Source organism: Rattus rattus, chromosome 7 (assembly GCF_011064425.1).
Source record: "Rattus rattus isolate New Zealand chromosome 7, Rrattus_CSIRO_v1, whole genome shotgun sequence".
Classification (NCBI taxonomy): Eukaryota; Metazoa; Chordata; class Mammalia; order Rodentia; family Muridae; genus Rattus; species Rattus rattus.
In genome coordinates this window covers 19,524,287-19,812,644 of record NC_046160.1, presented here as the reverse complement: position 1 = coordinate 19,812,644, position 288,358 = coordinate 19,524,287, and the positions used below count along the sequence as shown (strand labels likewise).

The 288,358-nt window shown below is 45.3% G+C and overlaps 2 protein-coding genes across 2 annotated transcripts; one reads left to right on the top strand and one right to left on the bottom strand.

Moving 5' to 3' along the window:
- Window positions 1-20,195: 20,195 nt before the first annotated feature.
- Window positions 20,196-21,013, top strand: Tomm22 (translocase of outer mitochondrial membrane 22). Its single transcript, XM_032908609.1, is given in 5 exon segments — window positions 20,196-20,248; window positions 20,690-20,741; window positions 20,744-20,939; window positions 20,942-20,993; window positions 20,995-21,013. Coding segments are annotated over 5 exon segments (372 nt in total).
- A 46,268-nt stretch (window positions 21,014-67,281) lies between these two features.
- Galnt14 (polypeptide N-acetylgalactosaminyltransferase 14) lies at window positions 67,282-285,458 on the bottom strand. Its single transcript, XM_032908938.1, has 15 exons — window positions 284,793-285,458; window positions 149,398-149,567; window positions 120,356-120,454; window positions 111,885-111,952; window positions 109,805-109,870; window positions 109,525-109,646; window positions 99,901-99,988; window positions 99,007-99,091; window positions 96,455-96,558; window positions 85,411-85,537; window positions 82,914-83,006; window positions 78,752-78,835; window positions 78,134-78,278; window positions 69,237-69,356; window positions 67,282-67,875 (listed from the first exon to the last, which is right to left on the bottom strand). Exons 1-15 carry the CDS (start codon window positions 284,919-284,921, stop codon window positions 67,717-67,719), a joined length of 1,659 nt encoding a protein of 552 aa, XP_032764829.1. The 5' UTR covers window positions 284,922-285,458; the 3' UTR covers window positions 67,282-67,716.
- Between the last annotated feature and the right edge of the window lie 2,900 nt (window positions 285,459-288,358).

Genomic DNA, 288,358 nt, shown 5'->3' with positions numbered 1-288,358 from the left:
AAACAATAGCAAACAGAAAATCAGGTTGTCAATGATTTGAAGAAATTAGAACCTTGTGATGGGCTGGAACACATTCAGGATACAGGGAGTGTCTCAGTAGAGCAAAGCTAGACACCCTATAGAACTCTGCAATTCCACTTCTGGGTGGGCACCCAAAAGCCAAGAGAGCAGGAGATCAAGCAGATACTTCAGGAGCCATTGGCGACAATAGTAGAATTTACAACACTCAACTAGGAAAGTAACCCTGGCATCCACTGATGGCAAAAATGTGGTCTATACACACAATGAAATGTTTTCGCTCTCAAAAAGGTGGGAACCCTGACATGTGCTACCTACCGCATGGATGAATCTTGGAGACATTAGGTTAAGTGGATAAGCCAGCCACAAAAAGGACAAACACTGTAGGACTCTACGAAGATGGGTACCTACAGAAGTCACACTGATGTTGTGTTGTGTATGGGTGACCACAATAAAAGGGATGCATGTTACACATATATAACTTACTAAAGCTTCTCTAGGTTTTGTGTGTGTGTGTGTGTGTGTGTTTACTTATTTTGTATGCATGTGGAGCGTATGCATGTGGGAAGTATGCATGTTCTGTTGTTTGTATGTCAAGACCAGGAGTCGCCCTCTTCTTCCACTATGTGGATCGAGGCTCAAACTCAGCAAGTGTCCGCTGAACCCTTTCTCTGGACCCTGTGTTTGGATTTTTAAATAAATATGTCTTCTGTATTAGGGCTTCCCAAAAAGGTTTTGGTATGTACCTCTCCTAGACGCATAGTCTCTTACTTATGTACCTCAGAGGAATCTGAAAGAAGTCAGGACTATGGCCGACAGATGTCTGACTTGTCATCACACACTGGCCTTGGGTAGCCAAGATCCCCAGCAGAACTGTCGTGCCTGCCTGAGATGTGTCATTAAAACTGGTCAGCAGTTCCTGTACCCTACCATGCCCTCTCTCCTTTGCCAGCTACTAAACACAGTGTTTTGTTTTTACAAGTTTTAAATCAAAGTAAACAATCATAATGAAATAAAACCTCATTCTTAGGAATTTACTATCGTGAGGCTGGAGCAGTTAAGGACACTTGCTGTTCTTCCAGAAGACAGACGTTTGATCCCAGCACTCATATACCAGCTAACATCCCTTTATAACACCAGTTCGTGGGGGTCTGATGTGATTGCTACACACATGTAGTGCATAGACACGCATGTGGCAAAACACTCGTGCACTCATAAAAATAATTCTTAAAATGTTCCTTGCTGAATATGACGTGGAAGAAGAGGTCCTCGGCCTTCCTAACGCTGTGATCCTTTAATACAGTTCTGTTGTGCTGACCCCCAAACATGAAGTATTTTTGTTGCTACTTCATAATTGCACCTTTGCTATACTATGGATTGTAATATAAAGACGTGTGTTTTCCAATGGTCTTAGGCAACCCATGTGACAGGGTTGTTTGACCCCAAAAGGGGTAGTGATCTGCAGGTGGAGAACCACAGCTCTAAAGTGTATCACCTTAGAATTAAATAACCCAAATCGCAAATGCAAAAGCATCACTACCGTGAACCACTGACAGGTTTAGTAGAAATAATTGCTTCTTGAGTCTCTCAGCGCTGAGGTAAATGTGCCCAGCTTGGATCACAGGTCGATTGCAGCAGGGCCTACAAACAGATTGATCTTTTCCCCTCAGGGCCTGGCACTGCTTAAAAGCTCTTTCCTCCATTGGTTCTTGAGATAAAATTGGGTCTGCACTATTGGGTGGAAGGCATTATTGCTTAGTGTCAAAACTTTATGAGAAAATGAACATTCTAGAAAGTTTCATGTTGCAATTTTTTTAAAAAAGGAATTAGTCTAAGTAAATGACCCAAAGTTACCTGTGATCTATTTTAAGGAGACAATTTAATTTTATTTGCAGAGATTCAGTAGGATTTTGGCAGTCTGAATTTGGGCGCAGTTTGCAAACGGGTCCATTATGTGACAATGGAGATGTAATGTTCTGATTTCCCAGTGGACAACGTTCCATTTCTAAAATTTCTTTTTAAACTGTGTGTTTTTAATTTAGTAGAGGTCTAAGAAGAAAAATATGCAGATAATAAAATCTAACCTTGGTTAGTATGCAGGGATAATCCTTTTGAAATGGTCTATTAGCTTCTTTTGTGAGGATGCCGGGTGTTGGGGGTAGGGGGCATCCACATGCAAAGTCCATTAAGTGGGGTGAATGACCCATGAGAACTTGGTTTTCGAGAGAATTGATTTAAAGTGGTGTATTTAGGAATGGGTCTCAGTATATTTGTGGGATTTATCCTAAAATTGGTATCTGTTTATTATTCGTCTTTGCTCTTTTGGAAGATATATTTACATGCTAACAGAGTTGAAAGTGTTGAAATGAATCATGTCAAATGAGTGAGCTTCCTGGAGGAGGGGAGCATTGACACCATGAAAAAACCCCATAACTCCCCAGGGAGGAAATGGGGGGGACCTCAGAAAGTGTGAAAGCCCATGGATAATGGGTAAGAAATTAGTTCTCCCAGATCGGTGCCAGGAGGTGGGTAAATTATGAAATGTACCCTCAGGGGGATAGTATAAAACCATTACACTTAATTATATTAAGAGTAAATTATGGTGAGTGCGTGTAAGGCTTCATCACCGTCAGGCAATGTATGTGCAGTTTTGTGGCAATCATGTGAAAAGAAGAAGAAGAAAGACAGCCACCACCCAGGGCTCACAAAACAAAGCCTCCAACTTCCGATCTCTAGATCAGGTTGGTAGGTTATTTTCTCTTTGTTTGCTTATAAATTGTCATCGTGTATTTCTTCAAGATGACAGTAACTATTTTCTTTTCTATTTTTCATTAACTAATTTATTTATTCATTTTACATTCTGAGAGCTGCACCCCCTCATCCCTGTTTGCCCACTGTACCCCTGTCACTGCCCTTAAATAGTCCTCCCCCTTCCTTCCTATCCTTCTCCTCTGAGTCCCACCCTCCCTGCCACATCCCCTCACCCTGGCACAGCAAGTCTCTGCAAGGCTCGGCACATCCTCTCCCACGGAGGCTAGACAAGGCCAGCCTAGCTAGGGGAATGGGATCGACAGACAGGCAACCGCTTTAGGGACAGTCCCTGCTCCAGTTGTTGGGGGACCTGCATAAAGTCTAGCCTGCATTTCTGCTATGTATGTGTGAGACATGGGTGGGGTGGGGTGAGTATGCTCTTTGGTTAGTGGTTCAGTCTCAGAAAGCCCTCAAAGGTCTTCCTAGGGGGTTCCTATTTCTTCTGGGGCCCTTGATCCTTCTCCCAACTCTTCCCTGAGCTCCATACAGTGTTTGGCTGTTGGCCTCTGCTTTATTTCAGTCAGCTGCTGGGTGGAGCCTCTCAGAGGACAGTTATGTTAGGCTCCTGTCTGCAAATATATCAGAGTTTCATTAATGGCGTCAGAGATTGGTGCTTGCCCTTGGGAATGGGTCTCAGGTTGGGCCAGTAATCAGTTGGTCATTCTCTCAGTCTCTGCTCCGTCTTTGTCCCTCCATCTCTTATAGACAGGACAAATTTGGGGTTGAAAATTTTGTGGGTGGGTTGATGTGCTTATTCCTCCATGGGGAGTCTTGCCAGGCTACAGGAGGGACCACTTCAGGTTCCATATCCCTACTGCTAGGAGTCTCAGCTAAAGTCACCCCCATCCCTTAGACTCCTGGGAGCCTCCCTATCCCAGGTCTCTTACATGATTTATAGATGCTCACCAGCCACCAATAGCCATTCATTTTCTTGCTCTCTGGCCCTCTCTCCTTGCCTCACTCCACACTTGATCCTGACCCCCCATTTCTTTCCCCATCCCTTGTTCCACCCAGATCTCTCCATCTATCTGTCTCCTATGACTATTTTATTCTTCCTTCTAAGTGAGATTCAAGCGTCCTTGCTTGGGTCTTCCTTCTTGTTTAGTGTCCCTGGGTCTGTGGAGTGTAACGTGGATATCCTGTACTTTTTGGCTAATGTCCATTTATAAGTAAGTTCACACCACGCATGTACTTTTGGGTCGGGGTTCCCTCACTCAGGATGATATTTTCTAGTTCCATCCATTTGCCCGCAAAATTCATAATGTCCTTGGTTTTAATAGCTGAGTACTATTCCACTGTGTAAATCAAACCCATTTTCTATATCTACTCTTCAGTCGAAGGACATCTTGGTTGTTTTCAGTTTCTGGCCATTACGAATAAAGGTGCTATGAACATACTGGAACAGATGTTCCTGTGGTATAGCAGAACATTTTTTGGATATTTGCCTAGGAGTTACAGTATAGCTGGGACTTCAGGTAGAACAATTCCATTCTTTTCTGAGAAATCATCAAATTGATTTCCAAGTTTGTACTCAGTGAAGGAGTATTCCCCTTGCTCCACGCCCTTGCCAGCATGTGTTGTCACTTGAGTTTCTTCGATTTTAGCTATTTCTATGGGTGTGAGACGGGATCTCAGAATCTTTTTGATTTGCGCTGTCCTGATGACTAAGGATGTTGAACATTTTTTTAAGTGCTTCTCGGATGTTTGAGAGTCTTCTGTTGACAATTCTGTTTAGCTCTGTACTGCGTTTTTAAATTGGGTTATTTGATTTGTTGGTGTCTAACTGCTTGAGTTCTTTATATATTTTGGATATGAGCACTCTGTCAGATGTAGGGTTGGCGAAGATGTTTTCCCCAATCTGTAGGCTGCCATTTGTCCTATTACAGTGTCCTTTGACTTTCAGAAGTTTTTCAGTCTCATGAGGTCCCATTTATTGATGGCTGATTTTAGTGTCTGAGCCATTGGTGTTCTATTCAGGGTTGTCTCCTGTACCAATAAGATAAGGCTATTTTCTACTTTCTCTTCTATTAGATTTAGTGTATCTTGTTTTATGTTGTGGTCTTTGATCCACTTGAACTTGAGTTTTGTACAGGGTGATGAATATGGGTCAATTTGCATTTCTCTACATGCAACCCAATTATTTCTCAGTCTTTAATTTGACTCCATTGATCAACCTGTCTGTTTCTATACTGATACCATTCAGTTTTTATTATTATTGCTTTGTATTATAGCTTCAAATCAGGAATGATGATACCTCCAAAAGTTCTTTTATTCTACAGGATTGTTTTAGCTATCCTGGGTGTTTTTGTTGTTGTTGTTTTTCATATGAAGTTGAGAATTTTTCTTTCAAGCTCTGTAAAGAATTGTGTTAGACTTTTGATGGGAATCACATTGAATCTGTATTGCTTCTGGTAAAATGGCCATTTTTACTATGTTAATCCTAGCAATCCATGAGCATGGGTGATCTTTCCATCTTCTGATATCTTCAATTTCTTTCTTCAGAAACATGAAGTTTTTGTCATACAGGCTTTTCACTTGCTTGTTTAGTGTTATGCCGAGATATTCTATATTATTTGTTGCTATTGTAAAGGGTGTTGTTTCCCTAATTTCTTTCCCAAGTTATTTGTCATTTGTGTAATGATGGGCTACTGGTTTCTTTGAGTTAATTTTGTATCCATCCACTTTGCTGAAGGTGTTTATTATAGGTAGCAGAACTTTGGTAGAGTTTTGGGAGTCACTTATATATACTATCATATCATCTGCAAATAGTAATAGACTCTTTCTTTCCAATTTGTATCCCTTTGATCTCTTTTAGTCATTTTATTGTTCCAACTAGAACTTCAAGTACTATATTGAAGAGATACAAAGAGAGCAGACAGCCTTGCCTTGTTCCTAATTTTAGTGGAATTCCTTTAAGTTTCACTTCACTTAACTTAATGTTGACTCTTGGCTTGCTGTATACTGCCTTTATTATGCTTAGGTATTGCCTTATATTCCTCCAAGTCTCTCCAAGACATTTAATATATTTAGTGTTTTGATTATTATGTGGTGGGGTATTTTTGTCTCTGGTCCAATCTATTTGGTCTTCTGTAAGCTTCTTATATGTTCATAGCTATCTCTGTCTTTTTTTTTTTTTTTCGGAGCTGGAGACCGAACCCAGGGCCTTGCGCTTGCTAGGCAAGTGCTCTACCACTGAGCTAAATCCCCAACCCCTCTGTCTTTAAGTTAGGGAAATTTTCTTCTATAGTTTTGTTGAAGATATTTTCTCACCTTTACTTTGAGAATCTTCCCTTTCTTCTATTCCTATTTTTCTTAGGTTTGGTCTTTTCATAGTGTCCCAAATTTCCTGAATGCTTTATGTTAGAAATTTTTTAGATTTGGCATATTCTTTGACCAATGTATCAATTTCTTCAATGGTATCTTCTGTACTTGAGATTCTCTCTTCCTTCTCTTTTATTTTGTTGGTGATGTTTGTGTCTGTAGTTCCTGTTCTCTTTCCTAGGTTTTCCATCTCCAGGATTCCCTCAGTTTATGCTTTCTTTATTGGTTCTATTTTCATTTTCAGATCAGTTTTTATTTATTTCCTTCACCTGTTTGATTGTATTTTCCTGAATTTCTTTAAAGGATTTATTTATTTCCTCTTTAAACGTCTCTATCATCTTCATAAGTTGAGATTTAAGGTCATTGTCTTGCTGAAGGTGTTAGGATATCCAGGGCTTGCTCTATTAAGAGAGCTGGGTTCCCATGGTGCCATATTGTTATGGGTCTTGCATTAGCCTTTAACCATCTGGTTGTCTCTGGTGTTGGCTGGCCTGGTAGTCCCTCGTGATAGCAGGTGTCTGGGACTACAGGTAGAGCTGGTTGCTGTAGGCCTCCTGGGAAACAGGTCTGGTTTCCCAGGTGGCAGCAGGCCTCCAGGGAGGCAGGCTGAACCATGGTTACTATTTTGTTTTCAAATTACTGGGACCAGAGACGAAGGTCTTAAGCAAGTAAACAGATGTTTTGAGTTTCAGAAGACTTGAAAACATTTAAAGAGAGAGCTGATTGCCTTTGTGATTTTACTACTGTTGCTCAACTTTTCTATAAATGAAAAATAACTGTATAAAAATAATTTGTGAAAGATTTATTTTCATTATTTTATTTTTATGTTTTGAGTCTACCATTGGTGTGCACCAAGGGAAGTCCAAAAAGGAAATCATAGGCTCAGGAGCTGGAGTTCTATGGGTGCTGGGAACCAAATCTGTGTCCTCTAAAAGAGCAGCAAGCGACAGGAGCCTGATATGGCCTTCTCCTGAGAGGCTCTGCCACAGCCTGACAAATACAGATGTAGCTTGCAGCTAATCATTAGACTGAGCCCGGAAACCTCTGGAGAAGGACTGAAGTAGCTGAAGGGGTTTGCAAACCCATAGGAAGAACAACAATATCAACCACCAGACCCCCCAGAGCTCCCAGGGATTAAACCACCAACCAAAGAGTACACATGGAGGGACCCATGGCTCCAGCCATATATGTAGTAGAGGATAGGAAGGGAGGCCCTTGGTCCTGTGAAGGCTCTATACCTCAACATAGGAGAATGCCAGGGAGGTGAAGCAGGAGTGGGTGGGTGGGGGAGTACCCTCATAGAAGCAGTGGAAAGGGATTGGGATAGGGGGTTTGCAGAGGGGAAACTGGGAAGGGGGATAACAGTTGAAATGTGAACAAGTAAAATAACCAATAAAAAAATTAAAAAAAAAAAAAAAAAAAAAGAGCAGCAAGTGCTCTCTAGCCCCAGGAATAGTTTTTCATTCATTCATTCATTTGTTTGTTTGTTTGTTTGTTTTACTTTACATCCCAGTCACAGCTCCCCCTTTTCTCCCAGTCCCACCCTCAAAGGTCTCTTCCCCCATTACTGTCTCCCCTTCAGAGAAGGGGAAGACCCCCTTGGGTACCACCCTGTCATCATGTCATAGTAGGGCTAAGTGCCTCTCCCATTGAGGTCCATTGAGGTTTTGTCTTTTACTGTCTATTGTAATGCTAAGTTTGAGCAACCAAGGAGCCACAAGTAGCCCCTGTGACCCTGCCCCCAAGTTAATGCTGATTGGTGAATACAGATGCTGACAGCCAGTAGCTGGGCAGAAGAGACATAGGTGAGGTTTAGATTTTGATGGCTTGGGGTCTGAGGAGGAGAAGGGAAAGAAGAATGTGCAGGAGGAGGAGGAGGAGGAGGAGGAAGAGGAGGAGGAGGAAGAAGAAGCAGCCATGGGTTAAGGGTCAATAGAGTGTGGCCCTGAGAGCAGCCCTGATGGAACATAGTAAATAGTAAATAACTCAGAGTTATCGATAGGAAAGTAGGTTCTAACAGCATGGAGGGCAGGCAACTGGCCAGCTATTGTGCTGTTTAGGGCTTATTGTAAATATAAAGGCTATAGGTATGTCTTTCATCCAGAGATTCAATAACCTAAGGTGGGGTAGAAACCCTGGCCTGGGATTTAAATATTTACTACAACACAACTGGCAGTCTAGGTAGGGGAAGGGATCCAAGGGTACGCAACAGAGTCAGACACAGCCCCTGCTCCAATTGTTAGGGGACCCACATGAAGACCAAGCTACACATATGCTACAAATGTGTAGTGGAGGCCTAGGTTGGACTACTGCATGCTCTTTGATTGTTCAGTCTCTGTGAGCACCCATGGTCCCAGGTTAGTTCACTCTGTGGGTTTTCTTGTGGTGTCCTTCACCCCTCTGCCTCGCTCAATTCTATCTCCCAATTCCCGAGCTCTGCCTGCTATTTGGCTGTGGGTCTCTGGATCTCTTTCCATCAGCTGCTGGATGAAGCCTCTCAGGAGACAGTTATGCCAAACTCCTGTCTTACAGCATAGCAGAATAGCATTAATAGTGTCAGGGGTTGGCTCCCTCCAAAGGGAGTCATTGATTGGCCAGTCCCTCAATCTCTGCTCCATCTGTATCCCTGTACATCTTGTAGGCAGGACAGATTTTGGGTTGAAGGTTTTGTGGGTGGGTTGACATATTCCTTCTTCCACTGGAACTCCAGACTGGTTACAGGAGGTGGCCACTTTGGTCTCCACATCCCTAACTGCTAGAAGTCTCAGCTAGGGTCACCTCCATAGATGCCACAGAGAGTCTTCTGTGTTTCTGGTCTCCAGCTAGTTCCAGAGATGTTCCCTACTGATTTCTGATCTCCTTCCTAACTTTCTACCAACCCCTCTTTTTCCACACTTGATCCTGATCCCTGTTCCCCACCTCATCCCCTCTCCCACCCAGTTTCCGGCACTATTTTATTTCCCTTCTGAACAATTCAAGCCTCCTGTCTTGGGGCCTACTCGTTATTTAGTTTCTTTGGGTCTGTGAATTGTAGCATGGTTATCCTGTGCTTTATGACTAATGTCCACTTATGAGTGAGTACATACCATGAGTGTCTTTGTGGGTCTGCGTTGCCTCACTTGAGATGGTATTTTCTAGTTCCATCCATTTGTCTACAAATTTCATGATGTCTTTGTTTTTAATAGCTGAGTAGTATCAGGAGTAGATTTTAATGGACATTTTTAATCATCCACTTTACTGGTACCCTATATATAATTGTATATTTAAATACCAAAATTTTGTATAGCCATTCACACACATGACCCTACACACCTACACAACACTTAACAAGATGCTAAATGCTTATAGTATAATGCAGACAAAAAGAAAATACGATTGTATAGATGACACAAACTAATTCTGTCTGTAAAACAAAAACTAAATCAGAAAAAAAATATATTTTTCATATATATATATATATATATAGAGAGAGAGAGAGAGAGAGAGAGAGAGAGTAGATGTGAATTCTTCCAAAAGTAAAAACTGTTAAAAAGCAAAAAGTAAAAACTGCTTGTCTCTAAGTGGTGGTATTATGAGAAATTTATTTACTTTACAGATTTTTCTTTATTTTTCAAAATATTTATAAAATTGATACCTGAAAGTACTCTTAAAATTTGAATGAAAAAATTAATTTAAGTTTTAAATTCTAGCTTAATTGAAAGATTTAAATTTTTCACTGTGGTAAAAATAAAAGGGGATTCCACAGAATTAAATACTGTCCTAGCATAGAGTGTAGGGATTACACTGCTGAGTACAGCCCCAGAAATGCCGGAAGCAGCCATTCAGACAGATGTCTGTCCACACATTTGTAGTAGCATCATCTGTAACAGTCAGTGAAACATGTGACACAAATGTGTATCTGTGGGTGGGTGGCAAACACAATATGTCCAGTCCTGCTTGGCCTTAAACAGAAAGAAAATCCTGACACCCAGGGGAACCCTGAAGACAGTCTATTAACTGAACTAAGCAAGTCATTCGAAGGAAAATCCTGTATGATTCAATTTACTGCGGTCAAAATCAGAGACAGAACGTGGAATGGAGGTTGACAAGAGTGGGGAGCAAGAAACGAAGAGCTAGCACGTCCTGGACAGCTCTCAAGATGGATGATGATGATGTTTGCACAGCAAGAGTGTTCTCAAAACGCCACTAAACTCTGCAGTTAATCACGCTTAACACAGCAAGCTTAAGGTTATGAATATTTTATCACAATTTAGAAAATTTTTCCACCTAATAACAGTTGAAGTCCAGATAACACTGGGACCTAGGTGAGTTGATGCGGTTAGTGACAAAAGTTGCAAACTGGCATCACTGAGAGGCTTGACAGCTAGATGGGGACAGGTGAGCTGCAGAACCAACGGGACCTGGGGCCGAAAGAGAAGCTGGGGGTGCAGGAGCCACAGAAAGGAAGAAAATCTGCTATCAGTGTTCAGCATGTGTAGCCCAGACGTCCATTTTGATGGCTATGATGGCGACTGCTATAAGCTTGACAACTTTTAGACTGGGTTTAAGAGTGGGCACCAGGTCTCTGTACCAAGTGCCAATGGAAGAGTTTCCTGATAACCTTAACCTTGGGTTGGAGGGCTTGCCCACTGTAGGTAGCACAATTCCCTATTTGAGATCACTGGGACTAAGAAATAGCCATGCATTCATCACGCTCTGCTTCCTGATTGCAGAGGCTTTAAGCTCCTGTCTGCTTGACTCTGCCTTCATCATGGACTGAACCTTTGAAATGTGAGGCAAAGTAACCCTTTTCTTCCTTAACTTGTTCTTGTCAAAGCTATCATTACAGCACAGGAACATAAGATAGTGGTCAAGGAGATAATAACTAGCAGAAGAGACCAGGGATGACAGAAAACACCCTTTCTTTCACTATATATATATATATATATATATATATATATATATGTATATCCTAAATGACAGAAGACAGAATGGCAAGAGAGGAGAAGACACCTCAGGGCCTGGGAGGAGGTAGAGAGAAATGGAAGACAGGGAAAGCCAGCAGCCAGGAGGATAAGAGTCAAAGCCTCTGACAAGAGCGAGCCCTTAAACAAGGCCCTGAGTCTGCATTGAACTTTTGACGATTATGGTTCGTCAGCATGGTAAACTGATTCATAATTATTTTATGGGAGTTTAGCAACTCTCTCTGAAACTGGCGCAGAGCTGTTAATCCTGGATGTTTATTACCCTCCATTCAATGAATAGCTTAATAAATCTAAAGAAGCCCAATTTATGGGGATGGTTATGGCATGCTATTCAAATTTCAAGCAATTACAATAAAACTGTGTCTATTGAGGGTAAAGTGCCACCTCCCCCCCATCCGATATGAGAATAGCTGAAACTTGACACCCCCTGGAGCTATCCTTTGTTCCCTATCTAGGCCACAGGGGGCCAGAGGCTGTCTTAGGTTGTCATGTGACTAGAAAATGCAGAGAACACCAGCCTGTTATTTCTATTCTGTCTAGGGAAGTAGGATTCTGGGGACTTGCCATGAACTCTCTGAGACCCACGCCAGAGCTCAGCTTGCGCAGGCACTAGGCATGCTCTAAGGGGTAAACTGAACAATTTGGGGGAAGAACAGGGTTTTTCACAGCTTCTTTCAAATTCATAGGTTTCTTTGCCCGCTGTCAGGCGTTCAGTGCCCCTGCAGATGGCGGCAGACTCAGAAATAGAAAAATGATGTACGCACTCCTTTCTTTCCTCCCTTCTCTTCCTCTTCTCCTTCCCCTTTCCTTCTGCCCCGCCCTATTCTCCCTCTCCTAATGGCGTTGCTCCTTAGAACACAGGTTTCTTCCCCTCCCTGACACGTTGTTTTTCTATTGAGAGACAATTGGTTGAAAATGACGCCAAAGTGAGCAGCTCCTGAGAGGGAAGAACAAGTGGAAAGGCATGGGACTACAAAGGACAGCCGCTCCAGTCCCAACTGTGGCTCACATGCTTCCTGTGTAGCCTCTGCTAAGTCATTTCAACAGTTGTGCCTCAGTTTCTCCTTTGTATTCTAACCTTGCACCATTCTACAGGTCAATGAAGAGGAACAGGAGGGCAGGGAGAAGAGAAGATCCACAGAGGAGGGTCCCCATCTGAACAGGCAGACTGTCTGCACATCACCAAAAGGTAGACAGTTAACTCCACCTTCTTCCAGCTCTAATATTTATCGAGAATTTAGTAACATTCTATGATGCTCAGTGTTCAAAACTTTATAGAAACGAGACACAGGACCCTCTTCCTTAAGGGTTCAAATATATCAAAAAAATATGTATTCAAATAACCACAAGGGATATGTTAAATAGACATTTTAAAGAGAGTGCTATAGGTACACAGAGAAGGAAAGATACATGTTTTTGGAACTGGAATTGGTTAGGACTTATTTATATCAACCTTCATGGAGAATTCATATGTGAATTTGACCTTCAGATGTGTATGATTTGACTGCCATTCATGCCGAGGGACAAGGGACAGGGCATCCCAGGATGTCTTAATGAGAGCTTCTGTTGCTGCAACAAAACACCATGACCAAAAGCAAGTTGGGGAACAAAAGGTTTATTGGGCTGACACTTCCAGATATAGGTCACTGGAGGAAGACAGGACAGGAACTCAGCAGGGCTGGAACTGCAGACAGGAACTGACGCAGAGGCCGTGGAGGGGTGCTGATTACTGGCTTGCCCAGCCTGCTTTCTTACAGAACATAGGACTACCGGCCCTGGGATAGCAATACCAACCATGGGCTGGGGCCTCTCCCACTGATAACTAATTGAGAAAATGCCTAGAACTGCATCTCATGGAGGTGTTTCCTCAACTGAGGCGCCTTCTTTTCTGATGACTCTAGCCTGTGTCAAGTTGACACACAAAACCACCCCGAACACAGAGAAAGTGTCCAGCTTAGACAAAGAGGACTAAAAGTCTCATCACTCATTTACTATATACTAGAAGTACAGGCATACTAGGACTTCAGGAGACAGAGCCTCTGGTGCTACAGACCTGGAATTAGGAAATGGAGACAGCCTGAAGCACAAGGCACAGCCAGAAATGAACTTGAAAAGGTTCAACCCCTAAAAAAGCTTCCTTGACTAAGGCTGAGTGTGAGCGTAAGGACATGCATTCAGAATGCAGTTGAAGTTAATAGTAGTTTAGGAAAATGGCGGTAGTAGGTTCTCCTGGAGGGTCCATGACTTCATTGGAGTATTTGGTCAGGTATATATAGTCCTAGGCATAAATTCCTGAGTATTGAGTGGGGTGTAAATCTAATTAGATGGTCCCCAAGATTTAAGTTCTGCTATTACCAAACTCTTGGGGATATCTTACTGTGGCTGATCATCATTGTGGTTCACAGATTTTACAAATAGGTAATGACTATTGATTGCTTTTCTCTCTTGGAAGCTTGCATAACACCTTCCAACATTATGAGAGCTAGTCCTTAGTGAGGAAGCTTCTAGGTTAATTCTGAAGTGTGTGTGTGTATGTGTGTATGTGGTGTGTTATCTTCACCAGTAGGGTCTAACCTTCAAATTTTGGGAGACAACCAAAGGCAACAGCAATAACCTATATTGTTTTGGGAAATCATTATACAAATCCATAACTGTTTAAAATACCAAGAACAGCTGACTGTGCGCTACCCAACCCTACTGATATATCTATAACGCACTCTCCATGCCTAGGACTCAGGGAACATTATGAAAGAGAAGGTAGAAAGATTCTCAGAGTCAGGGGACCAGGACATCTGCTAGGAAATAGTGCCTTTTATAGATGACAGGGAAGCTACACTCAGGAATCTCAACAATATGGTTAACTAAACCAAGAGCATCACAGTGACTAAACCATCTGACGTGTCACAAAAATGGGGGAACTCTCCAAAGGTCCCACCTCTAGATGAAGAATTAGAGCCAATTCGTAGTTTCTGCGAGAAGGAGATTCCAGTTGCTCCAGGGATAAATCCTCCCATAGGCTATCCAAGCCCACGTGGTCATTCAAGCCCACACATTGTACATACCAGCAACACTAAGAGAACTCAGCACATATTGTGTGTGTGTGTGTGTGTGTGTGTATACATACATATGTGTACATGTATATGATGTATATGTATACATGTGAGACGGTGATAATGAAAGGTAAGGAAATAGTAAATTTGAGAGGGAGTAGAGACAATAAGAAGAATGGGAGAGAGGAGAAAGAGGAGTGGAAATGATGTAAGTATAATACTCGTGTATGAAATCTCAAAAATTGAAATTTTAAACAAAAAATGATTCAAGCCAATATATTTTTGGAGGGTCTTAACTTCAGACTAAGGCCTTTTTATTATCTCACTGGCTAAGAGGCACCAAGGAGCTGACAAAGTTGTTTTAGTGTGGGAAGCCTACCCGTTTTATATTTTAGAACTAAAACCAAGACTACATTAAATGGAAGGATACTGGATGCTGAGAAGTAATTAGAATGTTATTACTGTAATCTAGAAAAAATAATAAAAATAGATGTAGGACTCTCTACATGGGAATGAGGGCAGGGAGTGAAGCCTGCACAGTATTTCAGAGACATAAGCAAGGCTCGGTGACATGAACGTTGAACAAGAGAGAGGTGCAGATGACTCAGAGCCATTGACTTGGGAATATTTACACCACTCTTAAAGTTGGGGAAGCCGGAGATGGGCTGTGAAGGAAACACATGCAGACGCATCTGAGCTGTGTGTGACTGGTAGTTAAACTGGAAGTTACAAACATGGAATTCAAACAGACAGCAGGGGCCCCCGGCTAGTGACTAGAGATCTCTTCCACCTAAACATTTACATTGAAAGCCAGGGGGATCCATTAAGCTACTCAGAAAAACAAACGAAGAAGATGAGTAAGCCACCCAATGAAATTCCTGCAGAATGGGACAATTAAGAAACTTAGAAAGTGCCCTTGGAAAGAATGATGTCCCACAATGAAGGGAGAAAGTAAAATAAATCAAAAGACAAAGGGGAAATACTGCCTAAAGTCTGCTCACAATCAGGGAGGAGAAACCATTTAAGCCACCAATAGAAATCTGTTGGTTAAGTTATATTGATATGCTAGAAGCCAACAACAGTTCTCTCTTACGTCCTTATAGGTTCTAGGCACTTAGCTAGAGGATCCATGTAGGGACTGGCAGTGCAGATGCCTGTCAGGGCAGAAAGGGGGTAGGGATTATTTCACATGGGATAAACAAACAGCATGTAAGAAAATGGTGTCACAAGAATGTATTTTGGAAATGCCCAGCAAATTGGCATTTGTGGGTCATGAAGTATGAAGGGAGTCTCACTAGTAGGGCAAAGAGTCAGAGGATATAAATGGCATCAGATATCATGCTTAGGCTGAGAACTTGACCTTCACCTCATAAGAGAGAAAAAGCACAGCAAGGAAGGCGTGGAGCTTTAAAAATAAATATCTTTGATTCCAACCATCCTCTTTATTGATTCCCTCCCCCAATTGGTTCATCTCACTGTTTTTTTTTTTTTAGCATAAGATGAGCATTAAATTCTTTTAATTTTTCATTATCTTTCTTTAATAATTACATACGGCCTTTCTAGTACTATTATATTTGTATGACTTGTTACTTTTTTTCATTGATATCTAGGTAATAAGTTATCTCTTTTTAACTTCCTCTAAAATCAGTGAAATGGAAATTAAAAAAAAGAAATCATAAACAAATCCAGACTTTTATTCTTTGAGAAAGAATAATAAAACATACACACCCCTTGCGAGCCCAATTAATATAAAAGAAAGGGAGCACAAAATACACAAGACTAAAAATGGAAAAGGAGTCACATCATGTTTACATGCTTAAGTTAGATAACGGCAGAATCTGAAACCTGAGAGGGAATGGATGAATTCCGCTCAAGAAAACATCTAAAATCTATTTAAGAGGAAACATCTATAAAGTCTCCCCTATACTAAAATCTATTTAAGAAGAAATGAGGAAATGGATACCTCAACTTGATCAATTATTATAGAAGTTGATAATCTCATTAGTGGGCTATTACTGCGATAGTTACCAGTCTTCCAAGCTGAGTTTTAGATAACCCAACGCAGCAATTCCGACGCAATCTAATCATCCCAGACAATAAAAGGAAATAGAAACCTTCTGGGTAATTTTAATAACGAAGTCCAAGAAGAGCTGCGAAGGAGAATTATACGTGCCAATATCAGTTATTAATACGGTGCTATTGTAGTGGCAATGAGAATGTCCCCCACAGACTCTTATGTTTGAACATTAGGTCACCAGCTCCTGTCACTGCTTGGGAAGTTTGTAGGGTTTTTAGGAGCGTCACTGGAGGACATGGGTCACTAAGGGTGGGCTTTGAGGCTTTGTGGTCAGGTCTTAACCTCCTGCTCATCCTCTGTTTCCTGAGTGAGTGCAATATGAGCAGCTGGACTCCTGGCTGTGCCACCTTGGCTGCTGCGTGTACCACGATGGACTTATTGTCGGGAACTATAAGCCTTCTGCTCTTACATTGTTCTTGTTACGGTGTTTGTCAAAGCATTGAGAAAGAAACAAGACACACGACGAAACACTGGCAAATAAAACATGACAGTGACCAAAAGAATAGCTTATTATAAATAACCAGGTTCTATGTTACATTCTATTTGCTGTTGCATTGTGCGTGCCTATGTGTATGCACGCCTGCGAGGGCCTCAGCATGCACATGGGGGCTAGAGGACAACTTATTGGAGTTGGTTTTCTCCTTCTACCTATATGTGGGTTTCAGGGTTTGAACTCAAGTCCCCAGGCTTGTTCAGCAAGTGCCTTTACCCACTGAACCATCTTACCAGCCTGCCTAAGCAGATTTTAGGCTAGATGTTCCTCAATATGAGAAAATCTATCCAAGTAGTCAGTATTTCATAAATACAATTATATCAATATGTATCAATTAGATTAATAAATGGAACATAAACAGGCACTTTCATATATGTGTAATATACATATTTTATTTATAGATTGTATATTGATAGATGATTGTCTCTAACATGGTATTAATATGAATAATAATTCTATATAACTTGAATGAACTATGGTCTAAGATTGGGAAAGATTTACTAATAAAAATATTTAGAATGAAAACAAGATGCATGTGTATTTGAATAAGTCAAAATAAACTTTAATATGAAAGTACAAACTCAATATTTCTCCTTAAAGAAAAGGGTACAATAAACCATCAGAGAAAATGGCACAGTAAAGGCCTCCAACAAGTTCCTTCTCTATAAATGCAATGCTTTTTAATGCTTTATTTTTATTTTATGTGCACTGGTGTTTTGCCTGCATGTATGTCTGTGTGAGGATGTCAGGTCCCCTGGAACTGGAGTTACAGACTTCTGTGAGCTGACATGTAGGTGCTGGGAATTGAACCAGACCTACGTAAGGGCAGTCAGAGATCTTAACTGCTGAACCATCTTTCCAGGCCCCTCCCCACCCTCCAATAAACTTTTGTCGAACTCTGGAACTTAACCAATTTGTTATAAACACCCAGGGTGCATTTGTCCTCCAAAGCAGATGGAGTCGTGTAAGAGTAGTGGCCTTAGAGCATTTTTACTGTTCCTATTCCTATCCCCTACTCTCCCAACTCTGCGACAATCACAAAAGTAAACATTCCTCCTTCAGACTGAAAACCAGCAGTCTAGCAGCCAGCAGGACAACTGCTTCCAAATCACTAAAAATAGAAATAAAGAAGTACCATGGGAATTAAGACAGTATACTAGAAAATAGCCACTTAGCACAAAATAGGACAGTGACAGAGGGGCAGAGTAACAGAAAAGACACACGATATATACAGAGCTGAGAGCATAACGGTGGTTATGAATCACACCTCATTAGTTACATTAAATGCAAATACCTTAAACATTAACAGTAAATTATTAGACTCTGAACAAAAGGAGATTGACAGGCGAGATTTTTAAAATGAGCCTTCTCACGTGCTGCCTATAAGAAATACATTTTAAGTTCAGAAGAAAAGTAGGTTGAAAATTCAAGTATAGGGGAAGCTGCATTGTACAGAGTTTGAGTGGATTGATTACAAGTATCAGAAAGTGGACTTTAAGACAAAAATTGTTACTGGGAACTTAGGAGGTAATCAGGATAAATACACATGTACTTTACAACTGAATCGCCAAGTAGATGAAGCAAGATACATAATGAATTAAAGGGAAAACTGACCATTGATAATAGAACTTGGAGTCTTCAATGCCCTCAACTATGAATTACAAGACAAGGAACTAACACCAGCTAGACACACCTAAGAGACTCTCACAGAATACTCTGCTCAATAAAGCCAGAGCACATGCACACACACATGTACATGCACACATGCATACACGCACACATACACATACACACACATGCACACACACATACACATACACATGCATACACACATGCACACACATACACATACACATACACACATACACACACACACATACACACACACACATACACTCACACACACATACACTCACACATGTACGCATGCACTCATGCACACACACATATAGACTCAAATATACAACAGAGCATTCCTCAGTAGATAAGGGCACAAGACAGCCTCAATTAACCTTCACTTAAAAGGTTGACACCACACCAATTATATTCTCTCTCCACATTGAAAAGAAAATTAAAAATCATCAGAAAAAAATGTGGGGAACACGCAAATTGTAGAAATTCAGAAATTATCCATGCTCTTAAATAGCCATTTAAGTCAAAATAGAAAACACGAAAGGGAATGTGCAAATTTTAAAACTTCCAGGATATAGCAAAAATAATATTTAGAGAAAATGTATGTGTAGTATAAGAAGATGTTAAATCAATAAGCTACACTTCACCATAAGAAATAAGAAAACAAAATGTAACCAAAACAAAGCATTAGACAAAAGAAGGTAAAGAGAGAAACAATAAATTATTGGATATAGACAATAGGGAAACAGAGGAGAAAAATCAGTGAAATTAAAAGTGGTGCTTTAAAAACTGAATCAAAACGTATTAACCTTTATTTAGACTGATCAATAGCAAAAAAATACCCCTCTTAAATAATCAAAATTACAAGTTAAAAATGGGCATTTGGACTGGTGAGACGGCTCACCGGGAAAAGGCACTTGCCGTCAGACCTGATGACCTCCGTGTGACTCCTGAAACCCATGTCCTGGAGCAGAGAACCTCTTAGAAGTTGTTCTCTGATTTCTATGAGCATGTCAAGGCATAGGCAATACATACATACATACATACATACATACACACACACACACACACACACAGGTGCATGAACACACACGATAAAATGTAAATTTTAAAAATATAGGGCGTTACTATTGACCTTAGATAATAAAGCCGGTTTTACTATCTTATCAATACATAGCAAGATACACTGTAGATGAACAAACCAATAACTTAGGAAAGGACATATTTCTAGAATGATACATGCTGTGGATTGAACTGACTCAGGGGGTGGCACAGCTGTTGATTGTGACTGTCAACTTGATTGGATAAAGGAACAACGAGAGCCTACTTACGAGTGTGTCTGTGAGAAAACTTCCAGAGAACTTTACCTGAGGAGAGGGGAGCCTTATTGCACGTGGGTTGTACCATTTCATGGGCTGCAATCTTGGACTGAATAAAAGGGGGAAAGTGTAGAATGCCCACAATCCTCTTTTTCTGCTTCACGATGCACGGAGATATAAGCAAGGCACCTCTTACGGCCACACCATCTCTGTCACTATGGAATTCATCATCATTGGGCACTGTGAGCCAAAATTCAACTTTCCCTTCTCTGTTTTGCTTCTCAGGAGGTGTCTGGTCACAGAAAGGGGGCGGGGGGGGGCAATATTAAAGAAACAAAATCCGAATGAAAAGTTTTGTCCTGAGAATTCAAGGTTACCTTAGCATATAAAAGCCATGCATGCTAAGATAGCACTCTAATAGAATAAGAAGCAAAAGCCTATCTCTGGAGAGAAAGGGAAAAAAAAAAACTCCAACATGTTCTGGTGATAAAAACGAAGGGCAAATTGATAATGGAAACAGACTCCCAGAAAAACAGCATCTACCAGGACCCGCCTGCATTCCTGTGAGGGCCACAGCAAGACAAAGATGCCGGCCAGAGGCAGAATGGAGATTCTAGAAACAAACCTTTGGTTAGCTGTTTTCCAACAAGGGCACCAAAATAATAAGGTATGGAAAGAATTGTCTTTTTAACACATGATACATGGACAGCTGGATATTCACATGCAGACGAATGCATCAAAGTATAGCCCCACCTCACTCCAAAACATGAAAATTAAATCACAATAGATCAGAGACCTGGATTTAAAAACTAAAATTAGAAATGACGTAAAAGAAAATGCATGTATTCAGATCCTGGATTAAAACTAGCGTCTTAAAAAGAAATCTACGACATCAAAAACACAGCCAACCCTGGGTCCATCGGGTCCTACAGCCATGGCCGATGTCATGGCTGCAGCTGGCGCTGGGATCCTCTGTCCCAGATAAATTGCTCCTGAAAACCAAGGTGGAGAAGGCCAAGCAGAGCGAGTCTGTCTGAGAGACTCTGGGGTCTGACGAAGATTTTTTTCTGGAGAGGATCCCGTCTGCCACCGGAGCCACCTTTGATCTTCTGCTCTTCCTGGCTCAGAAGAGGTACAGATATTCTAGGGCAGCTTTGCGGATTGGGGCCACTTCCCTCATGACCCTGGTTCTTCCTGTTGTCTTTGAGACAGAAAAGTTGCAAATGGAGCAACAACAGCAAGTGCAGCAAAGGCAAGACTTTTAAGGCCTAACACCGGGCTGTCAGGAGGAATGCCAGGGGCATTTCCCACTTCCTGGAAAGATCTAGGTTGTTACCATGGTATTCGTCCTGGTGGGAGAACTTTGAAATTCAGTTAATTTTGAACTGCGGATGGCTTGAACTTCTTATCCCTGTGCCCCCCTTTTAATGTTGGCACATTGATCTCTTTAAACCTTCCGGGAACCTTGCCTGTTTCTCATGGAGAGACCCCAGTTGCGTCTGCGCCCTTCACAATGCCCCAACTTGTTTCCTGCTCTCACTCTGATGCTGGAGTACAGCCACGTGGAAGGTTATTCCACTCTATTACTTTAGTAAATTACTGCTAAGGAAGTTCTCACATGGCCATTGTGGGAACGAGGTAACCACTCCTCCCATGAGGGACTGCTCTTTTTAAAGAATGGAAATGTCTAAGATATGTAAACAGCGTGGAGCTGACAAAATCCATTACAGCTATAGTACAAAACAGCCACCAGAATTCCCTGTACATGCTGGAGAGAAGGGAGGCTGGCTGTCGCTTAGCCAGACTGGGACTGTGGATAGAGCGCGTGCTCATTTACTCTGCACATTTTGGCTCTGAGACTTTCCTGTGTGTACAAGAAGTCACTGCTCACCTTTTCTTGCATTTAAATATTAAAAGAAGACCAACTGCGTCAAAAACAAAAACAAAACACCAAATAGAAACCAACCAAACCCACAGAACAAACCACACAGTCAACCAAAGAAAAGTAGACTTATTTGACGTTACCAAATGATAAAACTTGCTTCCTCAAAGGACATCATCAAGATATTATAGTCAAACTAGAGAATGAGAAAAATATTTATCACATAGTATCTTTAATATATAAATATACAAAGAGCTGTTTTGTAGTCCACTGACAGCCAGTGCTGTTTAAAAGTGGGTTTTGGCTCGATGGTAGAGCACGTGCTTCAATACGAGTGCTAAACTAAAATCTCAAAATGTGAAAAGATTTCAGTGGCACCTTCTCCATTGAAGTCTCACAAATCGCCAATAACTATACTTAATCCATTAGTAAGTAAATAAAATAGACATCAAACGCCACAGTCAGATACCGTTTCACATCCAGTAAGGGAGGCAGCTCTCATTTCCCTGCAGAGGAAACTGTAAGGCGGACAACCAAGTGGAACCCGGAACCTTTGTACACTGTTGGAGAAACATGCAACACTGTGTGCGCTCTGGGAACGGTTACTCAAAAGTTAAGCACAGAGTCATCATGCAGTCTTCTGGTGTACAGCCAAGGGGCTTGAAAGCCTGTTTGTAGAAAGAGTCATCCAGCTGCTCATAGCAGCCCTATTTCTCCTAGGCCAAAGGTAGAAACAGTCAAATAGCCACTGAGTAAGAAGCAGAGAAGCAAAATCAATGGAATGTGATTAGTTCAGAAAGAAGGCCAGAGTTTTAGTTCATGCTCCAATGTGGATGGACTTTGAAAACCTGCTAAATGAATGGAGCAGAAGAAGAGGCCGTATATTATAGGATTTGTTTCCATGAGATAGCAAGACTAGGTGAATCCGTAGAGACAGGAAGCACATTGTGGTTTCCAGGGAAGACAGCAGCTTGTTCAGGTGATTAATATATTCCAGAGTCAGAGAGTGGGGACTACCACAAAGCCGGTAACTCAAAACTCGACGAGTGACTTGTGCACTCCAAACAGTAATTTCACAGAGTGTAGTACGGTAACTTATACCTGAAAAAGAATTTAGGTTATGCATCTTGTAAAAGATATAACAGAGATAAACAATATACTTACAAAAATGTAACTCAAGCAGTATTTAAATTGTTAATTTCTCTACTGTGCAGAGAAATTAGAAATTGTCAAATAGACCAAATCACAGCCAATAGAGCAAAATTATACCAAAATATGATTCATAGAAGGGCATATGCAAATGGATCGAAATATGTTCACTTCACTGACAGTCATAGAAATCCAAATTAAAATAACAATGAGGGATCTTTTTGCACTCACCAGACTGGCAAACATCAAAAGGAACTATCATATCTGCTCTGAGCAGAGACTGTGAGGAAGAAATGGGGCCTCACACATTGCTGCTTGGGATGGGGATGCAGCTACAGTGTTCTGGAAGTAAACACGCAATGCCTATTAATATCCGAAGTACACAGAAGCTGTAATCTAGCAATCCTACTTCTGTGAATCTATCCCAAGGAAATTAGATAGCAGCTTCTAAAGATAGTGCTGGAAACGCACATGCATATTGTTGCTGAATTAGTTATTGGTGTTTAGAGTGATGCCAACCTGAATACACTGTTGTATATTTATATATATTTATATATATTGCGTCTTTATGTGTATAAAAACAAGGATGAATACCAGAAGATTCGAAGAGAATTCCTTGGCTTTTATTGGCCCAGAAAAGAAATGAATAGAAAGACACACACACACACACACACACACACACACACACACACACACACACACACTATTCCTTTAATAACTTAAGAACAATGTATGTGTTTGCTTACATATTCACAATATATATGTCCTACATATCTCCGTGTAGACCTGTCTATAATCAAACTCTTAATATAGCCATACAGACAGACAGGGAATGATTTTGGCATTTTTGGGGGGGTTGGAAAATGTGGAGAGTGCTACAACTGACCAGGAAATATCCTATAACCACTTCCTGTGTTGAAACATTCCCTTCAGGAAAGAGGCAGAAGGCTCATGAGATCCAGAGCGTCAACAAACCTCACAGGTCAAAGAAAGACAAAATGTACAAGTTTCACACCCTCAAAGTTACAGAAGCAATAATCAGCTGCTAGGGTAGAGACTCTGGCCAGCCAAGTGGAGCAGAAGAAACTGTCCAGCTGCCAGTAAGTCATGCAAACAGCTCCAGGGGTGAAGCTTCCTGGTACTGGGGTGAGCTCAGCAATGCAGATGCTTTTGAGTCATGTAACCCTTCATCCACACTCCTGTGAGCAGCCCGTGCAAAGAACCTTGAGTCATCAAGTTGGTCTCAAGTGTAATCATTACACTGTCTGTCATAGATTCCTTATCTGGGCTTAGTAGATGTGTATAGGCCCTCTCTACCTAAGAAAAGTCTCACACCACAGGAAGACATGATGGAGCTCTTGGCTAAACTACACTAGAGTTGAGGCAATATAGGTTCTTCATGACGTCCTTCTACTAGAAAAACTTCTATGAGGCTTCAGCTCCATGTAAGAGCCAACCCAATTATTTTCCTGCAAGAATGGGTGACAGATTCGTCAATGTCCTGTCCTGCTGTCCCCACTCATCCGAGTATCTTGGATTCTCTCTTCCTTCACTTTATCTGGTGCTACCCACAAACTGGAGTATGGAACCCAAAAGAAACAGGATCAATATGTTTCTCATCATTCCTTCTCTTAGAGTTTATCCGTGGTCTTTAAAGAGAGAGATCCAGCCTGTGGTTTTCTTTCACTTCTGCCTAGCCTTTGCAAACCTGAATTATCTGCAAACACTAAATGAGCTTCTAATATGTGCAAAGCTTTTTCTAAGCACCTGGACTTGGGGGCAAGATTGGTTGAGAAATGTGGAAAATATAAAGAGGCAAACAGGGCATCTGCTATGGATGAACTCATAGCAAGAGGGGATGGGAGAGTCATAGTTAAGAGAGGCAGCCTCAATCAGTGACAGGGGTCTTTTCAGGCTGCTGGAACAGGTGTTTAAGACCTACTTAGAGTAAATGTGTCTACTCTGCTCTGTCTCTAATAGGGAGTAATCCCACTGTCTCTGTCAAAACATCTTACAGAAAAGAAGAAAGGTTCCCAGGTGAGGAAAGAGAAAATACCAAAGAAAGAGAGGAATAGTGACTAAGCCAAAATTTCAAAATGTTCCTGGTTGGGCTCGAGAGCAGGTGCGGGGTGGGGTGGGGGGATCACTTCAGCTTGTGAAGCCATAAGAAAGTGGGGCTAAGAAGTGATTGCTGTAGATGGTTTGCTGCCATGAATGTGGATGGCACAAGGACGTGGGAGGTCGGCTATGAGATCAAAATCCATGTTACACTTCCTCAGGTTTTCTCACCTGGCTAGATTTCATGGAGCATTTGAAGAATGTCTGTTAGTGCAATAACCCACAGAGAGATGGTGAAAGATGCTCACATCTGGCAAGGCCTGCATCTCCGGTCTCTTCAAAGCAGAGCGGAACCCAGAACAGGAGGAGAAATCCCAGGGTGGGAGACTGGGAGGGAGCCTGCAGGGCCAAGCACTGTGAAGCTCCTGCCTTTAGGGCCTCGGTACTTCTGAGAGTCCCCCTGCCCACCCCCTCTGTGCTTTCAACCTATAAAAGCTGCCTCTTTGATCTAAAAGAGAAAAATGGATTCAGCCTCCAGGTTAATGCTATTTGCTGAGTGTTTCAGAGAGGCTGCTCCATGCAAGGACGAACATCACAGGCACACAGGATGCAGCTGTGGGGATAAAGGGACCCCTCTTAACCTGTGTAGAACACACTGTGCTTCTGTCTAAAGCCAGAGAAGTAGCCCCTGCCCCACATCCTGAGAGGCACATCTTATCAAATAGATGGTGTCATGTCGTGCTCAACAGAAGCATAGCGGCCTGTTAGCGTATGTATTGAATCAGTCCTTGTATCTGGGTCCAGCTAACGGCTCCTGCTTGTCCATGTAACAGTTCGAATCTAGGTCATCTGAACAGTCCTGCTGACACGCCCAAAGGTGAGGTCTCTAATGCTGGTATAGGATGATCTTTGCCACAGCTCGGACTGCTCTGGCTCAGTTCCCTGGGCACATTCTTTGGATTCCGTGGACCCTATTCTATGAGCATGGTTGGATGGCAAAGGACAAGGATGAATTTAGATGCCCTAAACCCTTATCTAGCCACTGCGTGCATCATGTTTCCTAACAGTCCAGTGGTCAACAAATCACACAGTCAAATCTCACGTCAGGGAGGAATGGCATGAGAGATCTACAGTGACATAAGGCACGGATATGGGAAGTGACAAAGACTCCGGCCATATTTTGCAATCCACCACAGCCTCTATAAACTATAAGCTATGCAAATAAATGTGAGGTAACATTACTATCCAAAGGCCATTTAATCAATGCATACTTGTTGAATTGATTTACACAGGCATTGGCCTGTCTCAGACCTGATTGCTTTCACAAGTGTCTCTCTAATCACCCCATAGTTTTTCACAGCAAAAATAAAAGTCCATTTCAAAAGTATCCATAAATTGTTTGGCAGCCGAAGCTGTCTGCCTTCTTTCTGTCTGAGATTTTAATGTGTGGACATGTGTGTGTGTGTGTGTGTGTGTGTGTGTGTGTGTGTGTGTGTGTGTGTGTTTGTGGTGGTTTTCTGTTTCCATTTAGCTTAAGTCATCAACGATAACTTTCACTTGGCAATTCCATCAGGGCTCTTTCTAAATGTGCTGACATTTCAATTAAATGTCAGTGGCATCATTCTGTTTACCAGCTGGAAGATTTGTAATGGGGAATATTGGTAGTGCCAGAGACTAGAGATTTCCATTTGGTAAAATGCCAGCCAATGTCTTTTGTTTCTTACTCTCCCATGGGTTGTCTAACGTGGGTTTTGACAGCCTGACCAGCTCTTTAAGACATCTCTGAAACTATAGGTTAGCACTATTTAAACTGCTCCCTGAATCCTAGCAGGATACTTCTAGGGTCATGCTATTTTTTAATTTTTTTTTTATTTAGAACTTGGAATATGTTTTCTACTTTCCTAGCCTAATTAATCAGCCCTGGCTTGCCAAGCAAGCAATTATGAAGTTGTCATTTGCAACTATATACATATGTACATGACAGTTTGCATGTGTCTATGTCTATATAACACATACATACAAACACACACACTCACATGCACACACATACGTACATGTACATATATGTAAGTGCTTTCTCAGGTCACAGACTAAAGAGTTATACTGCCCACTTCTATGGCTTGATAGCTTTCTCTGTGACTTTGAGTCACTTCTCTGGGTGTCTGGGCTTCTAGTTCCTCACCTGAGAATAAGGTCTCAGAGTTCTGAGGCTTAGATGAATCTCATGTTTAAAACACTCAGAGTAGTGATGAAATATTACTGTCAATACAGTGCAGCAAAATAAAATGCAAATAGATTAGATACTGAGAACGGTATAAGAAAAGAACTGCCATCCAAGATTCCCGACTTAAACATTTTATTAATTTGTCAGGGTTGTATACATTTATAGGGTGATGAGGATATTTCAAAACATGTATCACATCATGTAATTAACATTCCCATCTCCTTTGTGTTTCTTTACTTTGGAGCCTTTAAGCTCCTTTCCTCTTACTCAGCATCAAATGTGAAATAAGTTGCTGTGCACTGCAGTCACCCTGCTGCACCAGGGAACACGTGACTTTGTCTTCTCCAATTGGGATTTGGTGCCAATTATCCAGCCTCCCTCTTCTCCCTCCCACACACCCTTCCCAACTTAATCTCATTTATTAAAATTTTATTATTGTCATTGATTGAGTTCACGAAATTTTCCTATTCATTAAAATTGAGTTTTAAAGATACACAAGAAGCAACTACCATTAAGCTGTTTAATACCTGCGGATTTTTGGGTAAGATTTCATCTGTGAAAACATGCTCTGTTTCTTAAAACCTGTGGAAGGTTGCTTAGCCATTCCATGTGATTCTGAGTTAAAGGCTTACAGAGGTAACTTTAGGGTATATACAAGATCCCAACTCATATGGCCATGAAAGACAAATTCCAAATGCAGAGATGAAGCCATTCCACGGTGGTCTGTGCTGGCACAAATGACAATGGTCTACTGTGTAAATAGTAATTACCTTGTCCATTGACTAGGGCTGGAAATGGTCCTCTGAGTGATTGGTAATGGAAGTTTCTGTCCCTGTCATTGATATTGTCTAGTACTTCTGGTTCGACCAAAGCCACACATTTAGGAGGGCTCCAGAGGAAGCCCACAGCAGCCCTGCCTCTCAACCCCTGTTGTTGTGTAGGTGGATTGATTGCTGCAAACTGAGTTAATGCAGCTTCAGGACTGGTCTGGTAGACCAGTAAACCCAAACAGAGCAGCTCCCCATCTTCTCTTTCAGCTAGGGTGCTACACAAAGCTGTGCTTGCCAGAGATCCTCATGTCTGTTGCTCCCATGTCTATGGAGTATTAGGGATGCAAAACAGGAATGCAGCTACATATCAGCTTAACATGGTGCTTCATGAGAGGCAGAATCTGCTTAACATGGTGACCCATGACGGACACCATCTTCCCACTTCACAGATAGGCAGGCACATTGGAGTCCCAAGACACAGCTAGACTTTCACCAACTCGCCTCTGACCTCAAAATAACTATGAATTTATTCTACCATCATTTACAAGGAATACGTTAAATGGGGAGTAGGCAGGTGCTGTACATTTTATGCCACAGGTTAGTGCAAAGCCTGTTTTTGCCTAAGAGCTCTAGAGCAGGCAGATCCTACGATTCCTTCATCTATTCCCATCACGGGGCACCCATGTTCCTGCAACAGAGCCCCTACTTCTGTTTTATTGATTTTATACTAACCCGTAGGATGAAAGTGCTTTACTCCTAACATTTTTGTTATAAGTGATTATGTAAGTTGTTTACACAATTCACTGTAAGATACAGTGCTGTAATAAATGTCTTTTTGTTCAATGCCAAGATATCTTTGTTGATATACATGGATATAATTTACTTCTACATATATATTACAGAGGTGAGGAGAGGGGTGCGATGTTCTGAAAATGTAGAAAGAACAGCTTTTGGAGTTTCTTTGAAGTTCAGAAGTTGGGGGAAGGTAAGGACTGAATTATGGAAGAATGCTTGTCAATATCAAACTAAGATGTTTTTTCTTCTTCTTGAGAAATGGGGCATTGCTCTCTTCCTGGGAAATGGACTAATGTTGATAAGAAGGTGATACTTGTAAGCTGGGTGTGGGACTGTAAATATGAGGTCAAAGAGCATCAGTAGAGACAAGAGAGAGGTCCAAACCAAGGTCAGGATCTGGCTCTCCACTTACTGCTCCTGTCTGGGTCTCTCCTCTTGTCTACAAAATGACTAGAGAATTTAAGTTGTAGAGAAGTCCCACCTGCAGACCTGGAAAGACACTGGTGATAATTTGAGTTAAGCTACTTATCTGCCTGTTGTAGTATAGGTTTATCCTCTGGGTGTAGCATGCTTGCTCCATTGTCATAGCTATCTATTGCCATTAACCAGCAAAACAGTGCAAATGTAGCTGAGTCTATAACAATGGCAACAGAGCTACTGATTTTCCCTAGAAGTGGGGGGTCACAAGACCCTCAGACTATTATTCCTTCCTGTCCTACACCAAGCTATAAATGATATGAAGAGATGCTGAAAGATACAAGGGGTTACCAGAATAAGAGACCCCATGGTACACGTTCTCTGTAGTCATCACCCATGATGGAGTGGAACTTCGTAGTGATGCGGCTGTTTTGGGGTTAACCACTTCCGGTAAGTACACATGGTTCTGTAAGTATGCACTTATGCCCAATAAATTCGCTGGCTCTCCAAGTGGGATTTTTATGGAATTGTGCTTTGGTCTGTCTTTGGTACCCTATCTGGAATTTACAGATGTTATTGCCACCTGTAAAATGGGGTAGGGGGAGAAATTTCCCTACTTGATATGATTATGGTGATGACTATATTTACTGACCTAGAATACCACATGAGTGGGCAGCTTGAATAAGCAGCAGATACTTCATCAAATTTAGCCTAGAGAAAGTTTAAGGTTTTTTTCCAACCCTGGTACACCCTAGCTCTATTATATGATGAGGAAAGCTGGGAAAAATGAAACCCTAGAAATTAAATCACTGTTTAATGGACTAATGATTTAATATATTAAAAAAATCTTTTCTTGGCAAGAACTCAGGGAAGAATAATAGTTATTAAAGATTCAAACATTTCACTGGGGAAAAAAATGATGTTGTCTAGAAAGGTTTTCTTTAGAGTGCATTTAATTCCCTTTTCTCTGTACTACCCGGGCCTTGCAGGTCAGTTTCTTCCAGTTCCCAGGGGAAGGGTGGAATGACACGAGGAATACACCTTGAAATTCTGAGATGATAAAAAAGGATTACAAATCAATAGTCTTTCTGCTTCAACTCTTTCAATTTTCTTTTCATCCCCAAAAGTGAGGGTACCAAAGAGTGGGTGGCACATTTGGGGGAATCTGATGTGTTTTGCCAAGGGTCAGAGGAGAACAACTCTGGGTGTCACTGCTGACTGCAAACTGGCACTACACTGATGCTGGGAGGAGGTTGTGGTGCTGCTGACCCTTGGGGAGGGATGTGTCCTGTGTAATGTTGCAAAAAAATCTACCCCAAGATTTCAGTTTCCCATTCCACTGATGGCTAATGGCTACCAGACTGGACAGTGCAAGTTTAGAGATCCCATTACCATGGAGATTAGTATGCATTAAGACTCGTTTGCTTAGTTGGAATTAGAACATGAGCTCTGGAATAGGAGAGGTTGCCTTGTTCTGCCTCTTGAGATGGAGATCATCTGTGTGGTAGATCATCTTCTTGGTCAACCTCACTGGATTTGAGATGAGCACTGTGCGTCTGTGAGGTTGTTTCTTAGAAACAACTAGATCTCATGGCTGCACTCTAAAGCAACCACTTCATCTGATAGGTTCAAGTTTATATAGGGGAATGGTTAATCGTCACTCTCAACAGGACTGGATTTGGAATCAGGTAGGCAATGTACTTCTAGGTGTATGTGAGGGTGTTTCCAGAGAGGTGTAACTGAGAGAGAACTCACTCTGTACTGAATAGTGACATCATCCCATGGGCTAGGGTTTCAAATTGTATTAAAAAAAAGAGGAAGCTGACTATCAGCTGGTAGCCTCTCTGTCTGTCTCTGTCTCTGTCTCTCTGTCTGTCTCTCTGTCTCTCTCTCTCTCCGTGTGTGTGTCTCTCTCTCTCTTTCTGTGTGTGTGTCTCTCTGTCTCTCTGTTTCTCTCTGTCTTTCTGTCTCTTGTGTGTGTGTGTGTGTGTGTGTGTGTACCTTTCTCCCTTCCTCCCTCTACACACACACACACACACACACACACACACACACACACACACGCACGCACGCACACGCGCACACACACACAATGGAAACAATGAGAGCAGCTGTTGCCTCAGGTTCCTACTGTGGACCAAAACAAACCTTTCATTCTTTAAACTGCTTTGGTCCTGGAATTTGTCACAGCAACAAGACAGTCTCATGTGGATAGACTTTTGGGAAGTGGTGAGGATGTGGAAAGTAGGGTGTGGTCAGAAGAAAGAGGTCCCTGTAACTTCTCCTGGTTTCCCTACTAGTGTTGCTTTGCTTCCTGGTGGCCATGAATTGGATGGCTTTGTTCCAGATGCTTCCATCACTGTGAGATGTTCTGCCTCACCCCAGGCCTAGAAAAAACTGGGGCAAGAAGGATAGAGTTAACACCTGAAACCATGAGCCCAAATCAGCAAAATCTTTAGTATAAGCAGTCCTTTGGGTGTTTTAGTCACATTAGAAAATGTCTGACTAACACAAACTGTATTCCAGTCCCTGCTGTGCCACATGCATTTTGATCTCTCAACTTCTTGACAGTTTATTACCAAATCTACAAAAGTGGGCGGAACCATTCTCTCAGCCGGCCTGCTGTGTTTAATATGCACGGACTTTGGGCTGAGCTAGTTGTAAACAACAGACAGGCTTTGCCAACTTTGTAGCAGCGCCTCTCAGTGCTGATGGAGCACTCTGGCACGTCACAATGCTTCCAGCAAGAAGCACCCAGATAATGAGTACGGAGTGCCTTCCATTGGGCCTGGCATGCATATGTTAACTGGTTGTCAGAGCCAGTGGGGATTACAAACTCCTTCCTTAGAACTGCTTCCAGTTTTTGCTTTTCTATTTCGTTAGTCTTTTCTATATCACCACAAGCTAAAAACGACTTAGAGAGAAGCCAGGGTAAAGACAAAGGAACTATGTGTCTAGACAGGGATCTGAAAACACACCAGTAGAAGCGATCCTAATTCCAGGCTACTTCTTACCTTGTCACTCCTTCCAAGGAACCAATGGAATGTGGCAACTTCAGAGTCGCAGAGGTGCAGGAGGACCTTGACTGCGTGTTGTGAAGGAAGATGCTTAAGGAAATAGCTCCACCCTTTGCCATGGCCCTCTAGCATCTCAGCAGTGTGCTCATCTCTTCTTGGAGAATGTTGGCAAGGAGAGTGATTGGAGGCCATGATGCCCAGGAGAGATAGGAGAGCAACTTAAGCCTGAGTCTCCAGCACCCAAGCCTCCTGCAGGAGTCAGCACAACCCAGGGGACTTTCCTTCTGGAACCAGGGCATGTCTGGCTTGGCTCTTCTTGAAAATGCCAGGTGAGGACACTTCAGCCTCTGAGCCCTTTGATCTCTAAGCAGGATTTCAGAATACTTGGACTTAAGTTCTAATGTCAAATCCTGAATTCAAATGCCAACTCTGCCATCAGCTTAGCTCTGTGCTCTTGATCAGGACAACCAGCCTGTCAGGTAGGTTCACACATCAGTAAAAAGTCCCTATCTTTGTGCTTTAAATAAGAATAAAAGTATGAATACAAGCCGGATGTAGTAGGGCACATCTTCAATTCCAGTACCCAGGAGGCAGAGGCCAGTGGGTCTCAATGAGTTCAAGGCCAGTCAGGGCTACATAGCAAGACTATGGGTTTTGTTTTTGGGGTGTGTGTGTGTGTGTGTGTGTGTGTGTGTGTGTGTGTGTGTGTGTGTGTGTGTGTTGTATTTTTTTTAAATGGAGGCCTACAGAAGAGTGTTTGTATACATTTAAGCAAATATGAAGGTTCTGACCATATTCTGGAGAAGAACAGAGGTCTGGATTGAGGTCCCATGTAGAGAATCTGTGATTTCAGGACCATGGAGAAAATCAAGGTGCTTTGATACTCCCTTGGTTACTAACATCTTTTCTCATTCTTCTAAGAGTCTAGGAAGCCAACCCTTGTTCTTAATGTCACTTGAGGGGCATCCTAATCATGCCAGAGAAACCATTTCAGGATAAAGTTAACAGTGTCACCAGGGGTGTAGCTAGAGTGGAAGAACCGGAACTGGAACACACAGTAACACAGCCATCTACATTAGCAGGCAAGATCCCTTCTCCTTAGCCTGCCCATCTACCTCTGGATCTCCAGTCATATAAAGCACTAAATGCTTTCACTGGCTAAACGAGGAAGAGCAGGTTTTCTGTTGTCTGATGTAATTGACTCACGTCCTTTGGGTAGTGTGGCTGCATCGCGCCTAATTCATCTTGGGAAGCCCCGAGGTGGCCACTTCTGCGCTCATGTCTCTTCACCCCAGGGCTGGATTCTCTTCTGCTCTCAACGATTCCGCACGCAAAATGGTGGGAGTATTCAGACACTTGAATACTCCCATGTGGGTTTAAACTTGTTTTAAGTCATTTTGTATCACTAAGTCATCTCAGCGTCGGGTTTGCACACCTGGGGAATATGAAATTTACTATAATACATATTTCCAACTGGCTTTGGGGGAGGCCGGTTGGAATATTAGGAAGTTGGCACGGGAGTCCTTTGCTCCCTCCTTTTGCTGTTCCAAGGTCCCCAGTACTGAGGGTGGCCACATAGGGTTTGTCTTCCCTCGGAAGCAGCCTGGCTGCCTCTTTTCCCAGCTCCTGGATAAGTAACTCATGTTCTCGTCACTGCGCGTCACAGATACAGAGTTTTCAGTGGGGTTCAGTGTAATTGCTACCATCTATCACTGTAATAGCTGAATGAAGGTGAGATGTAATTAGAAAGGGTGTCAGTGGAATATGGAGTTTGTTTTACAATTATCTATACAGCCCGAGGGACCATCAGCACAGAACATTGCCTTTTAAAAGCCCAAGAAACATGTGGCACAAATTACATCACCGAATGACTTAAAGGACCCTGATCCAATTTCTCTCAGCTCCTTGGAATATGGGCACAAGCTTGTGAGCCCTGGGTACTCAACGGGCTCTGGCTAAAGGTGTATAGAACCTTAGTTTTTAAAAATAAAATTCTAAACTTGATGCAAAGGGCTTTTTGAGAGCAGGAATCAGGAAGATCACAAGTTCAAGACCAGTCTGGGCTTTAGCGTTAGTTCAAGTCTAGCTTGCTTGGTAAGACCTGGCCTCCATATAAAAGTAAAAGAGAGGTAGGGATGTAGCTCAGTTGTAGGGTTGTGCTTAGTGGGTGTGAAGACCTAGGTTCAATCCCCAGTACTAAAAGTTCAAAGGGAATCCATTTCTCCTTACCTTACGTTAACAGCAGAGCCTGTTTCCTAAGTGAGTGCTCCTGAGTATCCCAGCTGCTGCTACTGCTGCTTCGATGTACTGCTAATGTCTTCTCAAGAAACATTGTTATCCTCCCAGGGTCTCCTGTGAAAGAGGCCTTTAGTCCGCATGTCGTTCCTTTTTCTCTGGTGAAGAATTGCCTCTTCTATTATCTTTTTGCTCAACAAAACATGAAATTTACCACTTAAAATATACAACCTGATGGTGTTGAATCCATTCACACAGGGTTGTGCAACCAACACCACTATCTATTTCCAGAGCACCTCCTCATTTTGAACCGCAACCTGGACTCATTTAATAATAGTTACCATAGCCTCTCCATTCTGCTTCCTATGCCTTTACGTGACTATGTAGTAGTGTTCACACAACTTTGCCTCAGTGGGGCTTCACAGCACTTACCCTCCGGCTTCTTGTTTATTTCACATAGCATGTCTTCAGCATTTAACCATGAGGTGAACTATGTCAGAATTACCTTCCATATCCAAGGCTGAATAATATTCCATTATATTATACGTTCATCCATTAACTGAAATTTGGACTACTTTTCCCTTTGGGTTTTGTCAGTATGGTTATAAATGAATACTCAAATATCTGTGCGACTAACTATTTTTCATTCTCCGGTTATATATCCAGAGGTGGAATGGCTAGATCATGTGGTAACTCCATGTTTAACCTTTAAAGAATCCTAAACTGCTTGCTACAGAGGTTGTGACGATAAAAATCTCTACACTTCCTTGGCCAACTTCCTCCTACTTCCCCTCCTCTTCTTCCTCTTCTCTCTCTCCCCCTCCTTCCTCCTCCTCTTCCTTTCTCTTTGTCTTTCTTTGTCTCTTTGTCTGTCTCTCTGTGTCTCTCTGTGTGTCTCAGTCTCTCTCTGTCTCTGTCTCTCTGTCTTTCTCTCCCTCCCTGCCCCACCCCTCTCTCTCTCTCATTCCCTTCTTCCTCCCTCCTCTGTGCTGTTAGGGATTGAGGTAAGGATTCCCCTACTATGCTGTCTCCATCTTCTCCGAATTATTTATTCAACAAACTTGCCAGAATCAAAGCTGAGGCCACTGTCTCTGTCTCTACTGTGGACCAATGCCGTCCCCTATATCCTCCATCCTGGCCACCCCTCCCACCACCATCTCAGCTTAAATGTGGTTTATCATGCCACCGGAAGAAACCAGCAGCAGACAGAGTGCTGATGGCTGACCCTTATTTAGGAGATACTGTCAGTGGGAAGAACATTGCTACCAGATAACGATCACTTACTGCTAGATAAATACCAGGGCTTGTCTCCTGACGGATGCTGTGCAAAAAAATATCAATTACTCACCACAGGCCTGCTGGATTGCTGTGGTGTTCACCCCACCAATGGGCCAGAACCTTTTGGAGAACGGAGCCCTGGGACCCTGAGAACAGCCTTACCCTAATGCCTATTGCCTGGGCTAGAGGCAGGGTGGGACAAAGCTGAGAGAAACAGGAGGCTCTGTGTCTAAGTTGCTGTGGGACTTGGGTAGAGCCTTTCTGGCTTGGTGCCTCGGTTTCTCCACCCTGTACTATAATGGCTGACAGATGCAACCAGGATATTTTGTTGTTGTTTGTTTTGTTTTTGTTTTTGTTTTTTTAAGTCTGAAAAATACTCTAGATCAACATTGGGCTTTCAAATAGTGCTTTCAACCCTGTGGTAGCACTCATGGTCATCCTTTAGGTTAGGAGCAGTTGTAGGAAAGGTGGAAGGAGAGAATATATTGTCTGCCTCAGGAAGTGCATAAGACCTGAAGGACCGAGCTCCCTGGCATGAGGACATTGGCAAGAGGGAGACCCATGGTGATTCTGATCCCAGTTTTCATTTGCGAGCAAAGTACTGTTGCACACGGAGTCAGTCAGGTGGTTGTAGATTCAAATCTCAGGTCAAACACTGATGAGCTAACAGAGGACTGATAAGCCACTCAATTCTGCTGAGGGTCAATTTCTTGATTTAAAAGGAGGCTAGAACTCTAAGCCTAAACTGTGGCAATGTCCTAACTTTGTTCCTGCTTTTCCAGCACCTCCTCAGAGTCAGTCTTCAAGATGCAGATCAAACCATGTCATTCCTGCATGCTGTGTGAAAGGCCTTCTTTAAGGAAAGTAGAAGCCAAAGCCTTTAATTCCCTACATGGCTCACAGGACCATGGCTCGATTCCTTCCCTGAATTCATCCTCTTCTTCTATCTTTACCCACCCAGCCTTCTGCCCTGCTGTGAGGTCAGTGTCCCAGTCGAGACTAGTGGACTGTTGGAACTTCTGCCCACAAAACTGATCCCTCATCCTTAGCCTCCAAGTGTCGATTCAAGTGTCTTAGTTTTTATTAAGCCAACACTGTTAAAAATGGCAAGATTGGGACTGGGGACATAGCTCAGCTGGAAAGTGTTTGGCACAGAAGCATGAGGATCTGAGTTCTGTGTCCAGGAACTATGTAAAAGCTGGGTGCAGTGGTGTGTGATAATAATCCCAGCACAGGGGAAACAGCCAGGCAGAGCACTAGAGCTCACTAGCTGGCCAGCCTAGCTTAGCCCATTAGCCTCAGGTCCCTGTGAGAGTCTGTCTGTGGAGATTAAAACAACAGTATGGGTTTGGTGGCTTATGTCTTTAATCTCAGCACTTGGGAGGCAGAGACAGGCATATATATCTCTGTGAGTTTGAGGCTAGCTTACTCTATGTAGTGAGTTCTAGGATAGTCAAAGTTACCTAGTGAGACCCTGTCTCAACAAACAAACAAACAAAACCAATAACAAACAAAAACAAAGTATGGTGGAAGGTAACTAAAGAATGATACACTAGGTTGATCTCAGCTTCCACATACACAAGCACATACATATGTGCATATAGGCACACATACATACATTCACACACTCATAGAGACATACACACAGACACATACACACACACAGATACATACTCATACAGACACACTAACATACAAAGAAACACACTCAAGCACACACACACAGACACATGCACATACACTCACGGATACACACTCATACATACAGACACACAAACATACACACACATACACACACATACATACACACTAACATACACAGAAACACACTCCTGGACACAGACATATTCACGTACACAGACACATACACTCTCACACACATACAGGCACACACACATATACACTCATACACATAGACACACACATATACACACAGACACATGCACATACACACAGCTACATACTCATACACACAGACACACGAACAGAGACAGACACACTAACATACACAGACACACTAACATACACAGATACTCACTCAGGGACACAGACACATTCACATACACAGACACATGCACTCACATACACACATACATACACAGTTACCCTCTCTCTCATACAGTTGCAAGCTTAAGGGCCTCTGCTCTCCAAGTGTACCCTATACGCTTCCTTATCCCCCTTAGGCTTCTTCAATCAAGCTGGATGCTCACCGTTCACAGCTCGGGTTGCTGGGTTTTGTTGTATTTGCTGCTTATCTCTCCTGCTGACATCGCACAAGAATGTCAGAGCGCACGAAACTGGAGGATTTTCGTGTCAGTCTGATTAAATTCTGTATTCCTAGAATGTAGAATGTTGCTTGGTGCATGTTTCAGTGCACAAACAGGGGTGGGTGGGTACTGCCTTCAAAATATAATGCTTCTTAAAGAAAAGTTAGAAAGTAAGAGCACAAAGGACACTGAAGTCACCTGTGACACTCTTATGCAAAGTGGCATGGTCAGAATTTTGTCATGTGTTTTTTTGACTATGTATATATGTATATGCATGTATAAATATTACATATATGTACATACACATACATATACCTTTACTTAATATTCTCCAATTTACCAACTTTGGTGATACATTTGCAGAAATGCTTTTCCATTTTTGTAAGGCCGAGTTTCCATTTGTAAGTATTGTCTTGTAAAGGTTTTATCAGACATTTTTCGGTCAGGATTATAATGACCCCCAAAGTTATTATAGGCCATATATTTGACTGCAAAAAAAATGAATTTAAGGAAAGGTATCATGATATGAATGGGTATATTTTTTTCTTATTATTTAGTCTGCCTGAGAGCCACTAAGCTATAAGGACCCAGAAACTTATGTCATTAAATTTGGAAACTATTTAGTCATTACTCATTCAATTTCTTCTGCTTCATTCTTTTTCTGCTACATTTGTGCATTTTATACAATCCCACGCCGTGTTCACTGTTACTCTTCAGACAGCTAAGGTTCTGTGGGGACCCTGGAGCGTCTCCTCTCCTTTCCTTATCATGGATACAGTCTACTACACTGATTTCAAGTTTACCAGTGCATGTCCATATTAGCTTCCATTTCTATTAATCACAATCACTAAATTAGGAAATGGCAACTGTCACATATTTCTTTGATTCTGTACATTACACTTGATTCTTTTTAGAATGGTAATTAACTAGTGAGCCCATCGGCAGTCTCTGAAAACCTACACTTTTCCATTCAGCGTCTGCGTGTTTTCCTTCTGCTGTTTTCACAGTTTATAATAACTGTTCTAAGCAGTTATTAAACTGCTCCAACATCTGGGGCAGTTAGCATTGCTTGTGCTTTCTATAACAACCTCTGGCTTTCTGTGTCCTATGCCTTCCCATGGTATACCAGATGAATGGCATGAGGTAGAAACTCTGGCTTATCTTCCTTTCTAGTACATTGAAATGATGTTGCATCTGGTCATCAACTTGACTAAACTCAAACTCTCCTATACTTCTTAAAATGGATATTAGCCCCATCCTTTTACATTTCCAGTTAAGTTACTTGGAATCCTTTTCATGTATAAACCTGAATCAGTTCAGAGCTGGCAACAGAGTGCGTGTGTGTGAGAGAGAGCATAATTAAAGTACATTTTGCAAGTGTAAAAACACGCCACACCAAATTCCATTACCTTGTGAAGTAAAATCAAACACAATTGGTACAGAATTTGTGACAATACTTTGAGTGTTTGTAGCTTTTGCTTCCTGTAACAGTATCTCTCTCCTCAATTTCCATGTGCTGTTGAAGCCTTGAAATACGTCCCTGACTCAGAAGACTTATAAAACACTGGCCCCTTGGTTGTGTTATGATCTTTCTCCTTAGCGTATCCTACAGAAGTATAAGTAGATGGATAGCTGTGGATGTGAGTCTTTTTTTTTTTTTCCAGAGCTGGGGACCGAACCCAGGGCCTTGTGGTTGCTAGGCAAGCACTCTACCACTGAGCTAAATCCCCAACCCCGTGGATGTGAGTCTTAACAGCACAGTTAACTTTCCACCAGTTTCTTCCTGCTTTTAATCTTTTGATACCTTCAAACAGTGAGTGTGTGTTTTTCCCAAGTTTACAATTTTCCATACAAAAGAGTCTAAAGTAAGCTACCCTGTGATTATTGAAGGCAAACACCAGTGTTATAATTTTTGTCCATTTGATATCCCCGGTCTCTTTGCTATTTATCTTTATTACCCATTTTTTCACAATAATTTACACACTGTACCTGTTGAGTTCATTTCTGCATGTTCTCATCAGGACATGTCTGAACTGGCCTGTAAAATTACTTGTGCTTCCTACTTGAAATGGAACACAGAGCATAGCCTTTGAGAGTATCTGCAAACGTAATGTGGTCAAGCATATCGTTAAAGGTCACCACAGGTTCAATTCCCCCGTACACTGCTGCATTAACTCTGCATTTGGAATATAGAGTGAATATATAGTGCCTGCAGTGTTGGGTACATATCATACCACCATCTCTTCCCTGAACCAATTTTCTAAGGCTTTTATTCCTCCACCACAATGTTCTAACCACTGTTTGGGTCCAAAAAGACTTTGTTCACAGGGAACCAAGACCCCTGAAGACCACTGACTGGGAAGAGAGGTCTGAGACTCTAAATTGGATTCTTCTACCTCATAGCCTATAGTAGGAGTCGGTTTCTTCCTTCTCCCCCTGCACTGGTGATAAGGATAATGCCAAGATTGCCTGACGTACACAAGGTAGGTGCAAATTGCTAAGCTGCATCTCCAGTCCCTGTTCTAATTTTTAAAAGAGTCTCAATAACTAGTGTAAGCTGTAGGTAGGCTATATGTAATGAAAATGTGGTACGCAAGTAAACCTTAACAGAAGTTGAAGCTAACTTCTTACTTGACCAGAGAACAGAGGCAATGTGGGCACCTAGGGGAAGGGGAGGGGAACTCAAATATAGATGGAGTTCAAAGCCTTGCACGGATATTAGATGAAAGGGAGTCTGGGACTGGATTCCTCAGGGCACTAGAGTGTGTTTTCTCTCTGGATCAATAGCCAGGTACTTCTTAATCAAAATTTACTGCCAAATTTCCAATGGTATATCACACAGAGATACTGTGGAAATTGAAAACAAATGAAGGTGATTTTCTTTAAAAAAAAAAAAGTGCTAGTGAGATGTGCCTTGGATTTTGTTCTGGGGCTATCTTACTTATAGTGCCAAGAATTCTCACAGGTAAATATACCCATCAGACAATGTAACTTATAAGAGGATCTCAGCAAACTAATATTTGGATCTGAATCTTTCTTTGCAAATATCTTCCAATGAATTATGCCCACAAGGCTGTCATGCTTTCTAGCACTCTTGGGGGAGCTGGTGTATACAGCTTGCTGGCCAGAGAAACAAGCCAACGGGAAGATTCCAGGCCAAGAGAAAGACCATCTCAAAAGCATGATGGACAGGCATCTGAGGAACAATACAAAAAGTTGACTTCTGGTCTCCACATGCATACACGTGCACCTACATATATAAACACCCCTCCTACATGTATAAACACAAAGAACAATAAAGGACAAAGAGCCTGGACATACTTTAGGTATCCTTTGAATTGTCTTCAACTAAGCAACCCTTGCCTTCTACCTTGTGCTTTTTCAACTGGATTCAATTTTTTGGGGCTTGAATGTTTTTTATTATTTTTTATGAAAATAGATTATTTTCTCATGCAATATATCCTGATTACAGTTTTCCTTCCCTCTACTCCTCCCAGTTCCTCTCCACCTCCCCTTCCAACTGGATCTACTCATTCATTTTCTGTCTCTTCTTAGAAAAGAACAGGCTTCTAAGAGACAACAAAATAAAATATAATCAGATAGAACGAAAATCATCATAGAAAAACTGGACAAGGCAAACCAGCAGGAAAAAAAAGGCACAAGAATCAGAGATCTACTTGTCCCCAAACTCAGGAGTCCCATGAAAATACTAAACTGAAAGCTACACTCTATACACAGAGGGTATAGTGCAGACCTGTGCAGACCCCAAGCTTACTGCTTCAGTCCTAGTGAGTTCATAGTAGCTTTGTTGAGTTGATTTAGAGGTTCCTGTTCTGTTGGTGTCTTCTGACTCCCACACTCCTTCTACCTCCTCTTCTGCGGGGTTTCCTGAGCTCTGAGGGAAGGGATTTCATAGACACATCCCATTTAGAGCTGTGTATTCCAAGACGTTTCTATCTGCATCGGCTTTGGGTCTGTATTTGCTCCCATTTGCTGCAGGAGGAAGCTTCTCATATGATGGCTGATAAGACAGTGATCTGTGGTTATGACAGAATATCATTATGAGTGATTTTTGCACTACCTTAAAAAAAACAGTGATATTTGGTTTTACACTAGGTCTCTGCGCTACCTAATCTCTGATTCTTGGTCACCCAAGCAACATCCGGTATGGGTTCCATCTGGTGGAAAAGACCTTAGGTCAAGTCAGACATTGGTTAGTAACTTCCACAAGTTTTGTGCCACTGTTGACCTAGTGTATTTTGCAGGCAAGACAGTACTGTACACCAAAGGGGTTGGTGGCTGGGTCGGTAGTTAGATTTCTCTTTTGGTAGCCTGCAGAGTACCTTCCTATATCAAAGGCACTAGAACAAGAGGGTGAAGGTCCTATGTAGGCGCCAGCTCAACCTCTTTATGATCAATGAGTTGTATGGGTGCTGTCTTCAGCACTGGGGCCTTGCTGTCAGTTTATGGAGAATATTGTCTTGACAACAGCCAGTTGTTTCTAGATTTCTATGGAACTTCTTTGGCTAACAACTCAATTGGATGTAACTGAATTCTAGAAGTCTCATTGGTGACAAGAGATGGCCAGTTGGGACTCTGTCTATCTCATTCTTTGGAGACTTCATTAGCATCACCTCCATATATTTTAGACAGTTTCCACTGCACTTGGAGGATAATGGGAAACATGGGGTAGAGGAGGGGATCTAGGGAGAGACAGCTAGAATTAAGGAACATTTGAAAGGTGGTATGGATCCATTCTTACTAATCAACTCCTCCACCTGAATAGGATTTGTAAAGGGTCTCATTGTTCTTGAACACTCTTGAGAAATGCTTCAAGTATGTTTAACACACTAGAGGGGAAGCCATATTTGTAGAAGAAGATAGATTTCATGTCTAACAAATCTTGGCTAGGAAATTGCTTTTAATTATTTTTAAATGATTTCTTGGTATTATATAATTGTAGGGAGCAAAGAAGATACACTTACATGGTCTTCCAACTCTTGCTACATCATTGGCTAATGTGTTTCTCAGGGTTCCTTAGAGATCCCATGGTTTTTCTTCTGGTTCTCTTTTCCCCTGAATTGCCCCTTTGGTTCTCTGCCTCCATCTGCTTCATGAGTCCATTTCTTCCTTCTGACCACTTCATTCTGGATTTTCTGCTTGCCTAATTTTGCATCTCCTGCCTTCCAGGATAACCTCTTTCCTTATGTCTCGCTCTGGCATTTCTTCGCTTGTAACTTCTACCTTTTCCTCTCTTGTTCTCGCATGTCTCTGGAGAGCCTTGAACAGTCCCAGTTGGCTCTTGAAAGAGGATTTGCCTCAGAACCATTCATATTTCCTCTTTACCACCAACATCTCTTTGATTCTGAGACCTACTGTGGATCCAGGCAATCACAAGATCACTGAGTTGCTTGCCTCTCCCTCTCTCACATCCAGTAAGGAGAAAACTGTCTACGTTATCCTCGGATAGATTTCAGATGTGAGCCTCACTCTGTCCAATGGCCCCCATACTGATTAACACTTACTGTTTTTCATTTGGAAAAAATTGACGGCATCCGTGCTTGCAACTCTTGCTCTTTACAACCTCTTTACTCCAACAGGTCCTAGCCCCAAGTCTATTTGTTCACGTTTTGCTGGCCAGATCTGTTTCTAGCCTTGCTGTCCTTCCTCTGGCCAAACAAGCAGATTCAGAGAGCCAGAGAGCCATCAGGTGGCTAGAACAACATCTCCCCACCCCTCTTCACTATAGACTGCACCTCTCTGACCCTGCCTGGGAAGGCAGGGTGAGAGCATAGCCTTCATCCATACTGGCCAAGGCGTGACAGGAGGTAACAAGAAAGTCTCCTTATTTTCTCTGGAAAGTCCCACCACTCGGTTGGAATAAAAAAGGCTAGTTTTTAAATCCAGATTTAGTCTTAGAATACTTTTTTTAATTAAGGAAAATTTCAAACACAAGTGGGAACAATGTTAAGTATATTAAGTCACAATAAACCCACGGCCCAGCTTCAACAACTGACTCATGATTTATGTTTCCTTTCTCAATACCCCATGCAATTCAACTTTCTTACCTTGGGGTATTTTGAAGCAAATCCAGAATGAAGGTGTTGGGATTTAAGTGAGCTAAAAGGCCATTGCCAGAGCCTGTTTTGGGTCACACCTTTAGTCCCCTGAGTATCTTCTCAGCACTTCCCCACTTGGTGACTCTTGAATGCAAACTCTGTGAGACCCTGGGACTCAGCTTATACCTGATCAAGGCCTGTGACCTTTTCCTCCACTGTCACTTCATCACTAGTGATACTAGCCTGTTCTCTCTGTCCACATTCTTGCTTGGGGCTGGGCTCCCCTCCTCCTCCTCCACTTCTAGCTTGAAGCTGCCCTCAGCTGGAGGCAGACAGAACAGTTTACAAAGCACAGTCTACCATGACCCCAAGAGCAGTCTCACCACCAAGGCTGTCTGTACATGTAAGGATCCTTCTTGAGCTTATGAGGGGCCTTGAGGAGAGAGAGCAAAAGCCGACCCCTTAATAGTTAAAGCAGACTACTCTCCATTTGAAGAATAGCACAGTTCTATTCTGTGTTCACAGCACAGTCTTGGGTAGAAACAAGGGTGACAAAGCCACAAGTGGCACAGCAAGGAGATAAGATTGTGTCTGGACTCTTGGGAGAGAGGGGTGTCAGGCAAGACACTGTAGGGAATGGTTTACTTATGTAGGACTTCAATGTAGCCTTCATAGTAATCAAAAATGTTTTCAGGGCTCGGGGCTCAAGATGCGAATTTGCATATTACTTTACATAAGTCAGCATATGGAGTTCATTCACCCTTAACACTGAGAAAGGGAAATTAAATTCAATTAGATTAATTAGTGCGACTGATTGCAAATTGTTTTCAGACCTAATATTAAGGGTACCGCAGGAAATACTGAAGAGCTCTTTTAATTGGGAGATAGCGGGCAGGGTAGGAGGGAAGAAGCTTGAGCACTTGAACCTAGTTTGCTATAGAGAAATTGGGGATGCGGAGCTAGGAAGGGTAGGAGGGGCTTGCATACATCCATGGAATGCTTTAGTCATCATCCGGACCCCTTTAGCCTTTCTCCCCGCCACAACTGACTAACCTGGAAGGTGGCAAAGCCGAATTTAACGACTCTCATCTTTTCTAATGCTTAATGTTCACTTTTTCTCTGTTAGTTTAAGTGAGCCTGGGATTTTAGTGCTAAGATCCTCCCTCAGCTCTTTGTTTTCTTATCACCCCTCTTCTTCCCCTTTTCCATCTCCATTTTATCCTTTGCCTTAATCCTTGGAGCACAAGACAAAGGGGAAAGCGCTGGAGGAAAGAGTGTTCAGGGTAGAGGCTTGGGTTCTCCCCTTCCCTCAACCCTGCAGAGCTGTAGTCAGCCTCTGGGCACAGACCTGGCCCTTTTGGGACTGACCCCGCTCTGACAGTAGCTGGGCACACACTGTAGCCTGTAGCTTAGACCTAGGGCCAGCGGCCTCCTTTATTGGGTATCTGTGTTAGGATAGAACAGGTTCCGTGCTGGGGAATCATCTATGAGACCTCCTGTCCCTGATCCAGAAGGCCCAGCCAGGGCCTGGTCATTCTGTTTCCACTCATTAGTCCTGAAATACATGCATTAATGTGTCTTGCTCAGGGTCCTCTTGCCAACAGAGTAACTATTCAGAACTGAGCCCCCCAATGGAGTGAATATCCAGAACTATGCGGCTGAGCCTCTGAACATGCCTGCTGTCTCCCCATCCTCGCCTTCTTTCTTTGTCCAGTGGCAGTCTCTGTTTTTGCTTTCTAGATCTGTCTGTGATGGCTCAACAGAAGGCTAGGCCCTTCATAAGGGAGGAAGGCCTGACCAACCTTCTGCCTTTCTTCCTCCTCACACACATTCTAGACAAAATTCTTCATCAGTTTCTTCAGGAGGAAGTACAGTGGTGGCATAGGAACCTGCACACACACACACACACACACACACACACACACACACACACACACACACACACACACACACACACACACGCCAGGCCCAGTAAAGTGTGAGAAGATTAAAGGTAGACACAGAGCCTCTCAAGGCAAGGTAAAAGCACAAAACAAACAACAGCCCAATAAGCCAATTAGAACGAAATATCCAGGTTTCAGCAGAGCCCCTCCATCCTCAGTTGGGCCCTGGAGCAGAGGAACACACCTTCCTGAGTATCCAGGCAGTGGAGAAGGCTCTCCCCGGGCAGTGGCCTGTTTTGCATGATAAGCAAGCTCCTGACAGTGCTAAATGGGCATCCACTTCCAATAAACCCCATGCTGGTGGGTGCAGTGTGCGAGGTAATAATCGCTCTTCCTGGCTTGCTCAAGCTGCAGTCAGGATTATAGAGACACATGAATCAGAGATGGCAGTCTGAAACAAAAGCCTTACCTCCAGCTGTTTTGTTCATTTTCTAAACAACAACAGAACAGTCCCTCCCCCCCACCCCATCCCCACTCTCTCTTTTTTTTTCTCCTTTGTGTTTGAGATTCATTATCAGCCAAATGCATTGGTCTAAGCCTCTAGGCTTATATAACAAGCCGAGCAAGGGAGGGAGGGAGGCCAGAAATGCCAGAATCACGGGAAATCCGAGTCCATGTCCCCTGGCCACTTGCTTTTGCCAACCTTGGATGACCACATGGAACAGCTCGCTATTGGTAACTTCCCTTCTGGGTTCCTAGTTGCCTAACTAGACCCCAGATACTATCCATCTTCAAGGCAGACTGCGATCTTGCTCCTCTTCTGGGCTGAATTTGCTTGAAGATTCCTGGCTCTGTGTGCTGAGTTTAGCACCAAATCACCCTTGCAGCCTAACAAGGCTCCTGCCCTGTGCCAGATACGTGATCCCCAGGCCATTTTATTTAATCTCTGAAAACAAACAGTTCTGTGGTCTTTAATATAATCATGTTATACAATACCACCTCTATGCTTGTATGAGTCATCTTTCTGTTACTATAGCAATTACACAAGAAAAGTAAACTTTAAAAGAATAAAAGTCTATTTTGGCTGATAGTTTTGAATGCTTCCAGTCCATGAATAGTTAGTTGGCCATGTAATTCTGGACCAGTGGGGGTAAGGTACAGCATGATGGGAGTGGAGGTGGGGTAGGCCTGTTAACTTCATCACCTGGATGTGAAAACGAGCAAAGGAAGAGGAAAGGGCATAGGCACCAATACTACCTTCCAGGGCGTAGTACCAATGACCTAACTTCCTCCCATTAGGCCCCACCTCTTCAAGGTTCTACTGCCTCCTCCTAGAGCCACAGGTTGGCAGCCAAGCCTTTATCATGTGGGCCTTTGAAAAGATATTAACAATTCAAGCATAAGAAGGCTTGCTCTGTTCTGTAACGTTTTCATTTCCCAAAAAGGAAATTTCTTAGCTATTTATTAAGCAGTTCATTTTCATTTTTCCCTCTCCCAGGCCCTGGCAACCAGTAATCTTGTTTCCAGTTGTATAGATTTAAGATTCTAAACATTTCATACAAATAGAAGTGTGTAAAAGGAGACTCATGGGACCAGCCTCTTTCACTTAGCGTGTTTTCAAGGTTAATCCACATTATGGTCTGTATTGGCTCTTCATTCCTTTTTATATCTAGCCAATATTTCCACTGTCTATAAACCACATTTTTTTATTCATTCATCTGTTAATAGCTGTTTGGGGTGTTTCCACTTGAGGCTACAATGAATCATGATTGTGTGTGTGTGTGTGTTTATGCAGTTTTTATCAATCCTTTTGGCTTTATACACAGGAGTTGGAACTGGTGGGTCAAATGATAACTGTCCCACTTTTGAGAACCACCCCTTGAACTGTTTCAACAGAAGCTAAACCATGTTTCCTCTCCTACCAGAATCAATGAGGGTTCGAGTTTGTCCACACCTTTATCATCACTTCCTGAGTTGGGGGTTTTGTTCATTTTAAGTGTTTTCATTGTATCAGTTCTAGTCCGTAGGAACCCCTGGTTGATTTTTGGTATTTGTGTTTGGTTGCTGTCTTAGTGTTACCTGCTTTTGAAATAACATCTCAAGTAGCTTAGGACAGTTTCCAACTTGCTATGTAGCCCAGGATGGACCTTCCATTTCTGATTCTCTTGCCTCTTCCTCTTGAGGCAAACACTCACCTCCACACCTAATTTACACAGCGCTGGAGATTGAACCCGTGGACTGTGCGTGTAGATAAGCATTCTGTCAACTGAGCTACATCCCTAACCCTCATGGCTCTTTTGATTGTAGTCTTCTCATGAGAAGCCTTGAGTGCATTTGTAAATGGTCTCTGAAAATGTTGATTTGTTTTCAAGTTTGCTTATTTTATTTGTACATGCATGGATGTCGGTGTGCCTGTATGTGTATGTATGCCTGGTGCCTTTGGAGGCCAAAAGAGGGTATTGAACCCCTTGGGAACTGAAGTTATAGGTAGGTGTGAACTGTGGGGCCAGGAACCAAACCCTGGTCCTATGGAAGAGCAGCCAGTGCTCTTTACTGAGTTCTATAGCTTTTAAATTATTTTAAAATTGAAGTGTTTGTTCTTTTTGTTGTTGAGTCTCAGAAGTTCATTCTATATTCTAGATACTAAATCATCATCAAATATATGATTTACAAATACTTTTCATCTTTGGGTATTTAATTTTTCTTCTTTATACCATTTTATGTAGAAAAGCTTTCAGTTTGGAAAAAAAAATACAGTTTGTCCAGCATTGTCTTTGGCTAGAAAGTTATATTTGGTTATTTTGTGTTTTATTTTTTTTAAAGTCAAATCTGAGACCATGAAAGTTTATTCTTGCTTCCTTCTAAGAGTTGTTGGTTTTGTCTTTTATATTTACATCCTTGGACTATTTCAAACTTACTCTTATGTGGTATGAGATAGAGAATTTGGCTCTTGCTACAATGCCTGCCTTAGCCCAGGGTCTAACCCTGGACTTACTACCAGCTATCAGTTGTTCCGAAGGTCTACTTTGCCCATTGTTTCTTGACCTGCATTACCTTTCGTCTGTGACCTTGGTCTGTACTATATTAGCATCCAGGTTGATGGTCTAAATGACTTGTCTTCTTCTGTGGGGCAAGTGGACCATGGCACCAGACAGAAGAACTGGTAAGGCTGAGTGGGCCCCAACTCATGAAACTCATAATTGAGTATGGTAGGCAAGGGGCCACTACCCACCAACTACCTGCTTTGGGGCAGGTAATGACAACACCCCACTGAGAGGAGCATGGCAATCAGTCACATAGCATAAAAACCTGGAGTTCTCCATGCTAATGAGGTGCTTAGATAGGCATAGGGTGTTCAGTCAATGAGCTTCCCTTCCTGGGCATTCCTTACCACAAAAGGTGTTTAATCCCTGGTTCACCCTGAGTAAGGTATGTATTTATATTCACCATCAAATAATACAGCAAGGACCATCTCTTCATCAAAGATTGCAGTGCGGGGGAGGCCTTCATCATAAACAGCCACACCTAAATCTTGCAGAGATGGCCTTTTCTCTCCTAGCCCCTCCCTGGACTCTTGGCACTCACTTGGCACCAAACCAGGTTTCACACCCTCACCCTTACAACTCCTACCCCTTATCCCCCATCCTCTATCCTCCACCTCCTACCTTGGCCCCACCCCTGTCCTGGGTTCAGCCTTCCCCTTCTTGCCTGGTGAGTAGACACCCTGAGGGAAGCATGGGCAAAGGACCTCTTTCCCAGCAGTATGCCTGTAGTACCTGGTTATGCAGGAGACTGGGAACCACGGTAATTCTCCCAGACTCTTCTGTTTTCCAACCTGGGAAACATGTACTAGGAGCCCCATTACTGGACTGCATTCTGCCTCCTCTGGGCAGCATGTTAGAGCTCCTGGCACCCCCAAGGTAAGGCAGACACGCAGCCCAGCATTCTTCTGTTATGGAATTTACTTGATGGTAAATTTTAAGCCAACCAGCTAAATCTGTCCCTACAACACTCCCAGCAAAGGTCTAACTCTGGCCCCTTTTCTCCTCAGAAGGACCTTTGCCTGTATTGTAATCAGGACACTCTGGTCTTATCTTGTGACAAAACCAGATTTCATGAATAAAGTGCAGTTGCTAAGGGCATGGAGTCTAAAAAACTGGGAACCAAGTTTCAGCTCTGCCACTGATTATGTGAGTGACTACAAAGAATTCTGCACTTCTTGCCTACCTCTGTTTCCTCATCTATAAAATGGGAGTCATTACTTATATTCACCTGTGGGGTTGCTGGGGCTACAAAGTGAGTTACTGTATAAAATGTCTATCTCGGGCTGGAGAGATGGCTCAGCCGTTAAAGGCTAGGTTCACAACCAAACATATAAAAAGGTCTATCTCTTCTATTTACAAGGGCTAGCTAGTTAATACACAAGAGTGGCAAGCGCATGGTAATATTCTATAAGTGTTAGCCTATAGTAACCATGCCTAAGAATACCCGTTGTCTCTGAAAAGGAGATTAGATCCAGGAAGACAATTTAGCACAGTTCATTATTTTCCTACATCTAGGATTGGGAGGGAGGCTGCCTCCCTGACCAAGGAGAGCCATAAACTTGTTCTTGCCAATGGCTATAAGCAGGCACCTTGGTACAAGGAAGGGAGGAGGAAGGTGCACAGCCCTGAACCAGTCTCACTGATTGCAAAATTCTGTTGGTGCCTCCCACGCTACATAAATCTACAGCAAATTCAGCCGCTTGATATCTGTGATCTAATAAAAGAGGAAGGGAGCAGGAGCCCTGCTTTGCTGAATTGTCCTGAGCTCACCCTCCGGTCTACCCAACCCTACACTCCACACACCTAATTGTCTGATGTTGCAGTTTGGGGAGAATCGTGTTATCTCTTGATGTAATTACCTGCAGTGTGTTATCCTGGGTCCAGAGTCACCTGTAAAGAAACCCAGGAGGAAGATCCCTCCCCACCCCCTAACCTCCCCAACTCCCACCCCACCCCCTATCTGCTGCCACCCTGGGGCTGTGTCCTTTCCTGAGTTGCAGACGATTCGCTCCCAGGAGGGAGGTTAGCCACCCGGATTTATTGTCTGTCTGAATAGGCTCTGTGCAGTGCGGACCAAAATAAAGGAGAAAAAAAAATAGAGCTGTCTCAGCAAAATCTGCTGAATCAGAATTAACAAGAAAATCTTGTAACTAATGATTAGAAATTAAAATGTACTCAGGAGCTGCGGTGTTTAACTGAATCTCAGGGCTGCAGGGCGATAGCGTGCAGAATGATGGGACTTGGAACAGCTCATATTCTAGGTGTGGGGACCAAGGCTAGACTCTTCATAACTTGACAAGGCGGGAGGGTAGCCCCCCAACAACCTGGGGGTGCCACTCCAGGGAGGGGCTGCTGCTGACATTCTCTCACGGGAGCCCTATTACCTGCCTATGGATCTGTACCGCTTCCACTCTAGACAGCCCACAGGGAGCAGATGACATCGGACTCTGTGTCCCACAGGGAAACAGAGAGGCTATGATAGCACATGGCTGGGCTTGGTCTGAATTTGGGTTTCTAGATTTTATGAATTTGTCTACGGAGGACAACCTTATCAACGGATAAGTAAATGTCCTGCAGTTTAACTTTTCTGTAAACCTAGATCTTCATGTATGGTGCTTAAAGAGCTGTGTGCTGGCAAATACCGGGGGCTGCAGATCTAAAAGGATGGTTGTTTTATATATTTTAAGTGTTAAAAATAGTTTTCATTAGAATGAAAGTCAAGTATTTTCTTGCTTGCCTAACTCTAAAAGCGCTTAACATGTTTTACAAAATAATTCGGATCTGGAACTACACAGAGCTCTGGGCATGTTTAGTCTCCAAGCGAATATATCAGAAAGCCATGGGGAATGATAAAGAGGGGCATAGAAGAGAATGAGCTTGTAGCTTTGCCTTGGCCACCATGTTTCCAGTTACTGCTGCTGTTCTCAATGCCAGGGTTTGTCCAGCTTCACCTGCTAGACTAGCCATCACCAGGGAGGGAGGAGGCTGCAGGTCTCTGAGCTTCGAGGAAGTGGGAGACACTGTGATTTGACTTGAATTTCATTTGCAGATACATTTCTGCAAGGGCGTCGTTCCTCCCAGGTGGGGAGAGCTGCATTTTTTCCTTTCCTTTCAGGTGGCTGCTAGAACATAAGGAGAGAAGATCTTGAGATCTGAATAAATTCTTCTGTACACTTTCCACATCTCTACAATGCACATGCTCGAATAGTATATGCAAATGGGAATGCTTGTCCTGTAGTAGCGATTGAGGAGGAGACATGACTATTAACAGGGAGAGTAACAGTAGAGCTTGATTTCCATAGCAGGAGGTATCCCTGGGTTGAATTTTGCTTACTCTATGCAAAAATGACTCTGCTACTAAAAGGTATACTGAGACCTCACTTCAGAAGACTGCTTGAGACAACATCCTGAAGCCATTACTTCTTCCTTGGGTCTCATTACCTGTATCTCCCCTTTGGTCAAACCCTGTACCACAAATAGCATTCTTCCTGTTTACCCGTGCTGAGGCACAGGCAACATCAAGATGGTCCAGATGGAGCAGGGTAAGATCAGGATTTGGCTGTGGTAGATGAAGGATCAGGACATGAGCCTTGACAAGGGTATGAAGAAGTCCATAAAGCTCACCTGAGACTGAACAGGCCAGACTGAGGACAAGAGTTAGGGTGAGAAACCATAGCTTAGGGATGATAGAGACCTCAAGGTCTGGGGCTTAGCCTCTGTCAAGCCAGGGCAGTGGGCAGACAAGTGACACCAGAGATGTGTATCTTGGTATATCAGAGCCTCATGGTCAGACATTAGGCATGAAAGGTCTAATAGGTCACCAGAATTACTGAAAGAATTGTCTCAAGATACCAGCTCTCAGGCCCCGGCCACGAGATTCTGGTAGTGTAAAGTTGAAGAGATTCTTGGTTTTCCTGTACCTTGCCAACTGAAAAAGGTCTCATAAGTAAAGTAGTCATGAAACAGAGACACACAATGAAGGCTTACCATATAGAATTATCATTAAGGCACGTGTGTCTGAAAAAAAAAACATTATGAAGGGAAATGCTAAAAAAAAAAAAAAAAAAAAAAAAAAAGACAGGTACACCTCCTACCAGGGCCCAAGAACCAAGGTGAATTATTTTAAAGCCCCTTTTATGAGGAACGGACTGTGGACAGATAGAGACGCAAAGGCCCCAGTTCTCTTCCCAGGTGTCTTGCAGGCCCTCAAGCAGACCCACCAGAGAAGGACAATGTTTAAACAAACAAGTGAGGACTGGAATTGCAGGCCTTGATGACTTCCCTGCTTCCTCTGACACAGCAGTCTTTTGAGGTTCTGGGCTAAGCTGAGAGACTATAGACAAGGGAAGACTACTGGGCAAGCCCCAGGCTCAAGAGCTTGCGTTTATCAAGTGCATCGGTATCTTCTCTTTCAGAAGTGTAATAGCCTTAGCTGTCTTCTCTGGCCTTATGTTAAGAAAGACAGACCCAGCATAGGTAAATCTTTAGGATGGAATAATTGGCTGTTATATAGAGAAACTAATGCATTGGTTCTCAACCTTCCTAATGCTGTGACCCTTTAATACAGTTCCTCATGTTGTGGTGACCCCCAACCATAAAATTATTTTTGTTGCTATTTCATAACTATAATTTTACTACTATTGTGAATCGTAATGTAAATACCTGTTGGACAGTATATTGAATATGCTACTTCTGTAAAAGGGTTGTCCACCCCCAAAGGGTCATGACCCATAGGTTGGGGACCACTGAACTAAAGAGACCAAGAATAAATACCTGCCCATACAAGGATCATCCCAAAGAGTAGGCAGCATGCCTACCCAAGGACACCAAGTCTCTTTTATTTTTGTGTCTCATTCTGAAATGAGATAGTCAGATGGTCAGAAACCATCAGCAACCAGAGATTGAAGGATGTCTTCCAACCCAAAAGACAGAAAGCAAACAAGTATGTTCAAAGAAAGCTAGAGAATTTCATAATGTGTACAAGAGAAAAGAAACCATCTAATAATCAACAAACTAGTTTAGAAAAACTTTCAGAGATGTAGGCTGTGAGGAATTTCAAATTGACATTTAGAGACCAGAGAAGAGACTCTAAGAATTGCCACAGGATCATTTGAATACACAGCCCCCGAGTGGGGACTCTCACAGGAAGGGAGAAAGAAAATGCTGATAAGTTCAGTTGTGAAGAATATTATTATGATATTTTGAACATTTGAAGGAAAATGTCTTAGATACCGGGAAAAATGTGAGGGGCAAGGAAGGAGCTGAAGTAATTATTAAGTTCAGGATAAACAAAAGATTGAACAGGAAAAAAAAAAAGCTCTGGTTATAATTCGGTGTTTGGCTCAGCATGTAAAAGCTGATTATTGATTTTGCTAAAAAATTATTTTATAAACATGTCACAAGAATAAAAAGAGAGAAATGTGGGCAGTGGTGTGAAATAAAAATCTAAGTCCGTGTTTACCATGGCATGAAGCCAATAGAAAATGTCTAAAACTGACATTTTAAAACATAGCAGCATAATTTTAAAATTATAGATGCAAACGCCAGAGGAAAGACCTGGAAGTCTGAAGGATGGTTGTCTCTGGGGAGAGAGAATGTGGGCGGAATAGACGATTTCTACATGTAAGGATTGCTTCAGCAATGATTGACGAAATAAAATTAAAGATCTCAGTTTCCTCAACAGACAAGTACAGCTGATGCAGCTTTTTAGTGGGGTATATATTGTGTTTTTTTCAATCAAACTGGCCAAATTATTATCATCTCAGAAGCTCAGCTTTTCCTCTTATGAATGGGAAGGAGACTTTTAAAAATGTGCTAAGTTTCTTAGTTGTACTATATATAATACTGTTTTGGGATTTTAAAATCTATTAAGTGTACTGCATATATTCTCTCTGTGTGTGCATGTATGTGTGCACATATGTGTGTGTGCGTGTGCATGTGGAGGTCAGGAGTCCACATTAGACATATTCCTCTACCACCCTCCATTATGTTTTTGAGATAGGTTCTTTCATTGAACCTTGAGCTCACCAGTTGTCTAGGCTGGTTGGCCAATGAGCTCCAATGGTCTGATTGTCTTTACCCACCACCCTACTTCCACCCCCAGCCAGATCTCTGGGATAACAGATGTACACCACTATACTGTCCTTTTACATGGTTGCTGGGGATCTGAACTTGGGTCCTTTTGCTTGCACAGCAAATACTTCACCACTCAGTCTTGTTTTCCTTGACTAATTTTCTAAGTCAAACTTTGTTGAAGAAAAGCAGTGAGCAGGAAGGAGACCAGAGGGCAGAGCTGTGGGGATTCCAGCCCAGCCTTATCACGTGTCCCCTGACAAGTTACTCTACTATCCTGAGCACCATTTCCTGCCCCTGTAAACCAAGGCAAGTCTACTGTCCCCTAGAGTGGAAACAGACTAAGCCTGAGGATTTCATCCCACTGTAGCTGTTTGCATGTGGGACAGACATGTACTAGGTACTGATTTGATCTTAGCAAGCAAAGAATGGCTTCTAAAGATGTTTTAAAGTGGAATAAGGTAGCTGCTACAATGTGGGCACAGCCTTCTGAAAAGCTGGGGTGGACTTCTGAACTCTGAAGAATCCTAGCCATACTTACTACTCTAGACTTTTCTCTCAGCGCTAGAGATACAGAAGCTTACAACAATACATGTAGTTGGGCTGTTGAAAATAGATGGAGTCCCTGAGGGGGACAAGCAGAGAAAGTCAAGCCTGCTTTCACAGGGATGGCTAGTTTCATGCTGGAATATTCCCAACAGATGCAGGGGCTTCTTTAGCTCACGCCTCCTGCATTTCAGCTTCTTGTCCTGGAATCTGAAGTGCTCCTGTGACTGTCCTTAGAAGGGGTGTCTTTCCCGTCATGAGCTCACCTTTTCAGCTCTCACTGTGCAGCTGAGTTGGTCTGGATGTCCTGAAGTCAGCTGTGGGGAGGGTACTTGGTAATCATCCTTCTGGACTTCTGATGTGTTTAGCTCTGTTCAGGAGGGTGGTTAGCCACATTCCCTTCTGATCCTGCTTGGTCCAGGCAGCTTCCTAGTGCTCACCCATCTTATTGAGTTTATATTGCCAGTTTCTTGGGGATAGGGGTGTAGAATCATGGGTGGCCATTTATAGAGCCCGAGGCAATCTCAGAGCCAACAGAGTAACTATGAGTTCTTCGTGCTAAGTTCAAGGGTCTTTTGGAGACAAAGAAGTTATCCTGCTTGGCTGATTAGATGTGGGAGAAGACTTAAGAGCAGCTTAATCTGGAGAAGTATAAGATTCAAATACAATGACTATGGCCCCCTTAAGGAAAACACCAGGTGGCTGGATTTTCCGGTTATCAGAACCAGAGAGTTTCCAAAGAATTTAGAATAACACCCTGCTCCAGGAAATGAGCTAACCTCCAAGAGTCCCCATCCGCATGCCAAAGATATCTCTCCATTGAGAAACGTAAGGGTCAGTGTGCGTCATCAAGGACCAACTCATGCTGTTGCCAAAGGCTGTCCTCCACAAGTGTATAAAAAGTGTGTGCTTTTGCTACTCGGGTCGCCTCTCTCCTGATTACAGGGCAACCCCAGCGCACTGGATCATTAAACCTCTTGCTTGATTGCTCCATGCGTTGCTCTCCATCTCTGTGTTTTCGTGAGTGGGATCTCCCAGATGTAGGGCTCATCGGATCCTACAGACGCTGGTTCAATTCATTCAGGGTGCCACAAGTACCCCATGAAACATCCTATGAGTGCTAACCTCTACCAGGTACAATGTGGGTCCCTACTTCCAGGGGAGACAGGCCCACAAATAGGTAATGGCAGGTTCAGTCCAACCATGTGCAGGATACTTTGTGGATGCATGAGGCAATGGAGACCTGACTGTTACATCAGAACAAAACTTGCCTTGAAGACACAGTAGAAAGCCCCAGTTCTCTGTCCCCCTCTTGCTGGAAGCCATAAAGCAGTTCCTGGAGGAGAGCTCACTGTGCTTGGTACCATGTGACCACAAACGTTGGCAGTTCCTGAGGGGTGCCTGAGTGATTTAGTTGGGACTACAGCAGAGACCCAGCAAAGCAGAAGCACATGTGGGCTTCTCCATGTGAAGTTGTGTTTTCTTTTGTTCCCTTTGCCATCAATTTTGTGGCACAGCCACTCCATTCTCTGCCAAGCTCTCCTCTCCTCTCCAAGTTCGAAAGACACGAGCTCTACTTTGTAGCTGTGGCACTAACAAGTGCACTCCCCACCTCCCCCCACCTGCTTTAAAATGAAACTTGTCTCTCTACTGTGCTTGTTGCCCTTGAAGGCAAGGACTGGTGGCCAAGTCCTGGCATAATGCTGTCAGAGAATGGGTACCTAGTAAATATTTATTGCTGACTGATCTGCATGTATATTTGTGGGTGTACAGGGGAGGGGGACACTGAAGTGCCGAGCACTTTGGAGGCCTGGTCACTGAGACGAGGTACCTGCTGTGCTATTTATCACTTGGGCAACCCCATCAGTTATTTAACTTCTCTGAGACTCAAGTTCCTCATCTGTAAAATTGTGATGCTAATGTCTATCCCCTAGGGATGCTGTTTGCATGAAATGAACTGGGGAGGGCGGAGCAGGGGAGCCTAGCCTAGGCCCCTTTAACAATGCTCTCCTAACAATGCTCTCCATGCTGCATTCTCTCCTGCTGAACAAATGGACAACAAGGAAAATAGACCTGAGAGTCAATGTGACCAACTAGTTACCCAAGAGGTTGACCAATTAGGTTTGAAAAGTCAGCCTGCTAGGGACCTCAACTGCATTTATAGACTCTTCTTTGGGGTAAGAACATAGGTATTCATAACTGTAGTCCTCACAGGAGCAGCAGAGTCTGGTGGCTGTGAATCAAGAGCTGGGAAAAGCGCTTGTTGTGTTTGGACCCCATTGTGTTTGCCAGTGGCCCAGCCTCCCTGGCTCTCTGGTTCCCTCCAGGATCGAGCTAAGAGGAGAAGCTGCTGCCACCACGTGACCACTGATTCTTCAGTATCCTTGGGACAGTACTGGGCACAAAGGCACTGTGTTTATGGTTGCTATGCACTGCTTCCCACATCTTAATTTGTATAATTAAAATAAAAATTAAGCCTTGTCTTCACACTGGAACGGATCGGTGTGGACACCATGAACGTATTTTGTTACTGGCCTCTGTCAGAGCACTCTGACAAGAAAGCCACTGTCCCATAGCACTTTGTCTTCCCTCCTCTCCTCCACTCCAGCCAAAACCATCGTCTGGTCTCTCGTAATTATTGTCTCTTTTCTCCCCTAACAGTGGCACCGCTCTGGCTCCATGAGATTTCTGAACCCTCAATCAGATCCTGGTGTCATAGAATTTCACTTTAAACCACGCCACATTTGCCAAGTCGATCTTCTGGTGCTCCCATCAACAATATGCCCTTGCTCAGGAAGCTTCAATAGCTCACAGCTACTTACCAAGTTAAAGTCTGGTATTCAAAGCTACCTGCCTGGCTGTACCTCATGCCCACTTTTTCCCATGTCACACTGCACTTCTTGCCCTGAGCCTGTACTCACACATGCCCGCCATCTGGAGAGGCACTCAGTCTTCTTGACTTTGAAGTTATGCTTTGCAATTCTCTCATTGGCCTAGGAACTCTTGTTTGTGCCTAGGAACTCTTTGGATCTCTTCTGTGTCTTAGCTGCTCTGGTCCTTCCCTGACTGAGGTCTGAATGTCATGTAGGTCACCAGTGGATCCTGTGCTTGTGCTCTGATAATCCCCATCCCCATTCAGGAATCCCTTTGTGGGAGCCTGGGACACTGGGAGCTGCTGCTTAAACTGGACACTATATGGTGGCCACTTGAAACCCCTGTCAGAGTGTCTAGTTTTGATATTGTGATACGATGTCATTGCAAAGTCTACTCAACTTTGGTCCACACAACCAGGTTATTAACCCCTTCCCCACACTAATCGAATAACATTTTAAAATAAGTTGGCAGTTTTATCTTGGACTAAATTCACCATAATCTTGGGCCACGCACAGCTCTTGGGCTGGGGTTTAAATAGACCTGGTTGGGGACACTCCAAGCTGACAACTGGGCAGGTAACACACTGGAAAGGAACAAAGAGAGGCAGAATTAACGTATGGGAGTTGGATTCAAAGATAGACCAGAAGTTTCTTTAGAATTGGGGGATAAAACAGGGTCTCATTTTGCAGGGCAGGCTGTCCGTGAACTCATGACATGGGTCCTTATGCACATTTTCAGTTTCCTCTCCAATAACACTGATTCATACTACCTCATATCACCTCCTCCCAGAGCTTAGCACAGACATCAGAGTCCTGATCCATGTGTACAGTCAGGGAAGAAGCAAGAAGAATGGAGATGGACCAGGTAGAGAAATGGCTGAAATCCCTGTACAGCAACAACCGGGGTGGTGGTGGTGGTGGGGCTCCTCATCTTTTCCTCACGGTACCTTATTGCTCTTTTCTGGTTTCTGTCCTCCTAGGTTAAAATGTTTTTCTTGACCCTATGCCCTGAGCAATCCTACAGAGGATTCTCTGGCCATAGGCCAACATTTAAGAGAGCACTGAGGATTGAGGGGATAGAATGTTCTGGATGCTTTTGTAAACTCCAAACTCAGGTGTTAAAATACCAACTCTCAGCGTGAGGCTATTAGGATGGGGCCCTCGGGAGTTGACTGGGTCCTGAGTTCAGAGACTTCATGAGTGGACTTGGTATCTTTATAACAGGTATTCCAGAGGGTTCTTTACCTAGTGAGGCTGTATACAGATGGCTGTTGATGTATAATAGGTACTGTACCTCATCTGACATCACTTTTGGTGGTACCTTGACTTTGGATGTCCTAGCTTCCAGCAACACAAGAAATAAATGTTTGTGGTTGTAACCATTCACTTTTGGCATTTTTGATAAAGCATCTGTCTTAGTTAGGGTTTATTATTATTTTTTTTTCTGTGAAGAGACACCATGACCAAGGCAATGCTTATAAAGGCAAACATTTAATTGGGACTGGCTTAACAGTTTCAGAGGTCCAGTCCATTGTCATCGTAGTGGGAAGCATTGGCATCATGCAGTCAGACTTGGTGCTGGAGGAACTGAGAGATCTATATCTTGATCCAAAGGTAGCCAAGAGGAGACTAGAATCCCACAGGGAAGAGAGATTAAGCATAGGAGAGCCCAAAGCCCACCCCCACAGCGATATATTTCCTCCAACCAGGCCACACCTATTTGAACAAGGCCACACTCGCTAATTGTGCCATTCCCTTAGGCCAAACCTATTCAAGCCACCCCAGGATCCGAAGAAGACTAAAGCGGTCAACCCTCAAAACATATAGACCCTGCCCTCTGCTCTAGTGAGCTACCATGATGACAGAATGAAGGGGAGCACCTACTGTGTGCCTAGCTGTGTGCTGAGAACTTTAAATGAATCACTGCATGTAATCCCAAAATGAAATTCTGAGGCAGATAAGCACTGACCGCTTTATAGAGGAGATAGCTGAGATCAGAGAAATTTAAGTCATTTGTCCCACGAGGTGCTGACCTTTAACCCCAGTGTCTTAGAAATGCACTTTGACCAACATGAAAGGGGAGGTACTAGTGTAGGTCAAGATGGGAGATGATTGGATGCCACTAGGATGGGAGGAGCTGGCAACCAGAGAGACTTCCTGCAAGATGAGAAGGGGAGGAGGGGGCCAACAGAAGCCTTGAAGGAAGCTCCTGGTTAAAAATAAAATAAAATAAAATAAAATAAAATAAAATAAAATAGCCAAACAAAACAAACAAACAAAACCAAGTCACTCCAGATGGTCCCAACTCCCCCTCTCCCAAACCCAGCACCACCCTTTTGGAGTGGGAATTTATTTCCTGTAAGAGGCACGGGAGGAATCCAGCCACATGCAGTGAAGTCTAATCAGTCCCCTTGCTGGGGGGCAGACCTGGAGCATCTCCTTGGCCGAAAGGGCAGGTCCGCAGAGGAGAATAAAAGGCCTAGCAGAGCTGAGCGTCTTCCCTGCATCTGTACACTTCAGTGCAATCAATGAGAACAGCTTTTGGAAAAGGTTTTGTCCCTCTGTCGACTGCCATTTAGCCTCTGGCTGTCAGATCACCCACAGTCACCATGAAGGCATCCTCTGGGATGGATGAGGGCAGGGGTTTATTTTCTTCCATCTAGACTAGGTGAAGCGTCACTGGTCAAATAGCTTTGTCTTCCGGGGGAAGGCAGGTGCAGTGCATACCTACACCCTAGTTCACCCTGCCCCACTGGAAGCTGGCTTCCTCGGAAAGGGTATCTCCAGGATTGCCATGGCTGCTCGGTGTGCCGGACAGTGAGTTATTACCCCCTCTTATCTCCAGTCGTGCAGGTGCCTGCATCCTGGGATGGTCTCTCCTACGGAGAGAAACCAGGTGGCTATTTACTGGCTCAAGTGAATGAACGAAGCAGCCCCTATCTCAGAATAGAGGGCTCTCCTCTCACCCGCGGATTTTTCTTCCTTCCTTTCTTTCTTCATTATGTGTGTAATTTTGTTTTATTATTTCCCATTGGAAAGCTGTGAAATGAAAATGATGCAATCTACTGCTGTGAAATAATGTCGTGCTCAAGTCCTTCTCCAATAAGCCCCGAGGTTTGCACTGTGACGGCTTCATTAAATTAGTCAGCTCCATGGCAAATGGAAAAGTGCTCAGAGCTTCAGAGTTGGCTAATCCGACTTGGGCTTCCAGAGACTGTAGCCCGTGAGGGAAGCTCAGATGATTGACTCTGTGTGGCAGAGGCCAGCGGGCTTCCACCTGCCACATGGGACATCTGCACAGCTGCTAGACCTCCCTTAGTCCTGTCTGCCCAAAGCCTGCATGGCAGACGCTGTCCCGGGTGCTGAAAGGATGGAGAGTTTGGGACAGGATGGTTCAGTGAGTGGCATGGGCAAATCAGGGCATTTCTCTGTGGGTCACCTAAGAGGATCACAGACACAGTGTTCTCTTCTCTCTGGAGGCCAGGACTCATCTTGTTAGATGCCAATAGACACGCCTGAGACGCTTGCAGATTAAATACAAGAGCTCTTGCCCAGCACCCGCCCCCCCCATCACCATCCTACCCCACCCCCGCCTCCGAGTTTCTGAGAACAAATTCTGTCTGGCCAGGCTCCACTGCAGTATTAAAGATTTTCATTACTGATAGTTCTTTCCAGTTAGCATGCTCAGTATTAAACTCTGTCATTATGAAGTTAAATATGCATGATCCCCAAATCTATGTGTATTATAACAAGATTTTATTGTTATAAATTTGTCTTCTCTGTCTTCCACTCCTGCCTTGGCTGTCTTTTAAAAACTCAAATGTCTGATAACTAGCCAGGAGGCAATTAGGAAGTGGTGCTAAAGAATCCCAGGCTTATTCTCTCACTCATTCATAGAAATTTATTGAGTGTCTACAGTAAGATAAGGTTCCCCCAGCCAGTGGGGAAGACAGTGGTGACAGCTAATTACAGCACTAAGGAATTCTGGTCAGAGCCAGCACAGGAACCCCCCTACCACATGCACACATAAATATTGGATAAGACAATTTGAAACCACAGCTGCATTTGGAAGACGGGAGGGAGGGAGTTCAAATTTCAAAAATGCATGGGAATTGAGAGAGAGAGAGAGAGAGAGAGAGAGAGAGAGAGAGAGAGAGAGAGAGGAATTGCCATGACAATTCTGGAAATTTGGTTTCTTAAAACACACACACACACAAACACACACACACACACACACACACACACACACACACACACACACACACACACACACACACACAAATGGTATGTCTTTTCAGTTTAACTCCAGGTGTGGGGATATGGGGCCGCTCCAGACTGTCTACCACAGCTCACTATGATTTGCCTCATGCTCTAGCTGAGGCATGGTTTTGCCAGCTGCAGATAGTTTCTGTGACTATGTGACATTTGGAATTCTGGGAACTGTTCAGAGGGTATATAAATGATAGGGCTCCCGAGAGGCAGGGGAATGTGCTTGTTGGTGGTTCAGAGGGGTTGGTTGTAGTTTGTTAGGAGTTGTGCTCAAAGAAGAAACAAAAGGAAATAAATTGGATTCAGGGATTGACACACTCCTCCCCCTCTCCTCTATCCTTTCTCTCCTATCAAGTAATAGGAAGTAAAACTGGAGGATAAAGGGTGGGGAAAAGAAGAACCTAAAAAGTAGCAAAGAGCAACCATAGGGAACCAAAGCAGACATGTGTCATTAGAGCTGGGCTTTATGTGCATGCAGAGACAGATAGGAGACCTACAACCTCATGGGTAGCAGGGCTTAGAAGCGGGCTGTCCATATGGCTGGGTGATTGGCAATTCTAGGGAAACATGACTAAAGCAACCTCTAAAAAAAGGCAATCTATAAATGATCAAAATCTAAGATTGTGCCAAGAAGAGAGCTAGGGTTTAAAGTCTCATCTCTCAGTGTGAAAACCATTGATGGAAAAAAATCAATTCATAAATTGGCTTGAAATCGAAGCAATCCAATGGGATCCTAGCTGAGGCAAGCTTAAACCTCCCTAGAGGCATGCCTCTACAATCAGAGTATCTAGGATGCCCAGAGGAAAAACTCTCACTGAAGATGAGCTCGCAGCGGGAAATTATAAAGCACAAAGGGAAACAAACTGCCAGGAAAAGAAATCTTAGATTCAATGTGGCACCAGGCTCCACCATCCATGCAGAGCCCAGATTTACCTAAACCCTCCCATCTCTTCCCATTCATTCAATGCTATTCCATTCCCAACTCTAAGTGAGACACGAGTGTCTGAAGCACCTGCTTCTCTTTTTGCTCAGTTCATGAGAATACATAGTTGTCCTGCAATAGGAGTGGGTTTTTCATCCCCTTGGATGCCTACTCTGTGGATACTAAAGTTACTCAAATAAAATGGTACCATGTACATATATATATGTATATATATATATATATATATATATATGGTGAGTGGTGTGTGTGTGTGTGTGTGTGGTGTGTGTATGTGTGTGGTGTGATGTATGTGCACATATATGTGAAGGTTTTTGCACCATCCATGTCTATCACTCTGACTGACTCCCCTGAGAAAGGGCCTTACACTGAACCTGGACTATATTGGTAGCCAGAGGGCTCCAGAAAAATTCCTGTCTCTACCCCAGACCCACAGTTGTACATGACCACCTGGTTTTTTGTTTGTTTGTTTGTTTTGTTTTTGTGGTGTCGGGGATTTGAACTCAGGTCCTCATGCTTGCACAGCAAACTTACCCACGGCACTATGCCCTCTATTCTATCTTTGCATCTAACTTTTGCACATTCTCTTGTATACTTTAAGTCAGCTGTGTGCAGTTAGGAGATGTAGTATAATTTAAAGGGTATATGAAAGTGGGTTTTTATACTTTACGGTTCAGGGAATAGGAAAAAATGGGAAAACCCATATTGCTCATAGAGACATATTTTTCCCATGTAGTTTTAATTGGTGGGTGTTTGGGTGCACAGATATAGCTTGTAGCATTGGAAGGCCAGGATTATACCTATTCAGTCACATATAACATACATCTATATATTTTTATTTAATATACATATCCTATTAATAAACTCTGAAAGGAGCCCTTCTTCTTCTATTAGCCAGAAGTGACCCTGAGGGCCGGGGTTCCTGCTGCCTCCTTGCCTGACAATGTGGTCAGACAGCTCCAGGGAGGGGATTTTCTAAGCATTGTGTGGTGTCTGAATCATGTGAGACCTCAAGATCCTCAAGAGATCTTCCCTGTTCTCAGAGGATGACATCCTTTGACAAACGTTCAGTCATAACTCCCGATTACCTACGTGAGTTATTTCAGGCTACTAGAGTTTGACATCCAGACCCAGTGATAACATCCACGCAATTGCCTGGATACTCCTGCTCTGCTGTGCATGCGTAGGCCGTGGCCATCTCTCAGATGTCAGCCTTGTTTTGCATTTATGGACACTCACCACTGTTGCCCTGATTACTTTTAAATCACAACTCTTTCTCTCTTTGCCTCAACCTGCGAGCAGCGGAGAGCACTTTAGCTGTCCCGCCGAGTTGGAGTGGTTCCTATCTGCGTCGACAATGGCTAGTCTCCATTTATCATTCTTGGGGACTTAAGGAACATACCCAGCATGCAGTTCACACCAGAGCCACCTGTGTTCCATTAGCTGTTATTTTCCACCCCCTTCAACGTGACTCTTCATTGTCAATTCCAGGTCGTCTCATTCGTAAAGAGGAAAGTAAGAGGAAGCTAAGTGCTAGGAATTTTTTCTCCCATGACAAGAGAAGCCCACTGGGGCATAAGTAAGTGTATGCCACCCCGGCTCCTCTCCCCAGGTCCTCTGGCTTTGCCAGAGATGCTACCCCAATCCCTCCAGTCCCCTGCCTTCTGTAATTGTATGGCAGTAGTCATACATAAACTCACTTTATCATGAACAAGGTGTGATTTGTCAACCACTTACTTATAAATTGTCGACTAAGTACTTGGTGTATCTATCCCAGTAGCATTGGATTAAAAAAAGAGCAAGAAACCCTCTTGATGCCACCAGAGAATGCAAAGACAGTCACAAAAACAGAGGTGGCAGGTAGGTTCCTTTAGTGACCTAGAACAGTGACCACGTCACCTACTTAGGGGTCTGGTCTGGTTACTGCTAACCATCCCTCATCCTTCCTCTCTGCAAAGCTGCTTTAAGCCTTGTGGACATATGGTGTAAGGAGCCTCGACCTCGGCGTCTCTTCTATTCTCAGCTTCGTTTCATTTTTCATCCCCTCTTCTTTGGCCCAGAATAGACCTAGACCCATCACAGAGCAGGTGCTATGATTGCATACACAAATACAACCACCAGAAGAGATCCCCGGTCTGGGCATGTCAACGCTCAAGTTTCCAAGGCTACAGCAGTCTGCACTAGCAGATTGTATAAGAAGCTTGATAACTTGCAGGGTGAAAGAGAACAGATACATGCTTAGGGTCCAACAATCATCAGGGGAGATGGATTTAGTTAGACCTGATCAGCTCTTGTCCTTGGCTTTCCTGATTGACCTTCCCTTGAGTAGGAGCTGTACCTATTGACTGCTTCTGTCAAGTGGAACAAATGATGTACCACATGATGAGAGGAGGCTTGAGTGATTTGGTGACAAAGGGACAGGATTCCCATCTCACTGGTATCCCACCTCCCTACTCCATCCCCGGTTTGCTGGGAAGTGCTTTGCTATATTGGAGAGGGGGCCACATAGAATGAACTGAAAGGGTCAGAGCCAACCCCACCCCTGAGCACCGACTGCCACTCGGGCTAACACCTGTCACAGCCTAGTAAGACTCCAAGGAGGCTGGGCTCCTGACCCATACAAACTGCGAGACCGTAAATGTGTGTTGCTTAAGTTGTCCAGTTTGGGGGTCATTTGTTATGCAGCAACAGCTAACAGTTACTAACAGCAAATAGATGTGTGTCTGTAAGAAACTTTTACATAGCATGGCTTGTTTCTTAAGACCTCATTATTAAGAATGGATAGCTACTCTAACCAATCCCAGAAAACGGGTTTTTATTAGAGGAAGAAATCCCTATGCTAAGGGCTATATGTTATAAGGTTCTTTATGGACAGACACTCTATGACAAGCTTTTAAACAAGCAGAGACATCAGAATTAGCCAAGGAGATTGAACTCCATATAAGATCTACCAGATCAGGAACTCCACAGGAACCCAGAACCTGCTAGGTCTACCAGTCATCTTGTCTCATGACATACCATAATAGGAAGTGGTGGGCCAAAAAAGTAAAGTACCTTGTGTGTATGTAAGTGTAGTGTGTGTGTGTGTGTGTGTGTGTGTGTGTGTGTGTGTGTGTGTGTGTAATATGTGTGCATGTGTAATTATAGTGTGTGTAGGTATAGCATGTGTGTGTACACATGCAAATGGAGGTTAAATGTCAATCTTGGATATCTTCCCTCAAGTACTGCCCATCATGGATTTTTCTGAGACAGGGTCTTTTGCTGGCCTAGAACTTGCTAAATAGACTAGGCTGGGTGACTGATTGACAAGCCCCAAAGCCCCATTCTGCCTCTCTAGTGCTGGGATTACAAGAGTTTGCCAGACTTATCCTTTTTTTTTTTTTTAATATAGGTTTTAAGGTTGAAATTCAAGTTTGCAAGCCAAGCACTTTACAAAATATGTCCATCCCAGCTCTGAAGTGTCTTAAACAGTAGAACATTTATTTACTTGTTTCATGTGTGATACTACGAGTGTGGGCCCACATGCCTCTCGATGTGTATGTGTGTGTGTGTGTGTAGGTCAGAGGACAATTTGTAAGAGTTTTCTCCCTCCAACTCAGGTCATTGGGCTTAATGGTAAGCACCTTTATCCACTGAGCCATCCTGCCAGCCCCCTGACGTATCTTTTTAAGATCATATAGCTTGTAGATGGTAACCAGGATAAGGGCACAAGGTTTCCATCTTCCTGTCTTCTTCATCCATTCTACCCCAAGACACCCCACCCCTCATTCAGAGGGTGCTCAGGTTAGGTGCCGAGCTAGCTGAAGAAGCCGCATGAGTTATCGAAGGACAACTCCCAATGTTAACTTTATTTGTCCTGAAAACCATCTCTATTCTGTATCTCTCCACGTAGTCCTGGCACAGTGACGAGGACAGCTTTTCTTTCCAGCCTCCATAAGGTGCCTCATTTTGTATGAAAGGGTACAACAAACACTTCCCATCGGATCTCCATCTCCAGGTCCCAAGCAGAAAACCTGGTCAGGACTGGGCCTTCATAATATTACACACATGTGGGTGTCGCTCACAGAGCCCTGCTGGTTTGTGACCTTTTCCTCCATCTTCCCTGAGACAGTTGCTCCTGTCCTGGGGGCCTTTGCTCTACCTCCAGTCGAGGGCATCTGGTACAGTCATGGGCTGTTCACAGCCTGGGTTCCAGTTCGGTTTGGTCCAGGGAAGAAGCATTCCTGGTCCACAGCTGGATGCACCCAGGGTCCTCATGAGCTCACAATGTCCCAGTGCTGGCTCATGAGCGATGACTCACAAGGGTTGACAACGACCTCCTTGCCATCCTCGGTGCTGTCACCGAACATGTCCGTGTCCAGGCAGAGGTGGGATGCTATGTGCTCAATGCGAGCACCGGTCTTGGTCCATTGCTGAGGAGAGAGAGGGAGAGAGAAGTGCTCATTTTGCCGAATAAAGCCGTGGGTTCTAAGGGTAACATAAAGCACTCAGGCATGACCAGAATGGGTGACACTGCCTGTGGGCAGCCAGAGACATGATTCATGGTCTGATGAAGGAAGAAAAATGCCACTGATAGTTCTGACATACATTAGGGTATTTGCATTCTTGTGTGTGTGTGTGTGTGTGTGTGTGTGTGTGTGTGTGTAGGCCAGGACACAACTTGTCAGACTTGGTTTTCTTTTTCTACTTCATGTATCTCCATTTGTGTCTATGTGTGCGTGCATGTGCATGTCTCTCTCTCTCTCTCTCTCTCTCTCTCTCTCTCTCTCTCTCTCTCTCTATGTGTGTGTGTGTGTATAGGTCAGGATACAATTTGTTTTCTTCCTCCAATGCACGTATCTCCCGGGATTAAACTCAGGTGGACAGGCCTGGTTGCAATTACCTTTACCCACTGAGCCATCTCTCCAGTCCAAATCTTTAAAAAGTATTAAATAAAAACTAAAAGCTAAATCAATGTTTCACAGGAAAACTCATCAGGAGGCAATAGCTTTTCAAGCAACAGGATAGAAAGTATGAACTGAGTTTGACACAGGAGAAGACAAAAAAATATCCTCCATGGTCTTTGTCTTCCCTTAAGAGAAGTTTGAGAAAGAGGTAGTAGTGAAGAGGACAGTAGGGGACTTCTTCAAAATGTGTCTGTATGTCGAGAGCCCACAGAGAGATGGGTCTTGGGTGGTGTCCCTTAACAATCTCATGTGTGGTAAGGATAGAGGGATGGCACAAATACTGCATAAACACCAAGCTCTATACTTCATAGACACCATCTCAAACACTCGTTCCGCACAGTTCTCATGGGTTACGTCAGCCCTCCTTTGGGAAGTGGGAGGGGGAAATCTCTGGAAGATAGAGTGACCCACCATGTACCATACTCATACTTGGGACTTGAACCTTGGTCTCTCCTATCTGGGCAGGAAACTGAGTACATCCCTAGTACGTGCTGCTAGAGGAACAGTCTGCATTGGGACACAACTGACAGGTAGCAGTGATGGCAACATACTAGGTGAGCAGGCCTGGTAAGATTAGCTAAAGTCTGTGGGCTCTCAGGTATTCACTGATCACTGGGACCAACATAGTCATTACTACTGACACTGTTGAGGGACTCCTATCTCTGATGCTGACTGGAAGGGTTTCTTGCTTATTAACTCTTCATCTTTCAATACCTCCTATCTTCTCCTGCTTAGAGAAGACTTATGCCCCTCCCCACCCCCCGTAACACTATGGAGGTTGGCCACTTACAATCCTACTCCTCCCCCTGGGCCTGCCCAGCACTCACCTGCCTTTCATCCCCATTCTTGCATAGAACAAGAACTACTGGGGCACCAGGAAACAGGGTGACCACAGACAGGCACAGCTCTTCCTGGATGATCTGTTGGGTGTATGTGAAGGCCCACACCTGAGGAGAGAAGGAAGATTTACTTAGAAGTGGGGAAAACTCTGTCTTTGTGGTACCACCATGCCTATGTATGATGACTCTCACAGCTGGGTAAGAGGTTCCATGGGTTCCTGAAAGTAACAATCATCGATAAGGTCACCTTGTAGAATACTACTCAAAGAACAAAGGCTAAGAGTGTATGTGCAATGTTATGAAGTCTTGGTCCCCACATTCATGTTGGGTCCTGGCCCATGGGCATGCAGGGGCTTGCTGGAAGTTGCAGACTAATTCTGACTCTGGGCCGCAGTGGGAGTAATACCCTAGCTGAGCTACATGGTCTCCAACTTCTCCTTGAGGAAAATGGCTGCCTATAGGAGTCAGTTCCTGACATTTAACACTTTAAACAGCTACCTGACAGGCTACCCCCAGACCCAGCTGTCTTTAGAATGCCTCCTTTTCTTTGAAAGGATTCCAAATCAGTGCTTGGAGAGCATGAAAGCTATGGCAAGAGGTAGACAGAAGAGTAAAGAGAAAGGAAGCACCCAAGGGAGGAGTTGGAAGATGAGTTAGAAGGGAAAGAAGAAAGTTATGAAAAATAACATTATTTAAGAGAACATAGCCAAGGATGTGGCCCCTCAACTACTGCGGGGTGGGGAATAGAGAAACTGAATTAACAATCCGAATTCTGACCATAGGAAATGGGCATTCTGCGAGGTCATTTTAAGACACCTACATTCTAGATTGTCAGGTTAACAAGCCCTAGCACTCTCTAGTTCTTAAGTTGGGAGACAGCAAGCAAGGGTGTAATTGCTGCCAAGATGACAAAGAGCTTTTCTCTCAGTTTGTGGAAGAGGTGATAACTGCCCTTTTCCTTCATCATGCAGTGAAGATGATTCATGATTAGAGTCTCTGAGGGGGGTTTCAGAGGGGACTCCTCCGCCAAGGGCTGTAGCTTTTCTCCATTGAGTCCCTGTGCACTAAGTGGCCTTCCATTTTGGACCAGGACATTCCTAAGCTCCTTGACCTGTGCAGATGGAGAACAGACAACTTCCAGATATGGGGCCCAGTGTCCCTGCATTCATACTCTCAGTTCAACCCCCATAACATATTAGAGATGACGCTGTCCTCTCTGGTTTGTCTTCTTCAGGTCCTGGCATCCTCCTGGTGGCCATCACACACTATGGAAGTTAAGGCAAGGGTATAAATACAGTACCATGCCTCATGAATGGCACAGTAGACCTCAGGATGCATGTAGTGTTGGTTTCTAAGCTGTCTGCTTCCTTTCCTTCCCACTTCTATCTAGCCTGTACCTTTGAGTACAGGCATTCCTTAGATGGTCCCCCTTTGACTCTAGATGTTTGCAGTAGTGGTACAATCTATTTGAGAGACCAAAGTCAGGCATGAATGAAGTCCACAAGGGTCTTGAGACTGGTCTGGGGCGTTGGTCAGGTGATCTAGAATGGTAATCTATATTTGGAGCCAAGAATATTTCTCCTTGAGGGAAAGAGAAAGACGCAAGGTCTGGGCCCAAGGGCAGACCTGCAGGGAGCTATTTGTAGGCTCACAGGACCACTGGCCTGAAATCTATTAGACTTTTACACTCCCTTGAAAATAAGGCTTAAGTCAGTGATGAGAGCAAAATGAGTTACTGCTCTGTAGCCCACAGGGAGGCACAAATTAACATTTCAAAAATAAATCCTGTCATTATCAGATGATCACCTCAATATGTGGTGTTATATTGTTTGTGCTAAAAGCATTAAGGGATTAAACACAGAAACTTACAACACATCACAGTTTCTAAAAACACATCTTGTCAGTCTTCTGTTTTTAGCACCCTAAGACACTTCTAGGCAAGTGGCAGGAACAGGGTCTCTTGACATATGAGACTCCACATTCAGAAATGCCTCTGGAGAAGGTTACACAAAGCTACACCTGGGCCAGAGTCTGAGAAAGCCACTCTAAGGCTCTGCAAGAGGGACATGTGAACAGGCAGCCACCATAAAAGCCCTTATACCAGGAGGCTAGAGAGATGGCTCTGTGGTTAAGTGATACTTGCTGCGCTCTCTCTCTCTCTCTCTCTCTCTCTCTCTCTCTCTCTCTCTCTCTCTCACACACACACACACACACACACACATACACACACACAATATACAAGTACACTTTCTGGAGCTTTCCTGATACTTAATCTCCCAGAGAAGAGGGCTAATCTCTGGCCACATAGGTAAGAAGAAAGAAGAGAAATGGGAAACAAGGATCAGGAAGGTGGGGGCGCCTAAAGCCAGGTCACCCATATCCCATTCCTGTCCCTCACATTTCTCAGAAGAACTGGTGATGAACAGATTTACTAAGTGACTCTTGAGTCAGAAATGACCCCCAAGAAGACAATCATTGAGGGAAGGGCTGGAGGTTCAGCTAAGTGGTAGAGTGACTGCCTAGCAAGCAAGCCCTGAGTATAGTTCCCAGCTCCAGGAAATAAAGGACTGAATGAAAAGGTGGCAGTAGGGGTCCTCAGTCAGATCTGTCTTCCATTAAGGTTGGTAAGACCCTCTATTAATGGCTCCATTTAGAGCCTTTCATACAGACAGCAGCCATGGCTGTGCAGCTGCAAAGGCATCCCCTGCCAGAGGACTTAATTGAAGATTGCCCGAGAGACCAAGGATTGCTGATGCAGACAATGCCAGCCAATTGGGAACTGCTGTTTAGAAGAGATGCTTTCTTGGGATCAATGAGATGCGGGTGGAGGGTATTAATGGAGCTCGTTCAGATGAGCTTGCTGCAGTGTTTCTTACCTGCTCCCAGAGTCTTGATTCCTTGTCACCTCACCTCCAGCCCACAGGGGCAGGTAGAGTGGAGCAGCAAGTATCCAGGGGACAGGCAGCACTCTCAAAAGATGGATGTCCCTCTCTACCCACTGGGAAGATAACTTAAGGGAAGATAACCCAGGGACTGTTCTGGAGGCTGGTGTGATTGGCTTTTCCCTGACGGGCTGTTGTAAAGAGTAAACAAGTACTCAGTTCAGAGCTGACTGGCCCTGGCTTGGTGTACTTACTTCAAGAGTGGCATAGTCTCATGTGAAGGGATGCTGAGTGAGGGCGGGACAAGTAAACACTTGAAGGAAACTGAGGTGACTTTTTAGTAAGCAGGAGCTAATGGTACTCACTGGTAATGGTGAGTTCTGTGTTTCTAAATGTCTTCTGTGATGCAGATATTCAACAAATGAGGTTACAGTAAAGTGGCATGGCTAGTTTCATTGATGTTAGAGCCTTTTCAGCGCCTGACCGGTTTGAGCTACTTCATGCTTAGGTATGCTTTCATGGAAGCAAGGCTCAAAGACTTGATGGTTACTCTGAACAATGTCAGGAGCAGCTGCTGGGCTCACTCTGCTCATGAGCTCCCTTCTGATGAGATGGGACCTAAGCAGAGGACACTGGTGACACCAGGTGTCCTCTAACCTTGTAGGACCCACAGGAAAACCCATTAGCCTATGAATATGCCCCTGATGACAAATGCCTGGAACAAATGAGCCAGGTCCAACAAAACCTCTAATTGAGTACAAAGGTCTCTAGAGGATCAGCCATAGGGGTCAGCATTGGGTGTTACAAAAACTCAAATGGCTGGTGGGCCGTGCTGGGCTCTCTGTCCCTCTTGGTTCATAGGCACAGACCTCAGCTCTACCCAGGAGACATTCCCAGCCCAGAGGCAACAGGGTGACCTAGCATATTCCCAGATTTACATTTTCTTTGGAACCCTCACTAGATTAGCGTTTGAGGTCATCCCTTTTATTTCCACCCTGTCTTCTCTTACATTTCTAAACTGTCTCATATGTAGGGTTGACACGCCACATCCTCCTTGTTTTGTTGTATCACACGGTTGGGCTCTGGGGTAACTACAATAGCTGGGATCCCTGCCCACTGGCTTAATAGCTTTGCAAATTCTTGGTGAATTCTGCAACCTCAAATATGATATGAAGAGAATCACTCTAGTACACTGGTCCTCAATCGTCCTATTGCTGTGACCCCCTCATGACCCCTAACCATAAAATTATTTTCGTTGCTACTTCATAACTGTAATTTTCTACTGTCATGAATTGTAATGTAAACGTCTGATTTGCAGGATGGTCTTAGGCGACCCCTGTGAAAGGGTCTTTTGACCCCCCCAAAGGGATTGTGACCCTCAGGTTGAGAACCACTGCTCTAATAAGAGGGCCACCATACATGGTTAATCCACACACATTCAGAATAGCGCCTTCCATTTATCAAAGGCTTTCTTACTGTCTCTGATGGTGACACCAGTGACTCAGAGCAAGGCAAGAAAATAAAGAGAAATGTCCCTTTAGATTTTCCTTTGGAAATTATCCCAGACACAGGTTGGCACGATGCTTTTGAGGGGCCATTCCTAGGCTGTGATGAGGAACACTGAGGAAGAAGGGGTAGGAGGTGACTGCCTGGCAGCCTGTTCCACTGCAGACTTGAGCTCTCTACCCTGGAGGTGTCCCTGTGCCTGCTGATCTGAGGAGCATTTTCAATCACATCCACCCATGGGGCTCCCAGCTGCTGCCTCCTGCTCCACAAAATTGAGAGCCTCGGCACTGACTGGGCAGGGATGGAATGCACTTCAAACTGTCTTACGTTTCCCTCGCTTTAATTCGGAATAGAAAGGATAGTGGAGCATCTGTCTTCTTTCTACCTTTCACAGAGATTTTTCCAGGGAATTCAGTGAAGTTAAGAGGAAATGTATTAGCCTAGAGACTTCTTGGGCTTCAATGGTTTTCAAATGCATGATGTATGCCTCTTGCATTACCCCACGGCATCAGTTTGCCAGCGCCTCTGAAACATTCGAATCCAGCATTTTGCTCCAAAGTACGACAAGGCAGCAAGAAGGAAGACGAGGCAGGGTGTGGGAGGTGGATGGGCTAGTGTGGAAGAAGAACAATTATTAGCTACAGGATTAGAGGGCCTCCATGCTGAGCATGCAGCATGGATGGAGAGTGGTCACTTAGCATCCATAAAGCTCTGGGGTTTTTCTCCAGCCCTGCCAACAAAACAAAACCAACAAAACCAAAGGAGTGTTGTTGTAGGCAGGGGTGGGGGTTGGGGGTTGGGGGGGCATCCCATTGCCTGGGTTTTATCTATCTGGTGACTGAATGCCACCTAAATACAGAACCTTGACCTCCTTCTACCACTCTCTGTGACCCAGGGCTCTAAAACACCCATTCAATGGCTCCAATCTGATCTCAGGATCTACGTTGATGAGATGCCTGGCTTTGTCCTCTAAGGGTAGGCTGGGTCTCTGGTAGACATATGTAGGCTTTCAGAGGGAAGTGAATATGAAAGATTAGAGTTCGCCATGTAGGTCAGAGCCAGAAATGGGGAAAAACTGAAGCCTGGCCCAAATATAGCCATGTGTCCCTGGAGTATTGTGTGACATTTGTAGAGCAGAGACCCCAACTCTCATCTTGCCCAACCTCCCATAAATGTTAGGGAGGACACTGTTTTCTACTGACTCCAGACCCTCTTACAGAGGCATGAATTTTGTTTTTGGATTTGTCACTGGAAAGTGACTGTAATGAAGAGGCCCCCTTGCCAGCTTTCTTCTGCCAAGATGGAGCTGGTCAATGTTTTAATATTTATACCCTTTAAGAGGCAATGTCACAGACAGGTGTCTTCTCCTAGGACCAAACAGTTAACAAAGTTCTGGGTCAATGATGTGGCTGGAACAAGCTCTGGAGAACTGTGAATAGAGTTGGTGTGGGGTCACCACGAGTATATGCCACTAGATAATCTTTGGGAGCTTTGGTGGCATCAACTGTGGAGTAGGTAGGGGAAGGAACAATAACTATCTTATCTGGTTCCTATATCACTTCCTTGCTATGATCTCAGTGACCAAAGAGGTGGGTGCAGGAAGAAAGGCTGAATGGGTCCAAAGGCAGACATACACCTTCAGGACAGAACAAGAGTCGGGGCAGGTAGCAAAGACATAGATAGGAAGGGATAGGGCTGTGCTAAGGGAAAGGACCCCACCAGTGTCTAATGTGTACAGAAAGGGTTGAGATGAAGGACAATAACAATGGAGAATTGTGAGGAATGAGGAAAAGACCCCAGTAAGAAGAGAAGAGATCATGAGTCAGTCCTATCAGGACATATAACATGCCTACTCACTTGTGTTCATTTCAGCTAACATAGTCATATTAACTGAAATGTAGATTTCCTCCTGAGTACCTAAAAATTTAGCCCTGTCCTGTTGCTAGGCTATGTACCCTTGGAGAATGGGATGTGTCTAACTCTGAATGAGTCTACCTTGTCTCCTCAGCAGGTAACATGGCACCCAAGATGCTACTGTCCAGTTTGCTGAGGTTAACTGAACCTCTAGATGATCTAGCGTCTGAGAGTCACAAAGATCAGCTATTATCTCAAAGCAAAGTCAAGCTGTAGCCACCACTGCCCCAAGGAGAGAGCCCTGTGTACCTACTGGCCTTTCCCCTATGACCCCAAGTGTCTGTCATTGCTTGCCTTCCTCCTACTGTAGGAAGGTCAGCTGAAATAGGATGGGCCATTCTCCTCCATCCTGCTACTTCTCCTAGGACCAGATATTAAAGGACCCTCTCTGAGACCCAGACAGTTAGTGGCTCTTGCTCCCACCTTCTTATGCAACCAAAGTTGGCATGTTCTAGAAAAGCTCCGCTCTGCTGGGAATAGACCAAACGAATCCTGTCCCAAGGAAGGGCCCAGACAACATTCTGACTGTTGGAATTCCCATGAGCAACACCCACACACAGACTCACAGAAAGATGTGTCACCTACTCACAATGCTTTACAAAGTACCACTTGAGCAAACCGTGTCACTGCCAGCTGTGCAGCCACATCTAAAGTAAAGCTGACACCTCCATTTCCTTTCTTTTCTAGTCTAATCTAACTCCCACCCCACCTCCTCTGTCCTGTTTGGAGCACGGAGTGCTTCCAGCAAAGTCTTTTCAAGCCAGAGCTAGGTTTGAGAGTGTGGATATTTGTGGTGAACAATGGAGAGGCATTGAAGGCTGCCGTGCTGAGGCTAGGTTGATGGTCTGGAGACCATACCCAAAGTGAGGATGAAGCTCATTGGATGGAGACAGGGCAGGAGGAACACTTAGGGGCTGTGGATCTAATCTAATGCAAGCATTCTCACCAGGGACATTTTAAAAGAAGGATCCGGCTCCAAAAGTCAACAGATCTGGGTTTGGGGAATGTAGATCTACCAAGAATAAGTAAGTGTAAGACATAACAAGAGTTTTTCTAGGGAGAGCATTGTTGACTGCAGACATGACGGGCTACAGGAGAAAGACGAACTGAGACACTAGTGAAATTAGAACCGTGGCACCAGGGCAAACAGTGACCTATGCAGAGAACTTGTGCAATGCAAGGCAGCCTGAGTGCTCCCATTTGTGGAGTTAAACCCCAGAGAGTTTGCCTCACTCAGTGTTTGAGTAACAGTTCAGGGGGAGTTCTTACCTGTGGACCTTTTGTTCCTAGAGCCATCTACTGGGACCTTACAGATGTTTTACCAGTGAGGACAAAACTCAACTTCTTCAGGAGGATAGAGATCAGAATTCAGCTCCTGCTTCTACCCGAGCTCGACATTTATGGTGCTCTCTTGTTCTACCTTGTGACCTCAGTTTCCCTACAGCCTATTCTTATACTTGTTGGTCTCTATATATGCTGTATTTCCTGGGTCACCTTCTCTCCCCTTCCTGATCCTGTCTGTTTCTACTTCCGTCTCAAAACACAGCCCATTTTTAAGTCCTCTGGGACAACTTTCCAATGCTCACACAAGACTTGTACACATCCCTGTGTTTCTGCAGTATCAGTGAGAAACACTCAGGGAGAGAGATTAGATCACAGAGGCTGCTTGTGCATTCCCTCCTGGAGCCCAGCCTTGCATCTGTGCACCTTCACAGTTAACAAAGAGTCTGCTGAGTAGATAAATGATGCATGAAGACACAGAATTTGTGAATCAATAAACAGGAGATGGTCAAGGCTGGGAATGTGAGTAATATCTCCAAAAAAAGAGTTTATAGAGAAAAGAAGGGTGGGGGAGAGGCACTAGGCAAGAACTCAGACAGGAAGACAAGGAAGCAGAGATCCTGTGGGATCACAAGGCTGAGAGAGGAGTCATCACATGGTGGCTGTGCTCAGCCAAATGCTATGGAAGTTAAGACAGGTGGTGATTTTGTCAGTGACCTTGAAAACAGCAGGCCAGCCTCAGAAAGGAGAATATCGGCAAAACACAGGGCTTGGACAGGATATACTCCTGTTGACAAACCAAGCAAAGCACAAGGAAGCTTCCTTGGAGAGCACCTCCAAATAATCCACAGATGTAGAGGTGCCCAGAAAAAGAGCAGTGGATGGAAGTGGTTTTACCAAGTCTGCTCCGAATGACTGGAAGTCAGCTGCAAGACACGGTTTTGGGTGTCTTGTCTCGATGTCTAGGAGCAGGCTTCTTTTCATCTTTGCATGTCATATTTGCAGAGTTGGTTTGTGTGACCTTCCTTGCCTGACCTGGCCCATGTTTACTGTAGGAGACAGCTGCTAGTCTTTGAGCTCCTGTTAATGAGTGGACCATTTCCTATGGGCAGATGCCACCTGGAAGCCATTTTTCAGAGGAATTCCAGGTATTTGGTAAGTAAGTGGGAAAAAGCCAGGTAAGATGGGTCCTTCAGCACCATTCTGGGTTCCCAGTGTCATGCTGGAGCAGGGACCATGGCTAATCTCGACATCTCTGCTCTCTGTGGCAGGCAGTGCTATGACCCCAGGCAGTTACTTTACCTGAGACTTTGCTCTGTCTCCTTTGACCTTGGCACAGGGGCTTAGCCTGAGGTGTGGAGTCTCTTGGTTTTTCTGCTTTTGAGACTCAAGGCACTTCTGCCGCTGTCGAATATTGCCCTTCTGGATGGAGGAGTCTGGGGGGACCCTGTGAGAAAGCCATACAGACAGATGAGAACACACTGCTTTTGACATTAGTGCTGCTAACTGCTGGATTGGTTAGGGGTGAGTTTTGAGAGGGCAGAGAGCAATCTTCCCTGGAGCTGTCACAAAAGTTGGCACTGGTCAGAGGATGGAAGGATGCTGCTAGTATAACGTAACAAGGGACTCTCAGTAGCCCCATGGCAGATGGATCTCTAGGATGGAGTCTATGTCACCAACCCTATGTTCTTAGCACAACCCAGGGTACCACTTCTAACAGTTGACCCCAGTCTCCCATTCTACTAGGTACAACATAATTCTCCTTCTGGTTTTAAAGATAAGCAGGACTGATTGGTTTGCTCAGGCCTCCACAGACTTAAAAAGTCTCCTCCAGTTGGCCATAGGTCATGTCTCTTCCAGACCAGGCCAGCTAAGACCAGGCCTCTTGTTGCTAGCTTTGGTTCCAGCAGGTAGATGTACCTGAGTTCTGGGTAGACATTTTCCAGGTACCACTTGAAGGTCTGACAGTGCAGATTCTTCCTCAGGTTCAGCCTGTTCTCAATGCTGGGATGATGAGGTTGGAGGGTAGGACACAGAGACAAAACACAGTTGTCAGAGGCAGGAATCTACAACAGTGGCTTCCCCCACCAGTGACATGCTTCATACCCACACATCTCTAGGGGATGCTCAGTAAAGGAACCGAGCAGAGATTTTTCTAGTTCCAGGAAGACCTATGAAAACACCTTAGCTTTATCTCTTGGTGGTATAGTAACAACAGTGAGGGCTTGTGTTTTTATTTGAAAATGGAATTGGGGGTGGTTTTCATTTTCATTAAAGGTCAAGCTTCGAGAACGACAGCATGTTGTTAATAACTCCCTGCTGGAACTCTGGTCTACTCTTACTCAGTCTCTCTGTGTTTGGACTACCACACCTCCCTACCTCGAAGCATCCTGCTGGTGTTTCATCACACATCTGATCATGAGATACCCACTGAACACTGCTATTTGACAGGCATCATATTCAGTGCAGGGGTACTAAAGCTTCTGAACAGTAGTACAAGGCAGTGATTCAAGTACCATATCCCATGTGGCCCTGAAGGTCATCATGACCCCTTGGAGGTGCACTGTTGCTTGATGGGCCTATAGAGCTCAAGAGATCAATGGCTATTGGTGCTGGTATGTGAAAGGAAGAGTAGTCATCCAGAGAAGCCAAAGGGTGGGTAAGGCAGGGGTCCTGTTATAGGTGAGGAAGGTTGGAAAGCAGAGATCAGTGCTGTGAACAAGTAAAAGAATGTCCTGCAGGAGCAACACTGGCTACGTAGCCTTAAATTAGAAGTGCATGGAGAAATGGAATGGAGAATGGAGAAAGGGAATCCACAAAGATCCACATGAGGCACTGCTGGAAGATGCTGACTTTATCTCATGGGTACTGGGATAGAGTTGGTGGGCTTTCTGTAGGCTATAGCAAAGGGATGCTTTGAGAAAATCTTACTATTGCTTCCAGAATGGGCCAGTTGGAGTGCAAGTGGGGACAGCAGCAGGAAGGAGATCTTTTAGTGACTGGGTAGGAATGGACTTGGTCAATCCTCTACTTCTTTTCATCTTCACTCTACCTAAGTACTAGTCAAACCTTGTCTTCTCTAGGCAGCCAATACAAATAGCCTTGCCTCCTGTCCAGCCTCCCTTTCTCCCTTTTCTATCTCCATGACTTCACTCAATTCCCTTTCCTCCTTGTCCTCTTCCTCCAAATCTGCATTTCCCTTCTTCTTGCACAGGCCCTCAATTCAGGGCTTCCTGAACACTAGCCAACTGGTCTACCACTGAGCTACACATCTGGCCTTCTATCTTCTTCCAGAGCACAAAGCATGCTTCCTTACTAGGCCTCTCAGATCCTGGGGAACAAAGAGGCCATGCTTTCAGCATACTTGACACTCTATTCAGAGAGAGAGCCTGGTTCTCAGTTTTTGAGTGAGGCAGCAGAAGCAGGACATGATTATCACTTCAAGCAAGGATGAGGAAGTAGGGCGGTACCCAGACTTGTGACTTGGCTCATATGGTGTGAGAAAGACTGTTCATGGGGGTTACATGGGGAATATGGGTTGAGAGACAGATTCAGAAACAAACTTGATGGGTTTAGCTTAGGACTTGTTACACAGGAGGTGTCTGGGAGACATCCAGGTAGAAGTGGCCATTTGATACTTGAGTGTAAGAAACTGTAGCCCAGGGGAAAGATTCCCATTAGAAACAGAGCTATAAATAGATGTGGCAACCTTACCCGGGAGAATACCTAGTAAAAAGAAGACTTACGACATAGCCTCAGAGAGAGACAAGCCTGTCAGGAGTGGGAGCAGCAGGGAGTTAAGATGGAAAAGGTAGGACTTAGGAACAACAGAAAAGACTGGAAGCCTAGGGGCCAGAGAGGCATGGCAGAAGGAAGCGGGTTGGAGAAGATAATGCTGAAGGGCAGCACAAGAGGAGAACAGAGAGTGAAGGAGTCTGGAGTTTGTGGGAACAGCTGCAGGGCCTGCGGGAGGCAGCAAAAGTAGACCACTCCTCCATGATGCTGGATCATGCAGGCATACAAGGTGGTGAACAATGCCACCTTAAAGGAAGGTTTTATAGTTTATTTTCTTTTATCCTCTCCCTTTTAAGTCAAGGAGTAGGTGTGAACATGGAAAGGCAAGATACAGGAGAGGAGAACCAAGGTTGGGGAGAATGGAGGTGTCGGGACACAAGCGTGTCACTCCATCTGCAATGCTGTAGACACAAGTTATTTGAAAGCCAAGCAAAACCAGTCCTCAGGAGGATGAGCTCAGGTGGTAGGGGCTTTGAGGATCTGCAGGTAATTCCACTGTCAGGTTAGTTTGGGAACCACTCCTCAGAAACTTGTTCTTCAGATTAGGATCCTCCGCCAGCAGCACTGTGTCACGTGGGAGCTTATTAGAAACACAGACCAAAGGAATCGGATTCCATGTTTTAACACGCTCCCTGGGAGATCTGTGTGCTCATTAAAGTTTGAGAGGCCCTGCACCAGCAGGCAGGAGGAGATGAATGCATACTGTGGGAATGTGATAAATGTTGATTTATGAATGAAGGCAGGCATGAATGGTGCATCCGGAGGAGGCCTGGTTTACTGATACAGGAAGTGCACCTGTCCACAAAGACAAAAAGGGATGGAGAAGGATAGTAGAGTTGTGGCCAGGCTAATGGGTTGACTTGTCTTGAGAGATCAATATTTTCTATTTCATCCATAGAGTAGGTACCATCCATGCAAGGGAAAGGAGGTGGTGGGCTAAGGGGTGGGAAGGGAGTGAAGAAGGTTTAATAGACATGGTGGGTTTGAGCTGGTTAGGAAAGAGTGCAGGACTAGGAGGTACCTTGTGACCTCACTGCCAACATAGCAGTGAAGTATTATTGGTGGGAGTATCTGAAATGTCATGAGACTGTCAAGTAGTCTGTACAAAGATTTAAACAAGCCTTGTGCATTCACATGCGTATGCGCGGGCGCGCACGCGCTCGTGTGTGTGTGTGTGTGTGTGTGTGTGTGTGTGTGTGTGTGTGTGTATAGGAAGGTGTTACTAGGTAGACAACAGAGCTAAAGATCAGAGGACCAAACTTTCTGAGATCTGTCTTCAAGTAAGAGAGAAGGAATCTAAGGTGGACAGGGCAGTAGTTGAAAGATGAGGCTGATAAGACATGGCCCCTGGACCCAAAGTTCCGATGTAGACAAGATCCAATGCCTCAGGAGAGGTGGGGTGAGAAAACTGGAGCGTGTGCAGGAACTGTGATGTTGGAAGTGCCAGTCACTTTGGCTGGTGCTGATTTAATAATACTCCAGTGCAGGAATGGATTCAACCGGAGAGGTTTAGCCTTCAAAAGCCCATCAGCTCAGTGGCCTTATGTGCTGAATGAGTGAAACTAGTGGGAAAAAAAGTCATGGTTGTGCCCCCGCTCCCAACACACACCAAGAAACACAAATGATAGCTAAGGGAAACTGCAAGGTTTCCTTCCTTCAGCCAGCTCAGGGCTGGGAAATGCAGGGTCGCATGGGTTTGGAATCAGTGAGTTATGAACCTTCATCTTCCTCACAGGCGTAAGCTGTGCTTTCCTCTGCCTAAGTCTTAGGCCCCTTACCTGACAAGCAGGGCTAGGTAACTGCATCTCTCACAGCTTAGGCAAGATTAAAGAGACACCCCATAAACGATACCTAGCATTTAATAAACATTTCTCCTCACCTCCCACAGTCTTCTTCCATGAAGCTTGACTACTGCTGGAAAGGACATCCTAGCAGCACTCCTCCTCCCAGGGAGGGCTGGGGCTTAAGCTTGGGGAAACTAAGAAGCAGAGGAAAGAACTCCAACCTGGAAGGTCTCATCCTCCATGCTAACTTTCTGCAAAGAGCTGGTAATATCTATCTGCCATGAAAGGCTAGGGTCAGCTCCCTCTATTAAAGTGGTCATCCGGGAGGCTGGCAAAACCCCTACACATGCAGAACAGGGTAAGAGTGTAAAGGGATCTGAAATCAGAACAGCCATTGCTCTAGGCCTGGAGGAGCTTAGAGGCTCTGGAGACTGCTAAGGCGATGGACCTGTGAACAGAGGCCCTTTTTACTTCTCCACCCTCCTCCACCAATGCACACTTACTTTCCAAAGGGTCTCTCCAGGGCGAAAGGCCGGGCTGCATAGTAGTATTGCTTGTATTCATCCATCCACACTTCAGCTGTCCGCTTGGTATTCCTGGGGGAGATAAGAAGGCTCAAGAGGGGGCTTGTCTGGGAATCACCCTCGGGCATTCCCAGTTGAAAATCCACACACAAAGGCAAAGTTGGCAACAGCATTCAGGCAGCAGCCACCAGGACAAAGATGCTCACATTACTGTTTCCAGAACACCAGAGCACCAGCAACTGTCCCCTGTCTCCAAAGGCACCCCAAGAGACAGAACTTTAGAAGTATCAACAACCTTTCCACGAAAGGTACGAAGAAGAAAAATCAGACCAGAAGCTGAACTTTGGTGACTCTCAAAGAAGCAGTAAAAAGCCAGGAGAAATGGGGTATCCATTTGTTGCCTGGCCCTCTGAGTACATATTGGAACTTGTGAGGACCAGCTAACCTCTGGTCTGCTTGGTTGGTAGGCCTTCCTCTACTTTCCCACAGTGGGCATGCTGAGGTCTTGGCACCTAAAGAGTGAGGTCAGTGCATACATGGACCAAGCAATGGTTATGTGTAATGAATTCACAATCAAGCCATATCTTTTCATCGGACTTCAGCTTGATTTTGACCCTAAAGATAACAGTAGAAGAGAGAAGGGCAGAAGAGGGATCATTGTGAATATTCTGTAGTCAAGGGCTCTCAGGAAGATACCCAGTGTCAAAAGAAGAGAAATCAGAAACAGTGAGGGCTCACCCGGGTAGCTGGAGTACCTGGGTGAAAGTGAACTTGAGGATCTAACTAGCTTGCTCTTCTAGGTTCTTAAGAGCACAGACATTTGATAGGAGAACATGGCAACCCCTGCTGAGCTGGGATCTAAAAGGACAGGTGATCACAGGCAAGTGGGGTTTGGGGGTACTGGAAGCAGTTAAGGTCACCTGGCTGGCTCTTGTAAGTGGCTTCACTATCTGCAAGCTAGAAGCTCTTTTGCAAACAATGTGCCTCATTTCTCTAAGCAGAATGGGCTACCATCAGCTTGCAAGGATATTCACTGGCCAAAGCCCAATCTCAAAAAGGGCAAACATCTGAAGTTCCAGGATCCTGCTAGCTCCCACTTGGAGGTCTCTGTACTCGCACAGCCATCCCAGAGTGCTATGCCACACATCCTTGGCCTACTTTTATAGTTAAAAAACCTGAGAATCCCTGATGCTCCCTAGCCTGTGGGCTCCCCCCAACCACTACCCATCCTCTCCTTATGTGCCCTGTTTTGTAAAATGTTGAATTTGACCACAGTTCAAACCCATGCTTCCTTTGAGGCAGTTATGTCAGGATATAATATGCACATAGATACATGTGTGATAAAACAAGAAAGAACACCATTAAAGAGAGAGAGAGAGAGAGAGAGAGAGAGAGAGGGGATAGATATCAAAGGATATAAAGTTCTCCTCCCTAACACAAATGGATCAAACATCAGGAAGAAAGAAAAGGAGAATTGGACAGATGAGAGAAGCAACTGGTTGCCAAGAGAAGAGAGGATCAAAGTAAGAAACATAAGTCAAGAAAAATATGAAGACACTCAGGGGCTAGAGAGATGGCTCAGCAGTTAAGTGGGTACAGCTCCTGCAAAGGACTCGAATTTGATTGGTTCTTAGCAGTCACATTAGGTGGCCTACAGCTGTCTGTAACTTCATCTCCAAGGGGTTCAATACTCTCCTAGGCCTCTATGGGCAACTGTATTCACAAGCATGACCCAACACACACACACACACACACACACATACACACACACACACACACACACACGCACATACACACACACACACACACACACACACACACACACTTTTTTTAAAAAAAATTCCAAGATAAATAGGCATGCATGAATATTTTGACAAGAGAAAACTAAAAGAAGAGAAATGTTGGGAAGAAGATGTATGAAGGAGAGGGAGACGAAGAGACAGGCAAGGGGTACCCTTGTGTTGCTTACTTCTATATCTGTGGCAGAGAGGTGCTGAATGAGATGAGAGGCCCTGGAGCTGGATTATCAGGTATAGCCCATCTGGATTCTTCTAGTCTATCAGGAGGCCCTGGAGCAGGCACAAGGCTGGACTCCCCAGGCTTCCCATCTCTTGCTTCTTCCCAGGGATCTTTCTCTGAGTTACCCAGCTGTTTCTAACCACCACCACCTCCCTTTGCAAATACCTAGAGGCAAAGCCCTGCAGGATGGACCTGACCAGTTACTTTCATTACTGAGGCTCTAGGGGATGAGGTGGGTGTGGGTGGGCTTGGTAGGGCTCCTCAAGTCTCAGGGACAGTCTAAGGAAGTCTTGGCTCTAGTACCAGTTGCCTAGGCAGAGTCCAGGTTGCAGGCATGTAACTCATGCATCATCTAGGGCACTCAGACTATCTTGCAGAGTACTATGGTCTGTTGCAAACCTATGACCACCATTTCCTTGCTGTCATCCACACACATTGGATCAGGGCATGCACTTACTTTATGTATGTGTTGGCGTTGCCGTCAGGGAAGACATATGGATGCTTTTTCCTGAAGACATGCCCCACCCGGCTGCAGGGGATGATCTCCAGGCCACCTCCGCACATCCACACTCGGAAAGAGATTTCTGTAAGACATCCACGTTTCTTTTTATTACTTTCTAATCCTTCTATCCTGGCTCTGAGATACTGTGTCTAGGGTTTCATAGGCATTTAAGAATAAATTCTCCAATTAGGCTGTGTATTTCTTTGTTGGGGAGTACATGTAATTTGAGTCCCAACAACTGTGAAGAGTGATCTGGGACCGCTCAATAGCATGGAGCTGTGGATGTTTTGGGTGATCATAAAAGGCTTGCTTTGGAACTTGATACATACGTGTAGAAAATCAGTTACTGTCGCACTCTATGACCACAAACAGAACAAAGATGGAGGGCAAGGCTGGCAAGGTGGCTCAGGCAGCAAAGGCACTTGCTCCTAAGCTAGAAGACCTGAGTTAAGTCTACTGAACAAACATGGCGGAAGGAATGAGTGAACTCTCGCAAGTTGTCCTCTGACATCCATAGGAACACTGTGGCACGCAAATAATGCATCCTCCCAATCAAACAAACAGAGAGAAACAGAGAGACAGACAGATAAACACACACACACACACACACATACACACACACACACACACACACACCCACCCAAAGCAGAAAGGGGGGAGGGGAAGGTAGAGGGAGGGGGAGGGGAGAAAAGGGGAGAGGAAGGTGGAGAGAGAGAGGGGGGAAGGGGAGCCGGAAGCAGGGAGAACATGAAGAATTCTGAGAACACAGAATAATACTCTAAGATAGGGACCAGACATCTGTCAGGAGTAGACAGGGCAAAGTAGAAAATACCATATCAAGGATGCAGACAAAGGCACCTGGACCACCCCAAACCTTCCATTATCCCCCTGGATAAACATGAGCCAACTGAGGCCTAGGATAGGAAGACAGGGCCTGAGCTGCAGTCTGAGCTAGAGGGGATGCTCCCCAGGGGGAGTTTCACACATATACTTACCTCTTCCTCTTTTGCTACTGAGTGGTGGTGGGTGGGTGGAATTAGGGTAGATGGAGTTAGAGAAGCCTGTTTCTAGTGAGTTTCTCTGTTGGAACTACCAAGAGTAGGCTCCAGGCCAGGTTTTTACCTCAGTTTAGGGATCAGGGAGATGGTAATGGTGTTAGAAGAGGGCAGGGGAATATTCTATCATTGCCCTTTTTTGGAGCATCTGTGGTGATACTATAAAGCACCTTAAGCCAGTGGTATGACTGCTTTAAAATTCTCTATACACCGTGCACCCCCTTACTGTATCTACCCAAACATCCTCTCTCACCCTACACTCCACTGGGCACATCAGTGGTAGAAAGGCAAGAAAAGATAATTTCTAATTTGTGGGACTTCCTGCCTGGCCCATGCTTTTGCATTGAATCCTTAAGTGTGAGGACACACTCCATAAAAGGGAAAAAATCCCAGAGTGGCTGTTCCTGTGATCCAATCCTAGTCCAGGGACAAAAAAATGAAGATGCCTCGGGGCCTTCCCATCACAAGCCTGGATATGTCCAGCAGCCTGGGTCCTGCCTTTCAGCTTCCCCTAACTGGTCTCTCTACTGCCTCCCTTTGGCCTCCTGTTATACCGCCATCATACAACCCTCAGAATAGGCACATAAGCTGGGAGATCCTGCCCCACCCCCACCCCACCACTCTCGTATGTCCTCTGCCCCTTTCTTGCCCCCTTCTGCCTCCTCCTAAGGCAAGGAAAGGCTTGTCTTTGTCTACCAAGCCTGGACAGACCTATGAGATGCATCCCTGGGAAAGCAAGGCTCCAGCTTGCTGAAGTTTGATCTTCATCTCCTTGTGAATTAAACCAAAACCATAGAAATGATCTACAGAAGGGCTGTCAGTATCAAATGAAAGAGACTTCTGAGAATAGCTGTGAAGTCAGTACTGTCAGAAACTCAAGGGCATCGATTATGAGAAACCCTTGTGAAGGCAATCTCTCGAGAACTCAGACTCCAATGACATCACCCACCTGGGTGTACTTCTTCCCAGGCTACTTCTACTTTCTCCTCCTTCTGCCAGTACTACAGGGGACACCAGGGCTTAACTGGATATCCGGGATTCTGTGTCTCCTCAGGTGTCCCACATATAGAGAACTGGCATTTGTGGCTGCTAAGTTACTGTCTGAGCTGGACGTTTGTAAGCCACTAATAAGCAAGATGTGTTTCGGCCAATTGCCTGTAATCCACATCTTGATCAGACACTATATATGAGCAATATCAGGGGTCAGACATGGAATCATGTCAGCTCCATGTGTGACTGAGTCTTCTATGCGTGTGTGTGATCCCATCAACTCTTCTCCAGGTCACCCAAGAAAGCTCTGCTCTACTTTCTGTAAAGGGAACCTCTCTAAACCCCCAGCCATGAGACGAAGGCCTGGCTTACTAGATATAGGCTGCACACTATGCCAGCTTTTCTCTAAGCAGATGCATGTGGTTTAGCTACTGTGTCTTCTTTTCCATGTATTCAAATGAGACATATGTCCCCCCTCATTTGAAAAGCAAATTCTTGCAACCTCAATCCCACACTCCTCACTCTATGGACTACTTCTCTCCCTGCAGACTCTTCATCCACTCTTTTGTTTCTGAGTCCACTGACTCTTGCCCTCCACTAGCCATGTGCAGTCCCCCATCTTAAACAGTGCCATCACCTGGCCCTTTGCCTCATCCTCATTTCCTCAGTGATGCAGGCATTGAATGTCTTTCCAACACTGGCTGTTTCATTGTCATCTTGACGACACTAAGAAGTTTCCTCCATGACAGCATCCCCATTGCTACCAGATATAGTGTTCAACTTTAGGGACACCTGACTCTTTAGAGAGACACACAAGCCACCATGCTACCTCTTCTACATCTCTTGGCATCATCCCATTGTCCCGTCTTCCCTCCTCCTCTAAGCCCATCTTCCACCATTTCCATTTCTCCTATGTGTATTAGAGCTAAAATTTAAACTAGTATAATTCTTCAGGGAGACAATGACATCTTCCTGTACTTTTAGGTCAGGCAGTTTCTTATCCATCTTTCTACCAATCCCAATTATTGATGTTCTTGTTTTCTAGTAGCTATGCTAGGACAACCAATAGCCAGACACCAGGAACTGATGCACATCACCCAACTCCAAACTCAAAGTTGTTGTCCTGAGATTCCTCTTCCCCAGGACTGAGCACTTGTTATTGGCCAGTGCACCCAAAGACGCAAGTGCGGTCTTCAAAATACCCACAAGTAGGACAAGTAGCAACTACATAACCAACCATCCAGTTTCTGCCTCATCAAGTTACATGTCCGATCCTACCAAACAGCTTTCCTTTAAACCAGCTGCTCCACCTACAGGAGTCCTTGGCCTGGCATGAGTTAGGTTTCTCAGCTCTCAAGCCCAGATTGTTGTAACTGGAGTTTTGGACCTGCCATGGGTCCCTGTGTTGTCACTTGAGTCAAGAGGTTCTCTTGGTGATGTGAGGAGTATTTAGATTAGTGTAATGATTTCTAAGCACTATTCTATGGAATACTTAAAACTTAGGCTGTACAACCAGCCTGCCCTTATCTGTATTGTGACTTGAGGAGGACGAGCAACCTCTCACGCTCACACACTAGGCCCGTTTGGTAGCAGTTTTGTGAAAGCCTTTGAGAGTCTCTGATCCTCAGCCTCCTGAAGAGGGCTTGGACAAGTGCCATGAGAACCACTGGAGCTGAGGTGTGAAGCCATGCATTTTTAGAGCCTCGCTCTCCATGTTTGCACTCGCGTGGTGGCACCATCTCTGAGGTTGAATGGAGACTTTCTATAGAGAGTCTTCTGGGGTTCTCATTTAATCAGTGCCTGCATTTTCTCCCTGGTGATGAATGTCACATATACCCAGATCTACTCTGCATCCCAGACAGGGAGATGTGTAATTACTCCATCCTCACTGGGGGCATGGTGATGGGACCTTATTTTTTGAACTTCAGATTAATATTAGAGAGCAAATTGCCCTCATGCCCTGCATTCCCTTCTCATGCCTACCATCTCCTCATTAGCACATCAGCTATTTTCACTGCCTCCTAGGACCCTCACCTTTCATCAGAATCAACACCCATCTGACAACAAGTGGTGGGTAGAAATTCAGGGGCCAGAGAGCAGCTCTTTCTCCAGGAAGCACACCATTCCTGGTCAAGGTTCTGGCTTCATTTCGTAGCCTGAATTCTAACAAGGGCAAAGAGTACCAGTTCACATAAGAATAGCTGTGTGCAATGGGCTCTGTTTATTTTTTATTAATTTACTTATTCGGTGTATGTTGCGAGTGTAGGAGGAGGTGGAGATATGTGTGTGGGGGTGGGGTTGGGGGATCATCGACACATGTGCACATATACCATAGAATCTGTATGGCCACAGCACAGAGGACAACTAGTGGGAGTTGGTTCTTTCCGTCCACCAGGTGGAAGGAGCTTGAACTGGGACTTGAACTCCAGTCACCAGGCTTTGGTGACAAGTGCTTTACATATTGGGTCATCTTGCTTGGTCCCATGGAGCATCCTAGAGTGTTTACATATGTGTGTTGTGACATATGTGATCATATTATCTATTCTGCCTCTTGTTGAACTTAAATTGGTGAGGACAAAGGGAATATAGCATCAGACAGTGCTGGGCAGAAAGAGACATTCACCAAGCTGTTGTCACTCATAAATATGCCTTTACTTGTGTGACAGGTAATTCAGTAATTTTTAATTTCCTAGCTCTTACTGGGTCAAGAAGCAAGCTCTGGATTTACTAAGGCCAGGATTCCTCCCCACATTCATGGGTTGTAGACTTAATCTTCAAAGCAAAACTGTTAAAAACACAAGACCTCCAAAAGGTCATGAGGGATTGGCTCTGGTGCATGGATCAATGCTGTTATCTAGGGAGTGAGTTGTTATTATGGAAGCCTGTTGCAATAAAAGGATGAAGAATTTGCCCTCTCTCAAGCTCTCCGGCTTGTACATTTTGCCATGGATGATAAAGCGAGCAAACCCTATTCAATCTTGGACTTCCCACTCTCCAAGATAGTAGAAATAGAGCTCTATTCCTTCCGAACTGCCCAATGTGGTATCCTGCGACAGCAGCACAAAATCAACTAAGACAATCCCATTGTTTTTTAATGAATGCTCTAATTTGACTAGAGATCATCCTATTGGCTTACAAAAGATAGCTTTGGATCTGTGAGCCAAACTCATTCTACTTCACATCTGGGACACCTGGCACTGTATTAAGGCCTCTACTTCTGGACCAGTATTAACCACATGTTTATAGTGGTTACTCATGGCCCTGTGATTATGAACACCCTTCAACTTTCCAAACTCCGATAACTCCGATGGCAAATAAGCAACTGTGTTCCTCTTTGACAGTATGTGGGACATTTAGGAGTAGAAACAAAGGGTGGCCTGGAGAATCACACATGACACTGGGCTCCAGCAGAGCAGCCCAGAGGGTGTCATGTATCATTATGTATTTGGGGAAAGAGGATGTTTCCTCAAATGTGAGTGCTTGTCCTTATTGAGGCCATTTCCCTAATCTTGGGCTAAAAGCAAAAGCATGAGCACTGAGGTACCTCAGCAGATAAGACTGTCCTTTATCAGACATTCCGTTCTGAGGGGAAGGCAGCCAACTCTAATGGAGCAGAGACTCGGCTCTCTTCACACAGCCCCATGACAGGTAGATGTGACAAGATTCCTGTGTTACTTTAACGATTCTCCTCAAGCTTAGAAGGCTTGGGAGGGTCCCCTACTCAGTGCCTTCCATGGCTGAAGTCAAAGTATCAGCAGGATCCTGTCCCTTCATGGAGGCTCTGAAGGGGACTTTGCTGTGAAGCTCATTCAGCTGTTTTTAGAAAGTTACTCAAGGCTTCAGGACTTAGGTTCCCGTCTCCTTACTGGCTGATGGCCCAGAATTTCTTTCAGCTACTTCTTGCTGTCTCTTCCATCTTTAAACCAACAGCTGCTAATGTCCCTTTGGAGCATGGCACCTGGCTTACGCCGACTCTGCTGCTGCGTGCCTGAGAACGCTCTCTGATTTTAGAGATCCTGGGATATTAGATTGGACCCGTTTCCAACATTCCCCAACCCATTGATTAGAGACCTCATCACACTGCTTAAAAACTTTGTGTCACATAAGGTCACATCCAAACAAGCTCCAGGTATTTGGGGGTACGGCTGTCTTTGAGGGGAGCTGTTCATCCTACTTAAGAGATCACCTTTTCCCCCTTCAAGCCCTAGAAACTGACTCAGGAAGGGGAGGTAACTTTCCCAAGGGTACTCAGTAGTAACTAAGGGCTTCAAACCTACTCCTATTTCATCTCACAGCCCAAGTTCTTCCTGAACCATCCATGTCCCCTGGGCCTGGAATAGCTTGGCATCCCAGACTCCATTTTAGGCATGGTGGGTGGTAGCAAGTCTCTTTTGGGTTCTACCTCATCTCTCTTTTTTTGCACTGTCCTTTGTGCCTGCTGTGCTTTGGAAATCCCCCATTCTAAATTCAGGAATCCCATATTCACCCTGTATGTGTGCCAAAGCTTCCTGGTTTTGGAAGTATGCACTGCCACCCCCACCTTGCCGTGCACACTCCCTTGTTACTGGCAACAGATTCTTTTTTTTCCCTCTAGAGACCAAAAGCTAAAAGTGAGATGTGGCTCAGGCTCCGAGTCAGTAGAGTAAGTAGATATATATTACATGTATCCTGTGTTATGTAAATTGGAGCTTAAGTATCCAATTTTAATGCAAATCAACTTCTGAAAAAAAAAATCTAAAAAGCCACATTTCCCTAAAGCCTGCTCATGTCCTAAACTGTGGATATAATTATCAAAAGTGCTCAGCTCATTTTAGAAACACTTGGTGGGAATGAAGTACCAGGTCAGCAGGTGGGGAGGTTAACCAACAGCATGGCTTTTACAAGGCCCTGCAGCCAATCCATCTACAGCCATTTCTACAGTGGAAGATGGGGCGAGGTAAGGGAAGGATCGGGCTCAGTCCCAGTCACCCTGGCCAAAGAGCACATGCCATTTTGGAGCTGTGAACTAAAGCCAACATTACGCAGGCGAACATGTCCAGAGCACACAGAAACTCTACTGTCTAGAGAGAACTGACATATCAGCCTGCTGCTATTGTTTACACAATCAGAGTCCCTTCAAACGTGGCTCCACTGAATTCTATGGAAACTCTTTCAAATGATGCCTCGGGTATTGTAGTATCCGCCCTTCATTCTTTTCCCAGATTCAACCAAACAGGGACTGGTATTTTATTGAAAATAGACTATTGCTTTTGTCTTGAGCATACATGTATAGCCATTTCTTACTATCTCCCCTGAACCATGAAGATTAACAACTGTTTACATAGTATTTATGTTCTTTTATGTCTTATAAGTAATGGGAGAGCAATTTAAGTAATGCAAGTGCTTGCACATAGGTTCTATGCAAATTTGACGCGATTTTATATAAGGGACTTGAGCACCCGTGGGTTTGGGTGTGGGATGATCTTTGGAACCCAAAGAGACATATGTTTCTGGATTGCTTTGCCACCCAGAAATCCTTTCCCATTCAGTCTCTCGCTTTTCACACATGCATTTTGTGAGCAGTTTCAACTATTCTGGGCCTTGCGAACCAGAAATGAGATGAACTTTCCGCTCTCGCCTTAAGGGAGCCGGCAGTGGGGCAGGCATAGAACCAGACAGCTACATACTTAGATGGTCAGCGGAAGGGTGATAGAAAGAACTCTGCGCTGAAAAAAATGGGATGGCAAAGTGGGTGGGTGGATGGGGGAGGGGTGGTAGCAAAAGGGAAGGCTGAGAAAGTGTCCCAGCCAAAGAAGAGGTCACCCAGAGCTGCCATCTTCAGGGGTTCATAGTGGGTGCATAAGGAGGCTCTGTAGAGGGGCCTGAACAGTCTGAAAGTTCAGGAGGGTCTACCAAGATTGGAAGGGTGGGGAGCAGCCTGGTGAACCTAGGAAGATGGATACTTTCATGGGAGAGGGGTAAGAGGGAGCCCTTGTGGACACAGACCTGGGAGACTTGCCTCTCAGCAAGGGCACTTTGGCAGGAGCTGAAGAGTAGACCTGACAGTAATAAATAGCACTGGAGAACTATTTAGCAAAGGGTGTGGCCAGGATGGAAGGTGTGTGTGTGTGTCTGTGTGTGTGTGTAGTCTGTGTGTGTGTATAGTCTGTATGTAGTGTGTATGTGTATAATGTATATATGTATAGTGTATGTAAAGTATGTCTGTACAGTGTGTGTGTGTATTGTGTGTGTATAGTGTGTGTGTGTGTGTGTGTGTGTGTGCGCGTGCGCGCGCGTGTGTGTGTGTGTGTGATGGGTTATACCCTACAGACAGGATTCCTTTGCTCTGCAAGGCACCTTTCATCCTCTTTTATAGCCAAAGCATGCTAATGCCTCCATTCAGATAGCTAATCGTCAGTCAGTCATGTGGACCCACTTTAGAATTCCCAACCTTCTCGTACTTTACGGCCTGGTTTTCCACTCCTTGAAACTGCTACCCTGTGCACATAACCATGTCATGTATCTGCTCTTAGAAAAAGTCCTTGATTTTTCTGGTAGTTTTAAGTACAAAAATACTTTTACGAAAGAAAGAAAGGAAAGGCAAAAGGGGGGGGGGGAAGAATCCAGAAAAGGCTTTCAAAGCACGATTGGCTGGCTATAGCATAATAGAATGTTGGGGCGCAGGGAAACAGAGAGATTGCTGTGGTGGCTGTCTACAGTGCTTCTCTGCTCTCAAAAATCTTGTGATGGATTTTAAATGTCTTTCCCACACCTCACAGGGACCGTTTCCCGACTGCGCTATTCAAATCAGCCCTTGGTAATACCAAACCCCTCAGAAGCTGGCTGGAAGAGATTGCATCTTGATTTGAGCAGCTGTGTGTTAACATCGCTCGAAAGAAAGGGTGCTGGTAAGTCAGACCAGAATGTGCCATCCTGCAAATGACAATGCTGCCGGCATCCAAATGCGACTGCTGCACCCAAGAGGGATCATCCTCACCTCGTGCGGTTCAAGAGGACAGGGAGAACCCCAGCAGACAAACTGGACGGAGCTGAAGTATAACTTAGAGGGATTTTCTGTTGATTCCACAAAAATTCTTAACCCAGAATATGCCAGATGGCAAAAGTCTCTGAATCATTATGGGTGGCTTTAGGGAAGAGACTGGACCACAGTTGTCTATCAGAGGGCTGCAGGGGGCACTTATTTGCTGCTGGGGAGGAGTGCTAGAACTTCTTAGTAAGGAGTGATGGAATACCCAGCTTCCCCTAGGCTGGTGAAGGCAGACTTAGCCTTGAACCCCACACCAGCGCATCCACGATTCCTGTTACATTCCACACCTGCTGGAGATCCAGATTTGTTACTGTGCTTCCAGTTTGACCCCCACTTGGCAAGAGACCAATTCCCTGATAGATTTCTCCCCTTTACTGCCCCGGCTGGGAGAACAGATGCTGTGGGTCAGGCCAATGCCATAAATTTCTGAGAGATAATTCTTAGTGACTGAGGAAGAAAGCCATAAAGCACCCGGATGGCAGGGGCAGAAGACGACAAAGGCAGTGGCTAATGCCAGACAGCTTAGTGTCAGGAGGAACCCATGGATCACTTTTCTGGCCTGTGTACTGTTCCCCAGGCCCATGCTTCCACACCCCCCAGTGCCCACAGAGGAGAAGCACCCATCACAAGGACTCCCTCTCTTATATTTCTCTGATTGGTTTGCTCAACCAGTAGTCATTGTGGGCCTCCTGAATAATAGGCCTTAGGCACACTGAGGGATGGAGATATTGAGGGACAAAGCAGGCCACATGACATCTCTGGTTCTGACTGCTACTTAGTTTCTCTGAGGTCTTACTTCCTGGGTAGACTCACATGCCCATTGCATACCACCTGAACTGACTGGTTTTGTGTGTTAACTTGACACAAGATGAGGTTATCACAGAAAAAGGAGCCTCCCTTGAGGATCTCCCATGAGACTCATCTGTAAGGCATTTTCTCAATTAGTGACCAAGGATGGGAGGGCCCATTGTGGGTGGTGTCATCCCTGGGCTGATAGTCTTGAGTTCTATAAGAAAGCAAGCTGAGCAAGCCAGAGGAAGCAATCCAGTAAGTAACATCCCTCCATGGCCTCTCTGTATCAGCTCCTGATTCTTGACCTGCCTGAGTTCCAGTCCTGACTTCCTTTGGTGACGAACAGCAAGGTGGAAGTGTAAGCTGAACCAACCTTTTACTCCCAAACTTGCTTTCTTGGTCATGGTGTTTTACACAGGAATAGAAACCCTGACTAAGATACCACCATTCTCAGTTACCTCAAGATAGTCACAGCACCCCCAAGAAGGAAGGTTGTTATAGCAAAGCTGCACTTTCCATAGAGGGACAGAGGATAACTGAGTGTTACTAGATGGATGACCTGGGGTTCCCATCTGAGATGTTTTCCCTGTAGCTGCAAATGTAGTGGCCAGGGCAGGGCACTATGTGCAGTAGCCAGCTCCTCTCCCTCCCTGCTTCCGGTCCCACTGAAAGGTGAGGGTGAACTTCCTCTTGGTTTTTGTGGTGATTAACCTGGCACTATGATGAGAAGGGATTACCCTCTCATTCCTCTCCCACATTCTTTCCCTCCTCAGTCTTCTTCAACTCCAGATTCCTCCAGTGCTTCTAGTTCGAATCTACCTCTGGCCCCATGGACTTGGCATTCATCTTGGCTCTCTTGAATTTCACATCTCACTTTCTCCCTCAAGAATCTGCTTGGTCATGTTTCCCTGGTCCTTGGTGTCTATACTCAGCATGGAGAAATTCTCTGCTATGTCCACCTTCCAACAATTACTGTTCTGGGACCCTAACCAGTCTTTCTCCTAAAGGAGTGACTCAGATTTCCCAGAAACCCCCTGCCAGATCCTGGTTACTGTTCAGTTAATGCAGTAACTAAGACACAGTTCTCAGGCTGTACTGAACAATTCAGGTCATGACATATGAAACAGAGACTTACCAAAGTTCTCCCCGCCCCAGATGTCCATGTCCACGTCATATTTACCCAGGTAATCGAACCAGGCTTTGTCAATCACGAAGAGCCCTCCAGCTATGATTGGAGTCCTGTGTGTTTGGAAGGAAGATAAGGTCGGGCATCACATGAGGAAGTAACTTCAAACTCTTTGGTTCTGGGAGTCCAGAACTCAAGGCAATTTTCTCCTCATTTCTGGCCCTCCTCAGAAAAGCCAATATATTTTTAGGCTATCTAAAACAAGGATCTGCAGCAGAGTTCTGTCCTCTGCTTGAAAATTCCCTGACCTTGCAGTCAGGAAACTTCACTTATCAACACCCCTCCAAGGATCGTCCACCTGCCCCTCCTCTCCAGCTCTTCCCAGTGAGGCTCTTGGGGCAGAGCTGGCAGGCCACCGACCAGGCAGAGAAAGGCCATTAGCAATCTAGCCAGGTCCTGACCTGGGCTCACTTCCTTGATTTGAGTCTGTTCCTTTAGTCTATATCTTGAATTCCTTCCTTCTACTCAAAATAAAAGTGTTACTGAAATCCTAATTTCCAGTATTTCAGGACGTGACCTTGTTTAGAGACAGAAGATTACCTCTAGAGAGGTAACCAAGTTAAAACAGGGTAATCAGGGTGCGTCAATGTGACTGGGGTTCCTATAAGGAGGGAATTTGGTGTGCAAATGTCCATATACCAAGAGGAAGGTGTGGGAACTAGAAAGAAGGTGCAAAGAGCAAAGAGGCCTGGGCAGCCATCAACTCTGGGGACGCCTCACCTGCCTCTCAACCATAGCACATGTTTTTGCCATTTAAGCAATGTGGGTACTCGTTATAGCCACAATAAACTAATACACCTTCTTCTTCGTGTGTCTGTGGGGTGGTGGTTGTCCTTTAACCTACTATGACTCTTGTTTGCTCAGAGAGATGTCAGAGAAGTTGCTCGAAAAGAGAGAATGCGGGTAGGTAGACAAGAGCCACAGGAGCCATCCAGGCAATTCTATAAGGATTAGGACAAGTGTCAGTAAAATTAATGGCTAAGATTGTGAACACTCAGGATCGTGGCTCCTGCTTTAATGTGCCCAGAAAGCAAAGGGAGTTTTTGTCTCCGCAGCAAAGCTGGAGAGCAGGTCAGAAGGCTGAGCTTACCTTTGCTATGACTACCTGCTGCTCCTGAAAGACTGGTCTAATCCTGGAAACACTCCCTCCCTGATAAGCAACATACCTAAGAAGTCCTGTCCCAAGACATTTCTTTTTTCCCTATGAATGGGAGAACCCAGGTAGTGCCATCTCTGCCCATGCTTTGATCTACTCCTCTGAAGTACCTGCATGGGCTACCCTCCCCCCACACCCAAAACCTGTTCCATGTACTGACATAGGAGAGCGCAGTGCTCAGCCTGGTGGGAGGCGGCTCCTTTCCCTTCAAAAAAAAAGGGGGGGGGACAGCGTCCTGAGTGTTATCCAATTCTACTATCTCTCCTGGACTCACTCTGGATTCTGAAGGTTGGAGACAGGAAAAAGAGCTGGTGGGTGCATGAGATAAAAGTCTCACTTCATAGCTGAGCTCTCAGTTTCCTCCCACCTGTCTAGTCCACTACCATTGAGCTCTTTGATACCTCTAGTCTTTAGTTCAACCTAAGTCAATCAAATATCTATAATGAGGGAGGGGCCAGAGACACAGACATTCTTGATTAACCTTGGGCTTTCCTAAGTGACTGGATGGAGAGATTCCAGTCTACTGGCCCTGTCTGTGGTTATTCAAACAATCCAGATCTCCCTGCTGCTCGCTGAGGCAGAACTGTTTGAGTCTGGAGGTTCCCAGGAAACCTTGGATGAGCTTACTAATCAGTCTCAAGTACAACATCAAGTATAGCATCATATCTCAATGCTGAGACCGCAGATTCCTCTGCAGGATAGAAACTAGGTTTTATTCTAGGCCAGAACCTCTCCAATGGCTGTGAACTCCAGGAAGACAGCTTGCTAGCCCAAGGGACAATGGAACTGAGAAAGAGAATGCATGGCAGAGCCATCTACCACATGGCCACTTGGCTCACTTCAAGTCACCATGTTTACATAAGACAAGCATAGAAGTGTCAGTACATGGTGGAGGTCATGCCCTCCTACCAGTTGACAGTTACAGAGTTTATAGCCTCCACAAACCCACCCTCTCTGAGCTGAATCCTGGCAACCAAGACCTTGGGCCCATGGGCCTTAGGGAGTATGTCTTCCCTCACCAGAGACCCAGATGAGATGATGTTGGACTCTTACGTGTTAGCCACCAGGAGGTGTAAAAGCCCCCATGGCCTGTGTAAAGGTGGAGTGTTGGTTGCCACTCCTCAGCATAGGTCTCTTAAGGTCCCAATCCCTTCAGGAAATTTTAATGCAGATAGAAACCTTCTAGAAAAAGAGCAAATGTAGAGATTCTCTGACCCAGGCTTTTGTTCCTGTTTTTCAGCTCTTCTGAACAAACACCCAGCATGGACCTTTCTGAACCATGGGGCAGTGGGATCAAGTGGAGCTGAACCTGCCCACCCTCTCCTACAGTAGCCTTTTTACTCACCGGATGGGCTCAGTAGGGTCTAGGCGCAAAGCTTTCTGTTCTACGGAGAGCTGCTCCCACTGGAAGTGCAGGCTCCAGTCAAACCCTAAAACACAGCATTGACCCAGTTGATTCGGCTTCTCACAGAACACTCAGAGCTCCGTTATCCCATTCCTTCCCCAGTTCCTGGGGAAACTGGTCCCTGGGATGTCAAGTCCCCCCTGGTCTGACCACAGCAGGGCCACCAAAGTTATTTCTGAACTCCCTTCTCCCCCTCTAACCTATGGAGTCTCTCTGAAGCTCCCTCCTAGGTGAAGTTGAGGAATCAAGGACAAAGGGTAAAAGTCAAGGTACATGGCACAAAGGTGACAATAATGGGCAGTTATGAGACAAAAGTTATAGGTCTGGGTCTTAGGAAGGAGTAATTGGGGGTCTTGGGTGCAAACCACCTCAAAGTTAGTCTTGGGTGGAATTGAACTGTGCTTAGGCAGAGAGCAGGGGAGGAGCCTTTCTGGGAGAGGGTGAAATGCCACAGTGGCAGACCAACAACATAACACAGGACACCTTGCTCCCCTACATCCTCATGTCTAGAGGTGAGCCCCAGATTAAAGTGAGGACTCTGGAAGCTGGGGTGTCTGGCTTATATCCCCAACATTTCCCTTCGCTGTCCCAAGAGAAAGGGCCAAACTAAACTGAATTTTATTACAAGGTAGAGACATGGACATGTCGGACAACCAGGGGGCCTTCCTTCATTTTTCCTATTTTGAGATGAGGTGAAGGAAGAAGAGGAGGAGAAGGAGGGAGAGGAAGAACAGGAAGAGAAAGACTGAGAAAAAAAAAAGGAGAAACAAGAGAAAGAGGAGATGAGGAGGAAGGGGAGGAGGGGGAGGAGGGAAGGAGTATTAGCTCACTCACCCCCTCTGAGCTCTGAGGCAGACTCAATATAGTTGAAGGTGTCCAGGTTAATGATGTCAATCACAGGGCACACTACCCTTGTGTAATCCTATAAAACAAAAACCTGCATTCAGTTTTCATGGAGGACCTGCTGACTGAGGGTCAGGGAACGTGGGAAGCTGGGGGTGTGATCAACTAGTGACCCTGTTCTATAGTCATATGAAGCAAATCTAGGCGTCCCCAAAGAGAACCTGGGTTCTTTCACCTGAGGCCTAAGGATCTTAGGCAAGCTAATGAATAGCAGTTCCCTGCAGTCAGATACATATCTCTATTTCCAGTCCTGAATTCCAGCCTGCCGAACAGCTCAGTATGCCACAGGCTACTTCCATGTACACATCCATTCAGTTCTGCAACAGTGGCTTCACCATCTCCCAACACACACTCCTTCCTTCAAGTTTTGTTTTCTATTAAAAGAGCAACCCATGTCCTCTTCCCCTAGCACTGAATTGAGATTTGCCTTGTCCATCAACCAGATCAGGTTCTGACTCTAAAGTAGTATCCTGCCCTTCCTAATGCTGAAATCTTTTAATATAGTTCCTCATGTTGTGGTGACCCAGCCACAAAATTACTTTCATTCCTACTCCATAACTGTAATTTCGCTGCTGTTATGAGTCATAATGTAAATAGCTGATGTGCAGGATATCTGATATGTGACCCCCAAAGAAGTTGAGACCCACAACTTCAGAAGCATTCCTCTAATTCTTCTGAATCCACATTGACTCTTGCACAGAGAACCGCAATGGACCTCTAAGCTCTTCCCCATCTCTGTTTCCTTTCCTTCTGTTTCCTACGCTCTTTCTGCTCTGCTAATCTGGCCATGCTACTCAATTGCCCAATACTTTAGTCACCTCTAACATAAGGTACCTTTCTGAACACAGACTCTAAGGCCATCTAAGCCTGCTTTCACATATGAGTGTGAACATGAGATGTTGGTTTGAGCAGAACAGACATTACCAGAGGCAGGGAAGGAACAGTGGGGGAGGGAACACAAGAGATAATTGATAACAGGCACTAAAATTCAGTGAAAGGAGGCATAATTCCTACAGTTCTCCAGCACAGCAGAGAAGATGGAGATTTTAATAATTTATTATATATTTCAAAATGTTGAAGAAAAGATTTTGAATATTCTCAGCGCAAAGAAATGATCAATGTCTGAGATGACAGAAATGCTAATTAGCTTAATTTGATCACTACTCCTTTATACATATATGGGAATGTTACCCAGTACTCCATACCCTAGTACCCCATGTATAAGTAAAAGTATTTTGTCAATTAAAAAAAAGTCATGTGCTTTTCTTTTCAATTTCATCACAGTCCTTCCCAGTTTGTAACTATGAAAGTCATCAGGAGAGACAGGCAGAGAGATGGCTCAGTGGTTAACAGTGCTTCCTGCTCTTCCAAGAGGACTTGGGTTCAGTTCCCAGTACCCACATCAGGAGACTTACAAACACCTATACTTCTGGCTTCAGAGGATCTGGTACCTCTGGCCTCCATGGGCACCTGCACACATGTGTATGTGCACATATCCACTTACAGATGCACATATACACACAATTAAAGATAAAGTAATATCTAAAGAATCATCTAAGGGATATTTTCAAACTAACCAGGCTCACATCCTCAGCTCATAGTGGCTACCAAACCTATCAAGTTTGTCCACTGTAGGGGAGTATTTAACAGCAATATTAGCCCCGACAGTGGTACAAGCAAGCTGGGAAGAGGACGACTTTTGGATCTCATACTGAGAGTCAAGTGATCTGCAGAGGCTAGCACATCTCAAGACAGCTATCCTCAGACCCATCATCCTTGGGCTATTTCAGACTTCAAGAACTTCTGCTTCTCCTTGAGGCCCTTCAATTTCCAGGTTCAATTTTTTTTTCTTCCAAATGAGGTTGTCTTCTTATTTTAATCTCCAGAATCACTGAGCACTTGATTCCAAGTTCACAGACTTAATTTGGCCCTGAGCCTCCCACATCCAACTCTCTCTGACAGTAACAAGGTGCTGCTGAAAACCAATTGGCCCAGGTGGCAAGGAATGCTTAGTGCCACCGCACCACTTCTGCTGTAGGGACGTTGTGAAATCGTCAGCTGTCAGCACTGCACCTGTCTGGGTGCCATGGCTTCTTAGGGGCTACTCTCCAGCCACTGATGTGTGTCTGAGCACAGTACTCATATCGCTTTAGTTTTAAAATGAAATCAAAGGTTCAGAAACATATTCTGTAAGTCTGACAACGTCTTCATTTTCTTTTTCCCTCCTGTGTTCAGGGACTAGTGCAGCTGCACAGATTCCTTCAGTGACCCATGCACAATGAAGGATTTAAACACATCCAGAGGCATGTCTAGTCTGTGCCCAGCTGCTAAGGATAACCTTTAAGCCCTTGAAACATCCTGCCTAGAAGACAGTCATCATTTACCTGGGAGTCTTGGGACACATTAGATACTCTGTGCTAACAGTGTGGTGTATGTAAGGGGTTTGTCCCATCAAGTACCAACTTGATCTCCGGTAGCCACATGGTGACCATGAACCATGAAGGTCAGGTTCAGGTATAGGACTGAAGCCCAGTTTGAACCCTGTATACCAATGCATAGAGCTGCTCTGGTTGCCACACTCCCGCTTCCTGACCCTGGGCTGTCTGTCATACAGTTCTTCCAGAACAAGCAAACACAGTCTCTGGAACCCTTCTGGGAGTGGAGAGCTAAGCAGTCATGATGCAACTTTCCACAGGGCCCTTCCTCCTGCTGCTGGAAACCTATTTCCTTTCACTGTAATCAATGATAAACACAAGTAGATCAGCTTTGCTGACTTGTAAATCCTTGTATTGAGCCCAAGAATGGTCTTGAGGACTCTTAGACTATAACAATCCTGTTTTGTTTTAGTGGAAAGGAAACTGCCTTCACTATTTAAAAATCAAAATGAAAACCCAAGTCTCGAGCCTTTAGCCTCAAACTCCACATGGGTACTTCTCCACAGCTGTGACAGCCTCCCTCTCAGGAAACAAGCCCTCTCCTAAACACTGAGGACTTGTGTCCTGGGCTCTCCAGCACACCTCAACTGTGGTATCTGCTCTGTGGAGACAGGCAGGCAAGGAGGTCTGTTTGGGATAGGGCAAGTGCTCTGTGGGGTTATTACCTGGAGAGAGGCTACAGAAGCCTTTGTGAATGAGTTAGCAGAACAAGAACACCAGTTACCTGTGTGAAAAGATTAGTACCCACTCTCTGGTGTGCTCCTTGGGTCTAGTCCAGACTCTGGCAGGCAGCAGATGTTCAATGGAATTGGCTAAAGGGGAGACTATCAGTCGCTTAGATGATATTATATAGGTGATTGCCAGGAGCCCATGGGTTGCTTATAGCTTAACAGGACAGCTTCTCAGGCTGTAGGCTCAGTGATGGAAAGAGTCTCAATACAATACCCAGAGTCATCAGAGGCTCCCGTTGTGTGCCCCTCAAAGGGTATAACGGGAAACTCAGGCTCTGGCTTAAGTATAAGCAAGCAGCTGGTGAAATCCCTGGCTGATTCCCGACTATTCCCTAGCCCCCATTTCCTCCCTCTACCTTGAAAATCCCAGTCTATTCCCAGTCTATTCCCACTCTTGCTCCTGCCCCAGCCATATGTCTCCTGCCTACTCCCTCTTACCAAGAGGCTGAGAGCACCCAGTGTAGCCATCAATTACAGTCGCTGTCATACCTCATGTTCCCTCACCGATTCACATAATTAAAGCATACTGTGAATGGGCAATCAGAAACTTCTAGAAGCACTCTCTCAGGCCGTCACCAGCACTCTCAAGTCTTCCCCCGATATAGGAGTTGTTGGGAGACATAGATGAGTAAGGAGATGCGGCAATCTAGGATTGTAGAGTGATCTGACTCAGGGTCTAGAAACAGTCTAGGGGGGTCTTTCAGCTGGCCTGGGAGGAGGTGTGATATATTAGTTAAGTTTTCCTCTCTATGAACAAATACTTGACAAGAAGCAACTGAAAGGAAGGAAGGATCTATTTAGGCTCTCTGTGGCAGAGAAGGCACAACATGGCACCAGGAGCTCCTGTGGAAGCCAAGCTGGAGTGTGAGGCCACTTGCTTATATCTCCCTAGATCAGAAAGCGAAGAGAGATTACTAGGAAGAGGAGAAGGCATAATTCCTTAAGATACACCCGTAGAAACCTACTTCCTGCTGCTAGACCCCTCCTCCCCCTAGCTCCATAAAGTTCCACATCAGTACCACCAGCTGGAGACCTAATAGTCAAATACATAAGCCAGCAGAGAGTAGATGATCAGTTTACATCCAAATCATTCATTTGCAAGAAGCTGGGGATGGGGGTTGTTACATAGGTGCTATTGGGGATGGGGATGCATTTGTTGACAAACTATCTGGATTTCTATTTGTGTTCTGTCGGGTAGAAATGTGTATGACCTTATTAGATTGGCACATTCTGTGGAATTCTGTTTGTAAATCTGCGAAGCGAAGGCGCGTCGCTATTATTGGTAAAATGATCCTGCCTTTTTAATAGAGCTTGCTTAAGGAAGCAAGAGAGGAAAACACATGCAAAGGTGTTGAAGGCTACATAAACGATTATATATATACATTTGCTGAACGTTGAAAGGATTGAGAATTCTTAAAATCTCCTTCCCTTCAAAGAAATACATAGGGAAGGAGGTGGAAGAAAGAAGCTTATGTTAGCTCACACGTGCGCGCGCGCGCGCACGCACACACACACACACACACACACACACACACACAGCAGAAACCAACTTGGTGAGTGTTTCCAGTATCAAGTAATTAGGGGGAAGAGAAGGAAAATTAGAGGGGTGTTACAGCTGAGGATGGCAGAGGAGAGCCCAAGCCTAGCTTCTTTCTTATTTTGTTCTATTTTTGAAAAAACTCTCAATCTCCAATCACAACTTAAAGTGTTTCCATTTCCAATCGCAGGATCAAGTCACATTCTATGTGGAGACAAGCCACACACAAAGAAGCCCAGAAGCACGGCTGGAATGCTTACACATTCTCTACCCGGTGGGGGCTGGCCCAGGGTCCTCACCTCCCCATAGCATCAAGAGGCAGGGCTTTCAGGGTAATCTTGGAGGCCCACAGAGATTTTCTAGATGGATCCTGGGGCCTGTCTCACTAATCTCACTGTGAAAGGTTGAGCTCAGAAGGTGACAGGGACCAAGAAGCTAAGCTCTATCATGGGGCCAAATGACTCCCAGAGGAGTGTTTGCAGGAAGTCAAACTCCCATTTGATAAAGCAAAGAAGACTGGCAGCCTGTAGGTAAGGCTGGTTGCAGATAGGGAAATGAGAGCATCTCTCAGAGAGTTCCTCCAGATGGACTTCCAGCCACTGGGGAAGGGCTCCAGACCCGTTAAGGCTGAACTTCCTTAAATCCCCCTAAGACTAGTTATCTACTAAAGACTCGGATAAGATTGGACGCAGCTCTATTTTTATCATGAGTGGAAGAGAAGCTCATGAGGTTCCGCCTCTCAATGTTAGTCAGTGGGCAGCTAAGGGTATCATTTTCCCCAGTAGTGTAACCACCGATAAGTTGTCTATGTTTCTGTAACTAATCCCCCACTCATGCTCATGCAAGTGACCCTAATTAAATACAGTGAGCAAAAAAGGCAACATAAATAAATAAAAATAAAAATCCAGGTGTATTGGTGCAGCAAACCTTTAATTCTGGCACTCAGGAGGCACATCTCAGGGCCAGCCTGATCTACATAGGGAACTCCAGAGTAGCAAGAGGTACACAATGAGATCCTGGAGAGGGAGAGCAAGAGCGAGAGTGAGAGAGAGAGGCTTGGAAGATTTTAGTGGGAGAGAGGTAGGCTTGAAAGAAGGTAACAGGAGATGCCACAAAATTCAGTCTATAAATATATGAAACTGTCAAAGAACATCAAAACTAAAAAAAAACTTGAAATATAACCATTTTGGGAATTGCTATATAAGAAATATCTAATTTCAGCAAACTCGGTCCTTAGTGTACATACCTTAAGAACTGAAAACAGATACAAAAATAAAAAGCTATACACGAGTGGATATAGCAGCACTGCCATTCGTATCCACACATGGATGAAGACATACTATGGAATAATTATTTGGCCAACAGAAGATCATTGACATGTTACAGTGTGTGTGAAGCTCAAATACATGTTGGGTAAGATAAGTCAGGCTCAAAGGGCCCTCTCATATGATTCTAGTTTTATGAAATGTATGGAATAGGCAAGTCCCCAGGAACAAAGCAGATTAGTGCCTGCAAAGGCAAGGAGAGGAAGGAAGCAGTAGTTAGTTAATGGGCGTGGAGTTTTCCTTTGAGGTGCTGAGAATGTTTTATAATTAGACCATAGTGAGAGTTGTACAACCCATGAACTGCAGTTTGAGATGGTTGAAATGGTCAGTTTTGTTATATGTCTTTCATGTGTGTGTTCATGCACACATGCAATGCAACTTGAGATGGTTGAAATGGCCAGTTTTGTTACATGTCTTTCACATGTGTGTGCACACACACATACAAGAATACATCTGCTATTCTGGCTAGGGTTAAATTAGAGATCACATGAACGTGCTTATGGGTAAGAGGGGGAAAACACAGCAGAATACAAGGTTGGGTAAATACAGGGTGATTACAGCTACACTAAAAGATGCTTCTCTGAAGAGAAAATGATCCTAAGTGGGAAGAAATGAGGCTGCTGATGTCTTTGTGTGACAGAATTTTGCTTGATTAGTTTTCATTTTAATGTTCCATGTTTTCCAAAATGTCTGCAGCAACTGTAGGACACTTGTGATGGGCAATGAGGGGTCCAGGCCTTTTGTTCCCATCTTCGATGTCTGGGCCACTGGGTTTCCGCAATACCACTCTCCTGGCTTTAAGTCATATGACCTTGTCTGAAGTAGGGAACAGAGCCTCCAACCCCAACTTCTCTCCGAAGCTGGTGCTCATGTCGTACACTCTTTACCTTCCTTGTGGTCTTCCAGCCTTGGCCTTCAAGTCATGTTTATGGACTCTAGTTTCTCCTTGGCTTCTTCACTAGCACTTAGCTCCTGAGTAACTCCCAGGCACAGCGACCTTCCTAGGGATGCAAAGGTTCCCAACGGAGGGAGCTGCTCAACCTCTGGGAGGTCTGCAAAGCTTTCCTATGTTTCCTTCTCATGAAGAACTTTCTTAAGTCAGAGTTGTCCAGTGGTTCTCAACCTTCCCAGTGCTGTGACCCTTTGGTACAGTTTCCTCATGCCGCAATGACCCCCAACCATAACATTATTTTTGTTATCACTTGATAATTGTAATTTCGCTATAGTTATAAACCTTGGTGTAATTATCTGTGTTTTCTGACAGTCTTAGGTGGCCCCTGTGAAAGGCTTATTTAAACTCTGCCCAAGGGGCCACGATCCACAGGTTGAGAACTTCTATCTAAGCCACTTCTAGTATGTGTTAGTCCTTCCCCAACCAGTGCAGCATGAGTATGCAGAACCATGTCAGATCTGCTAAGTACCAATGAATTCCTTTCATACAGCCTATTTGAGACTCTTCCTCAAATAGGTGTCAAGCGATACCAGCAATTAGCTTAGGGGTAGGCAGTGAGGCTATTTCTCTACTAATTCCAACCTGCCACCTCCTCAGTATGCCGGCTTTCCAAGCAATGAGATCCTATCTACAGCAGGTAAGGTGGTGACAGGGAGGGGACTAGTTCCCAACTGCACTTGGCATCTGTTAAGGGAGAGTAAGAGCTAAACTTGGAAAAGAAAATGAAGGACAAAGTAGGCAGTGGCTCTTTGGAGCCATCCTGGCTGAGCATCAGATGGGAAGACTTTGACAAGGTCTTGAGGAGCAGGAGGGTTTGTAGAAAGGGGAATAGGTGGCCAGGGTCAAGAATGAGCCCATCAAAGGTGGGGCACTGGCTGGGGCTGGGGAGATGAGTCAGTCAGTAAAGTACCCAGTAAAGTATGTGCTGTGCAAGCCAAATGACTTGAGTTCGAATCCCCAGGATCCATGGGAAAAGCTAGGCATGGCAGCACTTGCCTGTAGCTCTAGTTACCCCAGAGGTGTGTTGCGCACGTGTAGTTGGAGCAATGGCGACCAGAAGATTCCTGAAGCCCATTACATTCCCCAGTCAGCCTGGTCAAACTAATGAGCTTCAGGGTCAATAAGAGATCTTGTCTGAAAAAATTAAACGTAGGAAGCAAGAGAGGAAAGACATTCCACATTGGCCCTTGTCTGCCATGTGCACCGGTATGTGTACATACCATATACACACACAGCAACCCCTCTACACCACACATGCAGATAGGATGCTGACAATGCCAATGACAGGATCAGGAACAGCCCATCTGTGTCAGCACAGAAGCCAGCGGAGCCTGGAGATGCCAGGATGAGAATACAGAGGGTAGGAAGGTTTCTGGAAGGGTCTTCAGTGCCAAGGAAACTCTCAACTGAATGACCTGCTCATGAAAATATTTCTCTGTTCAGCCCCTTCTGTCTGATTTATATGGGGAAAAGATTGTTTTGAACAATGCTAATGGTTCAAGTTCAGAGAGAATAGTCCCTAATGGCTGTTGACAACAAGCCCCATGTGCGAGAGCCCAGCCAACCTGCTGAGGGTCCTCCATCTAACAGACAAGTGGCAAGGTCTTCCTAGTTCTCTTCTGAGCAGTTTGCCCACTGGGCTCATCTCCTTTTGCAGCAGTGCTCCTATGCAGGCAAGAGGTGAGCAGTAACCAGGAAGAACAGAAAAAACAGCCTACCCTAGGCCATGTGCTGCTTGGCTGATACCCAAGATGCCATCGCTAAAGATTATTAAATCATGTCACATAACAGTCAGGACGCTATTTTCTCATCTGTGAAATAAGTGTGTTACGAATGTCTGACTCCCGCTCCCCACACTGTGCTAGGCAATGGCTTAGGAGGAGTGTCAGGCAACAGCAGTGTATAGCATTAACAATGTGCTCTGTAATGAGCCGGAAGAACGGGCGAGCTTCTTTGAGAGGACAAAGTAATGAGGAGAAGAAGAAAACCCTGCTTTGCTTTCTAGAGTGGTAGCTGAGGCACAGAGAAAGCAGCACACAGAATCTCAGAGTAATTTAAGGGTAAACATGGAAGGGTCTTCCAGTCTCAGCACCAGCCTCCTGGCTTGGCCCAGGGCCTTCAAGTGGTGTGCTGTGTGTATGTGGTTGGAGTAATGGATGAGACAGATTCATTCCATGGGTGGAAGGGAAGACAGAGGCCCCAGGAACTGGATCTTTCTGTTGCGGTCTCCCTACACTCAGCATTCGGGGAAGGAGGGTGCCCTTCTGATAATTTTGATAGATACCGTTCTGGGTCATTTTCTATTGCCCAGAACCCAGAATGCTACCTGCTACCTGCAGACAGCTTCAGTTTTATGCTTGCTCCTGTGAGCAACAGTGCGATTAAAATAAACAGTTCAGGCGCTGCTTCGCCACTGACTACATGCAGTGTGATCTTGTTCGGGACACTTTATTTAGTCCTTCATCTATAAAGTGAGGATAACACTCTCTCCCAACCCTAAGTGAAATTACAGGTTTAGAGGCCCTGAATGAAGGAGGAGGGGGGAAGCCCATCTCTATTCCTCAGCTTGACTCACCTCTTTGACCCTGTGTAACAAGGGCTGCAGCCAATCCCTGTTCACCTCACAGTGGCTGTCCAAGAAGGTCAGAGTGGTGCCTTGGGCAATGTCAGCACCTCGCATCCGGGACCGGACCAGACCTGTATCATGAATGAATGCCCAGGTAGGTGCCACTGTTGCTCCAGTGACAAGCAAGATCACATAAGAGTCACTCAGTATTCCGTTCAACACCCAGACATATATACCCACCATACCCCACTCTCAACTCAGGCCAGCTCTGCTCCATGGCTCGGCCTACCTTGCCGCTCACTGTTGCGCAAGCACTTCACCTTGGGCAGTTTGATGAGCTGTTTGCAGTCCTCAGCTGCAAAGACAAAGGCCATGCTTAGTGAGCACCTGGGATGTGACCGTGTATGAGCAAACTGGAAGGGTCAGGAAGGTAGACCTGCTTGCTCTCCCAACCCTGACTGACGGCAGAGCCTAGTCCTGAGACCAGGGTGTTTCTAAGTCATGGAAGAGGTTGACCGTCACTGAGTAAAGTGACCTCAACTAGGCCCATTTGGAACAGGTCAGCACACAGCAGGATCTGCGTGCTTTTGTGAAAATGGTCCAGGTGTGGATCCTTGGTCCGGTCATCCCTGTTGCTACATACCATTGGGTTATTAATTCAGAGTTTCTTTACCACAGTTAATCTAGTTTCAAATGTCTGGAAGCCAGCAATAAAGAAAACAACTTTGGACTTTGCTTTTAGAACATGGGGGTGTTCTTTATGAAGAGATCAGCCAATAGAGTTTTCCAACACAACATTGCTGATAATGGGTGGGTGGTCTCCCACCTGATAAACAAGAGCCCAAGGCCTCTTGGGTAAGACTCCCACTGCCTTTTGATCTCTTGTCTCAATCACACCTCCCTGTCACTTCCCTAACTGGACTGGTAGCCTCACCCTCAGGTTCTGTTGATAGACCTTGGCCTTTCTGCTTGACTCTGGACTCTAACAAGCAACAGGACAGACTTTTACAGGCTTGCCCTGGCAACATCTTATTCTGAGAGCTCTGAATGTCTTCATACATTATGTCTCCATATAAACTATATATATATGGTTGTTGTCATCTCTTTTATACATGCAAGGGAGTTAACTTGATGAAGCTAATGGTTTGCATGGCTATGGAGTGAGGAAGTCCCAGACCTAGGGTTTGAACCCAGGGTGTCTGGCTTCTTTAAACCCTAGGTTATTCTGTTCCTAGGGGACCTTCCAGCACTTCCTTCTCTAAACCACCAGGCTACCCCCCATGAGGAGTACGCCCCACTCCCAGCTCTTCCTCACTAGGCAAGGAGAAGAGACCACTGAGCTACAGAACCAGTGGAACTTTACACACAATCTGCTTTTCCACAAGGAATCCAGACACACTCTCTCTCTCTCTCTCTCTCTCTCTCTCTCTCTCTCTCTCTCTCTCTCTCTCTCTGTCTTATGTGTGTTTCTAGTGCTAATGCAGCAGGTGTCAATGTGGGAGTGGCCCCTGTGACCTGTTCCCAGCACTTATGCAGGGATGGCGGTTGCTTTCCTGATACCTGTAGTTGTCTGTCCCATGGCACTGCCCACCTGCCTTTCTACCAGGAAGAGATTCCCCCAAATGGAAATGTTTGACTGAATAGAACTACAAACAGGACAGTGGGTAGGGAGCTGACACCGCTGATACTTGAATTCCGATGTTTCTGTAATCATTGTACTTTTGGACTTAAATAGATGTCGAGGGACCCACCCCAGCATGTTTTACGTGGGAAACCGAATCACAGGAGTAAATCTGGGTGGGCCCTGGGTTCTTTTATGAGATACCTAAGGAGATCAGACACAGGAACTGATGACGAACAGTGCGTGGAATGGCCCCAAGGGCTCGCACTGTCATAGATGTGTGTTGGGATGTCCCATGGGGATCTCAATGTCAAGGTCTCCCAGGGATAGAAGCATGGGAGTTCAGATGGGCATCAAAATCAGAAGTCTGACAGGGTTCTGGGTTCTAATGACGGTCCTTTGAATGTGTGTCTTCCTTTGTCCAGGAATGTATGTTAGAAGCTAATGTCACAGATACCACATTCACTCATCCACACATGGACACTCACTCCCCAACCATCCCAGGCAGGAATCTAACAAATTTAGCTAATGAGGTCCTCACAAATTTCCAGCATAGAGCACCAAAATTTTTCTCAAATATGAAGTTGCTCGCTTTTTGAAGCTTAGTCATAGACACTCAGTCTTCCACGTCTGCTACCCAAGTTGGCTTCCCTTCACCTCTAGAGTCTCAATGGGCTCCCCTCCACTCGTACACAGCGGCTAGGACCAGACATTTCTGACTCCATTGTCAATAATCAATAGTACTTACGGTCATTGCTGAAGTCATCCACTAATATGATTTCCTGGATCAGATGCATAGGGGTGCGGTTTAACACACTATAGGAAGAAGAGAAATTATGATGTCTACTAGTTGCAAAATGCATGTACTAACTCCATTTTAAAATATCATATAGCATAGGAAGAATGAAGATGTGGTGGGGGGGCACCAAAAGACGCCCAGTCATCCTGTTCCTACCGAGGATATAATTCTGCCTTCTCCATCACAGGAAATGATATACCGCCCAATGACCCACCCAGACAGAAACCCAGGTGCTACCAGTGACAACCCTCCCTCTCCCCAAACTCCAATCCAATACTTCTATTTGGAGGTTGCACTTAAACCACTACCACCTTGTCTATGTCTGTTCTGGTTCATCCTCTTCTTATGGGCAGGCAGACAAGGCCTTACTGTTTAGCCCAGACTGACTTTGAACATTTGATCTTCCTGCCTCGTCCTCTCAAGCACCTGATTATAGGCAGGTCCCACTATCCCTCCCACTTTTATTTGGTTTATCACTGCAGCCTCTACCTTCTCCAACTCTTCTCAGTCCTAGGCAGTTTTCCTCGTGGCCTTCAAGTGACCTTTAAAGGACACATATTCAATAGTGCGGATGCCCATGTGGCCACAAATAAAGAGAAGAAATCCCATTGTGCCTGTGCTACCTATGCGGTTAACCCTCTGCATGTTCCACACCACGCCCTCGTATTACTGAGCTGACCTCTGCTGACTGAAGTTTTCTAGGCCCAGAGCTTCCAGCTGACTCTCTTCTGTTTATTCACTCCTGGGAGCGTCTTCTTCAAGGCCTTGAAATGGCCCCGAGTTGCCCACAAGGACCGGTTCAAATGTCATTTCCTCTCTAACAGCTTTCCAATCTACTTAGGAGAATTAATTGTTTCCTCCCTCAAGATTCTTTCACAGTTTTTTAGCTGAAGCTTCTTACAGCGTTTTTCCCCGGTCCTGACACCGGCAGCTGGTTTTACACCTTACCAGGCAGGCTCCTGCCGCTGTAACCCTGATGTCAAGGCAGAAGCCCTGGGGAGAGAGGAAAGCACTCTAAAGAGAGACATGTGTGATTTTCCTCCAGCTAGCAGATAATCGCTGAATTAGTGTTTAACAGACACAGAAAATGCAAGCTTCAGCTGACCTCCAAATTAAGAATACAAATGGCTTCTGCCCTGCACCTTGTAAATGAGTGGAACTAGGGTCAAAACTCTGTCAGGCCAGAACAGGTATGAAGTCTTACATGCGACAATTCATAAGATCCCTGAGATTGCATTTCTCTTTCAGATATTGGGGATCTTTGTGTGTGTACATGTTTGTATGCGTGTGTGTATGTGTGTGTGTGTGTGTGTGTGTGTGTGTGTGTGTGTGTGTGTGTGTGTGTTTGCATGCATATGAAAGTGGAGGTCAGAGTTCAATGTTGGATGTTGTGGTGGTTTGAATGAAAACAGCGCCCCCAAAGGCTCATAGGAAATGGGACTTTAGGAGGTGTGGTCTTGCTGGAGTGGGTATGTCCTTGTTGGAGGAAGTGTGTCACTGGGGATGAGCTTTGAAGTTTCAAATGCTCAAGCCAGGCCCAGGGTCATTCTTTCTTCCTTCTGCCTGCCGATCCAGATACAGAATTCTCAGTTACCTTTCCAGCACCATGTCTGCCTGCATGCTGTGATGGTTTTTGCCATGATGACAATGGACAATGGCTGGCTTAATTGTAAGCCAGTCCCAATGAAATGTTTTCCTTTATAAGCGTTGCCATGGTCATGGTGTCTCTCCACAGCAATAAAATCCCTAAGAAAGATATCTTCTTTAATTATTCTCACCTTAGTTTGAAGACAAGATCTCTCACTAGACATGGAGTTCACCAATTTGCCTTGACTACTGACCAGCAGGCCCCAAGGGTCCTCCTGTCTCTACTTCCCAACACTGGCATTATGCAAGTACATGCAGTCGTCCCTGGCTTTCTTTATGGGTGCTGCAGATATGAACTGAGGCCTTTATGCTTATGCAGCAAGCACTTTTCCAACTGAGTTATTTCCCCTGGCCCTCAAGCGAATGTTCCCCTGAGGGGAATATTATGTTCCCCTGAGGGGAATAATACAAAAATATTATTTAATATTTCCCTCAAACATGTTAAACAGATTTAGTTTCCTCGATGCCAAGCTGAGACTGTTTTGTTAATTCTAAATCTGCATTTTCTTATAAGAACGATAAAATAATTTCCCATAGAAAAGTTATTTTTCACCTTCCCTGGTCACTGGATTAGAAATAAAGTTCCAGTAGTTGCTAGCCATTTAGCAGTGTTTGTAAAACAACACTTTTTATCTATTCTTTGAGAATAAAGAAAACATATACACACCCTTGTTCTCCCTTTCCAGCTCCCTCTGGTCTCTTCCAAACTCCATGTCCTCTCATTTTCCTTTTTTATTTATAATCAGCCACTGAGTCCTTTTAGTGCTGCTTATATTCACATAGGTGTGACGCCATCATCATCCAGGATGGACAAACTACCAGTGGCCACACCTCTCCCAACAGCCATCAACTTGTCAATAGCACCTCAGTTAGGTGCTTCCCTAGACCATGCTTGAATTGTGACTGTCTTGGTCTTGTGCGGGGGACAACAGCCTTCTGAGCGCATGAGTGCAATGTCCTTGTCGTGTGCAGCATTTCCCAGCATTCTTCCTCACCTTCTGACTTTCACACTCCTTCCATCCCCTCCCCTTTGAGGTCGTAATCCCTGGGCCTTGGGCGAGAGAGGGGCTTGACACAGATGTTCTACTTAGGTTGAGTTCTCAAGTCACTTCTCCTCCTTTTGACTGGTTCTATGACTCTGTATTTGTGACTGCCTCTTGACAAAAGAAGCTCCTTTGACCAAGGCTGAGTCTAGCCTAGACCGTGGGTCAGTTCCAGGCCCCACCCTGGACCCACGGTTATGGGATTCTCCCCACTAGAGAATCTTTAAGACAGAATGCCTACACCATTTTTCTCAGGCTGGAGCTGACTAAAAAGTTATCTGTTGATAGAGAGCCTGACACAGTGAAGTTAACTGTAGGTACCCTTTGCCCCAGAACAGGACGGGTTAACCCACCCCAATGCTAAATTTACAATATATTACAGCCTTTGTCTCTTAGGCTTTTATAAATTACCAGCCGATCACAGGAGTGGTAAGGAAGGAATTACACATCTCCTCTCACCCTCACTGATTTCTGTTTCATTTCTTTTGGAATACAGGGAAACTGTGGGGGTGGGTTTATAAACCCGAGAGCCTAGTAATACCCCTGTAGATGGTAATATTCCATCCTTTGTTCTCCTCTCTCTATATTGGAAGGATGCTTAGTGTGCTGTGTACTGGGCACTGAGCACTGAGTGAAGAGCACTAGGGAAGCCAGTTTCACCCCCAGAAGCATTATCTACCACAAAGCTATTGGACTTGGGGCAAGTGACTTAGTCTACATAGTAGTTGATCTGTAAAATGGGAGTAATTTACAGTCGAAGATTCTTCAAAAAGACCACAGAGATAATTCAAGGAGAAAACCTATATGAATGCATTTAGTGCAACATTTTGCACTAAACAGTAATACATAGTAGCCATTCTTACTATGCCGTGTGTCATTAATGATTTGTTCATTAAACTGACCTCCCATGTTAGACATGACAAGGGTCACAGGCTTGGTTTCGGTATTAGCTATGTGTTTTAGAACTCTTCTGAGCATCTCCAAATGTCATGGTTCAAAAATGTTTCTGCTTCACAACAGCCATCCCAGTATGCCCTGAGTCCTGTGTATAGCGGAGAAGGGGGTTCAGAGTGGGTGCAGGTGGGGGTTTTCTGAGCATTGCTCTTCTCAGATCTGCCTGAGCTGGGTTTCCAGTGCAGCCCCCTTCCGATGCAGGATGCAGAGTCTTTGAGAAAGGAACTTTGCCGGGAGCTACCTTTATTTATGAAGCCTCAATTCTCACCATGGCAACTAGTGCAAGGTGGAGAGAAAAACGAACCCCAACACAAAGCCCGGGCAGGGCAGTTGTCACTGTCTATAGGGAGGTGGGGGGCAAGGCAAAGAAAGGAGGTGACAGCCTCTACCATACAGTGGTTGGAAGAGATTGCTTACTGTGATTGTCCCGAAGAAAACACAGCAAACCCAGCCACCATCCCTCTAATCAGGGCAGGAGGGGAGAGGGAGGCAGACAGAGGGAAAAAACCTGCTTGAAGAATAACCTCTAATGAGGTTTGATTACACTGGAGCGTCTACATTCGATTCCCCCAAATCCCTGCCAGCTCTTTGAAATTCAAGAGTTCTCTTCTGTGAACATCAAAGGGTAAATCGCGGGTAGCTCAGAGCAGGTTGAACGGAGAGATGATTAGCGAATGAAAAATGTCCAGGGTTTAAAACAGAGGGGGTGAAAAAAAAGAAAACAGAAAGGGAAAGGAACCGTCAGCAGTAAGTGCTAATTAGACCATTTCCTGCTAACACCTGGCTTGCTTGTTCCAATTGAAGTGATGGTGGGGTCTCCCCAAAAGTGCCTCTAGGCTAGGAGGGCCTGAGAAGGGAATGCACTCTGGGTACCTGAGGTGGCTGGAAAAGGAGAAAGTTAAGTCCAACCCAGGGGCCTTGGTCCTCTGGGGCCCTCCTTTCAGTACTCCTCCCATCACACATACCAGTTCCTGCCATCTAAACCTTGGCTGTTGTGATCTCCTGCCCTAAGTCCTCTTTAGTTTCTTCAGTTCAGGCTTCTCACCTGCTGCCCCTCAGCAGAGTAAATCCCGTTTCCACAGGACACAGCCCAGTAGAGGGTTTTCATTGTTTCATTTTGCAGCTGTTCCCTTCATGCCGTTACAACAGACAGAATCTACGACTTCTCCTGCTCCCCTGGATTCTGTGATCTAATTATGGGATCTGTGTGGGGCCCCAAGATAATGTCAGGGTAGTTTGGGGAATGCCAAGTAAGCCCTGCAACCTGCTTGCTATGTAGTCCCGAGTGGGTCTGTTCCCTGCTTTCGTTGCTTCTGTAATTACCTTTCTCTTGTAAAAGCAGGTGATATTAATACTTGACCTACTTCACAGGCTTTTGTGCGTCTGAAACGAGGAAATGTATTTGAAATTGCTCCGTGAACTCCACAGTGCTATATGCAGACAGGTTTTATCAAACACTCCATAAATACCAGTTGAAAGAAGACCTGGGACCTGCTAACAGTGTAGTTGTTCTGGAGTGGGCAGATTTGGGTCGAAGTGCAGGTCTGGGTAGCCTCCACTTTTCTGCAGGAGGGCTCCAGTCAGTAGAACCGAGCCTTCAAGCACCATGCTTCCCTCGGCTTTGTGAGCATCACTTAGCACCATGCCTGGCACAGGACAGTTGCTCTTGGAATGTGGGCACTGATGATAAGACGGTTGAAGCTACGAAGAGTAACAGACATGATGCACAGCTGAGATTCTCAAAGTCTGAGCCCCGAGCCAGCAGCATTGCCACAGCCTGGGACTTGTCAGAAATGCAAATTCCTAGGCCATATTCCAGGCTCACTGAGTCAGAGTCTCTGAGGCTGGAGCCCAAAGAAGCATGTTCTAGCAAGCCCTCCAAGAGAATCTGGCATTTTCTCACACTGGGGCGCCATCACACCAGAGCACAGTTATCTAGCAGGACTGGAGGCTTATTACCACAGATGCCTCCCCTGTGCCAGCAATAGATCCCGGTCTTTTGCTTACTGTGATTAATCTTGATGGGCACATTGGAGGGATTATGAGACACCCTAAAAATTAGGAAAGCATCTCTGAACATGTCTGTGGAGGTGTTTCTGGAAAGACTGCCACGTGGATCGTCCAAGTGAGGAGGGAAGACTCTATCACATGACAGCATCACCATACAATGGGCTGGGGGCTCAGACAGTACAAAAACTGGAAGGAAGAAGCCCATTGATGCGCAGATTGACTCCCCTTGTGGGTACACATACTATGGCTGCCCATGGACATCAAATGTCAACATCTTCAGTCTTAAATGTGTGGTCATACCAATATGTCTGTCTCCAGGGAGCCTTGTGGACTTCAGTCTTAGACTGGGGCTGTGCCATTGACCTCCTCTTCACTCAATTACATGTATCCATAAAGCTATCTATTTATGTATCTATCCATCTATTTATTTATTTGTGTGTCTGTACGAATGCATGTGTATGCTGTCATGTGTGTGTGTGTGTGTGTGTATGTGTTTGTACATGTGTGTATGTGTAAATGTGTTTGGTGTGTGTGTATGTGTGTTTGGTGTGTGTGTGTGTGTGTGTGTGTACATGTATGTGTGTTGTGTGTGTGTGTGTGTGTGTGTGTTGTGTGTGTTGTGTGTATTATATGTGTGTGTGTTTGGTGTGTGTGTATGTGTTGTGTGTGTGTGTGTTTGGTGTGTGTGTATGTGTGCGTATGTGTTTATATGTGTGTATGTGTGTGTATATGTGTGTGTTTGGGGTGTGTGTGTATGTGTGTTTGGTGTGTGTGTATGTGTGTTTGGTGTACATGTGTGTATATGTGTGTACATGTATGTGTGTGTTTGGTGTATGTGTGTGTGTATGTATGTATGTGTATGTGTGTGTTTGATGTATGTGTGTGTATGTGTGTGTGTGTGTGTGTGTGTGTGTGTGTGTCCACCTACCATGGCCCTTATATGGAGAACAGCTTTCAGGAGTTGGTTCTGTCTTCCACCAAGCGAGACCTTTGAACTGAACTTCATGTCCAGACTTGGTGGCAAGTGCTTTACTGTCTGAGCCATCTTTCTTTCTATCCCATGCTTCTCACTCCTACCTACCTTTTATTTTGAGGCTTCAATTTTTTTGGACTGGTTTCTCTGGTTTTCCAGTTGACAGACTGGTATGATTAGACTATGGGGCCTTATAAATTAATCTAGTAAATCCCTTTTTATAATCATAGATGTGATTTGTTCAATCCTGCAGAAAATACTGTTAACCTATTAGCACTTACTCAGTTTTCTCTGAAACCATCCCAGAGAACTAGTAGCAATCATAGTTGCTATTTGTCAGGGTGGGAAACTGAGGCAGAGAGGTTCAGTCCAGGGTCACATAATTGTTACAGGCTGAGCTAGACAAATATAGCCCCAGAGACCAAACTCTTAACGGCCTACACCTGGAAAAGTGCCTCCCTAGGTCTAGGATATTACCAGAGAGGGAAAAGGGTTGAGATACTACTACTACTACTACTACTACTACTACTACTACTACTACTACTACTACTACTACTACTACTACTACTACCCCCACAGACTTGCCTATAGGCAATCTGATAGAGCTGTTTTCTTAGTTGAAGTTTCTCTTCCCAAAGCCTGTGTCAAGTTAATAAAAAAACAAAAACAAAACACAACAACAATAAAACAAAACCAGGAAGCCTTAATGCATACTTTATTGAGGAGGCTGGGTGGGCTCTGTGAACACCTAAAGCTCTGGTTGTACATCTAAAGCGCCAACACCACACCAGGGATGCTAAATCATCCCCTGTGTCTTACCTTCTTGGTTCAGGCAGCTGAGAGGACTCAAAGTTAGGGCATTGACTAGAATTTTAGTGCTGTGCTATGAGACCTTGATGTGGGACCTCCAAGTCTCAATTCTCTCTGTTGACCTACTCACCATCCCAGCTGAGGGCAAGAGCCCAAGTCTGTCTGAAGAATGACCTTACTAGGTCAGGGGGGGCTACTGTTGGGGGTCTGAGGGAGAGTGAGGCAGCTTGACTGGATAGGAAGGGGTACAGATGGGGAGAGGAAAGAAGTGTCATTCCAGAGAATGTGCTCAAACCTGCCAGAGTCTCCTGAGAACCTTGGGATGGAGGGCCACAATTCCTAGTCAGGTCCCTGCCCTACTTTCTGGAGCCAGTTTGCCTATGACTGGCATTGAGACTTGAACACATGGAAAAGCCCGGCAGACCACAGGTCATCATTGTCAGGACAGACCTCTCATAGCAGGAACATGTCTGAGACTGACTGACAAGGTGTCAGGGAAGCCCAGGAAAAGCAGGACTGGAACTTACTGTAGATGCCCAGAAAGCAAACATTAATAATAAACTGTCACTGTTCCCATACATCCTACTACCGTCCCAGTTTTGGAAAGATGTAAACAAGATGAGCATCCTAGGGCACACTCAAGTCCTGATCCTAGCCAGAGGCTGGGGATGGAACAAGCAAGCCATCTGTCTGAGCTTCCTTCATCAGTTGTGACCGTGTCAGCCATGTTCTTCAGATGGTCTAGCACAGAAGGGCAAAGGACCTGTTATTCATCTCTCTGCTTGATTTCTGAATGTTCATGAGTTACCAGACACTATTGGCATCTGTCTTTCTCTTCTATAATGGGATGATGGCCTCTCTCTTCAGCACATGAGGAGTGGCAGAGCAGCAGCATATGATGTATAGACTGGTGTCTGGTACATGCTTATAGGCTTGACCAAGTACCAGGCTACTGTTGGCCTCCAGACAGGAGGAGGGCTTACCTGCGGATAGTTCTGAGCAGAGTGGAACGTGCCTCATTGTGGAAAGTGATGATGATGCTGGTGGGAGGAAGGTCCGCGCAGTACACAAGCAGTGAACATCTGGCAAACAAAGACAGATGGTAAGTAAGACCTTACAGAGCGAAACAGAACTAAGCACCTCGGGCCTCATCTGAGAATGACTGAAGCTAAATGCCCCCCACCTGGGGGAATACTGGGCTTGGAGTTTAAACAGAAACAAGTGTGGTCACTTACATACTCCTGAGTTCAAGTACAATTGCAGGAACAAAACTCCAAGTCTTAGACTCTACTCAAGATCTGGGGCCCTTTGGCCTTCTTGTCCAAGCCTCTGGCCAAAGAGCAGACCCAGACCAACAGAAGCCTTATGATATTGACATCTGGACCAGCAGCTTCAGGAGTAGGTTCTCTCTGACTGCTGGCCCCCTGTCCCCTGCCCCTTCCCAGTATGGCATACTTAAAGAAGCAGAGCCCTACAACCTCAGTATAAGCTATAAAGTCGCACGCTGAGAAAGCACTTGCTTTCATATGTCCAGGATTATTTTGTGTGACTATTACCTCTGGGGTAATTTCAATTTAATACCTTGCCTCAAGTGAAAATTGTAGCCTGCAGCCTGAGAATTACTATAATAATGGAAATGGGCCATCCACGCAAGGCCAGTGCCACTGGGGGACTGTCATCTGGGTGTACACTCTCTCCTGTCTCTCATGATTTCAGGGGTGGCCCAATTATGGGTAGGGTTACGGAACATTAAAAAAAGAAGTAAAGTAAAAAGTACATACTCGGTGGGTCAGATTTTGCTCTCATTTTTCCCATTTCTTCCTGAGTTTTTTGAAAATCCTGAGACCCACAGATAGGCTTGGAGGGGACTGAGTCCTCTGGAGTTGTGTGCAAATGATTTGTACAAAGATGCCTTTTGAGTTTTCCCGGAAGTGTGGCTCACATTTTAAACCAGATTCTCACACAAGTCTTGAACACTCAAGATCCGCAGTCCTGGGCTAAAAGAACTGACATCTCCCATGATGTCCCTAGTGATGCCGCATTGATGGTTCCATGGGGCTGAATGCTTAAATACTGCATGCTTATGGCATAGGCACAGGGAAGCCAGGATCAGAACCAAGAGTTAGGGAAGGTAAGGTAACAAAATGGTGGGGAAGGTAAGCCATGGCCTGTGGACCTTCCTGCCCCCTCCCAGAGACACATCCAGTCCCATCCCAAAGCTGCCTTTCCTCCACGCCATTCCTCTCCAGCCCACTGTAACTCTGTGGCGAGCAAATGCAGTCCTGAATGAGTATGCATTGTTGACTTACACACGGACTTGCCCAAATCTCAGACCTGTGGTGAATGGCAAAGCCTTCCCCATGGTCTAAGTACAGATATTAGAGGTGACTATCCTTTAGCTAAGACCAGTGTGTGCAGAAACTATCAACCGTAGCTCCTTCCTGGCTGCCTCTAACCTGAAATTGCTCCCCTACAGTGGCTCCCACCTTAGCTAACCCTGCCTCCTGGTACAGCTGTAGACAATAAATCTGCCTCCATGGTTAAGATGTATAGAATAAATGTGCTGAGTGTCCAGGATGTGACTGGAGGCGCATCTCCATGAGAGCCATGACCCACCTGAACCCAGCTTTTCTGTATGCATGTCTGTCATCTCGTCCTTCCCCAGTGTCCCAGTTAGTACAAGCCCTAAGCTATGATGGTTGCAGCACAGCTCCTTCCTTCATAGTCTTCCTTCCAGCCCCGTCCCACAAGGCTCTGCCAGGCCCTTCTCTGGCCTGAACCCTCAAGTGGCTCCTGACGTATAAAGTCCAGTTTCATGCCCTACTCTTTAAGACATTTTTGTAGCCAGAGTCTCCATGCTTTCTAGCTCTCTGTTGCTCATGTCCTCCATTTGTCTACCACTTGAGGAGTTTCTAGTCATTCTTCAAGAAGATGGGGTAAATGTCCCCCTATTCTGGGAAAATATTCCATACTCTCCAAGAGGCGAATGGCCTGTTGTTTATAACACTACTCATATGGAAGATGTCTCTCTTCTAGCATGTCTCATGAGGAGACTATATCTCCAACCTTACTGAGTTCATCCAGGGAAGAACCATAGCTCGATCCATGTTGGCATTTTCACAGGGCAGTGTATATATATCTGATGCTCTTTTATTGAGAAGGAAGACAGTCAGGACCTACATGCCCAGGGCAGCAGAAGACCCACTCATTTATGGTTCTCAGACACGTGACAGCCTTCCAGAAGGCTTCTAGGGAGTCCTACCCACACGTTTTATGTTCTTGAGGAGTCTCCTTCTTCTCTGAATCCTTATATAACCAGTAGGATATGGTGGGTGTGACACTCTGTGACTTCATGAACTCTGTAGCCTCCTTTTTGGCCACATAGAGGAGAGCCAGCAGCTGTGCTGTGAAGACACTCAGGTATCCCTGTAGAGAGACATCCTCATAGACCTGCCTTCACCACTATCAGCTAGCCAGCCACATGAATGGACCACATCAGGAACAGGTCCACCCACTCCAGCCAAGCCTGTGTTAGCAGTTACAACAGACTGCTGACTGAAGCCTAGTGAAGGATACTAAGCCAGTACTGCCCAGCCAGGATGTTCCCAATTCCTGACCCATAGACACAGTGAAGATGGTTCATAACTTTTGTTGTTTCAAGGTACTTGTTTTAATCAAGGTGATTTGTTGGGCATTAAAAAATCTTACAAAAGGGGAGAGGAAAAGCTTGGGAACAGCCTTTATTGAAAAGAGTCTGGACTTGTGTCTTTAGACATAGCCACGGCTCTCATTGGGATCATTGGTGAAGGGAGGAGGGAATGGTGGTATTGGGGTCCCTACTTGATGGGTTATAGGATCACTGAAGTCATGGAGGGTCTTGGAGAAGGCCCTGGCAGTGGGGTGGGCAGAAATCAATACTCCAGGAAGGATAAACCTGATACCAGGAAGTGGGTGGGATCCATGGAAAGGGAAGTAAGTCAGAGACCTTAGTGTAGCCTCCTGCTCTCTCTCTCTCAGAGAGAGAAAGGAGATCACAGATACCACTGCTGTCAGAACATCTGGGTGTTGTGACTCTGCCATGGGGGAAGATGCTTGGAGACCCTGTGTAGTTAGGACTTTTATGATGTGTAGTTGGCTTTTATGAGTTGAGTTACAAGTTGAGGGAGAATGATAGTCTTTGGCAGTATCACCTTATAAGTAAGACTTAAACCCCAGGACTGTTTTTCTTGCCTCAGATATGCCATTTGGGGAAGTGGGTAAGTCAATGTACAGTGACCCAGAAGCCTGTGCATGCATGCAGAGGCTAACTGCCTGAAGTATGAAGAAGGCTCCATTGAAAACACAATGGACCCCAGAGAGTAAAGTGATGATGGACAGAGAGTGGAGGAAAGCAACCCACAGGCTCTTGGTCTTGGACTTGAGATACCATCTATGAGCATGAGTCCTTGAGCAAATTGCCTGCCTCCACGGGCTGCTGCCTGCTTCTCTGTGGAGTAGGGTTAGTCCAAACTCTCCGACCAAGAATCTTGGTGTAGAAGCAGAAGCTCGGGGTGTAGCCTGTTTTAGCAAGCACAGGCCATTGGAACCAAATGCTGCAAGCACTCTCTGTATCTGAGGGTTACTTATCTGTGACTTTGACTTCCTCATCTTTAGATCCTTCACCCAGAGCGTGGACATGGTAACCCCTAACATGCAAATCATTGTGAGATGTAGTAAAAGGCGACAGGAACATCAGTCCAAATATGCAGGTGACTCCTGCTGTGCCCAACTGGATCTTTCTCACGTTGGAAAAGTGCCAGGGTGGGTGTCCCCATTGGTGCTGATGCTGGCTGAGGAGCAATGAGAGGCAAGAGAGGGCAGAGCTCAGGCACTGCAGCATCAGTGCCGGTACCATGAACGTGGGCCTGATGCCTAGACGTTGATCTGCATTTACCAAGAGCTGGCTGTGAGCCCTAGGGTATGGCAGCCCCCAACCCCCCAAGCTTCAATACTGTTACCCAAGAAATGTGGTGAAGGCTCCCCCCAGGCTGTCTTGTGAAGGCTGTAGAAAATACACACAAAGCATTTGGCAAGTGCTAAAGGAATGGAAACAGAAAATAGCTGAACCAGCCACTAAGGCAGCTTTTCTCAACCTGACGGTTGTGATCGCTTCAAGAGCTGAGCAACCCTTTCACAGGGGACGCATATCTGATATCTTGTATATCAGATATTTACATTACGATTCATAACAGTAGCGAAGTCACAGTTATGAAGAAGCAACGTGAAGAATTTTATGGTTGGGGGTCACCACGACATGAGGAACTGTATTAAAGGGTCACAGCATTGGGAAGGGTGAGAACCACTGCTCTAAGGGAAGTATTTTGTGTTTTGACTAGAGGTGAAAGCTCACAGGGTAGAACAGGAAGTGAGGTTGGGGGTGAGAAGCAGAACTGCTAAGGCTACAAGCAGCAGCTGGAGCCTAGGTACTGTGCTCCCAGGCCTGGGAGCTCCCATGTCCCAAAGGGTAGAACACATACCAGGAGCTCTGCTGCTGTACATAAGCCCTCAGAGGTCAGAGGGTAAGGTGGTGTTTCACATCCGGTTCATATCCCTTCTCAAGCTTTTTAGCAGAAGCCAAAGTTAACTGAGGTTCAGAACTCTCACCCCAAAGGATGCACCCGGTTCATGCATGAGATAAGAGCACTCCGGGTCCTATGACTCCTTAGTTGGTACTGGTCCCTAGTGTCCCATGCTAGTTCAGGGCAAATGGCATTAAGCACACAGGCATCAGTGAGTTCTGCAAAGGAGTCACCTGCTATCCAAGGCCTGGCCCATAGCCTGTTTGATGACAAGCACTCTGCACTGATAATACGGACTCAAGCCTAAGAAAACTCCTTAAAGCTGTATTCTTAGAGGAGAGTCAGGAGAGTAAGTGGGCTCTCTGTGGGAGGGACCTAAAAGATTAATCAAACACTGAGGTCTCTCGGGCCATGAGGGGAATGAAGAAGGCGGCCAGTGCTGACGTCTGGTGCCAGCAGATGGACGAGAAAGCATGCTGATGATTTATTAAAATTGAGGGGGTTTATTGAAGAGAGGAGCCAAGTAGGAAAGAGGGGGGTGTGTGTGCTTAGGTCATCTTCTGAACTAAGAGGAAGCATTAGCTATGTGGGGAAATAGAAGTGTGTGTGTATGTGTGTGTGTGCGTGTGTGTGTGTAACTATGTGAATGTGTGTCTGTGTGCCCTTTGAGGCAAGATAATCCCACCACAGAAGCTCCTGAATAACAGGATGATTTTAAACACAGCTTTGCGCTCTCTTCTTTTTTGAAGGACTCATTGGAGACCCATGGTTTTCCTAAATAAGGTGAGACTCAATGGCCCTCCTGGATTCCCAACTGGAAGGTTCAGTGTCACTGGCAGAGGGTGCTTCCAGGGAGCACTTCTGAGGTCAACTCTGTGCATGGCAGGAGCCTTAATCCTCCCTTCCCTTACTCCGCTGCAAATCGCTGTGTCCTGCCCACACCCCACACCTAAATGAACGTGACAACCACAGTACATTAGCAACATGCCTGTCGGTTATCCCAGTAAGTAATGACGCTCACAATGCCTTCCATTTTATCTCACATGATTGTAAAATCCTAGAGCTGCCTGGGAGGGAGAGCATGGTGACCGCCATGCTCACCCCTGTTTTGTTAATGAGTTGGGAGCTTTTAGTGGTCCCCATGGCCCTGGAACACATGGTCTTCCTCTCACCACATGTCGAGAGAAAATACTTGATCATAAATTATACACATTCAGGATTTTATGCTCAAGCATAATAACCAGAGGGAGTGATAAGAGAGGCAGGCAAGCCAGCTAACTTTAAAATGGAGTGAAAGTGTAATTATTAGGAGGTTGGTATAGATGAGACCTGCTCAATGGCTGTGAGCCTGGGAATGGGATCTGGAACCCTGGAAGAGAGAGACTAAAGGCAGTTATGGAGTGGGCAGCTTGGCCAGAGAAGAGTGGAGGCTGTTAAGTAAGTAGGTAACATGTACAGTAAGCATCAGACAGGCTGACAAGGGGGACTCTGAGGTCAAACAGTCAATTGGTGTTCAGTAATGATTTCCCTGCTCCGACTCTTAGTCTCCTGGTTAATGATGGTGACAATATCCCCCACGTGGTGTATTTAAAAGACATAGTGGAACTCTTATTGCCAGTGGAACCCCTGAGGTGTACGGTGCTCACAGTAGCTTAGGAAGCGACCATTGTCTTTCAGGTTCACTGTTTTCTCTGTTTGAACCTGAAATGCTCCCTCACGTTGGCCCAGCCTTGCAGTGGACACACCCTTCATCACCCCGTTCATGTTGCTCATCTTTCAGTCTCGTTTCATGGGTGACACAGACACACTGTCAAGTATGAAGTGTTTTGAATTTCCTTGTTTTGAAAGCTGGGCTGTCCCAGGGAGGGATGCTGCTGTGTTGGGAGGGAGAGGACCCAGTTAGAAGACATAAGTTATTGAGGGTGTGTCCTTAAATGTTATAACAAGGCTTTGGTCTGTTCTCTCATTTTTCCTTTCTGTCTGCCATGACACATATGATCCACCAGGCTCTTTCCACCACGAAGAGGGACTGAAGAGGACTAGGGTGGCAGACAGAAAGGCTAAGTAATTCACCAAAGCTCGTGAAGGGGACTAGAGCCCGACTTGCTGGGTTTATCCCATGCTATAATAATACCCTCATGCTAGACTGACCCAGTTGTTACTTATATCTGTTCGGTACCTCTTTACACTGTTTCTACTGAGTTCTAGAAACCAGAGATCTGCCTAGGAGGGGAAAACAGGTTGTGCTGCTGTGCAAGGACAGGAAGATGAGGGAATTGCTTTCTGGGGTTATCTCAAGAGAGATGCTGCCTGCCAGGAGTCTCACTGGGTGGGATCCATGTGTCCATTGCGTGACTGAGTCAAATGGTTCCTGGGCATCTGATCCTATACAGAAACTGGTTTTCTTTCTAACCCCCACACTTCTGCTTGTTCTGAGGAAGGCCTATCCCAGGTCAAGAAAATAAGCTATCTCCATATGCTCCGCTTTCCTAACTTCAGAGTCGGAGGGATACAGGGAATTGCAGACATACGGCTCCAAATAGGGGTGGGGCTTATTTCTTGGGAGAGAGCTGTGTGTGCCTAAGAGAGTCCGCTGTGTAGGCAGGTGGGGCGGGGGCGGGGATATCCTCCGTTCTCTACCTCCGTCTGACATTCTTCGTGTCATCCATTCTCGGAACAGCCTCAGAGACAAACCATCTCTTCTCCCTCCACCTCACCAGCACAGAGCTCTCAGGGCGTGCAGAAAAAAGGCGGGGGGAGCCAGCCAGCTTTGGGCCCAGTGACCTTTCCTGGATGTCAGTTTGCTCACAACAGAGTGCAATGAGCTTGCTGCTGGCTTTTGGCTTTTGGAATCAGATGCTGTTTTTCAAGCAGAGAACATCTAATCCAGGCTGAGCTCTGTTCTGCGGAAGGACACCTGGGGTCCGGAGAGAAAGGGGAGGGATGAACATAAAATGCAAACTGCCTACTCTGCGGCTGACCCTTGAGTTCACACCCAACTCTTTAGAAGGGCAAGATGCAGACAGCAAAGAAAGGGTGACATAAGAAGTTCCTTTTAATCTCATTTCATGGGCAACACAGATACACCGGAAGGCATGAAATTTTTATTTCATGTCGATTTCACTGGGATTTCACATGCAGATTAATTCGTTCATCCGCATAAACATATACGGCGCCCATTTCTTGCCTCAGCAGCCACTCTCTCAGTGTTGACGAAATCCCCTGCCTCGTAAAAGACATTTCAAATGACACTAAGACTTACTGTACTGTTGCAATGACACAGTTTAATTGTTTAGTATGTGATTGAATCTCAGCATATTCAGAATGAAAAAAGTAGGTCAAAGCAGGCAGGTGATGTGTTGAGGACCTTGGTTGGGTCCTGAGGAAAGGAGCTTCAAAGATTGTCCCTAATCCACACCTTTTTGTATACCCCATTCCCTTAGGGGACTGAACTTGGTGACTCCCTTCTGAGGAGCTGAATATATCTAAGGAAAGGCCACTTGGGCCCAAGGCTCATGTCTCCCTTCATCCATCTCCCTCATGCATGGAAGCAGATGGAGACGAGACAAGAAGGACGGGCCCCACCCCACTCATCCTGCTTGCACCCTTGGGCACACACAACTCTCTCCCAAGAAGTTAGCCCCACTCTTAACTGAGAGTTTTATGTTCGCGTTTTCCTTTACCTCTCTGGCTCTGGAGTGAAAGACATGGAGAAAATAGAGATAAATTATTCCTCACCCTTTTGTGACTAAGTTACGAGTGCCTGGCTTACATGCTTTGGGAGAAGACACTACCATGTTGTAGAGCTCCATACATGGCTGTGGTTAACCAAATCTCACCAAAAGCCATGGGAAGGAACTTGGAGGATGATCATCCTCCAGCCAACCTCTGAGATGCCAACAGTTTTAGATGACTCCTTGGGGGTAGCGCAGTAGGCTCCCTGAAGTAGGGGACTTGCTTATACCGTAGCTGCCTGACCTATAGAAACTGTGAGAAGGTAAAAAGCACCTTAAGCCATAACTTAATGGTTCTCAACCTTCCTAATGTTGCAAGACTTTCATACAGTTTCTCATGTGATGACCCCCAACCATAAAATTCTTTCATTGCTACTTCATAAATGTAAGTTTACTACTATTATGAATCATACTGTAAATATCTGATATACAGGATATTTGATATTTGACCCCTGTGGGGTTGTACCCATAGGTTGAGAACTGCAGCTATAACCTTACAGGTATCCTTGGCTACAGAAGAAGAAAGCAAGAAGAAGAAGAAAGAGGAGAAGAAAAAGGAGGAGGAGAACATCATCACCATCACCACCACCACCACCACCACCACCATCATCACCACCATCATCATCATCACCATCATGCTCCCATGGATAAAACACAATTTCTCTTCAGTACTTGAAGGAAGAGCCATGGAATTACATCCTGTTCTGTCTCTCTTCAACAAACTGTGGCCCAAGAGTCCCTATGGGTCCCTTTGTTCATGTTCTGGTGGCCTCCATTCACAAGATGATACTAGGAAATGAGGCCTTAGGGATTCTACATGCAGAGAGAGCTTAGTATTTGAATGATCTTTTTCTTTTTTCCCTCTCTCCCTCCCTTTTCCCCTTCTTCCTTCCCTCTGCTTCCTCCTTCTTTGCATATTCTCTCACTAAGACGGACACCAATTCAGATGCTCCTTTTATAGTCTAGCAGACATTGAAATCTGACATTTGTGTGTCACCTGGAACGACTGCTTCTTTCTCACTCCTTGCCAGGACCACCTACAATGACAGAAGTGAATTTGTTTTGTACAATGAATGTCCTAGTACCTTGAGGCTAATTGCCTTGGAGAAATGTTAAGTTTAAAAAAAGTGCTGTCCTAGATGTTGTCACAGACATGCCTCCTTTCCAGCCCATAAGGCCACTCTGCAGTGTACCTGGTAGCCCTAGTTAGGCTAACATGTGGCATTCCCTTGCCTCTAGCTAGCACCATATTCTTGGAAGTGTCTTTCTGCCGGTCCAGTTCTGTATTTTCACTTCTTGTTCTTTGGAGAATATCAACACCTCCTGGATTTATTAGCTACCTACTTCCAGAAGCATCAGAAATCTCAGAGAATCTATGCTTTGACACTTCTGGGCCACTTTCACAGCCTGATTAATTGCAGGCTGTAGATCAGAACGATGATCCCAGAAATCAGTTCTGAACATCCTGCCTCCTGGCAAGGTAAGAGAGTCCCATGGGTTCTGTCACGACAAACTAGGAAGCTAAGTAGGGAGGAGCAGTAGGATGTGAGGTCATATTGCTCGGACTTGATTAAATGCTCTGCCTCTGTCTCCGTTTCTGGTTTTGAGTCCCCACCAACAGCTGGCAACTTTTCTTTGACCCCACCCTCACCGCCACAAAAGAAAACCATGTTTGATATTTGTAATATCTGGCCAGGAGGGGCTTTGAAGTTCATCTATTTAATTGGCCCCTCACCCTGAACTGCCTGACAGCATTTCTGGGAGATGTCTTCATGATTGGTAAACAAGGAAGACAAGGCCAAGGGGATTTGGCAGATGATAGAAGACAGTTAGATTAGTTTTGTAAGCTATCACTCTTGGTGTCTCACCAATGATTATGAGCCTGTGAAGTCTTCTGAATCCCCTGGGGGTTCTCCCAAACTTCTCCCTCAAAACCTACCCCGGCTGTTTCCTTGCACTGCCCCCTCTTCTCCTAGCACACACAGGAAAGTCAAATATAGCTATTGATTTAGTAAAGCACAGCACATATTATACCAAACAGAATTCTATGTGGTATAAATCAGCTTAGAAATCATCGCCTCCAGCTGCTTCCCTCCCTTTTTTTAATGAAGCAACTGAGGACCAGAACAGTGGACTGACCTACCCAAGGTGATTACTGTGTAGTAGAGATAAGCTTTTTATGTTTCTAGTGACTAAACTTACTCAGCTTCCTTAAATCACCCAGGCTTGGAGAACCCTATTAAACAGCACAGACAGGTTGTATCCACATGCCATCCGCAACCACAGCCTTCCAGGGCCCTTTTGCAACCCTCTCCTATGAGAATACCCTTACCTTATCACTTCTTCATAATGCTAAGTCAAATGAATCTTCCCAGTCTTCCCCTTTCCTCTCATGTGACGGAGCACTTGCTTTGGTCTTTGCCTTTGGTCTTGGTGATATAACTCCAGCTCTGCTGTCTTCCTCATCACCATATCTTCTTGACTTTCTCATTCTTCCCCATCGGAAATTCTGCTGTTCTGCAAAGTCTTTCTCCTAGGCTACACTCTTCTCAATCTTTCTTCTTTCTGAGCCATCGCTTGCCCACTTGTTTGCTAAGGCCCCAGTTTTAACTCGCCGATGAGCATCATCTCATCTGAGTATCCTCATGAATGTCTTCTTCACTTGCTCTCAGCTTCTCCCATGTGACTGTATGCCCTGACTCATCATCCACTATGTGCCCAAGTTGAAGAAACAGTTTCTAACTCCGAGTCCCTCTCCCCATTGCCCACCCTAACTAGACCTAGCTTAGCAATGCATCTTCCTTAATCTTTCCATTGAGCTGTTTCTCCATACTCCCATCCTGCCTTTTCCAGATGACTGTAGCAACTTCCTAACCGCTTCTGTCTCCTCCCAATCTGCTGGATCTGCAGCTGCTGGAGTGATCTGTGTAAAGCTGCAGCCACTGCACCTTCCTGAGCTATCTAACTGTTCGCAAAATACAGCCGAGGCACCTAATCATAGTTTACTGCCCCATCCTTCGTTCTCTGGACTCCAACCTGCCATACCCTCAATATTCCAGCCACACACAGTGCTTGACCTCCTCTTTCATCCACTCAGGTCCCTGTAGGCATCATCCCTCTCCTGTGTTCGGGAAATGTATGTTTTCTTCTAAGGCAGTGGCTCTCAACCTTCCTAATGCTGCCACCCGTTAATACAGTTCCTCATGTTGTGGTGAGGACCTACCATAAAATTATTTCATTGTTACTTTATACTGTAATTTTGCTACTGTTATGAATTGTAATATAAATATCTGGTATGCAGGATACTTATTATGCAACCATGTGGCTCATGACCCACAGATTGACCACTGCTTTACGGTCTGGCCAGGTACTTTTTCTCCTCTCCTAATCCTGCCTTTCTAGGACTCTGCCTTCATCCCATTGCTGTAATGTACTGCCAAGCATTGTGAAGTCACTTTTCTGTCTTCTCTACTGACTATAGTGGCAGTGTAAGCAAAGGCTTACCTATAGTCATAACTCTGCCCCTAGCATGATGACTGAACACAGTAGGTCAAAACAACCCGGGCCTGAAGAATGACTCTATGAACAGGTGAAGCGGCTGGAGAAAAGGTGCCCAGGGGGCTACAGAGGAAAATGTCATTCACCTATGGATGATGTCAATAACAGGGAAAGAGGGCCAAAGTCAGGAGACAGAGGCCAAGCAAGCCATAAAAACTAAAGAAGAGTCACAGGTTAGCACACAAGGCCCCTGTGAAGTAAGGAGATGTTGGGCCATGGTACTTCTGCAAGAGCATCTGGGATAATACCTGGTTGGGTTTCCATTGCTCTTTTTGTTTCCATTGATATCGTGTAGGAAATACTCAGCCTGGTTTAAAAGGCAAGGTGTTCACATTTGCCAAAGTCTCAGGAAAGATGAACAATTCTTCCTCATGGGAGAGATTGAATCCCACTGGGCTATGGTTCACAGTCGTCTAGAAATGGTCCACCCAATATGGCAGCCACTGAGGAGGTGAACTGTGCCTAGACTGAATAGAAATTAGCTGTGAGCATAAAATCTATCCAGGATTTCAAAGAAAAAAAGAATGTCAACTCTTTTGATAGCTTGCTTTTATATAAATAAGATGTTGAAATGATACTACTTGACATTTTGGGGTAAATAAAATACATTGTTGAAGTTAATTTCACTTTCTTCCTTTATTTTGTTCAACAAATGACTCTAGAAAAAAATTTAAATTGTGTATCTATTCATATTGAACACTGTCCTCCTGTCTGTCATTGATTTGCATATATAATCTCTATGCATGTGTGTGCATACACACACACACACATATATATGTATATATATATATATTTTTCCATCATCTACCATCATCATTTTATAAAGGAAATGGTGTCTGTGATGGTTTGAATATGATTCACCCTTGGGAAGTGGCACTGTTAGGAGGTATAGCCTTATTGGAGGAGGTGTAGCCTTGTTAGAGGAAGTGTGTCACCATGGAGTTTGGGCTTCGGGGTCTCATGTACATGCTCAAGTCATATGAAGTCAAGTCAGTGCGATCCAGTCCCCTCCTGGATCCCTGAACAATACAGTCTCCTTCTGCTGCTTATGAATCAAGATGTAGAACTCTTGACTCCTCCAGCTCCGTGTTTTCCTGCATGCTGCCCAGCTTCCTGTCATGACGATAACAGACTGAAGCTCTGAAACTGTTAGCTAGCCCCAATTATATGTTTTATGTAGAAGAATTTCCTTGGTCATGTTGTTTCTTTACAGCAATAAAACCCAAACTAAGACAGAAGTTGGTATCAGGGCTGGGATATTGCTGTGATAGGCCTGACTATATATTTGTTTGGAGGAATGCGGAGTTTGAGAAGCAGTGGGATGCTTTAAGTGAGGTTTAATGGGCCAACCCAATCCTGATGCTGAGGGCACTAGAGGCAAAATTAAGACAGTGTCAAAATACCAGAAAAGGCCACACTCTGAAAATAATTGATAGACTACTGGAAGTAAATTGATCGCCTTCATGAGATCTCCCTTGCTGTCTCCTTTCTCCATTAGCTCTTCAAGTCAGACTTGGACTAATTTACCAACTGGCATCTGAATGCACAGTTTAATGATCCATCACATTAGATCATGTTTCGCCTTTGTCTGCCCACCCTCTGCCAAACACACACAGACTGATGTGGAAGGCAGGATGCCTGCTGCTCTTGGGACCAGCACACACCCCTCTGTTCTTAGTGCTGTGGCAATTCCTCCGTAAGGACTTTTTAAATCTCCAGCACCAGTCCAACTCCTTGGGGCATCTCTGTGTCATGTACAGACGAGTGCAATAGGGGCTCAGAATACCCACTTACCCTAAAGAACATGGCTTCCTCCTTTTGAGTTAGACCTCAAGAAATGGCCATTGCTCCACTGTGCACCAGGCTCATTTGGTGAACCAATGTAGGTCTTTCATGCTGAGCAGACACTCAAAAGCGAACCAAAGACAGAGGCCAGCTGGTGGCTGAGTGAGGGGATTGTTCTTTCTCTGCTTGCATACACTGTGAAGAGGGTACCCTTTGGTACTAGGACCTAGGTCAATTAGCACCAATACTGCCCAGATGGCAGAGGTGTGTGTGTGTGTGTGTGTGTGTGTGTGTGTGTGTGTGTGTGTGTGTGTGTGAAGGCGAGTGCTCTCCAAAAGTTCTATAAATGCAGAAGCTTCTTCTTGGGACCAGAAAGTGTTGGGGATAGGCCAAGACTTATTTTTGAGTGTTTCCTGAAAAAGATCTTCGGTGTCTGGGAGCAGGGCGCCTTCATGTCTTATTTTAGCCCTGCTGGAGTCACATGACACAATAGTAATAATAGATATGCTTACCGAATGCTCGCTCTGTCTCAGGTACTCTTCACAGAGCTCTAAATGTGCACAGTGATTCCCCGGGTAGATGGTGCACCCCTCCTCTCTCACCAGAGAGGAGACAGCGAGCAGCAGACACTTGTCGAAAACCAGACATTCTGGCTCCCAGCTCGGTGCCTCACCCATCTTGTTCCCATACCCTTGAGGGATGTACAACTCACCAATTGTTCTGGTTGGTTTTATGTCAACTTGACACAAGCTAGAGTCATCAGAGAAGAAGGAGCCTCAAGTGAGAAAATGTCTCCATGAGATCCAGCTGTAAGGTAATTTCTTATGTAGTGATTGATGGAGGAGGGCCCAGCCCATGGTGGGTAGTGCCATCCCTGGGCTATTGGTCCTGAGTTCTATAGGAAAACTGAGGGAGCCATGGGGAGCAAGCCAGTAAGCAACACCCTTCCATGGTCTCTCCGTCAGCTTCTGCCTCCAAGACCCTGCCATGTTTGAGTTCCTGTCCTGACTTCCTTCAATGATAACAGTGCTGTGGGAGCATAAGCTAAATACATCCTTTCATCTCCAACTTGCTTTTTGGTAAGTTTGGGTGTGCCATCACGGCAATAGAAACCCTAAGACATTGATTCAAGTCTTATTTAGTATTAGCCTTTGTCTACATTTTGTGTTTTGAAGACTGCATGCTAGAATGTTTTAGAAAAGTCAGAAAACCGTGGGCTAAAAATGTTGTGTCCTCTTCCTGTTTCCTGATGCTTGCACACATTTCCCAGACTTCCCAACTCTGGCCTTCTTTTGCTCAAGAGGAGAAAGTTCCTTACAAGGGAGCAGCTGAGATCAGAACTATGCCTGTGGCACTAAGGAAAGGCCAGACTCAGGCTCTTGGGTTCAGGTATGCTTCGCTTGAGGGCCAAGTGTCCAGTATCTTTTCTCCAGAGACTCTTGATAACGTTTCCCTTGGAAAAGCTCTTAGGGGTCAGGTAACAAAAAGCAAAGGCTTCTCCACCTTCCTAAGTTAATACCCTCTGAGTGAACCCCTCCCCAAATCTGTCTCTATCCCTTCTTTTTTGCCCTCCCATGTCTGACCTGTGTCCCAGCTCTGTCCTATATCATTCCTGATGACTCTCTACTTGCAGTCACATGCCCCCAAGCACTTCCCCCTTTTAACAGCTCCCTCATAGGAACCTTCTGTCCTCACTAAACCAGCTCACCCTTCTCCCTTGGTTATGCCCTACTGACATTGTCTAGACACCTCCTCTGTCCTTTCACCACCCCCTTTCCCAGGTGCTTAGTTGCAGATACTGTGTATCCCTTGGTCTAAAGACCTTCCTCCAACACACATCGTATGACCTGAGTGTGTCCACAAAGCTGTCCATCTCTGTAGGGAGACTCTGACGACCTGTGGGCAGGGCCATTGTCCTACATTTTTATATTCCTCGCAGGCAAGTTACTCTAGCTGCCAGAGTCAATTTACTCATCTCTAAAACTAGGATCATAGTAAAGTTGTGAGGCTTAGCCGAGAGCACATATATAAGGTGCCTGGCACATGCCAGGGGAGCAGTATGATCAATAAGTGCTTGCCGATTATGGTCCCGGATTTATGAGTGAACACGAGAATCCTTTGTGGAGTGAAGGCAGCTTTAAATTTCCCATGATTTGATTTTATCATTCTGTTCTGAGGATTCCTTCCCACCCCTGCACTCCCAGACATTGTTTTCAATAGAGAGTTTGGAAATGGATTTAAGGCACACCTTGAGTCCCTGTTCATAGTGCTGATTCTGGTGGACAAGGAATGACAGCCAGGGACTGCAGTGGACTCTGAGATACAAAAAGAGGTCAGCACCCCTGATACATGTCCCTCAAAGCTTGGGTAAGAGACAGAAAGGGGAGAGATTCTTACAATTTTAGGAGGATAGTTTTCTTTTTCAGACATGGACGTGAGTGTGTGGGAGATGCTGGACTTAGGCTGAGATTATCCCAGAGAGAGACACACCGAATTACTGAGAGATGAAGGAGTGTCCTGAACAGAGAGAAGAGTAGGAAATGAAGCAGCCTACCCTTCTGTTTTAACCAGAAGATGAGCTCTGGCCTGCCTTTTGCAAGGCTGTGGGGAAACACATGCACACTGTCAGAAAAGAGTGTCAGACGAGGGAGGCACCATTAGTCTGCCTTTGGATAGCTCTAGACTGTGGGGGTGTGATCTTGAACGGGTGCCACTCAGGGCTAAGCCAGTAGGGTGGCTGGGGTTGCTATGTCACCTGAGCGGGAGGCATGAGGCACAGAGCTGGGCAGAGTGCACAGAGACTTGGAGATCTCTAGAAAGTGGACTGGCAAAAAAATAGAGCAAAAGAAGAGCGTGACCAGGGTGTCTGGCTCAGCTCAAACGGTGAACAGAAGGACTTAACCTCGCAGGGAGCAGATCTGAGAGCCAAGAGACACTGGGTTCTCTGTCTGGAGAGATGACCCAGGCAGGCTCAGGAAAGTGTGTGAATGACCAATGAAGGAGACTCAGGCTGAGGGACTGGGGGCAAGAGGAAGTGACAGTGTGACTACCCTGGCCAACTGCAGGTTTATTTCTGGAGCAGATAAGGTAAGAAAGCAAGAACAGCTTGTTTGTGATAAAGCTTCCTTCAATATAAGGGCTTCTTCTTGTGTTCCCAGAGATACCCAAGATACTCACCTTCACATGTACAGATCTTCCTTCTAACTAGCATAGAGGGACCTGGCTGGCCCAGCACCAAAGACTCCTCCTTACACAAATGCTCATCTAGCTTTCTAGCCACCACCTCAGGCCTCACGTGTGGCTCCCCCTGTGCCATTCCACTGTCTGTCACCATGCTGGGCTTGGACCTCCTCTCTCCAGCGTCTCCCACCCACAGCTGTCGTCTCCTCTCCTGCTCTTTTCATCTCTTGTCAAACACATTTTATACTTGCTGGCCCTGAGCCCTAAATCACTTCTTCTTCTGGCCTTGGCTTCTCTCCTTAGCATCTTTTAAGTATAAACTCCACCAGATGAACTGCTGCGAATGCCTCCCCACTGCTTTGCTGCTTTCCAGCTTTTAAAGTCAGTTTGACATTCAAGTGGAATGCTCAGTGGTAGGAGCCCAGAGCTCTCCAAGGACTTCCTGTCAGCATGCTCTATACCAAACCATTCTTGAGCTGAGCTCTGCACAATGCACATAGAGCAAGAGCAACACCCCAAGTAACGAGGGTGGGAGAAAGTCCTAAGCCAGTGTCCTTCCATGCTTATCTTGCATCCGCCATCACCTCTCCTCCTCTGAGCCTACCATGTTTTCTTCTACCACTACAGAGCAGGGGGAAGATCATCATTATTCCCATTCTATGGATGAAGAAGTAGAGTCTCGAGAAGTTTCTGCGACTCACCCAAGGACCAGATAGAAGAAATATGTTTTCCCAAATTCTCAAGAGTTTGAAAATCTAGCCTTGCCTTTAGTGTTTCAGGTCCATTGCCTGAGCCTCAACTTCCTTCCCTGAAATGGTCCCTTCACCCAAGGCCAAAGAGGATGTTGCAAGAGATGTAAACTGCTACATAAATACAAGACACACGTAGCTTTACATGGAGGACATCCTGGATCATTCATCCTTTTATATAGGAATAGCACGGGTACCCTGGCCCTAGTCCTAGCACCCTTATGATTTCTTCAAGTAACCTACTAGCACCCAAGCATTAGGGCTGTATGCCTCATACACCACAAACCAATGATTCTTTAAAGTACTGGAGACAGGGGAGGAGACTGTCGTGTGGCAACTTGTAGGTGTTAAAGATGAGAAGTGTGAAGGCTCTGGGTCCCTCCCTATTCTAGATGACACATCAGACAAGTGACTACAATATGCTAAACTGCCACCCACAAGTCATGTCCTGCTCAGCAGCCAATAGTCCTGATGCTGAGAGGACCATTGTGCTAACACAGCCTGTGTTTCCAGTGTAAAAGAAGGTCTGACAATTGACCAAACATCTGACCAAGAGATGCTCGTACATCAGGCCAGGAGAGGCCTGGTGATCTCCATGCTGAGGAAGAAGTAGGGAAGGCTGACTGGAGGAAACAGGTGGTGCTAATAAAGGATGGTGCTAATGGTTCTGGAGGGCCCTTGAGTCAGGCTAGGAAGGGGAGTTTGTGGAGGTAAAGATTAATTGAGGGCGTTGGGGGTGGGAGGAAGAGACTGCAAAGCAGGAAGGTGTCATGTTTCTGGAAATAGCTTCCAACCTGATTCCGCTCCTAAGTCTTACTGGAAGAAGAGCGTATGAGGCAGCAGATGGAACTGGAAGTGACCGTAATAACCACCTCGTTATTACTCTCATGGTTCACATGAAGAAATGGATGCTGTATATATACTAGATTTACTAGAATTACAGGCGCACAGGCTGTGGTCCAGCTAGCCCAACAATGGTTGTCTACCAGTTGAACCCCACAATGCTGGATTTCTCAGCTGGTCTTCAGTATATTCCAGAATCCCAAAATGAATAGGCTATAATGCCAGTGAAGGAAATAAATTTCCGGGGGGAGGGGAGAGAGAGAGAGAGAGAGAGAGAGAGAGAGAGAGAGAGAGAGAGAGAGAGAGAGAGAGAAGACTGCGAGCAAAGGTGTGGCCCAAATTAAAGGTGGGTTTTCCCACCTCAAAAGATCTGGATTAAAAATAGGTTTTCCCACTTCAATTAATTTAATTAAGAAAAATAAATTCCTCACATGTGTACCCAGGTACTTGGATTTTAGTTAATTCCAGATGCAGTCAAGTTGACAACCAGAACTAGCCATCACAGATGGCAAAGAGGCTGAAGAGGTTAGAGCCTTGTCTTAAGGAGAGCCAGATATTCTTATATTTCTCTCCATATTCTATGATACTGCCTCAAAATGTTTGGCAAAATGCCAAAAGATAACCCAACGAGAAGGAGGTGTCAGAAGAGGAATGAAGACCTAGGTCTGGCTCTTGGATTTTTGGCAAAGTGCATAGGTAAAATATGAAATATTATCATGAAAAAAGGTAAAAATAATATTGGTTTGGGAGTTTAACCAAAGTGCTTATGGAAAGTTGCTGTGCTGGGCAGTTTTCTGTCAACTTGACAGAGCTAGAATGATCTGAAAGAAGGGAAGCTCAACTAAGAAAATGCCTCCATAAGATCCTGCTGTAAGAAATTTTCTTGATTAGTGATTGATGGGGGAGGGCCCAGCCCACTGTGAGAGGTGCCATCTGTGGGCTGGTAGTCTATGGTTCTATAAGAAAGCAGGCTGAGCAAGCCATGAGGAGCAAGCCAATACGTAGCCCTCCTTCATAGCCTCTGCGTCAGCTCCTACTTCCAAGTTTGAGTTCCTGTCTTGACTGCTTTTGATGATGAACAGTGACATGGAAGTGTGTAAGCCAAATAAACCTTTCCCTCCCTAAGTTGCTTTTGTCACGATGCCTCATGGCAGCAATAGGAAATCCTAGCTAAGACGGGGGGAGTCCATAAGAGAAGATGGTAGCAATGGCTGCAGAAGGGCAAGGGAGTCTCCAGTTACCCATGTGGAGAGGCTGCTATGCTGGAGAAATATCATTCCATGGAACAAACATCAGCTTTCCCACAGAACATCCCTCATTGTTTTGTAAGCAGTAATCAGTAGTCTAAGTTCCTCATGGCAGATGTTTAGTCCAAAATACCTTCCCATTTGGCCATTAAACACATGCTTGGATCTTTTCTGGACTTCTTTACTTTGCCCAAATCCTCAGACCATATGAACTATGGGGAACAGATCCAGGCAGGAGGCAAATCTCCAGAACCAAGGCCACTCATCAGCCCCTTCAAGGACACAATGGGAGCTTCTCTGGTCACCCGCCCATTACAGTTTGGCCTAGGTGACAGGATAGTAGATGGCACTGTTCATTCATTAGATGATTGAAGTGTCGCTTTTCGTATTTCCTGGCATAGCTAAATTACACTTACCAAACTCTTAACTGTCAAACCCACAATCCCTGTGCATCACCCTTTTCTCCTTGTTCCAAGGCCAAGTTCATCTCAATTAGTCTGTCACTGTCTCTGTTGATCTGTTTCTGTCTTTCTCTTGCTCTGTCTTCTCAGTAGACTTAGTTCACACACACACACACACACACACACACACACACACACACACACACACACACGGTTTAGAAGCTGAGAACCTGACTTTGAGTTTCAGCTAATCCATGATGAACAGTTTGACCCTGGATAGGCTCCTTTAACTTGCTGAGCCTGGTTCTTCTCATCTAGATGTGTGGTCCATCTCTACTTTTGATGATGTGCCCAGGTCTCAATAACCCACTCTGGTGCTCATTCTGAAGCACAGAGTTGCTCTGGAATGAAGGACAGGTCCCATTGCCACATCCAGTTCCTTTACTCCAAGGCCAGTATTTGCTTCTCTTCCCTCCCGTCTCACCTACGAACAAGTGGCCCAGTGTGACAGCCATAAAACCACCCTAAGGGTTCTGTTGCTAAGATCCATGCCAAGCTCCTTAGCACCAATCTTAGTTTGGTATTCCTCCTCCCTTGGGGGCATCATTGCGACCCTGCCCCATTTTGCTTTAGTGCACGTTGGTTCCTTTCCTCTATTAGAAGTTCCTATAACACAGCACTGGCATAAAATGTGCATAGAGCAGCTCTAGGGTTGCCATGGCAATAGAGTAGTCTAGTAAGAGAATAGGAGTCTTCTAGTTGTTTACTGAGTTAACTCTAAGCCCTTCTCCTAAAGTTGAGACTTTGCTAAACATGACTCTGTAAGTTTCTCTTCCAGAATGTTTTCTCTGCTCCTACAATTCATCATCTCATCCTCGAAACAGAACTGATTCAACAATGCCCTGGCTCTCCTGTCTGATAGTTTCCTATGGTCTTATTCCAACATGGAATGCCTATCCCCTGGTGAGATCATCAAGACCCATATGTTCCTGCCAGTTATAACTAAAATGTCATCTACTTCAGAAAGCCCAGATTCCCTCTTCTACACAAGCCAGCTCCTCTTTATTCACAGAAATGTTTCTAGCCCTGATGCTCCAATACTTGACCAAGGCAGGAGTAGCCAGACTAAAATATGAGAGAGAGGGAAAGGTAGAGGCGCTGGAATCAGGAGAGATGGCCTCAATGAAATCCATACTTGAGACCCACAGGGACCCATCCCTAAGCCAGAACTTGACATGTGGTGCTGTCTGAATGAACTGAATGAACAAATTAAAAATGAATAAATGGATAATGTGCACAATGCAGGGCCAAAGTTGGTGGGCGTTTTTAGGAAACGAGGTACCGAAAACAAACATGCTAAGGTAGGTTTGTGGAGACGGACGAACCCTCATCCGTCAGGGTTATGCCTGAGACTAAGGAGCTGTGCCTCTGGAAATCTGGAACTCAGAAGGCAGCTATAGCTCAGCCTTCAAAGAATCAGGGGACAGAAGTGAAAGGAAATCCTGACTGGGGGCACACATTACCCCAGTCCTGTGGCCCAACCTCCTTCTTACCTGGAAAGAATTATCTCGAGACTCTCGTTTTAATTACTTTCCTCAAGGCCATGACCTGATACCTGGTATGAAGCAACTTAAGGAAGGAAGGGCTTACTCTGGATTACAGTGTGAGCATGCGGTTCATCAGGATGGGAAAGGCGTAACGTAGTGGGGGTGGGCTCAGCGGTGACTCCTCACTTCCACCTTTCCCCACAGAACAGGAAGCATGAGGCAGTGAGGCTGAAGTGCCTTTGTAAGTGTCCTCCCTTACAAAACAATTATGAGTGGATCTGGGGAGAGGCAGGGTGTGTGTGTGTGTGTGTGTGTGTGTGTGTGTGTGTGTGTGTGTGTGTGTGTGTGCAGTGGACTGGGAGCAGAGAATGAGTAGAGGGAGGAGAGCCTGTGGTTGGGCTATATTGTTGAGAGAAGAAGAAATAAAAATTGAAAATTTGTTTTATTTGTTGGTTTGTTTTGAGTCCAGGTTGTCCTGTAGCTCAGGCCCGCCTCAAGCTTTCTATGGAATGAAGAGCAGCCTTGGACTTTCCCTCCCTCCCTCTCTCTTCTAAGGATGAACACTACCACACCCTCTTCCTTGTTCCCTCTTCATGATGTCTGAGTTCCTAGCTCATGGGTTGTCCACCTGCACTGAGGGTTAGCATTCCATCTCCTGTTAAACATCTATGGAAGCACCCTCCCAGGCATGCTTAGTGGTATATCTCCTAGGGGATCCCAAGTCTAGTCAAGTTGATGGTGTCGATAAGCCATCACAGCACTGTAGACATCAGTGCCAGGACCCAGGTCTGCTGACCCAGTTTAGCTGCACAGCTATTTCCAGGGTACTCCGAATTTCCTCCATGGCTCCCTTCCTTCCACGGAGCAACGTGGACTCCAAGCATACAGTACATAGAGACTCCATCAAGGGGCTCACATTTCATACTGAAAAATGGCTCACGCGGGGGGACTGGAAAGTAGCAGATGTGAAGAGCTTGTTTGCAGAAGCTAAGTGTCTGTGATGGGTTTCCCTCTCCTCCCCTCAGCCTCGCTGCAGAATCACTAACACAGTGCTGAGCTAGTGGAATAGCCTTGACTCTGAGGGAATATGAACATTTTTTACGCTTAGCCATTCCAGCCGTAAAGATTCTTATCCTATTACCGCTAAGTGACGAGTGCAAGGAGAGAAATGATGATGATCTTTGACAGCCATTCCAACCGAGTAAATACAAGGAGGGAGGAATGCGTCCAGAGACCCGGGCCACTGCCCCTTCATTTCCCAGGATGAAAAGGAGCAAAGGAAAAATGTCTTCCTGGTGAGATGTATCGAAGTGTGGAATTTTCCCTCCAGGCAAGAGATGGGCTCCCCACTGGTTCTTACCACTTAGTTCCACACTGGACTAAGGCCTGGGAGAGTATGCCAGAAGGGAGCAATCAAACCCTGCCAGGCCAGGGAGAAGACCTGATGAAGCTTCCCTAGCTCTAACTCTATGTAGCCCAACCCGGCACCCGCTCCCCTGCAAACCAAGCAACCCCATCATGCATTGCTAGGCAACAGGAAACCACACATTTGCTTTGTCAGAATATCCACCTGTCCCTCACCACCACCACCACCACCCGAGGGGTGTGTCTCCGTTTGATGTCTTATTGTTTTATTTTATGCACTATTATTGGGATAATGGGAAAGCCAGATGTGTGGCAGGGTTGAGGTAGAACAACTGGAAAACAGGATTGTTTGTTAGTCCAGTCACTGTGTTATAAACAGAAGAGCTCTGGAGAAATATTCTTAAGACTCGTAGCTCACCTAAAGTTGTCTCTTTCTTACATTATAAATTTTCTGCATGGCGCGCCACTACCTCCTTCCAATCACATGACATATGACATATCCATGTCTTATTTATCATTGTGACCACAGCACCCAGGCAGTGACCTGGGGCCCAAGTTGGGGCAGAGCAACATGTCTGACATGGAAACACTGGGATTAAGATGCCCAGTGCTCTGTTCGGTTGAAGTGGGATAAGCTACCAGGACCATAAAGACTGAGGGAAGCTGGTCCACAACTGCAATGACGTGAAGAGTGGAGAATTGTGAGAATGGGTGGAGGTTATCTAGCCCAACACTTTACAAAGAAGATGAAGGAAGGAGAGGAACCAGGATGTTTTGCAAGTCCCTCTGTATCTCTCCTCCCCACATTTCTCCAGAGACATGCAGGTCTAAAGCATGCGCGTCTCACCTTCAATTCTGTGACCATCATACCAAATGGATGTAAGGGGGAACGTGGGTAAGGGAGTGATGTTAACCTCACAGTGTGACTATGTAACGGATCCAGCATTTTCTGTACTATTCTGGATGTGGCATTCTCACTGCCCTTACTCCTGGTGCTAGGAAAGTGCTAAGGAGTCCATCAGTTCAGCGGCCTACAAGTGAGGACTAATGCCTTCTCCTCCTCCCGTCCCTCCCATTCAAGTCACCTGGCTTCTTCAGCTTCTGAGGCAATTCACCCCAACAACACTCTCCTGGCAGCTCTTGCTCTAATGCTCAGCTAATAGTTGTCTGTTCCAGGCGCTGTCCAAACGCATACTATAAATCAGAATCCAATTACTGTGGTAAGAAAATTGGAAGCAAATTTAATAAGCTCAGACCCCTCCCACGTGCTGTTTCTTCGCTCTTCTCTTTCAGTAATGAGAACTCTTCAAGGGGGGGGGAGCTTTTTCCCTTTAACTCTGTGACTGCTCTCTCCATTTCTCATATGAGGCTCCTGAGGGTCAAAGAATAATGAGAGGGGGCTTCTTTTAGCTCCTCTTTCCTCTCTGCATGGAAGGCAGGTGTGTGTGTGTGTGTGTGTGTGTGTGTGTGTGTGTGTGTGAGAGAGAGAGAGAGAGAGAGAGAGAGAGAGAGAGAGAGAGAGAGGGACAGAGACATACAGAGGTTGGCAGTCTTTCTAATAAGTCTTTCTTTTATTTATTCAACAAACAGATACTCTGCCCCTTATCACACACCAGACATCATAATAGATGTTCAATCCGTTCCTTTCTCTACAGGGCAATTGACATCAGAACTAGCAGGATTGTTGCTGTAAGGCAAGATGATCTCCTTAGCAGAAATAAAGCCTGCATCACGGGGCTCAGTTCCATGAATAGCTAGGCAGCCAATGTAGATCATTGGCCATAAGGTAAAGTATGAGACCCTGCAGTAGACACATCTTAGGAATGGTCATGCCAGTTGCTAAGAGGGTGACGGGATGAGGGTGGAAAGTGAAGGAAGAGGGCAGTCAGAAGCCAAGATACCTGAACAGAGGGAGAGGTACACAAATATATGGGCAGTGGATGCACTTATCCCAGGGCCTCTACTCTCTCCTCAAACCCTGAGGCTTTCGGCAGAATCAAATCACACATGGACTTCACCTGGCTTATGCTACGTCGAGCAGGCCTCACAATCACCTAAAGTTCTTGCTGAGCCACGTACCTGGGGTTCACCTGAAGTTTTCTGGGCAAAGCCTAGAATGTGCATTTCCAACATGCTCCCAAACGACGCTGCTGCTGCTGCTGCTGCTGCTGGTCCTTTGGTCTGGAGAATCAGACTTTCAAAGCCATTGTGAGCCCTTACTGTTCAATGTGTGATCCACAGACCACAGGCATCCCTGTCATTGGGGAGCCCATTAGACATGCAGAATCTCAGGGCCGAAGAGATGGTACAGTGGCTAAGAGCATTTATTGCTCTTCCAGAGGACTCAGAAAGCGAGCCCCATGGTGATTCATTATCACCCATAGTAGTTCGAGCTCCTAGGGATCTAAATCCCTATCCTGGGCTCCTCCAGTGGTCCCCACACATGTGATATTCACTCTCACATACAGGCACACAGATGCAAAAAGAAAAATTATTAAAAAAAATAAACCTTAAGAAGAAAGGAAATGCTGACTATCAGCTGCCCTTGCCCCCAGGACCTACTGAGTCAGATGGGAACACATCCCAAGATGACTTGTCTGTTTGCCTGTTTAAGTCTGAGAAGCCCTTACGCAGAGCGGCCACCCACAAGTCTTGCCGCTCATTAGAGTCACTTGGGAGCTGAGCAAGGACACACTTGAGTTGATTGGAGTCTGGGTATCAACATATTTAAAGGACTCCCAAGTGCCTCTCAAAAGAAGCCTGAGTTGAGAGCTGCTAAGAGTGGCATTTAGAAACCAACGTATCCCACTGTGATGCTGCTCAGTCTATCTCTCTGGATTCAAGCTTGACCTTGAACCCCACCTTTGTTCTTCCCTAGCCCCTCTGCCACGCCTGACGATCTAACCCCTCCATCCTGGTCTTCTAGCGGGTGCTTCATTAATTTGTTCAGTCATCTCTGGTTTTCTACCAGCCTGCTTCTCATCCACACAAGGCTCAGCTATCATCGCGTGGTATATATACATATTTGAACATTAACTAGGAAATAGGTCAACGCTGTCTCCATATATCATTTGACTCTTATAACAACCGGAGTCAATGGGATCATTATTGTTATTTTTAATCCCTGCTTTTCAAAAGAGCAAAGCAAGGTGTGGCGAAAGCTAGTCCATTCGTCGTGCCAGCTAGCACAGCCAGGATGGGATCCCAGAGACTCTGTGCTGACCCTCTGGTGACTCTTCACATTGTTCTCGACTTCAGTCTGCTTTACATAGGGAATCTGGCCTGACCTCTCTTGCTGCTGGTGGACCGGTAATAAATATTTTCATTTCATCTCTGAAGATTTGGGTAAAAAGCAAGGCTGGATTTACAGCAGTGATCCTTGTTGCAGGGGAGATATATGGGAAAGATATTTTTGGCAATCACAACTTGGCGTGTGGGGGAGGGGAGCTGTTAGGGTAGGTGGATGCTATTGCCATATAGTAAGTAGAGGCCAGAGAAACTGCTAGAATCTTGGAATGCCCAGGATACTCCCTCAATGAAGAATCCTCCAGCCCAAAATGTCAACAACATTGCTGTTGAGAACTCCTGACCACCATTAGCTGTGCTGGCCATAACTGAGGTCAGCAGGCCCCAAAGTGAGTTCCAGGGTTCTACTGGTCTGCGTGGACAAGTTCATGTGACTGCACCAGAATCCATCAGTGATAGGACACACAGCAGGATTAGGGAACCTGGCTGGTGACCCTAGCCATGGATGGTTTCTGTAAGCAGGGACTGGATGAGGGAGATCCTGGACATAGAGTTTGAGGGAAGAACACAGGGCTTTTGTGGACAGGCTCTGGGGTTCTTGAGATCACAAGAGTACTACCAGCAGGGGGCAGCACTCTACTAAACTCAGCCTAGGGTTGGATGATTCAGTTGGTCCCTGCTCAAGACCCTCAAGATGACTTCTGGTCCTGGGCACCCATGCCAATTCTGAATCTTCTGATCTCTAATCTTTTGAGCTTTTTCCCCCCTGCAGGTAACATTCCCTGAATCCAGAATTCTCCGAGCAGCACACTTCCAGCTCCTGCAGGGTAAGGCTGTTACCCTGAGGCAAACATTCAGCTAATATTTTTCCCCTTTTGTCTTCTCAAAGAGTATCTGGATTCTACCTCAGTCCTCTCTGCCCTTCCCGCTGCCTCCCTGCCGATCACAACTCTTTAACAGATGGAAGCCTGGGTAGGTGCAGAGCCCAGCATTGGCTGGCAAGCCTGGTTCTTTGGGGAACAAGTTTGGCTCTTCATTGTCTGCCACCACAAGTCTGGCCTTTGTACAAACTTTCATTTCTGCTTTGCAGATGAAAGTGAGAGTACAGGACAGAACTCAACACATTCACCTGCTCGGTGAGCTCTTGGCACGTCCTCCCATGGCTAAGAACAGTTGTTACTGATCTCCAAGGCCTCCCACCCAGTCATAGGGGTTTCTGTTTCCTTCCTGGGGTCCTGGCATCTAGAATCAGGACAAGGAAGCAATTACCTGCCTGAGACCTAATGAGGCTTCCCCCAAACCCCTAATGGGGCTTCTCTCCTCTCCCTCTCACCTGATCTCCCATATGTAGTTTCTGCTCAAGGAAATATAATAACTTGTTAATTAAATTTTGCTCAGAGTGGAGTAACAGGATAAGGGCTGGGGAATTCAAATAACAATATTAAAAAGAATTTCAACGGGACTCTAACTTCAAGAGAGTTTAGGCCAGTAGGAGGGAGAAGGAGGGGACTTCGGCTATAGGGGACACAGACACTGCTGCTTAGGGGGACTTTCATGGCACCTTGTAGGGAGAGTTAAATTCACAGATGAACAGTGTTAGAAGAAGTCAGGCCATCGTCCAGTTTGTACCATTTGCTGTGTAAATGTGGACACCAAGACTCCAGCTCCATGCAGTAATGATCGTGACTAACAAGGACTAGTTGGGTGTCTCCACAGGATGCATGTTGTATAAGACAAGATTTCCAGGTTGTGCAGTTCTGCTTTGGAAACTGAGTCTGAATGACTTTACATAGTCCATGCTCAAGAATTAGCAACACAATAAGCCTCAGTGATTTAAAAAGTCCTTTGTATACAAATTCTTTTTCCACAATATGGGGACCCAAACCAGCTAGAAAGAACAAAGCTAAGAGTTCAAAGCCAATACTCCATACCCTTATATCAACTCTATATACTTTTCCAGTTGAATTGCCTTTGACTCTCTCCACCCAGCGGAGAAAGTCACTGCTGTTGGAGTAGGTACAAGGACAGAGTCATCCAACAAATACAGGTCATCTCTGTGGGTCTCTGGCATGTCTGGGCCAGTGCATGAAGGCTTGGAGAGGAAAATAGTGTTAGGACCCAATTGCTTTCTCAGACTTCAGTAGCAAGCATAGGGACTACCAGGACTGAAGGAGCAGTTGGTGAGGAAACAAAGCATCCATCTTCAAAAAGCCTCTTTCTGCTCATGACAAAGCTCTCTACCTGATCTCTGTTGCCCTCTGCAGCTGTCTAAGCCAGTGGTGACAAAAACACTGTGAGAAAGGGCCCCTGGGTGGGCAGACAGGAAACAATGTTCAGTGAAGAACATTGAGTCTCTTCTCTCATTGTAAAAAGTGCGTGAGGTGCTACAGAAAGAATTTCTCCCAGTGACAGGAGAGAGCATAGCCTGAATACTTGAGGCTTTACCCATCATGCCTTTCCACTTAGAGAGCAAGGCTAGGACTTAAGACTTGGTCAGGTAAGTCCAACTCCACTCTTTTAGTGTTCCATGAGTATTATAGCATGCATCACCTAGGGTGACCAACAGGTGAGGGACAGGGATACCCTCTGTGGTGGGCTTCTCACTCTCTTCAACCTCCAAGTAGAAAGCAGGACCTTTGGGATGGCTTGTGTACAAGCAGAGTGCAGCACAGAGACTTTACTCCATCCCATCACCTGCCCCAGTCCCTGGCACTGGGCTCAATGAGCAACGAGTCCACAAATCGAGGTCACTACTAATATGTCCCGGCTGCAGAGAGGGGCAAGGAACCTACATGGAAGGAGGAGAGGGTACCTCTTATGGCGTGTGTCTGGGACAGCCCGATTGCTGGATATCCGCTCGCTCTCCCGCTGGTTGAAAGCGTACAGCTTGTAGGGATCATCACCGACACGCCACTTTTTGGCATTCAGATACCGCCGCTCATCAAACTGCTCCCACAGGTCATCCCAGTCCGCATCAGAAGGCTGTGTGACATGAATGGAAAGTCTGTGAGAAGGCTCCCCAGCCACCACCAGCTCCCATCCATCTGTCAGCAACCGACCAGGGACTAAGCTTATTCTGACAACGCTGAGCTCAAACACGGGGCCAGGGGCAGAACACGAGCAAACCCGCCAGCAATAATAATCACACACGGACCGGTGATAATATTGCTACTGCTATCTATCAAGCCCCACATGCCAGGTACAGTTCTAGGAGCATCAGTTCCATGATCTCATATAATCCTCACGCAGTCGCTCAGATGTGTCAACTGACAGATGAGAATACACTCTCACAAAAGCTGTATGTTGCCCAAGACCCACACTTAGGAAGTGGCAGGACCTGAACCCAGATTTTAGCACCCCAACCCAAAAGACCATCTTCCTAGGACGATATGAGGATACCTGGTGCACCGGCACAGAGCAGGTGGGCCACAACTACTATTGTTTCCAACGTGCTTCAGGAAGTATGTTATCAATCTACAATAGTGTGTGGCCCATTAGACACTTTGGCCCTTTGTTTCTCCAACCCAAGGTCCTGAAGCCACTCTTAGAGGAAGCATCCATGGGTGAGCCAGGACACAGGATTTCAGAATAAGGAAGGTGACTTTCATGATCTTGGTTTGTTTCATACTTAAACACGCTGGAAAGAGTAGGGAACGAGGGACCCTAGAAAGGTCACCAGCCTGGCAAATGGCAGACCGTCAGGCAGAGCTTAGTTATCTGGATCTTTTCGACAGGAGAGGTGAGAGCCTGCCTTCCCATCAGAGCCAAAGATGCCTGATCTACACCCATCAGCAGCACAATCAGAGCCAAGTCTCTCCACCCAGCTAGTGGGGCTGAGAATCCAGGCTTCAACTTGGCAGCTGCTTCCTAAAAGCTGTTCCCACTCTCACCATGTGAAAGAGTACCCCAAATACCCACACCTTTCAATTCCATCAAAACCACAAATGCTGTGCCTCCAGAAAGAGCTTCTTAATGGCCTCAAGTGGTGTGACTCATGACCTGAGGCTGGCATTGTTACCAAGAAGCTGTTCATTCATATGACCCTAATAGTCAGGAAGAGTCTCACACTGCACAAATCTTAAGGGAGAAGAGACCAGCCATTCGGTCACGGAATGCTGCTGTTGCTGCACACAGGCACCCAAGCAGGAGGATCAGAGCGGGCTTAGTGATATTTGCACAGACTCCATGACTGGTAAGAGGGACTCTACCAGTTTGCACACTCATCTGGGGTACTGTGAGATCTTATCTGGTAATTGATCTCTCTATCCTCTGTTATCTCTGTTTGAAACAGCATTTTCCTCTAATAGCATAAAACGAAGCCCTAGGAACCAGTGATCTTTATCCAATAATTGATTTTATTAGTATCTTATGATACTGCTACTCCAGAACTTGCTAGGGGAAACTCAGATGGGTGTGGGAAACCCCCAAGCTGTGCTGCACAATGTCACAAGCTTGACAGCTGTCAACCTCTGTTTGGAACAACACCCCAGGGTGACCTTGACATCCCACCCTCATGGGAAGGGTCATGGGATTGTCTCCTATTGGCTCACTGCCAACTTAATTCATTACAATTCTCCAAGTAAGTTGTAACTCTCACAGTGCTCTGAGCTAAGGTGGAGGAAGAAACAAGAAACAGTAGCACATGTTTTAGAAAAGTCTCACTCTATGTACACACACACACACACACACACACACACACACACACACACACACACGCACACAGGAGACATCTATACTACACTCTCTATAAGGTTCAACCTCATAAGCTCAATGACCTATAATTTCTGTGACCTATGAGGCTGACTACACCTGTGCAAGGCCCACGATTCAATCCCTATTACTGAAAAAAGAAAATTAGTTACTTAGTTTGGAGATTATAAAGAATTTTCTCCTGTACTTATTGTTGTGTTTTATAAAAAAGAAAGGACTAGAATATGTTTGGTAGAAGCTTGCTATGGTGAGGTGGGAGAAGGTGCCTCTGTGGGCCCATACTGAAGCAATCCTTCCCCCCTGAGGTACCAGTCATACAATGGATATAGTATGGAACAGAGTTTATTTAGGGGCATAGGGAGGGGAGTTGAGGAGGGAGTAAAGATAGAGAAAGTGAGAGAGAGAGAGAGAGAGAGAGAGAGAGAGAGAGAGAGAGAGAGAGCGCCCCATGAGCATGTGGAGAGAGGGGGGAGGGGAATGGGGAGAGAAGGCACAGAGAGGATAAGAGGTTAAGAGAGTAAGAGCATAGAGAGTGAGGAGGGGGCAAGCAGCCCCTTTTATAGTAAGTCAGGCATACCTGACTGTTGCCAGTTAACTGGGGTAGAGCCTAGAAGGAATGCCAACACTTACGAAGCTGACAAGAGCTGTTGTTGGTCACATCCCCAAAATGTATTTGATGAAATTCCTGGGCATCCTGTGGCCCAAGTACATTAGTATAAAATTAACTATTCAAAGGGCATGCATAAAGAAAAACTCTAGAAAACATCTGGGCCTTACGAAGCAGGCCATAGGGAAATAGACCCTGGCTACATATATGGGATGAAGTATAAGGAAGAGAATTAACTTCACGAAATGGCCTGTTGGGGAATGACCTTAATCTATCCTCATGGCTGAACTGGGGTCTTATGGCTGAACCAGCAGGTGGAGGACCAGGCACCCATTGCAATAAGAGGCTGGCGAGAGGAGATACAGCCCACCTCTTGGGCCTTGTTCTAGGTCATACTCCATTTGCAACAAGCAGAGGCATGTTGCCCAGAGGACAAGAGGTCAGAGGTTGCTTGCTGTAGCTCTCTCTCCACCCGCAGTACAGCTAAGCATCCTCGGTATCTCTGGCAGGTACTGTCTTTTTGGAGAAGGCGCTGTGAAGACTCAACTGGAATTCTGGCCCCAGAACATACGAGTAACAGCCAGTTGGCAGGATAATCATTTGAATAGTCAGTAGGAGGCAGCCTAGGAGGGGACTGTCCCACTCAGGAAGTTTAGCTGTCACATGTACAGGGTTTGCTGCACTGAGACCCCCTCAAGAGGGTCGCCTGTACTGGGAGCTGACCTTTCCCCAGGGACATCTGAATGTACTATATAATGGTGAAGGTGTCTTCAAAACAAATAAGCAAAATTTTATGTTGTACATGTGCACATAGATTGCCACAGATTCTTTTTATGATCCTCATCGGTGCAAGGAGGGGTTTGCTTAAAGGAGTCAGGTAGTGATTTGCCCAAGCCCATCAGCTTTCGAGGGATGGGTCTACTGATTTAATCACCCAGAGACAACAGGAGGTAAAACACTTACCTGTGGAAAGCCCCCCACAATGGCTTATTAAATGCTCACTGACGCAGATATTGGAGCACTGCTTGCCATGAGTCATTTACTTTTTCCTATGTCGTCCTTCTTGGCCAACCTTCACCATTCTCGATTAAGGTGGCTCCAGCTCCCCTTAGAAAGTACAGTGTGGAGCCTGACCTGCAAGCCGCTGTAGGAGAAGGTTTCTACCCCGTTTCAGAACAGCTGCAGAGCCATTAGTGCTGCCAAAGGTCCTTGTCTCTGGGTTCTCATCCTTGAGGTAAGCAGGGCATGGTGCCACCTGTGTCTTACTGGTGGCAACCCTTGCCTCCTCTGTCCTGGTGTAGTGGTGTGTCCTGTCCCATTGGTGTTACGTAAGAGGTACACCTCACATTTACCTTTAGAAGCCTCCTCAGTCCAGAATTCAGACACATACAGGCATCGCTGGCCCACTAGGCGCCTCCACTTCATAACCAGGCAACTTTATGTTTTTCAGTGCAGTCTTTACCCAAGCCTTACCTTAGATAATTAGAAGGTTTTGCTTACCCAAGCAACGACGTCAATGCCCAGTTTCCTAGCTGCTTCTTTTCAATTTTTTTTTCTTTTAGGTTTATTTTATGTGTTTGAATGTTTTGTCTGCATGCATGTGTGTATGCCACATGTGTGCCAGTTAAGCTTAGAAGAGGGCACCGGATCCCCTGGAACTGGAGTTACAGATGGCTGTGAGCCATTGTGTGTGTTACACGAGTTGAAACTGGGTCCTTTGCAAGAGCAGCCAGTGCAGTGCACTTACTGAGTCATCTCTTCAGCTCTAATCTGCTGATTCTTGAATGTGTTCCTGTATTGGACAGGGATCCCTAGAAAAATAGAGCAACTATGTCTGTCTGTCTGTCTGTCTCTTTGTGTCACTCTCTGTCTCTTTTCATGTATTGCCCTGTCTCTGTCTCTCTATCTCTCTATCTCTCTATCCCTCTCCCCATCTCTCTGACACTCTCTCTCTCTCTCTCTCTCTCTCTCTCTCTCTCTCTCTCTCTCTCTCCCCCTCCCCCCCTAGGAGAGGGAAGAGAAGTGGTGAATGTGAACCAACGTGTGTTAAGAATAGCTCATGAACTTTTGACTTGCAACCTAAGGTTGATGTCAGATCTCTGCTAGCTGAATGCCTTCTTTCTGGGTGAGGTAGAGGTCAGTCTTCCATCTCTTAAAGCCCCCAACTGACTGGCTGAAGCCCAGCCACATTTTGGAGAAGACCCAGTCTTACTCCAAGTGCCGCAATTTAAATGTTCCTGTCATTTAAAACCAACTTTGGAGAAACATCCAGAATAGTGTTTGACTGAGTACCCGGACCCTATGGCATAGTAAGTTGCATGTAAAAATTTACCAGCACAGCACCTCTTGCAACAACCTCAGAAGGACATAGTGAGTGGAGAGCCTCGAGTTATCTCAAATCCTTACAGAGTTAAAGTTCAATAGGAAACGATAGCCTGCTTTCAGAGGAGGAAAGTGGGACACGGGGAGAGTAAATGATCCGCCCAAGTTCTCCCACTTTTCAACAGACAGTGTTTCTAAGCCTGTTGTAGGGAGCTGGAGCCCCACTTGCTCATAAGCAGGCTGTCTTCAGGACCACAGCCTCTGGCTCTCCAGCATGTCTGCCCCCTGGCCAGTTCTGCTTCCAATCTACTGTGCTGATCCTAGCACCGCAGCTGGCCAGATGCTTCCAGGGAACCCTCCTTGCCAACCGACAAGCTACTACCACCTCAGATTGGGGTGCCTTGCCGGGCTGCCCTATAAGAAAGCCTTTGCTGCCCATTGAGGGGTGAGGCCAGAATCTGCTATGTGCAGAGTTGCAGTTGTTAAATGCTGAACAAGGGGAAATTTGAGGTCCCCCTCAGGTCAAAGATCCCTGAGAAGTTAAGCCTTGGCTCCCAAAAGATGGAAAACCAGGATTCTGATGTAATCAAGCCTAAAAAGGGCATGAAGGACTACGTGCTTGACTCCCAGGAGATAGAAATGCACAGCCTAGCTGGGAGAAAACACCTCTCATCCAGACAAGGTTCACTAAAGTCCAACAAGGTTCCACCAAAGAAGGAATTGAAAAAGAAGAGAAAGACCATCCCATACACACGAGGAAAAAGGAATCAGCTCTGTTGGCCAAAGTAGCAAAACCTCTGAGCACACTGATACCCTCCAAGGGTTCCCGCAGAAAATAACGCCTATCCACCTGGAGATCCAATGTAGGCACAGCTGTTGATAAAATAGGAAATAAGAAGTGGCAAAAATGAAGGGCAACACTAAAATCAGGAACTAGACAAAACTGCCCACTCTCTCCTACTTATTCAATATAGTTCTTGAAGTTCTAGCCAGAGCAATCAGACAACAAAAGGAGGTCAAGGGATACAGATCGGAAAGAAGAAGTCAAAATATCACTTTGCAGATGATATGATAGTATATTTAAGTGATCCCAAAAGTTCCACCAGAGAACTACTAAAGCTGATAAACAACTTCAGCAAAGTGGCTGGGTATAAAATTAACTCAAATAAATCAGTAGCCTTCCTCTACAAAAAGAAACAAGCGAGAAAGAAATTAGGAAACGACACCCTTCATAATAGACCCAAATAATATAAAGTACCTCGGTGTGACTTTAACCAAGCAAGTAAAAGATTTGTACAACAAGAACTTCAAGACTCTGAAGAAAGAAATTGAAGAAGACCTCAGAAGATGGAAAAAGATCTCCCATGCTCATGGATTGGCAGGATTAATATAGTAAAAATGGCCATTTTACCAAAAGCGATCTACAGATTCAATGCAATCCCATCAAAATACCAATCCAATTCTTCAAAGAGTTAGACAGAACAATTTGCAAATTCATCTGAATAACAAAAAAACCCAGGATAGCTAAAACTATCCTCAACAATAAAAAAGGACTTCAGGGGAATCGCTATCCCTGAACTCAAGCAGTATTACAGAGCAATAGTGATAAAAAACTGCATGGTATTGGTACAGAGACAGACAGATAGACCAATGGAATAGAATTGAAGACCCAGAAATGAACCCACACACCTATGGTCACTTGATTTTTTGACAAAGGAGCCCAAACCATCCAATGGAAAAAAAGATAGCATTTTCAGCAAATGGTGCTGGTTCAACTGGAGGTCAACATGTAGAAGAATGCAGATCGATCCATGCTTATCACCCTGTACAAAGCTTAAGTCCAAGTGGATCAAGGACCTCCACATCAAACCAGACACACTCAAACTAATAGAAGAAAAAACTAGGGAAGCATCTGGAACACATGGGCACTGGAAAAAATTTCCTGAACAAAACACCAATGGCTTATGCTCTTATGCTATCTTATATCTTATGCTTAAGATCAAGAATCGACAAATGGGATCTCATAAAACTGCAAAGCTTCTGTAAGGCAAAGGACACTGTGGTCAGGACAAAACGGCAACCAACAGATTGGGAAAAGATCTTTACCAATCCTACAACGAATAGAGGCCTTATATCCAAAATATACAAAAAGAACTCAAAAGTTAGACCATGAGGGAGACAAATAACCCTATTAAAAATGGGGTTCAGAGCTAAACAAAGAATTCACAGCTGAGGAATGCCGAATGGCTGAGAAACACCTAAAGAAATGTTCAACATCTTTAGTCATCAGGGAAATGCAAATCAAAACAACCCTGAGATTTCACCTCACACCCGTGAGAATGGCTAAGATCAAAAACTCAGGTGACAGCAAATGCTGGCGAGGATGCCGAGAAAGAGGAACACTCCTCCATTGTTGGTGGGGTTGCAGACTGGTACAACCATTCTGGAAATCAGTCTGGAGGTTTCTCAGAAAATTGGACATTGAACTGCCTGAGGATCCAGCTATACCTCTCTTGGGCATATACCCAAAAGATGCCCCAACATATAAAAAAGACACGTGCTCCACTATGTTCATCGCAGCCTTATTTATAATAGCCAGAAGCTGGAAAGAACCCAGATGCCCTTCAACAGAGGAATGGATACAGAAAATGTGGTACATCTACACAATGGAATATTACTCAGCTATCAAAAACAATGAGTTTATGAAATTCATAGGCAAATGGTTGAACTGGAAAATATCATCCTGAGTGAGCTAACCCAATCACAGAAAGACATACATGGTATGCACTCACTGATAAGTGGCTATTAGCCCAAATGTTGAATTACCCTAGTTGCTAGAACAAATGAAACTCAAGGCGGATGATCAAAATGTGAAGGCTTCACTCCCTTCTTTAAAAAAGGAACAAGAATACCCTTGGCAGGGAAGAGAGAGCAAAGATTAAAACAGAGACTGAAGGAACACCCATTCAGAGCCTGCCCACATGTGGCCCCATACACATAGAAACCACCCAATTCCCAGACAAGATGGATGAAGCAAAGAAGTGCAGGCGGACAGGAGCCGGATGTAGATCTCTCCTGAGAGACACAGCCAGAATACAGCAAATACAGAGGCGAATGCCAGCAGCAAACCACTGAACTGAGAACGGGACCCCCGTTGAAGGAATCAGAGAATGAACTGGAAGAGCTTGAAGGGGCCTGAGACCCCATATGTACAAACAATGCCAAGCAACCAGAGCTTCCAGGGACTAAGCCACTACCTAAAGACTATACATGGACTGACCCTGGACTCTGACCTCAAGTAGGTAGCAATGAATACCTAGTAAGAGCACCAGTGGAAGGGGAAGCCCTGGGTCCTGCTAAGACTGAACCCCCAGTGAACTAGACTGTCGGGGGAGGGCGGCAATGGGGAGGTGGGGAGGAACACCCATAAGGAAGGGGAGGAAGGGATGTTTGCCGGAAACCAGGAAGGAATAACACTCAAATGTACATAAGAAATACTCAAGTTAATAAAAAAAATAAAAAAAAAAATGAAGGGCAAACAAAACAAAGTGGCTGGGTAGATCTGACAAAGACCGAACAGAACATGGAGTACTTAATGATATGAGCGGTGGAAGTCAGTGTCTCACTGAACAATGAGAAATTCAGAGAGTACAGAAAGCCCTGTAATAAAAGAACTATTTTATTATACCTAGGAAGTGGGCCGGCCAGTTACAAGTCTCACTTTACAGACAAGAAAACTGAGGCCCCAGTTCAAACTCTCAGAAAAAACCTGTGCGTCCGTGTTTGTGTCTGTGTGTGTTTGTGTCTGTGTGTGTTTGTGTGTGTGTTTGTGTGTGTGTGTGTTTGTGTGTGTGTGTGTGTGTGTGTGCGTGCGCATGTGCACATGCACATGCACGAGCGCATGTGTGTGAATATATGTGCTGGGATGAGGTTGAACATAGGGTCCCCCTCTAATACTTTGGATGTCAATGTTGACGTCTCTTCTGTATCACTAACTGTGCTACTCACCGGTCCTTTCCCCCATCTGTCAATCAGTCCGTCCCTCCTAAAAACAAGAAAGTATTTACTCATTCCTATGTTTTTGTCTGGCCAGCAGGAAGTGACCTTGCTTTTGCAAGGACATCCAGCAGAGGGAAGAGATACAGCACACTTCCTCGTGCCTTCCACAACACTGATGTGATTCCTAACGTGGGGAAGGTTCCAGTAGGGAAACACTACTGGGAATACGCTCATGCCAATGGTTAGGACAAGCTCCGGCCAAGTAGAAGCCAGCCAGCCTCGCTGACCTGACAATGGAGGAGCGGGAGGAGCCTCTCCCCTTACCAAGGGACAGCACATCACTTATGGATTATTAGATCAGATCTTCATTTTCATATTTCCTCCGTGTATTATCACCTCTCCTTCTTGCTGGAATTCTGTCTTGGGAGTTACTTAATTGATGTGCAGAAATCTAAATTTAATTTATTATGATCTAACTCACTTTAGAAGCCAAATTACCCTGCACTGGAGAAGGATCAAGTCAATATCCCACTTGGCTTTCTATTTATCTTCCATGGGGTTTTCTCTCCTTCTCCTTAGGATTCATTTTTATCTCGGGTGCTGGCCGTAAATTTAAATTTTCCTCAGAATTAGGCAATTGCTCCTTCAGTGTTATGGCTTAATGGTTAATTTTAATTATAGGAGCATTGCTCCTTAAAGAGTTGATAGACAGAATAGACATCTAATACAGGAGGAAAGGGCTATTTCTCAGACCAAATGAGCTAGGCTATAATTCAACAAGGGTGAGTTTACCTTCCTGCGTCACCTGCTCCAGTCGCTGTAACCGTTTGCAGCCTCACTGTTCTGGGACCAGCTACTTTCTTTAAAGCATGGGTGCTATGAGTTCCTAACTGAGGTCTTTGGGGTACACTGAGCCCAGACTCCCTCCAACACTGGCTTTTCTTCACATAATTTGGGTCTTATTTAATCACTGACGAGAGTAATCTTTCTTTACTCTGCCCTCCCATGGTTGTCCACGTATGTGGACATGGGAATACAATGTTGGGGGGAAGCGTCTAGCTTCCAGGAAGTAGAAAACTTCCAGTAATTATTATAATTGCCTGAAAAACCTCCAAATGTGAAATATAATATGATTAGCTGGATGGAGAGAAGCCCAGTTTTTGTTTCTGGAACTGGGGTGGCAGGGGGAGGGGAGAATTCACACAAGGTGGCCCCTATACGGAGTTTAATTTGCTTACTAATTAGCACGCCAGGGGTTGCCAGAAAAGTCAAAATCAGCCTGACAGCACAGAGGAATGGCTCCTGGCCTGTGCCGAGGCAGGAGACTGCAAATGCTGCCGGGTCTGCTTCCTGCTCGCAGAGATCCATACAGGCCATCACCGAAAGCTCAGCCCGAAGATCCCTGTGGAGGCACTGCTAGTTAATTGTCATGTAGAGGAGGGATGCATCCCAAATGCGGAAAGACATCAGACAGAGAACTGGCTCCGCTCACAGTGTCTAGTATCCACCAGCAACTGGGATCTTTTCTCTTTCTGTACAGAGTCTGACACAGTGAGTTGTCCAATGAGACTCAGAAGCCCCTGCATCAGGCGGGTTGATCTGCCCATTACAGAGGCTGGTATTGGAGAAAAGTGTTTACTGGGAGAAGAAGTCAGTGCCCAGGAGAGACTAAGACAGGAGTGAATGCAGAGGAAGGGCAAGAAGTGGTCTGAAAGGGTAGTTGCTCGATGGGTGGAGCTGAATTCGGAAACACTCAGCTGAGTCCTTCTAGGCATAAGGTTACCGAATCAGAATGGAGATGGCCGAAGAGGGCTGGTGCTGGGATGACCTTTACCGGATAGAAGAATCTGAAGGAAGAAGAAGACGGATTCTCCCGAGGTGGCCAGGCAACAAAGCCAGAGTAGCCTTCAGCAGAGGCAGAGACTCCCAGTCAGAAGCCTAGCCCTTTGAAAATTGCTTCTAGAAGGATTTATAAGAAAAAAAAAAGTGAAATGAGAATTTGAGTCCCTTGGTGAGGAAAGAGCTCTCTCCCTTTGAAAGCCAGGCTTCTCTCCCCTCCTTCGCTTGCTGCAGAGATCCAGCAGATATCTTAAGGCATCGTCAGAAAGCCCTTCAGCTGCAAGAAATAGCTCGTGGAGCCAAGCAATTTTCAAGGGGGCCCTGGTCAACCAGAGTATCTGGTAGAAGTCACAAACGAGCAGAACTAGGGTCACCGGGAGCAGAAATGTGAGTGACTAAGGGGGCTGGGTCTTGCCGTTACCACACACCTGCCTAGTTACGTGGCTTCAAACCTCCCCTTGGGCAAAAGGAAGCATGCACCCAGGCTGACACTAATGGAATGAAAGGAAAAGGTCAGGAAAGCCAAAAAGAATAGGAAAAGTGCAGGGTAAGAACTGTGCCCTCTTGTTCATTCTAACCCATTCTTTTTTTCTGGACAGGAAATGACTTGGGCCAGAGTATGAATGTCAGAGGAGGATGAGATAGCCAATGGGGTGGGGACACACAGTTCAGAGATGGAGTTTGCCTTTGATCAGCACCCTATCCTGTAGGCCAAGGCTATCCTGAAAATGCTTCTCCTTCATCTCTGTGTAACTACTTTCTCCCCACATCCCAAGGGCAAAACCAATCTTCCCCCAACCCCGCTTTACAGAACCAAATCAGATCCCAAACGTGAGATAAGATATGAAGAGTCGCTTGCTAGGACATAATGCATATGTAACGTACTACTGCTGTCAACATGGCCGCAGTTACGATTGTTTCTCCTGGAGACTGAATGCTAACGGGGAGAAAAGTGCAATTGCCTTCCTGCCAATTTATGTGTAGCTGCTTCTTCCTTCCCTGTGCCAGAAACAGAGGTCTCTGACAGCATCTACACGTGACTGGATATCTTGCCTCACTGTCCAGCTGTGGGGGAGTGGTCATTATTAATGTGAGTCCCTCCTGGGGCTCCAATCTTTATTCCCAAACCTGGGTTGGAACACAGTGCCATACAAATGATAAGACAAGAAACTATTTTAAGAAACTAATATATGAGGTTATTATCCGCTCAGAAAGCTGCAGATAGAACTTTCGCTAAGTCTTTTTATATACATAGTGTATTAAAAGAAAAAGGTGGAGTTGTGATGGATGACTCTGAGGAGAGAGAAGTACGAGAGCAATCAGCTGGGCGTGCCTGGGACTCTGCATCTGGTGAAGGTCAAGGGACCTGGACTCAGGGCTAGCTCTCAAATTCTCACTCCCTTTCTTCTTGTGGACTTGTCAGCCCCATAGGGTCTTGTTGGTACCTCGTGGACTTTGCTACCCTGCACAGGCCTGAAGCTTTGACACTGTTATCGATGTGCTTGACGAGGTTTGGGGCTTCTCAAATTTCCAAGTTATTGTATGGGTGGGGTGTGTGTGTGTGTGTGTGTGTGTGTGTGTGTGCGTGCGCACATGAGTGTGTTTTACTAAGAATTAAATCCTAAATATCACACATGTTAAACCAAAGTTCCACTAAAGAGCTAAATCCTCAACCCTCACTTTATTTTGTTATTTTATTTTAGTGTGTGTTAAGCACATACATGGCTATATTTACAGGTATGTATGTACAGGTATGTGTATTATTCTTTAGAGTCAGAGTCTTACTAAGTTGCTCGGGCTGGTTCTGCACTTACTCTGTAGCCCAGGCTAGCCTTCAATCTTGCCCTCTTCTGCCTCAGTCTCAGTACCTGGGATTACAGGCCTTCACCACCATACCCAGCAAGATTTCTCTAATGGGAGAAATCCAGATGAGAAGTTGTGGGGAGCCAAGCGAATGGACTGGGGTACAAAGGTGACAAAGTCTATACTGGCCTGAGTCACTCACAGGATGATGGCAGAAACCAGGGAATCTGTACACGTCACTCCTTCAAATGCTCAGAATGAGCCTGGAGGTTACTAGTGAAGGAAGTCGCACCTGAGTGTTCTGGAGTTAAAGTCATTTGGCTGAGGCCACATCTCAAGCAAGTCTGGCCACTGGGTCTAGCCACAGGTATGTAGACTCCATACTCACCCTTCTCCAGGATCTGTCAAGGCCATGGGGACCCGTTAAGGCAGGTGGAATTCCTTGGGTAGCACCTGAGTAGGAATAGTACAGCAAAGAAGGGAGAGGAAGGGGGCTCTGGGTAGAAGCTCAGTTCTGCACTTGGTTCAGCCAAGACTATCCTAGCCAAGGTCCCTCCTCCCCTGAAACATAGCTCAAAGGAGAGTTTCAGACTTAAGTGTTCCCTAAGCCCTGTCACTCACTCCCCAAAGGTGACATTAGCAGAAAGCCTCTAGCTCTCAGCTAAGCAGAATAGGTTTCCTCTCTCTGTGCCTCCGAAGTGGAGGCTAGATCTCCCCAGATACCATGTGCAGCAAGGGCTTAGAGCCTAGTGCATTTTCTTCCAGCTCTGTAAATAAGGTGACATCCAGATGGCCCCTGGCTCCCTCAAAACTAGGTCAGCCCCTGAACGCAGAGGCGTGGGCTGCAGGGAATGACTTTGAAATGACTTTATCTCTCAGCACTTCAGGAGGGCTGCTGGCTGCCTTTCCATAGAAGGGGCTCTTTTATGTCAAAAGCAGACCCACAGTTCCCAGACAGCATGCCTGCTGAGGCTGGGTGGGGGTGGGATGCCGGTCTCAGGTTAGCGGAGATGGAGTGCTGTGGGTGAGAGTGGCAGTAAGCTGAAAAACTCAGGGACATCCTCGTAAGCCTGTCCCAAACCCTGGACATCTCCCCAGTACATTCAAACCCCTTCCGGGTCGCCTCATATGAACTGTCAACAGAGGATTTATTACACACTTCTAATATAAACAGTGTTCTCAGGGGCATTTCTCTCACCTTGGGAAACACCAATAGTTTCTCCCCAAATGACATGGCTGTCACCATCCATCCTTGTCCAAACCCCTGTGATACAGTCCCTTCTGCAGTGCCATCCCAACCCGTGGTGGGGATGTTACAGGCTAAAGGGACATTTAAAATGACCTCCCCCCCCCAGTAAACTAATTCAATGCTTTTTCTGCACAGTCTCAGACTCTCTCTCTCTCTCTCTCTCTCTCTCTCTCTCTCTCTCTCTCTCTCTCTCTCTCTCTGTGTGTGTGTGTGTGTGTGTGTGTGTGTGTGTGTGTGTGTGTGTGTTTCCCTAATGAGTGGAATGAGACACACTGCCTGGTACAGTATGGAGTGCAGGTTTGCTATTCAGATGCATTGGGAAAAGAGTAATAAATTCACCAGGGGCAGTTCTGGCTTTGCTCGCCTTATAAACAAATTCACTATAAGATTCCTTTAAGCAATCCATGCCCTTAGCCAATTAAAATTAGATCCCGGAGACAAAGAAACTAGCACACAAACAGTCCTCCTTAGCTATATTCAGGGAGGTGAGGTGACCCCTGAGTTTCCATCCACCCATGTCCTCACCTTGGACTCACAGCAATAGGAAGCCAGAGCTCTGTGGCTCACATCCACTCAATAGGACAGACATATCCTTCCTGTTATTCGTTCTTCCGAAAGAGAGACTTCTGTGCCTCAGATTATGTCTCTTCTTCTAGAGGGAAGGAATCTGAAGCCAATAAGGTGAACCCCACCCTTAAATTTCTCAGTATTGCTAGGCGGGACTCTCTACAGCCTTTCTCTTCGATTTCCCTCAGACCCTCAGGTCTGCTAGAGTGTGGGTGTTCTGCTTGAAGCTGGTCTCCTTTCAAGAGCCACTCCACGCTCCCCACCCCCAACCCACAGCCTGACAGTCTCTGGCTCAGTCCAAGAGCCTCTCCCAGCACATTAAACATTAAGGCTTTCCAGGCAGAAACGATAGTTGCGTTTTCTCACTGCCTCTGAAATCAAGGCTGGGGAGTGGAGGTGGCGGGAGGGCGTGGCGTGTACAGGAAGTAGGTCATTAGTGGTAAAGACTACAATTTTCAGTCGCTTGTTAATGCTCTGTTTATATGGATTTCTTCAAATGTGACATTTTAATGGCATCCTAATTGTGTGATTACAGTGCAGTTGACACCACTCGGGGAGGGAGGGCAACAGGGACTCCAGAGATCTGCTGGGTAAGGCGGCTCCTACCACAAGGTTGGCTGGGGTACCCATTCAGTAATTCTCAGACGAGGATGCATGAAAAGCTTAAAAATTGGTTCCCCAAGGGCCCTCTGCTAAACAAGAACCATTGGCTCTCAGAAAGCTTTCGTACGGCTTAGCTCTGGGCCAAAGCCAATGATCCAGGTTGCAGACACCTTACCCTGGGGCTCACCAATAAAGGCTTCCCTGGACATTCACTCATTCATTCATTTTCTTTACACATGTACTTCTATACTTTTTTAAGTTTCTAATATACTTTGAAGGAAGGAAAAGACCTGTGGATATTGAAAAGTAAAAGATCAAGGGTCATATTAACGGAAAGGAGACGTTAATTGAGCACTTACTGGTGCCCAGCACTGAGTTACACAATTGGGGTCACCCATCTTCCCTGTCTCTGAGCACCATTCACTCACCAGATAAAGCTGTCTTTCAATGTTCCTGGATCCCAGCTCCAGGATCCCTCTCTTGGCTCCTCTCCCAACTCTGGCCTCTCTTTCATCTACCTCCTTTGCTGGTTCTTTTCTTGGTTTTTATCTTAACTGTGCCTTCCATAACTGAAGGATCCCAAACAGACCAGATACTTTTCCTGAGCTCTATTTCTATGTTAAACAAATAGTTCGGAACAGTCCACCAAGGCCTGCCACCCTGAACAGGTTCCCAGTGTAACCCTGGTCTCCACATCACATTCTTCTTTCTCACTTTCTACTTCTGCCTGCTCACTTGAGTAACCCACTCTGATAACTTAGCTCCAGATCCTGTTATACTTACCTCCAACGTATGGCTCTTTCCTTCCACCTAGTCCCCTCCTCTATGTCTCTGCCACAATCCCAACCATCGGTGCTACAATAAGGCCCAATTGACTCTATCCTTCCACTCTGGGTCTTCAGTTCATTTTCCAAATATGTCTTCTCAAAAACGAATCTAGGTCCATCAAAACCATTCTGGCTTAAGCACTGTACTCTCAGTGTGGCTCCCAGAACACCCAGAAAGACAGCTTCTCCCCCTTTCTTGGGCCCCAAGACCATGCCTACTCTGTGCCTATGAACATCCAGCCTCATTTGCTCCATGTCTCCCCGTGCTTCAGCCTTACCTCTGTTTGTAAAAACAAGACCAGTTCTCCACTCTCCATCTTCTACACCTGCCTAGAACTCAATCTGGACCATTCTCTATCTGACAAACTCCTCAATAATTGGATTTGAAATGAAGCATTCTATCTTTAGATGGCCTCCATGAGTCTTAAATGCTGAATCAAGGCCCTCTTATACTTTCCTAGAAATTCGCCTGCATCCTTCATGAAAATGACAATCACAGTTGTCTGTGTTTGCTTCTTTGTTGTTAAACAAAACCATGACCAAAGGCAACTGGAGAGGAAAGGGTTTAGTTCATTTTCAGGTTATAGACCTTCATCAAGGGCGGTCAAAGGCGGACCTTAAGTGAGGAGCTTGAAGCAGAAACTATGAAGGAATACCACTGACTAGCTTACTCCCAGGTTCAAATTCAACCACCATTCTTCTACAACCCAGACCCATCTGCCTAAGAATGGTAATTCCCAGAATGGTCTGGGCCCTACTTCATCTATTAGCGATCAAGAAAACACCCCATAGACAGGCCCACAGGATCTGATCATGGCAATTTTTCAGTTGAGGTTCTTTCTCCTCAGGTGTGTGACAACCAAGATTAACGATCACAACAGTCTATACCAGGAATTCAGTCTAATGAAGAGCATTATGCCTGCCTCCTTTGACAATGCTGCAGTATTCTTCAGAGCAACAACATCTCATTTACCTCTGTTATCATAGGCATCACCCTGGGGTATTGAAGGTTCTCCAATGTGTGTTGCATAAGTGACCCTCCTGGATAGTTTCCCCAAAAAAGCCCTAGGATTTGGGTGTCACTCCCATGACATGCACAAGCAATTGGGGAAGAGAACTGTAAGATCCTGAGGGTACCTAATAAGAAAGTGGTAGAACTGAGACCAGGACAACTTTCCAAGAAAGAACTTAAAATGCTCCTGTATCCAGGAATAGGAAATGCTCTTGTATCAGGAGGAGGACATGGTCCTGTATCCAGGAGGAGGAAATGCTCCTGTATCTAGGAGGAGAAGATCAGCAAGCAGTGGTCTAGCAGAGAGAGATTCAAAGAGGAGAGATGTCTTGGCCAAGGTTTCCAGATGGACCAAATCAAGACTGGGGCTCATAATGGAGCTATGGGATAGGGAGGCGGGGGTAGGGATGAAGGGAAGGGAAGGGAAGGAAACTGAATATGCAAGAGTTCTTGTCTGCATTTCTCCCGCTTAGGGTCCCCGACTCCAGGCAAATGACAAATTCTTTTCCCCATCTAAGGAAGTCTTAGCTACCTATTCCACAACACTGTGGTACTGACGTATAGACCTAGCAGATTAATAAAAGGCAAGGCCTGAGCACTGTGTACTCTAAGCACTCAATAAAAAAACAGTTGGAACTTCCCTTGTTTGCACAGTAAAGATACACTGTGCGTCCATGGGGCACAAGGGTGAGTTTGGTGATGAGATAGCGAGGAGTTCCAGAAGGTGCTCATATGGGGAGACCAACCTGGCAGTCAAGAAATCAATGACTTTCTTCTTCCCAACTGCCCCTTATGGAAGCTAAGCCAGTTCTGCAGCTCTCCCAGCCTCTTCCCACCACAGGCTGAGCCCATTAATGAGACCTGCTGTACACAGGGTCTTGACCAAGGTTTCCGGAAACAAAAACTAAAACCACACCCCCTCTCAGCAACTTTAAGGTACAACTGCCCAGACGTACCATCTGGGCCTCTAGAAACCTACTGGGGAGGAGGGAAAGGTGGAGCTCTTACCTTAGAAGCTGATGGTGCTGAAGCTTGGGCAAAGTAAAGAAGGATGGGGATACCTGCTTATTCACCAACCTTTATACCCCTAAGTGCCTCAGCTTCCCGAGACAGACATGATTTTCTTCTCTGTGTAGAGCAGACTGGCGTGTATATTTGTTGCGGATCCTAGACCTGTATCTCATTTTTCACATTGCTGTTGGAATGACTTCTTGAAGGTACAGCCAGCCTAATTCCATCACCCATACATTAGCATACCAACATGGAACTTCCTCTATTCTGACCCAGAGTAAGCTGGGCAAATCTGCTCCCTGAACCGCCATGTGTCACAACACTTAATGTGACTGCCTATTGATTGGTCGTTAAACACATACGTTTTAGCAGCAGGATTCTAAGATTCTTCTCAGAAGACTAGACACTTGGTAGAGAGGCTGAGTATCCTCATGAAAAGTATCGATGTGCTCCCTCCCCAGTCCTGCCCTTATCCCAACCCGGGTCTCACACTGGCCAAAGAAAGTAGACGAACAAAGAGCAGCCAGTTCACCCATTCTGCCTCGAGGAGGACATGAATCAGTACAGATATGGCAGGAAAGAGATCAAGAATACATTCCTCCTAAATCAGGGCAAATCAGCCAAGATGAAACTGCCAGGAGGCTGGAGTGGAGGCAGGTAAGGCTCCAGAGAGAAACAAATGAACACGAGAATGAAACACATCGGGCATAAAATCAAAAACATCACCACCCACAGAATGAAAACTCCAATCTGGAACAGAAGGAAATGACCCAAGTAGGCATGTTATGGAATTATTTAGTGTGGATTTAATAAAATAAGAGCCGAAAGATTAGATGATAAAATAAAGCAGTGAAATAGAGAACTTTTATTAAAGATGGAGCACTGCGGAACCCTTGCATGGGACCAATAAATGCAGAAACGCCAAGAAACAGAGCAGGCATGGCAGGGAATCTCATTACTGATACCAACTAGAGGGTTCTAGTGCTGGATTTGCCACCTACATGCAGCAGAGCCTTGGGAGAGCCGGTGCAATTGCAGACAAGAAAGGAATCACAAAAGTGAACGGTAGGGAGAATACCTTAAGAGGAGACCTGAGGTGGTCTGACGTTGGGAAAATCATGACCCCAGAAAGGAGATAGAAGGAGCACACAAAATAGTATTCTGTTTTTGATTGAGACTCCCTAAAATGTATAACGAACAGTATCTGCCTATTAGTAGAACAAGACAAGTTCCATAAAAATTGCTAAAAAAAAAAAAAAAAACAATTGATATGAAGACATTGCCAGGCTGGGGCACTGAACCTGGAAATTCAAGAAAGAAACCACCAAGCATCCAGGCAAAACTAACAAGTCACCAGCAAAGGGCGACTGTTAGCTGGCTTCCATCCCAGCTCCCACCCCCAGTACCATCACTTTTCAGAAAATAATGAGATAATATCCACAAAGCAGACTCTAGCTAGGACTCAGAGCATTTGGACTTGAAGGGCTGATGCTTGAGCCTAGAGACAGACTGGCAATACCACAACCTAAGACCTACATTAGATCAGCTTTCACAACTGCAATGAAAGACCCAAGAGAAGGAACTTACAGAGAGGGAAAGGTTTATTTGGGCTCCAGGGCTCCCGATTTCAGAGATTTAAGTCTATAGTACACGGGTCTGTTGCTTTGGAGCTTTTTATGAGGCAGTAGGAGAAGATGGAGAGCATATGAGAGAGAGAGAGAGAGAGAGAGAGAGAGAGAGAGAGAGAGAGAGAGAGAGAATGACCTCCATATTTCCTTCAAGGATGCACTTCCCATAACCTCCCACTAGGTTCTACCTCTTAAAGGTTTCCATGACACCTCAATAGTTCCAGGGGCTGGGGATCAACTCCTGAATACACGAGCCTTTGGGGAACATTCACGATACATTCTAGACCAACCCCTATGGGATTACTTGGAAGAATCAAGGGTGTCCAACTTCTTTGAAGCTGTGACCAGGAAGCTGTCATCTACAAATACATTGCAATGCCCTCCTGCCTAACCTGAGATGTAGGTAGCCCATAGACTACAAGTTGGACAAGGCTATAAATACCTAACAACATCCAGCCAATGAACAGATGATTCATTGTGAAAAACCCAAGAATGAACTATAAAACAAACAAAACAGAAAATCTATATTTCATTGTGAGACACACAGTAAAATCCATGGGAAGCATCAGGAAGTGCTACGGAAATGTTCTCTGTTCTGGCGATCTAAAATTAATGATTCTGCAAATAAGTGGCTTTAAACGTCTTTGCAAAAAATCTACAAAAAGCTGTTGACAAATAATGAAAACCGAAAACCCCAACTGTTTTCAAGGCCTGGGCTCGGGCACATGGGCTCTACATTTACCCTTATCTATGTGATTTGGAGTAAGCTGCATAGTCTCCTGAGCCATAGTGACCTCAGCTGCAAAGTGGGAAGAATAAGAAATCTGATACCTGAGGACTAAAGGCAAATGCTATATGTTAAAAGTAGACCTGCCCACAGTGCCCATCCACTAGAAGATGAAGGTGATGAAGGATGAAGATGAGAATGAAAATGAGCATCCCTTTTACACACACACACACACACACACACACACATGCACATATACAAACACACATACACATCATACATACACATATACATACACCGTACAAACACACACACTACACATACACCACACAGATACACACACATACACACACACACACACACACAAACACACACACAGAGTCTGATCACTGGCCGGGACAGCTAGTAAGCATCTCTGGGCTCACTGAAATTCCTGCTCCCTGTCCCAGGATTTCAAGTTGCAGCAAGTTTTCCTCATGGGAAGCCATTGGGCCCTCCACTTCAAATCAGGCAGATAAGCTCGTGTCCCCATTGGCTTCTTCACAGTAGGCCTCTCTCCCTAAAGGTCCAGGTATGATCTCTGCATGAGCAGCGGGAGGGATGGGGCTTGCAGAAATGTAGCATACATGGTCGAGAAGCTGAGGTATCAACCCAGTCCCATCTCCCAGAGTTCTGACCTTGAGTGAGTCAGTTAAGCTCTCCATGACTGCTCCCTTCTCAGAGAAGCAAGAGAGTAATAAAGCGAAGCTGTTTCCAGTGCCTCTGAGCCTTCCTCACATAGGGTACAGAGTTCTGAGTCAGCTGTGTCCCCACAACAAGTCTTGCTGCCAAGATTAATTCAATAAAGACAGGAGAGGAAAGGGAGAGGGCAGGGAGGAAACAGAAGACTGAATTGCAAATTAGTAGATGGGAGCAGGAGAAAAGGAGGTAGCAATAGGGCTAAAGCTCCACTATGGGTGTCAGAATTCTCCTTAAAGAAATACCAGCTTATTGTCTTCCATGGAAAGCTGAGCGTCAGTGGCCTTTAATCTGTGCAGAGAACCCAAAATGCATGCCTGGCAGGAGAGCTCCAGAGAGAAAACAACTCCACTTTATAAAAAGCAGGTGGGAATGGTCCAACCTAACATCAGTAGGCTGATGCTGAAGGAGAATCAGGATATGTGCGTGGTCATTAATCATAAAAAGAGGAAAACTATATGTGATAATAGGTGATGTGGGGGATACATTGCCAAGAGAGGAAGGTTAGTATCACCAGCAGTAAGACACATGGGTGTGACACCCCAAAATGATGTACTAAGAAGGGTTAAGTTCACATCTAATATGTTTTACAAAATTATGTAACTACAGTTGGGTCAAGAGTAAATATCAGAAAAATCCAACTCAGACACATTCTACAGAGACAATGTAGACTTCAGCATCAGGGTCACTGAAGACAAGGAAAGATGGAGAATGGCTAACAGATTGGAAGAGGCAAGGAGGTATAATAATCGAGTTCAACATGGGATCCTGAAAGTGGCAACTAGGGCTTCAGGGATCACCCCACCAGACAAGCCTCCTAGACGAAACCTCCGTGCAGGCGGAAGGGTGGAGACAAAGTAGGTGGAGGATGGAGGTGGTGTGAGTCCGTTTCTGCTTCAGGAACAACTACAGAGCAGGGTTGGTGGTTTGTTCTACAACCATCCTTTATTAGCACGCCAGGTCTGCCTTCATGGAACCCTGCAGATGTAGAAGTTAGCACACTCAAGATTTACTCCTCATACTCTTCAAACTGAAAGTCCATGATCTAAATGTTGGCAATGATGATTCCTCCCTAGGCCTCTTTCCTTGCCTGCAGATGTCCTGTCTTTCCCTGTTTTCTCCTGTGGACTTTGTTCTGTGTTTGTACCTCTAACACTTTTCTTTGTGGATCCTGATCTCCTTCTTTGTAGGGATGTCAGTCCTTATTGGATTACGTTGATCTGAATTACTTCCTTATTGATCGTTGGCCTAACCTGTAACAGCTGAGCCATCTCTCCAGTTACTTCCCTACAGGCCATACTCCTAGAGATAACAACAAGGGGGTAGGGGTTAGAATTTCAACCCCAACCTGAGAGAGCACACAATCCTCATGTCTCATCTTCCAATATTGCTCAGATATTGGAAGACTAGCATCCTAGGGGTATGGAAGTTGGATGTAAAACGAACAGACTGTTCTGGATACCCGGAAGTATACCACAGTGGATGCCTGCATTTTGGCTCCACTCAGATCCTTTCCATTGAACCTACATGCCTATCCCTCAGCTACCAAGAGTGTGAATTGGCAGATCTTCACAGTTGTTCCTTCTGTAAAGACTGACCATCCTGTAAGTCACTTTGGGAGTCAACGCCAGGAGTGAATTGCATCAACATCTGGGCAATCTATTCTAAAGCTGCTCTCGAGACTAAGCCAAAACCCATCTCCAGCCACGTCTTCATCTTTCTGTAGGATCTTCTGCCTCATCTCGCTTTCTTCATTGCCTTCCTCCAGACAAGGCTCAAAGCAACTCCCACGAGGCCTCCCTTCTATGGAAACTCACTTAACACCTACAGGAGCAGTGGTTGACATGCAGTCAACCACTCACGAGGTGGTAGATCTTTGACAACCCTGGACCAGGCTGTGTTAGGAATCCAAGACCCATTACTTAGTAAAGTCTCGGAATAACTCTGCAGGTAACACACATAAGGACTGTGGATAGGTGAGCCCAAGCCCCAGGGCTTGCTTTGGGAGCTTCTTGAACCATGGGTTGTCTGGCCCCATTCTCTACCTGTTAATGCCCCTGCCTTTCTACACACCAACTCTGTCCACACACTTTCACTAATGTTTCTAAGCCTCTAAACCCTCTCCACCCCCATGATTAGCAAGTGCATTTTATCTTTTCTTGCTAGTGCTGCGATAAAATTTATATTACAGAAGCCACGTAGGGAAGGAAGAGTTTATTTGGGTGCATGGTTTGAGGGCACAGCCCACGGTAGCAGGGAAGGCACTGTGGTTAGAGTAGCCCTGTGAGGGAGAGTCTGAAGATGAGAGACAAAGCAAGATGAATACAGGCATTCTAGTCATTTTCTCCTTGTTAACAAGTCCCAGCCCCCACTCTGGGATGTCATGCCACCCACAGAGAGAATCTTCTCTGTCCTCCTAGTCACCCCCAAAAGTTTGTCTTCTAGGTAATTATTCTCAATCGAGTCAAGATTAACCATCATAATAGATAAATAGATATGAACTGTATCTGGTCCACTGCAAGCTACTATATCTCCCTATATCTCCTGTCACCTAGTATCCACCTGTCATTTCCTGTCACCTGGCTTTAAACACACACACACACACACACACACACACACACACACACACGGGAGAGGGGGAAGACTATACCTATGGGGCAATTCTTTAATAGCCTTAAAGTCATTTGAATTTGCTGTTCATAATACACACACCTTAGTATCCATTTTGTAAATATTTATGTTATGCTTCCTACTGAAGAAAAACACAGATTTTTTTTTAAACCGGCAGAGGACTCTTCTGATTCTCAGGCTGTCGAAGTAAAGAATTCTGAATCAGAAGTCTGTTCTTCGGGGACTAAACATAAGGTGAGGAGCAGAAGAGAATAAAACTTTCCCTTTTCTCTACTCTGCAAGGAGAGGACCCTAGAGGCCCAGTTCCTCTCACCCGAGGGTAGGGGGACGTGATCACACTGTGCAGGGCACAGTAGATTGCCTGAGAAAGAGGGCACTTGATGGAATTAAAAGGCAACCAATTTAAAAGCGATTAAGCATGGAAAGGGGGATTTAATGATCAGCTTTTACCATTGTGAACTAGCTGAACCCACTGGCATGGAGACTAATGGTTTAATATGTTGTTAAACAAGGGTGAGACATCCGTGTGAATAATAAGGGTATCTGTAGTTATAGCGACAAGGGTAAAATTACCCTCAGCACAGGCCCTGGGTCTTGGGGTGGCACTGCATTCATTTCCCGATGGAGGCCAAGGCCAGCCATTCAGCACTTTCCAGCGAGAGGTAATTTCCATGAAAAGAAAGGGGTATGAAAATAAGAAAGCCTTGGGAAGCAAGTGGCCAGAGTGTGGACCAGATGTCCGGGTACAGGAAAAGCTAACTTTGGAGGGCCAGGAAGATATGCAACTGTGTATTAGCAACTTCCAACTGAGGAGCCCAGAGTGCGACCCACCTCCTTTTAAAGTACTTGGAAAGTGACATTTAGAATGAGGGAGCTTTGAAGATGGATGGACAGAAGTGACTTTGGAAATTAGTACGGGCTCCAGAGCATGTAAGAACTGGATTACAGTCATGGTGACGTGAAGGAAGTGCAGCTAATTCATTCACCACCTTTGCTCAACTCTCACTGTAGTCTTGGGCTTGGCAGATAGACCCTTGTGAGCTCCTGTCCAACCCAGCCCTTCACAGGGTTGTTCAGTGACTGGTCATACAGCGTGAGGATAAGCAAGAGACACCAGTCCCCCTCAATGATAGTGATTGAAACTGGTAAAGTGTCAGTCCAGCATGCTCTGTTCTGTGCTTACTGCTGTATTTGGGTATCATCTAATATAACCCTTATATATGAGAATAATTTGGCAAGGTAAAGAAGATTAAGTATATCCCCAGGCCATAAGCTGGTACAAGGCAGTCAGGCTTCAAAAGCAAGCATCCTAAACCAACATCCCACATGCCTCATGGCTCACAGATGGTGACAGAAGCCTGGGGGTAGAAATCTCCTCAGAGAGGCAGTGGGGCCTCCATGCAGCTCTTCAGCTGAAACTCTACCCAGCATGAAATGGCATGGCCTTAAATGAGAATCTAACTCTGGCTGAGTGTTGAGCCTGACAGTGCTCCCTCAGTGCCCACGTTCTGCCTTTCAGAGAAGGTCACGTACTGTGAATTAATTTCAAGCAGGGCTCACTTTCATTTTCATTTGCAGATAGGCCTTCCTTTGGGGACTGAAGAGCCTAGGATCTGACACCTAGGTCTCCAGCTGTGTCACAGCATTATGAGAGAGTTTCCATCATTCACTCTCTCACCAGACTGGTTACAAAATTTAAAATCTCCTGAGTCAGCTGCTAGAGTACCAAGATTAGAGACACATACCACCACACCCAGCCACCCATTTTTCTAGTGAATGGTTGACAACTCACTGAGAAACAATATGGCTTGCATGGCCTAGACTATTCAACAGGATTTGGATCCAGCCAACAACCCCACAATCAAGTCTTATATTCAAGGGGTCCAGAGTGGCCAACAGATTATCAGAGTTATGATGGACAGCCAAGACTTCTTGATTCAAGCCAACAGGCAGACATCTAGCTTAGAGCCTTGGCTTAGTTTGGGTTTTATTGCTGTAAAGAGACATCAGGATCATGGCAACCCATATAAAGGAGGTCATTTATTTGGGGCTGGCTTGTAGTTTCCATGATCATCATGGCGGGAAGCATGGCAGTGTGCAGACAGACATGGTACTGGACAAGGAGCGGAGAGTTCTACATCTTGATCCACAGGCAGCAGAAGCGACTGGCCCACTGGGTGTGGCTTGAGCATATGAGACCTCAAAGCCCACTTCTAGAGCAACACATCTCCTCCAATATGGCCACATCTACTTCAACAAGGCCACCCCTTATAATGGCGCCATTACCTATGGTCAAGCATTCAAACATGAGTCTTCCTTCTGGGACTAAAGAGCCTAGTGTCTGATACCTAAGTCCCCAGTTGTGTCACACCATTATGAGAGAATTTTGATCATTTACTCTCTCACCAGACTGGTTGCAAATTTTAAATTTGAATAGGGGGTCATACTTATTCAACCTACCTCCCAACCTCCTGAAAATGGCATTTGGAGCCTAAGGATTCCAGCCCCAGATGTTCACTCACTCCTTATGTGACCTGTATTAGAATAAGGACCCCTGAGCTGCCAAGGTTGCAGAGTCACTGTGGGAATTTAGTGAAGGGAGTACATAACCATGCAACCTAACAGCTCTCTTCAGTATGAGCCTCACTATTGTGACAGAATCTGAGAGGAGTGTGGTGTGAGGGACTCTGTTTATTCTATGAGTAAACTGTAGGTATCAACGGCCAGGGACTGAGGAACTGATGTTAGAGGTAGATAGATGTCACTGCCAGAACGTACCGAAGCAGATCATTTTCCTCAGCACAGATACAGATGTCATCTCCAGAATCTTATGCCTTTACAGTGTTCATAAGCGTGGTATTAAACCTAAAATCAACCTAAGATGAAATCCCGTTCTGGAGCTATTCCATTAAAAGTTGCATGTGAACGTTTCATGTGGTCGGTGGCACCCTCAGACATGGGGGAGGTTTAGAAGGAAGCAAGAAAAAGAGAGACCTCAACTAGTCTCTGCCCTCCAGAAGACTGTTGGAGTACATTCTGAGAAGCACAGAGTAGAGATGGGCCATGTCAATGCAGAACCTTGTGTGAAATTTGAAGTAGTCTCTGAGGTCATAGACCCAAGGCACCTGCCACCCAAGGAAGCCATGGGATGCTCTATTCCTCAGTTTTCATGATGGGTCTAGCACTAGCCCCTCAGTGCCTACTGTGTTGAAGAGATACTGGGAGAATCAGCTTACTCCCAGGCCTTTCCTCATCTACAATCAATTCCTACATATCATGGAGCTTATAAAGATCATTCACAACACATGGCTTACAGAGCTCATTCAGGACAGATGGTCAGCAGCTGCTAATGGAGAAGGCACCTAGCTCATCTCGTTCTTGGTGTGCCAACCTCAGGAGCTCTGGAGAGAATATGGGGAAAGGGAGAGATAGGTTTCCAGCAGTGTGCACATCTCTGAAAAGCCAATTACGTGCTTATTACTCCTCTCCAGGAATAAAACCCACCTCCCACATGGCCACCCCTTTCCCTTGCACATACTGGCTTATCTCAGTCAGGCCGGCCCTTCTGCCAGCCACCGCTGTCAGAAATATATAGCAGGGCTCTTAATCACCCGCCAACGGGCCCGCAAGTACAGATGCTCATCCTGGAGCCAAGAGATCCATATAAGAGCCGTAGGCACTGCACAGATTGGTCATTGTGGAGGCACAGAAGGGACATGTGTATCTCTGGTCACAAAAGAACATAAAGTAAGCAGCTTTGGAAGAGGTCTTAGGTCTTCTCCCTGTCTGTCTGCCATTTGATTTTATAAAGTTTTATGGAAATATAGTCATGCATGTTTGCTTACTCTCTATAACTGCTTTCTTATTACTAGGGCAGAACTTAGGGGTTATAACTATTCTACAGCCCATCTGGCCAACTTAACTAAACTAGTGTCATCTGGTTTTTTTACAGATAAAGTTTTCTGACCCTGATAGATCAGAAGGAGCACAGAACCCAGACACTGAAACTCTAAGATTTGAAATCAAATGTCTCCCTCATCCCACCCTGGTTGTATGGCCCTCGGTAAATTTCTCTGCTTATCATTTTTCCTCATACATAAAGTATGGATATAAATCTACTTTACAGGGTTATGATAACCAATAAAGTGAGACAAGCTGTCTATGCAGTGAAGGCCCTGAAGAAAAGTGCATCAGAAAAGAACTAGATAATCCCTATTCCCTGTGGCTCTGGAACATGTCAGTACATCCTACCCTTCTGGTTTGCATGGGTTGGAATGTTTTCAGAGTTGTTGAATGTATTCTGTGAATTTTCTCCGTGCAGATAATGTATGTGGGTCAGAAAAGGGAGAAGAACAAAGAGCTGCTCTTAACGCCTTGTTCTGGTAGACAAATCAAAGGATGCCTTCCTGGTTAATTGTGATGATGCTGTCACACCCAACACGGTGGCCCCAGAGACCTCAGATCTCAGCAGAAGATGATAGAATTTAGCACCCCCCTCTTCTACCTCAGTGTCTGAATTGGTATTGAGCTGCTCTTGGGCTCAGTACAGTGGATCTTGGCCCGTTCCCTAAACCTAGCATTCCCCCTCTATTCTCAGTTAAGAATCAGGTCTGTTGGCCAGTTTGTTTACTGTTTGAGACAGGGTCTCAGTATATAATTCAGGATGGCCTGAAACTTACTATGTTGACAATGCTGGCCTTGAACTCACAGAGATCTGATTTGTCTCCCCAATGCTGGCCTTAAAGGTATATGCCAGTACACCTAGTCAAAGTCAGTCAGTGTTAACCAGCACTCTACCCATTCTCTCCAAATCTGAATATCACTCTATACCAAGCATCTTGATGATATGTAACATTTGTACGAATCCTTGTCGTCCCACTATGGACAGGTAGGTGTGTAGGTGTCTACAAGTCTCCAAGAACCAGGAGTAGGATCTTATTAAGGTAGACAGAGTTTTCTAGGCAAGTAGGATAAAAGAAGGATCTTTGGGGGCCCTAAGCACAGAAGAAATCATGGTAACCCCAAAGTATGGCTTTTATTTAAAGAAGCAATATGGAACAACTGAAAATTTCTGAGAGGGACCTCATAATCACCTGAAGACACTCCACTGAACAGTAATTGCAGGTGAGTGGGACCAAATATAAGAAGCCCCAGGCATCACGCTTGACACATGGCTCCATTCTACCACTGACTGCTGAGGGCAACAAGCTAATCACCTTATCAACTTGGTCAAACTTTTAAAAAAATTGCATGGTAAGAATAATGAAAACAGTCCCAACTGAATTTATAAAGGTTCCATCCTTGGCATAAATCATCTCATCTAATCTTTGCCTGAACTTATATGTCAGTATTACTATTATTTGTAGTTCAGAAATGAGTGACACACAACCTTTACCAATGCTAGGAGGTTGATCAGCCCAGAGCACATTATAGGAGACGTGACTCCAGAGCCTGTGTCCTTATCTCGTTCTGCTTGTTCACCACTAACATTGTAGAATGTGAAAGAGACAGATGAGACAAGCTCTGTAGACAGAGCTAGGGTGAACCAGCCAAGGCCACTGACATTGTGCTTGCCCAGAATGAGATTAAATGGGATGACCAGAGAATGGCAATGCAGGACTGCCTATGAGGGAGAAAATAAAGCATACAGAATTTTTAGCCACTTGGACAGAGTAGAGGGACGTAGAAGATACCAGAACTCTTGTCATTTGGAGAACTCTTGACTTGGGTGAGCCAAAGATGGTAGGAAACTGGTAAAAAGGTAAAAATGAACTAGTGAGTATGTCAGCCAGAGTTCGTCTGAGAAACACAGCCAGTAAGCCGTGTGTGTGTGTGTGTGTGTGTGTGCGTGCGTGCGCGTGCACACCCCATGTGCATGTGTGCATGTGTATGTACCCGAAGAGATAAACATTTGGAACTATTCTAAGGAGAATGAGAGGACAAGAATTCCAAATCTGGGCAGGTGACAAGTGTGAGCTTGGACAAAGCTAATATCTGGATTTGGGTCCGAAGAAGGATAACTTGGACAGGGTTTCTGGGGTATAATCTGGAAGAGAACACCTTGTTCGGGTAACCTTGCTCTTGGCTCTCCAGCCCACCAACTGACCAGATGAGCTCTACCCTCCTTTCAGAGTGCAAAGGCTACTGACTTACAGGTTAATCTTTACTCAAAGTCTCCCGATTGAAATGTTAATCTTTACTCAGAGTCTACCAATTTAAACATTAAACATATATTAAGAAGCATCTTCACAGTTGACTAGTGTTTGAGCAAATAATTGGGTTGCCATAGCCTTGTGGAGGTGACAGGAGACACTAGGCATCACAGTGAGCTCATCGTCACAGACAGAATGGCAGGGCAGGCTGGAGGCTCTAGCAGAATGCCAAACCCTTTCAGGAAGATACTTCTTGTTGTAGGAGGCGGGGCCACTCACTTTTGCAAAGGTCAGAGTGTCCATTTTGATTCCCTCTTCCCTCTTATTACTTTGCAAAGTCTCCCAGGCCTTGTAGAAACCATTTCTTCCCACTATTATTGCTGTTGTTATTATCCTTGCTAATCTTGGCACGAGGCTGCCCTGGCTGGCTTCCAAGAAGGAGAATTACTTTCCGTCTCCCTTACACCCTCCTGTTGCTTTCAGCTGGATTCGGCCTCTTGTCTTCTTTCCCCAGCCAGATGCTGGCAGGTGGCCTGTAATGGCTGGAGTGGTCACCTGGCTTGGCTCAGAGATAAATGAGGCACAGAGTGGGTGAAGCTGGGTCATCCTGACACCAAACTAAGACAAATGCCTGAAGAGATCCCTGAGCCTCTAGTGTTCGTTAACATACCACCAAGGGGACCAGGCTGATTTCTTCATCTAATGTGCTGTGTGACATGGTCACTCTGTCTATTTTATCCACGACCTTGGTTCTCAATAGGCTTCTCCCAGCCCTAACATTCTCCCAACTAACCATAGCAGGCCACTTCCATCATCTATAAGATGTCTCACCTGCACCAAGTATGCAGATATGTACCCAAGGACATAGCAAGCATACTTGGGACTCTATGCCCAAGGTCCTTTCTTCCCAGTGCTGCCAAGTTTTTGAGTCAACCTAGAGTAAGAAACACATTTTAGTTTGTGACCAGCACAACCATATGGCACAAACACCTACAAAATACAATAGAGACTAACAGTTTAAAGAATGAAACATTCTCTTTCTACTTGCCTTGTCTTGCATAGGCAAGACACACAGACACAGACAAGACACAGGCAGACACAGGCAATCAGTAAAGTGTTTGCTGTACAAGCATAAATACCCACATAAGAAAGTTGGGCACAGTGGTGCGTCATTGTAATCTTGCTGTTGGGCAAGTGGAAATAGACAGATTCCTGGAGCTCCCTGGATAGTCAGCCTAGTCCGCTAGCCAAACTCCAGGCTGATGAGAATCTCTGTCTCAGAAACAAAACAGGGAATGACACCTGAAGAACAAGACTTAAGACCATCCTTGGGTCTCCATTTGCACTCTCACACAGATGCACTGACATATATACACATGTGCATGTGCATTTACACACACACACACACACACACAGTTGCACAGTTAAATTGAAAAATAAAAACATGGGTCTATTTGGCACAAAATTACAGTATGGTGGAATGGCATGTGCTCTTGCCTAAGCATTGGGGACACACATTAATGCATTAATGAGAAAATGCACACCATTTTCTCACTCTGATAGATCAAGAGACAGTGTGTGGCACAGGTACACAAAGGCCAAACCATCACCTTGCCAGTCTTCCCTAGGTGCACGAGATCTTAGACATGAAATGCTGTGTGTTCAGATCAGAACTGGCCACCGTAAGAAGAAACCTGGGGCAGGGAGACTGGTGGGTTCACTGTAATATATCCAACCCCTCCTATGAAGTTGGTATAGATCATCAGTTGCCCATGACCCGTGCTTCTGTTTAATTACAAAATGAAATTCACAGCTATTCTGGTGCACTTGTATGGATTGCATAGCTCGGTAAATGATACTTTTTGCCTTTGGAAGGCTATAGGCAATAACTGCTGCAGACGAGAAATTTGACATACAATGGGTTCTATCTGTCTGTCTGTCTGTCTATCATCTATCTATCTAAGTATTTATCTGAGTATCTATCTAAGTATCTATCTGTCTGTCAGTATCATCTATCTATCTATCTATCTATCTATCTATCTATCTATTTATCTATCTTCTCTCTTCTCTCTGATCATGTCAATGATATGGGAAGACCTGTCTTACTGTGGATGGGACAGTCCCCAGGGCAGGGTTCCTGGACTGTATTAAAATGACGAACATGAACTGAGTCACTAATATCCATCCTTCTCTGCTGTCTGACTGTGGGTAGCAGGCAACCAGCTCCCTCAAGCTGTTCTTGTTGCCATGGCTTACCTGCCATGGTGAACTGTTCCCTAGGATCCTGGCCAAGATAAACTCTTTCTCCTGTCAGTTGCTATTTTTCTCAATCACAGCAACAGGCACCTAACTAAGCCACCATCTGTTCTCACTCTCTAGGATGGTAGTGACCTTAAGCTATAGGACAGGGCAAGCTATGACTCTATAAGTTCTCCCATTATAGCCAGAAACCAGAACAGAAAGAAGTCTTTAGGGGTCAGCTGGATGTCAACAAGACAGAGTCCCTACTTCAGGCCACTGGAGGATGCTACCATTACCCTGGACTTCAAGACCACCACCTTCAGTTAAGACCAGCGAGTGGTCCCTCTCTGCAAAGCATGGCTGTCACCCTCCCCCATCGTGCACTCCCACACATAATAGTCAGTGTCAGAAATACTGTTCCCTTATTATAAATATGCAAAGATTGGGAGGCGGCAGGCAAGAGGGATAAAACACCCAGGATTATTTACGAGCCTCTGACTCCCACACTAGGGCTTTATTTGCTTAATGAATGGCCGGGGCCAGCCATAAGCCTGGGGATTTATTTGTCACTGGGAGCAGAAGACACTAGAATGTGGAGATGTAAAAATGACAAATTCTCCAACTCAGCCAAGGTGGTATTTCATTGCCACTGTATCTGGTGGGGTAGGGAAGGTGAGAAGGGAAGGGTGAATCACAAGCTAACAGGTCACCATGGAAAGTAGCTTCACGTTGAGTGATCAGCCATGTTACAAACCAGGAAACGTTTTTCCAGAGCAGACGCAGAGGGTGAGGAGTGAGGTCAATTCTTCATAGTTCTCAGGGCTTCTAGGCATTCTCAGCTCACCAAGGCACTCCAAAACTTCTCAAACTGTCCACCTAGTAAACCATCATGTGTCTAAACAGGCGAGATTGGCATACACTAAGCCAGTCACTTCCTCTCTCTAGACCAGTTTGGTCATTTGCAAAAGGGAGGTCTCAAGGAGATTTATGAGGAATGCTGGGCTGGTGAGATGGCTCCGGTGTTCAGAGGCTTGTGTGTGAGGAGTTAAGTTTAATCCCTAGATCCTACAAGGAGGCAGGAGAGTTACCCTTTGACTTCCACATGAGCACCGTGGCACACGTGTGCCTGCCAACACGTGGCGCATATACATACATGATCAAATAAATAGCATTTAAAATTGAGGAATGTAAGTGCCAAAGCAGCCGCCTACTTACGTAGGCCCTGCTAATCCCACCTCCATATTTAATGTCGCAGGAATGACTGTACCACTTTCGAAGACGATACTGCCTGTACCACCCACAACACCTTCATCTTCTCATGCACTGTCTTTGCCACAACCACGTAAGCCGCTGCTCCTGCCAAGTCCATGTTACATGAAGACAGCACAGACTCACCATCTTCTCTTGCAGGGGCTTCCTGCACAGGGATGGTCTCCTTTAGCTCTTTTCTACGAGATTCATCAGGTAACAGAATCCTTAGCTTTGAGCAGGGCTTTTATACACAGCTAGTAGCTGTTTCCCCACCTGCCTCGCAGCCCAGTGGGAGCAATGTATAATGGAAGTTAAGCGAAGATCAAGTGTACAGGTAAAAACGGACTACCTTCCAGCCCTCACCTCTCCTGAGAAAGAACATGGATATGGTGCTATCAATTACACTCACCCATGTAGCCAAGGCTAACCTGTATAGTACAGAGAAGCAACAATCCCCTGTTTACATGACCTCACGTTGCATAATGATTCAGTCTAGATCATCTCAGGATGGTTTAGAGGCAGAAGTGTCTGCTCTATCTTTGGTTGAACCATGATAATTTTTTTATATCCTTAATAGAGCAACTTTGCCTAATATCCTGATACACACGCCTCTGTCCTCCATAGACTGCAAATCCTTCCCTCTCTGCAGTTAACTCCGCGTCGTCTATGAGCTAGCACTTTGCACAGCATACAAAATTATTCATGAATTACACTCGTGCTTTCAAAACTGTGAGTGGCTGAGGAGTAGGGCGTGAATCTTCACTGTTATCCCTAGCACCAGTCAAAGTGTTTGCCATGTAGTAGATGCTCACAAGGTCACAGTGAACAGATCAACTTCCTATCAGATTATCTCAGGGTCGCTAAAGAGTCCACGTCATGGCAGAGCTGGATCAGGAACTTCTATAGGTGAGAACATGGCAATTTTGAGTTTTCAGAACAGCTCAAGAGGAAACAACAGGACTCTAGTACTTAACCGACTCTATACAAGGAATAAATCTAACAACATTTACAGGCCCTGACACCAACTCTAATTATTAGGGTAAGACATGTAGGCTGACATGGAAATAGCTGATTTCTCACAATCTGAAATCAGGCACCAAGGTGGATACCAAGATTGGACTGAAGATAAAATCTAAGAATTTGTGTCAGAAGCCACCATAGCTATGAAAAGTGGATTGAATGGATGCACTTAGAGGCTTACACAATTGTTTAAAAGACCTCTAGAATGGAAATCATTGCCAGTGTTCAGAAAATAAAAATGTAGAAGAATTCTAGGAGACTGTCATCAGTGGTCTCCTACAGGATAGCAGTACACATATACACATACTCATGCATATGTATATACATATACAAATACATATACTCCTGTAGCACAGCTACTCACAGTTTCGAAAGTGCAAGTATAAGTTAGAAATAATTTTGTATGCTGTGCAAAGTGCTAGCTCATAGATGACGCATACTTGACTGCAGAGAGTGAAGGATTCACAATCTCTGAAGGACAGAGGGGCGCAGATCATCCTATTAGGTTATGTCTGTCACCTTTGAGAAACACTGGCATAAATGTATGTCTGTTATTTCCTGAAACCCACAAGCCAGTCCACCGAACTGCTAGAGCAACCATTGACAGCTTCCTCTTCTACCTTCCAAATGTTGGAAAACATGCCCCCTTTTAATGTTTTCTTTACAGTGAGGAAATGTGAAAAAAAAATGTAGGCTTCTAGCCCCTCAACTGCAGAACAGAGATGTTGTATACACTAACATTCAGCACCCACTGGCCTGGAGTTAGATGTGGTTTAAACCTCTGATCTATCAGCTCTCTCTCTGTCTCTCTGACTCTGTCTCTCTGACTCTCTCTGTCTCTCTGACTCTGTCTCTGTCTCTCTGTCCCTCTGTCCCTCTGTCTCTCTCTCTCTCTCTGTCTCTCTCTCTCTCTCTCTCTCTCTCTCTCTCTCTCTCTCTCTCTCTCTCTCTCTCTCTCTCTCTGCCTGTTTATATATGTTGGTATTCACTGGCAGCTGAAGGGCTTTGATATCCCCGCTCTCAGACTGTAAAGCCATTCACATTCAAGAATCGTGAGAAAGTACAGATGTACACGCACTCAGGCACAGATCCACCTTACTCTCACAGTACAACTTCCTATTAGGACTTTTATGACATACTGTGTAATGGGCTGCCCTGCCCCACTCTCTGATGAGCTTCCTGTAATAGAGATCACTCCGTGCTCAGAGAACAGAATGCTGTGACCTTTAAATGACCATAATTCCTGTCTCAGAACTGTAGTCATCCCAATTTCTGCTCTGTCACACTGACATCCTCTATGAGGTGAGTCTCTGGACAGGCTCGGGGTTCTCATCAGAGCACCCCAGAGGATACAGGTGGGGGGAACAGGTCTCAGACTGAATGCTCTGGATGCTAGGTAAGAGACGCATGTGGCCTGGACACACATTCTTGTGCTGAGGTTACAGAGCTCTGCTTTCCAATCAGTATTACCTGCTATCCTCACATCCCAGAATAGGTAATGAAGACGCTCTATGTTCATCAAAATGATTATAACCACACCACTGGTCCAGAACATCTTTGTCTTGCTCTGAAAATTCCCTAAGACTTTCTCTCCTCGACAAAAGACACCAGTACCCCTCTCAACTTGGTCACTATGTCTTCCCACACCTAACTTATGATGATGACAAAATCCTGTCACCAGTCTGGGGCAGCTTGTGGTCACATGTTCATTAGATCAGGATCCCTGCAAACAAGATCATAGTGGGGACAAGAGACCAGTGTCCATGCTTAGCATCCTGGAAGAAAATGTGACTTAGGGCAAAGAATACTATCCAGGCTTCCCAGCTTCTAGGTAGAGGGATAGGTTTATTTCAGCTTATTCCGTCCTCCACAACCCATCAGGAGAACAAAAGCATAGTGGGGACATACTGTTTTAGGACACCAGGGTACTGGGATCAAATGTGCCCTTGCCACTAAATGCCCTCCTTTTAAACCAGCTTCTAGTTTTCCTGAGCTGAGCCTAGACTCTCCTGATCCTATGGAGCCCTTTGTAGATGCCATGATATCTTCAAGGAACAGAACGTCAGTTGCCGGAGGCGTCTGTGTTCTGGAAAGCCGAGAAACCATGGTGAGATTATGAAAAGAATACCCAGGGTACAGGCTCTCATGAGTATGAAAGGATTCCTGAGAGACTCTGAGACAGGGTATCCATCAAGGGGCCCAGAGCCAAAGTCCTAAGCTGGAAAAGAAATGACAGTCCTTGGAAAGGCCTATGCCTGTGGTGAGGCCTGGTTGGAAAGTCACTCACTCAGGAAACCTTCCAGACACTTGCATCAGCAAACCCACTTCAGGGAATAAGAGAGAGGTGGTGCCGAGTACAGAGCAAGGGTGGGTGCAAGGACCATGGGACTTTTGAATGTCACAGGACAAAACAAAATTTCATTTCCGGGCTGCAAGAAACAGATGCAGTAGGCAGTTAAGGTGACCGGTCCCCACTTTTGTGGCCTTTACTCTTCGAGTACCTCCTGAGGTAAAGCGTATTAAAAAGCATCCGGGACCATGAAATGATTTCAGCAGCCCAGAGGCCCATGGGAACAGTGCACCACCTGGTTCTGCAATTTTTCTTCCAGGAAGCATTCCCCTCCCTTTCTGGCTCAGGAAGCGTCTTCTCTCAGAGTTACCACAGCTTTGCTGAGTGATCAAGGCTACTCCCCACCGGGTCACCGTGAAGAGCAGAAGATGTGTCTTGCCTCGCGAATGAAGACGCTCTGCCTAAAGCAGCAGCTTGACTCTACAGAAGGCTCTGGAAAGCTGCATCCTCTCTTCTAAATTTAGGAGATTACTAGATCTGTCCACTTGCAAAGTAGCCCTGGGATGAGAGGCACGTGGAACTTTATCCAGCCCAAGTTCAGAATCCTGCTGGATCAGGAAATAGATGGGGTGCACTCTGGCTAGCACCACAGCTGGTCTCAGTAGAAGAACTACATCTCTGTGTAGCTCTGGGGCTTGAACTGCTATTTCTCCAGGTGCTCTAATTTGAGATGCTGGAAAGCAGCTGGATTGTGAGGCTAGGGTGACAGATTTGCTAGGTTTTCCCCTCCTGCTTCCTTGGACAGGACTAGGCTCCTACCTATTCCCACAAAACCCAAGGCACCAGAGGCAGGTACAAGGCTGAAGCCACCTGTCCTCCCCGGAGTCCATGGTCCTGGTACGTCTATGAACAGCAAGTAAACAACAAAATTTCAAGATAAAGAAGCGTGAAATCTCAGCAGAAGTCTCTAAAACTGTCTCAACTCTTTCTTCCAAATCTGGTCGTTGGGTGGGGAGCCTACATTGTTGCCCGTCTTTGCCTACTTGTGAGTAGGCTAGACTCTGATCATGGGTTTCCCCTCGCTTGTGCTCTGAAGCAACTCTGGAATCCACAGATACCTCCTCATCCCCAGACTAAAATCAGCCCCTTGCCGTCTTAGGACTTGTGACTTACACTATGAGTCCTGTCCTGAGCACTAAGTTCCTGCAGCCTGACTACCTCTGCCCTTAACCCCTGGGGTTCTCCAGCACTCAGTCCTTGTTCATACATCCCCAATCCCACGTCCTTCCCTACCTATACTGGTAGGACCTATACTGCAAGGTGTTAGAGCTCTGCTTTCTCTCCAGAATCCCCTCCCAAGGTTCCACACACCCACTCGAAGCTTCTGCCTCAAGCTCTCACTACGGAAACTCTCAACAGAAACTAACCTCATTCCCTCAATGGCAAACAGCTCCCATTTGTCGGGAGTTCGAGAGTCCGAAACTGGCGTTCACACCTATTCTACACACGATATTCCACTTATGTTACACCAGAATCCCGTGATGTAGGCCAGGCAAGGAGTGCTATCCCCATTTCACAGGTGAGGGAACCAAGTCTGAGAGGAAATATCTCCGATCAAAAAGTAGAAAGTTACCATCAGAGCTAACCTCAGTTTTCATCCCTTCTGTCACCCGGAGATCCAAACAGCCATCAAAGTCTGTGGTGTCTCTGCTCTCCTTTCTTCCCAGGTCCCTGTGTACTGGCCCTCACCTCCCCTCCTTCCTGTTCTATTGTTTAGAGTCCTGTGGGTTATCATGGTGGCATCTTGCCTCACCATACTGATTTTATTCCTCAGCCACCTAAAACACCTGCTTCCCTGCCAAGTAATTCCAGAGGGCATTTCTTTCACTTTGTGGCTTTTCTGAAAGAATGTTTCAATGCATCGTACTTCAAAATAAAACACTGTACAACACCAGAGTCCTTTACAGCATGCTCCTCCCTCCCATACCATCCTGTCAGCCATCCGGTCTGGTTCTCCTGAGTTACCTGGAGTCATTCTACCTTCTAGTTTGAGATCTTTCCCAGTCTGATTCTTTCTCCATTTCATTATTCTCTGCTCTAGTTTTTAATTGTTTTCTTCTACTGTTTTGGGGCTTCATTGTTTTTTGTTCTCCCTACCTCTAAAGATGGGAACTTAAATGATTGGTTTTAGAAGTTTTGTGGGGTCTTTTCTTTTCTTTTTCTTTTCTTTTCTCTTTGAATCAATACATGAGTAGGCATGAGTCTGCATTTAAGCAGTGCTTCAACTGTATCTCATAAATTCTGGCTGTTTTTATTTTCATTGTCTTGAAGCATTTTCTAAATCTATCTGTGGAGTTTTGTTTACTCGTTAGTTGTTTAGAAATGTCGCCTAATTTCTACATGTTTGTGGGGGATTTGGGAGTTTGGAGGGTTGTTTTTGATTTTGTGTTTGTTTGATTGATTGATTGATTGACTGATTGATTTTTAAGACAGGGTCTCTCCACGTAGCCTTGGCTGTCTTGGAACTCACTGTGTAGACCAGTCTGACCTGGAGCTCAGAGATCTACCTGTCTCTGCAGTGATCAAAGGTGTGTGCAGCCACACCAGGCCTTTAGATGTCTTTCTGTGTCGGATCCTAATTTAACTTTCTTATGGGTGGAGAATTTTTTTTTTATGAGTTTGATCCTTTTACATCTATGAAGGTTTTGTTATAGCCCAACATGCAGCCTCTTCTAATGAATGTTCCTTGTAGGGTTCAAAGGACTCCTGTATGCTCATGTTGGATGGGCCAGTCTACAGCTATCTCTTGGAGCTAGTTTGTAGTAATGTTCAAGTCTCCTGTCTCCTCTTTGCTCTTCTGTGCTGTCCTGCCCGTTAGGAGAAGTGGAGTGACGTCTTCATTGCCATTGAATTGTCTACTTTCCCTTCAATGCTTTTTGGGTTTTGCTTTGTGGGTGTGGAGGCTTGCTGTCAGGTACACGCATATTCACGTTTCTTATGTCTTCCCAGTATGCTTTGTCATTGAATAGTCCTACCCCTGGGGGAAGCCTTACCTTGAACGTCAAGCTCATTTACTTATAGTACATTCCTCTTTTGGTTACTATGTGTCTGTGAAGTCTTTAACTAGACATCCTTACCTCCAATCTGTTTATGCTTTGAATAAGACATGTCCTCTGTAGGATCATATTATTTGATTTTTTTCTTTCTTTTCCTTCCTTTCTTCTTCCTTCCTTCCTTCCTTCCTTCCTTCCTTCCTTCCTTCCTTTCTCTCTGACATATTGGATCAAACCTAGTGCCTTAAGACCTCCTTTTTAAAACCCATTCTTGACAATCTGCTTTTGTTTGGGGTATATAATCTACTCATACATAAAATATCATCAGTATCACTCAGATTTAATGTCTGACATGTGGCTACTTACATCTTATGCTTTCATTCCTTAATTTCTCCATTACTTTCTTTCATGTTAAATAGTTGTTTTCTAGTGAGACACACTTCTCCCCTTGTGGGTTTTTGAGTTATGTTCTTTGTAGTTTGCATGCGGACTACAAGTAACATTAATTTATAACAATCTAGTTTGGATAATACCAGTTTAATTTTAATAGTATATAAAAAGCTTGCTTGAACATAGTTCTGTTACCCCTGTCTGCTTTGCATAAAGAACTGCTATAAAACTACATTTTATGCATTGTAAGCTTATAATTATTGCTCTAGGTAGTCACCTCCTAAGACAGAGAGGAAAAGAAGCAGGTTATAAAGAAAAATGCATTTATATTATCTTTTACATTTCCTTATACCATTAGCCTTTCCTGGTGACCCTCACTTCTCCGGGTGTATTTAAATTAGCTTGGTATTCCTTTATCCCAACTTAAAAATCGTGAACATTTTTTTTTTTAAACAGGGAAGGTTTTCTCATAACCCTTCTCTCCATTTTGTCAACTTGAGCGTATTTCAATTTCTCCTTCATTTTTGAAGGGCAGTTTTTAGTAAATATAAAATCTTCCGCTGACAGCCTCTTTCTTTTGGTATTTTGAATATGTCATATGCTGCTTTCTGGCTTCCAGGGTTGCTGATGGGAAGCCAGCTGCTGGTCTAATGGAAAAAAAAATCTCTGGATATGACAAGTCGCTTCTCTGCTACTGTTTTCAAAATTATCTCTTTGTCTTTGACAGCTTGACTATGACGTGTTGGGGGTCGACATCTCTGAGTTTATCATATTTGGAATCTGGGTGTACAGATCATTTTCATAAATGGGGTGACTGTCAGTGTATTCTCTCCTCTTTATTTCTTTTTCTGTCTCTTCCCCACCCCGCCTTTTCTGCCTGGTTCTCTCATTGTGTTAGTCCGCGCTACAGTGTTGGTTGTTATTGTTTTTAAGTTTTAGCCATCCTTATTTTTATTCTATTCTCAGAAGCCACAATTGCACCTGAACCACATTCAAAAGTACTGTTTCTCCCTTCTGGTTCCGAGCTCCTCTAGTGAGCTCCTTGCCAGCTGTCAGCCTTTCAGCCTCTCCGTGTCTCCTTAGCTCGAAAAACAACTTCTAACCATTTACTGGTGCTACCTAATGACTAAAGAGATGTTCTCACAGGGCTTAATTTTTTTAGGTTTGTTTCCTTTGGTTCTTTAAATGCATTTTTTTTCAACAGTTTATTGAAGGGCTACCTACTAAGTCCAAAGCTTGGGCTTCCTCAGAGAACGGCAAGTTGCATCTCCTTCCTCCCATGTGCAGGTCATATTTTCTTATGTTAATGAAATCTCATATTTGGTCAGAATTAGCTATTCTTAGCTATTTTTATTACACTTTATTAATTTTGTATATGCACGTGGGCATGTGTGCCATGGTATGTGTACGGAGATCAGAGGGCAATGAGGAGAAATTGTCTCTTTCTACACCATACTTGAGACTTGACAGAGTATCTGGTGTGAAAGCAACGGCCTTTAACAGTTGAGCCATCCCCAACCCTAATATTGTGTCGACTTGGAAAACTCTTCAAGCATTGATTATTCTTCTCTCTCTCCCACCCTAAGCCACTCCCTTCTCTGTGTGTGTGTGTGTGTGTGTGTGTGTGTGTGTGTGTGTGTGTGTGTGTGTGTGTACATGTGTATGTATGTGCATGAGTATATGTGTGCATGGGTATGTATATGCATGTTTACCTACTGTCCAAGACCAATTGTGTACATCGGTATTTGCTAAAGTCACAGAAATATCGGTTAAGCAGGTATTTTCTTGGAAGCCCCAAACCACTAAGTTTCTCACCTTTGCTGAGAGGGTTTGTGAGGGTGTGAGGGGTTGCAATTCTGTCCTCACTGCCCCTCCTCATCCTCCTCTTACTTCTTCTGAGACAGAGCTTGACATGGGCCCTGACTGGCCTGCAACTCTCTCTATAGATCAGCCTGACTGTGAACTCACAGAGATCTGCCTTCTCGTCTCCAGAGTGCTAGGGTGAAAGATGTGCACCATCATGCCCTACTCTCTGCCTTATGTTGTTTGTGTTAGAAGCTCCAAATCAACCAGAAATGAGTAATGGTGGTTGGGACCTTCTCAAATTTTCCTGGGCACGTACATAGTCCTGAATGCATGTGTGGCTTTCTAGAGTCTCAGAAACATGCTGCAGCTCACGGGCATCCCGTTCTTCCAGTTTTCCCTTAACATACTCTGGTTGGTTTCCTATCCACTGCAGTGAACACCATCACTAGCCCTTACAACAGCTATGCTAAACACTTGTCCCTGATTAATTTGGACAAATGTCACAGTGACAGGGCGGTCAGCATCCCATGAACCCCAAATCTGGTCAAATACAGGTAAATCTCTTTTTAAACTTTGTAATTATATCTATGTACAGAAAACTTAGCATTGTGCATTTAACCCAGCTGGTGGTGAGTTCTTTAACCTTTGCCTTTTCCAGCTTGGCAACAGAAGTCACAGACTTGGGACACAGGACATTGCCTCCCCAGTGGCGGCAGATCTCGTCATATCTGTCATTGTAATTGACCCTAATAGCTTCCACCAGCTTAGCCAGAGCACCATTGTCTTCTGAGTTAACCTGTGTGAAGGCTACAGAGGTGCACGTCTTCCTGTGGACCAGGTGTCCTAGCCTGGCCTTTCCCTTGATGATGCAGTAGGGGACCCCAATCTTTCAACACAGGGCAGGCAGGAAAACCACCAGCTCAGTGGGGTCTACATCATGGGCAATCATCACCAGCTGAGCCTTCTTGTTCTCCACCAAGATGGTGCTGTGTTGACCCGTGCTTGGAGGACTGGTGGTCTCTTAGTTGGAATGTTCCCTCCCTGTCAGCAGCTTTCTCCTCTGCATGAGCCAACATTCTTTGCTTCTTCTCCTGCTCTGTCTCTGGTCTGTACTTGTGGACAAGCTTAAGCAGCTGAGTCGCTGTTTGCCTGCCCAGGGCCAGGGGTGTGGGGGGCACTGGTTAATGGCAGGAGGTACCGTGAGCCACTTATAGAGGATGACCTTAGCTGCTGCAGCCTGATGTAGCAGGAACACTGAACAAAGCTTTTGAGATCTCTTTTGGGCTGGATGTCCTGCCCAATGCTGAAGTTCTTAGGCCTTTTCTTAAACAAAGGATTGACCACCATTTTTGGCCCTCAATTTCTGTTTTTTTAATTGGATATTTTATTTATTTACATTTCACATGTTATCTCCTCTTCCTGGTTTCCCCTCTGGAAACTCCTCTATCCCATCCTCCCTCCCCCTGCTTCTATGAGTGTGCTCCCCCACCTATGCACCCACAACTGCCTCCCTGCCCTGGAATTTCCCTACACTAGGGCATTGAGCCTTCCCAGGACCAAGAGTCTTTCCTCCCATTGATGTCTGACAAGGCCATCCTCTGTTACATATGTGCCTGGAGCCACAATTTCTTAAAGAGTAGAGCATTTCCAGGAAGTTGCCAAAGGAGTCCTGCCTCAGTGACTCTCTGGAGAGGGAGCTTCAACCCTTTCTGCCCCACTAGTCACTGCTCTCTGCTGATCTCTATAGCTACCATGGTTGCAAGGATGGTGGATGGATCTTAGAACACTTCCTGCCTGTAATAACTCTAGCTCGAGGAGGATCTGACATCCTTGGCCTCTGTGGGTACCTGCAGTCACCTGCACATGCCCTACACATATACATAACTTTAGACAATAAAGTAAGTCTTAAAAAAAAAGAAAAGAAAACTGAGTGGTGGGCAGGGGCTGTGTGTGGTAAGTGTGTCTGGCAATGAAACAAGTTAAAAATCCCACAGTTTAGTGTCATGAACTTTTTCAAGACAAAGTCACCTATTTGTCTTGACCACATATTCAAGGGTGGGTTAGAGTCTTTGGCTATTTAAGAGCATTCTAGAAAGACTTATTTTCACAGTTCATGTCACTGTTCTTACTGCTCTCACAGAGAAGTGGGGTTTGCTTGATTGTCTGGTTGGTTGGTTTTGTTTTTTCTTTGGTTTGTCTTTGAAGGTCTTTCCTCTGCTGTTTTCAGAGAGTCAGGGCCGATGGTTTTTGTAGACATTCCATTCTTTCTGATCGCTGAGAGACCTTCAAAGCAAGTTACCTTGCACAAAATGCTGACCCCTTCCTACTTTGACTGGAAACAGCAATGTTCACAAGCCACAACTCCTTCAGCAATGTTCACTTGACAGAAGGCCTTTTTATTTCAAATAAGAACCATTATGATAGATAACTCTGTCCCATTTTAATGATGGGGCAATGAAGTGACTTGTTTAAACTTTCCAAGTGAATAAAGAGTCCCTGTGAGACATAAATCGGACCTCCCACTTACCAGTCTCACATTCACTCCTACAAATAACACAAAGCCTCATGCTTCCCCCACCCCCAGTGCAAGCCAATCTCCCCCATGATTACTGACACCGCAATCTCATCTTTCCCCTTAATCATCGATGGAAACTCAGGCCTGTATGCTTAGTCCTGCCATCTATGATGGAAGAGTGCTCCTTAGAAGAGCTTTGTTTGGGCATCTAGATAATTCCTGAGCCACAGAAGAGTAACTGAAAAGACCATGCTACCAATAAGAAATGAAGGGGAAAAAAAAACCAAGCATGCTAATTCAATAGTAATTAATTTAGCATCTGATAAACGCCAGGCTGTGTGCTTGGCATTGGTGAGTCAGAGCCAAATAAGAGGCCCAGCCTCTGAGTTAGATGAGATTTCAGCAGCAGAAAAGAAAGAATGGCCAAGGCTATCCAGAGGCAAAAAGTACCACGAGGATCTGAACTTGCCTATGACCCGTCTGGTCATATATGTCTGGCACCTAGACTATAATTGAAGCAGAAGTCTGTCTCACTCTTTATTCTGCTTAGACTGTGGGGTCAGCAACATCTGCTCCTGTTTAGGTGTTTGAACCAAAGAGAAAAGGTAACAGAATAAGGGTCTATTATCAGGAGATTCTCAATAGAGGAAAGCTACAAGGGGCAGAGATCTGAATTCAATTCACTAAGTGAATTTGTGTGGAAGACTTACTTTACATGAGATATTTACTTTATGAATAGAGAACACTGCTGCCATTGAAAAATAAAATCATTTCTTTCCTTTTTGAGAGTTCCTACAAGTCTTGAATAAACACATTTCTCTTTTCCTTTGGCTACCAGGAGGCTCATGTCCAAGTGAGAATCTTAACTATAGCGATTATATCAATAGTATTCCGGTTCTCTCTAGATCATGACTATTGACATCTGTATTTTTCCTGTCCAAATTTCTTATTTCTATCACTGCCTTGTCACCAGTTCATGACAACTGTACTCAGGAAACGCGACTTTCTTGAGATGCATAGGAGAAAAACCAGAGAGAAATGTTTTAGGTGCTCTGGAGCCAGTCTGAATCTGGAGGGTTTTGTATAGTCCTCAGGTTAGGTGCTCTGGAGCCGGTCTGAATCTGGAGGGTTTTGTATAGTCCTCAGGATGGGGTGAAGGAAGGACTCTCGAAACAGGAGCTGAATTTTCAGTCAACTCAGCAGGTGGAAGCGTAGCATCCTTTAAATTCAATTTGGAGAAATAAGAAATGTGACACTTTTGCACCCTACCGCTATGGCCTGAAATTCATATCCACCACACAGGATATAAATAAACGCATAAAGAAGCAGACCTGAGGCCAGCACGCTTGCGATGCATTCCCGATTTGCTGTTCATCCACCATCAGGGTCCTGTGACCTTGAACATGCAAGGGCTGACAGAAAGTAGCTTAGTACACACCATCTGTGTGTGTGTGTGTGTGTGTGTGTGTGTGTGTGTGTGTGTGTGTGTGTGTTGTACTGTAGGGGAAGAACAGAGAGGTAAAGGGCTTGCATCCAGACTTTACAAAGCTTCCAACTAAAGATAGCATAGGGCAGCAATAAAACACACACACACACACACACACACACACACACACACACACACACACACACACACACAAGCCGCCATACAGACATCAGTTTGTTTTGATTAGCACTTCAGGCACACACGCTACATGGCCCAAAGAGAAAGGTGACGGGTGAGGCAGCACCCAGTGGGACGGAAGCACGCAGGTTATTGAGAAGATGAGAGACGTGGTAATAACATACCAAGGGAGGGACATGTGCGCGAAAACGATTTGCATCAAGTGCTGGAGCAGGAGAGGTCATTTCTGCATGGATCAAAAGAAGGATTTAAAAAAAGATGAGGTGGTCGGGCTGGCTTTCAAAGACAGGAAGGATTTAAACAGAATGAGGTGCTCTGAGGGGTTCAGTAGGTCAGAGCAGGTGAGGGTGTGGGCTCCCATATGCTTGTGCTCAGGACTGCAATTGTACATGTTTTCTCGTGGATGACTCCCATAATGCATTGTGATGAAGGGAGGCTTTGGCCATAGACAAGGTGACCCCCCTCAGGCGTTCAGATTGCGAACTCTACACAGGGAGGTGAAGAGATCACGCACCTTCAGCGAGCGAGGGATCCTAGTGAAAGGATGCTCTTGGGCACAGATTTCAATCCTTGAATGAGGAATGAGCCATTAGAGATGAATGGATGGAGTAGATACAGAAGGAAGAACAAGGGAATGTACTGCTATGCCTGGGCCTGTGAACTGGTCACAGCGAGAATGAGACACACGGAAGAGGCTTCATCATTGTGAGGAAAAATAGTGGACCTAGGGAATCGTGAGGAAGATGGGTCTCAGGAGGTGAATCAGAGGATTCAGGTGAAGGTGAGTGGGGCAAACAGTAGAGGGGACAGGGGGAAACTGACTAGGTCAGTTGACAGCATGATGAGCCTGTGGTCCCAGGGGACAAGGCTGATGAATGTGGGGCAGGTGCTTCAAGAACAGACCTGTATTATTCAGGCGTGCGCTCAGCTCTACACATTATAACTCAACGTTTCAAAACTGCGAAATTAGTGGAACCTACAGTCATCTCGCCAAGAGGATTTTTCACCTCACACAAGCATTAATAATAGGGCACTTGAAGTAGTTAGCTCCCCTGGTGAATATAAAGTAGTCTTTAATATTTTTTTTTAAAAGGTGACTTACACCTCTCTTTTCAAAAACTCATCTCTTGTGTTAAGTAAAGCATATCTCCGAATGAATATGGAATGAACTGGGAGGCCTGGGCCAGGTAAAATCCATCAAGGGAGATAGCAGGAAGGAAGTGAAGACTCTTCCGGGCACTATGCAAAGAGGGCTGACCTACTGAAGAAAGTGATGGGGCTGGGCCACATAGGTGTCTCACTGAGATGGGTAGACTTCCACGGACTCCTCACTCCTCTACTAGCCAAAGGACAGAATCAACAGAGCTGTGTCTATAGCACGTTCTGCCGTCACCTGCCCTCTGTCTGTTGAGATGAGAGGCCTTTGGTCATTCTCCTTTCTTTGCTCTGTCCTACATGATGTGACCAGTCCTCAGACATCTCACAGCTTGCCTTTCCAAACAGATTAACAGTCATCTAGCCGAAAGAGTTGTTGCCTCTTCTAACTGCTACCACCTTATGCTGATCCCCTTTGTCCTGTGCTGTCTGAGTAGGAATACTCTCCTAATGGATCTCCCAGTACCTACCATTGCCTTCCTAACAACTGTCTTTAATAATTAGAATGGCCCTTTTAAAAATGTGTGTGTGTGTGTGTGTGTGTGTGTGTGTGTGTGTGTGTGTGTGTGAGAGAGAGAGAGAGAGAGAGAGTTGTTTGAATGTGTATTTGTGTGCATGGATGCCTACACGTGTGTATGCAGGTGTGTGCATACATGTGGAGGCCAAAGGAGGATGTAGGATAACTTCCTCCATCCCTCTCAGTCTTCTGCTGACATGGGATGGGTATCACAGCCTTTTCCAGCTATGCTGGTGGTCAGTGAGCCTCAGTGATGCATCTGCCTGTGTCCTATCCTGTCCCCCAAGCATGGGGTTACAAACCTGCATGGCTGTATCCAGTCATATGCTTTTTGTTTTTGTTTTGTAATGTGGGTGCTGGCGATCTGAACTCAGATCTTGATGCTTGCACAGTAGATGCTCTTACCCTCTGAAGCATCTCTCCCATCCAGGATATCTTTGAAAAAAGTCAGACAATGGCCATGCTTTGCTCAAAACTCACTAGTGGCTCCCTGCTGCCCTCTGAATTCAAGCTAAAGCCCCTTTCCTGGTTTACAAGGTTTAGCGTGGCCCCTACTACCAGACTCACCTCATACTTCTCTGTAGCCTCACCCTGGCCCACTCCACCCCAGTTTTACCATGCTGTCTTTTAGGCCTCCTAATACAATGGAGGAGTGTTTACTTTAGCTCTTCTTTCTATGTAGAAACACTTCTCCAGTTATGTGTAAGCAGGAGCTCCTCATCAAATTTAAGTCGTTGCTCAAATCTCACTTTCTCTCGCTCTCATGCAATGTACTGCTACAACCCACTCCATCTGTCCCTTGTCGTATTTCTCCTCTCCCGCCTAGCCCTCATTTTTCTTTCTTACATAGCATTTACTTCATTCTGACTTATTTTATTGATTATCCTTATTATTTATTGGCAATTTCCACCCTGCTGAAATAAAAGCTAGTACGGTTCTTTGTTTTATTTTATACCGGGTCTATAATAGCTGCTCAATAAATAACGTAGGAATTAGTGAATGAATGACAAGGTTTGGAGACAAACCCACAACTCAACAATTCCAGTCAAAACATGGCATCTGGGGATACGGCTTAGCAGTGAAGGGCGCTGGTTACTCTTCCAGGGGACCCAGGTTCAATTTCCAGTACTCACATTGCCCACACAACTGTGTGGAACTCCAGTCCCAGGACAGTCACTGTTCTCCTCTGGCATCCACAGGCCCCAGACACACATCACACACATGACATACAGACATACATGTAAACAAAATACCCATATACATAAAATAAAAAATAAAGATGGCAGGCCAAGGATCCAGTCCTGTGGAAGCCACAGTCTAGCTGTAGGACTCAGATAACTCTTTAGAAACTAAATGTTACTACATTTCTGTGGTTTCCCATTTTAATTATTTAGTCACCCAACTAATAAGTATTAAGGGCAGACTACATGCTTACTAGGCCCTGTGCATACAAAGATGAATGAGATACCATGACATAATTCTTAGAGATTAACCAGTAAACAAACGCTAACATAGTATAACAGAAGACACCACCCGATTCATCTGTTGGTGGTGCTCTGAAGTCAGTGATGTTATAGGTGATGGGCTAGTGGTGAAAGTGCCCTCTGAGCTCTCCATGGGACCTCCCAGTGCCTTGGAAGCCTATCTCCAGAAAGGCCTACCCTCCATGACCGTTTATTTATTGCCACACTCACATGCTGTGAGCTACAACACTCCAAAAGACCAGCAACTTTATTTTATTTTATGACCCTTTTGATCACACAAAGATCAACTTTCTCCCATATGATTGTCTCTCCATGCTTCCATTCATAAGCCTTTTAATGCCACAAGTCATTGTGACAAGACAGGCTTTTTGTCCTGACCCATCAGAATTCCAAGAAATACTTGGAAGAGTTCAACAGTAAAACGACACCATACTCATTTTATCCGGCCATTGCATTGTGCTTGCAAACTCAACACACTGTGCTTTTAAAATAAACACACTGGGTAGCCCTTTCTTTTCTCTGGGAACACATGGTTCACATTCAAAGCAAGCAATGTTTTTTCTTCTTGCTTTCTCGATTATTATCATCCACTAACAACACTACCCTCTTCATTGGGACATTGATTTATTAAGTGTCCTTTTGTGCTTAGGATGTAATTCAGAGCAAGATAAACAAACGTGCAGTCTCTTCACTCTAGCAACTTGTACTTCAATACTTCATATCAACAAGGTGCCAACCAGAAATGATTCTTTTAGAAATTGCATGCTGGCTACACTCCATCCTGAGCGCATTTGGGAAGTCAGAAGTATATGGCATTAGACGTGGTAGGGCACTGGAAATCAAACAAGATCCACATGCATGGTGAGAAGAGGCCTCTGACCAGGTTATCCAGGAAGCAAAAGGGCAAGGGCAAGCTGCACATCTGGGTGGGACCAAGGAGGTGTCTGAGCAGTATTATAATATGAAGAATTCAAGAAGATGGCCAAACTGTACCAGATACCTAATATCAGAGCCTCAAACCCAGGGAGTCATTTCAACATCCTAGCACTGAGGGGATAGCAGAGGTTAAACCACATCCAAAGTGTCAGGTTGAGCTCAAACATATTCAGTGAGAAAATGCTGTCCATTAACCCTTTGTACCCTGAGCTGTCCAGGGACAGTAGCAGCCCATAATGAAGGAAGATGATCTTTTTCTTTTTAGGCTTCTTGGATAAAAGATAAAAGATTGATGGGTAGAATTTCCATAATCCCTACCCCATTTTGATAAGAGGCTTATAACTAGCCAGTTCTCTGTGTTCCCTGTAGTAATCATTCATTTCAAAGAAAAATGTCACATTTTACAACAGGAACTGTGTGAGACCATCTTGGCCTGGTCTGAGGGTCCCTTTCTTCACCTGTATCTCTTACTCTGTCCTACTGTCTTGCTGTCCTTATTGGAATGTTAACCTCTGAGAAACAAATCAGAGAATAACAGTACCAATAATAAAAGCATTAAATTCTGTTTGGGCAGGTTAGAGTGGGAGCGATCATTGGTGTTAATTGGTTCTAATGGATTATCTCAGTCAATTCTCTCGGGATTCCACTGAGATATGTGCTGTCACTGTCCTCGTATAACACATGGGGGAAAAGATTACAATTTTCAAATGTGTCTAGATATCAGAAAGGGGAGCAAATTCAGGCAGACTGACCCAGCCTGACACATACATGAAGGGATAACATGGGCTTTGTTTGTTTGTTTGCTCTTTTATAGTTAATGAATGGGAAATAGAAAGTTATAACAAGTTTGGAATGCTTTTTAAACCTTTTCCCATTGTTTGATAGTTTCACATAATAAATAGTGAAGTTTAGTCACTTACACACACGCACACACACACACACACACACACACACACACAAACACTTTTCCCCTTCTCCCCAACTCACCCCACTGGCACTCTTTTTCCTCAATGTATTCCCTTCCAACTCTCATGTTTCTCTGTGTGGCCCATTGGGTTTAATTTAATTGCTTGCATGATTATGTGTCAGAATTTATTCAGCAAAGCGTGGGCCACTTATCTGTGGCTACACAACTGCAGAAAGCAATACCTCTTGACGAACAAGTGCCAGTGACCAATAGTTCCTCTCAAATGCAGATGGCTTGTGGGGTTATGACCACAACAGCTAGGCCATGCCCAGAAGATATCTTTGTGTTGTACATCTTCCGCTCTTGGCTCTTAACATTCTTTTTGGCCACGCATCTTCAGTATTCCTTGAGCTTTAGAGATGGTTGAACAAGACTTTTGACCACTAGCCTGAAGGCCAAATTTGACCCTTCCTGAGTCATTTGACTACCCTGTCACTTCTCTAATGGAATCAGACCTCCATCCCCCATGCCTTCAAACCTTGTTCTATATTGTCCCTATAACTAATCGAATCAGATCTTGTTCTCACTCCCCCTGGAATGTCCTCTGCTCTTTGCTTCTCAATTCATTTGTCAGTGTCACCCATTTCAAGTTCATGAGGCAAGGTTTAAGAATTTCAGGATATTTTCATTTCTGGTTGTTTGTTTGTTTGTTTTAAATGTTTCTACAGGGAAATCGAGGCACCGATCAAAAACTCCTTTACAAACAGACAAGGCTCTTGGAGGTCGAGCCTCTCACCTAGGTTCAGGTGCCATGAAGTAGCCTTGTTAACACATCCAGACTCCCTACATCTTTGTGAGAACCCCCACAAAGCATCAACCCCATAGCATCGATCACCTTCTCTGAAGAATCCAGAAGAGCACAAGCTGCCCATTGTCAGCCATTAGCTAACAAGTATGCACTCCTCTTGGGGAAAAATAGTAGGATCCTGACTTATGAGGAGCTCAAAGAGGGAGGCAGAGGACCTCAATGTGTGGTCCCAATAGAGAAAGGCTTACTGATTGGTAAGTGCTTCCATAAATCTATCAGTTTCGATTACCTTGGAGAAAGCAGTTAGATTGCTGCGAAACTGGAAAAGTTCTGGTCAATTCCAAACGCGAGACCCTTACCAGTCTCAGGATGCTCCACCTTCCTATTCCTAGCAAAATGGGAAAACAGGGTCTCCTAGTGCCTAGGATTCTACTGTGAGGCCATTCACTGGACCAAGTACTCATCTTTAGAATCAGGTCTAGGCTGGAGAGATGGCTCAGTGGTTAAGAGCACTGATTGCTCTTCCAGAGGTTCTGAGTTCAAATCCCAGCCACTACATGGTGGCTCACAACCATCTGTAACGAGATCTGATGCACTCCCCTGGTGTGTCTGAAGACAGCTAGAATCAGGTCTAACTGATTCATGTGTGTCTGTCCTCCAGGATCTGGAGTGTACTACAGGTGACATGTTTTCTCTTCTACACATAGACACAGAGAGAGGGAAGGCCCCAAGAGCTTTTCTAGTTCCCCAGTATCTGAACAAATCTGAGGTGGTGGCCTTGAAGCAACTGGTTTTACAAGTGGTAGAGTAGTTTACACAAGTCTGGCTGTTCATCAGATAATTCAAGAGAGCCCCTTTTCAAAGCCGAGGATTCCTGGGCTATACCCAAGACACACTGAGCCATAAACTCTGTAAATGTGCCCTACGCTCTACATGTCACCTATCTCTGCAGATGAGCCTAGTTCCCTAAGGGATTTTAGATGTGACAGAGTTATCTTTTCTCTCACAATAAGAAAGGGGATGATACATGCAGAGTTGTGCTGTGGGCATCGCAGTTTGCCTTGGCACTCTCATCTCTAGGCGCTCTCTCTCTCTCTCTCTCTCTCTCTCTCTCTCTCTCTCTCTCTCTGTACCCAATCCAGTCTGGGCAGCATTGGCTCACGGCCAAGCACCAGCCTTTGGGGATGAAGCTTAGGATCCATAATAGGTGGATTTAAAACATCTTAATCCAAAGCCTCCAAGCATGTGAGATGCCTCCAAACTCCCGAGAGCCAGCTCCCAGCTCTCTGGGAGAAATAGTCCATTCAGGAGCCATGAGATCATCTGTCCTCAGCCGAGAGGGATCGGGGGTGAAGGGAGGTGTCATGCAGAAAGCCAGGGATAACCTCAACCTACAATGAGAACTCCTAGGGGGTTCCATGTCAGGAAAGGGAGTCGAAGGACTGACTTTCATTTTCATATATGTATATATCGCTTCTCGGCCTTTTGGCTAAGATCAAGTGTCATATATGTATATATGAAATGAATCAGTGGTGTGTGTGTGTGTGTGTGTGTGTGTGTCTGTGTGTGTGTGTGTGTCTGTGTGTGTGTGCACGCGCGTGCGCATTAGAATAGAAATTATAAATGTGGTATCTTCGGGGTTGGGGATTTAGCTCAGTGGTAGAGCGCTTGCCTAGCAAACGCAAGGCCCTGGGTTCGGTCCCCAGCTCCGAAAAAAAGAAAAAGAAAAAAAAATGTGGTATCTTCTGGCTCTATGACTTGTGGCTACGGAACATAGAAATTGACAGGTGAGTATTTCCTCCTACGAAGGCACTGGTAAGATTCTTCTTTGTTATTTGACAGCACTAATAGTAGTTGGATTTAAGACCTAGATTGGAGCTGGCAGGATAGCTCTGTGATTAAAATGTTTGCTGTGCATGTATGACGACTGGAGCCTGAATATACTGACCCCATGCAAACCTCAGGTAGGCACCTGTAATTCCAGCCTCATAAAGCAAAGAAAGGATATCCCAGACAAGCTAGCTAGCTAGCCAGACCACCCATATATTGACAAGCTCTTGTTTTGACTAACAGACGCTCTCTCAGTGAAAAGCTAGGCATGACATCAACCCCAAGCCTGCACATGAAGCAACATACATGTACCCGATAGCCTGGAAGCCAAAGGTTGGGGAGACCACTCTTCGGATGCTGATTAAACGTGAAGATTATTAGATGCCAAAACAAAGAATGCCAGAGATACCCAACCTCTCCACCCCATGCCTGTCTCATCAGTCTCCCCAACCTTTGGTGGGTTCTATCATTGTTCCTCCAGGGTTCATTACCAAGACAACTGGAGCTCATCCTGTCTCAAGCTTACAAGGTAAGCTAAGAGTACTACATGGACTCCAAGCTGCTGTCTCCTATCCCTGTCTCAGCCAAGTCAATTCTTTGCTACAGGTCCTTTCTTCAAGGACCCTGCACTAATCAAACACACTCCTTACAAGTCTACCTCCTTTCCCTTTCCTCCCCATTCCCCAGCCAGCCAGCCAGCCTATAGCCATGAAGGAAAAGGAAGAGAGTACAAGCTACCACAAGAAATGTCTATGTCCTTGCAAATCCCCTGTACTCCCACGACAAGCCTCTTATCCAGCAGGTTCTCTTCATGGTTGCAGCAAACTGGTATTTTTTCAGCTTGTCCCTGCTCTGCTCTGGGTATAGCATTCCCTGCTCTGTCTGTTCATAGCATTGTCATTTGTCTTGGGCACTCCTTCTTAGTGCCAGCATCTGTGTCTTTAGCTTATTCTAAAATATAAATGTGGGGGCAATAACTGCCCAAGTGTAGCCAGAAGGGTACCCCCAAGACTCCTTAGCAATCCCCAGCATCCAATCAAGGCTCAAATATGATATTAGAACTGGCTTCATAGCTGGGCACCTAGGCACCAGCCAGGTGCATGGTGGAAAGACCTTAGAAGCTCATCTGGTCCTGTTCCATAGAAAAATCCCTGGATTCATGGAGAGGGGGAAGGGTACATTAAAAGGAGGCAGGGTCTCAGTCTGATGAGAGAGAGCCCCGAGGCAGGTATGAAGAGATTAGAACGGTGGTTCTCAACCTGGGAGGTTGAACAACCCTTTCACAGGGGTCACCCAAAGACCATTAAAAAGCCAAAGATATTTCCATTATGATTCATAACAGTATCAAAACTACAGTTATGAAGTATAATTTTATGGTTGGGGGTCCCTGCATCATATGAACTGTATTGAAAGGTTGTAGCATTAAGAAAGCTGAGAAGCACTGAACTAGAGTGAATACCATGATTCTAAGAAGGGCAGGCAAATAGCCAGGGCTGAGAGAGACCCAAACTCCAAGTCTGCAGGTCCATAAAATTCATTTTCCCTCATTTGGGATTCTGCTCAGACCCTCCTGGATTCCCTTCTGGTTTCACATTAAACTTTACTACTACACACAGCTTGTAAAAGGCACCAAAACCATTTACAACAGCCTTTATATGCCTTGGTTTAAATAATAAACATTTTTATTTCACTCTTCTGCAAAATGAAACTCTTGGGGCAGGAGAAAGTTTAAAAGAGTGTAGGACCAAGTGTTTGGGGAGATAGGACAGAGGGAACAGAAAACAGGTACTATGGACAGTGATGTACACATCTAGTTGTCCCTACAACCACACCAGGAAGGCTTGTCTCACCATATCTGGGCCACATACTGACTACCATTCTCCACTTTATGGACAAGAAATCTATGGTTTTAGTGGCCAAGGGGCTATGTGGATGGGCACAGCTTGTGAAGCTCCCATAGGAAGCAAATTCAATGAGGTTCACAGTCCCACAGTGAATATGCCCAGAGAAATAAAAATGCCAAGTTATTCTAAAGAGGGAGAGACCAATGGGTAAAATTTAGGGGCTGTAAGCCTCATTAAAGTAACACAAGCAAGCAGGAACCATGCAAGGTCCCAGTGGGCTGGAGATTGACTGATGCCCTGGCCCTTAGAGGTTCCGTAGCCATCGCCCTTCCCAAATGAGGAAGCTTTAGATGCAGGGCTGCATCACGATTCCTTAAAAGAAAATCATTCAAGCTCCCAGGCCCCTCACTAAACCTGAGGTGTCAGCAACCAGCGAGCTTGTTACTTTCCTTAACTAATGCCTTTCTATTTCCTGCAGAGTAAACAACCTGATTCCATTAGATGTTGTAAAATATTTACCAAGCAGCCAAGGGGGCTGCCTCCTTCCCAGCATGCATGAGGGAAGAGAAACCAAGGTCGGGCTTCTGCCCTCACCAGAAGCTTCCAATCAGTGACTCTTCAACCAGAGACAGGCAGGCTGGGGAGAGGAGTGGGGAGAACTGAGAGAGATGCCAGGCGAAGCAAGTGGCACATAGACAAGACCTTCGTGAAAAGCTTGAGGACAAAATGTACCACGGGATCCTGTGAGGACTCCTAGAGCAATAAACGGAAGTTGGCAGGAAGTTGGTAATATCCATGTGATGTCTGAACGAGATGGTGATGCACCTGCAGTAGATTTTCCCTCAGGATAAATCTCTTACAATGTGTAAGACCTGGGAGAAGCTGGATGAGGAGTACAGGAGAGCCCTTTTCGTGCTCTTAGCTCCTTTTCTGCAAATACAAAATGGTCATAACAAAATGCACTTAAAACCATGGTTAGACAGCCTCTTGGAGAGGAGGAAACCTCCAACATAGTTGTCAGGGTCTGCAGGACTTACTGTCTACAGCAGTGGTTCTCGACCTTCCTAATGGTGTGACCCTTTAATGTTCCTCATGGGGTGGTGACCCCCAACCATAAAATTATTTTTGTCGCTACTCCATAACTGTAATTTTGCCACTGCTATAAATCATAATGCAAAGGCATGCTATGCAGGATATCTGATATGTGGCCCCTGTGAAAGGGTTGAGAACTATTGACCTACAGGCTCCTTCTGCATCAATCCCGGAGGGACCCTGCAAGCCACAGGCAGAACCCAGCCAAGGAGTAAATGAACAAAGGAGGTAGAGAGGGGATGTCTTTGCAGAAGAAATGTAGGGCAAGGGTGAGGGCAGAGATTCTGTAAGCTCTTAGTGAAGCTACCCTGGTCAGAGTTCTCTGGATGGAGGCAGTGGTATGAGTAGCTTAGATCCTAACCCTCCAGCCAGCTCAGTATCATAGACTCATGTCTGAAAGCTCACTCCCTTTCTTCATTCTCTTCTTATCCCAGGCAGCAGCAAAGCACCATGGGAAGAAGCAGACATGCCGAATGGAGGTGGTGCCTCAGGAAGACGTGACAGCAAAACTGATGTTCCAAATGGGCTGGGCTGTCGAGCCTGTTTGTTTGACCCGCCTGTCTGAAAGCTGCTGTGAAGACAGTTCTAGAAGTTATTGGCATTTATCATCAGTAGATCTGGAGTCAAGGCACTTACCCTCCATGATGTAGTCGGCTTTATATGATCAGTTAAAGGCCTTAGAACAATGAGGTTTCTCCATGAAAGAAGACTGCCTTGAGTGAGCAACACGGAGAATCGAGCTTTGTGTGGGTTTCCAGCTTGGCTTCTATCCTGTGGGGTTCACACTCAAGACTACAGCATGCGTCTTATCTGAACTACAAGGCTGCTCTATAAAATTCAGACTTCTCAACTCCCACAACTGCATAAGCTCTTGTCTTAAAATAAGTTCCCCTCTCTCCTCTCCTCCATTCCCCTCCCCCCTCTCCTCTCCTCACCTCTCCTCCCCTCCACATCTCATCTCCTCTCTCCCTATCCCTCTCCATTTCTTTTCTTTCATATCCCAGCCCTAGTCTCTGAAGAACCCTAACCAATTACATAAGATGAAGTCCAAAACGTCACAGGGAGAGGTCTAAAACCCCTTCTCCATTTACTGGTTGTTGACATTGCCTCTGTGAGTTCAGAGGACCGTGACATCTTCCACTGGTACAGCACCTCTTCGTCACTCAGTCACTGAAATAAAGACTTCGTATTGATTGTTTTAAGAGGATGTCTTTCCCTGTGCTCAGAAATGACAGTTACGTGACAAAGATTTCAGAAACAGCTTAGTGGACATTCCCTTCACTATCTCTCATTTTCAACTCAAAAATAACAACACATCACTCAGCTCCCCACATCTCATCCTCAGACACATGTGTCCTGGGATGACAGGATATCCTTGCTGATGAGAATGAATGTGCCACCTGCCAAGGAGAGATGCTTGGTTGGTGTTGACGGATCTGACTCCTCAGCAGAACAGAGCAGCATTCTCTCCCCTCTCCCCTCTCCCCTTCTCTCCCCTCTCCCCTCTCCCCTCTCCCCTCTCCCTTGCCTTCCTCTCTCTCTCTCTCTCTCTCTCTCTCTCTCTCTCTCTCTCTCTCTCTCTCTCTCTGTTTTCCTGCTCACAGTGCCTCTGTCATCAAAGTGAAGAGGGGTATCTAGGAAGCCGCTCAGGGGCCATGGACTTTAAGGGACCCAGTCATTGTCTTACTGTCACATTCCACCCCCAGTCATTCACCATGACGTTTTCTGTAAGCCTTATATCCTCGCTCTGCAAAGAGAAAGTCTCACCTAACAAAGACATTAATGACCATCTGCATGGGTAGATGACAAACCAGAGCTACATCCTGAAATCACCAGAGGCTACATCAGAGCTCAAACAACAGGAAGAAGGCAGGCACCATCCAGGGCCTGATGCCACCCATACTTTGGATGCCTTTTTAAGGCAGGTAAGCAAAGAGCGGCAGTTTGTACTCTACGGAAGCGCCACTGTCTAGCAAACTCCACTGAGCCAAGATTCCCCTCCCCCAACACACATCAGCTGTACCACCCCAGCTCCTGCCCACAGTCCACAACTGACCCAGAATGGACCTGCCAAGGCAGGTGGAAGAAAAATGCCAGGCTTGCACCAGCCTCAATTGCATTAGACAGGCAGGAAGCAGATGCATTAGAAATCTAGAGCCTCTCTGGAAGCTTCTATCTTAATTTGCCTTCAAATTACAGTTGCCAGATTTAGCAAATAAAAATACAGGACACTCAATTAAATTTGAATTTCAAATCAACTACAAAACATTTCCTGCAATATTTGGGACATGGAATTAAAAAAAATTCATTCATGGTTTCTCTGAAATTCAAATATACTGTGGTATAGTATCTTCTATGGCATTTCTGCTGCCTGGTGATGAAGGAAAACTTTGAAAGTAACTTTATCAGGCCCTGCTCCTTGTCAGTCTCTGGGGAGCTGATTCCAGCCCCTGCTCCACCCCAGCACTCAAGCTAGAACTACTGATCCAGCCCAGACCTAACCCCAAGCTGAGGCAAGACAGATTCACTAGGGTTTTACTGCTGTGAACAGACACCATGACCAAGGCAACTCTCCTAATTGGGGCTGGCTTACAGGTTCAGAGGTTCAGCACATTATCATCAAATCGGAAGTACGGCAGTGTCCAGGCAGGCATGACACAGGTGGAGCTTAGAGTTCTATATTTTCATCTGATGACCTCTAGGCATCAGAAGACTGGCTTCCAGGGAGTTAAGTTAAGGGTCTTAAAGCCCTTGCCCACAATGACACACTTCCTCCAACAAAGCCACACCTACTCCAACAAGGCCACACACCTCCTAATAGTGCCACTCCTTGGGCCAACCATATTCAAACCGTAACAGCTGACTAGTTTCTGTCAATTTGGCATAAGGTAGAGTCATTTGGGAAGAGGGGACTTCAACTAAGAAAAGGCTCCCCCCAAAAATGGCCTGTGAGGAAGCTTATGGTAGGTACATTTTCATAATTAATAATTGATGTGGGAGGGTCCAGACCACTATGGGTGCTTCCACCAGTGGTTGGGTAGTCCTGGAGTGAGTAAGTCATGGGGAGCAAGCCAGTAAGCAGCATTCCTCCAAGGCCTCTACTTCCATTCTTGCCTCCCGCTTCCTGACTCAGTTTCTCTGGATGGCGGACTACAAACACAATCCTTTCCTCCCCAAGTTGCTTTTGGCCATGGTGTTTTAACACAATGATAGAAACCACAATGAAGACACAGACATATATCAACACACAACTTGTATTCTCTACCAGTCCCCCACTCCCAAGGTCATTCAACCCACTCCATATATATCTACATCTGGGCTTTGGCTCCACTGAGAATCTGTTTGAGGCCTGGGGATCTGCCCATTAATAGCAGACCTGTGGTAGTTAATCTTCATTGTCAACTGCACTGAATTACAGTGCCCTGGACACAAAGTTCTAAGCATTATCTACGAGGGTGTTTCCAGAGAGGCTTAACTGAGGGAAGTACAACCCATTCTGACATGGGTAGCACCATCCATGGCCTGGGATCCCAACCTGACTAGAAAGGGAAAAGAAAAAAGCCAGCTAACCATCAGCATTCAGCTCTCTCAACTCCCTGCAGTGACAATGAGACCAGCTGCCACCATACCCAGACGTTGCTACCACACATACTTGCCTTGATGGACCGTCTCCATTCTTAAAATGTGACCCGTAATGAGCTCCTCTCTCTGTCTTTACATTGGCATTGTCAGATAGTCTGTCACAGCATGAGATGAGCAACTAATATAGGTTCTTTGTCTGTTCTCGGTTCACTGCTGACTCCCTAGCATCACTGGGAGGAGTCGTGACTCCCAGGAAAATTGGCCTTTTCCTGTCAAGAATTCACCATCTTGTCTGGTCTGACTGACGCTGAAGACAACCATAACGTCTGAAATCCCCACACTTGCTGCAGATATAAACTCACCCATTAGTACCTGCGTCTGGAGGCACTCTCACCCACTCAGTCTAGCAGGATCCTCCTTGAACCTGTCTTCCCCGCATACCTTGGTCCGCTCTCCTAGCCTCCCCACTGCCAAGTGATAGCCATGGATTGATGTTAGGCAAACCCCATTTCCCAAGCAAGACTCACACTTCAAACTAAAAGGCATAGAGTACAACTGGAGACCAGGCCAGATCACGAGTTCTACCATTCTCTTAATATGTTCTATGTATGAACTGAATTCGGGGTTGTCCCAACACCACAAAGAAACAGTCTTCTTCCATTACTAATCTCCCCTAGAGGCATTGATGCTTCCCAGTAGCTCAAGTCCAAAAGCACTGGCACTTCAGATGGGACTGACTTCCTTGCTCTCTCAGTTGGGGTCCATTCGCTCTTGCTTGCAAGAGATAGTCCCTGGCATTAATACTTTACTAGTGCTAAATCTTTGCCTCTTATGCTTGTTTTTAGGTCACAGCATTCAAAGGATGAGCAAATCTCATCTAAGTTGCCAAATCTGCTCTTGACTTATTTATATTAGGTTATTTCCCACCTCTAAGCCTCTCCCACCACCCAGAAAGGACCTCACCACAGTGTAGCCACGCAAAGTGCAGGAAAAGTGAACATCCACCCAGTTCATCCATTCATCTACCCACTGCACAGACAGCCAGCTATAGCCCAATTTTTATGACAGGCACTGCATTAGGCTCTGTGCTGTGGGTATGAGGAGAAGCCAGTGAACCTGCCCTCAGGGAGGTCACTTATTGAAAGGGAGAAAGAAATGAGTGTCCACATCAAGAAAACGTGATGGTTCTTTTAATCACCCCAAATGAACTGCCTGCCTGAGAGCCAGACTGATTTTTTTAATGGTAGTTTCATATTATACTTGTTTTTGTTCTGACCATTATATGCGACCAAAAATAATCTTGACATGGCTGGCTCCTTCTTGTCATTCTAATCTCAATTTAAATGTCCCCAAATGCCTTCATCTAATGTGGCCCTGGTCACTCCCTATCCCATTATCCTCTCTCATTGTTCCTATGGCATTTAGCTGTGCCTGGCCTTTTCTTGTTTTGTTCAACTGTCCTCTGCTTGGAGTTGATTGCCTGACTACTCCAGTGCTACGGCCCTGAGCAGGGACTGGTTCATCCAGGTCTGTTGCACAAATGAACAAATAGAGAGAATGCCAGGGCTATGGTTCCCACCCTCCGGGGGCCCTTGAATGTCACACCAGGGCACTGGGAGCGATGTTGAATACATTTCCACAGCCAAACTGACATCGTGTGTTTGTTGACTCTTGATAAAGCCCCATAGGAGGAATGAAATGTCACGCAGCTATGTCTTGGCCCAGAACGATATCAACTCAGTATTAATGGCCCCCATGCTAATCAGAACATCTAATTAGTCAATAGAGCTAAGCTAATATGAGGAGAAACATGACAGAATTGTCACATCAGAACCGTTTACTTAGAGAGTAACAATGTGGAGGGCCAGAGGTCACGGAGTCGTGCGAGCCATGAACTAGGAACATCTCCTGAATACCTTGCTGGAGTTCAAGCACTGTCCTCTCTCCAGGCCTCTCCAAGAAACTCACACTGGATTTCAGTCCACTGAACTCTCTGAGCAGTAGATGAGACAGCTCAGCCATGAAAATATTGCTTATAAAGGAAAGCAGGCCCTGGGAAAGGAGTCATTTCAACGAAAGCTGAAATTATTATTCGTGGCACAGACACAGTGTATCCTCGGCCTTGCTATTATCACATGGATCAGGCTTCTGCCACTGGCAATCTTCAAAGGGGCTAATGAAAATGTGCAACGTGTAAACTCATCAGTGAGGTACCAGTGTTCTGCTCTTCATTTGTTCTCAGGCTCTGAGAGACACGAATGGCATGAGCTCTTATCCCTTTGGAGGCTCTGACCTTTGGACAGCCTGAATTAAAGGTGCCACATAAAACCCCAGTCCTGTCACTTCACTTGATCAAACGACTGGCCTTGGCCATGCAAAACCTCAGGGTCAAAACAGAACCATCCAGGCCAGCAGAGACAGCAGCTGCCAAGGCCGAAGGTGCCATTATGCCATTATCTGATCTCTGAGCCCTGGCATGTCCCTGCAACCAGATGTCCGAGCCTCTGATCCACACAGGGCACTGAGGCTATAATGACACAAGGGCTCTGAGTACACTCAAAGCAAAGGAACTGACTCCCTGCCAGCCAGGCCAGTGCACGGAACCCCCAGAGTGACTACCTGAAGTGGAGGAGGGTGAGAATGATAGATCCTTACTTTTTTTCTGCATTCTAGGGAACCAGTGGGGTTGGGGGGAAACCTGCTCATACCATTGTTTGTTTTGTTTCTCTGACAGAAAGTGATTTGACAAGAGAGAAGCAATCTGTGCTCCCCAGCCTGACATGATGACCTCTATTTCTGTTGGCCAAGTGTGAGAAGAGACCTGGATGGTGGTGTGTGCTGTGACCCTTCTTGCTTGTGTACTTTCAATCTAACCAGTGTGTGGCTTGGTTTAGAAATTAGATGAGCTGTTAAAAATTCAATTAAAATGTTGAACTTGAGGTCAAATTAAAAGCTATTGGGATGGGGACATTCTCTAGCAGGAATTCAATCTACCCCCAAATCACTCAAGGAGTTAGGAGCACATTCAGATCCCCAGGTCCCCATACCAAAATTCTGATTCACAGATCTGAAAGTAGGGTGATAGGTCTGTGGTTCAGCAGTCTTACAATAATTAAATAGATTTTTCAAAATCTTTTCAAAACTCAGGGTAGTACAAAACTGCTATGGAAATGCCTAATTTTATACCCAGAGATTGGTGCAGCTTTTACCCTTCCTCACAGTTCTTGTCTGAAGATTCCTAGCTGCTTAAAGTACAGAAAATAAATGGCCATGGAGTGCTCAATCCTAAACAGAAGCCCCCCTCCACACACATACACACCCTTTTAAGGCTTAGAGAACATCTTAGAAGAAGGTGATTGTGAAAGTCAGAGGTTAGAGGCAACATCTGCAAAATAAGGTCTTCTGGGTGTGCCAGGGCTGTTGTATTCATGAACTCACAGCGGCTATGATTGCCTGCCTAATATCAAACCAGTCAATTCATAAGATTCTAAACCTAGCTAAGGAGCATATTATCAGTTGAATTCTGGGAGAGAGGAAATCCATTTTCTCCAGGAATGTGGTCCATGCTCCATTGGATGGCTCTCCATCCATAGGTAGCACTAGTTGAACTCAATGGATTGTCTTAGTGTTCCTGCTATTGAAATTAAGCATCATGGTGAACAGAAACTTGGTGAGGAAAGGGTTTATTACATCTTACAATTCTCAGGTCACACTCTGCCACTTGGGGAAGTCAGGAAGGAACTCAAGGCAGAAATCTGGAGGCAAGAGCTAATGGAGAATCCACGGAGGAGTGTTGGTTACTGGCTTGCTCCTCACGGCTTGCTTAGTCTGCTTTCTTACAGCATCCAGGACTACCAGCCCAGGGTTGGCCCCACCTCCAGTAAACTGTACCCTCCCACATCAGTCATTAATCAAGAAAGTGAATCTCAGGCCAATATAGGGTGGCCATTTCCTTAGCTGAGGTTCTCTTTTCTCAGATGGCTCTAGCTATGTCAAGTTGACATGACACTACCTAGCATGTGTTATTTGAAGAAGTCAAAAAGAAGAGAATGTGAAATTGGGGGGTGGGGCTAAGGAAATTGGTTCCAAGAGAAGTTAGAAAGGGAGAGTGAGGGGTGGATATGATCTAAATACACTGTACCCACCATGTAAAATCTCCAAAGAACTGAAGACATCATGTAATAATAGTAACTGGCACTGTTTGTGCATTAATAACTGCCAAAATTTCAAGGTGAACAAGAACCTTGTGAAAATATCTACAGTGGGCTTAGGGTGTAGCTCACTAGCAGAGAGCCTGACTAGCAAGGACCTGGGTTCAATGTCCAGCACTGCAGATAAAATGAAATGAAGTTGCATATGACTTCAATATGGCTAGTGAGGTCTCACTACCTCTGCTCTACACTCATTAAAACAACCAACCTACAGCGGCCACAGTGGGGGCTGTGAGGGCCCTTGCTGCTGCAGCTTTGCTGGGAACATCCTTGGTTTGGCTGCAGGAAAAGGAATGGCCGTTTCCTCAGTCTCTAGGGAAAAGGATCATAAGGTGCTTCACTCTGTGGCTTGTCTTCACATGACAACTGCACTCTACCAGAGAGCATGTGGCATGGGGTCCAGATGGAGAAACACACTCTGATGTCTCTCCCACCTGAAACCTAATTTGTACACTTGTTGGGTTGTGTTTGCCCTTACCCCACCTTAGGGACATTGGTCTATCTCCATCCTTCGGGTGCTGACCCTTACAAACCCACACCTGGGCCATCTGTCCTTTACTTTAGGATGGAGTTTAGTTAGTGGGAGGCACTGATGGAAAAAGTGAGGAATGTGCCAAGAAACACTGGGGTTATCCAGTTCCTGATTCTTCCTGGTAGTTCTGGCTCCTGATAAACTCTTGCTCCATACCATCATTCCTTGCCGGGTCTACTAGCTCTCAGTGTTACCTGCTTCTGGCTATGACTGGGCTCTAAAGGATTTCCTTTCCCTACCCATAGTCCTTTATAAAGCTCCTTTGCTACATCTCCTGCAGTCACACATTCTACTTGTGCAATGCTTGCCAAGGCCCCCTCTGATATGACGGCTAACCACTGTATGACCTTCAGCCAGTCATCTCAGTCTCCTCCATCCATTGAAGAGACACAACTCCAGGGCTTGAGCAGGATGCCTGGGTCAGAGATGAGTTCTTGGCGAGTCTGCTGTTATGGTAGGGCATCAGGTTGGCTCTGGGTATTGAGGACAGGTAACTGTAGCTTGTTCTTGACCAGAATCAAGAGATCTTCTGGTGTCACAGAGGATTCAGAGGTCTCTGGCCCTTAGGTATGTTTTCCAGGCAGCAGGCCATTCTTAACAAAAGAAAGGTGGTAGAGCTGACCCAGAGGAAGAAGTGAGGTTTGTGGGTTCCCTCTGCATCCACTTCCTTCCCCATCTTGGCAATAAACCTGACATGTGCCGGTGCCAGTTTTTATATCCAATTTCGCATTGGCTCAGCACAGCATTGTGAAGTAGGCCTTATTACACAGCTTAATTTTTTTTAATATAAAATGGTTTCCAGATATTAAGAGATTTATCCAAAGTTATACACTGCTGAGTACCATGACTAGGCACCCTTCTCAGGTTCTCTATGCAGTGACTCAAATTACTCCCCAAGAAAAGACCTGAGATGAAAGACACAAATGATCTGACAAAGACTCCACATTTGGGAGCTAGAAAAATAAGTCCTGCCACTGAGAACTAGAAATGCACTGAAAAGATACAGACACAGGTCTCCTGGTAACCAGGTATCTGCGGGTTCGTCGTGTGATTTAGTGAAAACGATTTCAGTTTAAAATGCAGAGATAGGGGACTGAAGAGAGGGCTCCATGAGTAAAGTGCCTGCCAAGCAAGAATAAGGACCTGGGTTCAGGGTCTCCACACCCACACTGAAGCTGGGCAGCATGAGCCTGTGATCTCAGCAGGGGATACAGACAAGGTGGATCCTTGGGTCTGGCTGGCCAGCTGGTCTAGCCGAATCAATGAACTCCAGGTTCAGTGAGAGGCTCTTTCTTTAAACGTAGGGTGTAGATCAACTGTGAAAGACACCTGATAGTGATTACTGGCCTCTAAACTCACATTCCACACACACACACACACACACACACACACACACACACACACACACACACACACACTTCTTCCTGTGTGCCGTTAGAGAAACATATACACTACAAACAAACAAACAAAAACATTATTCCGTCTCCATGAATTTAAAATAAGAAACAGAGCATGCTCCTACTCTCAACAGAAAATCCAATGTTTTATGCAACAAGCCTCAAATGTTAATTGCCCTAAATAAATGCTATCTGAAACTCAATTTAATATATCACCAATTGATAATGCCTACTATGATCCACACGCTTTTAGCCTTCAAATTGATACGTAGAAATCCTAACCCCTAAGGTGATATTGGAGGTTGGGAGGCTTTTGAAGGTCATTAGACCACCAGGACAGAATCCTCATGAATGAATCAGTACCCATTTAATAGATGCCCTCTGTTGAATCCCTTACCCCTTCTACCATATGGGGACATAGCAAGAAGAAGCAGTATGTAATCCAGTAGTGGGCTCTTTCTAGATACCAATGGTCTTGATCTTGGACTTCCTAGCCTTTAGAACTGTAGGACATATCCCTGCTGTTTATAAGCCATTAGGTTTGTGATACTGTATTATCTCAGCCCTAAGACTGCCAAGGCAATGCCAGGTTTTACTTCCCCTCCCCTTGCAATAGAAATTCCTGGCTCATTTTAAATGCTTAATATTGACACCCAATCCCCTCCCTTCCCAGTCTTTTAAATGCTTCATGGTCATTAATTCCTACTCTGCCCCTAGAAGAAGACAGATGTTATTAGCTGTACTTCACAGGTGAGGAGACCAGCCAAAGAAAGGTTAAACAGCTTGTCGAAGGAGGAAGAGGAAACCAAATTTGTGACTATCCTGGCACCAAGGCCATCTTAGCCTAGAGTGGGAGGGGGGCAGGGCTCTAATTTCCTGGATAGACTCTGAGACCTGGCCACTTTTCTAGAATTTTCTCTGCTAACAAAAAACAACTCATCCCAGTGTTTGCTCTGCCAGCTATCCACTTAGTCCCAGTCGTGCACATAGGCCTACCACCAATGATTAACTTAAAGAGGGTCAGCATGACATAGGACCTGACCCCACCAGGGATAACACAGGCCCTGCTCCTGTCAGAAATGGCACAGGCCCCACTCCTATCGGAAAGAAGGCCCTTCTAACAAGTAAAGGAGACGATATACACTGATCTGCAAATAAGGGGAAAGCAAATCCATTCTGAATAAATTGAATCGGCCTTCACAGAGTACGGGGAACCTGTTCATAAAACATTTGCTAACCATTAACTACAGTCCTGCTATTAAATGCTGTTAATGGTACCTCCTCAGAACTGTGCCTTACCAGCTTAGCTGCACCTTTAATGGGCTGGCTGCTGTCAACATGACACCCGGGGCCCAGGCTCAGCACAGCTGGGGTGATGTGTTTAAGCTAAACAGCTCTCCTGATTAGTTCCGGTGCTTGAGGCCCAGCAGGTCACCTCTCTCCAAGGGAAGCCTGTGCCAGCCCTGGAGACAGCCAATTTTGTAGAACCACCTGGCTCTGTATTGTGGTCCTGTGTCTTTCTAACCATCCACCCAATCCCTACATTTCTCGACTGGGTTGTGGCAGTGTGATCCATCTTGTGGCCGTTGGACTGAAGGTGTCTGCTTGGAGAATAGCACACTTTATTCTGGGAGACTTTTTCTTCTGCATTCCCTCTGAGCTTCCTACTCCTTTCCTTTTTTTTTAAATGACTTGTGAGCCCCACCCCATGTCCCACTCCAACAGTTAAGCCAGTCCTGATTGCTCATCCATACCCAAGTAGTCAATGTTCAGCCTTAGACAGACCTTTATTGTGAGCTCAACTCACTGTCAGATGTTTGATCTGGGTGTCCCAGACCACATAAACTCCGCACACCTTAACCTTAGTGCCATGTCTCATGTCAAAGGTGTCCTTTCTCACCTAACCCCGATGTTAATAGCAAGTTTCTCATCTCAAACCAGAAATGCAGACTTTTCCTGATATCTCTCAATCATCACATCCATCCATGGTCTTATTGACCCTACTTACAAATACCTATGGCATCCATCCCTCTTTCTCTCTTAGGTTAGATGAAATCTCCCCTCCAATTTGGATGGTCTAAAATGTCATTGTGGTGGTTTTCCTAATATGGACCAATGACTATTATTCTCCCCTTCTGGAAGCAAATTCACCACAGCAGCTTTTTCACTTGGTGAGGGGCAGGGTCAGCTCTCCTGCCTCTTCTCAGCTCTAGCTGCTTCACCCCAGCAAACTCAGAACTCCAAGTTTCCACATCTCTATGTATGTAAGAAAATAAGCAGGCATGCCAGGATTAACTGCCAAGTATTCATCCTGCCCAGAATGTTCCTTCATCTATTCTTTACCTTTGAAGTCCAGTTTTCTGCCCTGTTAAGAATACACTTGCCCTCACCTGGGGCCTGGCTGACCAAGATAACCCCCAGTGGAGCACCATGCAGGCTCAGGTGGGCAGACCACACCAGAGACAACCATTGCATGGTGCCGGACTATACAGGTAGGGCATAGCACTCCTGAGACCACTCCTGAGATGACCCTAGACACCCAGAGTCCCTAGAAACCACTAGGAAAAGCAAATAAATGATGGAGAGATAGAAGAGAAGGAGAAGCAGAAGGATGTGGACACAATGAAGAAAGGTGGATCTGGAGACTTGAAGGCAGTGAGGAACAGCCTAATATGAGGATTCAGTGATGTTGCCTAAGGTCTTGGCCTGTGCCTTGGAGATCAACGTCTTGGTCTGTGGCTCTGCAGCCACAGGGGTCTGTTACCACCAAAGACCAGGTACACATCCTTGGTCTGGGTTGCTGCCTGGACCATGTTGAAGTCTGAGAGCTGTGCAGAAATGGCCCACCCCTCACCTGAGCATTATGGTGTCATGAGAGAAGAAGAGCTGACCCTGCCTGTCACCAAGTGCAGCACTAGGAAGAGTCATCCTATACCTTGCCTGGGCAGCACAGTATACCTACCCTCGTGGTAGGGCAAGGGTGTGAGCATGGGAGAACTGGCCCTGACACTTGTCTGCCATGTTCTGGAGGGGAGGAGGGAGAGATGCCATCTTCCCTTCCTCATCCCTCACCACCTAGAACCTGGGCATGATGGTGTCATGAGAGCAGAAAAGCTGGCCTTGTCCCTCAGCAGCTACAACACTCGGGAGATTGGGCCCTAACATGGGCAGCAAAGTGGAGCTGGCCCTGGCTGTGGAGTTACAGGTAAGCTAGCCCTGAGGGCAAGAGAGAAGGAGAGATACCTCTGCCCTTTTCTGGGTGCCTGCAGCCCTGGATGAGCTGGGAAAAGCCTGGAGAGCCCCTGAATTCTCTGAATACAGGTGAAATCTGGCAGGCTGACCAGCTCAGGTTCCTCCAGGCCCAGATCCAAGGCTTTGAGTTGGTCCACCCCAACATCTGCCCCATCTATGAACTACTGGAGTGTCTAAAGTGCCATCCCTACAGATCCAAAGCCTCAGGATCTCCATGACAAAGGACAACAACAGGCTATCTAAGAGGAGCCCCAGTGAGAATCCAGTATTGATAGTGTAGCAGAAACCAGAGGCCTTGAACCAGATCAATGACTCATTGCAATGAACATTTGCAAGCAAAGAAGCATGAACAAAAGGGTATACTGTGGGACACACCGGGACATGCTGCAGCTTCCATAATCAGTTTTTTTTTTTTTTCCTTTTGAGGAAGGGAGGTTGTGGGGATAAGGGAATAGGAAGATGAGTGGAATTAGGGAGTGTGATGTGAAATTTGCAAAGAATCAATTTTTAAATAAAAAAGAATAAAGTCATTGTGACCCACTCTATAGTGTGTTTACCTCCTTTCTAGGATTCATCCCTTTACTTTAAAACCATGTCATCTGCTCCTAGGGACCTACTGTCACTACCCACAGTGCACAGTCCCCAAAGACACAAGGTTTTCATTTATTCACATGCCAGCATTTATTACAATCCCTAAAATAAAGCTGTTTCAATGGGTTCTTGCAAATTATTGGAATTTTGTCTGATAGTCCTAGGAGATTATTTTGCTTGAATATAAAAATATTACAGAAGACACTTCTGTAGGAGGCTACTACATTTAAAATGAGAATTTCATTCTTTTCTCCTCCCTGGTGGGCAAAGAGTTCCTTTGATGAAGTGCAAGAGAGGAGAAATGTCAAGAATCAGCCCCAGTGAGCACGACACAAATCTAGACATCTCATCTGGACTGGTGGATAGCAGCCCTCCTCCCAGACCGACAGATGTTGGTGTTGGTGGGGATGGCTACTGAAATCAACTGGGTATAAATCTGTCTTAGGTTCCTACTGTGTGTGAGCACAAACATCAAGCAGAAGAGGATGCCTTTGCCCACACAGCTTTCACTGGCTCCCTGGGGAATCCAGTCACGTGCACAAAAACAATGAAGACAGGGAGATAAGACAATATATTTCTAGACTATTAGCTCTAGAAGCAACTTCCAGGGTCAACTGTTCTGTTGTTTTCTAGAAGTCCTTCAGAGACTATTCTATAGGACACAGAGTGAAGCATAGTACCTATCCAAACTCTGGTTCCCCCAAACTAGTAGTTCCACACTAAATTTGGACACATTCCCAGAAATGGAAGCAAGCTTAAGGGACTCTACTTCAAGAGTTATAAGAAAAATCACCATTTATTTTAATTCCTCCCATTTTCCATCTTACTTACAGAAAAACCAAGAATGAATGTGTACATGTCAAAAAAAAAAAACCAAAATATATGCATGCACAGCCTAGATTTCTGTTGGTCTTCGGCTGGATCTGGCTAGATGTGACCAAACCTAGGGATCTTCGACCAGGAAGGCCAGACGACCAGAGCAAGCAGAGTTCTCTAACCCAGCACCATAGCTTACCCTGCTTCCAAGAAATGGCTCTGCTTTAAATAAATGCAACAGGGGGAGGCGAGGGGCCCAGCGGAAGGAGGAATAAGTGTGTTTTTCAAAAGTGTAGCCAGGTCGTCTCCTGGGAATGACTTTTCCTTCATCTTTATCGATCTCCAGAATAAACAGGGTTGAGAAGGGAGAGAGCAGTAAGAGAGTGTCAGCATGCTCAGGGAGATTTGTCTCCTCCGTTGCCAGCAGATTAAGCACTCACACTTTTCAGTCTGGCTGAGCCTCTCCTGAGAAGATGAGAGGCGGGTAAGGAAAGGTCAGAAGCAAGCCCCCACTGGATCCTTCTTCCCAGATGAGCCTAGAGGCCCCCGGGCTCTGGATATCTATGTGGATCCTGTCCATTGTCATCCACTCAGTATTCTAACCAAGCCCGCGGGTGATTACTTCGTAGGTAACAGTGCTTGTTGAACAAGCGGGAGGATCTAAGTTCACATCCTCGGCATCCATGCAAATAACCAGGCATGGCCTGCACACCTGTAACTCTAGCACTGTGGGGGTGGGGGGAGGGCAGAGTCAACAGAGAGGCTAGACAGCGATGAGAGGATCCTTGTGGCTTGCTGAACATCTAGCTTTGTCAAAAAATAAAAGGGTAAAAATACTGGCTTCATGTTCATCAAGAGACCCTGTGTCAAGAGACTATGGTGAAGATCAATAGAGGAAAATGTCCTCCCCAGGCCTCTGGGTTACACACATAACCATGTACATATGTGCATAGACAAAGAAATAGCATTCTAATGATGTACAAGACCCCAGAGCCTTGAACACTGAGGTGCTTGTTTTATAGGCTCTAGTCTTCTTCTCTCCTCCTTTCAGTGAGCTAAGATGACTGTGAGATAAAACACTGACGTGGGCTGATCCAAACCCATTTCCCTTGTATCACTATGGGAACCTATGAGAGTCAGTGGACTCCACTTTCTGCATCAAGTAAATGGGAAGAATGTTTTTCAGAAGAGCAGTTAAGAACCAGGGCAAGTTCAATGCAATAGGTAGACCGCACAGTTCCACTGGTCAAGGTGGTACCACTTGGGAGGCAAAGGCAGGCAGCACTTTATGAGTCCAAGGCCACCCAAGGCTATATGGTGAGACAGTCAAAAAGAAGAGGAAAGAAAAAAGAAAAGAAAACACATGAAAGAAAACACAGGAAGGGAAGGGAAGGGAAGGAAGGAAGGAAGGAAGGAAGGGAAGGGAAGGGAAGGGAAGGGAAGGGAGACCACACAGTTCTATGGGTAAAAGTGAGGAAAATGCCAGAAGGAGAGTTAAGGTGAGCAAAAAGCATTGCATGCCTGCCTGGCTGGCCAACTTGATGACAGTCCCTTGGGACACCAGATTTATAGGACCCACTGTCATCATGCTACACTTTACACACACACACACACCCACACACACACACACACACACACACACACGTGCGTGCGCCCACTCACAACTGAAGTGCTGTGGGAAGAATCCCATTCAAATCATTGTTCCAGGGAGCTCCATGCCTTCAAGAAGACCATGACAAATCATTCCACAGATTTCCCCCAGGTACCCAGCAAATCTTACGTGTGTAACCGCAGTCTCCTTGGGGGCCAAAGGAAAATGAAAAGCCAGACGATAGGTAGGAAGCAGCCTTGAGTTTGAGCTTTAACACTTCTGAGTCTCACCCCCAAGCACTCAGTCTGTGAGAAGCCTGTCATAGAAGGACAAAGGAGAGTGGCCCTTGAGTCAGGACCCCAATCTTTGCCTCCTCCTTTCTCTGGCCATGGACCTAGGTCAAGAGGTCCCTTTATCTGCTCTGAAGCCAGCTCACCTTATCCCACTCACAATGCTGATAAGACACCCAGCCAGAGCGAGATGTATACCCAGGGGGATCCCTTCCCGGACCCAGCTTTCTCATGGTATGAAGCTGCGGTCTGTACTGCAGGTCGACTGTCCAGTGCTTCATGTCGGCTTTTTAGCTGAGCCGGCTTGTGGACCCTCGGGATCCAGAGTGCCACTGTGGAGAGACGGAGGAGGAAATCACACCACCTCCACAGCTATAAAGAGCCCAGGAGCCTGACAGGAGCCAGAGGCGCCAGGGTGGGCTCTGACAGCAACCATTCCTCACCCAGCACTACCTGGGGAGCCCCTGTGGCTGGAAGGGGGTGCAGAGATAGCATCCAGGCACCTCGAAGGGTCTCAGATTGCTTGTGAAAGAGAAACCAGGGGCTTATTTATGTCACTCAGGCTGAGCAAGCAGGGAGGGAGGCAACAAGGGAAGCCTTTAATGAGGCCTCTTCCTGTCAGAAATGCTGACAGGAATCGGACATGAAGTGTGCCTCAGCCAAGACATCATCATTCCCCGGGACCCCAGTAGAAACATAAAATCGGCTGCAAATATTGGGTTCTGTGAGGAGCCGGGTGCAGAGCAGCTGGAAATCTGGACCACAGAGGTGGGTGCAGGGCTTCCTAGCTGGGACCAAGCAGGGCTCTCCAGAGTCCAGTTACTCACTCGGAGTCTAGTAGCCATAGTTCCAGCCTCCTGATCTGGGCCACCCTCCAGGAACCCAGGGGAAAATGTCATCAGAATGAAAAGCTACCCTACCTGTGGAAACCATTTTCCCAGCCTACATGAGGCAGACTCAGCACAATGCTGTCCCTGAGGTATGGACACCAGCACTACCCACTCCGACCTCTGAGCAAATGTGGTGAAAGAGACTGGCATCAACTCCCCACTCAGCCCACAAGTTCTCCCCTCTGCCAGACACTGCTACTTAGTGACTATGCTATCTGCTTTCACCTCTTCTCTGTTCAGCTCTCTCACCAGGTCACTACGGCCTACATGGCTTTGTATGTCACATGGGAAAGAATAGAGTGCCAGGTCGGATGGGGACACCCTTTTGGATTCATTATTCTGTATTGAGAAGAGGGAGGAAGGGGAGGAACTCCTGTCTTCCCACCTCACTGTGGATCAGGGTATGGGTCATGTGCCCTGGGGCCAAGGAAGTAGCAAGGGGCCCCTGACATCCTAGAAGGATCCTGAAAAGCCAGAGATATCATGGTAAGCATCAAAGTATAGGATCACAGAGACAGGCTTGTGGCATGGCACTAGGCTTTATACAGACATGAATACATGTCGGTAAGTTTCTTCTTTGGAGCATGTTTGGGACAGACAGATTCCGCACCAAGGAAAGTAGGCCATGCTCGAACAACTGTGTCAACTGAGAACCTGACAGGGTCCCTGGCTTTGCCCCTGCAGTCTCTGTCACCAAGAATGCTTTCCTGGCCTCAGTTTACCCAGCTTCCTTCCTTCTTTCTCTTTTTCTCTTTCTCTCTCTCTTTCTCTCTCTTCTTCCTCTCCTTCCTCCTCTCTCCTCTCTCTTTCTCTCTTTTCTTTCTTTCTTTCTTTTTTCTTTCTTTCGAGCTGGGGACCGAACCCAGGACTTTGACCCTGGGCAAGCTCTACCACTGAGCTAAATCCCCAACCCCAAGATTTATTTATTTTATGTATGCGAGTACACTGTTGCTCTCTTTAGACACAGCAGAAGAGGGCATTGGATCCCATTACAGATGTTTGTGAGCCACCATGTGGTTGCTGGGATTTGAACTCAGGACCTCTGGAAGATCAGTGAGTGCTCTTAACCACTGAGCCATCTCTCCAGCCCCCTACCCAGCTTCAAAGACAGGGGAGTCTGTTCCTATGACCAAGGATGATATAGGTGTCTGTACTCATTTAATAACAGGGCCCTTTGTGTAGACATGGTTCTATCTTCCCAAGCATCCACTCACTTAACACTCCATGATGTTCCAGGAGGTAGAATCATCCCACCCAGTGTTTCAGACAAGGACTAAGACTCAGAGGTCCTTGCTCAATGCCATTCTGTAACTGAGGCAACTCAGACAGCCTGGGAATGCACGGGGTCAATGACCCTGCAGTCTGAGACCAAAGAAGAAGCAGGCAGAAAGAGCTTGACCATCACCCCACAGCTCTGGAATCTAGTGCTTCCCAAGGGTGTCTATTCACCCTTTCTTATCACAAAATAAAGCTTAGGAGTTCCACTACTCCCAGACAGATCTGCATCTTTACCTCCATAGCTATTTGGGGCTACATGTGCACCCTGGAAACTGGAAGTGCTGGTCAGGACTCTGGTGGCCATTTCATCAAGAGCCATACCGAAGATTCTTCTGAGAGAAGACAATGACGACATGGCCAAAGAGGTCTGTACCTAATGGCCAACTCATTCTGAACAGTAACCAAAGGTATTTGGCAGTGCCATGCCGCCTCCTCAGCCCTAGCCCTCAAAGTAACCCAAAGACCCAAAGAGAGCTTTTCTGAACACAGCAACAGAGCACAGGAACAAGGCCCACGAGTCTCTCAGAGCACGACAGATTATTCAGAATAAAGCAGAAATGGCCCAAAGAAATGCCCATCACCTCATCAAGCGATACGTAAAAGCAGATACTCACAAGATGGAATATTATTTGCCAGAGAAAACAGATGAAATGCCAATGCATAGGTAAGCCAGAAAAACAATATGCCCAATGAAAGAAGCCCATTGAAAGGTCACATTAACAGAATATCCTACTTAGGAGAAAAATCCAAAAGGGGCACACTTATGGAAACAGAAAGATCTAATAGGGGTCTGGGGAAGAAGTGCTAATGGAAACAGTCTTTTTATTTTTCTGAAAGGAGCAAGATGGCCTATAATATTGTGATGGTTGCACAGCCCCGTGAATATATGACATTGACCTGGATGTTTTCTACAGATGGATCTTAGGTGGGCATTTCGATAACGCCATTTAGGAAAAACAAAGACAATGCAATAATTATTTTCCTTGTTTTCCTTCCTGGCAAGTGACAGGAGAAGGTCAATATCTCAGAAATAACATTAAACCCTCCGTTGCTCTTAACAAGGCCACGCGCGGAAGGTGACGGGAGCTGTGTTTATTAGAGTCTATCTGTCCTCGGCCATGTTAGACAACCCAAATCTACCCTCTAATTTTCACATTTGTCATTTACTGCGTTCTGCTTATGGGCTGAGCACTTTGCTTGCATTTCCTTCCTTATTCTTCATCAGAACCCTTTGAAACAAATGCTTTTATAGTGTCCCTTGTACAAAGGAGAAAATACAGGTGCTCCGTGCACCCGGCTAGGGGAGCAGCAGGTGATGAGCACTGTGCTGGGGTCTGGACACACAGTGCGTTTAACCCCCGACTCTGGGAGAACTAATCTGGGTCCATCTAGAGCCATGAGCGCCCAGCATATCAGGAGTCCAGCTCCCCGAGAGCCTGACACCCAGCTGGAAATGTTAGCCTGCCACTGGAAGATGTCTCTCTTCTGGAGAGGCCCTGGCCAGTGGCAAGATGGATTTCCTTTTAAATGACTGTCCACCGCTGTGTGCGATTGCTCTTTGGTTTTATCTAATCCTGCTCAGTCCGTGTTACTGCTGTCATTTGTCTCCCCCATCTCAATGGGGTGATAGACTCTCTGGCTCCATAAGAAGCTGGCACGGTGACAGAAGAGGAGCGAGAGGCCCCAGGCTGGCCCAAACCCAGGCAAAGAGCACAGCTTAATCCACCTGCCCCAATGGCAGTCCTTCTGCTTGCCGCCGAGTCCTATAAAGCACCTCACAGTACCTCTGTGACAGAAGACACGAGCTAGAAGCCACCACCTAAGTGAAGTTCCAACATGCTTTGGCAGGATATACATGAGCCTCACGGCCACGCCCCTCTTCCTGGCTTCACGTTGGCCGTTTCATTATCGCTCAGTCTCTGGTACCAGCCATAAAGTCAGTGAGAGTCCAAGACCCTTTAAGCTTTCTGAAAATGGTCCTTTGGGTCATTTTCAATGTTATGGTTGGGGACACTTGGAGAAACTTAGGTTCTAGCTTTCCTCTGTGAGGAAATGCAGTGCCTTCCAGGCCCTGCCCAGACTGGGTTCTTTTTAGAAAGAGATGCTCATGACCCTGGGATAGCCCCTGCCAGAAAGACTATCTTCCTCTGCACGCCCATTTTACCTCAAACTCCAGCAAGCGCACGGTTAGACTCCACAAACCCTGTGACTCATCCATTTTGTACCAGCTTGAAAAATTCTCCGCAGCAATTTATCAGTGTGCTGGGGAAGAGGCAGCTGACAGCCACGAGCCAGTGCAGCCGAAACAAACAAGGGCAGAGCTCGAGTCACACTTCCAGTTTTCATTTGAAATCCTACATCTCCAGGTCTGAGATTCCGCCAGGTTCATACAAATACTGGTGTGTAAGCAAATGCCCAAATCACTGAGTCAGGGGATGAGCCAAGGGCCTTTACCTAACTGCAAATTTAGAAGTTTAAGAAGTTGGCTCTTGAAGGGATGCAGAGGCTGGCCCGTTCAGGCAGGCACACTGTGCTTGTAGGAACTGTTGGGGCCATGAATCTTTATTAGCGCAGCACTAGCGCAGCCTCCTTGACCTTGGAAAATTTAAAATAGAAATGGGGTCATCCAAGGATGTACCCACCATCAGTCTGCATTCTCCCTGGACCTGGTCTTTTCTACCTAATTCTTGAACGAAGTCCAGAGGACACCAGAATAGCCATAGGATAAAGGAGGGGTGTGGCTGTGGGAAGAGGGATCTCCTGGGCACAGAAGTTTCCATCAGACACTAATGTAAAGTACAAAAAGCTGCCTTCCTCGTCCTTTATAGAAGCCAGTCCTGGGGGAGGGAACACACAGCCAGACCCTGCGTGCTTTGATGCCCGAGCCTGTCTGTCTAAACCAGTTATCTGGCTCGACTGCTCTCATGAATCTGGCCCCCAAAGTTTCTAAGTTGCTTCCCATTTTGTCCTCCTTCCTGAACTCCCTTCCTCTCACCCCACCCTCTCCTCAATTCTGGCAGCCCTCTGTTCCCTCGGATCCCACACTGAGTCTCTGGGCTGTAGGGCAAGATTGATGACAGAATTTATAGGGCAAAATGCAAAGTGAAAATGCAGGCTGTCTCCAGGTTGCTAAGCATTTCAGAATGGGAGAGTAGAGTGTGCACCCAAGAGCAGGGCCCTGTGCTATTGTGTGCCCCTGTACCTAGGACACTGCCCTGGGATCAAGATAATCACTTAGACACCACGAGGGGTAGGAGCCCAGGGACTGCAGTGGAGAAAGAATAAGCGGAAAGAGGGGAGGCAGAAGAAGGTGAGGTGAAGATGTGTGGATGAACAGAGAAAACAGAGACTCGGGGCACAGAGGAGCCTATCAGGGTGGAAAGGAGCAGACACAAGGTCCCTGTAGTGGGCCCAGAGTAAGCACGTCTTCTCCTTTACTCCCAGACACTTTAATCTAGCATGAGCATTTGTATAGCCCTACTACCCACCGTAAACATATATACATACATAAGTAAAAACATACATTCATAATATATTATACACACAGGCTCATACCTGACCCTAGAGGCCTAGAGAGAACGGTCCCACATGAAGGCTGAGAGTGGATTTGATCCAATTCATTTTAAAGGCTCATGGACCTCTGTGGGCAAAAGGAGAAACCAATTTAACTAGGGAAGAGATGATAGTGGCCTTGATATGGTTCTCTATTGCCACAAAAGGTCCCATGAGTCATCCCTGGAAGGCACCTCTATTCCATTGGCTTCCTATTTAGGTGCAAGTTCTCTGGACATAGTGGGGTTATAGCACCAGCTGCCTGAGTGGGGGTTCTGGAAGAAGTCAATGTGGATGAGGAAAGACAGTGATGTGAAGGAGAAATAGAGAGAGGGTACAAGCTCATTGGAGAAGATAGTAGATTTTTTTGTTGTCGTTAAAATATGTTTGTGTGTGTGGGGTGCACATATATGATATATGTGACTGGGGGACAGAGGCAAAAATAGCAAATGCCAAGGCACACTTGTGGAGGTCAGGGGACATATGCCATACTCTACCTTCCACCATGTTTGAGATGGGGTCTGTTTACTCACTTCCTACAACCAGGCTAATTGGTCCTTGACCTTCCAGGAATTCTTCTGTCTCCACTTCCCATCTTGTCATAGAAATGCTGGATGTCAAACATGCACTATCGTGTTGGGCTTCACGGATTCTGACTCAGGTCCTCACATCTGCTTGCAGGCTATGAAAGAGATTTTTAAGTGATTCTGCTGTGCAGCGTCAGTGCTGGGTCCAACTCTCAGCTATGTGACCTTGGAAAAGTCATTGTTCTGCATCCCTTAGTTTCCTTACCTCTGAATGGAGCTTACTGGGGGAAGATGGAGGGAGCACTGCCCATAGCACATGTAAAACTCAGTGTACATCATGGTACATCAGGGACCCCTTTGACCATTCCCTATGCATTTTCTCCCTTGTAAATGTGCCTCACACAGCTTTGGGCCTCCAGCTACCTGGAAGCCTCCTAAAAGGTTTGTTGAGTGAGCCGGAAACAATCAGAAATGATCTCTGGGTCCTGGTCTGAAAAGTTATCTCTTGACTGATGCAGAGTGCATGTCACAGCTGGATAGCAGGCACTTCCCAGAAGCAGAGAGAAGTCGGGAGAGCATCTGCTGGCCAGGGCCCAGCCCTGGGAGTGACAGCGTGTTTACAAGAGCTATTAGGAGCCGCTGCTCTTCTGCTTTCAGGATGATTTACTCCATCAGGACTGGCAGGAAGCTTCTTTTCCTTTTGCTATTGAATTGATTATTGAATCACAAATATTCCATTTGAATAACATGACTTCACTTCAAGGCTGGCAGAAGTCCAGAGCCCACAGTAAGAAGACCCACTTCAGGACTAGCGGATGTAACTCAGGGGTCCCACGCTTGCCTGGAATGCATGGGCCAATGGAAGGCTGGGGGCGGGGACCTTTTTCCGTGCTGTTTTCTTTAACTCTAACAGGTTCTAAATGCATAAACAGGAGTTAGAGAGAAAATACAAAGGACTGTTTTCCCAACACTGATGGGCTGGAGGCACAGCAACTGAGCTCCCTACAGTCAGTGTCCAGTTGGACACTAGAACATGAGAACAACAACTACACAGGTCATTCGCATTGAAATCCGAACTACTGAATTTCAAAATAAAGATGCCCCTTCCCTAAATACCTCATGATAGTTTAACAAGTTTATAACTTGGTGTTGGACCACATCTATAGCTACCCATTGCTACAGAGGCTACCGATGGCGTGCACTTTAAAGTTGTGTAACACAGCATTCCCCAAGCTCAACCTAATGCTTGACATTTACTTCAACAAGTACTTCTTGACTACTAGGCTCCATCAATCCACTGAGTATCCAGAGCGGTCTTAACGATATCAAGTCTGGATTACCCACAGCCCTGAAACCCACTGTGTACAGAGGATAGCTGGAAGAGCCAAGATGACACTTGGTAGCAGGGCTCAGAGATGTGGTACTGCCCACACCTCCTTAGAGAGATATCCTACTCAGTGATTTTACTCTTCTGGACCACTCTACAGTCAGCTATCACCTGAAAGTGTGGGAAAACAACCCCTCTGCCTTTGGAGGTATTGATAGCTAAGTATATGAGATAAACTGACAGAGACAGGTTCCCACAACCAGAGGCATACAAATGTATCATTCTGTGCATTACCATATGAAGAAAAAGGTGAAGATCTCCGAAACCAGAGACATCCCATTGTTCTTCTCTATTTAGGGGAGAAGGGAAGTTGTAATGTAGCAATTTAACTTATCACCTTTTAGAACTTACATGTATTGATTTACTTACGTGTATGTGTATTTGTGTATGTATGTTCACAAGGATGCATGAGTAGAAGTCAGAGGACCAACAAGAGGCAGTTAGCTCTTTCAGTCCACCATGAGGATCCTGGGAATCCAGCTTGGGTTGCCAGCCTTGGCAGTACGTGCCTTCACTCTTGGACATAGCTTGCCAGCCCAGAAGCACACAATCTAGAGGGGGGGTTGGTAATTTTAATAGGTAAGATTCTGTGACAGTATCCTACCTTGGTAGAGAATCTACCCCAGTCTCCTCTCCTGTGTCACTGCAGCCCTTACCACATGGAAGGCATTCTGCAGAACACTGGCTTGGCAGCTGAGTTTTCTGTAGAGGAACCATGGTCAGACAGTAAGGAAGTTCACGACAATCTTCTACCTAAACCGGTTATTTCTCATGCACCCTCAGTTTGCCAAAATCATCAAACGTTGACTTCCTGACTGGAGATGGCATTTCCTGAACTTTTGCAACACAATCCTTCCAGCCAGCCCTTGAGGTCCATCTTACTAGCCGCATTTTCTGTCTCAGAACAATAAAACTCAGAAGGCCTGCGATTGACCCAGAAAAACAGGCTAGTAACACTCCAGTCACAGCACCACACCTCAGAAACACCTTTCTTCTGTGGATACTCTCCCCTACTCCTCCATCCTCTCAGCCCGCCATTATAGGAGATAAGTAGATCAGCAAACAGTAGCAGGGGACAACCCCTACCAAGATGGCTTCTCTAGGAAGAGGCCACCAACATCCTGTGATGAGAGAACAGTTGAATCACTATTGCCAATGGAAAGCAAACAAGAGATAGGAAGTATACGCAGCCATTCATAGCACATGCCTGTATACACACAGGCACAGTACAGCAATTGTGTATCACTAGTTAAGGAACTTCATAACTTATCATCCAACCAGAAACACTTCTAAGAATGAAAAGAAGTTCTGGGATAATAGGTGCAAATGAAGATTGGCCAAGATAAACCAGGAAGTAAACTTCTTGCAGCTAGAGGGTCATGACCACCAGGCAGCATTAAATTCTCTGAGCGTTCAGGGAGTTTTAGGTGCATGCTGAACTGTGCACAGTACCGCACTATTCCCTTGTGATAGCATTTGAGTTGAAGTAGTTCTGAGGGAAGATAATAGTTAGTCTTGCCATTTATACCTCTTTGGAAAATAAAAATCTTGTAATAATTACAGCTTCTGTTCACTAGCTAGTGCAGAAAATGTGTTATTATTACAATACCATTGCGTGTGATTCTCACAATGTGAGAGGAAGCGTTGTGTCACCCATTTTACAGAAGTGTGAAACAGGTACAAATGGCTTATTCAGGTAAGAAGGTCAAAGTCATGAACCTATGTAGACCCACCCTGAGCTGATTTTAAAGGACCATATCTTAGTTATTAGATAGCTAACTCCCACTTGCTTCTTCCAATCCCGTTCTCCCATTTTGACCTACCCCAGGTTGATTCCTGCCATCTTGGGCAGTGTATTTCAGCTTTTCATTAGTCTCCCTCGATAGGCTTTCCGTTATCACAGAAAATTATTGTCTCCTCTTTCAAGATATTGTTTCCCCACCTCCATTGCTGTTACTAACCTCCAAAGTGGAAGGGTTCCTTTATTAAATGAACACCCAAGCTGGAAATTCAAATTACAAATGATAAACAGTTAAATCAACCGATAACGACATTGAAAATGCCCAGAAGTCCCTTTTCAACCTCTCCAGAAATCTTGATTTGTCTCCTTATTCATCTCTAATTAAACAGCCTTTCCCCCCTCGAGCACCAGCAATGCACACACATTCCTCACTCAGCTGCATTACCTTTGGGTCTCGCTCTGTAATTAGCAGGGAAGATTCGCCCCTCTCCTTTTCTCCCCTGTGAACAGGTAACTTCTCAGTTAAAGGCAAGGTCAATGGACAATTGAGTACTGCAGAGGCAACGGATCGTGATCCATCACATAGTGTGCAGGGGAAACCAGGTCCCAGGTTACAAATGGAGCTGTGAAACCCAAGTCAGGGAGGGATGAGGGTCAGGAGGGTGGGGCCCCAGGGGGAAAAAACAGCCGGAGGCAGGAGAGAGGGGTGCCAATGCAGAAGGGGCAGGGTGCTCTTGAGAAAGGACTGGCTTCAGAAGAGACAGTGCTGGGTCTAAAAGTAGGAGGTTGGAAGAAAGCCCGGGACCAATTACGTTCATTAGTCAATAGGGATAACAGCTAGAGTATCAGCCTTAAGCTATGGCAGAGAAAGTTCAGGCTCATTAGAAAGAAAAAAACCTCGAATGGTAATGATCTTCGTGGATGACTCTCAGAGTTCCAGAAAGGTTTGCGAGGTGGTAATTAGGTTTGATAATGGTAGACAATCCTCAACTCACCTAGTCATGCCCACCCCCATCTTAATCAGCCTTCGCCTTATTAAAAGAACACGGATTGATAAGAAAACCCCATTGTTTTTAAGGTTACCGGGAAGTTGTGTTCAGAGTTAAAATCACGCCAGTGGCCTTACGATACAGGATCGAGGGCTCAGTTTCTCATGAAAGTAGTCCTTGCTTGCTGTGATTAGTCTCTAAAGATTTCTCGACTCACCCACTGAACCTAATCGATCAGCCTCACTAACCCTGAGCCTGCAGCCAACTGATAGCAACTTCTGGGGAACAGCCCTGTGGGAATACTACACAGGGAACTCTCAGGCCCTGGAGGCCGAACTGTTCACTCAGGGTACACCAAGAAAACCTGTCAAAGCCACACAACCTGCTGAGATCCCAGGCTGGAGGGCAACATCAGATATGGCACAGGCTTCCATGATATGGGCCAGGGACAGAATACAGGCCAGGAGCAGCCAGGCACTAGATGGCAGGACTACAAACTCAGGACCATTGAAAACATGTCACATGGGCTTCATCTCACGGCACTGCTGCTCCAAAGCCTGGAAAGAAGCAGATAAGCTTGGGACACAAGGATAGGATTCAGAACAAGAGGAACAATCCAGACACCAGCATAAGGAATTCTGGGGGAAAAAAATTAAAACATGGAAATGCATACTATCTCATTTGGCTTAGCTGGCTACTTCTTTGGGGTACAGGCTTGTTTGAGCCAAGGGCTTTGAGCAGCTCTGATTTTGTGCCATGCACTGTGCTCATTAACATGTGACCTTACATTTCTTTGTGTGGTTGTCCTGACACTTGCACGGCTCATGCCTGCCTAAGTCAACTGGGACAAGGCAGACAGGATACGATTCTCATTCTATTGGAAACCCATGCACCAAGGGGAAATGACCTCTAGGTGAGGTCCCCACAGCCAGCAAAGTGTAACCCCCAGGTTCCTTAGGTCACAGATCTCCTCAGCACCACCACCAAGCTCCCATGTTGCTCTGCACACCCTGGTCTCTGTTACTACCTCTGGTAGACCTCCAGCTATAAAATCCTCCCTCTATACCCAGAGGAGATCAGAGCAGGGCACTGCCCCCTCCTCCAGAGATCCTGGGTTTTGCTAGGCTCCTGAGACCTGGCACCTGTCCAGGTGGCTTAAGCAGGCATAAGCCATGCAAGTACCCAGACGACTTCACAGAGAGATGTAAGGGCACATGTTCATGAAAACGGTGAACGACTCGAAGTTGGAGCTGATCAAAAAGATTATTTTGGTGACAATAGGACATAGAAAAGCAGACAATACCATGAAAGGATTAACCAAAGGGAGTTAAGTGGACTGGCACTCGGCACCTTAAGGTTTCATGAAAAACAAAACACAACATATTAGCCTCAACAATGAGGTTGCTCGATAAAATGCTGGACACCCTTGCCAAAAATTTAGGATACATACATAATTAATAAATGTATAGCATAGTGCAACCTGAGCCACACAGGGGGTATATTTATACTGATTCATTGTGTAAAATCCAAATTTAATTGGAAAGTCTCTGTGTATTCTCTACCTCCGGTGTCACAGCCAGAGAAGCATGTGGTGTCCACTCCACTGAGCTTGGAGTACCTCTCTGTCAGAGTCCAGCAAAGATCAGCTGTAAATGAGCAATAGGTAGCCATTTATAGCTAAAAATTGAGCTCATTTTTTATTTTTTGAAGAAACTGAAAATGACAGTTGGCATGAAAGAATATAAAAGGAAAAAATAATCCAATCCAGGCATGATTGTGATAAACATTCCCTTCCGGGTATCTCAGAGGATGTGGTCCTGCCTGGCTTTGAGACCCGTGTGGGTCACTTAGGTTTTAAAGAATTCATCTGAACACAAGACTAGGCCATTCCCGTGTTCTCTCCCACCAGGCTAAGGCTCCATTTACCTAGAACAGTGGTTCTCAACCTTCTTAATGCTGTGATCCTTTAATACAGTTCTTCATGTTGTGGTGACTCCCAGCCATAAGATTATTTCATTGCTATTCTGTAACTATAATTTAGCTATTTTATGAATACTTATATGCATATCTGATATGTGGGATATCTGATATGTGACTCCTGGGGGTCACAAGTTACAGGTTGAGAACAGATGACGTAGAGGTATGGAAAGGTAGGATTAAAGGCAGGTTCACTTATTTTCAGCTTGTAAGCTACAAGCTCTTGCTAACCAAGTAGACAGAAAATAGATGCCACTATGCCATGATCGGGGGAAATCATGGTATTGAACACAGACATGAGACTCAGGTAAAGATACAAGCATGTCCCTAAGTTCACACTCATTGACCAGTTCTCTTCAGAAACGTAGGAGGCTCCTCTCCCAACATCCTGACGCTTAAGGAAGGCTACCCTTCAGTGGCACTAAGACTGTATCTTAGACCAAATATTTGGGGTGGATGGAAAAACACTTTCTGAAAATAAATCCCAACTGGGCCAGTGAAGAAACCTTTGTTTCAGATATGGTAAGACTCAGTTAGTTATAGGAGGAACCAGTAGTCACAAGGAAGGTCATATCAGAAGCTAGAATCTCAGAGACCCACAGCCATGATTAAGACAGCTGTCCAGTCTATAACTTCAGCTACTCCTTCTTGCACTGGAAGAAGTGTGTTTTCCAAAGAAGAGGACTGCAATTCAGCCTACACTTAAAAATAGTTTGAGAATACACGTAGAAAAGCTTCCCTTTCCTTTCTAACTTGTAAATAAGCGTAGTAGGGTGGTAGAGACTGGGTTAACTCCCAAAATATACTGGCACAAGTGTTTGGGCTTGGATCTGTCTGAAACAGTCTAATTTATCTCAGCAAAAACACATTTTTTACATTTACAGCAAAAAATAGTTAAACATTCGAAAGTGCACATGCTTATTTTGTTGAGGAAATTATACACATTTGTTTGATTAGCTTTGGTAAATAAAATAACCAAGTCATCACTCAAAACTCAGACGTGGCTGCAAAATTGATTCAAGAAAATGTCAAAATAAATCACAGCTTAAAAATGCATGCTATGTAACTTCTAAAAATGAAAGCCGCATCTATCTCTGTCAGAGCCGGGGAGCCTGTGCATTAAAATTGTATCAAAACTGAATGCGTTTTTGAAGGGAAAGTATTGATTTAATCGACTCTTCCTGACTAGTGATTCACATCATGATTTAAATCAATTTGATTTTAATCGAGCCCACCCTATCCAAAAGTCACTTATACATGCCTTTGGAGTGCAAGACGTTATTCTCAGTGGTCTATCTGTCTTCCCAGCTATGGGATTCTCAAACTGATATTAAAGGGTTGTATAAATCCTGTGTCATGTTAATAGGGCAAGGAGCAAAGACTTCTATATCCTTAGACTAATGGAAGGTCATTCTAGTAAAACCACATGAGCATCAGCTGTAGTTAAGCAGCAGTCTCAAGGATGGCAGGACCTAAGACAAGACAAGGTCCAGTGCAGGCAGGAGATTTCAGACAGTCCCAACAGTGGGTAAGAGGGATGCTTTCTAGGGATACAGCACGAGAGGAGCATTGGCTGGCAGGTAGCATGGATGGGTCGTTGAAGTCTCATGGGATTAAGAAGGATGTTTTCAAGGCCTGCCTATTGTGAGCTTAAGCACAACACTCTAAGCTCTTAGAAGTTTGGCATGAGAGGCATGAGAGAGCAAGACTGGCCTAAATCATCAGAGCTTCTGACAACCAAAAAGTCACAGTCACAGATGATGCCACAAGGCAAGACCAGGACAAAGTAGAGACTTGAAGGAAACCCACTTCTAGTATCAGAAGATTAGGGGAGTCTTAGCAGAGAGTTGGTTTAAGTCTTAAGCATAAGTTGGGTATTAAGAAAATATAAAAATAGAAGGGCTTATAGTGCGAATGAACTATAACCTTGACCTTCCTGCCTCAGCTTTCTAGAGGGGACAGTCTACCTCATGAAGGCTCAGTGTGTGATAAACATCTTGTCATATGAAGGAGTAGAAGAGAAAGAGAGATGATGATGATAGTGATGATGTTGGTGATGGTGGTGGTGGTGCTGATGGTGCTGATGACGGTAATGGTAGTGGTGGAAGTGGTGATTGGTGATGATAATGATGGTGGTGGTAGTGGTGGTGGTGGGTAACTGTTCAGTTTACCCAGCATTTTCTAGGATTCAGGCTATTCACTGACAAACCTAGGCAGGCCAGGTACATTGAGATGTTTGCCTGTCCTATCCCACTCATGTGCAGGCTGACCATAACATGGGGCAGAGTGAAATCTGTAGGCAGGCTTACATGCTTTCAAATCATGGGATTAGTGACCAGAAGATGCAGAGAGGCAGTACCACATCTCCCTGAGGTAAAACTGAGTACTCTTCTGTGGGTACCATACCATGGTCTGGCTTTTCTCTCCAAGGCACCTGATGATGGGGATGCAGTCAATCGATGATCCTTAACGAGCTGCCCGGTCTAATCATTTCCTACTGTCAGATCCAGTTAAAGAAAACAGACAGAAGCAGGAAGATGGTAAGACAGCTTGGTCTGTGGAGCCTCGAGTCCTTGGGACTCATCTGATCTCATTCTTCACCCACTTCTCACCTCAGCCCGGTAACCACTTCAAGCCTGGCACAAGGTGGGCATTCCAGCTACATGCATGAGATCCAAATCAACTGGGCTTAGTTCTGCTACCTCCCAGAAAAGTGAGGTCCCTGGTTAAATGTTACTATGCCAGAGCATGCCTCAAGGGCTGGCTCTTGTCCCCAGGCAAGGTTATGCCCATCCCTCCTGTGACATCTGAGAACAGGGCACCTTGGCACCTACACCACATGCCACTAGAGAAGCCTAAATTAGCCTGACGAGTAAAGAGGACTCGTCAAAATCTTAGTGCAAGCCTGAGGGATTGGGGATTGGCAACTTTGACGGGAGGGGATTTAGGATCTGTGATTTCTGGAGGTCAATCACAAATGTCAGAATAGAGGATAAAGAACCCTGGATGTGGAGGCCATTTTTCTCAATTCAGCTTTACCCCTCGAACCAGAATTTTAGTCCTGGGTAGTTCATATTACCCATGAGCCTGGGCTCAGACCCATGAAGGTAGTTTTTTCATGTTTGGTGCTCATTTGATCTATAACAGAAAGCCAAGAAATATGCATTGCTACCTTCCAACTTATGGAGGAAGCAGTCTCCAATTGGAACTGAGTCTGAGAGGGGCAGTGAGACCTTGAGATAAGACGGATATAAGATCAGAGTGTTGGCTGTGAACCACAAATAGAAAAGCATGAAACCGGAGAAACTGGTGTGTTGGGAGTATGCCCTGACAAAAAGCAGATATCAAAAACAGGAAGCCTTGGGGTTTGAGAAGAGCCCTCGATGGGCTAGCCAGCCAGAAGATTTGGATACAAAATTCAAACCAAGAACTGCGCACTTGCCAGAACCATAAGCAGACAGAGGTACCTGACTCCAGGTCTCCACTCCTTTGTCTCTTATGTCCTAGGTAACTCCAAAAGCAATCCATGACCTCAGCCACAAAAGGGCTAGCAAGAGAGTGAAGCAGGCTCCAAAGTAGGGAGTTGAGTGTTCAAATATAACCTCCAGGGACTCCAAACTCTCCCCAAAACAGTGGGAGGAGAGGTCAACTTCAAGTCAAGAGGTCAAAGACCCCCAGTCACAGAAAGACACGGGAGCATGACAGGAGCCATGGGGGTTAAAACAGGGCTGTCATCTCATGCTGGACCCAAGTCTGGACACTGATCTACTCAAAGCCACAGGATCCAGGAACACTAGCTCCACTCCAAGCTCAGCTTCCTCTGACACTCTGTCCCTTCCTGTCTACCCACTCCACTGGAGGGAGCTCATTAGAACACTCCATTTTCTTTGTGTTTGTGGCTGTGGCTGTGACTGTGACCCATCATTAACTTCTGTGCTTCCTTGTCTCTCTGACTGAAGCACCATTTCCAGCCCATGAGTGTCACGTGCTCTCTGTCAAGTCTACCTGGCCATGAGGTAGGACCTTTATACAGGGACCACACTCTTCTGCCCACACATTTTTTTTCACAGACTTGGATATGAAGTCTTCAGCCTGCTGCTACCTTCTAAGAATCACAGCCTTCGAATCACAAAAATCAGCACAAGGCCAGAGCCAAGGACCACCACCCTGTGGTGTTTTCATAGCCAGGTTCTACATCACCACAGTGTCTAGCTTCCTAACACCCTGGCGTTTTCCTTCCCACCTCCCCAGGGCCTTTCCACAGATGAAGAATGTGACCTTGAAGGTGTCTCCGTCCCTTGGTTTCTTCAGTCAGGGTGAGAGGAGTTCCATGAAGGATATTAGTGGTTTCTTCAAGAAGGGAAGGAAACCAACCCACGTAAGTGCACTTCTTACATGTTAACTAAGGAGCCACACAGAAGAAAAAGCACTCTCAATTTAGTAGTGTCTTTAGCTGAATCTGTTTTATTTAACAATGCCTGAAAGGTGTTAACACAGTAGTTTTCAGCTTATTTGTGGCTCTGTGTCAGCGGTTTCAGCTGCTCCAGCCAGAGAGGCCTGTTGTAGTCTGAACATGAAATGTATCCTCGAGGCTCATGTGCTCGAACACCCTCCTACAGCCAGCCAGCTGGTGCTGTTTTGGAAGCTTGTAGAACCTCTTAGAGTTGGAACCTCATGGGAGGAAGTAGGTCCCTGGAGGAAGACTTTGACATTTTTGGAGCCCATGTTTTGTCCTGGATGGAGAAGACAATGTATGCATTGCCTCAGGATCCTGACTCCATGCCATTCCCTGGCATGATTGGCCACATGTTTTTTTCTTAAACTCTAAACCAAAAGAAACTCTTTCTCCTTCAATGTGCTTCTTGTCAGGTGTGTGATCTCACCAATAACTATTCCAAGGTCTTAAAACATTAAATGGAAGATTTCAGAGATAAGCAAACAATGTGTTTTAGATCGTGTGTTCTGCCACACACACTCCCAGGATGCAATTCTCGCCCCTGTCTAGAGCATCCCTGCTATATAGGCTGTTGCTCTTAGTTGTCCGGGAGCCATCATGGTATCCAATTTGCTGCCCTAGCATGCCATGATGTTCAAGTAATTATTTTCAGTTAATAATGGACTTGAAATACAGAAGCATTCATGCTGCCAACTAAAATACACCAGAGAAGCCTGGGGGTGAAGGAGGGAATGGTTTCCTTTAAGTGCAAATGGAAAAGTGGTTGGCAGAAAAGAAAATCAATCAATCACATGGCGAAGCTGCTAAGGTTCGTGGCAAGTTGTTAATCCCTTTCCTTGCATGATGTATACATTAAACTGGAGATAAGTAAACGAGCATAGAAAAAGCAGACTATGGATAGCGTTTCAGGCATTCACTTGAGGTTTTAGACCCTATCCTTTATGGATCAGAGAAGACCAGTGGGGACCAAGGATGTATCTCAGTGGTAGAAAGCTTGCCTTGCCTACACGAGGCCCTGGATTGAGTCCCCAGTACAACAGGAGGAGGATGGACTAGTGAACATGAGTGAAGTTTACTGTTTAATTCTTTCCAAGCAATGATTGGAGCTTGTGGACTTTTAGATGCAAGCTAGTAATTCCATGGGTACACAGCCTGCAGAAAGGACAACCTCCAATGGCCTTTCAATATCTTCAATTCAACATAGATTCGCAGAGAATGTGCTAGGAAGGGTAGCTAGGGAGACAAGTAAAACACAAGATGATAAAATTAGGGCGATTCTGGTAACTAGTAGGAACCTCAGACTGACAGAAAACAAGACAGAATGTGGCCTTTGCTAAGAAGAATGGTCAAGGATGGTTTGTCTTGGTTGGTGACATATGATCACATGATCTGAGAGATGACAAGACACCAGTTATAGGAGAAGGGTTGGGAGGGGGGACACTTTCTTGGCAGAAGCAATGTCCCCAAAGGCTCTGAAGCAGGGCCAGCATAGTCTGTTTAAAGAGGTTTGTGGCTGAGGATGTAAAGAACGTCAACTGTAGTAGGCAGAACAACAGTGCCATTGGGTTATCTGAAATCTGAGAGCTGTACATGGCATCAAGCAGATAGAAGGATGAAATTCAGTGATAACTATTCAAGTGATGTGCACTTAGTCATCAGCATAGTGGTGTTCCAAACTGTGGGGAGGGGGGGGACAGGAATCTAATATAAAAGAAAAGAAAAGAAGAGGGGGACCTCTAGAGCAAGTCCTTAGATATATTACCACTGAGCCTGGGTCCGGAAAAAAAATCAGGCCAAGGATTAGGAAGCACCAAAAGGTAAAACTTAGTAGTGTCATAAATCCCAGAAGAAAAAGGAATCAACTGAGAGGGGAGGGGCAGCTACTGAGCGTGGAGAAGATTCAGTGAGAGCAGAGACACATCAGCTGATCCAACAACAGAGATAACTGCTACAGATTCCATTTGTGTTCCCCAAGTTCATTTGTTTGTTTCAAAGCAGTGAATCATTCTGTAGTCCACTGTGGACTGAAGCACACTATGTAGCCCAGGCTAGCCCTGCACTTCTAAGAAATCCTCCTACCTCACCATACCAAGTGCTTGTATGACCAGCATATACCTCCTCTTGCCTCAATGTCCTGCTAATAAAGTTTCTACTGAAAACCTAACTCTCAATGCAATGGCATTAGAAGGTGGGGACTTGAGAAGGTTATTAAGAGCCCTCTTTAAGGGGATTAAAATCTGTATAAAAGGAACCCCAGAGAGGTTTGTTCATCATTCCCCCACCTGAGGTTATAGTGAGATAGCAGGAATCTGGAAGTAGGTACCAAACACTAAATATACTAGTATCTTGTTCATAAAGTCCCCAAGAGTCAGCCCCACAAGAAATGTACTCCTGTTATGTATTATGTATCAACACTTGGTCTGTGGCATTCTATTACAGCTGTCCAGAAAGACTAAGAGGGGAGAGAAACCTAGGTGCAGATGTTGGTGCAGAAACCACTGGGATGAGACAAAGGAGCAAGCGGAGAAGAATTAGTGAGAGCCTGTAAACAAAATCACTTCTGGAATTTGACTGCCAAGAAAAACAGAGAAAGTGAGATGGAGGAAAGGTTAATGATTATTGCTCAGCAAAGACTTTCTCCCCAAGTTCCATAGGTAGGCTCTATTTCCTGCCTATGAATACAACTCAACATGGCTTAACGGGAGTAGAGGGATGACGAGAACAGGGCTTTGAAAGTGACTAAGTGAACTTGTGCCTTCTTCATTGTGTCTTTTTCCATGAGAACAGACATTGGGCAGCCTCTGGATGAAGGATGATCAGCAACATTCACAACCTATAGCAGAGTCCCACTTAGATATGTAGAAGCCTAGAGTACACATAAACCTACAACAAAAATCCCGGAATGTCTGTTGTATACCATTGTGGTTGTTTTTATGAATCATCATTATGACTAGAGCTGACCAAGACAAGGCTGTATGCTACTGGGTAGTGTTGTTTTAGAATAAGTGATGCTAGGGTATATTCTTATACTATAAGAATGATGTGCTAACATAAAACTGGAAACCGATGCCTGGGGGAGAGGAAGCAGAGTAGTAGACTGGGGAGGTCAATACCCCATGAACAAAACAAGATGAGATTCTGGAGAGAACTGAAAGCTTTTAGGTCAGAGAAGAGGTACCTCCTCCATCAATATCAGAAGGGAAGACAGTTGGATATGGATTTCCAAAAGGGAAAGGTTTGGGGGAGGAAAGATGAGTAACACAGTTTAGATAGGCTCAGATTTCTCAATGAACAAGAACAATGAAGTTCCTCGATGGAGACTGACTGCCTTTAGTAGTGGTGAGGGGGTGTCTCATTGCCTGCTGTTTGCCTTTCCTTAAATGTCTTTCTAATTTTCTCCACTGATCTAAATTCTAAGCTTTCCTCCTAGAAAGCCTGCCATGACTACTCTACTCTACCAGGGTGCCTCCCTTTCCCAAAGCATCTGTCACCTCCTCCTAGTCCCGCCCTTAATAAATCCTCTTGTCTGACACTTGTGCTGGACTTGAGTTTGAGAGACACAGTAGTCATTTGCTTGTCATTCACACCTTTAGCTGCCCCTCCCCACTACGGTAGCATGATGATGGTCACAGAGGACACTTAAGAGTCATTTTATTAACTGGCTCTAGAAGAAAAGGTGTTTGTCACCATTTTCTCTTACAGAATAGCCAGCTTGGACCAAAATGATTCCAGCAAGTCAAGTTAAAAGTTAGCCACCAGAACTACTGCTTCTGTAACAAGCATATAGGGGGTGGGGTAGGGGAACTTATTTCCTATTCTCAGTTCTTTTGCCAACTTCCCTGAAGCCTAGTCCATTTTCTTCCTTGACTGCTTCAAAAATTCTTCCATCAATTCTGCCTTGGACATCCTGACATCCTTCCCTGGAAAAAGGAGAAGAGTTGCTCTCTGGATTTTCTTCAACACCATTGCTCAAAGGGGTTTCTGTTTTATTTTTAATGAAACAAAAACCACCCTCTCTGACAGGTGATGCTATGCTGCCTATATTTCATGCAAGGGGTCCCAGAAATAACAAGCAACTGGGTCTTCACTCCATCCCAATGCTGCAGATCTCATTTACGGCTGAGAGAGCAAAGGAAACCTGTTCTCAAGGGCCCTGCCTGGCTGAGGCAGGGGAGTTGAGTGGACTTTGCAGGTTCAGTTGAAGGTACTGTTTCACTGACTTAACACTCATCAAAGTTCCGAGTGGAGGAAACAGGAATGGATCAGAGAATGCTATTGCCTGGCAACCAGACCACAGCAGGCAGGCAAATCTGATGAGGTTGCTCCCTTCCTTATTCCCTCCCCCACCCTCAAGCCTTTGTACACTGTTCCAATTTCCCGTTATTTCCAGACACTAGCACTATCAAACCTATTCCTCCTCCTCTGGGTGTCCGATGAGCGGCCTGCTAGTCTAGGGGAAGGCTGAATGAGCGTCCTTCTGTGAGTTCCGGGAATATCATACTCTCCCACTCCAGTTAAAATAAAAGTCATGGTCTTAGGTATTTCCTCCACTGACATCTAAGCTCCCTGAGCCTGAGGCTACCTTCTGTTCTCTACATTTCTTCCCCAGCAGAATGCTAGGTATATGTAAATGCCCAGCGAATGATCCTCGGTTCAAACAGTGGAGGAGAACAGAAAACTTGGTTCCTCTGTGAGGTACCCAGCTCTTGCCAAACAATGGTGCCTCAGGCTGTCATCGTTCAGTAATGCCCTCCTCATCCGTGAAGATAACATAAAAATATCAACTTCCATCCAGGTGCTGTAAGGTTGGGATTGAAGCATACAGGCTTTACAAACTGGCAAGCATTTTAAAAGGGTTGAAAAGCCAAGCTAAGTGTTAAGGGCTGTGGTAGAACTCCAAAAAGACACTTCATATTTCAGACAGACTCTGTGTTTCCCTTCCCTCTTCCATGAAGGAAATGTCTTCCACCTTCCGCAGTAGAGATGCTTCAGGCCTGGCAGGAGGAAATCATACCTGTTAACTATGGCAGGTTCTCAGGGCCCTTAATTACCGGAGATAGACAAGAGCTTGGCAAACTGTGGCCAAAAGTCCAAGTCCTCTCCAACACCTGTTTTTAGGCAACCGATGAACAGAGGGGACAGTTTTTAACATTTTAATTGGTTAGAAAAAAAAATTACAAGATGAGTATTTTGACACATAAAATTATATGAAGTTTAAATTAGGATGTCCATAAATAAAGATTTATTGGAACAGGGCCACATTCCTTCGTTCACACACCGACTGTGCTGCTTTGGTGCCATATCAGCAGAGCAAAGCAACTGCAACAGAGACCATATGGCCGAGGAAGCCAGAAACGTCACTAATTGGTTCTTTAATAAAAACAGAAATTGCCAAGCTCTCACACAGGTCATCTCTTCACTTGCCCCGAGACTACCTGCTATTTGTTTCTCGATCTCTTTAAGAGAGTTCCGTAGTCTGCCTGGGCTGCTACCCTGGGATAGCCCAAGTATGTAGTTAATAAACAATAGAGATGTACGTGTCATAGTGTAGACTCTACAGGCTTCCTGGCTTACAGACAACCCTCTTCTAGCTATAACCTCACAAAATAGAAGGGCTAAGGAGCTCTCTGGGGCTTTAGGAGGAAGGGTAATCGCCCATTCGGGGGGATCACTCTCATGATCTAATCACCTAAAATGGAGTGCTATCACACTAGGAGTTAGAATCCCAAAATATGAATGTAGTGGTGGTGGATAATAACATCCAATAATTATTGGGGAGACACAATATATAGGCAGAGACAAATCAAATCCAGTAATGTGCCAGGACTCAGCCAGGACAGGGAGCAGGTCAGGCAAATAACCAAAGGTATCTGTGATTGTCAAGAGCTATGGTTATGGGGGCATGTAAGGATGATTTTCACAGTTACAATCAATCAATCAATCAATCAATAAAGATACCTAGCACTGAACGTTCTCTCAACCCAAGAGAAAGAAGCATCATGGTGGCCTGGCCTGTCCCAGGACATGAGCTGCCCGCCATTACATACAATCAGAGGAGGGAAGTACGTTGCTATGAACATGAACGCGATGTAGGAGCAGAGGTCTGGTGACCATTTAGAAGACACTCACTTTGCAAACACCTTCATAAGTGTCTACAGTGGTAGGCTCCTGGATGCCAGGTTTGTACAACCTGACTCAACCACTGGACCAAGAACAGTCTCTGTCTCTGGCTGTGACATATGGGGTTCTTCACCTCAGATCCTCAGAAGCCGGCGAGAAGAACATGAGGAGAAATAAGGGTCTTCTGCCTGTGACAGGCAGTATTGTATTGTTGCCCTGCGGAGGAGTGAGGCGCAGCAGAGCTGAGCTGAGGAGCAGAGGAAGAGTCTATGGTAGGCAAAAGAAATAAAGCAGTTACCTGGTGAAAAGAAGAGGGGCAGGATGGGAAACGTTCCTCTGGACTGCCACCAGCCTCGTAGTCCCTGGCTCCAAATTCCTGAGGCTTGGGTACCATGACAACACCTTAAGATAACTACAAAATGGTATCACATTGATACTATTGGGTTACTATTTATAGTATCTATGCTATTAGTATGGGACTAATAATATCTAGCTAGCTTAAGATAGATTGTCTTGCTTGTAACTCAGATCCTTTTAGGTAATGCTATTTTGGAGAAAGGGGTTCAAAGCTTGATAACCTGGCATTGGCTTTTAGGTCTTCTGATCCTGGGAGCCTAGGATTCTATTAGCCTACCTCATGGGAGGCCTCTGCCTCTCCAAGAAATGGTGTCTAGGGATTCTGTGACTGTACCTCCCAAGCAGAGACCATAGACAGCTTGTCATGTGCACACACCGTATTTGCATCTTTCTCTCTTCTTTTTAGGAAACAGATAACAGGAATCTATCACGGCACGCGGTACTGAAGAGTAATGAATAGCACCGTTAACAAATGACAAGTACTGCGTTTCTTATTATTATCTATCATGTATACATCACTTTATTTCTGAAGCTTCCAGCAGGTGTAGAATGCAAATGGCCTGAGAGACGCCTTCACGAACTTGCTGCCGCCTGGAAGGAAACACATCCTTAAGTTTGGAACGCCATCTCTGCTAGGTTCTTCTGAGTCCTACTCGCTAACCCGAGCAGGATTTGACAGGGCTTGCTCAAGCATGTGATTCCGTGGAAAGCCACCAAATCTAGGTCAGTCGTGTGTTTCAGTACGGTGAGATCTACTCCAGTTGCAGATTTAACCCTGCCCCACTGGGAGGCCACAGCTGTTTGTGAGACCAGAGCCATAGAAACTGAACACGAGCAATGCATGGCCAGATGTTCTCCATCACTTTCTTTGCTGCAGTGAGTAGATGGCCTTGGGCCACCCTTGATCCAGTCTATGCCATATGCCAGACTTCCCAGTCACCAGGTGCCTCTCAGCTTCTCTGTTTTCTTATTTGTAAAGGGGGAATGAAAGTCCATCATTAGGTTAAATCGTTCCAAGGAACATGCAGCTGATCTTCACACTGGAAGACGTGATCTGTCTCTAGTCTAGCATTCATGCCCCTACAGAGACTTTCGAGAGGGGGCTCTCGGGTTGGGGCAAGAGATAGTATAGGAGAAATTGAGTTCTGGCTGTATCGTTGCTTCAGTGATATAGACAGTTATCCTGACCATCTGTAGCTCTTCTATCCCATGAGCACATAGGTCCAGATACCAGATCATGGCCACAGTGTGGGGTTAGCCAGGTGAGCCAAAAGAGGTTGAGTCTATACCAAAGACGATGTCCCATGAGCAGTTGAATGAATGAACTCACAATAATCTACCTGTGTTACAGAGTACAAACAGTGCATCAAGTCAAAGGGGCACCAGTCCTAGAAGTTCAATAGGAGTGGGCAAAACAATAAAGAGAGCATCACTGTAGGGTCATAGGGCCCCAGGCAGCTCTTAAAGTCTACCCATTTCGGCCTTGTTGGAGTCATGCATGTAATGTGCCCCAGCTCTGAAGAGCTGTAAGCTAAGTATCTGAGTCCCTGTGGTCTGTGCGCTGTACTCCTTGATATCCTGGTATTTGGTGAGAGGAAATCATCCCAAAGAAGGTTGTGTGACCCAGTCTCCATTCTCATTTGTACAAAAATGATCTCTGCCTTGGCCTCTGACTCACTGCTTCTCCTTAGGATGTTCCAGGGCCCTAAAATGTCACTTGCCTATTCATCGGGGCAAGGAATGATGACATCAGGTCAATGAAAGATTTAAAGTTCTTGGCCTCCATGGAGAGGGCGCACTAACCTTTTTTTTTTTAAGGGAAAATTGTATTTCTAAGACCAGTTATTTAATACATTAATCTTTCCCAGGCTATGTCTCAGGAACAGTTATGGAGATCTTTCATTACACAAGCTCTTCCCCTAGAAAAAGATCCCCAAAGCAGTTGAAAGACTTGTGACGGAGGAAGAGGCTCTTTACCTGCCTATGCCTAGTCTTCCCATCTACTGGGGAAATGAGTACTGTATCTATCATTGCTACAATCTATGACCACAGACTTCATAGCTTAAAATGGCACAGATGTCTTGGCCTAGAGATCCAAAGCTAGAAGAATACAGAAAGCCCCACTAAGCCAAGCCATGTGCTTTCTGAAGCTGCAGAGAAGGATCTCATTCCTCCCCTTCCAGCCTTCTAGAAGTCTGCTGCTTTGTGGACTTGCGAATTCTTACCTGTCCCCATCTGGAAAGCCAGCAACAATGAGCCAAGTCTCTCTCTCATCACATCTCTAACCTCCTATGCTGCTTCTTCCTTCCGTCTTAGGACTCTTGTGACCAAAACAGATCCCATCTGGGAGCTTGAGTTCCCCCTAGCAAATGGTCTCATTCAGTTTTTGGGACCTAGCATGTGGCCATATGATAGTAGACATCACCCTTTCTACCTAACACACAGCATGTCCCTGAGAATAGCTAAGAGACAGTCTCCTCAGCTTGCTAAGCATACAGCCTTGGCCAAAGCCCTTGCTACTTTGATTTCCTCCTCTAAAATTGAGAGCTTTTGTCTCTGATGATTTTTAATCCCTATAATTTTATAGAGTTAAGATTAATACTCATTAAGGGAAGCTCTCACCTGTGTATTGTCACATTGGATCTCATATCAGTCCTGAAAGGTACACAGAGGAGGTGTCCCTATTTGTCTCCACTTTATGGAAGTGTAACTTGGCGGTCAGATAAATGGCTTGCGCAAGTTTCCATCATTAAAATGTAACAGTCCTATTCTCCCCTGAAGTTTCTAGTAAAACATGCCCTGCACAAAACCCTTTCCTGAACGCCATGCAAATGCCAACCCAGGGAAAACATATCTACCAACACGTTGCCACAACCACATCCAGCCAAATCCCAGTTTGATCTAAGTGGGAAGTCCAGCATCCTGAGTCACCATATTGGATCCTTGTCCAAATAGCAGTCTGGTTATATGTCACTAAATATTTCCTTCAAAAATTGTATTCCTCAATGCTGAGAAACTGTCAGCCCATTTCTAGCTCTAAACCCAGAACCAGCCATGGGTCTCCAGCTGGGAAAGGACATGGGAGACTCTTGTGGCTTCTTCATGGGGCTAGCTGGTCTCCAGCTCTCCTGCTTGGCTAAGATTTGGCAATCCCAGCTATGGAGGGAATTCAGTAAGAGGAAAGATGATAGTGATGAGATTTTTCTCCAGAACAAAAGAGTAGATTACCTAAGCCAGCTGTGGTACCCCATGCCTGTAATTCCAACACAGTAGATACTAAGGCAGGAGAATGGCAAGGTCAAGGTGAGCTGTACAAGGAGACCTCATCTCAAAACTAGGAAGGAAGGGAGGAGGAGAAGGGAAGTCTGGTGGGCAGGCAGGCTAGTTATCTGAAGGTCTGGCAGTATTTGAGGACATTTGTTGACTTTCGGGCACTGACATCCATTGCCCAAATCTCAACATTCTCTCAAGAGGAACCCCTCTTGCCACTCATAAGCCATGTGTTTGCTCTGTCTCCTACCCTGAAATCCCAGAGGGGAGAGTTGACTCCTTCCACATGTTTTTAACTGAGCATACATATCTGCATGGCAAATACCTACACAAGCCAGATGAGGTCCTGCTGTCATGAAGCTATCAAATAAATAGGAAAAAAATATGTTACTTTTTGAGATTACTGCAAACAAGTAGAAGTTGGTTTTATTGCAAATGGCGCAAAGCTATTATCTAGACCTTTTAGTTGTATTATGTGATTCTTTTGTTTTAGGATGTCTGAGTCAGGTTTCCTGTGTTCGTAGCCTAGCCAAGAAGACCCTTACATTCCTAATGCTGAGGACTTCCAATGGCTTCTTGTCCATAGAGCAATGATCAAGCCAGAATTTTTATATAGAGGAAAAATGACAAGTAGCAAAGAATTCAGAACTGGTGCCGAAAACTCGAGTTTATAGTTTGAAGTCAGCATGCAGCAGCCACGTGTCTACCTGCTCTGCAGGCTTTCCTTGCTAGTGAGATGAGGCAGGCTCACAGCTATTCTCCAGGAAGGCTTCCATCTCTAACGCTGTTTGTCCTAGGCTCCTTCAGATCAGAGCTTCTCAGGATAATGTAATTGAGAACTGAGTAATCTCAAGCTGGTATCAATCACATTGTATGTCTCTATTTAAAAACCTGCAAAACAAGCATCTAATGCTTGATCCGGATCCATCCAGTATCCTCAGGGGATGTGCAAGCTGCACAATCAGCGAATGCACTGCCATTCTGCAGACAAAACACTCCACAGCCTAATAAAAGTTACTGATTCAAGAGGACACTGAGTTTTACCTGGAAAAATTGGCCGTGCACTCTGAGGAGCACTGCCTCTGTCCTCCCTGGCATATCAGAGGCAAGGAAGGCTTTGGAAAAATGATACTTGGTTAGAACAGAAGCACTTTTATACCTTTCTGTGGGGTTGGGGAGGGGAGGTGGTATTAATGAATATGTGAGAAGTTTATTGATAATACAGTATGTGTGTGTTTTTTTTAATGGATTCTCTTCTATTCTTGTTCATCCTCAGTTCACATCTCTTCTCCCAAAGCTGAGCTACTATCATACTGTGGTGTATCTTTCTAAACTGCCTATGTGTGTGGATAGAAATGTAAATGCTTATTCTAATTCTGCAACCCCTCATACCTTGGCCTCTTTTCATATAGAAGTCGGTATAGTGTTGCTCTGTACAGTCTAGAGAGTGAGCTATAATCGCCATGGTTTTGGTTTTATTAAGTGTAGAGCAAGCCGAAGAGTAAAGAGCAAGTAGTGGATAGCAAGAAGTATCGGACAGCAAAGCACCATCAAATGGGAGCTGGCAGATCTCCATCAGAAATCCATCCCAGAAGCCCCTCTGAGGCAGTCAGCAGGGCGTCCCAAGGACAGGGCCCCCTGTGCCCTTAGCTGTTTGCTGTTACCCCCTTCCCCCTAACAGGGCCAGGAAGACAGCCTGACTCAGGATAGAGTGTCTGTAAAATACAAGCTTCAGTCTGAAACAGAAGGAGCCCCACTTCCAGGGTCCCTACCCTACATTCAGAGTCAGTTTCTCCGTGGAGTGAAACAGCACAGGACAATGTACCAATATTACATGCATAACAAACATACATGCTGTACAGCATTGTGTTTTTATCTTGTTCATCAATCAACCTGGCAGATAAAATTATCTGTAAATAATAACCCCTCTGCATAGTTTTAATCTGGTGAGCGGATTGAGTGTATCTGTTAGTGCATTTATGGTCATACATGTTTTATTTCAGTGAGTTTCCTGTTTTCTTTTATCTATTTTTCTTTTCCTTATTAAAGCTTCTTTCTTAGTTCATTACTATCAGACAGATTAATTTTTTTCTTTTTGCCTCTTTGGAAAACTCTACCTATTGTTCGGTTAGGGTTACTATTGTTATGATGAAACATCATAACCAAAAGCACCTTGGAAAAGAAAGGATTTATTCGAGTTACATTTCTAATAGGAACTCAAGCAGGGCAGGAACATGGAGGCACGAACTGATGCAAAGGCCACGGAGGGGTGCTGCTTACTGGCTTGCTCAACCTGCTTTCTTATAGATCCGAGGACCACCAGCCCAGAGGTGGCTCCATCCATAATGGGCTGGGCCCTCCCCCATCAATCACTATGATGATTGATCAATCACTATGAAAATGCCCTACGGGCTTGTCTACAGACCAATCCTACGGAGATATTTTCTCAGTTGAGGCTCCCTTCTCACAGATGACTCAAGGTGACACAAAACTAGCCAGCAACCTATGAAGGTGATCAATCCTTTGTCGATTATCAGTTTAGTTTATTCATATCGATTACTTTTGCTACTCAGATGATATTTTTCCCCAATTGTTCATCTAGATTTTTCTCCCTTTGAGCAAAGCTTAGGATTTTGGTTTTGGTGAAAAGGGTTGTCTTTCTAGAACATCCATGGTTTGGTTTCTACATCTAATGTTTTCGTTTTGAACTCTATTCTGGAGTATATACTGTATAGGTTTGAATATTTTCTTTCAGTGACTTATAATGCTAGCTTTATCAAATACTGAATGATTGTGTGTCCTTGGACCCTTTCTGGGTTACCTATTTTGCTCCCTTGGATTGTGTATCTAAACAGTTTCAATAGGGAGCTACCTGATGAACTCTTACACTGATCACAGGGCCAATCCATCTATGCTGGTTTGATTGTTTGTTTGTTTGTTTGTTTGTTTGTTTGTTTTTGTTTTACAAAAGTATCCTGGAGGTTCTTAATTTCTTTCATTTGAATTTTAAATAGATATATTATTTTTATCTTCATGGGAACCTTTAATATATTAAATATTCAATATCAATTATTATTATTTTATTATCCATAAATAAGATATATGTTTTTTCTACTCTCCTTTTATATTCTTACATGATGTTTGGGATTCGTTTTGAGATGGGGTCTCATTAGATAGCTTTGACTGGCCTAGAACTCACTACGAAGACCAGAATAGCCTTGAAGTCTTAGAGATCCACATGCCTCTGCCTCTGCCTCTGCCTCTGCCTCTGCCTCTGCCTCTGCCTCTGCCTCTGCCTCTGCCTCTGCCTCTGCCTCTGCCTCCGCCTCTGCCTCTGCCTCTGCCTCTGCCTTTCTGCCTCTCTGCCTCTGCCTCTGCCTCTCTGCCTCTGCCTCTGCCTCTGCCTCTGCCTCTCTGCCTCTGCCTCTCTGCCTCTGCCTCTGCCTCTCTGCCTCTCTGCCTCTGCCTCTCTGCTTCTGCCTCTGCCTCTGCCTCTCCCTCTCTCCCTTCTGCCTCTGCCTCTGCCTCTGCCTCTAGGCAGATTATTAGCTGGCTTTATTGTTATTATGATAACTTGGAATGGGTTTTCCTGCAGTATATTTTGTTTAATGACTCTCTATATGAAAGATAGTAAATTCTTAGAATGTTTACATGTTGCTACTTCCAGGGACTCACTTGAAACAGTTTTAGTACTTATTGATTGATTTTTTTTCTTTTGTTTCCTAACCATGAAGGCACGGTATCTGCAAAAAAGCACCCTATCCCGGCCCTACCCTGATTCTCTTGTCTAGCTGTTTTCTCTTGTCTAACTGCATTGGTAATTAACACTGGTTAAAAATGAATAATAGTATTAATAATGTAAGTCCTTGTACTTCATTGAGAATTTCTTTAGTGTATTTCTATTAAGTGTGATACAGGGTTTTGGTGTGAATAGATCTATTTTTAGCACATTAAACCAAGAAGTATCTTAACTAAAACATACTTGTTATTGTTGCTTTCTTGATTGCATTTCCTTAATTAAAAAAATGATCATCAAACCAAATGTGGTTGCACATGCCTGTGAGCTCAGCCTATGGAGGGGAAAAGAAAAGGGCAGCTTATTGGAGGGTGTAGGCTAGCCTGGGCTATGTGATAGGACCTTGTCTGGAGCACAGCTAAGGAGCAGGCCACTTGCATGACATGCATTAAGACCTAGGTTTGGTCATGAGTACCATAATATCATTGGCTTACTTCAAAGGCTTCTTTAACATCCCTGAAAACATCCCAGAATGGCCGTTTCCTACTGTTGACCAAGGTAGCCCCATATCTATCCTCCAAAAGCAACACCCCCCATTCCACCATATGCTCTAAACTCACTGCTTTTTTTGAAAGATTTATTTTATATATGTGAGTGCACAGTAGCTGTCTTCAGACACACCAGAAGAGGACATAGTATCCCATTACAGATGGTTATGAGGCACCATGTGGTTGCTGGGAATTGAACTCAGGACCTGTGGAAGAGCAGTCAGTGCTCTTAACCGCTGAGCCATCATCTCTCCTGCCCTACACTCAGTGTTTATCCATAACCTTTACCTTTGTGTGGGATCACTCTTTGTTTTTCTTTCTTTTTCTTCTTCTTTTTTTCTTTCTTGTCTTCCACAATAGCGTTTCTCTATGTAGCCTTGGCTATCTTGGAACTCACTCTGTAGACCAGGCTGGCCTCAAAATCAGAGACCTGCCTGCCTCTGCCTCCCAAGTGCTGGGATTAAGGGTGTGCACCATCACCTGGCACTCAGTTCCCAGTGTTAGTCACTGCCAATGCTTTCATTCTTCCAAGCTTTACATACCAGAAGCGGGGCAGGATGGTGCACCCCTCTAATTGTAATGCTCAGGAAACTGAGAAGAATGAGAGTTCAGTGCCAACATTGGCTACATGAGACTCTGCTTCAACTAACAAAACCAAGCCACGCCACGCCCCACCCCACACAAAAGTAACAGAATTGTCTACGTCTTTAAGGTGTGTGATAGAATTTTCCATGTAAAGTGATCTAAATTGTTGCCTTTTATTTCCTTCGGAGTGGCGTGTATGCGTTTGAAATCTTCTTTTCAAGTTTCCACCCTGTGGAGTCTTCTCTTCTGGTATCATTTACACACATCTAACTTTCTTGGAAAATAATCCAGTTCGTGAGGTTTTCAAGTGTAAGTGCTTAGTGCTTAGCTGAGCGGTGTCATGACTCCTGAAGTTACCTGCTTATGTCCTTGTCCCCACATCATCTCTAATTATACGCCTGCACACTATACACACCCACCTTTATTGATTATGTTAACTAGCAGCTTATCTTTTGTCTTTCCCCTCAGACAGCTTTGAAATGTACTGCAAGCAGTGTTTTCTGCCTCATTAATTTCCACTTTTCTCTGTATCTTTCTGCTTCTCCTGTGCTGTGCGTTGCTCTATGCTGTTAGAACGCCTTGACTCACACGACTAATCCATGTCTTATCATCCCTTCCTGTAAATACTTAGAGCCGCTGGTTCTCCTCTGAGACATGTTTTAGTTACATCACTCCGATGCAGATATTCATTGCTTTTAATAATCATCATTTTGCAGAAAACCTATTCGCATTTTTATTTCTCTCTTCGCTCCTTGCACTGAATATTTATTTTGTGTTGCTTGGATCTTGCTTTCGGTCCAGTAGCCTCTTCTGATTTAGCATTAATTTCTAATTTAATTGCAATGTAATCTGAGACTATTGCCTGTATTTTCCTCCCTTTGGGGATTGATTGAGGTTATCTCTGTTGCCTAATAGATGGTCAATATTTGCGGATGCTTCCTGGGACTCGGAAAGATATATTTTCTTCATTTAGTCTACGGGATTTGATATTTGCCCATCAGAGCTCCTTTATTACTTATGTTAATTAGGTCTTCTGTATTGATTTTTATCTTTTGTCCAGTTATCTGGAGACTGAGACCTTCGAGTTAAAGCGATCTGCTTCTAGTGTGTTTTCATCTGTTTCTCTTCACATTTCTTTATGTTTTTGTTGTTTTCAATCATGCTATTTCTCTTCACTATGGCCTGTACCCTTCAGTGTTATTGCTATGGTGTGTACCCTTCAGTGTTGTGTACCCTTCAATGTTGTGTACCTTTCAGTGTTATTGCTATGGTGTGTACCCTTCAGTGTTATTGCCATTGTGTGTACCCTTCAGTGTTGTGTACCCTTCAGTGTTATTGCCATGGTGTGTACCCTTTGGTGTTATTGCCATGGTGTGTACCCTTCAGTGTTATTGCCATGGTGTGTACCCTTTGGTGTTATTGCCATGGTGTGTACCCTTCAGTGTTATCACCATTGTCATGGGGTGTACCCTTCAGAGTTATTGCCATGGTGTGTACTCTTTAGTGTTATTGTCATGGTGTGTACCATTCAGTGCTATTAAAGACCCTTTCTCTCCTTGAATACATTTTCAGTTGCATCCCGCTTTGTCTCACACCGTCTCATGACCACTTCTTACGTCTTCATTTACTTTTTATTAACCATGCTAAGCATTTACCTGGGGGTTTTCAGTCTTCCTTTTGTTTTCAGCCCTCCTGTATGACTTTCCTTTAAGAATATGTCAATACATGGTATAGAATGTATAGAGAGTTCTACCGACAAGACTTAGCATTCATTAGCAATTCCTGCCTAAGTCAATAATCAATAACCATGGTGGTGAGTATTCGGCTCCATTATTTTACTGGCTAGAATTCTATTTCAACTTAGTATTCCCTGCCCTCTCATGTATATACTTACTTATTCACCTGGGTGTTCATTCATTTTCCATTCATTTTAGTATGGGCACTTGGCATCTTTCCTTTCAGCAGGGCATAATCTCAATACCTTGGTGTTTATATTTGTGATTTGGGGTTTGATTTGTGATCTGATCTGAAGATCTCTTAAAGGAGAGAGTTACACTCATTTCTGTTTAGCAATAAGGCAAGCAGGCTCAGTCTTGGCCCTCATTTTATGTCTTCGGGGATTTTCAAGCAATATTTTTTTATCTCCTTTCTGTGATTGTTTCTCCTGTGTGGTTTTTCCATGGAAACTTTTAGGCTTCAGATATATAGCTACAAATTATTCAGGAAACCTAACCTATGTCTTTAGACATGGCTTATTGATTCTATAGCTCAGGCAAAATACAAATTGGTGTGTTTTATGTTCGTCTCTCCACAAAGGATAGAATAAGGAAGAGACAGCCAGTTATGAAGGTGCACATAGATGTTACTGAGGAGATAGCTCTATGCAGGAAAGGAGACAGTGAGCTACGGAACAGCCTCCAGGCATCATAGACTCCACCTATGCTGCCTCTTTTTGACCACCTAGCCAATAAGATTATTGCTCTAAATGGTCACCATTTATCATTAGATATCATTATGTTTCTATTAGTTCATCTGTCAGCTTTCAGTTAGATCTTCTGACCCTCGACTAAAGATTGAGACTTACTGGGAACTTCCTCTCCCCTCCCTTCCCCTTCCCCCTTGTAATATTCGATGGTGGTGTCATCTAGCCACTGTCAGCATATTATATTGACTTTCTCCTTTTTCTGTGGGTCTCACTCTCTTTTCTGTTTTACTCTTGCTTTGAGTTGAAAGCACTTGAAGCTCACTCTCCGTCTTCAATCATTGGCTGACGCTTTTCCTCTGCTACAGTGCTCAGGGAGGGCTCAGGAGAACAATAGTCCCTGAGTTACTGCATGCCCCAAATTGTCTTTATACTTAAAAGATAGCTGGGATATATATAAATCATTGTTTCATATGCTCTTCCTCTGCTTCTCTCGTAGATGCCGTTCACTGAACATTGACTGTTGTTGCAGAGGAAGCTGAGGCCAATATGATATATTTTTTCCTTGTATGAGACTTCATCTCCTTGCCCCAGCTCCCAGTGGATTCTTTCTTGGCATATACTGTTCTTTTCCAGGATTCTTTTACTAATTCTGAAGGAAGCTCGTTGCAAGAAAAGTATGAACTCTTATACTCCCTTCACACAAATTCCCCAGATGGTGATATTTAACTTTATTTTTCCATTTTGCAGAGAGAAAGAGACATTATGTAAATTGACAGAGAAGTGCAGATAAGAGGGCTTTGTTTTTGGTTTTTACATTATTCTCCTTATTACAAAATCATCCAGTGCATGCCTCCAAAATACAAATACTCTCCTCTCCTATAACCACCAAAGAAGACATGACCCAGAGACCCCCATTGTATTTCCCCAACTGTTCCAGCGACGTCTCTTTGTCCCACTTGGTTCAGAATCTCATGCACAATGTTTGTGAACTTAGGCACAATTTTTGTGTGAAGCTATTTTAATTCTGTGCTCAGATTAAATGTTTTCTTTATGAGAGTTCTACCGACAAGACTTAGCATTCATTAGCAATTCCTGCCTAAGTCAATAATCAATAACCATGGTGGTGAGTATTCGGCTCCATTATTTTACTGGCTAGAATTCTATTTCAACTTAGTATTCCCTGCCCTCTCATGTATATACTTACTTATTCACCTGGGTGTTCATTCATTTTCCATTCATAATAGTATGGGCACTTGGGCATCTATTCTAGTCAGCAGGGCATAATCTGATACCCCTCTTTACCTTGGTGTTTATATCAATCGAGTATATCCTGTAGGGACTCCTGAAAGGCCTTGGACACAAACTCTAACTTTTCTGAAATACTTTCAGGCATTTCAGTTTAGCATGACTGTCTCTTCTCCATGCCCTAAATCAGCCATTTCCCGGCAGCCCTGGGCCGCTCCTGGCATCGGATAGTGTTGAGAAAACAAGAACACCTGCAGGCACTCATTGCTCCGAGAGTTCTGCTCCCTTAGGCCTTCTCAGCAGCAAGAGTTAGCATGAACATTTGCATGCACATTTGCATGTAGATGCATGCACATAGGATTTTCCGGTTCCACTATAACATGCCAGGTTATGCCTAGCCTTCTCCTTTTACGTGTGTATAAATCTCTCCTCAAACATGAAAAACATGGCCCCTGGTGTCCTTGTTCAGTACCCTGTCTGCCTCTATACCCACACCTCTGCTTCAACAAGAAGCAAGGAGGGTATCATAAAAGGATTATTCTCTACAGGCAATCTCTGATGGCTTCTAACCATTCTGGGCACCCAAATAAATGCCCGTTCGACATTAAGAGTCTCCTTCTTTCCATGAAAGCTCTCCTGATTCACATCTCAAGCACGTGTCTATCATTTTGTATTTGCCTTCGGGGCCAACATCATGTCTATGCTGGATCCCCAGTGCCCGACTTCTCTCCAGTGGCTACTGACACTTCCCTAGTGTGCACCACGTTTATCCAGCTTTCTGGTGGTGACATCCATGTTCCATACTGTCTTTTCCACATCATCTGTTCCCCTACCCCCACCCCCTGCTCTCCCGCCAACAGCCTTACAACTGAATCTTGGCTGCTGAGACACACTTGCCTTTTTTCCTCTTCTCTTGTTCCTGAGTTCTGCCAGCTCACATCTCACAGTCTCTTGTCAACCCTTCTGGAATTTGGGCTTCTATTCTGTGGCCTTTTATCGAACCAATGATTTCTTCACTGGGTGCTTTAAATTCATTGTTAGATACTTGATCATATGCTTTACCTGTTCCCTGAGAACATTTCCTGAGGATGCTTTCTGCCTCCAGGTTAACTTACATGGACATTCCCTCTGCAATATTATTGTCTCTATTCTACTGATGGTCCAAATTAATTTTTTATTACTTGCTGCTGCTATACATGGGAGGTTTTCTTGGACCACTTCTTTGTACAAAGTTCCTCTGATCGGAGGAGAGAAGAAAGAAGACCTTCTTCTTCTTTTTTTTTTAAATAAACCCTTCTTTATAGGGAAAGCTAATGTCTGGAGGCTAATGCATAAGGAAGCTTCTGGGGTGGTCGAGGGTTCTATAGCATGACCCAGTGATGATCACGCACATACGTAAAAGTTCACAAAGCCAAGAAATATTTATGTGTTTCACTGTGTATGTTATGCCTCAACATGCCTGTTTAGGAAAAGGTCAGAAAGGGAAGAGAGACATAAAGGGAGAGGTTCTCTTTCTGTCATCACAGATAGCGCTCCCTGTAAACAGGTCTCTTCCACAAGATTCTTTCTAGCCTTAAGGCTCCACTACTTCTAGGAAACAATGGCCCAGAAGACGGTTTTGCTCAGTTCTGTCCACGCAAGTTCCCTCTCATGGTTGGAAGAGAAGTCATACAATGGGTCTTAAGGATTTGGCTGTTGCCCATCCCTTCAGGGCATACATTCTGCTGGAAGTTGTACCCAGTTCCTACCCCTGGGTCTACTGACCGCTCCTTCTAAATCTCCTCACTTTTCCCTCACAGCCTGTCTTAAAAGAGCCCTTGCTTTTATTTCAGATTCCAAAAAATGTACTTGATCTTCTAGTCCCTCTGAAAATGACTCTTCAAGGCCTTGCTGCTCTTTTCCTTTTGCTTTTGAAATACAATCCAAGAAAAAGCAAAAAGATTATTTTGTACCAATAGCTGTTCCGTAGAGTCATCACATTTAAGTTGGTCCCTCTGCACTTGACTCAGTCTTTCTCCTGCAGAATGGGCTAAAAAAAATTGCTGAACTTCTTGCCACCTTGTTTTAAAACCAGCACAGCAAAGTGTGGAAGGCAAAGACACAAGACCAAGTGACTGTTTGCTGTTGGGGAAGTGTTTCCTAACACCAAGACTCCTAGCCCTGTTTGTGGTGCTGATAATGTTACACACACAAACACACACACACACACACACACACACACACACACACACACACACCATTCAGCACTCCCTCCGATCCCCTATCCCCAAGGATTGAGACCTACTTTCATGTAGATCACCAGTCATGGACAGTTCCTTCCTCCATTCGGGAATCCTGTCTCTCTCTGAGTCCTACAGCCTTCCCAGCAACATGAACTCAACACACAAAGACAGAGCAGATTCCCCTTGATTCTGATTTGCTAGCTACCCTGTCTCCTTTCTCTATCTGGCTGCTAAAGTAGCAGTAGGAAGAGGTGCTACTTGGCACCATCTGCCTGGCTGTGAGCAAACACAGGCTCCCTCAAGACAGCCAGTGTGATTCAGGAAACACCCAAGGCAGGCTCCTGCCTCTGACCCAGTGTGAACTCTGAGGTTTCAATCTGTAGATGAGCAACATTAAGTTGCCAGGGTCCCAGAACTCCATCCTCACTACCCCAATCACAAATATTGATCTTATTAATAGAAGTGACAGATGGGAACAAAAACCCTTCAAAAACCATCCACTTGACAAGGACCAGAGAACACAATGAACTGTTTAGGGGTCTGGACACATCATAGGCTCAACTACATAGACAGGTTTTCCAAGGCTTATCCCAGACGGCTATCTGACTAAAAACATCTCTGCTTGACTTAAAAGCAATTACAAAGTTCAGTTCTGTCTCCCTTATGCTACCTCATCATGGAAAACCCAAGACTGTTAAAGCAGAACATCAGAAAGGCGACGCTCAAGAAATCTTGAGCACTCCAGAACAAAACAAAATAAAACAAACAACAACAACCAAAAAAAAAAAAAGAAAGAAAAAAACAAAAAACACCCTTTGACAAAAAAACAACCCTTTGAAACCAAATGCCCTGTCCCGCAAGTCTTTGTGGAAGGGAGTCGGTATCCTTAGAGAACGAAGACTATCCAACATATAACATTCGCATGCTTTGTGGTGGTTGTCATGGCCGGACAGTCCAGAAGATTCTCAGCATCTCTACTGTCAGCTCCCTGCTCCCTCCTGAGCTCTGCATTTCGCAGAAGCAAACTCAGTACAGCTTACATTTGCACAGAGCTTGGACTAGGGACCAAGACCCTAGATTCTGCCATTAGCCAGCCAAGTACTCTTGAAAAAACAACTCCTCTCTCCCCAGTCCTGGTAGCCACCACTAAAGTAGCAAATAGATGTGATACGGTCAAAAGCCCCCATCCTCAAGAAGGAAGGATGACCTTCTAGCACTCTGGATCTAGCTTTTCTCTCTCCCCTGTTTCCACCCTGCTAACATACTAACAAAGGGCCTAGTCTTTTGTCAGCCAGCCACAGAATCACTCAGGCCTTGAATGCAGCCGTTGCTATGACCAAATGCACCCAAGACCCACAGCAATAGGGAATGGGAGAGAGAATTGAAGACAGAAAGCTCGTCCTATAAAAGCAAACCAGTGGATGAAAGAGTGTAGGAAGTGACTGTCTATATAACATCGCTCTAAATGGCCCACCTTTTGCCTCTCCACGAGAAACAGATAACAAAAAGCTGCCACCCATAGAGTCAGAAAATGCATCGTTCCTTGTTCTCAGATGAATTCAGGCTGCTAATAGCACGGAACCTTTTAGAAATCCAAAGATACAGAGTCTCGAGCTTCAGAGGAGTCTGTCGGGATGGGAAGCCTTCTCCTTCCTTGAAAATGCAAACTGGTTAGGCTTGAGCTGTGTATAATTAAGATGCAGGGGAAATGAAATACACAGAAACACATAGGCACAGAGACACTCACACGGGAGCCGGCCCCTCCGTCCTGTGGCAGAGAGGACAGATTGTAATGGACATGATGTGGTACAATCATTAAACATCTCTCCAGCTTATTTGCGTGCAGTGTCTCAATAATGTGTTATGAGGTGTGTTTGTAATTGCTACTGCTGATAGTGGTCCTTGAAAGGGAAATGGAGTGTGTCTAAATGCAGACAAAGCTACTTAGCGCACCAGGACAAGATGAGATGTTCCTCACAAGGTCCAAATGGGATACTCAGGGCTTCCTCCACTCATGGCTTGGGAGAGAGAAAAAAGAATAATCTATCTCAATTTTCTCAGCTCCAGAAACAATATTTATAAAATGGAAGGTGATTTCAGAGCTCATTTATTTTCCTGGTTCACAGTCCCCACTCTCTACTGACATCATTTTCTAACCAATTTTACTTCCAACAATCGCAGGAACAGCCTCAATTCTATTTGAAATCGTTAAAAGCAAACCCATTCTTTTCCTTGTCTTTAGGTCCCATCTTTCAAAGAAGAAAAAAAGTTTAATTTCTGCACTGCCCTTTTCAAGAAGCAATATTCCAGGAGGCTAAACAGCTACAACACCTCCTTCCATTTCCTTCCCTTCCCCCTAATTCCCTATATTTCTATAAATGGAGACTCATACAGATCCCTCCCAGCTTCTGTTATTAGGCTCTCTATCCAATTCAGCCCATATGCATCCTACCTATAGGCAGCAAGTAATTGCAAGAAAATGTCCTGCAAACAATAGGCATCCTGGAAATGAAACAGCCCATGGATTTTTAAAGTCACAGAAAGACAAATAGATCCATCTTTCCTCTCTAGCAGGCAAAAACTAAACCACAGGAAATAGCAAACACAAAAACCAGAGAACACATCCCAGCACCATATGCAAGGGAGTTGCCCTTTATGGGGTTCGGAGGTGGCAGGTATTAGGTTCCCCTCCCCTCCTTGCTGTGCCCTTGCCCTGACTTACCAGCAGAATGACCTCAGGGAAGAAGAGCCAAGGTTAGCACATCATGTTAGTTCTTATAGGAGTCTTGATAACCACATTTCTCTCCTTAGTTCTGAGAAAACCATCTATTCTAAAATTCTGGAGAGTTTGTGTCAAACTGACTAGCTCCACACAGTCCACACACACACACACACACACACACACACACACACACACACACACACACACACACACACACACACACACACACACACACACACACACACACACACACACACACAGTCCACACACACACACACACACACACACACACACACACACACACACACACACACACACACACACACACACACACACACACACACACACACACACACACACACACACACACACACACACACACACACACACACACACACACACACACACACACACACACACACACACACACACACACACACACACACACACACACACACCACACACACACAGTCCACACACACACACACACACACACACACACACACACACACACACACACACACACACACACACACACACACACACACACACACACACACACACACACACATACACACACACACACACACACACACACACACACACACACACACACACACACACACACACACACCACCCCTCTGAGCATAAGAGACTGACTGCAAGACTTAACAACTAATTCTCCTGCATTGGTTTCTTTTAAAAAGAATTCCTAAGGGTCGGATTCACAAAGGCATGACTATCCAGGCTCCAGTGTGCTGTCGTAAGAGGTGGGAACTTAAATGACTTGAGCGGGAGAGGGGTCACAATTTATTTTTTGTTTTGTCAGTCTTCTCTCACTTGTGCTTGTCATTTCTAAGATAGAATCAGGCAAATGGTCTCCACCCCTTAGGCATTCCAGAAGAGGTCTTGGTGTAAAGGATTGGGAATTCCAGAGTCTCAAACAAGCCCATGCCAGGTTGTCTCTTTCCTCTCTGAAGTGCCAGAGGACCATCTAGGAGGAGCATGGACTATGCTATCCTGTTACACCCAGCATGCAGAACAGAGGTCTATGGAAATCAAGGACAAATCTAGGCAGATTCTGCATTAGCAGATGCCAGAAACACCAGGACAGGGGCCTCTTTGTCCCAAGAGCAAGAAACACTACCTACAGCTTACATTTTTATCCCCCTAATGCCATGTACAGCGATGGACGTCCAGTAGCCATTTGCTGAATATTTGTGGAATTCAATGTAATCATTACTAAAGCAAGGGAGGCCAAAAAAAAAAGGCAAGGGCAGCGAGGACTAACTGCTTGTTCTCCGGGCTGCTTTGAAAGGGGACGCCTTTCCTAGAAGCCCCCATGTGGCTTTTACTCCTGACTTCACACTGCAGCCAATCAAACCAAAAATAAACGATCACAAACTACTTCAAACTGCACAGGAACTCGGCCTTGAACCCATCCCTATGGGATTGCTGGCTTCATCACTGTGACAGTGTAAAGTGCATTGTAAGGGCCTTTGAAAATGAAGGGAGCGGATACAAGTAAATAGGAGCTTTCTTGAAGCTGGTTTTTTTTTTCTCTCCGCACAAGTGCCCTTATCTGGTGTTTGCCAACTTTGCACACCCCCCCCATGATGAATCACAGTTCTTCTCCAGCTACTGTATTGTTTTGTTTTGTTTTTTTTTGCTTATACCTTATTCAAAAAGACTTTTTGTGCTTATGTGTGCGTGCGTGCATGTGTGTGTGTGTGTGTGTGTGTGTGTTTGTGTGTGTGTGTGTATGTGTGTGTGCGCACGCGCGCGCAGAGGTTAAAGGACAACCTCATGTATCAATCCTTGCTATTTGAATCTCACCTTGTTTGAGACAGTGTGCCTTACTGCCCACCACTGTATATGCCAGGCTCGCTAGACTGCGAGCTTCTGAGAGTTCTCCTATTTCTGCCTCCCGTCTCCCATAGGAATGTTGGAGCTAATATATTTTCTCTACACAGGTCCTAGAGTTCTAAACTCCAGTCCTCATATGACACGTGCTTTACCCACTGAGCCAACTCTGTGGTCTCACTTTTACCACTTAAATTTTAATTTTTAAACAAGCCATGAGATACACTACACCCAACAGGAAAGTCACTTAGAAAGGAATTACTTGTAAAATGGGTGCCTTCTCCTCTGTGCATTTGCTCCCTCCCTGCTTCATATTTCTCCCTCCTCAACAGACCACCCTCTGGTTTTTGTGCTCTGGTATCCCACTCCAATCACCACGCCATAAAAGACAGTCCTCCCCTGCCTTCTTGTTCCTGCCTGGGAATCAAAAGTCCTCCGAAATGCTCTTCCCAGAAAGCAATGAACCAACTTCAAGAAACAAAAGGGCAACTACTGCTGTTGCTTTCCTAACTTAACCACTGTGTGAGCGGAACCCATACTGTCTAACAACGTTGTCACATATACCCTGAACCTCCCCATCAACTCCTAAGATGCTCCTTGGACATTTAGTCACATGTGACCTTGGATGAGTTCTTTAGCTTCTCCTTATACACTTCCTGAGACTGCCTAACAATGCTGGGAGAAGATCCCACATGACACATAGGACAGCAGCAGACACAATGTTTGCATGGAGCGGGTGCTGATATGGAAGGGATGAGACTCTAGAATTAGCTGATCATTGTCATAGACCATAGTCTTCAGTGGAAGAGGTGAAAACGCTCAACCCTGGTTCCACTCGAACCCTTCTCACATGAAAGGGTGACTACCTGTGGGCCAATTAAGTACCCAGGGGATAGGAGCATAACTGGTACCCTGTGACTTGCTGACCTTCAGTTTCCTTTATGAGATAGATCTATCTGATCATTCTCACCAGCCCACACCAATCTGTCAGTCCTTGATGACATCTCAGGCCTTCTCCTTCTTACCATCCCCCAGTTCTTGGCTGTGATCCTCAGAGGTCACCAGACTTTTTACTCATCACACCATTCTATCATTACACGTTTCTGCAGCTGTTTCTTGGTGATGCGTAAAACCTACAAGTCACCTAAATAACTGCAGAAAATGTAATTTTAGTCTAGAAAATCCACCCCTGCCCAGCAATATTGAAATATACAGCTTAAAAAAAAAAAGTCTGTTCAAACACTTCCCAGTGAAAAAAATCTTCCCAGCAAGTTCCTATCCAGAATGCGGCAGTATCTACGGGACTGCAAAGGTCCTATCTCCTTGTTTTCTTATTGCATTTTAATTACTTAACCAGGAAACCGAGACATTAACAGGAATATTTAAGTTGGGGTGTGAAGACACACATCTTTAACCCCAGCTTTTGGGAGGCAGAAGCAGGAGGATTCTTGAGTTCCAGGACAGCTAGGGCTGTACAGAGCAACCCAACCCTGTCTTAGGGAGAAATAAAGAATGAAAGAAAGGAAGGAAGAAAGAAATTAAGGAAGGAAGGAAGGAAGGGAGGAAGGAAGGAAGGAAGGAAGGAAGGAAATACACATATATTCACATGGAAGTTTCTGAACGTTTTCTCTTGAAACTACAGAAATCAATGAGGCAAGTCCAGCAATGGTAGCTTCAAGGTGTCCATAAGGACAATTGGAGTTGTCTCTGTTAGCTCTGTGTTCCTTCATGCTGCTCTGAGGAGCCTGGCAGTTGCTGAGAAGCCATGCAAGGATAGTGTGAGACTGTAAGAAACCCGAGCTCTGTAGGGTGGCTGGAGAGGAAGGCTGTGGGACTGAAAAAAGCCTAGAGAAAAAGCAGCAGATAACAGACCATGGGAAAGACATTCCTGAATCCAGGATGCGTGGCTCCCAGGAGAAAGGTAGCTGACAGGCATGAAAGAGAGCACTGGGAGGAAGGGCTAGAGAACTAATGGGCAGGCTAACTCTTCTCTAGCTAGGAGTCAGGGTAACTAAAGTCTTTGTGGTGACCTAGGGGAACTGGCAACCTACCCCGGGAGGGAGGACCACAGTGCCATCTCTACTCTCTGTGGCTCTCTCCTCAAGGCAGCCAACAGCTGGCCCTGAGCCTCAGCATACAGACAAAGGGAAAATTCGCAGAGAAGGCACCAGAAGCTAGAAAGAAGTCTCCACACACTCAAAGTGGGGAGTCACCGATGAAACTGAGCTGCTAGATGAGACCCAGGGCAACTCAAACACAAATAATAACAGCGCTTTAGTGATATTCAATTACAGCATGCCAGAGCCTTCCTGAGACTAAAAATCATAATTTTCAAACTCAAAAGCTCAGCAGATGAGTTGCTGCAAAGGATGGTTGCTGTAGAGACCTAAATTAGTGGCTTCGACGATCAAGCAGGAAAAAACAAAAGAAGAAGAAGAAGAAGAAATATCACAAGAGCAAAGATACAAAGAAACAAAAATCAGGGGCAAAAATAAATTTGGAGAACAAAACCCTAGAGACCCGACTTGTAGATAACAGCAATGCCAGGATGAGGAAGAGGGATGGAAAGATCAATGAGAATTAAACAAATAAAGGCAGCATTTGCTCTGGGTGAGAGAAGGGTTTGAGCCTGTAAATGGCACTGGGATTTACAGGAAAGGATGTGCATCAAGATGAGCATCCAACATCTAAAGATGAGAGGGAATCTTCGCACGCACGCGTACACACACACACACACACACACACACACACACACACACACACACACACACCCTACAGAGCAAAAAGAAACTAAACGCTGTAATTACACGTGGAGCTTCCTTGCCATCTGCAAGGCTCGATCCGGGAGACAATGAAAAAATACCCACTACTTCCTGATACCCACACCAGATGCCATCCACCTGCCCAATATGTAGAATAGTTACAGAAACACAAGAAGGGCTCAGAGAATACAAGGCCCACTTAACACCAGCCAGGGAGACGACTGTAGACCCTCCCCCTCCCAGGCAAAGAATTTCAACAGAAATCTCAGGGTGGGTGAGATTTAAATGCCCAGTGCCAGTGTGCTGTGCCTTCCGACTTGAACAGGTGAGTCTAGACAGGTAGTAAGTAGAAGTAGGAGACATAAACAGTACTGTTAAACAAAGACTTACTAGAGAGCAGGGTATGCAAGACAAATAGCATTCGAATACCCGAAGAACACAGAATATTCACCAGCAAAATTAATATCACCCAAGTTGACACTTGGAAAGAATGGAAGACAAGTACCGTGCACAACTGTGCATGCCAAGAAGTAGATCCCAGCATTTTAGACCAAAGAAGGTCTTCTTGACACAGTAGCTTGATCAACACGAAGGCTCTTCTCCTCTACTTGTGTAGACTAGCGATCCCTCAGTCACTTGGCCCTGCCACTTCTAGAATAGTACTATTTGCATTCATCTGGCAGAAAGAAGGAAGATGCTCTTTGCATGAGAGGTTGTCTCAGGATACGGCCTGGTATTCATTCCATTCTACAGGACAGAGATGTTAGCTACATGGTATAAATTCAAGGAACAGTGGGAAGTGCATCTTGCTGTGTGCCCGAGGAGACGCTCGGCTTGGTTGAGCAATAAGCATCCGAGGACATAGCTGACCTCTCTGGTACGCACTTGAATGTAAAATTGCAACTGGGTCCCTTTGATGCCCTTTAGACAGGCCAAAGGAAAAATGTAATATTAATAACCAAAGAAATGCCAAGGAAAGAGTTCTCTCTTAATTCTCTAAGGGGCATATGGATTGTTTAGTGTTTTATAAATCAATCTTTAAGGTCCATTAATATAAAAAGGCACAAGCTTTTTTTTTAACTCAGCATTTCCACATCACAAAATGCATCCCAGAGAAGCAAAGTCCCCAGGATGTAAAAACAAATGTGTAGAGATGTGTATTGCAGCTCTGTCTGTAGTAACAGGACATGAGAGCCAATGTGAATTTCAATGACATGAAAATGGTTGAATAACATAAGTCATTTAGATAACACAGAATATTATACTAAAAATAAGAGACCAGCTGAAAAAGGATGCCTGCCATATACAGTTACGCAAAGAGAAAGACACAAGGAGCATACGTAAAAGGATGCTTTCATATTCTCCCTTATAATTATGACCAAAGCAAATCTATAAATACACATATACATGTGTTTGTGTATATACAGAATGTGTGCATTTGTGCATATAGAGAGATGCAGATATAGATAACACAGATATAAAGTAAAGGCACAGAAGTTGGTATGTCTGGATTGTTATGTTGCTTACTCAAAAGGGAAAATGGGAGAAAGGTCAAGGATGAAACAAAATGGATGAGATCAAGGAGCAAGTAAAGATAAGTAAGCTGCAATGAGAATGCACAGTACCCCATGTTTGGAATTCATTCATACTTTTTGAATTCTACTTTTGGAGTTGGCGCTTTCCATCTCTCCTGTATCAGGCCCTTTTCTAGCCCAGCCTCAAGACAGAAATTTGGAGAGAAGTACAGAGGACCAGCCACATATCCCACGAGGAGCAGTGGATCTACCAGCATTTGATCTAGCTGGTATATTTGATATAGCTGGTATATATAGAAAATAAGACATTTTCTAGTGCCCAAAGACGCTGGCTATAATGTTTTCACATGTACTTAGGTACCCTGAACCCCAGTGCTCAGCCTACCCATCCCAGAACAAAACAGCCCAGAGTGACTTACAGCCATGGCCTCTGCCAAGGTTTCCCCCAGGAAAGACACAAGCCAGGCAGCATGCCTGCCCCAGTAGACATCTGTCTAGGAGCCTCTGGTTGAATTAAAGATGAAAACAAACAGTCTAGAAAAGCCAGAATCAACTTTGCTGAAAATATGGAACATTCTCAGTGGTTCTCCTTTAGGCAAAAGGTTAAGAGCAGGGCACTGCCAACTTTCACAGAGGTGACCCTTTAATCTTGGTTGGCACACAGAGTTGTTAAAATCCATGAATCCAAACATCTTACCAAAGTCCTCAGTGAGGAGTGTACAATATTTCCAGTTGGGGAAATCTGTAAACTTCCCAACATACTCTCCTTTCAAAGCAAAAAGAAGCCATGGCTTGATTTCATACCCCTCCACGATTTGGCCCACTCTTGATTTCCAGCTAAGCTCTGGATATGTGTACTGAGTATGACCACCTTGGGAGGACCTGCCTTACTCCTGCCTGCACCCACACCACCTCCTCCTCTGAACTCCGGAAGAGCTGACATTCTATCCTGCAGCAAGATACCATGGATGAGGTTCTGTCCTAATGACGCTGATCATGTCCTTCCAGATGCATCAAGCCTGGTGTGGGTGGGCGTGGTAAGATGGTGGGGACCACCCATCTGTGCTTCTTCTCACACTACTGTTCCCACTGGCCCTGCTCAGCTACCTAACCTCTGCAGAGGACAATGCTCTGAAACCTCCCAGCTTCCCAGAAGTGGCATTCCTAAGCCTAAAGCAAAGAAGTCAAGAAATATAACCCATTTTCTATCTTTAGCCATAGCCTATATTCACAGAAAAGCATAAGAATCCAGAAGGTGAGGAAAGTTGCGATGGGTTTGAGAACTAAAGAATGACAGCTAGTGTGGGGTTTCTCAGGCTTTCTCTGCAGACACATCACCGAGGGCTCTTATTAAGAGGCAGATTTTAAATCAGTAGGTCTAGAGTGGCCAGAAACTCTGCATTCCCAACAGTCTCACAGGTGACCCACATCCCTAGACCCATGAACTAGATATTGAGAAACAATAGTTAGCAAACATCTAAAGGATCAGACGGTTGAAAGCCCAGTTCTACTCTATGGGATGTCACAACGACTTGCCTCTGACATTGTGGTACAAAAGCAACCAGGGACAAATTTGTAACAGAAGCGTGACTGCATTCAATAAAACTTTATTGACAATAAAATCTGAATTCATATCAATTTCACTGTGAAATGCCCCCCTCAACTATCTTGGTGTACTGCAGAGACAAGAATGGCGGGGAACTAGGACAAGTTTGGTTTGAAGGCTAACCCCAAAATGACCTAGGGCCCAGAGCAGGCCTCTATGCTGATTGGATGAAAGCTATCATGTGCCCAAGGTGACCTACGATCCAGGTCAGGCCTCCATGCTGATTGGATGAAAGCTATCACGTGAGCCACTCAGCCCATTGACTTTTCCTCTCCCCATCTCCTCACACTACTGCTATTTATTCTGAAGTAGCAGACACTTTGGGGACAAGTGGATCCCAGAAAATGCTTCTTCAAAAAATCACTAAAATGATTTTAAAAGTCTGGACTAAATCCTTCCTCTTCTAATAAGAGGGCCTGTGGAATAACAGGCTCCCATTCTGGTGAGGCAGCTTTAAGGATGAGATTAAACTTCGACCAGAGTTTTCTGAGCTAACAGGAAAGTGGTGAGGTTGGGGAGAAATCAACCTTGCAGAACAACTCTGAGGAAATTCAAAAGCAACTGTCACCAACTTTTATCCCCTTGAAGCCCTGGGAAGATTTGCTACATTCCCTTGACCTCACATTCCACTTTTACTTAAAAGAGAGAAAATATTTCTAGCCATCTCACACTCCTTCATTGTGATGCCATTTTGCCCAGGGCAAGTTTATCTTCCAAGTGTAAGCAATTGTGTACCATATCCAAGAGGGAGACAAGGTTACAGGTACAAATGTGGCCAAGGGTCAACAGAGAGCTACTGTCCCACACTCTACCACTCCGTCAGAACTTTTCCTGGGCAGTGATGGCCAGAACCTAGCTCGGGTACCTGTTGCCATACTCCACACACTCCGAAGGCTTTCACACACAGCAGTGACCCAGAGCAGCCTTGGACAGGTAAAGTTGTCCTCTCTCTCTCCCATGTTGGATAGGGACAAAACAGGAAACTCTTAAACTGCACCCATCTTTCTCATTCACCACATCCTGCACTCTGGCTTCATATGGTCTGTTCTAGTGTACCCATTAATGAGTTCTAATACCTTAGGCATTTATTGGGCTTTCAGTAACCTCGGCTCCCATATTCATAAGATAAAAAGAGCTAACACATCACTTGGCTTAGATGCTATTTTGTCTATAAAGTAGCAGACAAGTGATTATTATGAATGAACCCATTGCTGACTCTCAGCCTGCCTACCTCATAGTGTGATTGTAAAGAATAAATGACAACACGGATAACACCCCAGCACTTCTAAAAAGCAGTTGTACACCCTCACCTCTGGAGACAGTATCTTTCCACATAAACTCTTGGTGGACAATTGGGGCTCCTAGCAGGAAGGCTTACCTGGGACCAGACAGTCTACCTGTCTGTAGAAAGATGTCCTGTTTGGTAGGGATGGGTACAGGAATATAAGAAAAACCCAGATGTCCACTGTACCTCCCTTGAGTCCAAAATAACAAGTGCCACACAAAATAAAGCAGCCAGATCTTTCATTTCATTGACAATAAACCCCAGTACAATTTTATACACCCCCCCCAAAAAAATCCTATAATTCCTCTCTCTTCAAAAGCACTCCACACTCCTGCATCAGGGCCCAAAGTGCTTCTTCCTAAAATGACCTTCTGTATTCCATCAAGGGCCCTGACATGTGACAATACATGACATCACTCAGACCCCTTTTGAACCTGAAAAGCATCACACATGCATACACTTGAGTATACAGGTGCACACACACACACACACACACACACACACACACACACACACACACCACCACACCACACACAACACAACACAACACACACAAATAATTTAATGGCGGCTCAACAAACAAAATATGCTTCATGTGATGAGGAACTGAGGAGTCAGGGCACAGATAGGAGGAAGCAAAAGACACACTATAAAAAGAAATAAGTACAAAAAGGAGAAGGAAATCTCATAAACACAGCTCATTTATGGTTAATAGCAGGTATTTGTTTTGAGTGCTAATAATCTAATTAGCAGTCAAACCACTGCGTCTTCTATTGTCAGCTGATCTATAATTACTGCTCCATGCTGAGTATTTTCCGGGCACACTATAGCTTTCAACTTCTCAGCACAAACAACCAAATAATTGGTGTTATTATGCTAGATATAGGACGATTCCTCTCTGAGGAGTGATGCTGAGGAGTTTTTTAAGCCATCGACTGCAGCCTTTGTATGTTGAGCATCTGCTGACTAATTCCTCACCGCTCCCGCTGTAATCAATCCTGAGATGTTCCTGAAGCACCTTAGCGAGCTCAAGAATGTGAGAGTCTGGAAACTCGTTTATTTCAAAGGTTAAGCCTAGGAGCAGAAACACTCTTGGTGTTCCACAATGGAGTGGGATAAAAGCCCAACATATTTCTCTTTGAAAATGTTGTAAAATTTTCTCCCTGAATAGTGCCCTAAAATAACTTGTGCTAGAAGAGATAGCTTCTGATACAAAACTATCTTTCTCAAAAGTTTACGATGCAGTCGAGATGTATAGAATTCTGGGACCTAGAAGAAGCGCAGGCTTGAGCCTGGCTGCCATTTCTGAGTTCTCACCTTCAAGAGAGAAGAACTGGCTTGACTTAGGGAGAGAGGGAAGTCCAGGCTGTGTGTGGTGAGGCAGAGAGAAAGTGAACCAGAAGGAGGAGGGGGGCTCTGGAGACTGAGAAGTCTGTTTGGTATTTTTGTTTTCTGTTTGCTTGTAGCAGCCTGATCATAAGTAGGTCACTAGTGGATACCCACAGTACTCACGACGTAGCCTTGAACTCACAGCAGTCCTCCTGACTCAGCTCCCCCCTCCCCTGAGTGCTAAGATTGCAGGCTTGTACTGCCATGGATGCCTCTGGGTATTCTGAAAAGCAAAAGTAATGATGTCCCTGTCCTGGGTGACAGATGAGTACCCCAGAGAGCATCCCGACTGGCACCAATGTTGCCTCCCCACATTTTTTTTCTCAGAAACGTTAAGGAGAGCACTGTCTTCTTTGTGGCATATTGTTCTGTGCGATTGCACTTCCTGCCATCAAGCCCTTACCCTTTACCTATAAAAATAGGTGCATTTCAGACTAGTTGTGCTATAAGGGAACTACTCCAGTCAAAGTCCTACTCACGGTAGGACTTTGTGTGTGTGTCCCCAACGCCCTCTACCATCCCTGCTATCCCCTGGGAATCCTTTACTCTACTGGTCCAACCTCAAATAGGCGAATACCCAGCACACACCTCAGATGGCTGCAAACCTCTGCCACACCAGTTGTTAAATGTCTGTCTACAAAAGGGAACAGGAATTGGGAAACTGCAAAGTCAAGCCAACGCCTTTCTTCAAAGACTGCCTTATTCAGAGATCAGAAACACGACCTATAAAAAGAGTAGAGATTCCTGCTAGGTTCTGCTCCCTAAATGAGATGTTAAGACCTGAAGTCACACTCAGCCACACTCGGTTCGGATCTTTTTCCTTTTGAACTATCTACAGAAGCAGAACAGGCAAAAGAATAGGGCTGGGCATTTGGTGATTTTTTTATAAGGTAAGTATGCTATGAAACTACCACTCAGATCAACCTGAATGTCCCCAGACACTCCACTACAAAATGCTCCTACCACCTTCTAGCCACTAACCTCAACCAAGGTCAATGATGACACTGACTTCCAGCAGGAGAGACTTGCTTTGGTACTCCAAAATAAGTAGAATCCCAGTGGTTTGCAGGCCAAATGTGACCCATCATCTGGCTTAGCACATCTTACACACAGAATGGTCATTTTTACATTCATAAATATCTGAAAATATTACCACCAGAAGAAACCATCTCACCAGATATGAAAAATACATGAAATTCAAATTGTGGGTTCCAAAATAATGCATTTATTGGAACATAACCACACCCACTCATTCACATCTCGGACGTTATACTGCAACAGCAGAATTGAACAACTGCGTATAATCTGAAAAAGAAAGTTTGCCAACTGCGATTTTAATATATTTAGAGCATGCTTGAGATTGCAGGATCATAGGTACGCACACGTGTTCAACTCTAGTAGACCATGACAAGCAGTTTTCCAAAACATATGTTCAGTTTTGGGAGGAAACACAACAGAAACAATAATCTTGGTTTGAAGCAAGGCAGGGAGAATTGCAGAGCTGATGTGACCAAGAATCAAACAAATACCTACCAAGCCATCAGGGCCGCTGAGCAGAGGAGACAATTCAAGGCTTATCCCCTCACACTCCAAACACATCCTTTGAAAATACAGGATGCAGTGCGTGACAGTAAGAACTTCATGTTTCAGTTGGGGATCTTGGAGTAGAGAACCCGCTCACCTTGTCATTTAGGGGTATAACAAAAGCACCACCCTGAGACTTTCCATAGTTTACCTGAAGCGTAGGCAGAATGCCCAAGAAGATGACAAGTAGCTTGCTTTGGGGATTTGCTGAGTTTAGGAATGTGCATGGCTCCTAACTCCAAGCTAGCCTAGGATGAGTAAGGAACCAGCAGTCCATCTGCCAGGCAGAACAAAGCAGTCATCGGTCCACCTTCCAGGGTAGCCTTTACGGTCCATTCTGTATGTACAGACACAAGCTGGGACCCCTGCAGCAGAGAAGGTAGGAGCTAAGGAGATGCCGGGTGTCCTCTCCGCCCGCTCCCTGGAGTCATCTCTCTGCTCCTGCCATGCCTTGCAAACAGGTTGGGTTCAGTTCTTTCAAATGACATTGGTTTCTTCTCTGAGGGGAACTGCTTCTGATTATCGAAGGACCGTGTTCATCAGGAAAGGGGTCAAACCAAGGGTAGACAGTCTGTCTTAATTCTACAACCCTGCTGACTTCCGAGTGGAGGCAACCTTATAGATGGTGGCGGAGACTCATCTCCTGTGGTTACACTGTGCAGGCTGGGAGGGGAGGCGACTGAGAGAGCACGGAGAGCCCAGAGGAGGTCAGCACAGGTGCCTAAAGATGGGACTAGAGAGTGTTGTGCAGGCAGCCCCTCTCCACTTCTTAGACCAAATCTGCAACTTCAGCTCTGGCATCCTCCCACCTCACAGGACCAGGATGGCCTTCAGGCTCCAGAGCCCCACTAACTTTGCATTTCCTTTAGTTCCTGTGCCAGGTCCCTTCTGTGGGCAGAAAAGCAACGGATAAAGAACAGGCAGGTATCATTATCATACATGGAAACAGTATGTATTTCATTTTTCTCTGGAAAGGGAGTCTAACCAGAGTTGAACATGTCCATGATAGAAATAAATAGCACATGCTTTGTTGTCCAAAAAGAAGCAAGTCCTGGATGGGCAAGCTTGCCCAAGTCCCCTCCCTGTGTAACCTCAGATTTCTCAGACCTCAGACAACAAGAATAGGAGTAGCTTCTATCGCGCAGGGGCGCAGGAGGGATCAAATGAAGCATCCGTGCAGAAAAATGCTTTGTAAACTGTAAAATATCACAGGAAAGGGGGGCAAAGAAGCTACCTCTTCGTGTCTTTTCCTGATTCAGTATTTAATTAGTCAGGTCTTCCAGCCTGTTCCTCTTCTGAAGTCAACCACCTGCCCACCATAAGGACATTAGTCAATTCGGCACCCAGCTGGCAGTCATCAATTGGCCATCTATTAATAGCCAATTATCCGAGAGGCTTAATTAATCCTTGCGTCACGTGGCCTGCTCTTCCTGAGAGCCTGGGAGACAATGGGCCTCCGATACAGGCACCCGTGAGTATTTCAATGGCCATCAAGGAATTTGGCAGCCATTATTGCCTGCGTGTCACAGCTGCAAGTGATGGGCACATAAATATTGATTGGACCGGTCTCTCGATGACTGGGGAGCAGAGAGAGATCAGAAATGGATAGAATGTTTTCAGGGGACTAAGAGATGATCTAGAAACCTTCAGCCTCAACAACCAAGGGAGGATTTTTGTTTTTCAAGTCCCACGTCTCCACTGAGGACAGAAACTATCGGTAGAGCAAAGGAGTTAAGACGGGATGGTCCCCTGTGCTCTAGACATGGCTCCCGCTCTCCCATGTCATTGAATGAGGTATAAAATGGGTCGCCCACAAAGCAGGCTGTGGAGATCGCTGCTCTCTTCAGCGGGCCTTCAAGTCTATTGGCAGGAACACGCACGCTGTTCTGTTTGCCCGTGTTTCCTTAAAAGATCTCTGAAGTGCATACAGTTAGGAAGACAGGAGACATGAGGAGAATTTAATTCTTTTTTTTTTAAGTGGCAAATCGTGTCTCCAGGAAATAGTATGCAGACAAGGCTTTGAACTCGAAATCACCATTGTCCAGGAAGCTGGGGGATCAGACTTCTCCTATTTCCAGAGATAAGGGCTCCTGCTGACAGAAGGCTGGATGGCGCACAGTGGCCCAAAGCAGAACTCCCTTCAAAAGAGAAAGAATGAAAAAAGAAAAGAAGCCCTGCCTGCCACCTCTGTGTCCAGAGCAGTCCTACAGCTCCAAGAACCAGAGTGGCAGGCTGTCCCTGACCTTGGACCTGTGGGGAAGTAACAGGCTCTTGCAAAGCAAAGGGACTGGGGCCAGACCACCTCTGTCTCTCCAGTCTTCTCAGTGGGGCTCCTTCCCCAGTAGGCTGGGCTCTCCACCTTTCAGGGGGTGGGCAGACGAAAAGGGAAAGGATATGATGAAGCCTGGAGGAAAACGGTGGTGCTGCGAGGCAGCGACATTTCTCACACCACAGTCGCCATCTCCTCTCTGCCCCCAGCAGCTTCCTAGCAACTCATTAGGTCTGTGACAGCAGTGGCTGCTGCCAGATGCGAAGCCTGCTGCCCCAAAAGGTCATTTCAGGCCACTTACTCGGAAATACCAAAGTACTAGAGCCAGCAGATTTCAGGAGCTTCTAAGGAACTCCCCAGAGCACCAGTGTATGCATACATCTGTGTACGTGAGGGAGTGTGAGTGTCAGGGGTGGGGGGAGAGAGGAGACAGACAGACAGAGAGAGAGAGAGAGAGAGAGAGAGAGAGAGAGAGAGAGATTGTTCTTTATCCCTAGGGCTCTTTCTTTCTTAATCAGTTCAACATCTGAGGATTCAGAGACTGATTTTTTTTTTTGTTAGTTTAGCATTCCTGGCAAAATAATTAAAAGACAAGTAATAGGAGCTAGGGAGTAAGTTGCTTACTGCGCAAGCTCGAGGACCTGAGTTTGGATCCCTAACACACATATAAAAACCAGACACTGCAACACACTCCTGTAATCTCAACACCAGGGTGGTAGAAATGGGAAGCTCCTGGCTAGCTAGTCTAGCTGGATCCTGTTTCCAAAAAGAAAGATGGAGAGGAAATAAGGAAGACACAGTGATTTTCACCTTTGCTCGTCTCTCTCTCTCTCTCTCTCTCTCTCTCTCTCTCTCTCTCACACACACACACACACACACACACACACACACACGGGGGCGGGGAGACCTGCACACATGCACACACACACACATGCACATGCAAACACATACACATACATACACACACCTGCACATACATGCACACACATAGAGAAACACCTGCATATACATGCACACACACAGACGCACACATCTGCACATACATGCACAACACACAGACACACACACAGAGAGCTGCACATACATGTACACACACACAGAGAGATACCTGCACATACATGCATACACACAGACACATACACTCACCTACACATACATGCACACAGAGTCAGGCCTGCACATACGTGCACACATGCACAAAGAGACACAGGCACAAAGACACACATACACACACACACACCTGTACACACACACACACACACACATTTATAGCCATGGGGTCTCCCTTCAGAGTTACTCACAACTAACCTGAAACAGCTCTCACTGCAGGTGGGTTGACCGTGCACCATCCATGCTATAGAGTGCCGTTCCCAGCTCACAGCAGAGGCGACTGAGCCAGGAGGAGAAAAGGCTGACTTAGTCCTGGCACTGCCAAAGACAGAAAAAAGACACCCCAGCTGCTATGTGTATAAGTAAAGCCCGAGTTTGACACCGTGGAGGCCCTAAGGAAGACTAGAATTTATCGCCTGGCTCTCACGAGTACCTGGGGGCCACAGATGGGGCAAACTCAGCACCTAGCTCAGGATAGCTCAGGCCATGAAAAGAGCCAGCTGCCAGTTGCAGAGGGCACAAGGCGCATCAAGCTCATTTCTCCCAAACAGATGGCCAGGCTGTCATTCTGGGTCTCTGGAGTAGGTGTGCAGAAGCCATGGCAGGGTTCCTGTTCTCCCCCTAAGAGCTGAGAAACTGTCCCTGCTTTCTAATTCAGATTATTTTCCAAAGACCCAACAGGGGCTTTGTGACACTTTGGATGAGTGACAAAACCGCAAACATTAGAAATCAAACAAAGGCACAAAACAGGGCTCTGCAGAACCCGATCCTGGGAACCTGGCGAAGGGGAAGATTCTTGGAAATTTGGGATGGAAGGGTGTAGGAAAGGAAGCAGGAAGTGTAGAAATCCTGGGCTTTAGACATCTGCAGACAGTGGTCTTATTCTGTCCCTGCTTGGTTTACAAATGACCTCTGAGGAACAGAAGTGAGAGCCCAGTGGTTTGGAGGGATGGGCAACCCTGAAGAAGGCCACCTTATGGACACTGAGAGAGACACTCATTCCAGCCCACTCTGCCCCTGTGAGCTTCTTGACTTGAGCAGGTATAATTCTGTGCTTCCAGGGAAAGGAGGGAGAGACGGATGTTGACCTTTGTTTTGACTACTGGCAAGCTCTACTGGGAAACAAAGGGTATGGAGCACCAAACCTCTCCCCCACCCCGCCCCCCAGCTAAGTCAAAGATGTCCCTAGAGCACAGCCACCTGGGTCCCTGAGGCAGGGCTTTCTGCCTGGGCTAAAGAGAGCCAGGAAAGCAAAAGGGAGTCAGTCAGAGCACGGACAGAACCTTGGTTCTGAGGACCAGACAACTGGACTTTGCAAATGTCCCCACATCATGGATTAATTCTGAGTGGGCAAATTTCTCATGGAGGTCATGAAACGATAGCTCGGAGGCTAAGCTTTTTAAATGCACTCCTAAAGATGTAAAGGTTTATTCTAGAAACTAAAGCAAAGCTCTTTCCTATAATCCCAACCTCCTACTTGGCTGCAGGAGCAGGCAGTGCTCCGGGCTACCTGTTTATAGCACCTTAGTACCCTGCTCCAAGGATAGCCTCAGAAGGGAAGTTGGTCCACACCTTGCGTGGGCACATGCGCAGCAACTGAGAGAGCAGACATGTATGTGAAAGTAGACCGGCTCTGGGGATCCCAGGGCCAAATCCCCTGGACAGAATCCAATGTGCACAAACCAAGTGTCACTAGCTCAATAGGACCCTTCTGGAAAATTCATAACTTGTCTTAATTGGAGAAATCACTAGATGGGAAATAAGACAACAGTGTTGTATAGGTAAGGTGCAGAGGTACGCAAATGCAATAAAACGACAAGCTATGTTCTAATAGCGTTTGCTGCACTTCTAGTACATTCCAAGACATTTACATAGGCTGGAGGCGCTTTACCCAAAGCTTTTACATTCCTAATACTTTCTTCAAAAATTACCCTCCGGCCTGAAACTCTTGCTTTTACTAAGCCTTTGGACTAAATTTAGTTTCTTGGAAATAAGACACGCACGAAAAAAATTTTTTGCTCCCCCCCCCTTTTTTTTTATTAATCCGTCAGTTATATAATTTTCCAAATGGCAAACAAATGACAAGAGAAGGGAACATGCCTTTGTCAGGTCTTTTTCAGTGATACGCTATTTACCATTAAAATACAGTTTGAATAAAACATCAAACTAGTCACGTGGGTTCCGATTAGAGATTAGAGACATGATGAATGACTGGGGGCTAGAGAGCCAGTGTTAAAACCAAATGAACGTGAAAAGGCTAAGTTTAAAGAAATCTTGGCTTGAGCTGTTAATAGAGCAAGCCTTCCTCATGTGCACGTGTGTGCTTGTGTGCACTCATATGTGTATGAGCGTAGAGCCCTAGATCAACCTCAGGCGTCATTTCTCAGAAGCTACACCTACCTTCTTTTTTTGGTATTTCATTTGTTTTTATATGAGAGGTGTGTGTGTGTGTGTGTGTGTGTGTGTGTGTGTGTGTGTGTGTGTTTGCACATGTTTATGTGGGTGTGTGCATATGAGCACGTGCATGCCTGTGGGGGTCACAAGTAGCTCTCAGGTGTCTTCCTCAATCACTTTCCACCTTAGTTTTTGAGATGGGCTCCCTTGCTGAAGCCTGACCTCAGTATTTGGCTACACTGCCCTGCCAGAGCGCCCCAGGGCTCTGCCCGTGTCTCGCTCCTCACATCCAGGATTACAGAGGCACACTGTGACCCAACTGCCCCGTCTTCTTTTTCTTTTGTTTAGGCTAGTGAGTCAAACTCAGAGCTGCATGCAAGCATTTCACCAGGCGAGCCCTCTCTCCTACCCCAACCTTGTCTTTTGAGACCAGCTCTTTTGGTAGCCTAGAACTCGCTAATTCAGCCAGGAATCCTGTCCCTACCTCAGTAGAGCTGAGATCCCAAGAGCACATGTGATGGAGCCTGGAAAGAGGTGGCCATACTGCAAGGCAGCAACATTTCTCACAGTCACCATTTCCTCTCTGTCCCCACCAGCTTCCTAGCAACTCATTAGGTCCTGTGATAGGAGTGGCTTTTTTGGGCGGGCGGGGAAGGGTGCTGGGCACAGAACTCAGGTCCTCATGCTTGAGCACCGAGGCTAGCCCTTTACTGAGTTGTCAGCCCAGCTCCTAGAACCACCCCCTAATGAAACCAAGACAAAAATCCAACGACTGCAGCAATCTTGTCCTCATCCATGTCACTCAGATGGTGACACACTGAGCAGAGGGCTGCATCGGGACTGCTGTGAACACTAGGAAAATGGGGACATTCCACAGCACACCAAGGAAAGGAGAACAGGACCTGAGAGCCTATGACCAGAGTCTACTAGCTGGGTAGTCCCCAGCGCAGGAGCCCTGTCCCAGACTTGCAGCAGCCTCACAGTCTCTGAAGATGCACAGGAAGTCCTCTGTTCTGGCTTTAGAAATAAGCTCACCCTCACCACCATGCTGATGTTAGGGCTTTAAAAAGAAAATACCCCAGGGGCTGGAGAGATGACGCCACAGTCAAGAGCCCTGACTGCTTTTCCAGAGGTCCTGAGTTCAATTCCCACCAACCACATGGTGGCCCATCTGTAATGAGATCCTATGTCCTCTTCTGGTGTGTTTGAAGGCATCCACAGTGTGCTAACATACACAAAGCAAGCAAATAAGTCTTTAAAACAAACATATAAACAAACAAACAAACAAAAACAAAGTGAAAGTCTCAGAAGCAAAGTCTCGTGATGAGCGTTTCCTCCTGTCTTCTGATCCCCATTCTCTCCCAAGGGCAAGGCAAAGAACCTGAAATCTCTCTTCCCTAGGGCAAGCCCTGGGATACTAGGATTCCTTTACCCAAATCAAGCCATATAGCTTCAAAGAATGAGTCTAACACACTCTGTGTGGTAGAGATGGCCATAAAGAAATTCCCTGGCCTACCTTGTCTGATCTAAGCCCTTCATTCCAGAAGGGGTCCTGTCCACACCCAGGAGAAAAGAATGCTGCTCAGAGAGATTAAAAGAGTCTAAATCAGGAGTTCTCAACCTGTGGGACTCAAGGACCAAATGACCCTTTCACAGGTGTCACTTACCAGTTATCCCACGTGGCAGATATTTACATTACGATTCCTAACAGTCGCAAAATTGCAGTTATGATGTAGCAATGAAAATAATTTTATGGTTGGGAGTCATCACAGCAGGAGAAACTGTATTAGAGGGTTGCAGAGTTAGGAAGGTTGAGAACCACTGATCTAAACTGACAGGCCTTGCTGTTGCCCTACTCCCTTTTCCAGCGTTGGGTTGTACCCATTTCCGCATGGGTATATCCTCGACAGCAATCCATTCCCCACCAGTATAGGCTGGGTCTTTGGATCCTCAAAACTACAATCAAGGGGTTAGGGATTTAGCTCAGTGGTAGAGCGCTTGCTTAGCAAGCACAAGGCCCTGGGTTCGGTCCTCAGCTCCGAAAAAACAAACAAAAAAACAAACAAACCAACAAACAAAACTACAATCAATTGAACTTGTTTTGCTTTTTTCTTGTGTAATGATTTGCATATGCTCAGCCCAAGGGAGTGGCACTGTTAGAAGGTGTGGTCCTATTGCAATAGGTGTGGCCTTTTTGGAGTAGGTGTGTCACTGTGGGTGTGGGCTAATAGACCCTGTCTTAGCTGCCTAGAAGCCAGCCTTCTCATGACCTTCAGATGAAGATGTTGAACTCTTAGCTCCTTCTGCACCATGCCTACCTGGATGCTACCATGCTCTTGCTTTGATGATAGTGGACTGAACCTCTGAACCTGTAAGCCTTGGTCATGGTGTCTGTTCACAGCAGTAAAACCCAAACTAAGACAATGGAGAAGGGTCCAATCCATTGTGGGTGGAGCTATCCCTGGGTTGGTGGTCCTGGGTTCTATAAAAGAGCAGGCTAAGCAAGCTATGGAGAGCAAGCCAGTAAGCAGCCCTCCTCCATGGCCTCTGCATCAGCTGCCTCCAAGTTCCTGCCCTGTTTGAGTTCCTGTCCTGATTTCCTTTGGTGAAGAACATCGATACGAAAGTGTAGGCCAAATAAACCCTCTCCTCCCCAATGTGCTTTTGCTTATGTTGTTTTAACACAACTATAGTAACCCTAACTAAGACATACACACTAAGATCCAGAGGAATGGTCACATATAAATATATATAAAAATGTACACAAGACATATATGTAGACACAAGTGAAAAGTGGGATCTAGAAAAACAGTAGCCAAAAAGGGGGGGAAGGGTACACCTAATAATAAAATGTGTCAAGATTTATTGAGGCTTTAGAGAAATATACAAAATAAGGGGTGGGTGAAATGTTGAGACAAAGAACAGACTTTTAGACAAACTCCTGATATGGGACTATCATCTGCTTATGATTCCACATCAGCAAGGAACTCCCCAGAGTTTACCCTACACTCTCCAAACGGGCAGGACAGACCCCTCAGAGCAGCACCCAAGCCTAGCACAGTGCCAGGCACCTGGCTGACTGTTGTCACTACGTGTTGAACACAGAGCAGCATAAGAAGACGGAGAGGAGTAAAGACAAAGTCCACCCCAAAGGAAAAAGAGCTCTTGCTCCATATCCCTGGGGCAAGACTAAGAATAAGTCAGCTTAAGGTAATGAGATTCAGCACAAAACAGAGAAAGTTCATGTCCCTGCAGGCATCATTAACTGCAGCACACAGAGCAGAACCACCTAGGGAAAAAGAAGAAAAAGCCCCACAGATTCGTGGTCAGGGTCTGTGTTGTCGTTGAGAAAATTGATCCTGTACTACAAAGGCTGACTGAAGCTCGTACCCATCCACTGCATCACTACTCTGCTTAACCATCTCCAAGGTCCATGGTCCTTCCTGACGAGACCCATACACACTGCCCTGTCTCATTCCTCTGACCTCCCCAGGCTTCAAGATGCCCTGTTCCTTCAAATCTGATTTATTTCCTATTTAGGATGTGCTCTGCCTACGGGCCACTGGTCCATCCTTCTCCACTCACCTATTGTATCCTCCTCCAGGAGTCCCCAGTCTCCCATGACACCCAGTGCAGCGAACCCACTTGACTGTCAATCCTGCATGTCCTGGACCACTGATGAGCAAAACCACGCTCCACCTAGGAGCAAATCCTGTCTCTCTGCATCTCATTGGCACCTAGCACATAGCCTAGTTACGTGGGTACTAACTAAACGCTTACTGTGATCAACTAACACTGGCAAGATTCCAAAACACATTGCCAGTGTACTCTGTTTCAAAAGACTATTCTGGATCCAAGTGGGAAAATTCTGTGGAGGTCTGAGTTCAAATCCAGTATGTTCTAGGGCGAGTTAATTAAAGACTCTTGTCCTGTTTCCCCGCCTATGAAATAAGAACGATATTCAACAACGACTTATGAAGAAAGCACCCACTATGCACTCAGCACACAGTAGGCCCCCCCCGACTGTACTTATCAGTGAAATCCACTCTCATTCAACACAGCGATGTTCATCAGCCTTCCTCCTTCCCACCACAGTCTCCTCCAAGGCCTTCTCCCACTTCTAGAGGCTGCCCTGGGCTCATAAATGTTTAGTTGTCAGCAAATCCCCAGAGACCTCGCTCTGTTTGCACAAGGCTGTGGAAAAGAAAGGCAGGGGCTCTGAATCTCAAGAGAGAGCCAGTAGGGGGAACCTTCTACTCCCTCTGGCTGCACTGACTGGACAAGAGTTAGAAAAGCCACTTGGATTCCCATTTCCCCAACTCCCTGCCAGTAGGAAGGTTTCTGTTCTTATGGGCTCCTCCGTGGTGTTCTGAGCGCAATCAACTTCCAACTCAGCGAATGGGGTGGCACCAAGCCAGGCCAGGTGGGCAGGGAAGGCACCCGCGAGGAGGCCTCCAGTGGCCTCGCTAGTGTTGCTCACGTGCGCACCGCACCAGGGTCATCAGCCTCCTCCTCTGAGGCCTGACAGCAAAAGGAAGGAGGTCCTCACATCCACCAGACTTCTCCTGGGTGCCAGCATCGCTCACCAGCAACCTCCAGTGACCCTCTAGCGGCACCCACCAACAGTCAGCCCCAGAGTGGCTAGTCCGCAGCGCCCCCTTGGCCACCGGACTGCTAGTTAAGTTAGGAGCCCTGTTCTGCCTGCGAGCGCGCGCCCACCACCCACGCCCACTGCCACTTACACACGCCAAAGATACGGAGACGCCCCAAGCTTCTTAAATTCCTCAAGCACCTCCCTATGGCCGTATCCCGCGCCTGTTACCTGCTCGCGGCACCCGGAGCCCCTGACTTGGAACCCTCAAACCCAGTGCGTGGACCACGCACCCTCCCACAGGCTAGTGTCCGGAGCCCTGCGCGCCACGAAACGGCATACCTTGGGGGTCTGCACTTCGGGTCCCAGCGGCACCTCCAACTTCCTCTTGGTGACCCAGAAGAACAGCAGCACGGTGATCCAAAGCACCCCAAAGATGGGCAGCGCCAAGCGGCGAGTCAGCCGCCGCATGGTCCCCTCTGCCTGCTTCTCTTGGTGGCGACGCGTCCCTGGGGCACCCCCCGGCGGTCAGGGGTGGCGGGGCACGAGTCGCCGAGCGCCTCGCTCTAGGGGAAACGCTGCTCCTGGGATCCCGATGCTGAATGGCAGGATCCTGCCCCGCCGGCTTCGGAGGGAAGCCACAGCCGGGGACGGAGCGGCGAGGGGTGCTGGAGACTAGAGACGCGACCGGGAAGGGACCAGGGGCAGCTCAGCCCGGCGCCCGCTCCAATCTGAGAGCCGCGGCGGCCGCCGAGATGCTGCTGCGCGCCGCGGCTGCCTTTGCCCGCCGCCGCCGCGAGGGAAACTGACTGGAGCAGCCGGGAAGGTGGAATCCGAGGCTGTGCCCGGCACCCCCGGAGGAGCACGAGGAGGAGGGAGCGCGGAGGGAGGGCGGGCTCGACAGACAGACTGACTCCGAGGGAGAGCGGGGCGGGAGCGAACCCGGTTCTGAGCGGGGGCGCTACCGCCTCCCGCCGACCGAGGAGCACCGTGCGGTTCAGGGACCTGGGATGCAGCTCTGGGACCATCCCGGGCTAGGGTTGTGCTGGGAGGGGTTGGGCGGGGATGAGTTACGAGGAGGATACTGGCTACAACAGCCGCAAGCTGATACTTAAGGACCAACCCGCGCCAGGTGAGGCACTGTCTGGGAGGAGTTTCTGTTTGCTGTGGGGCGCTGCACGTGGTGCTCACGGTAGGGTCCGCTAGCCCGGAGCCATCACTGTGATAGTGGGGTTGACCCAGATGCTGTCTGAAGTTCAGGCTTACTTGCTTGACCATTTCAGGGCCAAGGTCGAGTTCAGCCATCTCCCCCAAGGTATTTCTTTGCCTTTGAGCAGGTGCCTGGTAACTTTCTCTTAATGGAAAACTGAGCCGGTCTAAATTTAACTTGGAAGATGTCCCTTTAAAAAAACTAAGGCACAATTCAATCCCTGACGGGTGTTCTTTTCTTGTAAAACATCGGGGCTTGCCACAAAAAAGGGTCTAAAGTCAGTACCACTATGGGAAGCTGTGAGAAAAGTGGTCCTGGGAGTGCGACCACTCAGGAGAGTATCTTCCAAAATGCCTTTCCCAGATGCTTTTAAGCAATATATGTTCCAGATACAGACTGAAGTCACTGGGGATTTAGAGACTGGGGCAAATCTGACTCCAATTTCCACATAGGCCTCAGATAGGATGGATGAAATTCTAACCATATCTGTAGAAGAGGGAGACGTGGTTCCTAACAGCCTATGCACATTAACACTGAATTACCTCAGTTCAAAGAGAAAAGGTTTAAGTTTTTGTGAAGTCTGCCGAGCAGTGGCCACTGGAACCCTGTCATTTTAGTTAGAGGGATGCTACCTCCAAGTTTCTCCAGGTGAGGACAGGGCAAGTGACTCAGAGTTTGCTCCCTGCCATTTTCACTCGCAGAGCTAGGGTTTAGTATAGGGACAGCGCCCACACCCAAATGCAGGTGAGAAAGGTGTCAATCAGTTCTCCAGAATTCCTCCTCCGGTGTCATGAAGCCCTCAAGACGCGCGTGCTCAGAAACAGAGGCGCCCCCACCAAACCGCCCGTGTTTGATATCTTGTCTTTCATCCATGAGGCAAACGCCCTGTAGAGTACTGGAGCGGGGATGTAGGTAAGGAGTTTGGGGCTGGAACTCAGTCAGCCAGAAAAAGCTTGCCAGCCTATGAGATGCAGCTGAGTACCACCCAGACGCCCTGCTGACGTCCCACACCTGTCTCTATTGGACCCGTGGCCTCTGGAATGTTGGGTTCACTCTCCCCAGGTGTTGTTCAAGCAGGCAAAGGCCTGGGTAAATAATTGTCCAGGGAGCGATGGAGAGTAGCGAGAGCACCCACTCCTGCAGTGTTCTGAACTCCCTGGATCTCTTCCAAGAGCCTCACCCTCGAGTCCCAGTCCTGGGCCTGCAAAGTGTTCTGTGTCAGCCCTGCAGCGAGGACCTCCCAAGCAAGCTGTAGTGTCACTGAGAGCTCCAGGCAGGAGCTGCAGCGGCGGAGTCCATTGCTCAGCGCTTTGTGGGGCCGCATCTGAGTAACAGATGGCAGACAGTTACACAACACCACCGCCAAGCTCTTGAGATGGTGCAGCCTCACACGCCTGCTTCACTCGGGCTGTTTGGCAGACGGGGAAACCAAGGCCCTGGGGTGAGACAGCTCCGCGGGAGAGTGCGTAACGCTGATGAGAGCGAAGGTTTTCTCCTAAAATTCTTGCTTTTGAATCACACTATTTTGTTTTTCTCTCACATGGGGAAGAGTACCTGAGCCTCGGGAGATTTCTAAAGACTCCAGTTTTGCTAGGTGCCGTTGGACAACTGTAGGACATGTTGATCTAGGCTGTCAGGCCAGTGAGTGCCATTACAACGGAAAGATATTACAGGGGAGTCTTCAAAATTTTGAAAGCCAGATCAGTCTCTAGGCAGGTCCCAGCACTGCAGTCCCCCTCAAGATCCAATGTATCCAGAGTCCCCAAGTTTGGACAGATATTTAAAGTTCTTTAATAACCGAATTAGGGGTGTGACGATGGCTCAGACTGTACAGTGGTTGCTTTGCAAGCACAAGAGTCTGAGTCCCATTCCCAAAACTCACTTAAAGAAGAGAAGGGGCGGAAAAACGTATTCTTGTAAACCCACAGCAGAGGAGGCAGACACAGATAGGTCATTGTAAGTTCACTGGCCAGCTATCCTAGCCTGCTTGGTAAGTTCCAGGCCAGTGAGAGACTGTGTCTCAAAAACCCAAGATGGATGACACTTAAGAAAAACATCCAAGGTTATCCTATGGTCTCCACGTGCATGTGCACATACACTCACACGAGAACACACACACACACACACACACACACACACACACACACACACTTTAGCCTAAGTAGCACAGAGCTCTAGTGATCCCCACCGGGTGCATTAGCTATGACATTGGTGACTAACACAAACTACTTCTTTCTCATCACAGTCAATACAGGGAGAAAAATCTCTGAGCAATTTTGGTAGAAAATATTTTTTTAAAAAATAATAATCTGCTCTGAATTAGGAGTCTCTTTCTTGCCTAAATAGAGTCTACCTCCTGGTCACGATTCTTCAGCTGATTCATATCTCTGGGCTCCAATTTGCCCCTGTGTGGTGTGACATTCTTACAGAAAACCTCTTGGCTCGGGCATGGAAGGGTCTAGCCATCCTTTGTCCCCAGATTCGGACTCTGTGTGCCACTGCTGTCATTGTGAAGTTCTATGTAAGCTGTTCTCTCCTCACAGGCGAAGACATTAGAGAGCAAATTGGGTACTGGAGCAGATGTGAGTCATCCGTGTTAGTATAAAAACTATGGAATAAAACCCATTACGGCCCCGGAAAGCTGTGTAAAGCAGCATATGGAGCAAATGTAAGCTGGAAACAGGAGGAAGCTGTGAAG

Coding starts and splice junctions, on each gene's coding strand:
- Galnt14 (XM_032908938.1), bottom strand. CDS start 284,921: ATGCGGCGGCTGACTCGCCGCTTGGCGCTGCCCATCTTTGGGGTGCTT. Junction 83,007..85,410: donor AACGCCAACACATACATAAA/GTAAGTGCATGC, acceptor TATCTCCCCCAG/GAATACCAAGCGGACAGCTG. Junction 69,357..78,133: donor GAGACAGAGCAAAGTCTCAG/GTAAAGTAACTG, acceptor TTCTCTCCTCAG/GTGTGGGCCTTCACATACAC.